The 245,662-nt window shown below is 31.9% G+C and overlaps 3 protein-coding genes across 11 annotated transcripts; all 3 read left to right on the top strand.

The window, feature by feature from the left end:
* The first annotated feature begins 7,716 nt into the window (after window positions 1-7,716).
* On the top strand, window positions 7,717-214,608 carry LOC124530166. Of its 8 annotated transcripts, none has more exons than XM_047104165.1 (22): window positions 7,717-8,351; window positions 54,940-55,889; window positions 56,123-56,311; window positions 88,423-88,531; window positions 141,217-141,439; window positions 162,302-162,466; window positions 165,440-165,520; window positions 165,735-165,920; window positions 168,984-169,112; window positions 169,493-169,570; window positions 171,201-171,269; window positions 194,479-194,636; window positions 201,239-201,283; window positions 202,249-202,364; window positions 205,661-205,828; window positions 208,273-208,338; window positions 209,072-209,197; window positions 210,121-210,204; window positions 211,021-211,163; window positions 211,839-212,069; window positions 212,609-212,785; window positions 213,714-214,608. In XM_047104165.1, the coding sequence occupies exons 2-21, from the start codon at window positions 55,241-55,243 to the stop codon at window positions 212,750-212,752; spliced, it is 3,159 nt and encodes a 1,052-aa protein (XP_046960121.1). In that variant the 5' UTR covers window positions 7,717-8,351; window positions 54,940-55,240; the 3' UTR covers window positions 212,753-212,785; window positions 213,714-214,608. The 8 variants fall into 8 exon arrangements, with proteins under 8 accessions (XP_046960121.1, XP_046960118.1, XP_046960125.1 ...); XM_047104162.1 differs by lacking the exon at window positions 208,273-208,338 and adding an exon at window positions 206,646-206,834; XM_047104169.1 differs by lacking the exons at window positions 54,940-55,889; window positions 208,273-208,338 and adding an exon at window positions 206,646-206,834.
* Window positions 172,418-176,046, top strand: LOC124530167. Of its 2 annotated transcripts, none has more exons than XM_047104172.1 (2): window positions 172,418-172,442; window positions 174,088-176,046. In XM_047104172.1, exon 2 carries the CDS (start codon window positions 174,126-174,128, stop codon window positions 174,936-174,938), a length of 813 nt encoding a protein of 270 aa, XP_046960128.1. In that variant the 5' UTR covers window positions 172,418-172,442; window positions 174,088-174,125; the 3' UTR covers window positions 174,939-176,046. The 2 variants fall into 2 exon arrangements, with proteins under 2 accessions (XP_046960128.1, XP_046960127.1); XM_047104171.1 differs by lacking the exon at window positions 172,418-172,442 and adding an exon at window positions 173,481-173,637.
* An 8,118-nt stretch (window positions 214,609-222,726) lies between the features above and the next one.
* On the top strand, window positions 222,727-243,367 carry LOC124530406. The gene is made up of 6 exons (XM_047104571.1): window positions 222,727-222,779; window positions 223,094-223,200; window positions 238,555-238,696; window positions 238,977-239,125; window positions 241,497-241,616; window positions 241,886-243,367. The coding sequence occupies exons 2-6, from the start codon at window positions 223,104-223,106 to the stop codon at window positions 242,332-242,334; spliced, it is 957 nt and encodes a 318-aa protein (XP_046960527.1). The 5' UTR covers window positions 222,727-222,779; window positions 223,094-223,103; the 3' UTR covers window positions 242,335-243,367.
* Window positions 243,368-245,662: the final 2,295 nt, after the last annotated feature.

Genomic DNA, 245,662 nt, shown 5'->3' with positions numbered 1-245,662 from the left:
TATGACTGTTCTTTTCATTAGTTAAACGACAAATTATGTTAATTTAAAAAAAAAATACAATAAACTTACGGATATTATTTAAATAAATAAACAAATATGACATTACATTATTTTAGACATTTGTCTTTAAAACTTTTTAGATAATGAAATGCAAAAAGAATACAAATTTATAAAGAGCTATCATATAGTATACATAAATTTTGCCTTTAAAATTCTTTGCATTATGGTAAAAGACTGATTACTTAAAGCGAAGAAAATTGCGTTCCAATTTCCAATCACTAGACATAATATATAACGTACAGCCATAACTCACGCAACATAAGGCGAAGTATCGTAATATTGAAGAGTGATTGATAATATATTGATAATATTACAAATACATAATACTTACTTGATCGTATCTTAGTACAAAAATATATATACGGGTGTTTTTTCTCATGTAGATAAATACAACTATATATTTTGATTGCAATTCAGTTGATAATGATAATGAACTTTTGATCTGAATAAACATCCCTCAACAACTATGCTCGTTGAGAATCTTAGACAAAAGCTTATGTCGTTATTAATATATCGGGGCCAGAAGATCTTAGATTTCAGAGTCAGTCCATTTTTGTCCAGCCTTTAATAATATTCTCTAACATATATTACCTAAATATTATATTGAAGATACTTTTGCCATGTTGCCCTAATATGCCAGCTCAAAATCCAGCGTATTGCTACGTTTTATAAAGGTACAAGCGAGCGTGTGTGGGTACATCCTTTTTCCCTCACTCGAATAATCCGATGGGACAACAAAGCAAGGACAGATATATGACCATTAAAGCCATCGAGTGGTCTCTCAAATACGGAAGTGTAACACTTCACTTCACTCTACACGAAGAATTTGTAGAAAATTTTTAGCTATATAAGCTAACCGCTAAAGGCATTGCAGTTTATTTGTAAAGATACGAAGTAAGCTTCTTCAAACTTCGCAAAGAGTGGCTTAGTTTCGTAAGAGACAGTTTTAAATAATCATTAATAATGCTTCTGCATATTCTGATATGGAAAACTTTTTTCTATTTGTTATTAATCTTCCTATTCACTCATAAACATAGAGGGTAAAAGAGATATGAAACACATATTTAATGGTCTGTGCTTTTACCGACAATAGGATTTAAGATCTGACCACATTTGTTAATGTACCTAATATTAGGCACTGGAAAACTCAAACAAGTGTACTTTGTGACCGTAGAATAACAAGTTGGTACCACCCTGTTAGACCTGTATTTTTTTCTATTCCAAATTTTAATATGATTTAATTAATAATTTAAAATATTTCATATAAAAATACCGGTATATAATGAATGTTAAGGAAACAAAACTACTTGATATAGTGACACTCAGTATGCTATGAAAAGTTCTTGCTACAAGGAGGTGCTGGATATCATCTGTTTCATTTTGACATAGTTGCATATTGTTGTTTATCAGTATTACAACCATCCTAATCACAATAATACATCAGGTATATTTATTAATTAAGCAATAAAGTTTGAAGAAATTGTAGATTATTTACTTATTGGTTACGTTTTTGGGGCCATCTATATGTATGATTGCGAATCACGTAGCATAACATAGCAACCAAAATACCTTTAAAATTTATTAGCATTATAACTTTGGGTGTCTCTGATAGATGTCGCTACAGTTGGTAAATTAATTTCAGTTCAGTTATAAGAGTATTGTTATATCAAGTCTATTAAACATATACAATAATAACTTTTATTGTTACTTTAACTTATAATCTGATATAATTTTATTGGTAAATGTAGTGCAATAATTTTATAACATATAAGTACATTTAATATAATCTTGCTTGTGTAGAGTTACAATATCGTAGCTAAAATATTCAAAGTAAATCTATATTGAATTTTCTTTTTATACATCGTTTTTTTTTTTCAACAGTATTTCAATCGGACGGCGTTTAGTACAAATATTTGTTTTCGTCTAAGTAATTAGTTTTATAATATCCTTAAACAAACAACCATCCTTAACGATATCTTTGAATTCTATCATTGAATAAATTTAAATGTTTTTTTGGGATCCTTTTGTGAGAGCGAAAACATTGCCCAACAAAAGAATTATTAACCCTGCTGTTGGGTATTCGTAACTAGCTATTATTTCTCCAAACATAACATTTATATTTATTCTTATTTACATTATTAGTAAATGTAAAATGGACTTTGAATGTATCGTAAAGAGTACTGTATATACATCGGTCACTTAAAAAAACTATCGACTTTATGAATAAATGTTTCATCATCATTATCATTTCAGCTGACGGACGTCCACTGCTGGACACAGGCCTCCCCCAAAGATCCCGGTCTTGTGCAACCCGCAACCATCGGCTTTCCGCTTAATGTTTACGTAGAGATTAATTGCTGTCTTGTTCTTTCGAATGTCAAATTAATTTAAAAAGAAAAAAGAAAGAGAAATCAATGTCTTAAAAGGAAGCGTTTATAATTCGATGTATGGATTTATTTTAAAGGATTAACTTTAGGTCGAGTGATGAAGGACTATGTGTACATAATTGGTGAACCAAAGTTTTCGACCGTAGTTGCGTTCAATTATGATATTCAATTAATATTTTGTATGTAGCCAGATACTTATTTACAGTTTTATAATAATAGGTAGTATTATATTATTCTTATTACACTATTCAACACTGTAATTTATTTATTACTAGTACCGTAACCGCGGCTTAGCTCTAGTTTTATGGTGTTGCTTGTCTTGTGTTAGATAAAAAGTAGCCTATGTTCTTTTTTGGAGTTCAAGTTTGCTTCATACCAAATTTAATGAAATTTGGTTCAAAGATAGATTAACAGACAGACAGACAGAGATCGATCATTAGTTACGCCCTTTAAAAGTCCACACGGTCTTTAAATATTTTGTACGGATATCGTTATCATGTTCCGAAATGTCGCGAGAACGGATTTAGAATTACAGTGCGTCGTCGGTAGCTGACGTCACGACACGTCATGTGATGTGACTCTGAGACGTGTATACTTAGAAACGCGAGACTGAAGCGCGCCAACGCTGCTATCTGTCACTGTTAGCATTCCTAGCTGATTCCAAAATACGGAACTTTACCAAAGTAAGGGAATGTAAATTGAGTATGTCGTGTAGCCTCGTACAGTCTTGGCGTAGCATTATCAAGAAATAGCTTACTGTTGTACCAATATCAATTCAACCTTTCAATTTACCTTTGAAACGTAGTCAAACTGTAAAGGGAGATGTGTAAAATATGATTGAATTTATTCTCATTCAGACAGACAGACAGACTTACGTCATGTTAAATAATATTGATGATGTGTGATGCAAATGCGTTAAACAAAAAGCAAAGTTTAAGGATGAAGATTGTCTTATTCAATATTTTTATAGATTTACTTTTGATTTTAAATAATTTATAAAGCTTCTTACCAAGATTGATATGAAAACATCAAGAAACAAAATAGTATCACTTATTGTTTTAGAATTGTTCTGTTTTTAAATATAACCAATTGAATTGTCAGAAGAACATTGCCGTAATTTTCCAAATTAAATACAAAAATTTTCGTGTTTTTCTTAGAGTTTTACATGCTATATGTTTAAAAGACCGTAATAGTTTTGGCAAGTCTAATTTATCTGGACAGTAAGTTGCCCCATTTGCCGAAGTTGTTCGAGTGATCGATGCTTTACTACTCGTACGTAATTAGACCGGCCGATCTTAAGAATGTTTCACATTCGCAGCGTTTAGTGGTCATCCATCGCAATATTGCGTTAAGAAATTACCTTAGGCCTTATTACATTAGTATCTGGGATTTAGGTACATAAAATAACACAAAATATAAGATGAGATGATCCATTGGTTAGAACGCATCTTAAGCGATGATTTCGACATCAAACTCACTTTTCATATGTTATGAAAACATTGTGAGAAAACCTGCACGTATCTAATTTCAAATTATGCCACATGTGCATCCACCGCATTGGAATAGTGTGTTAGTATAGGCTCCAAACCATCTCATCCAAGTGAAAAGAGGCTTTAGCCCAGTAACCGAACCGATACGACATGGGAACCTTCAAGAAAAGAACGTACGCCTTTCTTAAAGACCCGCAACGCACCTGCAAGCCCCCTGGTGTTGCAGATGTCCATGATCGGTGGTAGTCACTTTCCATCAGGTGAGCCTCCTGCTCGTTTGCCACCTATGTCATAAAAGAAAGTAAAGAAAATTTTCCAGGTTGTTACTATTTTTATAATATTATATATCTTGGTGCTGTGCTTTGCTCTAATGAAACGAATTAAATTCATTCAGCATTTCTTAAACAATAAGTATTAGCCGAACCAGAACATTGCTAAATAAAGTATTTAATACAAATTTCTTCGAACTGTCTCCTCTAGCATTCCAGCTCAAGGACATTAATTTCCCTGAATTCATAGTTTATTCTTTTTGATTGACTTCATAGAAAGGCTAGTAAAATCAAGACGATAGAAAATATTCCTTCGAGTTATAGACGTTGGAAGGTAATATAATCATATTAAACGTTGCAGGAAGCTCAGAAGGTACGACCCGATTCTGAAAAGAGATGATATCATACCTATAAAGCCAATATGAGCTATAACAAACATACGGAGTCACGAACAATATTATCACTATCACAGGATTACACATGATGAAATTATATTTTTTTACAACATTTAAATTTAGAACTATAAGTAATTTGCCAACAGTTTATTTCACAGCTACATTATTGTATGTACAGTTGAATCACAGATCAGTGTGTACAGTCGGGGTAAAAAAGGGTTCGTCATCTTAAGATCTGTTTTCGTGTGCTCAGTATGAACAATAATCTTCATTACCAATTTATATTTCTTCAATATCAATTTATATTTATTGAGATTCGATGTGTAGATCCAAAAGGTACTAAGAGTTTAAGACTTGATAAAGGAATGAATTTGAAAACTGACGAAGGTTTTCGTACTCTGACTGTACATAAGTAGATATCTTGAAATAATTTACTTATTAACTCGCTTGTAAAATATTGAAATCTAGCTTAATGTGATATGACTTTTTTAAACGTGTATTCGATAAATTTTATCATTATTATATTCAATGTCGTATATCACGTTCTGAAATTTCGTGTTCCACGATAACTTTCGAGTTTCTCCTTACAGATTACCTTAAATGATCATTAGCAAAAATAGATCTGAGTAAGGCTGAGTTTCCTTCGCCGGTTCTTAGGTTAGAGTACTTTCTTTTCCGAACCAGTGGCAGTGTTCAGCTTGAGAATCAATATGAAAGTGTAATGCTTTTATATTGAATAAAGTATTTCAATTGACACCATCAAATACATTTACACCTGCGTCGACGCTTGAACTTTTTGTACAATTTGTTATACATAAATAATATACGTGGTTTAATGTGAAAATAAAGTGTATTTGAGTAAAATACTAACAAAATATATTATATATGAACATAAAATTCAATAGATTAGACGTATTAATAAAAAAAGTTAAAAATTTGAATTTTTAAGCCAACTTTGTTTTGAGACAACGTTGTTTAAATTCTTTTAAGCGTAGAGCTTTTTATAGTCCACGTATTTTTATTAGCACTTAAGAAACCTTTTAGAGCACAAAATAAACGTGAATAACTATTATCTGGTAATTTATTCTATATGCCATTGGTTCGAAGAAGTCGATAAATCCATTATAAAACTTAAAGCCGTTCAAAATGTTTTAATGCCTTGTAATATTAAAAGTAAAATTTAAAATATTAAAATGTCTTATTTATACCAAAGTTAAAATTTAAGAAATATATATATAACTTTATACCATTTTATATAGCCCTAACGATAGACAGTTATATTCCATTATAAAATCACAACAAAATTCTTCATATTAATTGCTTTTCCCATCATAAATCACCGGATGTCAGTATAAACGAGGGCATCGTTTGCTCTAAACATACCATGAGATTGAAATATAGAAAGATATGTAAACAAACCATAAATATATTTCAAATTTCGAAATCACATGCTGCCTAAGTCTTTACGCATTTTTTTAATCAGCACCATTCCTTCATTTCGATCATCTCATATTTCAGCGGTATGGATTAGATGTGTGGAAGTGATGGAAAAATTAGAATATATAATACCAAAGTTAAAATAATATAGTGCAGTGAATAAATACATTGCACTTCGGAAAAAATAGGGGAAAGCTGGATTTTTGGATGAACCAGGCATTTTTTTCCTAATTATGACCGTTTACGAAATAATTCAAAAACTGAACAACAATAGGAAGGTTCATCCAAAAAGAGGTTCTCCCCTAATTTTTCCGATGTTCAGTATTTATTTTGACTTTATTATATGATTGCTCGTCAAAGACCTTGAGATTAATAAGATTCTGTAGTTTTTTTTATTTCAATTTTTGTCACGTGTGTTCCATTTATGAACTGTTTTTATTGTGGTTACTTCGTGTTCAGAGACAAAAAGGGAAATATAACTCATCTGTTTTAGAATTATGGACGTACTCATATAGGTGAAGTTCGATACTTAAAGTGTACATAATTTCAAATACTCACGACATTACCGTTCTCATGGGATTCCAAGCGAATATTATTTACTAGTCGTACCTTGCGACACCATTAACTTCAAATTTTATTTTTCACATTAAATTTGTTATTTATTTCTTAATATCCATGTCACGTATATGTCAATTTTAATAATAATAAGGTAGGTAAGTGGTTTAGCCGCGATAACAAGAGCGAGACAAATCTTCTTTCGTACGTATGATATTAGATATAAAAGACCGTAGCTGTAAAGAATTGTTACTATATTCGTGTAATAGTAATAAAATATATTGTGATAGTTTGCATTTTCTTCAACTGAATCATTAATTTATATCGATCAAGTCTATGTGACCTAAATTAAATACAACTAATACAACATACAAACAATTTACAATAGATTTGTGAATGCTATATATTTAAATATACATGTGTTATTATTGATGAAAGATAACAACATGTATACGGCTTAAAAAAATACAATTTTATGAGCTTGAATAATTTTATTTTAAAAGTAACGTATCCTTTCCGTGCGTTACTTTTTTTCCCTTTTTTAACTAAGCATAATTATTTTAATAAAGGTGTGTTTATAGGGACCTGGTTTTAATAAGATTAATTAAGACATTTAGGCTATGATACTTTTATAATACTTGGTTATTTAAAATTTACAGTTAATATATTTTTCCATTTAGGTATAATCTGATTGAAAAGAGAAGCTTCATTTAATGTTTAATTTGAAAAACGAATTTATGTCTTATTTATATTAGTATGATTCGTAAAAATAGTCATAGTCGATACAGATTGCTTCTGTATAAAAAAAAATATATATACCTATATCTGTAAGCAAGTATCTATATCAGTTCAAAAAACCAGAGATTTCATATTATTATTTAAAAAACAATGCATATGTGCAGTAATGCATTCAGGAATTTTTGACGTTAATTTCATAACCACGTAAGTAATCGAATACGATAGCAAACGCAGTATATATTTTTTGATAAAATAAACAAAGTTTTTAATAAATCATACTGAAATAGTCGTATCGAAATTGAACGATACCTAACTTTGCATGTCGAGTGAGGTAGAGTGCATGCAAGGGTTGCTACGAGTCGGCGGGCTCGATTCAGTCCCACGTCGCTCGCCGGCCAGCGCGCCCGAACGTGCGCTCACGCGACATTTCTATGGGCTACGATCGACCAGACGAACATACAAAACTTAAACGTAGCCTTTATTTCCTACCTAAGCATCCGAAGAAAAACCGAACGAATTACGCGAGTTAAGTTTCGAAAATATTAATAAATCAGGAAGAAAATGACTCTTAAACTTCAGTATCAAAACTTTTTTCAATCTATAAATTCGTATTTTCGTGTTTAAACAAAATTTAAATTATTTTCACCGTTATATTTTCAACATGCATCTCGGAAATTTGTATCGAAACTTATTTATACACAAGAAACGACTGAAAATTTCTATTCGCAACCTTTAAAATTTTACACCTTTGTAACGAGATTTACACGAATATATTAATAGTTTTGGACATTATTTTTATCCTGATGTATCTCTTGGTAGGAATAAGTCTGACCAAAGACATTTGAATATAGTAAAAGAATAGACTGTGTTTAAATTTAAACATTAATAGTGTGCTTTCGAGTGTTTTAAAGACATTGTGTAGTTATTAATAAAAATAAAATATTTAAAATTAGAGTCTAGTGAATGTTTTAGTGTCCCTGTGTGTTATAGTACTTACTACCACCATTTAGAATAAATTTGGTAAGACATTTTTTTTATTTTACACTTACTGTTAATATCGCGTATATATTTACTATATATATTTTCTTTGTCATTCAGAATTATTTATACTTTTTCTTTAATTTACGATAGTATTTGTTTACGAAATAAAGCCTTGAATGTATATTTAAAATATGTTACAAAAGTATCAATATATGGGTTAGACTGATTTAAGTTTTGTTTTTAATTTTTATCATCTAGCCAAAGATGTTTTCATCGCGATATTTTAAAAAAAAGTTCAGCTTAAACTGATAAAAAAAATATCTTTGACGTTTACAAAATTTTTGTTCAGTATTTTATTCTGTAGTAAAAATAATGTTTGAATAATATTCAGACGTATGTTTGAACAATAACCGGACGACCGTTCCACTTTTAATTTAGCTCATAATGAGGACATTTAAGTTTTGCACAATTCTAAAACAAACTATTCAGCTAAAAGCAATAGTTAATATGAAAAGATTCTAATGTTCAAATAAAACTGGCGTTTTTATTAGCAGCAATTATTATACAGTTAACGGCGATAACACAATAAGTTAACGAGTAAATAATTTATAGCGACGTCTAAACCGATACAGTAAACAGATAATTATTTGTATTGAATTATATTGTCGTCAAAATGTTTTTATTTGGCAATAATACACGTCGAAGAAAATAATATTAAACACAAAACAATTTAAAAAAAGCATTAACAAATTAATGTACCTTTAATTTAGTTTTTTGTTATGTTTTACAATTTATTGCAAAAGTTTTTCATAGAAAGTTAAACCTGTTACGTTAATATTGTATAACGTTTGGAACTAAAGCTATGTTTAATATTTTTAGAAATATTCCGTAAAGGACATACTTGTAGCACTTGAGGGTAAAGACCGAATGATAAAGTTTACCTTTACACTCATACGTATGAAGTGATCATATTATGACTTATATGCCAAATGTAAGGTATGAAATATAACAATATTTTGAATGAAAACAACTCTATTATTGAGCTGTCACCAAGCAATAGTGCGCCCGGCTGTTTTGGTACTTATATAAAGATTATTCGGACTGTGCCAAGTCCAATGACATCGGGAGTATTTTTAAAATAGTTTTACAATGCCAACGTAAGACTAACAGTTTAATTATTGAAAATTATTTACTTGTATAACATAAGGGCATTTAAAATATAATCTCGATTACTCTTAGTTATACTGCTTTTTGATGTTCTTTTCATCGCCCTTTTTGAAGCAATAAAACTTTCTAGGCCTCTCTGTGATGGCTCAATGTACATAATTAAGTAGGCTGCGCTCAAACAGAGTTTCGCTTGCGTCAAATTCATTTAACATGTTAAATTACAAAGAGGTTTTAGTTTGTAATTCATAAAAGCAGTTAGTATCGGCTTACTTGATCTGAACGTTGTGGTTTGTTGATTTGTTGAGGTTCACGTAAAACGGATATAGCACACGAGGAATGCCCATAAAACGGGCAGAATATTCCAATTTACTGTCCATCACTTTGATATAAATCTATTTTAGAAGTAACATAATAATTATTTAATAATTCAATACTTTATTCGAGTACACTTTTACAAACACTATTGAATAATTTCACTAATTTGACGTAATTAATTAATCACGTTTTGCGAAACGAGAAGAACCGACAAGAAATTCAATAGGTACTTTTGAAACGCGTAAATTATTTAATATTAAATTTTGTTTGTTAAATTAAAAGGACTAATAACGACCATTAAGTTTTCATTGAAGTTTGATTTTGCTACTTTAATTTTTAAATATAAACTTGGAACATATTATTCGAAACTCAATATACGATGAAGTACTTACCTTATGAAATAATTTTATGAAATTGGAAACTTCGTTATAAGTTTGTTTTATCTTGCTCGTGAATGTTTCCAACAAAATAATCAATACAATTTAAATACACAAAAATATTTAAAAAACGTAAGCAATTTAGCAAGTTGCAGACTATATTTCGAGCTTATAAGTAATACTTAATTCACACAAACGAGAAGCGACGAGATATCTTAAAAAACTTTAGAAGTCGTTACATGACGGTACTTCTCAAAAACTCTAAGAGCGAGGCACTTTACGAAATATAACCTTATAAAGGCAACATTATACGGACTTGACCCGTCTAATATTTTATGATTCTGAACATTTTTGTTGTTTCAACTCCACTATATTTGCAATTCAGGAGTCGCCGAGTAAACTTGACATAGATAGAGAGTATTTTGAATTTGCATTTCGGATTATCTCTATCGGTTCATTATAGAAAGTGCTTTCATATTCCTTATTTAAAATCAAGTACACTTAATTAAACGTTATATAAAATTGTGGCTAATTGTTTTTTAATGAAATGAGCGAAACCGCTTCGATATCATATTCTATAATTAAGTTTAATTTTCATTATATGAACTTTCGAATCGCATGAAAATTATAATGGACTTTTTACTGACTTTAAAATAAGAGGCTTTTATTATATTTAATTATATTTTACAATCTCTTTTTAATTGAACATATAGTCCTATTATTAATATTGTAATGAAATATCGTAATAATAATGCACTTCAAAGAGCGGTACCTATTACATTACGAGTAAAGCAGCTTTCTTAGCCCACACCACTACTTGTTTCAACGTTTACACTCAAACTACCCGACTATTTCAGACAGTATTGTAATGTCTATAAAACATTTTCATAAAAGAACAACCGAAGAATGATTTTTTTTTTATCATAAATTCTGCAATCAGAAATATTTTAAATCGCGAATATTCCTCTTGATAAAAAGGAACAAAAACATTTCATTTTATATTGAATGCAATATTAAAATGGCAATAAATTAAAACATTAGAAAAATTATCTTTAAATTTTTGAGTACGTGTTTCTTGATAATTTTCTCTGCTACCAAATATACGAGATATACTCTCAGCGTATTCTATTGTTGTATGGTTATATTTGCACCTGTGTTCTTTTTAAGGTCTAAATAATAACGAAAATATTAAATACAAGATATTGTTTATATTTCTGAATTACGATATTTTATATAAAAATAATATAAAGCATTTATTATTCTTGTGTTTGACTTTAATGAGGTCGTTTTTAAATTTTAGGAAGTTTGACGAAATAAGTTTTCTTATGCTCTCCTTTATAACTCATCGTTGACACTGGAACATAGCAATACAGAGTATCACCTCCTCACTACTACTTACTTTGCTGGCCCGCAGGAAACTCCATCATTTTAGTAATACAAGTTACATAGTAATATATCAATAGCCGGCTTATAGAAGCCCGTTACTAGTTTTAGTTGCTCGTCGCTTAATTTTAATTTCAAGCTCGCATACGCTTCTAATTACAACGATACGGAGTTATCTATCGTACTTTACACATGATCCAAGCTTATTGTAATTGTTAGTAGGCGTATCTTATCATGTCGGTGCAAGGGATTTGGATCAATACCCACGTTCTAAAATTGGAGAGCTCTTGTTTCGTTAGGCTTAATATAGCAAATTTTACGATTCTTTTTTTTTATATGAAATAGAAATATGACGTCATTTTTATAAAATATTTTCTACGTTTGTTGAGTTTAAATGTTTTAAAAATGTATTGTTCAACGTGTTATAGAGAAATTCTGATGAATTTTCACGTTTTCAATATTAATATATACAAAGTACGAGAATTCGAATGATTTTGAATTTGAATCACAAATACGTATAATTTTCTCGTATCGTATTGTTTCATAATTTGATTAATATTTTGGTGACTATATCAAAGAGGAAATCCTTGGGATAAAACGTTTATCTTAGCTTAAGTTCGTGTGTTTGAATTCGAACGAATACTCTGAAGTTACTTTAGTTCGCTTTTCGAACCATGTGATTAAATTATAGAGCTGACATCATAGTATAATACCGAAGGTTTTTTTGGTCTACAGATATTTAAAAGGATATAGAACTGTAACGACTTTTGAAAAAAAAACTCATAAGATTTAGAGAAATATACAGAAAGGTAGAATTAATAGAGATACATTTTTTTTTTATTTATTAAAATATTTAAGGAATTACTGAAAACGGTTGTATATTTCCTATTTATTTTGTACAGTAAATTAAAAGTTTTAACAATTCAACGTTTCTTTTATTAAAAAAAAAAAACGCACTTTCCAAAGGATAAAGTACACAACCAATGTATATCTAAAGAATAAAAACCGCAAATGAACGCAAATCTGAACAAATTTTAAGAGCTAGCTGACAAGTCTAACCGAATTAGCAAGTTACAAAACCATCCACATACCCACAGGTATATAACAGTAACAAGACTTACCTACATTGTTAACAAGATTACTTGCGAACAATCCAATAACAGTTTCTGAGAAGTTCAAAAGAACATGACATCCCGCATCAATTAGCTAAAAGCCAATCACAGTCGAAATCCCTTGTATGTCCGAAGAAACTTTATCTAAACGTCAAATCAGTGACGTGCAGATCTATTTCAATATACGACGATACGACCGCTTCGTAAGTCTTAAAAGGAAATGTTATATTTATATCCGTAGTGTGCACGTGTGTGTAGTAAACAGGGAATGACTTTTCCTTAGGTAACGATATTATTTATTTGATTTATAACTTGCGTAACTGTTTTATCCGCACAAACATTTTTTTAAATAATATTTAGATTATAAGAATCATTCTGAATTCGTAGAATCGTCTTATATTTATTTCAAAAATTGCCGTACTTTTAGGGATTACGTGTATTAATGAAAATGTTGGAAAGTTATTTTTTAATTGTACAAATTAAATAACATTTTTTTCTTTGTTAACGTAATTTATTTAGCACTAGCTATACCCACCCGCTTCGCTGGGCATTAGTCGTAGAAAAATATTTTTTTAATTTTTAATTTTGTAATTAATTACTGATAGAATGTACAAATAATCAAGAAACATGCGTGCTCTAATCAAATACTTAAAAATTATTTCATTTAATATTCGTCAATGATGTTCTCGATAGGCTGCAGATTGGTCATAACACCCATAAACTTATTTATCAAGATCATATCTTCTTTTTTTGAATCCGGAAACAGATATGATTTATGAGAATGTTTTTGTTGGTGTAATCTCGATGTAAAGTTGGTACGATGAAAATTTTAATTAAATTTCTATAGTCTAGAAAAGTTTGTATCACACAAAAACGTCCTCTATTATCCGGTTCTATCAAATATCGATGTTATTACATTTACAACCTTGTCATACCCTTGCTTGAAGTTTTGATTGGTTGCATCGAATGTAATTTAATCGTTCGTTCTCGACCATAGCGTACATGTCAACAATGAATTGTTAAAACAGTTGACGATACTTCAGAATATGGTCAGATTAATTATCTCTAATAATACTATACGCATAAAAATCTTACTCTTCGATGTTATAGAGCCAGTCGTGAGATTATTTTGATACAGTCCGAGATGATATCCATCTTCTAGTCGCATAATCATAATTGCATAATCGTAATAATTGTCATACGATTGATATTTTTCAGCGACACCTTGATTGTTTTTGTGTCGCTTAGTGATGACAATACCTCGTTATGTAATTTCTGTACCGACAATTACAGCTGTGACTTCAGGAGCTATGGAAGCTTTAATACGCCTTTTATGCTCTGCGTTCTATCTGCATTGATAATTACTTTGAATCATTTGTTTTTTCACTTTCTAGAGCAGTTTTAGGCATAATCCTAAATTTAGCGATTATTTCTCGATTAGTTGTGGTACTGTACATGCATCGAAGATCATTTTTTTTCTACGTTGTCCGTGAAATAAATGTCCAGAGATTGAGGATTTTATTTAGATACTTGAAGAAGTGAACCAATCACATGATACACTTTAAGCGTAGACGCGAAATTATTGTACTGTACAATATTTGTTGCTCCAAAAGATGTCATTTAAAAGCATGAATTGTAATTTCTAATATACTGAAGGAAATATTTAGACTCCTTAATAGTTCCCGTCACGTAGGTAAGAAGAGGATCTGGTGATTCAACCAGTTGTGGTAAATATATTTTACCAGTGGAGTAGCATATACCATCAGTTTATTTAGGGTGACAATATGGCCATACTTTATTCATTGAACCAATAATCACATCGGGATTCATCTTGTTATCATAACCTATATAGTAATTGAAGGCTGATTTATTAAGATTGGTTCTAGTTCTTGACTTAGTCTATTTTAATCGTTCATCATGCAGTCATTGGGCTTGTCAGGTTTATCAGTATCTCTCGATAAAGAAGCTTGTTCGATGATCTGGAACTTGATCATTTCGTTGACTAACTGTTTTAGCAGGTCTTAAAGTAGAAATTCGGATTCTATTTGTTTCTAAACGTATTTCTTGTTGGTGTGTTGTTTCCGTAGCTGTTTTGGATGACGCTACGCATATATTGTTGATATTCCGATCTTCTATTTCTTCAATGGCATGGTGGTTTCAATTTATATAAATAAGTTGTTTTTTTTTTTGGTTATGGGTCTTACGTTTACATTTTATACTAAAGATTCATTGTTATTGGAGTTATGAGTATACTTACCAATAATGATTATTGTTTACTTTCTTATAATCAGAACAGCTAATCACTTCTTCCCATATATGTATTTTATAATAATTATCTCATTTTAAAATGACAACTATTATTGTTGTGATTATTTTTTGTTTATTGGCATATGACGGAAATTAAGTTAGTTGTTATGCTTTTTGAATAGATTTTCATTTTTTATTTCATATTTTATAATTATCGGTTGATCGGAATATAAGTGCATCATGATACACGTAAGGGCCATCTGTTGGTTATTTTTAATGATACGGATGAAATAATTACTTTCTCCATAACACAATAGATAAATATACCAATTTCCATAATGATCGATCAAATAGTTTCTGAGTTTATCAATGACACACATACAAAAACATCCTTTTGGCTATCTATATATACTTTTCTATGTATAGATCGCCTATGATTTGCGCAAGTACATGTTTTTCCTGTATGCCAATTTTTATAAAAATACAGACACACAAAAAATTTCAAAAATGGTAAAAATTAAGTCAGTCAAAGAACACAGTTATGACGAATTACGACAAAAATAAGTGTACAGACAGACTCTAGAGATTTATATAATAGTATAGATTTAGTACTGACGTGCGATAGCTTTATTATTAGCGTATTTTATGTATAACTTTTTGTGTTTCTATACCGATTTCTATGATTTTTTTTTATGGAATAGTTAATACTGTTAACTTTTGTAATTTGGGATGATTGAGAGTGTTATAATCGTAGAAATAGACAAATATAATCAGAAAGCTTCGAACTACTACGCTATTGGGAGTGACACATGTTATTGTGAGTCAACCATAAAAGATAGACATAGGCTGTCAGGGGATATTTTTTGTATAATTTTAAGGAGAACATTTTCGTAGTACATGATTTCTGTGTAGCTTTAACCATTAAGGCTAAACACGCGACGGAAGCTCAAAATATGGGGTAACTTCTCCCGTTTTTCAGACATTTCCCTTCACTGCTCTGCTCCTATGGACTTTAACGTGATGAAAAGTATACTATAACCAGCTCAGGAGTATGAAAAATAATTGCACCAAGTTTCGTTAAAATCCGTCGAGTAGTTTTTGTTTCTATAACGGTTATATGGACAGACAGACAGACAGACAAAAATTTTACTGATTGCATTTTTGCCATCAGTATCGACCCCTGATCACCCCCTGATAGTTATTTTGTAAAAATATTTCATGTACAGAATTGACATCTCTACAGATTTATTATTAGTATAGATATCGCGTCCCTTAATACTTCATACGAAAAAGGTATGGTTTTGAGAATATATTTTGTTTTTCAATCCCATTTCCAAGTATTTTTGAGTGAGAATACTAAAGCTATTCAATTGTAACCAAACAAAAAATAGATTGACAGGCAGATGAGAATAAAGTAATAATGTTTTGTCTTTTTATGTATTTAAACTTCTTGAAACAAATTTTTTTTTTTTCCAATTACTGTCAAAATTAAAGAAGCAATTCGCATTAACATAATAATTTAATTCGTTTTACATCCATCCGATTCCGTTTGTCCGATGTTTATAAGACCCTTGAGCTTCATTCAAACTTCATCGGAAATGTTTATTGTAAGGTGTATAAAGGAATACTGATTAACGTGAATCGAATATTTTCAGCTTAACATCACAATCCATCATGCTAAAGATTTTTTATTGATGTATACAATTTCTTCGTAATGATTAGGCGAGATAGCCCAGTTGTTATAACGCGTGCATCTTAACCGATGATTGCGGGTTCAAACCCAGGCAAGCACCACTCATTATTCATGTGCTCAATTGGTGTTTATAATCCATCTCGTTCTCAGCGGTGATGGAAAACATCGTGAGGAAACCTGCATGTGCGAAATTCCACTGACCAGCAATGGAACAGTGTGGTGGAATACGTTCCAAACCTTCGCGATGGAAACCTTTGCGATGAAATAACCTTTTACATCAGACATTTAAAATTATAATTTCAATCCCAAAACGTTACGTAATTATAATAAAATGTTTATAATGAACGAACGGAGGTGACGTGATTTCGACCAGCCTAATCAATGGTGATCTAATCTTCCCTACACATTTCCAACATCACTCATTAGATAAATGTAATAAAGTGATAAAGGTTTTAGTTACGAATAATAAAACCATATAATTGTGCCTGTAATTACTGAATTACTTTCTTAATGTCAAGTCTCTGAAACTAATAATAAAATGTTTGTAATATAATATAAGGGAAAAGGATGACTATTATCGTAATATATAAGAATGAATGCTTATTTGATTGCTCTCTAAGAAATTCCGAGCCATTAATCTATTTGCGTTGAAACTTTGATTTTTCAGCATATGCCCAGCAAAGGTCCGATACCCAAAAGTGTGAAGTATTGCATTATAATGTTAAAATATTACACTTGGTTTTGAGTATGCATTAATATTTGTAGATAGAAATGTACTTTACTTTGCAAAATTTTCCAATACTAAATAGTACAAACGCGGCTTACGCGGTATTTTTTATAACTATTAATAGTTGACTAAATCTTTATGAATAACCAGTTATTTTCAACCACTGACATTTTGTAGCTGCCATATGATGCATCCACGAATATTTTTAGTCATCCCGAAATAACAAAATTGCTGTATCAGCTCAAAATAAAATAAAATAATTAAAAGATGAAATATTTTTTTTATATATACAAATATATACTTATTACTTCATTGATAAATAATGTATCACAGAAATATATAACGCTTTACTTTCCAATACCATAAATGCTTCTGCACTTAAAATAGCAAATCAGACATAATATAAAAGATCTTTTAATTTGACGTTCGACTCAATTTATTAAATATTAACATTTAACAGGCTCAATTATTTCTATTTATCTTCATTCAATTCGAAATCATATCAAAAATATAATCAAATAATGTCAAAGATCAAAAGAACAGGATAAATCGACTTAAAATATAAGACAGTAAAAATTAATCACAGTACAGCGGGAACAGAAATGTGTGTCACTCATAAATTCCCGATGTCAATCCCGAAGGTTGACAATCCACAGATTAAAAATTAAAGGTTGCGTTTTCAGGAAATCGTTTAAGAGCCAATACGTAGTATAAACAGCTGAGTTGAGACCCGGCCGCAGGTGGGACGCTCGAAATAAATTTAGCTCGTGATTCGACGTTCATTGTCACCAACTAGCCAAGGTCCCGAGATCGTGGGATCATCTGTAAAGACAATTATTCATATTATATAACATTTATGCGGCGTTTAAATATTTTTATTGGATATATCTGTATACGTTTTTGGGACCATTATCACTTCGTTAATGGCTGTCATAATACCCATAAGTAATATGCACGTGAGTATTTAATGGGGTATACGATTTCGAGTTTCCAGTACGTACATAAGTGGATGATAATTTTAATTGATTCCTTCAAGTGAGGTATCGTTGTTAAGGTCTCTTAAATCCCAGTTGAATGTACTTCGATTGTTTGACCCTCGTAAGCGCTTTAACGTGACTTTCTAACGTATCTGGTCCACCAAGTAATGATTATTTTTCAACCATCATTATTTATTATTGCTTACGCTTACCGCTGTCTGTCCCTATGTATGCCGAGATCTTTAAAATTACACAACGGATTTTGATGCGGTTTTTTTAATAGATAGAGTAATTAGAGAGGAAGGTTTTTTTTTATATATAATATATGGAGAATATAGAAAATAAATAAGAAAAATTATGTAGTAAGTATTATTTAATGTCAGCATTGCACCTGTGTGAAGCCGGGCGGCTCGCTACTGGTATTATAAATATGTAAGTTTATTCTGTTTTTTGTTAGGTTTTTTTTCGGATTAACGTGCTAGTCGAATAAGAATAGAATATACAACTTACGAATTGATTAGTATCAGATTGATATAAAACTTCAATATTAGTTAAGAGGCATAATATTATGCTCATAAATGTTGTATTATGTTTGAGATAATCTAGGTTATTGCGTCAATGTCGTTGGAGTAAAAACAATCAGTCCAGAATATTTCAAGCAAGCTGCCAAAACTAGAACAGAAAGATTTGTAAATCTTCAAAAAGTCCAAAGAAAAGTCAAAATTCATCGTCTTTATGAGATATTTTTTATCCATTATATGTTTCAAACAATTCGATAAAATAATATTTTATATCGAGCAATTTATTTTTGAGCCAATAATAATTCAGATCAAAACGAATATCAGGTTAATCAATTTCTGTAAAAATATACGCTGTTTTCAAGCAATTTGTAATTGGGATAAATAGTTTAAGAGATATTTTAAGATGTTGAAATAAACACATGGAAAAATTAATTGCGATAATATCAGAAAAGTACGCGTGAAGATAAATCTATAATTTGCTTCTAAATATCTCGAGACATATTCAATTTTATCCATTCGAGCTTGGATGAATTTATAATTGTATTTTATAGACCTTGTATTAAAATTAAATATCAATTACGCTAGTAGTAATATTTTCAACCGCTACGGATAATATAAACTTAATGGATATAATTATTATCCCTACTTCTTCTTTTCTAAATCTTGCTCGGCTGACTTAAAATGAACAACGAATTTTATATTACATATTTTATATTCGATTAGCCCTCGTTTATAAATTTTAAATTAAATTTCGATGATTTATTTCGTTTTGTATTAAATATTTTAAAATTTTAATTGATTCTATATCTTTATATTTGTATTAAGCTTCGTAATTCAAAGCACCCATTGAATATGATACGATAAATATTTTGATTATCACTTTATGATGGGCGGTGAACCCTAGATAATTGCGCTGTGTATTAACCATACCTTACAACGACAACGCGTGACCGAACCTTTGGCCAGTAATTACACCGGTGCACCCAAACTCACTTTTTAAACGGAACCACAACAATTTCTGTATAAGTTGGAAGAATTTCTGGGCTTGAAAAGACCCTACCACCAAACAAAGATTAATATGACAATTCTAAATTCATTTATAGTTAGCCTTTCATATCAAAATAATATTAACTCAAAAAATCGCTGTTGAAAGTGTAGTCTTAATACGAAGAGAACTCCATTTATTTACTAATAAGTCCCATTTGATGAGCATTATTTGCATATTAAACTACATTTTTTCGTACGAAATTACTTCAATCTCAACGGTAATAAATCTTCCTCTAAATGGCAGTTCCATTTTTACACGACCATAAACTCTCTAGTAGCAAATAAACGACGCAATCGGCGTGAGCCGCTTTGTAGCCGACATCGTAATTTTAATCTACAGGCCTATTGAATGACGTCTATCAGGTAGACTCATTGGAAATCTGAATGGCTTAACTAGAATTTGGTAAATATTTGTTCCCAACATATACATACACACATATTTTGCGAACTCATTTCATTGTTGGTATCTACTTAGTATCTTAATGCATTAGTTATTACTAGGTCCTTTATTTTATTTACGAATAAACTAATTCAAATTATTTATTAAAAAAAACTTTTTGAATCCAAGTAACCCGGTTAGAAAAAGTGAATCATATTCGAAAATTAAGAGTTCTAATCCTACTCTATATTTTCTCAATTATATTATACAAGCAACTTGCCTCGGCTTCGCACGAGTGCAATGCTGATAGTAATTATTCTATAATATATTAAGGTACTTAATTGGATAAGGATTAATGCTTTATTGCTTAAAATCGCTTCGTTAATATTATGTTATTTCTCTGTATGAAAAATAAAGTATAAAAAAGTTTATTATGGTTTATCCCAAAAAATAGACATACACCATCATATACTTTTTTGTAGATGTACATTATTTTGCTCTATCTGATAGGATCCAGTCAGATTTTGCAATGCAAGTGAAAAAAGTGTTTATTTACGGCATCACATTAGAAACCTGTAAATTTATCAGTGTTTGTCTATTATATTATGCATGTAGTATATATATGAACCTACCTCTCGAAACTATCTATACATTAAAACAAAAGCTTCAAAATACTTCGCCTACTTTTAAAGATCACGAAAACAGACAGACAGAGGGATGGGAGAGTTCCCAGAGTTTTATTAGTATAAAACAAAGTTAGTGATGACTGATTTGTGTTAACAATTCGTCTCATCCTCGGTTGTTAAGGAAAATGTTCTGGAAAAAACTAGATAGGTACCCATATAGTTGATATGTACGTATCCACTAACCCACATTGAAACCCTTGGGATTCGCAAAGGGTTTCAATGAGTGGCTCCACGTCACTTGCGGCCCTGTCCGGCCTCGGGACATTTATAGGCTGCTAATTAATATTTCTACTTTCATATATTAACATATTTATATATTCCATTTTATGTTCAATGTAATTAAATATATTACATATAAAACTTCTTTGTTTAACATCAAAGTCACTGAACAAAGTACGAAAAGATTACGATTACGACTTCGAAAGTTTACTGTAAAAATATTATCGGCATTCGTTAAAAGAAAATCCACTTTGTCTCAGCAAAAAACTGCGAAATTGAAACAACATTAGAAAAAAACGTACTATATCATAATAAAAAAATCTTTTTACTTAATAATTTTCGATTAAAATTAATTTCTCAGAAATGAGTAAGTATACAGTAATATATCACGCTTTCGTAGTATCATGTGATGTTAATTTATTTTAAATGAATAAAGGCGCTATTTATAAAAGCTTAGCAATTCGCCCAAAATAATTACATAGTCCTTTTAAATTTATTAATGTTTACATATGATAAAATTGATGGAAAACCAAAAATAACAAAACTGATGTTGATTTAAATTTTCTATTTACATATAAAATCGCTTACGGGATTACGATATAAAATAATTAAACAAATTTATGCTCTTTTACAAATTAAATATACACTATATTAAACTAGGATGATTTATATTAAACCATATAACGGTATATTTAATAGATTATTTACATACGAAACACACTTTATTGATTGTATCTAAAAGTCATTTTTCAAACACGATTGCTCTAGGTCTTTGCAATCCTGCACTAATCTGAACACATCTTTACGTCTAGGAAGTGAGTTTACAGCTGTCATAAAACGGTTTACAACCTAACGTGTGCTTCTTGGTCCTTAAAGTTAATGTAACGGAGAAAAACGGAATAAAATAGGTACTCTATATTCTTAAACGTTCTGGTAAACATTGAGTGTCGCGTAATGAATTCGTTTTGTAACCACAGTAGAACTTCAGAACTGAATATTTTACGCACATGTGTTTGGTATACGTAAAACGCTTAATTCTGATTCTGAATTTGCTGAGCTAAAATCAAACAAAGTATAATGGATGAAAAAAATAGAACGACACGTCTTTTGAGCTTCGGAGTTTTAAAGAAAAAAGTGTTTTCAGAACATACACGCACGTAACAATTATTGACGTAAAACTTTTTTGGCTGAACACTATTCAGAATAATATTCGGTCGGCGTTACATTTTACCTTCGAAAAAAAAAGATCAGAAATGACATTAAGTTGAAAGTATTATTTTGTTTAGAAAGTATGTTAAAATCATAATAATTATGAAGAACTCTAGTCGTGCTAAGGATTTAATAATAAAATAAAAACATTGGATATTCAAAATAATTTTACTCTACATTAATAGTAGTCTCTTAAATAGAAATAAATAAACTTTCCCATATATATTTATTTTCTTAAAAATATAAACATTACTAAATTTACTAAATAAGAAAATAGTTACAAAACATTTCACATTAATATAATTATACAATTAGAACTTTTAGTTCATCTCAAGACGGATTGTTTGATGTTGCAAAACGGAAACAGACTTAGCAGGTGCAATTATTACGAAGCGAAAATCTTCTCTAGGAGACGATTTTGTGAAATGAATTTATTTGTATTCAAGGTGTGTGAAATAATATGAATAAAACGTATCTTATGGCTTTTGAAAAGTAAAGAAGACAATGAATGTTTTGCTTCTGAACTGATATTCTGCCATATAATTAACATTTTTACAAACATATATTAAATACTTCGAATAAACAATCGATATTTAATTCTGCTTATAATTCGTATTTTTTAAATATTGCTCTGGAATTTCTTTTAAAAATCAGTTGTTCTTTTGCTTAACTGGCGTTCGATCTTTTTTAAATAGCTCTTTCTGTAACGGCACAGAGCTTTTCCGGCTTGAGCTTCGCGGAGGGTAAAACGCAAATGTCAAACAGGAAGATTCCGCCTTTACTGATATTATAGAGAGTTAAAATTTGTTGTAATATATGTAGGGGTTTATCCCCGGAACTAATGTTCCGATAATTAATTCTTTTCCTCTGGTAGAAATTTGTAGTGTTCTTAATAGAAATAGCGAAAATAATTGTTTTAAATAGTACAATTTTTAGGTTAATAGTAAATAATAAACTATACTGGTTCAATTTCATCAAATTATAAGATTTATTTTTTCATTTAAAAGCTCGAAGCACCATATGAAATCACTGAATGAAATTGCGTCGTAGCTTGCTATGACTAGTTGAATAGTTTCACAAAGAAGAGGATTCTGAATCGGATTGACAGTTGCATTGAATAGTGGATCTGTGTAACAAGTTTGGATATAGGAGGCAGCCTATGAGCCAAATTTATATCAATTGAGTCAAAAACGTGCCGAGTATATGATGGAGACGTCCTGGTATAGTGCAGCGTGCATTAGTACTTTTTGGCTGTCAAACGATCGAGACTGGTCAATTGCTCTCGTCATCACGACAAATGTCTTTCGCATACGATTCAACAGATCATATCAAAACACGAGAATTATGTCCGAAAACTCTCTGTCACTCACCGTACTCACTAGACCTTAATCAAATTTAATTACGTAAATTTAAGTAAGTAAAGATTTAGATTTTTTTTTACAACTGTGAAAAGTTTTAAATTTGATGATGTCGTAAAAAACGCCTTTAAAGAGTTCATCGATTTCCATTGCCAAGATTTCTATAGACTATATTCAAGAGACTACAATGAACTTCCATTAAAACGGCGAAATTGAACGACGATAATAACTAATAGGTATTTATAATATGTATAACTAGCGATCCTCCCCGACTTCGCACGGGTGCAATACTGACGATAAATATACTACAGGATTTGTACTGTATACGTGTGTACAAAAACCTTCCCCCCGATCATTCTATCTTTTAAAAAAAACGTATCAAAATCCATTGCGTAATTTTAAAGATCTAAGCATACATATTAACAGAAAGAGGTAAGCTACTAAGCTACTTGGTTTTATACTATTATAATGATACAATTAATAAAATAAATGCTTTAAATAAATCGTATATTCTACATAAAACAGCGTTTGTAGGTAAGGATCTACTATAAACAATTTTACTAAGTAATTAAGAATTCGTGTTATGTAAGGTGCGTTTTGGCTCTAGAAAATGATTAATGAACGAGTAAAATATGACTCATAAACATTTTTTCTCTTTTATGTTATACATTATAGTTGTGAATTTAAAATGCAATATCATATGAAATACATAATTATATTTATAGATTTCATATGAAAGCAATGAAATCTATCTCTGAACTCTTCACAGACTTCCTAGATTTTAATTAACGATTCTATATTAATAATAAATTCATAAAATAATACATATTTCAATAATCGTTAGTAGGAATTAATTAAATTATTTCATTGAAATATTTATTAATAGTAGTTGTAAATTGAAGTGCAAAGTACTACCCCATTTAAAAATAATTGTATAACTGGAAAAAAAGCTTTGATTAATTTCAAATATCAACAATCTGTTGTACTTTTAATTCTTTTTAGCACCAGTATAAAAATCCAAAACGTTTCTTTGTACAAATACATTCTATTTTGAAAAAAAAATCGATCATGGTATCAGTTACTTAGAATATAGTTACTTAGAATTAATGTCGACGATGTGACCATAAAACAGATATTTGTAATAAGTTAAAATATACGACGCAGTTATAATGGTACCAAACAAAATACTGTCACATAGAGTTGTCTGCACAAATAACATTAGTCGTGTAATATGGACTAAATCCTACCGAGGACTAATACGAAACTGTCCACATTGTTCACATTTACATATTCACGACAGCATTGAAAACAACTTGTTTAAACTACAAAACTGACGAATAATGAGAATTAATGAGAATTTCATACTTAATTCTAAATAGCAAGAGTATCAATTGTTAATCATTAGTATTAATTTATTTAAAGTAATGAGTCATTAGTATATAAAAAAGTGTAACGCTTTTTGGTAAATTGCGTCAACTACTTCATTAATTTTTCGTACGCCCAACAGATATCGTTTTAAGATTATTATTATTATTTTTAATGCTATTGATTACTAGTTTTAGTATATACTGTAGTTTTTATCACTCGAATTGGTTTATTCAAAGTCTATTCATAATAGAACATTTAGGAAAAAAATAATAATAGGGCACGTTTTTTTAGAATAATTAATTTTATGAAATAAAAAAAAATCAATTTAAATATTGATAAATCATACAATAATTGAAAACTTTTTAAATAATATTCACGAACATTTTTTTAATATTAATATTTACAAGGAAGAAATTATATTTTTTATTCGAGTAAGCTCTTATACGAACTTTTGATCGTTTCACAAGATTAAATCTAAATATTTGAATATACATTCCACCCAGAAGAACTATACTTAGTAAAGACATTGTTTATTAAAATCATTATTTACTTGCAAACATACCCATAACTTTGTCGGCTCATTTACTATGATAACTACATATTACGTTGCAACTCCTTGGTTATTTTGTCGTATTGTTAGCCGTGTTTTTGTGTAACGAATTCTGTAGACGACCAACCTTACGATACGTCCGTATTTAAGTAGGTCATAAATTAAATGGTGGGGTGTGGCCGTTCTAGTGGAACGCGTGTATAATTATTAAGTGCGTTAGAAGAATTAATAACTCTATGGTATATCAGTATGTCCCAAACTACAGTTCTCTTCAAATGTAAACGTTTAATTTTTATTTGATTTCATTCAATTTTACTAAAACTTAATTAATGTATACAATTATGAGGCGTCCGTATAAAAAATAATATAACTGTAAGTGTATATAGATATATTATACAGAAGACTATCTAAATACCTAATTTAAATCTTCGTTGAATTTATCTTCATATAAGATTTAAAATTTGAATTAAAAACTGTTTTGGCTGCTCAGGACTATGTATATGCATACTACATATTTCATATTTGTATAAAAGTGAACCTTCTTCCGGTATAATGTGGATATATTCAATTATATCATACGTGTAAAAAAAAAAGTGAAATATTTCTGTCACGTGTACACGCGTTTTAATTTATGATATAATTTCTACCACTATGTAAATAAAAAATACCTTCTCGTTTCAGTTGTTGTAAAACATACTGTACAATTTGAACTGCGTGTATGTTTTGTAATATTGAATCTAAGAGATATGGACATGACGATGTATTTATTTCTTTTTAATACCAACATTCATTATATTATGTACAGATTTTGATTTAGTTTTATTTCAAGTATATTCATTTTATAGAAATTTTACGTTTCCACTCAAATCTATGCATTACTTTAAAAGCACAACGAGATCGAATACAAATTAAGATAAAATTCCGTATTATTTTTCTAAGCAACCTTACTGATCCTTTAAATTAATTATAATTGTCATAATTATTATGATTTACGTGTATCAAATACTGCAAAACATTTACGCGATTTTGCTCTTAACGTTTGCTCAGGAATTGTTATGTAACCTGAATTAATGTAATACGTAGGGCGTAGGTAAGAGAAATTAGATGAAATATACATAAGATTTACAATATTAGCAAGGATTTCTGAGCATACTTGACACGGCGTATTATTTTAATTAGCGCATACGAGCAACAGCGTTATAATTATAAACTCGCGCGGTAATTTTCTGTTGGTTTGCGTGTAATAAGAATATAAGCGCAATATTTGTATAACAGTACTGATTTTGATATTACTGTTATGTACTGAAATCGTGATAAAATATATCATTAGAAAAAAGTACCTGTTTATTAAGCATTCATTAAAAACAAGTAATAAATTAATATAATAGAAACTGCCACTTCCCGGAATCTGAATCGATTACAATTTTGTATATATAATAATTATTATATTTTTCCATGAACTACAAAGAATTATAAATCAAGTTCTATGTAATTTTTGTCATTGATAACTGTATTGATTTTTTCACCTTTTCGAACTTAGAAATATAATGTTATATAAGATATTGTTTGAAACTCAATTATATGGCAGTGTTGGGTAAATTTTAATTGCAATTAAAATTAAAGATTAACAATTAATTAATTGTTAATTGTTACTACTACAGTTAACAATTAATCAATTGTAATTGTGGAAAATCACAACTAACAATTATTTAATTGTTAACTGTATTAGTAACAATTAACAATTAATTAATTTTTAATTGTTTTGTTAATTTTAATTAAAAATAACAATTAAAAATACTGCTGTAAAATATAAAGACTTGAGCGAAAACGACGACTTGAAATGTTTTTGTTTTATACCTACGCTGAAGAAATATTTATCAATGCAACTTTATATTATATAATATAAACAATAAACACTTTTTTTCTGTGGAAAGAGACATTTAGAAAAAATAAGCTTAAAACTTAGAGTCTTTGACCACATTTTTATTCGTCTGAAGTCTAATACTTATAGCTTAATTTTCCTAAAAATTTACTAATTACATTTTGATGTATAAAGTTAATTGTTAGTTTTAATTGTTTTATAAAACAACTAAAAAAGTTAATTGCAATTATTTTAATTGTAAGTTGCAATTGACATACGTTAATCAAATTAATTTAATTGCAAGGTGCAATTAAAAGTGTAATTGCGATTAATTTAATTGTAATTAATTTAATTGCAATTACTTTTTTAGTCAATTAATAAAATAATTAACAATTGCTTGATTAATGCCCAACACTGTTATATGGTAACATGTTGTTTTCTGGAACACACGTGTTCGATTTCCGTTACCCCTTGCCGGAATAAATTGCTTTATCTCAGTTCAAAAAATGTAAGATCAATATGAACTTAAAGAAAATTGTCGATATACTTATATCATTTTTATTGCGTAGTAGCTTCAACTTAAATTAAATATTGTAACGTATAAATTGACAATTTAAAATAGCTTTTATGAGTCTTTTTTAGTAAATTTCTCAGTTAATTTAATATTCAGAAACATGGAATCATAATTTTAACATAAATCATATTGTGTTCGCTTTTTCTCTTTGTATATTTTTTACGATATGGATGTTTATGAAATTAATGTAACTACAAAAAATCGAACCATCTTAGCTCCCTCTTGGTGGCGCAACGGCTATGTAAGGAACGATTGATTTTCACAGCGCCAATTTCCATGGGCTGTGGTGACTACTTAACATCAGGTTAATTCACCCGTCAGATTATATAGTACATAAAAATCACTGTTTCAAACATATTAAAGAAAAAAGAGAATGCGTCAGAGTGTTCATAACAATATCTGAACAGTATTAGAATCCCTGAGAAAAGTCAATGTATTTTTAGATAAATATTAATAAAACAACACTGCTTAACAAAAGGAAATTTCTCTTTGTTCTTAAATTTTTATTCTAAGTGAAACGAATTGAAGAGATTTCGATATGCTTCGAAGAATAATCTTATATTTCTGGAGTTCAAGTTAAGTATTCCAAATTCAAAAATAAATTGATTGATCGTTTTTTTTTTTATTTTATGTATAATATGTAACTCATGTGTTTTTTAATAAACTGCATATAGTGTTATTTGTAAGAATTTGACTTAATTAAATACATAAATTTTGTTTGGTATTTTCTAACGCTCATTACAAACTTGACCGATATCCAGTGCCGCACTTGGCCGCGTAACAAAATGTGTCAAAACATACATTGGCTGTGTCTATTTTTGCATCTCATTATCTCTTCGTGCCAGAATTCTTTAGGACATCTCGCTTATTATGCACGGAGATATTTCAAGAGGAAAATTTAAAAAAAAAATCTCTCGGGCTCTCGTGACATAAGAGTGAGTGAATATGTTAAACAGACGCTCTTCCAAAGTGTTTACTCTCTTGGCATTAGCGCCAGTGGAAATTCTTTGTAAAATTTTGGTTCATTCTTTCGTGACGTAAACGAAGTGACATAAAAAGATGTGTCATTAAGCTGTAATGTTAACCGCTAAATTAAAAATATTTCTCTATTCAAACTACGTATAGTACGACACAACTTAGATGTTGCATCGGCAAAATTCGTAAAACCGATCACATCCGAATTGAGTACGCTATCCCAAATTATCAATATTTATTTCTCATGCGAATATGGTCTTTGTACAAACGTAATAACTTGTAATATCATATGACCTAATATATTCGTCAATTTGACGCGTCGATTTACATGCACTTGCTTTCTCTGACGCGTGAATCTATAGCGACGAATAGCGTCGAGTGGCGCGATAGGGAGCTATTTCTATTGGTTGTATAAATCGGCAGTAATCGGTTTTATTTTTATTCCATTGCATTTTCCGACGCTACATCTAATTTGTGTCGTACTATAACAACAATTCGTATGATGTCTTATCGTAATCAGTCACAATTAAGAATAATATAACCGCTCCAATATCGCCCATCGCGGCCTTACTGATCGTCATATAAATTTTCATTTAGGCTGGCTCTCAGGGAATTCCTTCACTCCTAATAAACACGCGCTACGTGGACATATTTTTCTCATAGAACGCACCCCACCGGGAATCTAAATTAAGGTGAGTTTAATAACAATGTAACTTCAATTTGATACTTTCATAAAAGGTGTGTTCAGTTTAAAATAATGAGTATTCGTTTATTATATAAAGGAGCTTTTTTTGTAACTAGATACACAAAAATATGTGAAATAAAATTCACGAACATTATAAAAATGTAGAGGAATTAAAATAGCCAGCTGGATAAATTAATATTATATGCGTCTTTATTGTGTTCTAACACTTAAACAAAACTTCTAAATCTACGCAAATTAACTGACTATACAATACTTGCATTTTAGTAGTGGAAACACTTATTAAATTGCATGTGCAAATGTGGAAGAAGTAAGAACTACTTCGACAGATCAAAAGGAATGTTCATGAATTATTATTTGACTTGCCGTTACTTAACTTTTTAAACTTTCAACAGCGTGTAGCGTTGCGGGTTGGAGTGTAGAATTAATATTTCCCTTTCGTCTGGGTTGAAGTCGATGATTAGAGTGTCTTAAATGATAATGATTGCTTCTGATGTTAAGCCTATTTACCACTGAGATATATATCAATATGTGGCATTTTTTCGAATTAATGCAGTCAATTTTTGTTACATATAATTGAGTCTATACGTGTTAGTGAGCAGAGTTTGCCCACAACGATCATATCATAATAGTTCCACAAAAATATGCCGTAATATAAATGAAATCACTGACAATTTTCAAAACGACCAATACAACAATTCGTATATTATTATATAAAAGAATACCTAATTTTCTCAATTTACCGTCGTTACAAATCGTTTACTGAAAGTGATCGAAAGAACGTGATCAAACATAATTCAGTTTGCTCCTCTATGAAGTATAAAGGATGATACGACATTGATAATGGACTGGGGATAAAAAAGTACTTCTTGTAGAAATTTTTACTACTCGGAATCTATAGAAACTTATACCCTGTAGATTTTTTTATTAAAACAATATTTTGCGTAACATAATATTATCAAACGTAAAAAGTAGCTTACTGCTTAAGCTACTTTTTACGTTTGATAGAGACGGTTTGGAATAATGCGGGTTTGTGGACGTGATTATGTAGCGATAACATAACCATTAAAATTGTCATATAAGTTTATATAAATTATTTAGATTATAAAGTGTATGTATACCTTCACTATAAGGTAACTTTATGTAGCGCTTCATCTGTATTTTATTTTACCTAAGGTAAATGATAAGAATGATTTGAATTGAGGCCTAAAATATGTAAATATATAAATGAAAATTAGAAAATACAGAAAGTATGATAGTATCATTTGGCATTGACTTGTAGATCCAATTCTCTCGGCAAAAAGTTACCCAACTCGCCTGTCACCAGTGTGCGCAACAAATTAGAAACGAATATTTTAGAACCTTCTCTTCAGCATTTTCCGCCGTAATCCAGCCTTACACATTTTTTCCCTAATATGAGAAGGGGCTATATGTCAACACTTGAAGCGCTGTGTAAAAGGGCCTGTCCCCGTTTCTAGAGAATCAGTGTCAGTTCATCAGGTCTTATGCGATCATCATCACGATTAATTCCAGCGAAAATATAAGTGAATAAATGAATTTATGAAAACTAAATATAAATAACATGAGTAGAAATCTTATTCATTTTATTATGTATTAATTAAAATAATGAATAAATAAAATAAAATTCGACAGATTTAAATTTGAAACGGAATAGAATTTATTCCCAACATCAACACTATATTATAAAACGAATAAAATACATGTTATGCTATGTATTCACATACACAAAACTAACTAAATCTTTCAAAATATACTCTATAAATGAAACAGCCAATTAATAAAAGAATAAAATATATATATTAAATGTACATAATACATACGTATTAGTCGTAATAAAATTAAAAAGGTCGTAGCAAACGCTGGCAGTGTCGAATAGTGCAAAGAAAATGAAGACGCGTGCATTTCCAACTTGTTTTATGATAGCAATAAACTTTTTTAATGACTGTGTTATTCAATACAGAGTTAATATTGCTTCTCGATGTTCGCCTTCGTTATCATAACTGTTATTGTAATACCAGAATTCAATACATAAAAATCTATTTTTTATTTCATTTTAATGATCTTCATTTAATTACACATTGCCTATAAATCTTTTTAAATTATATAGGAATGTGGACGTACAAATTACCCACCTGATAATAAGTGACCCGTACATTTAGTCTTTATAAAAATGTTAACTACTTCTTATATGACCAATGTGCCACAAATCTTGGAGACAAAAATTTCCATAATATCTATATGTAGGTACAAAGAATTGCTATTTGGCGATAGATAATGTGTCTATATGTGATAGGTACCATCTGGTACCTATCCAAACTGGCTTGCATAAAACTTTACCAACAAGTTGCTTAATAGGATTTATTAAACAATACTGTCAAAACGCTGAAAGAAAAAAACCTTGTGTAACTAAACATACGCTTTACAACTTTTATAGGAATGACGCAGTGTACATTTTTATATTTATACAAGCCTAATTTTAACTACTTACCATCAAATGGCCTACTGGGCAGTGATAGTGGTCCTTATCATAAATAAAAAAGAAATAACTTCAATGTATATTTATCCATATTAAATTATCTTATCAACCTTGTATACTTAAATAAAATCTACAACAAAGCCTATATATTAAATTGGAATACGAGCTTCCTTTGATTCTTCTTCACATGTACTAGTTATCTTAAAATAAGGCAAAGTTCCCGCTATAATATAAATTGTTACATGGAAACTCTTTTGTATACAACACCAGGCCTGTACAAGCTGGTTATTTATAATGCACTTTATATCGATGCAACTTATATCAGATAAAAAAGTTTTTTTTTTTTTAATTTAACAAAGTCTTTAACAAATTTATAATATACACAGAATGCCACTAATGTAGAGAATTGAAAGAGTCTCAAAAAAACTTTAACCTACTTATAAGAAACCCACGGCTAGAAAAAGAAGTTTTAGGTTGCGAATCGATTACAATAAATATATAAATGCATCCATTCATCAGATCATTGATTTTGACTTGCAATCAAAGCTACTATGTAAAATTGTAAATATACCTCTTACTTTTCAATTTTAAATTTTGTTTAGTCATTTAAAAAGTACTTCTCTTCAAACAGTTCTATTAAACACTCGATTTCCCAAGGAAGATTTCAGTAAATAGCTTTTCAATGTTTTATTTATTAAGCCAGGCGGATGGCAAGATTTCCGCGGAGAACCGAGAGTTGTAGCGCATCTTGGAAGAGACCTATTTCCAGCAGTTGATAACGATTGATGAATAGAATGTTGTTCATACTAAAATTGTATTGTTAAATCTTGTGTAGTATCTTCATTTGCGCAGTTAAATCTTTTTTTTTTGTTTACAACCTGTGTTACTGATCACTCAACCGTGAGCCACAGCTTAGAAATTAATGCTATAAGGAATACTACAATATACCAGAAATAAAATATTTTTCAGTTCAGTTGCAAATATAGGTATTTCAATTACTACTAAAGTTATATATAAAGATTACCTAACAAATTATAATGACATGAAAATTCCAAACAAAAACATTTGTATAATCGTTTTATCAACTTTTTGTAGTAATTGAAGGGTTTCATTGCGGAATACGTTACAAGCAACATTAGGTATATGAAGGCTTGGAGAATGTGAAAGCAACTCTTATAAAACATTAATCAAAGAACCGTATCGAATATACGGGGCTTAAAACGATAAAAGGGTTTCATTGACTATTAATAGCGACAATGGAAATACTTAGAATACAAGATGAATGACTTTGAGTACAAAACTTTAAATGGTTTATGAATAATAATGTTTTTTTTCATAAACTACCTATTATTTTAATCAATGAGCAACAAACCAGCAATAAATCATTTACCAGCAATTAGCTATAAATACTTGCTGGTAGATACACTGGATAGTGTAGTCTCCGGCCATTGGTACTTAAGAAATGAAATTTCTTAATCGAGCCAACAAGAAACTCATTGGTTACTGTTTTCAACAGTTTAGACACATTTATTTATTAAAAATTATATATGTAACGGGGAGTCAGGCATCAGCTCGTTGTCAAACGTGATGATATTCAAAACATAAGTCTAGTCGTTCACGTTCGTAATTTCTTTCTTTTGATGTTCTTCGAAATATCCCTTTTTCGCTATCCTGTGTATTACGTCATACCCACGTCGCCAGTACGTACGATAAAAAATAAATAAATCTCAATTAAACTTTTTGATGCTTCGACATATATATAATATATTCTCTTTGTGGGTCAATAAGTGATATTATTTTATCATCTTGTGTTGTATAATATTTTCTTGTTGGAGACAATAAATGAAGATTCCACTGAAGTTTTGATTCCAACGTTATTCCTAAAAACACCGTATTACCGGTTGCATCAAGATCGTAGGACGTATATCAGATGCGAGGTACTATAATAGAAAAAAAACCTAAACTTTGTTTTTTAGCATTCAAAGCAAAATAATTTGTTATGAACTAATCGCCTTCAGGAGATTCAGACGACAATGCAATGTGTATATCATCATATTTAGTTCTTCCTGTCAACCTAAAAAATCTCTGAAGTGTTGATAACAATACAATTTTAAAATAGCTTTAATCGATAAAGAAAGATCATTTACATATAAAAGAAATGGAAATTGACTGAAAATTTACCCTTGTGAAACACCCATTTTTATCATAGATCCAGATCATTAATGGAATATAGTCTGTATTCCATTAATGATGATGCGTGATCATTAATTTCGTATTATTTGAACTTTAATAAATAAAATTTTAACAAAAAGAAAAACCGACTTCAAACAAAACAGTATTTTAAAACAAATTAAAACGCACTAAAAAGTAATAAAAATAATTGCATATTTAACATATTTTTGAGAGTCCTCCTAGGTAAAATGAAATGAAAAATATTAGACTACTTAAAAGTCGATTTACGATTATATAATGTAGTTATACTTATTGTTATATTTGGAGCCGGTGTCAGCCACAGGCACACGCTTCAACAATCAAAAGAAAGAAGCGATACGAGCCTCTTGATTGACCCAGTATAATATCGTATAAAAGGTAATTTGTAAGAAACATTTCTTAAAGTATTCTCGTATTGTTTTTTGATAGGTATAGTATAGGGTTGGCTGACACCGACTCCAAATATAGCAATAATTATAACTACATTATATAATCGTAAATCGACTTTTAAGTAGTCTAATATTTTTCATTTCATTTTACCTAGGAGGACTCTCAAAAATATGTTAAATATGCAATTATTTTTATTACTTTTTAGTGCATTTTAATTTGTTTTAAAATACTGTTTTGTTTGAAGTCGGTTTTTCTTTTTGTTAAAATTTTATTTATTTTTTGATTTTAAGTGAAGCTGATGTAGACTAACATTTTTTTCTTAATATGGATAGATTAAGCGTGCCGTTTATATGAATCAGAAACTACTTCAGGGACAATTTCAAAAGAAACTTTCGAATAAAGCAAAAATAGACTTTCGAAAATGCGGCTTTAATACGTCATGCGGCATAAACTACAAGGTACCACCCTCGAATGAGCTGTAATCGACCTCAGTAAAAATACTTTGCAAAAGAGCTATTCGTATGCTATGTCGTACATCATATGACATCACATCATATACACAAAATTTGATTAAAGACAGAAAGAAATTCTGCCCCAAATCGCACCCTAACTGTAAGCCGTTTAGGAGTTCCGTCAATACATAGTACATAACAAAGTCGCTTTCTCTGTGCCTATATCTTTAAAACTACGCAACGGATTTTGATGCGGTTTTTTTTAATAGATAGTGTAATTCAAGGGGAAGGTTTGTGTATATAATAAATGAACAATATAGTAAAGAAACACTGAAAATTTTAGAAGTTTGCAATGTGATGTCGTAAATAAACAAATTCTTTAGTATATTTAGTATCAGTATTGCACCCGTGAGATGTCGGGGCGGGTCGCTAGTTGATTATAATATTCGATTATGACAATTACATGAACATAACCACGTTCCGGAAGGTGATTCAAATATCCAAGTAACCCATAAATAAAAGATTCGACCGAGTATTGCTAACGTGCTCCTCAGAATTGTTCCGTTCCCTCCCGTTCCCTTAATTTGTCATGGATCCTGTGCTCAGAACCTGACCAAACTTTCACCAAACTACCCTTAAAGTATATCCTTTATAATAAAAAAAGAATCATCAAAATTGGTTTACGTGATTTTGAGTTATTCAGATTTATGTCGTTTTCATACGGATACCTTCATCGGAAAAAAATAAAAAAAATGGGACCCCATGGGAAGCACTACCTTTCAAACAAAAAAAAATTATCAAAATCGGTCCACCCAGTAAAAAGTTATGAGGTAACAAACATAAAAAAAAAAAAAAAAAATACAGACGAATTGATAACCTCCTCCTTTTTGAAGTCGGTTGAAAAAAGCGTTTTAGCCTTTAACCTTGTGCGTGAGAACTATTACAATTAGTTATTATATAAGTACCGGTAGAGTTACAATCAATCATTCGAATACAACAATACCAAGTATTGTAGCTTGGTGGTAGAATATATGATGAGTGGGTGGGACCTACCCAGCCGGGCTTGCACAATATCGTGTCCCTAAATACTACTGTATTGTATACTACTATTTATCATATAATATATAAATATCTAATAGATATATTTTTATATTATTATTATATTTTATAATATCATAATTATTAAATTGTTTAATGAAATGGTTAATCAAAATATAAATATGAAGGACTATAAATGTACTTTATAAAGCTGATATGAATAATATTATTCCAATAAGCTTATTATACGACTGTTAAAATTTTAATATAACATGGGATATTTAATGTATAAGTAATTTCTATATAAATCAATGATCAGTATAATAAATTGTTCTATCAGATAGTTACAGGATAGTTTTCGCTGTGAATGGTCTATGTAAGTGGAATCGGTCAAGAGGACATTGTCTTATTTCAGGAAATTAAAGAGTTCATTTAAGAAACTACAAGTATACCTAAGCACACTTTATATACTAATGCGTCTTGATTTTTTATAAAAAGTATAGCGACAATATGCATAATATATTTCAAATCTTATCTTTTTACTTTCACACGATATATAGCCACAATCAAATATCTTATTACGCGATATAGAAGTTTGTTTATTTACATAAGAATTAACAACATTAAATGCTTAAATATATATATATACAAATATGAACTAAAACTAGTTACTGTAGATTAGATATAGAATCGATCGATTGAATTGTCAAAAAAAGGAGGCAATGTAGATGAAAATTTTTTCGAAATTTTGATTGTGATTATTGTTTTGTAAAATCATTTCTTAGAGTGTGTGTTCGTCTTCACACAGCACGCACACTCTGAAAGTCTACATTTCCAAGTATGTTTTACCGTTGAATTTTTGCGATGATAGTCAGATAGTCAGGAGATTACCTATTAGAAAGGTGTATAGGATGTCAGATGTTCCCTATTAGAAAGACGTATATAGGAGAGATTTACAAAACCGGACAAAGTCGGGAACATAAAGTCGTCCATCCACGAATTTCGTTTGAATTTACATATCAATATACCGTGTTAGTTTTGTATCCGTTATCGTACAAATTGCAAAAGCATATTTATTTTGACAATCGCAAACAGGCAAAAACCATTTAATTAAAACCGCAATCGTTCAATTCGTGGAAAATGTTTCACGACAAATAATTCAAATAGTATTGTCGCTCAATCGGAAGCTAATGTGCAAAAGGAAATGAATATTGACTGAACCACACAGTAAGAGGGTTCAGTTCACATTTCATAGTTTCAATATTATGAAGGAAGTGCTCCGCGGTTAGATTGTAATGCATTTTCCATTAAAACGGAAATCGTTTTAGGTTTTGGAAAATTTATTAACTAAAATTTATATTTAGCATTTAGCAGTGACATAAAAGGCAGTATATCAATAATAATAATAATGAACAGATACGTTACACATGATAATTTTATCTATAAGACAAGTGGACTTGATATGTTTTCGACTGGCTCTCACTCGACGGTTTCGTAATACATCTATTCTATTGAGATAAAAAGTAGACTACGACCGTCTCAAAATAACGTTGTGCAGAATTGCACGGCTATCGGCTGATGCGGTAACCGTCAATGTAGGCGAGATATCTATACGTGTAAGGCTCTTTGTTCGACTTGATATTTAAATGTACGGCCAAAGTCAAACGAAACTTTAAAAATAAACGCTGCCTTTATTCTTTTTACAATATAAGGGATTTTTAAAGATAATAGTTTTTTATTACAAAATTTCTGTGACGGGACGTTATCAAGTAAAATTTAAGCTACAATTAGTTTTTATAAAAACATATATAACAATAATATAATAAGTGAGTGTAAAGTGTAAAATTATGTAAATAAAAGTATATTCATTATTTTGATGCTTTACTATAAATCAATAGGTATTATGACAAATTAAATCTTCATATTTTTTATTTACTTTTGCTTAAACTAAGCATAAAACTAGATTATATATATCGTAGCAAATGTTAAAGCTGTGCCTTTACCATTGTTCTACCAATACATCATTCATTGATATATCAATAATTTGTTGCAATTACAGTTTAGACGTGATCCTAATTAAGATGTATATTAGCTATCCATCTTATATGTCTATTAAAACACAAATATACCTCTCAATCAGAGATTATAAAGTGAGTATGATGCATGATTTCAGATTTCATTTAAACATTTAATCTCTTAATTATTAATAATGAAAATAATTCAGCTCTCCATCGGAGCTGCAATCGGAAAATATTTTGAAATCACTCTATATTTATAAACCACATCGATGATAATGCTTTCACCACAATTTCACTTTAGTAATAATAAGCAATGTTATTTTAAGCTTATGAAGTGCCCAATCGGTCGTTTATTGCAAACGTTGCGATATTATACCACAAAATTCGGAACATTTATATAATTTGGTATGAACGAGGGAATTTAATAACGAGAAAACTGCAAACAAAAGGAAGGTTCTATAGAAAAGTGACATGTTCCGTTCCTCCCATTGTATCTACGAGTTATGTGAAGTCCGACATACATATGGAACTCATCTTATTTCGCTTTATTTATTTAAGTTCAGTGCTTTATAATGCTCTATGTACTATATTCATATAATATTATAGTCAGTCATTTGCACTTAAATAATACCTATTTTATTTGCGTGTTTATTCGAGTATGTTTAAAGAGGCACTTTTAAATCGTCCCCCCTGTATGAAATTAAGCGTAAAGTTATTAACGATTAGAAATCCATTAAAAACTGACAAAATACTCAGTATTTACTCCTGTACATACTAACATACTTAAAAAAATCTGTAGTTTAATAGTAGGTATGATTAAATTAATTGCCATATTATGGAAAGTTTATTAGAAATTCAATTTCTTATTTCATTTTTTCATCATAAAGTTACGAATTACCTATTAGGTTAATAATATTTTACAATGATTTTTTACAAACTAAAATATTTTCCGACATCGGCCTTTGTTTCGGCACTATTGATCTGAACCAATTCGAAAATACACAGCCTTTGTGATCGTCTGGCAAATAAAAGGTTAAATTAAAAATAGTACGAATGAACTGACTTAAATATTCTATTGTTAAAAAGTCATTTTATATGAACTATTTTTATGTAATGTAAACTTTAATTAATATTTTCAGTTATTATTACTTGATCTACTTTTTATTATAATAAAGATTCAATACAATGACATTTAGTATAATTACAAGGTTAGTAGATTTACTTTTTTAATTTAGAAAAAAAACTTAATACTTATCCCGCTTGGTTCAAATCTGGTTAGTAGTTTTATTCTAAATATGAGAGTTACCTTAAAACGTGGATTTTAAGTTCAGACTTAGTTTCTCTTACCATTGGACGCTGCTCGCTATTTATAATCAAATATTAAAATTACAATATCGACGGTAGCAGTTTTGTAGGTACTATGGGCTATTACTACGTATTTGTTTAAATTACATTTTTAACTGGCCATTGTCTTCCATCTGTCCAAATGAGAATAATTCTGACGTGATTATAATTCATTAGTTTATCATTCTGCCTATCGACAGTCAAATAATTTGGCTAAATACAAACACAAGTTATGTTTATAAAAATGTGAGTTATTTTTACCTTTTTTTAATGAAAAGTGTGATTCTCTTTGAAACAAAACATAGAACGTACGACCGTGCAACAAGTAAAATGACGCCTTTGGTCATAGTCATTTAATAACCAAATATTATGTTTCGAACAAACTTCTCTCGTTCCCCTTTACTTATAACTTTTACGGTTGTTAGGTTTTGAACAGTGCACCGTATGCATTATAGAGTACAACTTAAATTCCTTATTTTAGACAAAATTGCTTTTAATACATACCCCTTACTACTAATTAAGTCAACGAGTTGTCACTTGACAGAAATTAATAAATAATATTTATGTATGTGCGAGTATATTTGTATTTTTTGTGACTTTTTCTTTCTGTTATGTTGGCTGCGAAAACGTGTTCTAATTGTTTTCCATATTTATTAATATTGATTGCGGTGTATAAAGAGTAAAATAAACTACTAATTTGTCTTAAAAGTAAATGAGCAATCAACTACGAGCGAAAAATGTCAATATACGAAAATATATCACCTTAATATTGCTGTAAATGAAAAGCTACCTGAAAATGACAGGTTTTAGGTAAAATGTCGTTAGCAGGCAATCGTTTAATCTATTTTCTTATTTATTTCAATAAGGAAAAAACGAAGTAAATAGTTTAACTGACAGGGGCTAGTACGACTTGACAGTTGAAACATTTTAATGATTATAAAGATATTTCGTAGTCATTTTTAGGTACATATCAGGTAATTAATTTCAAGAGTTTAAAGCGTTATATTCAAATTTGCGACTTACACAGCATTATACAAAACAAAAAAATCAAGCAAGCTTAATTTATATACGCTTACAAGTTACAAATGGATATTTTAAAAAAGTTATTTGAACATAAAGCTATCGGCGGAAATTTAGTATACACTATCCAGAATATACACGACGGATGCCTACTTATAATACATCCAACAAATTAAACGAAGTTCCACCATTTATTACGTAGGTACTCTCACCTGTTAGGATACAACATCCCTCTTAATTCACATATTAATTCTTTATTTCTGAGAGAGAAAAAGGGATTTACGACACTAACAGTGATCCTACAGAATAAAGTTAATCCGGTATTCGAGGAACTGACTTAAATCGGGGGTTGCAACTTTTAATCCAATATTGCTTCATTTTCGCGGAACCCATAACTGTATCTGAAATACGCAAAATATATTAAAAGCATATTTAAGTATAACGTGAAATAAATAAATGTAGGTAATATACATAAATTAATATATATGCATATATTTTAATACCGGTTATCAATTTTTAAGCAAAATAAAAAATAAATAAAAATATAAATATACTTTATTTAAGTAGACTTTTACAAGCACTTTTGAATCGTTATTAACAAATATATTAAGTAAAGCTACGATTCTATCGAGATTTTTTCAACCTTAAAAAATATAGTCATATTAGTTAAATACATTATATAACAAGTATTAATTCCACGCTTTTTTAACGTCTGTTTATACAGACATATAAGATGATTTCGATTTATGAAACGGCATAGTTAAAAATATATATGTACGTAGCCGACGCATTAACTGATGCGAGATGACTCTTGACTCTGCCTCCAATCACCGTGCCACTTTACGTCATAACGACGTGTGATGTTTGGTCGCGCCTATTTTTGGAAACCTTATTTTTAACATGGCATATCCTAATAGCGAAGCGTTTATAATTAATCGGTTGACCAGGCATTGTTTTACCTTTTTAACGGCAGAAACAACCCTATTTCGTTAAGTTGAAAAGCAACTAGTATGTTAACCAGTGCACTAATAGTGATTAAATGATCTCAATCAAAACGTTATTGACATTAAAGGCAACATTTTCAGTGCAAAACATTACACGAACGACAAAGCAAATGATATAAAGATTTATGCATTATATTTATGTTTGTGTGAATTTAGTGAATTAAAAGTCCTTTATTTCTTTACGCATTTTCTAACACCACGTCCCTAACTTGTAAATTAGAAAAGTTGTACTGCCTTTTATTTTATCAAAACTCATGAGTGTTGTATGTGAGGTTTTCTGCTAGTTGATGTAAATAACGTTTAACATCAATGCGATTAAACCGAGTCGATAAAATCGAATCAAACCAGTTCAATTCATTGAGAGATTTTGTGAAGTCTCGCTTTAAATTGAGCTGGAATCTCTATACGAATAAACTCGATAGCCAAGCAGATTTTTAATTTAAGCACATAAAATTAATTCGAATAACTGTTTATGGTTTGTCTATATCGAAACTCTAGCTTACAAATAAAGATAATATTGAATGGTTGATAATAGTTTTGTTATGTGTTGGTGCAAGGTTTTTCAGCATTCTAAATGACCTGAAATATATAACATTTTTAGCGGAATAATTGCTGTTGCTACACTGAATCATTAAAACAGCATCTTGAGTTCTCGGAATATGTTCTGATTCCGTGCTAATGAGGCACTAAATTTTGATGATGTCACGCTAAAACCAACACATAAAACGAAAGCCTATGGGATTTTTTTAAATATATGAAGGGAACTTTTACTTCACAATTGTATAGTTCAGGTATAATGATAATATATATAAGATAAATAATAAAATTTATTTATAAAATTGAATTTCATTTATTTATTTTATTTGAATACAATGATAAATAAAACTTATTTATTTATTTTATGAATAAAATAGCGTACTTATTCGTTGATTCGTTCTTATTTTCTTATTCGAATCTTATTCGTTGATTTTTATTAAAATTAATAATATTTTTATTGTATTTTAGTAAAGTAAATTACAGAGCTACGCTATATGGATAAATAATATTTTTTGAAGTGAAGTGCCTTACCACATTAAAAGATATATTTTATTATTATAGTATGACATCTATCCTATATCACTTATGATGATGTTTGGTAATTTTTAATTGTATATAAAATGTATATGGATAGTTGTGACTATTTACCATCAGGTGGCATTACGGGTTGACATAAGACCTTTTACCTACTTGTGCCATAAAAAACTTCAGAATTGAAATAGTGTATCAAGAAAAACAAAAGAGGTTTTAATTGAATATATCGGAAGAATCAATAACATTATATCAGAAGTACAGATAATAATGGTTTCTTGACATAACGGTAAAACGTCAATGCATCTAAAAACAGCTGCAATGTAAAAATGGCCTCCAAATTTTCGGGTAAATTAATTTTTTTTTAAAAAAAGAACTTAGTTACATTTTACATCAAATTTAAATATATAAACGAAACAGACTGTACGTATCGCATTAAAATTTATATTTAATTGAATTGTTCTTAATCTTTGGTATATTGTTTTTTTTCACACTTACCTTCATTGAAAGGGAAAAGAAAAACTTTATTTAAAATGGTAATTTTGAACGTTTTAAAAGAAATAAAGTACATTATACTATTAAAAATTATTCAAATCTCATGAAACGAGTTTTAATCACGTACGTAAAACAGAAAAAAATTTCAAACCATTTTATATTCTCATTGCTATAATAAAGAAGATATATTTTTATTTTAAATATAGGTCTTAAAAGACTGTCGTTTAATTCTCTTGATGATTAACGGTCGCTTCTCAGGATGGATTAATAAGATTTGTTTCCCAAGAGATTTAATCTTTGCCTTTTATCTGCTTAATAGGATACAAAACAATTGTATTGTTACAATTTATATTTAACACTAGCTATGCTCGCGACATTGTACGCGTTTAATTTAACAAAAAAAATGTAATATAAGTTACTCATTATATCAGTTATCTGCCAGAGAAAGTCCCGTCAAAATCGGTCCAGCCGTTCCAGAGATTAGCCGCAACAAAGGAACAGTCAGACAAAAATTATAAAAAAACGTTATTTTGGTATATGTACCCTGTACATATGCATACATACGCATTGAGAAAAAAAAGGGCTATTTTAATGTTACAAACAGACACTCCAATTTTATTATATTTATAGATATCACAAATGATTTCATTAAACAGCCTATAATTTGACATTATATTTATAAATATCTTGCGTTAAATACCACATTATATATAAAGATCTTGCGAGTCTTCACGTACCACTAAAGAACTTAATTGAACCCTTATACCCCTTGTACTCCGTGACTACTTCTATAGTCCTAAATTCACAAAGAAACTTGCGTTCAACTTTGACTTTGCTAAGCCGTTTCAACATTCAAAGCTGTATATATTATAAATAATTTAATTATCAAAATTACAAATTTAATATCGTCATGGATGTATAATTAATATATTGATATTAAAATAAATTTTGAATGTTTACTTTTCAATATGCAAATTGAATTACATTTTGCTTGTCAGAAATGCAATTTTCATGACACCGTGCTACTAAATAAACCTCCATTGTATTAAAAAAGAAAATAATTTCAAAGTGAATAGAATACATATTTTCATTCAATTTACCCTCAGTGTAACACACAAGTTCGTTTGTTTTCAATTAAAATAAATTGTAAACTGAATACTATTATACATTTACATATTATACTGAAAAGTAATAATGTTATGTTTAGTTAGTTGAGAGGATATCGCAAGAGTCTCGTGTAATTACATTTTCAATTTTGTAGTTTTATAATTGACGGGTGTTTTATCTATCCCGTCATTAATTATTCTACTGATAAGCATCAGTGTTATTCTGAAAGAAGTCGCTCCGTATCTCACTCAAAAAATCTTAAAAACCAACTTACGGAGATACGCTCTCTGATGTGTGTATCCGTTAAATGTTTAATTTTATTTTAGTCAATGTTATATATCATTTTTTTTGAGTCGAGATGGCCCAGTGGTTAGAACGCGTGTATCTTAACCGATGATTGCGGGTTCAAACCCAAGCAAGCACCGATGATTCATGTGCTTAATTTGTCTTTATAATTCATCTCGTGCTCAGCGGTGAAGGAAAACATCGTGAGGAAACCCGTATGTGACAAATTTCATAGAAATTCTGCCACATGTGTATTCCACCAACCTGCATTGGAACAGCGTGGTGAAATATGTTCCAAACCTTCGCCTCAAAGGGAGAGGAGGCTTTTAGCCCAGCAGTGGGAATTTATAGGCTGTTGTTGTATATATCTTTTTCATATTTCAAAATTATTTTCTTTCTACTTGAGTTTGTTTGTTGTTGAGTTGAGAGGTCCAGCTACGAATGTGAGGGTGAGTTCTATATCAATATCAATATCCAGCCAGCGCTAACCATTGACCGTCAGTTCATAAACAAGGTACAGAGAGTTTGGATAGCGCTTTAACTGTGTAATATTTAGTTCTTGTAATTTTCCACCGAAGGAAATTTATTGTTCTGCAATAACGTTATATATATTTATATTTCTAAGTTACCGTATTTAAGTATTTTTTATGCTATTGGTTGGCAGACGAAAAGAAACATTAACCATTTCTTTCATCGCAAAGCACCACCAACCTTGGATACTAAGATGTTATGTCCCTTGTGTCTGTAGTTCGCCATAAGGGACATAACATCTTAGTTTTGTTTAGTTAAAATTAATATTCAAGAACAGCTTTTTTATAACTCGTGGAATATTGTAAATAAAAAATAATTAAATGCAACGAAACCTTTGTTTAATGGGAAGTTTTCGAAAAGGTTTCTTCAGCTACATTTTATTATACATTAATATTTCAAAAAAGTATTTAGGTTATCGACTGTAATCATTGAAAAATTAAACATTTAGAAAACCTACAAAGAAAATAATCTACATTAATATTGGGATTTTAGTACCTGAACTAAATATACATATTCGACAAAATAAAAACACGAAAAATTTGTTTAAACATCAAGCGATGATATTATCATTTCCCATAAGCCTACATTTAAAGACTATAATATATTGATACGCAATATTGAAACAAACGAAGTAATAAATCGATTAACAAAAGCTACCACTGATGACAGAAATAGTGTCGTACCAACATAATATAATTCTGTTTACAAGTCGGCATCGGCAACAAAACGAAATGGTCCCAACGTTCCATATCGTGATCTCGTTATATGTTGAGTATTGTGCAGATGCACGCTATCTTTGCCGGTTATTGGGGCTCGCGTTTAATCCATAAGTTTTTGAGGTTAATCGAAATGATCCTGTTCGGCCATGTTGGTATTTTTGTATACCAGCCATTTGATGCATAATAATTTTAAATATGGATCGCAAACATGAAAAGTCGTTGCGTTGGAATATTTTTGTACGGTAAAGAATATATGTGAAAGTATTGAACTATTTAGATATATGTGTTATGATTTAAAAAACAGCTAATATATTAACATTTAAACATTTACATTTCTACGTCATTTAATATAATCACTTATGTCACGTGACTTACATGTGGCCGTTATGGGTGTTGCTATTTTTTAAAACATTATAATAACGTGGTATGCTAAGCCAAAATATGGCTTCCGTATATTATGTAAAGAGACAGACGATAATAAATCCTTTTTTATTGTAAATGTGTTTGGCTTGTATTTTTATAAAGTCATACACGACGATAACTCATTCCAAAAATGTACAATGTGCTGAAAATATGTGATGTCTCCAAAAGTACATAAAAATAGAATTATGAGCATGAACACAATTGGTGGTAGAGATTTGTGCAAGCCCTTCAGGGTGGGTACCACTCATTCATCGCATATTCTACCGTCGAAGATCAATACTTAGCCTTATTGTGTTTCGGCTCGAACGGTGAGTGAGCCAGTGTAAATGCAAGTATCAGGGACATAAGATCTTAATGAATAAAACAAAGGTTAATATTTCTTATAGAGCCATTGTCTATGAATAGTAGTGACCAGGTTTCAAGTGTCCCAATTTCGCTCCGCCTAGAACCAGTATAAAAAACGAACATATCGACATTGTAAAAGTAATACGAGAACGGTAAATTATCTAACGGCAGGGGACCGCTTTGCCTGCCTCAGTGCATGATGACAGCACGTCATTTGCAATGCGACCGCTTCACTACCGTAAAACGGGACCGCGGGCAATTCGGTGCTCCTGACAGCGCTCTACGAAGATTTTACATGTTAATTGGACCTGCATGTTAAATTTTCACATTACTTTTTCAAAAAGAACTTTCAAAAAGAAAGAACTCTGTCATTTATGACATTTTGGAAAATTGAGTTTTGTCTAGGACGGTATACATTTCGTGTTTCATCAGAATATGTTTTATTCAACCATTTTGTTGTGACCATTCTATTTATATTAAAAAATATCATAAATCCTATTAGTCGTTATCATTTTTGATCATAATCGACTTACTTGTCACTAAATCACAAAACCTCCTTTGTATTAACTAATAAAATATAATTTTTAATATCTTTTACAAAGATTTTGATATCAGTACATATATTATTTATTTTTTGTTTAGTACTTATAGCTTTTACCGTCTCTCAAAAAATAGTTTTTCTTCACCATTTTTGTTCTTTACTATTTTTATAGTTTTATAATTATTATACTTATTTTGTTTTATTCCATGCAATGATAACTGTTTTTTACAAAAGCTAAAAGTAGATCAACAAAATAACACGATAAAATATAGAAAGCTTGTAATCTTTTAGGATACCTTCGGTATACTGTATACCTTTGGGTTACAGCCGAATGGGCCGGCAAGCCCGGGGAAGTACCACACTCTCACTTAAAATCGGCGTAAAGTGGTAGCTATGCTACCGCATTTCGTCCGGTAAGTGAGAGTTCCGGAGGCCCAATCCCCCTCCCCCCCAAAAACTTGATGGTTGTGCAGAATATAGTTACATTACCCCAGGAGGGTACCATCAGCGACAGCGGTGGAGAATCCCTCTCTGGGCATCCATGCTCAGGACATACACCACCTGAGCAGGGATGCCCAGGCTGCATCTGCTGACTTCGCATCCGGATGGTTATCAGGTTACCGTCGATCCCCCTCTGGGCTCGTCGGACCACTGTCTCGTCCGCAGTACAGTGCCAGTTATGCGGTACTCACGGCCTCGCTTTGTTGGGTGCCGCCGAGTATGGGACTACAAGTCAGCAGATTGGGATGGGATGCGGTCTTTTTTTGCATCTTACCCATGAGGGCAGATTTGTTTCTCGCTGGATGATCCGAACGCTGCTGCTGACTCTGTTGCCGATGTGGTGCTTCAGGGTATGGAACTATTCATTCCTTACTCTGCAGTACCCATCGGTGGCAAGTCCCAGCCTTGGTTTGGTCGCTTCTGCAAAACGGCATCACGCCGAAAGTGGGAACGCTATCAAACCTGGGCTAATTCATCTGCGTCTCGTGATGTAAATACCAGCGTTTTCAAAAAGGAATATAACTCTGCCTCTAGGTCCCTCAAAAACGTGATTGCTAGGGCGAAGACGGAGTACATTGGCAGAATTGGCGAAAGACTGGTGCGCCTCCCTTCAGGAACACGTGCGTTCTGGTCTCTCGTTAAGGCTGTCTTAGGGAATTTCTGTCAGCCTTCGTTTCCATCTCTGCACAGGGACAGTGAGTCATTGGCCCATACCGCGAAAGAGAAAGCTGATCTTTTAGGCTCTCTCTTCGCGTCGAACTCGACTCTGGATGACCAAGGAAAGTCTCCACCGACAATTCCGCGGTGTGATACCACGATGCCGGAGGTTAAATTCCGGCAAAGTGCAGTTCGCAAAGCACTTCTTTCCTTGGATATTCATAAGTCGAGTGGACCTGATGGCATCCCTCCAATCGTGCTATGGACATGTGCTCCCGTTGGCACCAGTCTTAACGCGTCTTTTCCGGCAATCCTACACATTAGGCGTCGTCCCGAACTCCTGGAAGACAGCTTTGGTGCATCCGATCCCTAAAAAAGGCAACCACTCAGATCCGTCCAATTATAGGCGTATAGCCATCACCTCCTTGCTCTCCAAGGTAATGGAGTCCCTTATTAACTGCCAGCTCCTGCGGTATCTAGAGGAGAACCAGCTGATTAGCGACCGCCAGTACGGTTTCCGTCGGGGTCGGTCGGCCGGTGATCTTCTAGTTTACCTTACTCATAGATGGGCTGAAGCAGTTGAGAGCAAGGGGGAGGCATTAGCAGCCAGCTTGGACATAGCGAAGGCCTTCGATCGCGTCTGGCACAAAGCGCTTCTTTCGAAGCTTCCTTCCTATGGGCTTCCCGGGAAATTATGCAATTGGATTACCAGCTTTTTGGCAGATCGGAGCATTAAGGTCGTTGTCGACGGTGCATGCTCCGACTTAAAATTCGTCAATGCTGGTGTTCCACAAGGCTGCGTTCTATCACCCACTCTGTTTCTTCAGCATATTTCTGCATGATTTGTTGCAAATCGGGAACATTCATTGCTATGCAGACGACAGTACCGTTGACACCTTATACACCGGCCGCGCTAATATTTCTCGGGAAAACGTCGAAGAGAACCGGAACAAACTTGTGTCTGAAATCGAATCTTCGTTAAACGAAGTCCCAATTCGAGACTTCTCAGACATTTTCTGCCTCGCACAACTACTTTGTGGAACACGCTTTCGCCGGCGGTTTTTCCGAACCGATACGACATGGGAACCTTCAAGAAAAGAGCGTACTTCTTTCTTAAAGGCCGGCAACGCACCTGCAAGCCCCCTGGTGTTGCAGATGTCCATGGGCGGACCACCGCCTACCAAGTCACTTTCCATCAGGTGAGCCTCCTGCTCGTTTGCCACCTATGCCATAAAAAAAAAGCCTTGAAAATTCCCGAATGGGAATAACCAAATGACCAGGATATACAATAATGCACAACTACTTTACTAATTCGACCGGATAAAGTTCATTCACAGGACCAATTCCTTTATTTGCTTTCATATGCACGGTCATGTAAGCACAGCCAACTTTCAGACTACTATTGATAATTTCTTGGCAGAAAAAGGTAATAACTTTATTTTGTTGGCTTAAACCGGAATTATAAGATAGTTATAACAACGAAGCAATACATTTAATGAAAAATAGCACTTAATAAATGACAAAATATAAAGCATAACGTCCTTTATTTATGCGTCAAAATTTTTTGTATAGAACATTACGTTATGTAACATAGCATTCAAATTCGACTCAAATTAAATTCTCGTTGTATTCAAAAGTTAATATTCAATATTCGATAGCTTACACATTTCAGGAATTGATCAATAACAAATTATGTTTCTATTAGAACCTGGCCCAATGTTTCTTTCCTATGTATATTCGTTGCAATCAGATGTACGTTATAGAAGCTAATGTGATTCGGGTAATGCTGCACTAAACAGTACTAACTACGACCTATAATAATATGATATGACAAAAAACTTATTTTTTATGGTATTGGTTGGCGGACGAGCATATTGACCACCTGATGGTGGAAGTGGTCACCATCACCCATAGACAATGACGCTGTAAGAAGTATTAACAATTCCTTACATCGTCAATGTGCCACCGACCTTGGGAACTAAGATGTTATGTACCTTGTGCCTGTAGTTACACCGGCTCAGTCATCCTTCAAACCGGAACACAACAATACTGAGTACCGTTATTTGGCGGTAGAATAACTGATGAGTGGGTGGTACAAAGCAAGCCCGCCTGGGTAGCCCAGTAGCCCTACCACCAAGTAAGACAAAACAAATAAGTAACCCAAATTTTATGTTGATCGGTCTAATGATAAACGTGTATAATTAGACGTTGATACATCTCAAAGATATTTACGAACATTCATTTTATAAATAAAGTAACAAAGATGGTTTTCGAATGTTTATTTAGACTTAAAGAGTGATCTATAAAAACATCATAAACAATGATAATAATGAGTGCGACTCAACGTGACTTGAACGTATGCGGGTCGAGTGTTCTCACAATGAGGCTCGCATGGCTGGCTCATTACATTAATATTTTAGAATGCAATACCACAAGCTTGTGTTATTTAATTTAAATTTTCATCTCTTGTTAAATAGGATATGCCGTTGCTATATGTTTCAGGTAACATATTACGAACGTATAACTCCGCGCTGCGACCGTTATGAGCTAATTATTGACAAAACCCATTTATATTTACACGCGAAGGAAAATTTTAATGGACGAATTTATTCGTTCGTAAATAAATGCGACATCAGTTACTCGTAAAAGTAAATGGTACGTATTAAAAGCAAAAACACATACAATTTATGTAATCGAAGTTTTATAAAACACGTCTTGTAAGGTATGTTACATAAATTTGATGTTGTGTTTTTGTTTTAAGAACGTACTCGCTTAAAATGATTGCATTTGATAATTTTATTCTGAATAATAAAATAAGGTACTTTTAAGAAATGGATTCCAATTGATAATAGTTTATTTTCTCCCGAAAATTTCCATTCAGAGTTTCAATGATTATTATCAGAAAATAACCAAATGAACTGAAGTATATGTTATAATGACGTATTGACCTGGGTTTTGAATCTAGTACCTCCAGATTTGTAGCCTTATAAGCTCCACTAGAACAATAAGGCGTTCAATTAATTATAAATTAAACATAATAGTTAAGAATGAAATACATGTACATTTGGAATAATATAAAACCTTTAAAAAGAAACAGTCAGTGTGGGACCTCGCCTTTAATAAAGGGAATTCTAGCTATTTTCGCTGGTTGATGAACTTATAATAATCAAGAAAAAATTGTAAACTTACCTAAACAAAGAAGAGAAAAAAGACAGAGACAACTGAGAGCCCGTGCATGAAGTGTAATAAAAAAAAAACATGACTGCAAAATACCTCTTATCAAATAAATAACAATACTATGTTTATTTTAATTAAGATAAGTACCATCGGAACAATACACACGAAATCAATGAAAATTATATAATTTGAATATGAAGCTGTGAAAAGAGATACCTCGGAATCTTTTATTCAAAATGTCAAGTCGGTTTCCCGTTTTGTTTGTCATCTTCATAATTACCTAATTTGATTATGGCTTGTTATTTATTCATTTCCAAGTTAAAAATTTATCTTCGTTAGCGAACTGCTATCAAATAAATTTTAATTATTAATAAAATTAAAAATTTGTAAAGTTATACATTTGCATTATGTATTGCATTCCTTCGAAACTTGATTATAAGTGAGTGAAGACAGGGGTGTTTTGGGTACAATATATCGCTAAGGCGTATATAATAAACATCAGTGTATTCTCCTTTAAATATAAATATAATAAAAGTTTTTATGAACACATGGATGATTCAATTTTCATCGGTCAAATCATATCCCTAAAGAAAGAGTTCAATCAAAATCTTCTTTAATCAAGTAGGCTCACAACGGCTCATAGTTCAACATTGTAGCATGATTACAGTGATGAATTAAATGTAAAGTTACCCCCGGTTCAGAAAGTAGATTGTATCAGGGAGAACCGACAAAAACTAGTTCGTAAAAGTGAATTGAGTTACTTTTAATTTCATTGTACAAAGTAAAATATAATAAAAAAAATATATATCCTGCCTAGAAATCTATTTTTTTTTCAGTTATTAATTGCTAAGTCGAAATGTAATTGTAATGTAATTTGATGTAGTTCGATCGTATTATTTAGTTGGCGACATATGCTGTTTTTAGTTTAGACTAAAAATACAACTTTTTTACGTTGACAAACATTTTAAAATATTTACTTACAAAACCTACATCGATAAAAGATAAACCATTTCCTTGTCGTACGTAGCTATTTTTCTTTAAAGGAAAAATAAATTAAAGTATCGTAAAACATAATAAAACTTTATACGACACTTGGCTCTAACTTATTCATATAACAGTAACTTCGTTAAACTTGCGAACAACTGAACTGAATCTTTACTGTAAAAGGATAGTCGTTAAAACAATTTACTTGAGTGACTTTGTGTTATTAATAGTTTTTACAATGCAATAAATTCCGAGTTGTTTCTGCGTGAAATCGAGATTGATATATTCATATTAATTAACATGCATTTATTTTTATTGACAGTAAAATCACGTACTTAATTAACATAATGTAGTTTATATTGTATTTTATGTAGGATAAATATAGTTATTATTAATTATAAAAAGCCCAGTAGTGGGAACATAACAATCTTAATTTAAAATATCAGTTTCAAACCCAGGCAGTAGTGCTTAATTTTTATTTATGATATATCTGAACGAAGAAATAGGGTCAACAACTAGAAAATCTACCTTTAATTCATAAACTTTTAGATGCAAAACCAATCCATATGTAACAGTTATCTACTGTTTAATCTTAGTTCAGTAGTGGACAAAGGCTTCACAATGTGTTACTTTAATAAATAATTAATTAGTCCATAGTGTTTCTACTTATAGTACATTCATTCGTATATTCTGATGTTGTTCAGTAGAGTATTATTCCAAACATGTAATTTTACATTTAATATTTAAACGATTTCAGCTACCGACAACCAACACACGCCAAATTCTTTAATTAATGCTTTTCAAGAAAATACTACTATTACAATACCGTATACAACAACAGCCTGTAAATTCCCACTGCTGGGCTAAAGGCCTCCTCTCCCTTTGAGGAGAAGGTTTGGAACATATTCCACCAGGCTGTTCCAATGCGGGTTGGTGGAATACACATGTGGCAGAATTTCTATGAAATTTGTCACATGCAGGTTTCCTGACGATGTTTTCCTTCACCGCTGAGCACGAGATGAATTATAAAGACAAATTAAGGACATGAATCAGTGGTGCTTGCCTGGGTTTGAACCCGCAATCATTGGTTAAGATGCACGCGTTCTAACCACTGGGCCATCTCGACTCAATACCGTATAAAAGTTAGTTAGTATTTGCTTAACTTTTATACGGTTTTTATAATACCGTATAAAAGTTAAGCAAATACTGAATATAAGAAAAGAGCTATTTTTTCTTTACTGTTAATTTATATAAATTCAACAACAAAAGATAATGATATAGCACTTCTGAAGTACCATCATTATTTCAGAACTGATTTAAAAGGGTACCTAAATTAAGGGATCCCTAGGACGACGTCAGAAATTTTAAAGTGTTCTTTAACTCAAGGATATGCCCTCGGCCATTGTAGGAACGCTTGACCTCCTTATCTCCTTCTAGTTATCGCTTCAGCCGCTTTACAATATACATAACCTTATACTGAAATGTATTGACATTCGTAGAATTTCTTAAGCGCGCGATACATGTCTGGTATTCTGATGCATTCACTATACTTATATATTTAACTTGTTTATTTTCTTTTAGTATTAAGGAAAGTCAACCAGTATAGAATACAAACTATTGTGTTGCCATTTATTTACATCAATATTACTTGCCGAAAGTACAACTGCAAAAATTCCGGTGTTTCAGATAAATTTCACGGTAAACATTTATGTTTATCGTATGATTAATTACCAAAACAATACAAGTCAAGAGATTGAGGATAGATCTTATATTAATTGCAATATAAATAAATGTCTTTATATATCGATAGAAATAGTGAATTAAGCGATACTAGTGATAACTTTTAAACCTAATTATTCTTTCATGTTTGGTTTTTTCATTTGTATTTAATAAAGTGTTAAATACAATTTAAATCGAAAAATACAGATATACCACATTTAATAACTTTAATAAAAACGAAAGAGTTTTTTTTTTTTTTTAATATAGGACCAATTGACAAAAAGGACGCCGTTTGATAATGTTCATCGCGAATATAATTCAATGAAGCAAAAATAATTCAATTACAATTTCCATATGGACAGTTACGAATATCTCGAGCGTGTTATTTAAATGCAAATATGCTTGCTTCCAATAAAACTCCTATCTCTATATCTAAAAGAGGTTTTATCAAAACAATACTCTGCTTTGCAAACCTTTTTTTATTTATTAAAACCTTATACTCTTTTGTGGATACAAAAACAACACGCTTTATACTACGTAAGCTATATTTTCAATATGTTCAAGGCTTTATGTTATTTTAATTTTCTCATATGTTTTCTTCCTTTTCGTTAATATTGCAAAATTTGTTATGTTATTCTTTTGTATTTTCGTAGGTTGAAAATAACTTCAAAAGGACAAGCGGAAAATTTTGTATGAAGAAAATTATCCTACCTCCTTTACATGGCTCAAAATCTTCCCCGTAAAACATTCCTTACTCCAATCCACGATTCAAAAAGTCATAAAAAAGAAACATTCCACACATTTCATTTTTCACAAAGCCTTGCAATTGTAACTGTGTATTAAGAGAAGAAATAATAAGACATATTGAAAGGCAAAGACAATAGGTAGTGAGTCAAACGCGCGTGAACCTCTTCGGAGGGCGCGAGGGGCCGGCGCGATGCGGTCTCGCCAGGGATGTACGTAATATATCCTGCGGACGAAGTAGTTTCCCTGACATACAGCTCGCATTCGCTGCCACGGCCTCGGCAGCGACCGACCCTCGATCTTATCTTCGGGCCACCGCCGCCCGTGCCGTCTAGTGCGAATTTCCTGACCCCGACCCCCGCCCCGCCCCGCGCCGCCTCAGTCCCCAAAACGGCGCCCCCGGAGCCTGCGGAGCGCGCGCCGGCCTCGCCGACGCCGTCGCTCGAGCGGCCGGCTAAGCTGCGCGAGCGCACGAAAGCAAAACTCCTAAAAAAACTCGGCCGCCATGAGGACAATGAATTCGGAAAGATAATTAGAACACCCGCTCCAGATGAATTCGAGTTGCCCGCACCACTGCCTACCCCCGCATTTTCGCGGAAAAACATTTTTGACAGAGACTTTGACGCTTTATTTGAGGTCGCGAGTACGCCTGAATTCTGTGCAAATATACGCGTGACTACTCCGGAACCAGACCGTAGGTCTGATGTATCGGCGGCGCATTTCCCTTCACCCACTTCATCCTCCCTTAGTCTGTTACCTCCTCGGCCACAGTCGGAGCCTGCGCCGAGTTCCTCTCCCTCTCCCTCCGCCCGTACGTCCTCGCTATCGACGCCTCCGACACAACGATCATCTTTTGAAGGTTTTTGAATGAAAGTTACGATTTCGGTTTGAAGACATGATAACCGACTAACCAATAACGTGCAATGATCACGTCCATAATGCATGGTGATTCTAATTTCTAACATTGCGTGTAATATTAATATAAAGGAGTGGATTTTGTTTTCATTTGTTTGAAATTTTATATACTTTTCTACGATATATTTAAACTTTGAATGATTCCTTTAAGTTATAATACGTGATTTTATTTACCAGGATCAAACTCAAAACCGAAGAAAGTTAGTTTTTTCCGAAAACTAAGTCGGGCGAAGGAGCCATCTCCTTCTCGTCCACCCACTATGCAGCAGCCGTCGATTGAGATGGCTCTTCGAGAGCTGACACATCCGGCACATAACGATCAATTGAAAAATCAGCAACAAGTCACATTTAAACTGGTCAAAACAGGTACATTTTTTTTGTTTATATTAGAATAAGTATGATATTGAAACACATATTGCATGCATTAACATTTTAAGAGTAGAGATGAAAACCGAAAATGAACCAAATGTGAGATAAAACACAAACAGACTACATTGTCAGTAATCCCATCGACCCAGTCCATAGTCAACCAGGTTACATTTACTAATTGAATTACTCTACTGAAATGTGGGAGCTTATATGACGTTTGCAGCATTCGTATCATACCATAGAATAATGCAAAACAACTGCATCCATTCCTTATGAAATATTATATACGAACATAATATACATTTTACTATGTACTCTCTTCACCGTTATTTATATAATTGATCAAGGCAGGCTGTAGTAATAACTTAATAAAATTACTGACTGAAGTACAAAGCACAACCTAAGCCTGTAGGTCTTACAGGATTAAAATTAACACAAAGATTCCTTATGGAAAGTAGATAAGTGTTAATAAATAATTTTCAAAGTTCATCTTCAACGGGATTAAATAGGGGATGAAAGTTTGTATGAAAGTTCATTTTTTATGTAAAAAATATATAAATTGGATTTGAGGTTTTCGTTATAGATGAAGGTAGGTGTTAATAATAATTCATTTTTAATAACTTATTACCAAAGAGAGTGAAATTTATGATGAAAGTCAGACACTTTAACATCATGTTAAAGTGTCTAGAGCTTATTTGAAAATTTGCATTTGAAAGTCTATTTTCTTCAACTCTTATACTAATTCAGCTTGATATTTTAAGGTACAGGAGCGTGCCTTATTATTAGACCTTATACGTGTTTATGACTAATAGCAAATCATGTTGGTAAAATTGGGGACGAAATAATGTTTACGATAGGATATTCCATCAGAACAGCAAATATGTTTAATTTTGAAATAATCGTGAAAATTATTGATTTATTATCGATTGCTTGTAGTTTCCGTATTTTATTCACGCTCAGCTCAGCTAATCAACATGATATAGTTAATTCATAGTTAATGTTACATTGATATATGTTGTTGAAAAGTTGAAAAATTATAAACCTCTGTTATTATTTAAACAATATTTACGTACTTTATGTATCTCACTTTTCCTTAATTCGATACGATTATATTATTACTTTAATCCAATTCATAATTACCTAATAACTGACTGATTAAGATTGGCAGAGGGCAGGTGGCATCTTGCTTCAGGCAGATATTATCAACCGAATTGATTTGCATAAAGACTGTAGTCTGAGATATGATGTGTATATAATATAATTCATATTTATTTTATTATAATTGTAGATAGAACCGAGATGGCCTAGTGGTTAGAAAGCGTGCATCTTAACCGATGATTTCGGGTTCAAACCCAGGCAAGCACCACTATATATATGTGCTTAATTTGTGATTATAATTCATCTCGTAAAAGAAAATATCGTGAGGAGACTTGCGTGTGTCTAATTTCATTAAAATTCCGCCACATTATGTACAACCTATGTACATTCGAACAGCGAGGTAAAATATGTTCCAAGCATTCTCCTTAATGGGAGAAAAGGCCTTAGACCAGCAGTGGGAAATTTCCAAGCTGTTAGTGCTGCTTTCAATTTGCTGTTTTCAATTTGAACCATAATATCAGACGGAAATCTGGCTTTTATAAACTGATTTGACCAATCAAATAGCGAGTAAATACAAGCAATTGGATTTGAATTTGTTTGTACTTCCTGTCGAAACCTGTTTTTGACGTGCACGATAAGACCACCGGAAATATTCTAAATGGAATTGCAAATAATTTTAAAAAAAATCGCCTGTTCTATTTTTAAACATCAATCTCGTTTTTTTTTTGATAATGAGAATGTTCAAGTAATAATGATGATCACGCAGAGATCCTGTTTGAGTTAAATTTATAACTGAATAAAGTTTTATGTTTTAATATTTATTTATTATTGATGGATTTTATGAAAATTTTAGCTTTGCATATGCAATGTTACATTATTCATTACTAGCCACAATCATACTGTACTGATCAAACATAAATATATCTCAATTATATCAGATATCTTTATATTTGATTAGAACATAATTAATTAACATTTTTAACATCATTTTTACATTCGAACATTTACTCTAACAATATAAGCCGCATTATGATCATTTTTTTATTCAATTTATTTCGATTTATATGATAAGTATTTACCTAAAGTTACTCTGAATTATTTAATTTTGTAAAATAGCTACCATGTCTTCTTTTTACTATAAATATCCTTTTATAGAAATTTTAAAATGACCTTACAAGCAAAGCATCGCCTAAACCTAACCAGATGAGAGAAAATTTGCACAGAATTTCCTTATGCAACGAAAGTCAGCACTAAGAAAGGATTTTTCAAATTCTAATGGGGTAAAATCGAGAATGAATATTTGTATTTCTGATATTGGAAATATGAAAAGCGGTATTTAGGTTCCTGTTAATGAGATAAAAACGGCATTAAAGTTGACTTTTTATTGAAAATTTATCACATAAGGTTTTAAAATTGGGTTCATAAGTTTTGTACAGAAATTAACTTGTTTTGTATGTTGTATATATGAAAATCGAGATGGCTCAGTGGTTAGAACGCGTGCATCTTAACCGATGATTGCGGGATTAAGCCCAGGCAAGCACCGCTGATTCATGTGATTAATTTGTCTTTATAATATTCATCTCGTGCTCAGCGGTGAAGGAAAACATCGTGAGGAAACCTGCATGTGACAAATTTCATAGAAATTCTGCCACATGTGTATTCCCCCAACCCGCATTGGAACAGCGTGGTGGAATATGTTCCAAACCTTCTCCTCAAAGGGAGAGGAGGCCTTTAAGCCCAGCAGTGGGAATTTACAGGCTGTTGTTGTTGTTGTTGTGTATATGGAAATCGGTTTTGTGGGTAAAAAAATAGTGGTATTTATTGAAAATCTCGATCGATCGAGTCGAATGCGTATTTTTAAAAACACACTCGATAACGGGTGGAGTGATAGTTTATATTGAATTTTATTATTTTTGTGACTCACAAACAGTGTACCATGACCGAGGTAAAATGAGGGTTGTCTTTTTTATGATACATATAGATAGATGGAATGCCACCTGATGGCACCAAAAATCTCTAATACTTACTTTGGGTTTCTGAATAATGTTTAGCCGATGAGATGTCCCATCGGGTACATAGCTAATATTAAAATAAATATTCAATATATATCCTTATTGGTAAAACAGAACACTGTTCTAGTATATGGTATCCCTAAAATATAATAATCATAAATATTTTTGTGGACTGGAAGCACGTTTGTTTCTTCGACTTCTTGATTTCTTAATACATTAGGATCTACATATTGCTGTATTGCATACAGTGTTGAGTGTTTTCTAGTACTACATTTTCTGTCTACGATATAGAACCGATGACATACCCATTACTATGACAAAGAGAGACACCAACGTTTACTACGAGATTCGTATTGTAGTGGCCCATAACACAAACCCAAATGTCGACATCCCACATATGTCGATTATATTCTGTTATCCTCGTATCACGAGGACTTTATACAGAAATATTCCTCCTTCTTGGAGTTCGTCTGCAAAATTGGATATTTGAATAGATTATTTGCTATGATTTTGGTTTTTTTTTTCTTTTAGGACAGACGAATGAACTGAAACTTGATGATGAAAAGCCTCAGCCCATAGATGCGAAAGGTATACAAGAAGATCACCAGTTGAGCGACCATTACGATTACTCTATAGATAATTACCTGGACTCCTCAAGGAGTTATCTATTTTCCGACTTCAAATCTATATTTAAACCAGCATACACCATGTATAAAAAGTTTATATTCCTATTTATCGAGTGTGTGCGGTAAATACTGTTGGTACACATATCGAGTTTTTTTGAAACATGGAACTTTTTAGTAGTGGTTAAACGTCAATAATCGGATCGGAATAGGAAGTTCGATGACCGAATTTTATACAAAATCAAAAATCAAAATAAACTTAATGTTGTCTTAAATTTTCGCGATGATTACACATTTAAATAAAACTAATTATAACGGATGAATCGCGTATATTAATTATTTTTAAACATCCCGACGTTTCGAGCACTTTGCAGTGTTCGTGGTCACGGGTAGACACTTTATTAGACACAAAATACACTTTATTCAAGAAGGCTTTTACAAGCACTTTTGAATTGTCATTTTACAATTAAGTGAGCTACAACCGGTTCGGAAAGTAGATTATACCGAGAAGAACCGGCAAGAAACTCAGTAGTTACTCTATTTTTTACAAACAAACAAACAAAGTTTTCCTCTTTATAATATTAATATAGATAATAAATAATGTATACATTTCGCATGAAACGGCATGGACTTTCCCTTGCCTGGAGCAAATCCTGGATATTATGTTACGCTTATCAAAAAATGCTTTGTCATCGGTACTAAGCAAACATGTTATAATTTAACTCCGTAAAATAAGAGGAAGTGGTTCTGATTTATCTTGCAAGATATTAAATAAAAGCTTTCAAAAATAGATCACTATAGTAAACTTACCAATAACTGTATTATTTCACTTGGTAATAGAGTTTTGTGTAAGGATATGAATACCAATTATCAGATATTTTGCCACCAAGCAGCATTTTTTATCATTACCACTGTTGTGTTCTGGTTTGAAGCATAAGCCTATAAAAGGTATAAAGTACTCAACATCCGAAGGTTGGTAGCGCAAGGGCGAAGACGAATATTTCAGAGCCAATATCTACGGACGGTGGTGACCACTTGAGATTTAGGGGCTTATTTACCCGTCCACCTATAGTATCGTATATGTATGTGATATGTTGCTAGAACAAATAGAATTTAATGTTGTGACACTCATGTGTTTATTAATTTTATAAGCGTCATAAAGTGCTTTGTGCCAGTCCATTTGCGGGTCAAATCTCATTTCCCAAACGAAATTTAGTTTTCTATAGCGGTGCAGCTGAAATGGTTTTATGTACCTATATCGAATTTTTTATCAAGAGCTGCTGACGTCATATAATAAAACCATTATCTTACTTATCACATGGAAATAATTGTGACAGGTCTGATTTTTGAACCCCTATCACAATTCACAAACATTATCAATATTCTGTAGTCTCGAGAGTTTAATTTTATATATTCTACACTTTGTTTATCTGTGTGTAATGTTTTTACGCTATTACACGTGGTGTAGATTTTTACGTGAAATAATTTCATTTTACACATCTCAGAGCCAAATGCCGATGGACAAAACAAATCAAATTCAAAAGACTACCATATTTTGTTATTTCGTGAATATTAGAAAATAAGACTACCCCGTTACTTTTGTGTGGCATTATGTTACCAATTATAATACACTCGAATGCTCTACAACCAAACGATCTAAGTTGTTAGATTCGCAGTGGCCGTAATTAAACGCGCTCACTCTCCGGAACATAGTCTTCCGAAGCATTGTATTTCAGCAGTACGATTGACAAGTACTTTCGCATTCAACCCTGCACTAACCCATACCATTAAGGTATGCGATAAACACAAAAACAAAACAATGTTTAAAAGTAAACATAAAAAGTTACATTTCATTCTAATAAACGATGCTATTTTAGATCAAACTAAAACATTATTTTTCACTAGTTTACTGCACACAATAAAAACGGGTATAGTCATGTGAAATTAATTAAATTGAATTAAAATAAAATATGATAAATTAAAATAATAAAATATATTTTTATGATATGTGGTAACGATCAGGTAAATTGATGGTATACAGTCTCCATACACCACCACCATTTCCTATAAAAATTGGAGCTGTAAGAAATATTAACTGTAAAATTGCCAGTGCACTACCATCCTTCCCAAGGTTGGTTGTTCTGAGATGCCCCTTTTTTCTACAGCTACACTGGCTCACTCCCGTTACTGTGAGGTCGAGTTTGCACAACGGCTTACCACTAAGATAAAAATAATAACATTGAAATAAGACCTTCAAATTTTAAAACTCGAACTACATATTTATATTTAACAAAATATCGACGAATATATTTAGATAAGTAAATCTATCCTTAAAATGGAAACTTTTTCAGCGGGTGCATTTTCTTTTTAAACTGAGACCGGCTACAGCTTCAAACAAATCCCTCATCTAAGCTGTAAGCCATGTCTGGAATAGAGAAATCTTGTTTGGATTCGCTCGCTTTACCCCGCCTCTAGTAAAATACTTTAAACATTCGAAAATCCAATAAAGACCATTTTTTATCGGCTTGGGTAAATATTTTAGTTGTAAATTAAATTAAGCCAAGAATAAATAACATACTTCAAAGAAACTATTTACAGCATAATCAAGATATTTCGCATGAGTATTTTGGATTTATCTTTACAAAATATAATATTTTTACTTTATATTTTGTTAAAAAAATAGTAAAATTGATTTTCCCACAGTTAGCGGTAACAGTATCCTTTAGTGTAAACGAGGGAAACCAATATTTGTACTTTTTCAATAATGGCATATATTAAATAATTTGTGAACATTTTATGCATATCTGTAGTACCTAAGCGTCGGTTTACCTATTATTTACTAAATACTCTGTATTTGATGAGAGTAGGGATTTTGTATATGTAGTATGTCCCTTTAGATAGTATTCAAGTATGCGGAATAAATTAAACCGTTGAATAATTCTAACTTACAAAACCTGATTAATAAATAAGTGGAGAGTGAAACCTGTTTATTTGATAAAGGAATAATTAACAACTGAAACGAAATTAATTTAAATATCAAAGCAAAAGGGCTCACTTGGCAATTTTATATCATATTAATACAGAAAAAGAGAGAGAAAATGTTTTCTCTCTTTTTCACTGTAACCAATTTTACGATAGCATCAATACTGAGATAATATCATAGCTATTATTATATTAAATGTTTAAAGTCTCGGATGAATATTAATTATATTTTGTGCGAAGCAATTGTAAACAATTATATATTTTCTTAATTTTACATAAAGGCTCTATGAATTTATTATAAAGTATTTATCGATAACAACAAAATAAATAAATCAAAGTACAATTATTCAAGTAGTCTTTTCAAGCACTTTTGAATCGTCATTTAACAACTATATGAAGTGAAGCTACTACCGGTTAGGAAAGTAGATTCTACCGAGAAGAACCTCAAACACACATAATATATAATACGACTTTTCTAGATATACAAATATTCTAGTTTCAAGTCCAGATTAGTATTACCAAAATATGGATTAAATTGCGACAAGACTTCTGATCCCTTTATGAACTTAATTTGATTTTGTAATTCTTTTTTCTCCTGTCAATCCACATTGGCGCAATGTAATTAAAACTCTTTGCCCAGCTCTGGTGTATTCATCAAACCCTAACTTTACATATACACGTGATTTTAATTTAAATAGCTTTACAGAAATAAAATGTAATTTGATGTCCCAGTTCTTCTGAAGAATTTATTTAATCAAACTTTTTGATGTCGTCGTTATATTAACTTATAAGTGTAATTTATTTTAAAAGAAAAAATATGTTATGTAATTTCCATCATATTGTTTTATTTCATTGAAATGAAATGTTTTTTTTTATTGAGATAAGTTTGAGAGTTTAATGCTTAATTATTTATTAAACAAAACACGAATCATCTAAAACAAACATATATTTAGTTTCAATTTAATTTAATTACATAACAACATTCGTGACTTATTTTAACCTTTTTATAGCGTGACTAAACGCAACTGACTCACACGTTTCCGATACACACGAAAATATTTAAATATGTTACTTACTGAGACAACCCTAACTCTTCTAGTGAACTATGAAAACGCGTTCATCAATTTAAGCAAACAGCTTTCGCGGAAAACATTACGAACTATCAACTCGTGCTTTAACGCCATATAAGATCGATAATCCCCTATTGTTCCATTTTCCTGGATGGCACGTCCTCAGGTGAACATACGAGACGCTGTTATCATATATGAGACGTTTTACAATATTGCGGCAGATCTTTTCAGGAGAAGTGTTAGCACATTTTGATAATTTGAACTTTAACACAAAATGGTTTGAAAATAGAATAAAATTTGTTACCAGTTGAATATACATTAAATATTGTGTAATATTATAAAATATTTAGTAAAAGATATCACACAGCAACAACAAATAAATGAGTTAAAAATGTTATTTATGAGTGTGGTAACTTTTTATATATACAATATAATCAATTACAATAAATATATTTAATAGAATTATGGCTGATGTTTCCGTTTTTTAAAAATCCTATAAAAATAAACCTTTTCAAAATTACCATTAACCAGTTAACTACTCTTACTGACATCTTATTAAATGTCCGTCTTGTTACAGCTTCATTCGATTTTTTTCAAAACAAAATATAATTGACCAGTGTTCTCTAATGAAAAAATTATCGAATGGAATCTTAATCCATGAAAAAATACGACTTCAAGTGCATTGTTTTAATTATATCGAGAATAATTGTCAAAAAAATCGACGAATATACTAAATGCTAATGCTACAAACTCCAACCATGTAATGTAATAAATACATGTGGTAGTGTTTATATTCGTTTTTAAACAAAAAAAGTTGTATTACTCTAAATTTTATTAAGGAGTTGGTACATTTCCTATTTACTCCTCTTTTAAAACATATCTAAATAAAATTTATCTATAGATAAATTTTATTTAATATATTTATAATAAGACTAAAAATTATTAGTACACATACTCAATGTTATTATGTTATTAATACGATCCGCTTAATCTTATGATGTAGCGTGTCGTATACAAATATATACGTATGTTGTTCGGCTTTAGATGCTTTAGATGTTATTAATTTAAGAGGCTTAGCTATTTCACTTACCGACATGTACTCAAGCATCTGTTTAGATATTGGGGTATTATTTCATTATTTAAATAAAATATATATTTCACAAAATTAACAGTTACAGTAAAGAACCATGAGACTAGAGTAAATCAAATCAAATCAAAATAAACTTTATACAAGCACTTTTGAATCATCATTTTACAATTAAGTGAAGCTACCACCGGTTCGGAAAGTAGATTCCACCGAGAAGAACCGGCAAGAAACTCAGTAGTTAATATTTGTTAACATTTAAAAATACAAAGTCATGTTAGTTAAATACAATAATTTAAATTAATATTAGTAATAATTTAAATTAATATTAAAAATAATAATTATAAATATTAATAATTAGTAAGTGCAAATTACTAAAGTGTTTAACAGAAACTTCGGCCAAAATGGGCCGAAGTATTTGGGGAAGGTTAGTGTCTAAATTGATCAAACTGTTAACATAGCCCAAAAGCACGATGGAAGAGGTGACATGCGATGGGCGGTGGTCAAACTTAATTGCGCCGGTCAGTCTCTTTCGTTAGCAGTAGATGAAAGCAAAACTAATTCGTACGTGCATAATTGCAGCGTCAATTAAGTGAACTAAAAGACACCCAAAAAGAAAAGTCATTAGTTAAATTATTGTGACTAGCAGTTGTAAAAACTTTTATAATATATTATAATTATAACATGTTGCTTTAATTTGCTTAATTTACAAAAAATAATAATAGTTTGTAATTGTAAAATTACTTATCAATAAGTAAGTATATTATTTCACGTGATATAATGTTTGACAAGTTGTAACACGTCTTCAGTCTTCTTGTTTAGTTAATTAAACAATTTATTTTGTATGTTTATGGTCACTATATAAAAAAATATTAATAAAAAAAATGATGTACCACAAATACGTCGTGATATTATAATATTTTTTTGTTTTAATTATATATATGTCTTAAAAGAAAATAAATATTTTATATCATAAAAATTATCTTAATGTTTTATAAAATGACTTATAATAACTAAAATCCATGAATGAAACATTAATCTGGTGTATTATATTTCTACTAATAAAATCTTCAGTTTATAAAGCGGCTTAAGAAAACGTAGACAGAGCTACTTTCTTAATTTCTCTAAGGAATTAACCGAAGGCATTTCTTACTTAACTCAAATAACGAAACTTTGTATTGTCTGTCTTAATATATAATATTACTTTTTGTTGAAGGAGGAAGGAAGATAATTGACAATCGATCGATCGATAGTCCCTATAGAATAAGTTTCGATTCTCGAGAGAAATCAATATAACAAGATAAACATATTGTGCACAGTCGGTACAATACTGACAATTTTAGAATAGAATGACAAAGTTGATAAAAGACATAATACAATATTGCCCCTGACACGCTTTTCTGTGTTATTGTATTTTTGCGTATTAATAACAATTTGATTTTTTTGCTACTGAATTGACATTGAAATATGTACTTTGTACTGGAATTCATGTAGTCTTTGTTTTTACTAGTACCATGAACATTATTCACAAAATTAACAGCTTATTTTAGTATCAAAGCTTATCAAAACTTATTGGAAGTAGTATATACGGTCAATCAAAAATAGTTTAGAGGCAAATAATATTTTTTTTAAAAATATTGTAATGAATATTAACTTCTTCAGATGTTAGTTTAAGATTGCTTGACATTTCTCAATCATTGTCAATGTAATTATGGGTAGTGTTTTCCGTTTGCTTGGATCACTAGAATCGACTTTAATTATTTGCAACTATCGGCCACATATTACGCATAGAAATGATAACTAAAAATACTTTACTTACTGGTCTTGATTTATTCAAATACGTCAAAACTTTCCTGAACTATTTATTATATTAAATTAAAGTGCATTATAAAGTATACGAGATAATAAGAGTACATACAAGATTGAAGTAAATATTACGGAAAATAAGATATGACGCATATGGCTTCGTTACCTTCGTCTAAGTAGATTTCGCTTAAACGTCAAGACGCAAAATTAAATATCATCGTGAATTTATTTTCATAAATGCAATAAAGAAATATCATGCAAGTATACGTTATTTTAAAATATCAGTGAATATATGTTGTTTTTTTTTAAATTATGTAGTCGTATTTTAATTTTTGAATATTACCGAATATGAAATATAATAATAATGTCAATAAACACCTTACAAATGCCAGCATATATATTCCATATGCTCCATAAAGCCATAATTCTCAACACCTGCCATATCACTCGAAAATTTATATCATCTTCAGCTTCATGGTCCATGTTCCTTATATAAACACTCCTTAACGCTTGGCTGTTGCCTGCGTTTTACGTTTAAATCCCCTCGAAAGAGGAGATGCTAATAATAAAATGATAAAAATGTTGTGTTTTAAAATAATTTCAAACGCCACTTATAAATAAACATTATAAAATACAACAGCAGCCTGTAAATTTCCCACTGCTGGACTAAGGCCTCCTATCCCTTAGAGAAGAAGGTTTTGGGAATATATTCCATCACGCTGTTCCAATGCGAGTTGATGGAATATACATGTGACAGAATTTCTACGAAATTAGACACATGTAGGTTTCCTCAAGCTATTCTTCTTCACCGCCCGATGAAGGAAGGCATGATTTGAATTCTTATTACAAATTAAACACATATTCATATGTTATACTAACAATATGTAAACTTAGATATGTTTCTTTAATAGACAAACTTCGAACTTAATTAATATTGTTATCTTTAGTACCGATATTGCTTAAATCGAATCTGTCACTGCTATCAATAACAGAAGTTCCCGTAGGAGTAGAAAATACGAGCGAGAACAAAGTTAGTCAATACAAAACAATTTAATCAATTTAAGACCGCGGCGGTTTTTCTAAGTCCGCTTACAACTCTAAACAAATGCACTCGCAAACAGTACTAACTCGTTTCCTTAACTTTAGCAACAGTGAAGTAGAGCAGCAGGAACAACAATAAGGCGCATATTATTATAATTAAACTAAAAAATATGCAAACAATATCCATAAATACATCATAATATAGTTGTATTGATATAGTTTTATAGCTTAGTTATTTTTGCAAAATAAATAAAAAATATAATGACATCAAAATTCGCGAAAATATTTATAATTCAATGAAGTAGATATGAACTACGAATATTGGAGATGTTCAAAGTTATATCACATTATTGTGTATAAACGAGTTCAAAAATGTTCTAAGTACGGGTTATAGCAACTAAAATGACTAATGCCACAAAATTGGACTTATTTAAAGCTATATTCAATAAAACGAAAAGCATGATTGGAAAGAGCATGAATTGGTTTACGTAATAAGCATCGTCCATTGTAACGTAATTGTGGCGCACGTTACATGCTTCATCCATTTTTAAATAATTTCAACATAAAATATTAAATTTCTTAACATAGGTTATCGGATGTCATCTGTCATTTGACTTTGACAACAATTTCTAAGGCTATGTTTATGCGTAATTTAAAAATACCGCTAAATTTGACATTTAAAATAAAAATGCACTTTTTATGCATTATGCGTTCCTGACCTAATTGTGATTTATTATCTTTATATTATCTTTGAAATGATCTTTGACATTTGTCTAAGACCTTACTTTCCTTCCGCCTTTTAAGTCGAAATGTGACGCTAAATTATTTTCAAAGTTTTTGTAACTTTTATTTGGTTTAAACTATTGAATATTGTTGAAAATTGAAGTTTTAAGGCACGATATGTCTTAATTTAAACGATTGGAAGTAAATCCATGTCGGATTACAAAAATAAATTTGGATATTTGTCGCCTCGTGGTAAGTCGAAAAACTTTCTTCGAAATTTGAATGTATTTCAATTGTTCTGTTTCGTAACGACGATTGTGGTTCTTTACAGGGAATTTTTAGAATATTTCCCATGACGCATTTTGTTATTTTTGGAAAATAACCGGGATTGACCGGGTAAGTTGTTTGGATTATTAAAGTGAAACTATAGATTTTCGAAATTCGTGTTAGGTTCTAATTAGAATTGTTTCTCTTTTTGCAGTTATTTTCAATGGTTATTTTCATCAATTATTTTCACCAGTTAATTTAAATGGGTATTTTCCTACAATTATTTTCTACAACTGTATTATTCCTCGGAATTATTTTCTTTGGCTGTATCTTCGAGTGGATTATTTTCAACGCTTTTTGAAGAACTTTTGAACTTTATTTGTTTGGATATTTTGAAGTTTTGGATAGAAGCTTTCCTGGAGATAAAATTTTGAAACCTTAAAGGAAGTTTAAACTTTATAACAATTATTTAACCTCTGGATTTCGGTATGTAATTTTTACATATTAATTTTTACCGGAACTTTGGAACTTCGTGGGATTTAGTATAGATTTTATAACTTTATTGAAGGATAGTTATATATTGTTGTAACGTTATTTAAACTTCATTTTTGACTTGTTTGTAACTTTTATTACATAACTTAGTCTAACTTTAAAATATTTTTTGCTTACTTTGAAACATTTACAATAAGTAAATATTTAATTAAGATTAGTGAATTTAAATGGATGTAAACATTCAGGCGCCCGATTTTGTTACTGTTGTTACTTTAAGACTTTTTAATTGTTAAAATTATTTTGATATATTTTTTTTTGAATAAATTAATTTATATCATAGATTTTCCTTTTTTGTAAATCTACTTGTAATGTTGAAGGGTTATTTAACTGACTTCCGGAGCACTTTCTTTCGAGGATTTGTTTAATTTAAAAACTTGTCCAGCTCTACCGCATTTTTAGTTTGCCTCGAAGAAAATTAAAATATTTAAATTTATTTTTAGTCAATTAATTATTACAATTGACACCCCCTTCAATTATTTATTACACCATATTAATTATTTATTTTAGAAGCAGATTAAAAACTCCACCTACTTGAATTCAGAATCACGTAATGTATCTTCCTGGACAGATTAGCAAATTCAAATTTAGTTTACATATTTTTCTTATTCTTGTGTCAATTATATTCCATATAATAGCAACATTTCCGATTAATATTATTCATGTGGTAAAGTTTGTAAATGAAATATGAACAAACCCAATTTAGGAAGCAGTAAGGTTAATTTAGGTATAGCTAAATACAGTGCAAATTGACGTAATATAAGATTCTATCATATATATCAAAGCAGCCGGAAATAGCTGAATACTGAATTCATCTGCTTGTGAGCTAATATTAGATCATGTATGTAAGCTAAATTTAAATTATTAGTGTTTGTTTTCGGTTCAATTAATCTGTAACACTGTAAAGGTGACTAATAAAGTTACGAGTGAAAATGAACTAGAAAATTATTCCAGAATTCATGGAATGTTTCATGAAAAGTGTCATGAAATTTTATTGGTCAAATCGCCTTAAGTTGGTGGTGAACATTTCATAAGTGAGATGTGTCGTGGATCTTTATACAATGGCAATTTTGATCAATTCAATTAAATTCTTAATTTAATGGGGTTTAATTGTACCGACAGGGTACAAATTATTTCGCCAATGTCACGTAAGAAGCAATGTTGTTACTTGGATAATTATAGCAAAATTGACAACTAATAGGCACTCTTGCCAAACAATTGGTGAAGGTTTATGAAGTAGGGCGTTTATGATATTCTCATAAAGGTATAGTCTACTCTCCAGTATCCGCAAAAAAAGTTAGTTTAATTTTCTCATATTGCATTTGAAACTTAAAATAAAAGTCGGTAAGATTTATTACATTGAGTATGAATTCTCACTTTAAAATTTTATTAATATTGCAGCAGTATAAAGAATTATTAATACATACTAAGTTTAACAGTTTCTAAAGTAATAATTACGTCTAATTGTTTAATTTAACGTAGAACTGGAAAGTATAATTTCACAAACATATAACGTAGCCGTTTCGTAGGTGTGCATATAGCAAAATATATCTAGTATGTTAAACAAAAATAACAAACATATTTCAATAACTGGAGATATCTCTAATCTGACAGAAAATCCCAAATGGATATTCCATAGAGCAAAATTTACAATTGATCCCGTGGCCTGCTGTGAATAAAAAATATTTAACCGCCTCTCCAGAATTTACAAGCGAAGAACATTTACATACTATTTAACATATGTATATAACAGTATACACAGTACATATAGTAAGTAAATACGACATATGGAATATAAACTTATTTATTTTAATAATAACTAAATCTTTACCTTGTTATTAGTTTCGTATTTTCAATAGTCCTCAAAGAATAAATATACTTAGAAGATTCATCTATTGTTAAAATAATATTTATTCTTCATATACACGGAAGCCTATAACGGAACGGTATAAACATGAAAGTAGTTCATACAAAGCGAAAAAAATAAATAAAAGGCTTGTCGTGTACGTGTTCCTACGGCGCCTGTTACAAGTTTGCTGTTTGGAAAAATCACATCAAATTTTTGACCAAACAATTATTTTTATGACAGAATCGTACAAAATAATTCCACAAAATTATAATTGTAAGATTATAAATATTACAAAAATATTTTTGTAACGTCGTTGTATCAAAACGTCATTTATCAAACATGTAGAACAAATACCTTGAATATATATACATAAATATGTATTTATCTTTCTGAATATATGTGTATTTATCGTTCTGATTAATATTAAACAATTTCGTTTTTAAGTTTATTATACATTATACATAGTTGTAAAGTATGATTTTACATCATTATTATTCTCTAAAACATTCAATACAAGAAAACTTGAATAATTAATACAGAATTCTATTACAGTGATAAATCTATCAAGGAAAATATATAAAATGCCAATTATACCTCGTACAGATATATTGTATACAGCAATTATAAATTCGATTCATTAGCGGATAGGAGGACTCAAAACTTCATAACAATAAAAAAAATATTTCATTATAATGAGCACTCTAATCAAAGCAATAATAGAACTAATCAAATTTAACATTGGAATGAAGAGCTCTTTCATGGGGTCATTATACTAGCCAAGCTCCGTGGGCAGACTGTATATAATTTCAATATCCAAGAAAATGTTCTTCGCAAAAATATCACTAAGTAAAATATCGAAATAACATTGAAGCACTCACTTGATCCCATATTTGAATAACAATTTATAAACGATATAACCGGATGGTTGGATTGGGATTTCTAATCGAAATTGGACCATTTCATTCGTTCTCTAGCTCGTTATATCATGAATAAATTGAATTGATTTCGGGATAGGCTACTAATCTATGCGGTTTTGATTTGACAATTTACTTATGAAATTATTCAACTACTTATGCGACTTTGGGTATACGTATGAACATTTGAAATTTTAATATACGTGCTGATACATAATGTATCTGTCGTGTGTCGGAAAGTGCGTGAAGCGCTTGTCCTGTCACCTCTGCCTCTTCATTTCTGTGTTCATTCCATCGGACTATGAGAGTGTGAATGCGAAAGATTCTTCATATGAATTTACACTCTGTTACATCTCGAGGAGATGACTATATTATAATAATTTCATTAGATTTTATCAACATTTAAAAACACGAAGCACACCAATTTTTTTACAGATTTTTTATTTATTTATTTAGACACACCAACAGCATAAAATATACATCATTCACAATAAAATCTAAGTCTTAAATACTAATATGTATGCCACTTAGAGGCGTGTACAACATGCAAAAAATCTATGTTGTATACAGATCTATATTAATAATTTGAATCTATTGTGGGTTTTACAGAAAGTTATTTAATAGAAAATAAGGAAAAACACTTATTTTACACATCTAATTAGGAATCTTTTCTATCAAAAGTGCAGAGATCAGACAATTTGAATGTAAAACCAGTTCAGAACAGACATTCTACCATAGAGAACTAGCAAATTACTCGGTAGATAATCTTTTTCTCAAATAAAATTACATAGAACTTTTCTATTCATTCGTTTTGATATATTATCTATGCTAATAATATTATAAATGCGATGCGAAGTATCCAAATTAATCGCGCTGTTTCCTCAATTGAACCTGTTCATATTTCTTACAGAACTTTACTGCATAAATAATGTTAATCTGAATTTGATGCTGCCTTCATAATCTTCACCAACATTAAAAATGCAGTAACGGCCCATCTGTTGGGCCATCAAGATAAATCATAAATAACTGAATTTGAAAATGATGAATTTATTTATATACAAGGATAGGCATAGTAACGAAGACCAGCCTAGAACGTAGGCGAAGTCGCGGGCGAAAATAAGACGAGAATTGAGTCTCATCTATTTTTGTTCATATTTTTATCAAAAAAGAATATACAATATATTTGCGAACATATAAAAATAAATTAACTTCATATATTAGAGCATAATACTACTTACTTAATAAAGACAGAATTTGAACGATAACTTTATAAACTTATTAAACAAAATCTTATTATGAAGTCAGTTCAAGGAATTTTGAATAATTCACGCATGTCTAAGTGACATTACTGAGGCGTCACTGACGACATCTCGGAGACGGGAAGCCTCGGAGATTTCAAAGCTTCTAAATATTGAACTGAGAACATTATTTACAATTGCCGATACGACATTATTATCGGACGATCATATCTTTCGACAACAATTACGGGCGTGTAATAAATTAAAGAACAAAATTCGAACCGGTTATTTACCAAACTTCTTAAAAAAGTCTACTTAAAATAAGTGCTTTCCTTTTCTTGGAAAATAATAAAATATGCACAATACTGAGTTGATGGGTGGTTAATGTTTCTTACCGAGACAATGTGTATGGGTGGTGGTGACCACTTACAATAAGACGGTTAATTAAGTCTACCTTTAAAATAAATACATAATAAGCTTTTAAGTAATATTAATATATGGAAATATTATATGGAACTCAGTTCCTATGGTGGTATAACATCTTATTTTATGCTGATAAGATGATTCTTTAAGGTGTTAATAGCGCATTGGTTTAGGCCACCTAGCTATGTAAAGAGTGGGAGGATCGATCCTGACTCTTTGTATTATTGTCGTCCCCACTCTAAACAAGTGATAAGCTTAAAGGAGGGGTAAATAGGAATATTAGTATTCCCTAATAATAATTCAATAAATTCAACTATAATTCAATTATAACTTACAATCATTAGTATATCCTTAAGTTATGAAGTTCGGGATATTTCCCATGTTTTTTATTTTTATTCGGTGGAGCTCGATATTTCGACATTATCTACAAATGTCTTGTTCAATAGACAGTCTCGAAATTAATAATTTTAATAATAAAATAACCATGTTAATTTAAAATCTTACTAGTATATTCTTCTAGAAAATCCTTTAAAAATTTATTTCAACGCCTTGTTGTCAAGAGTCAACAACTTCATTATAACATAAAATATTGAATTTCATTTAATAACATAATAACATCATTTCTATTACATTAAGCAAAATTCAAATTTTATCTAATCCGTAAATAAACCTTGCTTGAAACTCAAATATATATTTTTTCTTACTATAAAATTTAAAACGCGATGTATCAAATAGCTTAATTAAAAGTTTATTGAATAACAAAATAGGCTAATTAAAGGTAGCCGGGAAACGTGTCCAAACAACCAACGAGCATTGTTTGAAGTTACTGAAATTAAATATTTTATGAAGCAGGAACATTTCTCAACAGAATTAACAAGAATAACAATTAAACGACCACTTTAAAAGAACTTTCGCAACAAAAACTTGTTAGTGCATAGCCGTATAAAACAATATACAAAGAAACTAAACTTGGAAATATTAATTTAAAAGAGGTTGATTTTAAGTAACAGCATAATTATGAATATTTCTTTTCAAAGGAAAATGATAAGAAACACATTTAACACGCAACGCCACGCAAATTTATTCTTTATGGTTTTTTTTCTTTGTCTGGTGACAATCATAAAGAAAGCCATAAAATGCTAGTTGTATTTGTCCCAATTAATCTCAGTAAACTTTTCAATCCAATTGGTTAAATCCGTTAAGCCAGCTTTGCAGCCAGTTTCTCAGTGTTATGAATTAAGATTTAGTTGTTTTTCTATTCTGATTAGATACAAAATCAGTTAACCCACTTGGCATGATTGGTAATCATATTAAACATGTTGCATATTTTTTTTTTAATCCTTAAAATGCTAATAAGTCACTGATATTGTCAGTTCGGGCCTTTCTGAATTTTGTTAAAACTACAACACGATCAATAACACTTTGTATTAGTAATTGAAGCTTTCCTAAATATCATAAATAGGTATACGAAGACAAAAATATTGTCTTTTTAATTCTAAATAAACTAAGAATTAGCAACTATCACAGAGAGGTTTGTTCCGTAAGATGTTTGCCGACACCACAATAATGGTGTCGGATTGTCAAGCATAAGATGCTTGCAAGTGAAATAGCTAAGCTCCTCAGATATATGAGATCCAAAGCCAAACATACGTCTTGCATGCGTCCGGATTTCTGTGGGAAATATATATTGAAACAGAAACAAATAAAACTATTATTAATCGGAGATAATTAATTATGTACTTTATAAATGCCTTTTTTAAATAAGGATTTTACATATCAATTAAATTAACACAAAATAAACTTTATCAATAACGAAAACAGTTGGGAGTGCTGAATAGCCGAGTTAAGTAAATGCTTAATTATTGAATATTTTCATGGAGCCTATAAACTCTGAGAAACTATTAATTGATACTGAAATAACAGGTCAAAAGAAAAAAAAGAATGCTCTAAAAGGAGAATAAGGTCGTATTACTTTTTTTTAAAAAATATTGTAGAAGTTTTAAGCATGAAAATTAACACGTTTCAGATAGATTCTAATTTAAAACCCGATACAAAGGAATGTACCTTATATCTTCCTTTATTTTATTAAAGGCATTCACACCACATATTAAAAATTCAGACAGTAAGACACATAATGTAATTAACAGAAGCTTTGGACATCAAACCCTCGTTTTACGGGTTCCTATTTTACAAATATTCATACGGTTTTAAGTGGAAATTCACATTTATCTTATACACTGCTTTGATTTGAATGTTTTAGCAAATTATGTGGTATTAACATCCGTTGACATTTAAACTACAATTATGGAATTAGAGATGAGGATGGCCTAGTGGTTAGAAGGCGTGCATCTTAACCGATGATTGCTGGTTCAAACCCCGGGTAGCACCACTATATATATGCGCTTAATTTGTATCTATAATTCATCTCGTGCTCGAAAACTGCATGTGTCTAATTTCATCGAAATTCTGCCACATGTGCATTCCACCAACCCATATTGGAACAGTGTGGTGGAATATGTTCCAAACCCTCTCCTTAATGGAAGAGGAGGCCTTATCTCAGCAGTGAGTAATGTACAGGCTGTTACTTTAATTTACAATGGAATTAAATGAAAATTTTCAACTATATGCTACTAACACATAATTAATTCTGTGTAATGCGACTATTTATTTGAAATAAAAATAGGATGTTATCATGCTAAGATAAACTGTTTCTTTGTATTGATTTTTCGACGGCAAAATGGGCTACTCGACGGACCCAATGAATATGTCAATCCGTCACTTGTGCAAGAAATATAAATCGCTCCTTTCACAGTCGGGATCTATTAGTTTATTAGTTAATTATTAGTCGGGTCTACGGGATCTAAATTGTTTTTTATTACAGTATATTTGCCAGATCTTATATTATCTATAACAATTTGCATTTTTTACGTGTTTAGATCTAAAGTAACATATTTCTTGTGACTGTAATTACACTGGCTAGCTTACCTTTAAATTGAAACAAAGCTACAGTGTATTAATGTTTGACAGAATAATTGGTGTATGACGTGCCTGCACAAAGCTTTACTAACAGGTAGCTTCAATACTGAAAACAAATAAAACAAAATTCAAAGCTTCGAGCGCTGCCTGGTTCTATAGATAATAATTCAAAAAGGAATAATAATTTCATCGTGTCTATAAAACAAAACAAATATTTTGAATCAAATCAAATAATTTTTTATTAAAATAAATAGCCTCAAAAAACCATTTTATATTAATTTACAAGTCTATTGAACGTCAATTAAATTTAGAGCTGCCACTGATTGAGAATTTTGATTCTGAGACGAAGCGACAAGTAACTCGGCAATTATAGATGTATTCACTTACGAAGGTACGCCCATCCACGCTCAATTATTATATTATTATCGGTGTTTTAAATTGAATTAGTATGCGTGAGACCTCAAAAATATACAATATGTGTAGTTTATGTAGTACCTACCACATATCTATGCTGCAGATCCAGGGGTCCACGTTTTGAAATCCGAGTTGTAAAAATATTTGCAGCCTATAATTAAAGGGTTAAATTTGTTAAAAGAATAATAACTGTACTTCAAAATGCATAATGTGACTGGCACTACGGACTAAAACAGAAGCACGTAGTAACGGATCGTCGTTTAATCCGGCCATAAATGAGAAAAAAAATATGCACTTATGCTTATACATATATTTAAGTGTAATATACTCATAACATCATAATTATCAGTTAGGATTCTGCGTTGACTATGGCTGGTGCGACCAAAATCGATCATCAAGAAATAATCATTAAGGGTAAACTGCTCTTCATTTAAATGGGGGTCTTAAATGATTTTTACTATTTTATTTCTAAGCCTTTTTAAATAAAATTAAGTATTAGAAATAACTCTGAATAATTAAAACGAAATAACTTACCTTTTTGAAATTTTGAGAGAGTAATTTAAAGGATTTGTGTTCTTTATTTATTCTGGATCATTATTTTTTTGAATTTTTAGAATTATCTATCAAGAAGTCTCTTATAAATTCATCATTTATATATTTCTAGGCAATAGTTTATTTTCCATTTACTGAGAAGGTGGAGTTTATTCCTCTTATCCTGCTTTGGGCGTGTAGCAGCTGTATATCTACGAGTTTATAATAAATGTGCCAGAATTACGTCTAAAACTTGGGTTAGTTTAAAGGTTTCTTCATAAAATATTGCTTTAACACCTCCTGAATTTAACCCATATATGAATTAGCAAACATCGCATAAAATCGAGTGCCCAATTTCTTTTCAGTTTTTCTGTAATTTGACAATGCCTCTTGTATTTTTACTTCTTCCTTTAATGGTATTAAAAACGTTATATGTGACTCTGTTGCCGGATATATGATTACTGGATTAGCCTTGATCAATATTTGGTATTATACACAAAACAATAAGTGGTATAATAAAGCTCGCCAAAATGGATTATTTATCAAACGTTTCATCAATGCGTGTTCTCTTTGTTCAAACCGCTTTGGCCATTAAATATGTTAAAAGGTAACATTAGACTAATGTGTCATTAAAATAATAACCAAAGATGATATAAAATCAAACGACGAGACCTATACCACTCTTATTCCAATTTTCAAACGTAACGGATTAAAATGAAACCTATAAAAGTGAGATTCAATTTAATTTATCCACGTTTCAAATATACTTGTCGAAACCTATCAGTTCATGGGCCCAGTTTCTTGGCTCGTAAAGACGTTCATTTTATTTACAGATTTATATATTTCATTGTATATGTGAATGTTTGGATATTTGCAGTTGCATCTATATACAAATATATTACAACATACCAAGAAGACACCATACGATTTACAACACGTACGGATTACCTCGACTGGAATACAACATTTCCATCAATCACCATTTGTGAAAATGCAAATATCGATAAATTGTCAAGACAAATACAAAAACTGCAAATAGAAGACGGAGATAATATGGCAATATTTGCGAAAGAAATTGCATTCTTTTCGGGGGAATGTCAAAGCTGTAATTATAATTATGAAAATGATTTTATAATAACAAAAGAATTTCTAAATTTGACGTCTGCTTTCCGCTCCGATTGCAAGAGCTTGTTTGTTCGCTGTACATGGGATGATAAACCTATGAACTGCTGTAAACATTTTAAGCCTATACAAACAGAATACGGGCTGTGTTATTCTATGAATAATAATCAGATAGGAGAAAAGCATACACCGTACTATGTTGCTACATCCGACAACCGCAAGCTGGGAACACTTGAATTAGTACTATCAGAAAATTACGAAGCATTTCTACATTCGCCGGAAGACGTTCCCTATTGGAATATGGAAAATGATCGTAGAGCTTCGGTTTTGTATGGTTCGAGAGGATCGATACTATTTTCCGTCGTTGATATAGTTAATGAACCAGAAGTTTCTTTGACCGCTCCAGACATTCGCCAATGTAGATTTCCCAATGAATCGCCCGGAAACTTCAAAGGGTACAAATATTACAGCTACTCGGTATGCATCATTCAATGCCGTATTGAAGCTCAGTTGGAACTCTGTAATTGCACATCTCATCTGTCACCGATCGAATACAACGACCGTTACTGTGACTTAGAAGGATTGAAGTGCTTAACAAAACACTACGGTAAGCTGAAGAAACTCCGAGTGCCCGGAACTAATGATACTGGGCTAAATTGCAAATGTCTTTCATCTTGCGTTGAGCCAGATTACAATATAATCGCTAAGAAAGTATCAGATCCGGAAAGGGAATTGACGTCTGGGATTTTAAAATTTATACTAAGTAACAGACCTTATGAAAGAGTGACTCGGCAAGTAGCTCGTACGACTTTGGACTTGGTAGTCGCAATGGGAAATTGTTTCGGACTTTGCTTCGGCGGCTCCTTGCTTTCTATAGTTGAAGTTGTGTACTATGTATGTTTTAAGCAGTGGAAATACACAAATGTGAATTCTGCGTACTAAAGCATGCTATAATCATCTTTTATTCATACACCCATTAATAATGTACAAAAGTAGTACCCAAAATAAATTTTATAATTTAATTATCAATTATATTTATAAATTCCAATCAAGAAATCTAATCTTAATATCAGACCATCGCCTACATCTGAAAATCAAAGTCCTACGCTTTGAATGTATTTTCATTTATAAGCTGTAAGAGCAGACGTACTTATTGATTAACTACCCACTACTAATATCTTTTAAAAACGTCAAGTAAAGTGATTTTTAAAAATAAACTCTGAATAACGTATTAGTGATGAAGGTCTAAACTAACTTTATGTATAATATTGATTCATTTAATTATTAAAGACTTTTAAAAAGGTCTTACGCTACCAGTTGCTATGATAGGTCTGTAGTGTCGGTTGGCTGATATGATATGAAAGGAAACAGAAATAACTTCCTCCTGCTTTAGAAGAACTTTCATCTTCTGAGATCTCAAGTGGTAATCAAATCACTAGACCTATTAGACAACAATATTTTAAAAGAGGTTTGTTTGCTTTGGACTTCCAACAAAAACCCCTGTCAGCAAAAGTACAGTAAGAAGAAATTTAAAATCTAAGGCGCATTCCAACGCGATAAGGAAGAACGCGATATGAACATTTACTTTAATAATTATAACATGTATGAAATTATTGTATCACTGAAAGTGAGGGACGAAGTGGTTTCTAAGAAGATTGCACTGCTTATTTATATATTATTATTACCTTTCACGTTATATTATGGTTATATGTTGTCTATGGCAGATAGATTGATAAGTTAAAATAGCCCAAGAAAATAAAAATGAAGGTCTGAGCGATTTCCAAAAGAATGCTGCCAAAAATATAGCAGAATCAAGAAGATCTTCTTGATCTGAAGATCTTAATTGACTTTTTTTAGTTGCAAAACATAGTACCTAACAAAATAAAAACAATAAACGTAGTAAACAAAAACATGGTAAAAATATTCGTCACGAGTCAACTTCATCCATCCCAAGATATTTTTCTTTCGCCTTTACAGTTTGGACAATCAATTTAATAAATTTTAAAAATGTATTTGATTTAAGGAATAAAAAACCGTAGAACTTCAATTTGAATACATCAGCACAGTACAAGTGGCCAGTACACTTGGTTTGGCCTAATTTTATTATAATATCTGTTTACATCTCATTTTGTAAAAAAAAGTATCACATTATACCCTTGTTTTACCCTTGCGAAGGATAGCTCCCATAATTAATTAACTAAAACTTAATACCTTTGTAACTCGACTGAGCAGTGTATAGAAAAGGAAGTCTTACATTAAAGAACTAACCGTTATAGGTACTATTTGGATCACTAACGTCCCGCCTCGACTTCGCACGGATGGTCCTCATTAATATATTTAATGAAGAATAGTATATGATATAAATGTAATTTTCAACCTCTAAAACACACTGGAATAATTAAACTTTCTACCAGTAAGAAATTTTATAATTTCATCATTTTTTTTTTTATGGAATAGGTGGCAAACGAGCAGGAGGCTCACCTGATGGAAAGTGACTACCACCGCCCATGGACATCTGCAACACCAGGGGGCTTGCAGGTGCGTTGCCGGCCTTTGAGAAAGGAGTAGGCTCTTTTCTTGAAGGTTCCCATGTCGTATCGGTTCGGAAAAACCGCCGGCGAAAGCTGGTTCCACAGAGTGGTTGTGCGAGGCAGAAAATGTCTAAGAAATCGCGCTGTTGTGGATTTTCGGACATCAAGATGGTGCGGGTGAAACTTAGAATTTTGACGAGATGTCCGAAGGTGAAATTCAGCAGCCGGGATTAATCCGAACAATTCCTCGGAACATTCCCCGTGAAAAATTCGGTAGAAGATGCAGAGTGATCCAACATCTCTACGCAAAGCCAAAGGATCAAGGAGATCGGAAAGGGCTTGATCGTCGATAACTCGAGCCGCTCTACGTTGGATGCGGTCAAATGGAAGGAGCTGGTACTGGGGAGCACCCGCCCACAGGTGAGAGCAGTACTCCATGTGAGGCCGAATTTGCGCCTTGTAAAGTTTTAGGCGATGGGCCGACGTGAAATACTGTCTCGCCTTGCTGAGCACACCGAGCTTCTTTGAAGCCAATTTGGCTTTGCCTTCCAATTGACCGCGGAACTGAACGAGGCTCGAAATATCAACGCCAAGTATTCCGATACTACCTGTAGCGGCTATCGGGATGTTCTCAAATCGTGGAGATACGACAAATGGTGTTTTTTTAGCGGTTAAAGCGCAAACTTGCGTCTTTTTGGGGTTGAAATGGACTAAATTTAGCCGGCCCCAGTTCGAGACTTCGTTTAACGAAGACTCGATTTCAGACACAAGTTTGTTCCGGTTTATATTCATTACTTTCTGACATAAAACACAAACCCCTAAACACAAACAAACATTTTAGTTTAATTTATATACAAGTAAACATAAAGAATACAACGATATTCTTCAACTAACTATTCGTAATTTCTTTCGATGGACCTCTTAGTTCTTGGATATTTTTTGTTATGCATTGGAGCATTTCATAAAGTGAACGAATAAAGTGCTTCCTTATTATACAGAAATATAGACTCGTAGATTGTATTCCATTTTTTTTTATCAATGAAAGTACTTTCCTGAGTTTTTTTTTACATTAACTGCCTGTAAATTTCCCACTGTTGGGCTTAGGCCTCCTCTCCTTTTGAGGACAAGGTTTGGAACAAATACCACACTACTCCAATGCGGGTTGGTACACGTGACAGAATTACGTTGAAATTAAACACATGCAGGTACCCTCACGATGTTTTCCTTCACCGCCGAACACGAGATGAATTATAAACACAATTTAAGTACATGAATATTCAGTACTGCTTGCCTGGGTTCGAACCCGCAATCAGCGTTTAAGACGCACGTATTCTAACCTCAGTGTTAAATGTGTTTAATAAATGAAAAATGTCACGAAGTCCGTATAATATCATCCTTATTAAGTAAATCGGTAATAGCTTGTAAAACGTTGTAACAGCTGGGCAAATATCTCCTATTAAGGAAAATTTATGGCAGCTTAAGGCCACGCTGCGGGTTGGCGCTTATTTCTTCCAACTTATTCAAGATTCCGAAATATGTTTAAAAAAATGGCCATTAAAATTACAAGGACGTGCCCATATTTCATCCTTGAGTTTTTATTTTGTTTGTTATATCTAATTAATGTTTTATATTCTTTGGATTTCCTCACAAAAGTCAAACATGAACACGAGTTGTTATACAGGTGAGCGATGACCGCTTTTCATTAGCTTAGCCTACGTCACCACGTATCATTGTGATACATGTGTCAGAATTTCATCCGACGTATGCAGCTATCCTCGTGATATCTTGATTTAACGCCGAACCCGAAGTGAATTATTATTAACATAAATTAAACACATTTAAGTTCAGTGCAAGCCCATATTTACAATTAAGAACCCGTGATAGATTTAGATCAACGTGTTCTAATATACATAGCTACCAACGAGTTCTGAGATATTTTAGGCATATTGCCCGGAGAAAACCAGACAGTCTGGATAAGTTTATCTAGACTGTCTAGCTTTCTCCAGGCGATTTTTCTTACTAAAACCAACTGGTTCGAAAATTGAAAGCAAAAGATCACGCGGTCGATTACCTACCCGCTGGTCCGACCAGATTCAAAATATAACGGGATACAATATTTAAACTGCATTGAGACTAGCCGAGCACAGGATGATTTGGAAGAAGCTAGTCGACACATCGGTGATAATATTTCAGGACAAGCACGACCTTTAGTAATTAAGCTCCCGAAGAAGATCTTGGTTCAGATTTCGATCATACCAATTTTTTTTATGGTATAGTTTTGGCGGACGAACATATGGGCCACCTAATGGTAAGTGGTCACCATCACCCATAGACAATGACGCTGTAAGAAATATTAACTATTCCTTACTTCGTCGATGTGCCACCAACATTGGGAACTAAGATGTTATGTCCCTTGTGCCTGTAGTTACACTGACTCACTCACCCTTCAAACCGGAACACAACAGTACTGAGTACTGTTATTTGGCGGTAGAATAACTAATGAGTGGGTGGTACCTACACCCAGACGGGCTTGCACAAAGCCCTACCACCAAGTGAAGAACTAAATATATTCTTTAAAATATTTTTAAATATTTTATGTCCCTGTTCGGGTCTGAAGTTGCTCTCTCCTATTATAAATCTCGTATGGACTTAAAGTTTCCTTGTGAGCCTTTTATAAAGTTTCAATGCGAACACGTTTCACATTCAACCTGACCAAAGCAAATATTCATCCCTTTGGTAAAACACGACTCGTCGTTATTTCGAACGAACGAACTGTGTTTTATTTTCGAATTTGTGTGATTGTAAGATATGCTCTTTTTCAATTCTAATTTAGCATTATATTTTAAATGCATTGTCAAATAATAAATGAAAATATTATGATGATGAATTATATTATTCATTCTCCTACTTCGTTAACAGATAAGGAACATTATATGCATACAATGAATACATTCATTTCATTAGGAAATTTAAGTTAGTTTGTTTAGTGATTACGACCATTTCTGTCAATAGAATAATAAATAATAAATGTAAAATAAAATGCACCACAAAACTATCAGAGAAGAGAAACGTACATCTAGTATTTTTGACACTGAGTTCTCCATAGTTCATAATTCAGAGGTAGAATAATTTATTAATGTTTGATTCCTATCCACGGGCACAAAGCCATACCACCCGTTAAACTTAATTCGCTATTAATTTTCAAAGCATATTTCATATACATAAAACATGTTTCATTATACAAGTACACATTCTCTCGTATTAGGTAAAGCGGCCAAACTGATTAACGTATCCGTCACTTCGTCTTACAACCTCTAAATTATTAACACTACGAATCCTTGTTCTCTTGCACGTCGTATCCTACACCGCACATAACGCCGTGTGAAGTGTAATTTAGATTTCGAATTCATAGCTAAGCCAATCTAACCGCTTAGTTGATTATAAATTATAATGTAGTTGCTCTTTGTTTTATAGGGATCTGTCTCTGAGTTTTCATGTGGAAAAGGTTTGGAATTAGCGTAGTAGCGTAGTGTAATAAATTCAAAACCGTGGACACTTAATTATGATAATAATAACTCAATGTCAAATCAACGAAATGTATCACTTTTTTAAAACTGTGACTCTGCGTTTTTTTTTGTAAAGAACTATGTATATATTCTTGTCTGACATACCTTGATGAAAAATAATTAAATTAGCTACAAGGTAATTTCATTCGACGAACGACGACTTAATATCACAGTTCCTGATTAAGTTTTTACTATATAACTAGATGAAAACCTGGATTCGCTCAGATAAAATTAATAAAATCCATATAGTTAATAGTACCTACACGAAATTATTATATGACACGCAGTTTCTGAATGCACGTCCGTTGAACTATCATGTCATAGAATTTGATTAATTTAATTTCGGAATATACTGGTCTCGATTATAGCAAGTTTGCGCATTTATGTTGTCAACAAAAAAGTCATTAATTTTTGGAATTTAAAATTGTGGATAGGTTTCGATCTTGTACCTGCACGAAATTATTAATATAGAGATAGATGTTATATAAAGTATAGATATTAAATATAGTTTCTTTCTGTATTTTATCTTGATTCAATAACTGTATGTATTCATTTTCAATTTATTAATAATTCAAACGAAACAAATAAATGGAACAGAAAATAATCATTCAACTGGCACACTTTTTTGCAAAACGAAGTCTTATGAAGTAATAAAAACAATTTCACTCGTAAGGAGACATACATTTTTCCGATTTTTTACGTTTGATGTTCAGATCAATGAACGAGCTACTCGTATGTAAAACGTATGCATAATTAATTAACAATGTATATCAGATCGAATACCAACTGCGTTTTTAATGGAAACGTTTATGAGATATATCTATATTTTTAATACTATATTAGCGACCCGCCCCAACTTCGCACGGGTGCAATACCGATACTAAATTTTCTACAGTTTGTTTATTTACGATATCACATTACAAACATATATAACTATCAGTGTTTCTTTACTATTTTGTCCATATATTATACATAGAAAACTTTCGAAAACGAATCACTCTATCTATTAAAAAAACGCATCAAAATCCGTAGCGTAATTTTAAAGATCTAAGCAAACATAAGAACAGACAGCTGTGAGCGACTTTGTTTTATTTATTTATACTATATTATGCTGATGATAAATCCCAAAGTAACTCTGTCTCTTACCTCTTCAAACCTAAACCGTTTTGGATGAGATTTGATAAGATAGTTTGAGAGCATTAGATGGGAGGTAAGATTATGTGTGCAAAAAATAAAGTTTTATAAATTTCGCGTGTGTAATGCTGGTACCGCTTAAATTTTTTTTTTATAATAATGCTGCTGCTGTTGACCGTTGATAAGTTCCTTCGTCTGGAACCAATATTAGGTGTAAAATCAGGTCATGCTTACCATAAAAATGCATTCTCTTCAGAACAGAATCAATATGTAAATTTGAACTCCGCCAGAAAGGAGGATGTGATTTTATTTCAGCTTGCAAGATTCGACATGCATGGATTATTAAACAAACGTTGCAAATTATATAAAAACCTTGTAATAAATATTGTTATATCTTATTATATCATGCGTTACAATGTTAACATATTATTACGGATGAGAAGACTTATTACTTAGAACTCGAGATTGCGAGTTCAGGCACCGTTAAGTGCCACTGAATTTTCATGTGTTTAATTTGTGTTCATAATTCACCTCATGTGTGGCGGTAAAGAAAACGACATCGAGAATTATGTGACTAATAGAATACAGTCATAATAAAAAAGGTAGCTTTAGTTGGGACATTTATAATGTGTTAATAATAAACAGACCATATTGCGGAAAGATAAATCTTGATTTTGAAATTAATATATTCTACTTCCTGTTTCAGTGCCTTCACTTCTTAGAAGTTTATACATATATATATATATATATATATATATAGTTGTACAAATTTGAATACCAATGGTCTCATTTATGATTTCTACTAATATATATAAGACCGGAAGGGTTCGCTCATTTAAACACACTTAACAATTGTTCAAATTAAAAACTACCCTTTGTTCGTGTCTGTATATCATGAATGCGTTTGATATTTAATAAATATTGTGGTCGGGCATATGTATCGGTAGCATTCTATTGCCAACTATACATAGGCACGACCATAATAAAACTATTTCATATATCTATATTTAGACAATAAGCCGGTGGATTGCCAACCACCATTTAATTCGCTCATATTGAAAACTTTTTATTATACTTTTTAAATCCTTGGAAACCTTTCAGAAATAATATGATGTTAAATTATGTCTACTCGTAAGGTGATTAATTAAGGCGGTACAAAGTTTTACGTTGCCTAAGCTGTGGTATAAAAACTGGTAATGAGGCTTTCAGGCGCCGCAGCGCGAATCTTTAATGAACTGCTTATTCTTTTAGGGTAAATGTTATTAAAAAATTCGGCACGATTTCATTTATTGAACATAATGTTACCATCGTTAACTTTACAAAGGTAATTTTTATTGAAGAATAATATTAGTAACTTATTAATATTTAATTAGGGAATGTACTAATTAGTTTTGTAAAGGTAATATTTGAGTTCTTGAGCTTAGAACATAAATTGACTATTATTACAATTATCATGCACAGTTGTAGAATTACATGACATGCAATTATTGAATTTTCATCCAGAGTAATACTTATTATTGACTTTATAATAAATGTGTACAACTATCTGAAACTGTGGCTTCACCCACTCGAAATGAGTAGAAAATTCATACAATCTAATTAGATTAGTGAAAAAAGTATGGGCCATACTTTTTTCCTTGGAGTCAAACTATCATATTTCAGGTGAAAGAGAATATATATATACAATCATAAAACAAAATCAAATCTATTGGCCAAAAAATAAAAAATTCTTAACTCATACAAATTATCTATATCTGCTATAGTTAAGGATTATCCTATACTATCCTTTAGTTAATATATTAGTTGAAATACATTTTAGGTATATATATATATATATATATATAATACCTCTAACTATCATATATATTGTTATCCTAATATATCTACTAAAGGATCGAATTTAATCCTAATAAAAGCAAGCGCTTTGTAAGCTCAAATATGTCGTCTTTCCAAATTTGGAACCGTGTTCTTTATGATGAAGATCGATGTTTTCTATCACATATTTTTGTTATTTATATAATGTTTTCGATATATTGACAACTGAGGCCGAATAAAAACTCTTTTGAGCATAATTTTAAATGATATTAAAAAAGTTTGGAAGTCATTAGGATGAATTCACTGGTAATAACATATTGATAGGAAAAGTTTGTTTCAGTCACGGACTTCACGACGCAGCTGTCACAACTTTACGAACGTCACTCGTCAGAACTACAACTGCTCGTCTCGACTTTTCGGAAACGGAACAGCGATCTGAGAAAAGAGAGGTAAGTCGCATAATTATACATTAATTAGTAAATATTGAGTACATTGAAACTCGTGTACAGAAAGCTTTAATAATTAAACACTTAAACTTATGCTATTTCTTTATCCTAATTATAAAAACTTAATTTTACGTTATTGATCACGCAGTAATAGTTAATTATTAGTAATTATTATATTATTCATTATATCTTTATTTTACGTCATTGGTAATACAGTAATTAAACCAATTAAAAAAAAGTTCGCAAATATCATATTATAATTTATTATCTGTATAGTTTAAAAAATCCATTTTATACAGCAAAATTCACATCAATATATTTATTTATCATTTGCCTAAGGGTAGACTCGACTGAAAAGAATTACACAAAGAGATGGAAATAAAAGCAAACATAATACAATATACAAAGGTAGTTGTTGCAATAATCTGGTTGCTTTATTATAATTAACATATTATAATGAGAATGAATAGTCACTCATCTTGTTGGTAATTATTTGATTTCATTAAAAATAAACAAAGCAAACCTTCATGGATATTAAAAATATATAATTATAATATGAATCTTAACTTCTGTACTAAATAATATTATAAATGTGAATGTAACTCTATATGTCTGTCTGTCTGTAGCTCTTTCACTACCAAACCACTGAACCGTATTTGATGAAATTTGGTATGAAGCAAACTTGAGGTCCAAGAAAGGACATACAAGTAGGCTACATTTCCTTGACTAACATTACTACCCCTACATATACTACCAACCCCTAAAACGCAAGCGACGCCGCGGGCGACAACTAATATTATTATATATCGATAACTCGACAAATATTGTACTTGAAAAATCGATATTAAGTTAAGAATTGAATTGAATTGTAAAAAAGCTACTATACAATTCATACCCACGTAGAACGATGACAGGAATGATACCGGTATTTTCCCTAATTAATCAAAACTAATTACGTACGTTTATACGATCGGTTATAATATAATTGGTATATTTATGAAATAATTAATATTTAAGATCTATAAATAATATATTTAATAATTAAGCCAATAATAGTATCCTGTATTTCGTGCATTACTATTGTAGTAGAAAATAAAGAAAACGTATTAAATACTAAAATTAAACAAACATATGCTTACTTCATTTATATGTAATCAAATTTCATTTTATACATATACTCTAAATGGCATAACATACTTACATAACAAAAATGACAAATTAAATTGGAATCAAACCAAATAAAATAAGAGATAATTTTCTACTTTTACGTTATAAAAATAGCTACAGACAGACTATATTACAATTTTGTTTCAATCAAATGTCATAATACAAATATGACACATGCACGAACACGAGCGAGCACTTTCCATTATATTTGATATTAAACAAAAGAGGAACCATCCCAAAACATCATCTTAACTGTCTTTTATGTCAAACGAGTATCAAATAAAAATTGTTTAATTTAAAAGCAACATGAAGAAACTCAATGTAATTTTTGTCTTCAATAGAAAATTGTTCTGTAAATTCAATTTAATCAGTTAATGTATTTTAACTTTAAATATGAAAATGTACAAGTCGTATGAAAGAAGATAAGTAATTTAATTTATTTAAATGTAAATTTACTTTTTTGTCATAAGATTTCGTATAAGCCGCTTAAATATTTTTTATAACTTTATGACGTTGTAACTTATTTCGTATAAATAGTTTTAACGACTTTTTCACTATTCCGTCTTAGCTTGTATATTTTTACGGAGAAACATCGTTAAAATGTATATATTTCACTGAATTTATACTTTATTAGGGAAATATAAATACGACTCGTTAGTAGATGTGCGAAAAATATTTATTTGTCACGTCCATTGTATATCCAATACTATAAGTAAATTCTAGACAAACTTAAAACAGCGTGTCACTATAACGATATATGTATTTTGAGCATCATAGACATGAACTTTATGTATTATTAATACAGTTAAAAATATTACCGAAGCAGCTGAATGAGCCATAATGAAAATTTGTCTGAAATTATAAACATGTTTTTGGCTTAGTGAACTGGTTCTCATGAAATATTTCATACTTAATATTTGTATATTAAAAAAAATTTGGAATATAGTTTGCTAAGTTATTATTTTCTTTAAAGGTAGGTAGGTAATATATATATTTGTTTCACTTAAATACAACAGTTTTCAATATTTATTTGCAATTAATTACTCTTTTATATATATGCATATAAAAGAATAATCAATTATTACATTATAGACTTTCAAGTCCTATTTCCATATGATGTGATAACTCGCGATTATCTGTATATAAACGCTATAGTGGCAGAAATAGAGCTATTATTCTACACAAAGCAATTGAATACGTATTTACTTAATAGCCTTTTAACTTGCAATCTTCGTAGAATTAAGGGCAAAAAGTCTGCAAGCTAGGGAAGTGCAGTCCTAAGCGCTTAAGGCAATTACACTCGTCAGATACAGAGATAATCTCGAGAACTGGTAATTGCTCATAACGAGGCGAAGTACACGTAACTAGCTATGGGAGTGATGAAGCTGAGACTAAGAGCAACACTTTCGATTTGTTTATTTTTTTAATATTATATTCTTTAGTATAGGGTGGGCTACAAATTTTTGCACTTTTAAAACATGAGTAGCAATAAAAGTTCACATGTTATTTTGTTGATGATATATTTAACGTAATAAAAATTTATTAAAATTTATTTTTTAAAAATTATAACGTTGAGATGTGCTCCTTCTTGTCGTTGGCACTCCTGGAATCGACTACATAAATTTTGGAAAACTCGTTGACACGTGCTGTGAGGAATCGCTGTTATCTCCTGGTGGATGTTTTCTTTTAATTGGGATATGGTCGTTGGTTTACTATAGTACACTCGGCACAGTATTGCCCCGTGAAGCGCTCCATCGTAAAAAAATTGCATGGAGTGACTGTCATTGTTTTTGAAAAATCAAATGTTGCTATTTGTAAAAATTTTTGGCCCACCCTATATTTTGATAGAACAAAGTCGTGTCTTTACTTATATTAAGGCAAATTATATTTTATGGCAACATTTTATTCTATCATCTGTCCTTTAAAGCTGAAAGTTTTGAAATCACTAGGCTATCTCATGTTAAATGGTCACTACAGCCTATAGAGTATCTATATACCCCCTATAAACAATATTAATCGTCTGTCACATTCACAATAAGATAAGTCTTATTGTGAATGTGACAGACGATTAATATTTTTACGAACGAGAGAATATTTTCGATGTGCATTGTTACACTATATTACTAGGCTCATTCGCCTTTCAAAGCAGCAGAAAAATTGAGCAATAGGTATATTTATTTTTATAAAATTATAATCACTTCTGATAACTTATTACGAAAATTTGTGAATAGTTTTTTGGATTGTTTCACTTTTAATGTTACTGATAAGCTTCTTAGAATGGTACTTATAAGTTGTGAAGCTGCATAGCCTATACTTTACTCGATACACGGGCTATCAAGAGTACGCAAAACTATGTAGATCTATCTAGCCGAATCCGTTTAATCTACAACCTTTAGTCGATGATAAAGCCGAAAGTAATAATTCTCAGAAATCCAACTTAAGATTCGATAAAAGGAAATAATCTTATATATTTTTTTATGTTTTCGAGACAGCTGAAGTCACCTTTAACTCGTCAAAATATGAATTATAATATTAGCTAAAAAGGAACTTTATTCTATAAATAACGGTAACCATCACAATCACAATCACAATATTTTCATTGATGATAAATCTTATGAATGAAGTTCGCTAAAAGGTATTGTAATCCTTAGTTTTGACAAAAAATCTTATTAAATGAAAAATTAATTTGATAGATTCGTAAACAAACTATTTTTATTTTGGCGCAACTAAGTGTGACTCTTGCACCTCGCGTGTCACCTGTTCCAAGCGCTTTAGCGTTATCGTAGAAAATCATTCAAATTTGGCGCTTACTAAAAACTTTCAACTTTCGCTGAAACTTCAGCTCATTTTGACCGATGATATAGGTCTATTATATAGTATATTTGGTTGAAAATATTTGTTCTTGCCGAAGGTGGCCGATATTGATTACAAAGCTAAAAGTTAAGTCGGAAAATATAAAACTGTTCTATTGCTCAAACGGTTATCGAACGTTCAAACAAATAAATTATCCAGCCTTATATGTGTTAACAACCAAAACACCAATACAAAGTCTTGATAAGTCACAATAATTTTATTTATGTTCTCTTTATATTTTTTACTATCTCAAAGCCTTCAACGAGAGCTTTATACATTGTAAATAACTTGACACGGATCCTATTCTCATTAGAGTATAAATTTTTTTCATGTAAATAATTTTCATTTTCGGACTGAACTTTATTAAAAAAATATTTTTATGAATTCTTACCTTTGATATTTTATAAATTCGGTGACTAATGGATGTATTTTAGAGGATGAAAAATATTAGTAACGAAAAAACATTCAATATTTTAATTGAAAATATTCGAATTTTTCTCCTTATTTGTTCGCGATCTAATGTAAATATTTTCTAAAGCTTTTTTCAATATTTTCCTTTTAAAATTAAAATAAAAAACATGAATTGACTAAAGGCTAAAAATATATATGTAATTAATAGTACATATTTATACTTATAAATAGTAAAAAACCGACTAACGAATTTTATATAAGACAATATTTCACAGTATGTATCACTCTTTTACTACTGGTCAATCATTAAAAATTTAGGAATATATATATGTATTATATTACTAGTGTAGTTGATTAAGAGGTGATTTTATTTTGTTATTTTTTCCGGTTTCATCGAATAGTACTTACGACTAATATGGAGGTTATATGCCATTTTAATTTATACTTTCAATTCTGTATATCATGTTATTTATTTGTTTTATATGAAAGTAGCAAGAGAGAAATTTGTCGGTCAAAAAAATTAAACAAATAACTTAATCTGAGATTTGTAGATCTCGAAAAAGTCTACAGAAAGTTGCGACATCATAATATATGTATCTGTCCGTAATAGAAATAAATTAAATTGTAATTAATTATCTAATTGAATCCTATTTATGAAATTCGGTATACTTAGAATACAAAAATATATTTAGATTCATGTGTAAATAATCTCGAAGTGTATTGACTGATAAATATTATATTAGTACACTACAGGCTTAAAAAACTCGAAATAAAATCTTTTCTACTCGTACGAAGTCTGGATGAATATTTAATAAATTAAAAAAATATACTATCTTGAAAGGCACTTAAGTTATGCAATTTCTTTCAGATGCAAAAGACCTTTAGAGCTAGTACGAGTAGAACAGGCTGTTACAGGGTAGTCCATTAACTACCGGTCCCTACATAAATATATAAGTAGTCACAGCAGTTGTAATTAAAAGTTTAGCAGTTAGGAACGTATGGTACACGGTATAAATTTTACGTGTAGCAAATAATTTAATTAATTCGTAAATAACAAAAAAAAATCTCAGGCTTTAAAAGGTCGACTTAAAATAATTGACTTGGAGTAGATTATCTTAAAAAATTACACGAAATAAAGTATACGTGTACTTAGAATTAATTCGAATGAAAGTCTAGTTAAGTATTCGTCCTTCGCAAATAAGTCAAGTACCGCCACATTATTTCAGAGTAGTAACTCTTTTGAATAAAAAATATTACGCTTTTACGAGTGGCACTAAACATGAAGTTTTATTCACATCCACATGCATATATCGAGGAAACGAACCGAGAAGTTACATACAAGTCGTGAAACTGAATATTCGCAAATGAATTTATTTTGTATTCGATGGACGGGCTATTTGTAACAACGTGCCTGGACGATTCTCCTTATTTTCACTGTTGTTGTTTACAAAGGCTCCTGAATTTTTAAATTTATAAATTCTTTCAGTTTTTCGGGTGTCCTGAATAGCTGAAATGTTTATGGCTCTCATGGTAGTCGGACTTGTAAGGTCCTGCATTATGTATGAGGTCAAGGCCTAAATTCGTAAACAGTCGCAGTGCGGGACCAATTCGATCGTGATACTTCTTCAAATATTAACTCTTTCTCGAAAATAACAGACTTATTTTGGAAAACAATTCAAATAGGAAACTAAAATTCTAGGACTCCACTATTATATGAAAGAAGCTTGTCTTTCTCTAAAACCTCCTCTCCGTTTAAGGTAAAGGATCTGAGCTCATTCCAGCTCGCTGCTTCAATGCGTATACATGTGGCAAATCCATCCGACACAAGCAGACTTCTTCACGGCGTTTCACTTCATCGTAACGAATTCTAAACGCAAACTTTAGATTACTTATTTCAATATTATTTTCCGGTTGGTTATTAAAACCAATGTATAAGATTTCTTTAACAATAATGACATATAAACACAACTCCCATCAGCCTTATTTTATAGAAGACTTGCACATGTGGCAGAATTTCTATGAAATTAGACACATGCAGGTTTCCTCACGATGTTTTCCTTCACCGCCGAGTACGAGATGAATTATAAACACAAATTAAACACATAATATGTACTTATAGTGGTTCTTGCCTGGGTTTGAACCCGAAATCATCGATTAAGATGCACGCGTTCTAACCACTGGGCCATCTCGGCTCGTAAGATATATATTAGACGTTTAAAAAGGTTCGAACACGTTTAATATAATTTTAACCAATATGACATTGAAAAGGATTTTATTAACCCATGATCCTAAAAAGTTATGAAAATAAAATTGTAGGTAATGGTATCGGACACTAGAATTGTTTCAACTACACTTAATATCTCAAGAGGACGGCGGCCGACGCCGAGCCTTTTGGAGTTATTCTTTGAAAAAATGGCGAAATGAGAATTTTATAAACCTTTCTTTGCGTAAAGGAATATGAGCATGTTATATTATCTCTCGTAAATGTGTTTTAGGATATTCTCGTCTCGTAAATGTGTTTTAGGATATTATTAATATTGATAATAGTTCTAAACTAAAAAAAAAATCAAATAGAGGAATAGATATACGTTTGTATTTTATGACAAAAATTTGCGAAAATATAAATATTCCACTACTATTCGTTAAATATAAGTGACTTTTCGTTGTTATCTGGTTAAAATATTCGCCGAATATTTAAAAATATGACGCTCAATATTCAAAAATATGTATATATAATTCACAAATTAGTAGTCATTACTTTGTCACTTTAACAAAGGTGCACCTTAAAGAGTAGACAAAACTACACTTATAAAGAGTTTTTAAATTTAATTAATTATATATTAGTTTAATACAAGTTTAATTAAGGTAACCCAGGTGGTTTCATTATCCTCGAAATAATATATTTTAATTAAAAATCTTAAAATCTCATAATCTTTGCTTACGAATAAAATTTTGTAGTTTAAGACGGTTTGCGAAAATGATTAAAATAAAATAGATACAAGCAGCGGTGTCAGCTCAATCTCACATACTATTAATGACAAAGAAACTATCGAACCTACTACCTGAATAAAGCTTACAAAAAAATACCCGCGAAATGGTTACATCAATGACGGTAGTATTTTTACTAATTTTCTGATGACCTGTTGTATTTTCTAATCTATTCAATTCTCTGTAATTAACCATTTTGTATGTACCTACTGTTATTTTATATGATATTAAGTGCAATAAAGTTTTTATCTATGTATTTTATTATATATCTATTTTCATTAAATTTTAGTGAAATAATTTCACAGAGGTTCGTTATCGATTAGTCTAATCTTGTATAGATTGTATGATTTGTATAACTTCCGACCTAACCTAAGTAAAAAATTCAGAGAAATAAATAAAAAGTACAATTTTATCAATTCATGTTCCAATATCGATTATTAAAACAAAATCCCTGAATCGCTTTGAGCTGTTATATCTCACACTTATGTTGCCTGAGACGAGATTTTATTAGAAATTTGAACAGCTGTCGCGCGAGTTGGTTATAACCTTGTCAATGGGTCCACTTGAACGTGATCTTGAGAGTAAACCACATACCATATAAATAAAATTTTAACAAAAAGAAAAACCGACTTCAAACAAAACACTATTTTAAAACAAATGAATATGCACGAAAAAGTAATAAAAATAATTGCGTATTCAACATATTTTTTAGAGTCTTCCTAAGTTAAATGAAATGAAAAATATTAGACTACTTAAAAGTCGATTAACGATTATATCATGTAGTTATAGTTATTGGTATATTTGGAGCCGGTGTCAGCCACGGTGCCCTTGCCCCAACAATCAAAAGAAAGAAGCGATACGAGCCCCTTGATTGATCCAGTATATTATTGTGTAAAAGGTAATTTGTAAAAAACATATTTGTTAAAGTATTCTCGTATTGTTTTTTGATAGATATACTGTAGGGTTTTATTGGCTGACACCGACTCCAAATATAACAATAATTATAACTACATGATATAATCGTTAATCGACTTTTAAGTAGTCTAATATTTTTCATTTCATTTAACTTAGGAAGACTCTAAAAAATATGTTGAATACGCAATTATTTTTATTACTTTTTCGTGCATATTCATTTGTTTTAAAATAGTGTTTTGTTTGAAGTCGGTTTTTCTTTTTGTTAAAATTTTATTTATTTTTTGATTTTAAGTGAAGCTGTTGTTGACTAACTAATTTTTTTAAATATGGATAGATTATAGATAAGCGTTCCGTTTATATGAGTCAGAAACTACTTCGAGGACAATTTCAAAGGAAACTTGCTAATAAAGCAAAAATAGACTTTCGAAAATGCGGATTTAATACGTCACGCGGCGTAAACTACAAGGATCCCTCGAAAGAGCTGTAATCGAACTCAGCAAAAAAACTTTGAAAAAGACCAACTATATTTCGTACATCATATGACATCACATCACATACACAAAATTTGATTAAAGATACTAAGAAATTCTGCCCCATATCGCACCCTAACTGCGAGCCGTACAGGAGTTCCATCACTACATAGTATAAAACAAAGTCGCTTTCTCTGTCCCTATATCTTTAAATCTACGCAACGGATTCTGATGCGGTTTTTTTTAAAAGATAGTGTGATTCAAGGGGAAGGTTTGTGTATATAATACATGAACAATATAGTAAAGAAACCCTGATAATTTTAGAAGTTTGCGATGTGATGTCGTATATAAACAAATTCTGTAGTATATTTAGTATCAGTATTGCACCCGTGCGAAGCCGGGGTGGGTAGCTAGTTGATTATAATATTCGACTATGATAATTACATAAACATAACCACATTACGGAAGGTGACTCAAATATCCAAATAACCTATAAATAAAAGATTCGACCGAGTATCGCTAACGTGCTCCTCAGAATTGTTCCGTTCCCTTCCGTTCCGTTACTTTGTCATGGATCCTGTGCTCAGAACCTTACCAAACTTTCACCAAATTACCCTTGAAGTATATATTTTATAATAAAAAAGAATTATCAAAATTGGTTAACGTGATTTTCAGTTATTCACCTTACCACAGCACTACCTTTCAAACAAAAAAAAATTATCAAAATCGGTCCACCCAGTGAAAAGTTATGAGGTAACAAACATAAAAAAAAAAAAAAAAAAAATACAGACGAATTGATAACCTCCTCCTTTTGGAAGTCGGTTGAAAATAGGATTAACGTTTTATGATACGTCCTTAGAAGTTTCAAGCATATTATTAACGTATGCGTAATTTCTTCTTTGAATAGCATAGAAAACATTGAATAAATTATTGAAATCTTAACGAAACTAATCTTACTGTCTCACCTTTGTCTAGAGAATAAAAGTTCATTGAACGAACATAAAATAATTTAATGATATAATATTCAGAAACTTATATTCTTTATGAAATTTAGTTGAGCAATTACTTTTCAAGTTTACAATCTTGATTAAAACAAAACAATTTAAAATGTGTAAAAGAAGATAAATATATCATCTAATATTAATTTGAATACTTGTCAGAATCATAATTGTAATTTATTAACAGCGATAGTAAATAACATCTACGATCATTTTGTGATACGGAACTATTTACGCTTACGTTCAACACGCTGGCATGTCGCCAAAATACAGAGCGTTCTCAATAACGTAGACTTAAATAGGCAGGTGACAAAAGACAAGCTTGTTGATATCATAGTTTGAGCTCAGCGATAACCTGGCAAAATTTACTGGAATCTAGAAAGAGACAAAGCGTCTGTGCAGCCACCATCCGTCTCCTTTTTATTCACTAGATAGCAATAATCAACGGCCCACATTTGGACCCATGTACAGAGTCAGATTAAGATGTCAGAGTAAGAAAACTTTTGTCATTTCTTTATCAAGTCTTAAAATCTTAGTATCTTTTGAATCTAAACTACAAATCATTTTTTTATGGAATAGGTGGCAAACGAGCAGGAGGCTCACCTGATGGAAAGTGACTACCACCGCCCATGGACATCTGCAACACCAGGGGGCTTGCAGGTGCGTTGCCGGCCTTTGAGAAAGGAGTAGGCTCTTTTCTTGAAGGTTCCCATGTCGTATCGGTTCGGAAAAATCGCCGGCGAAAGCTGGTTCTACAGAGTGGTTGTGCGAGGCAGAAAATGTCTAAGAAATCGCGCTGTTGTGGATTTTCGGACATCAAGATGGTGCGGGTGAAACTTAGAATTTTGACGAGATGTGCGAAGGTGAAATTCAGCAGCCGGGATTAATCCGAACAATTCCTCGGAACATTCCCCGTGAAAAATTCGGTAGAAGATGCAGAGTGATCCAACATCTCTACGCAAAGCCAAAGGATCAAGGAGATCGGAAAGGGCTTGATCGTCGATAACTCGAGCCGCTCTACGTTGGATGCGGTCAAATGGAAGGAGCTGGTACTGGGGAGCACCCGCCCAGAGGTGAGAGCAGTACTCCATGTGAGGCCGAATTTGCGCCTTGTAAAGTTTTAGGCGATGGGCCGACGTGAAATACTGTCTCGCCTTGCTGAGCACACCGAGCTTCTTTGAAGCCAATTTGGCTTTGCCTTCCAATTGACCGCGGAACTGAACGAGGCTCGAAATATCAACGCCAAGTATTCCGATACTACCTGTAGCGGCTATCGGGATGTTCTCAAATCGTGGAGATACGACAAATGGTGTTTTTTTAGCGGTTAACGCGCAAACTTGCGTCTTTTTGGGGTTGAAATGGACTAAATTTAGCCGGCCCCAGTTTGAGACTTCGTTTAACGAAGACTCGATTTCAGACACAAGTTTGTTCCGGTTTTCTTCGACGTTTTCCCGAGAAATATTAGCGCGGCCGGTGTATAAGGTGTCAACGGTACTGTCGTCTGCATAGCAATGAATGTTCCCGATTTGCAACAAATCATTATGATTTATTAGATATGCAGAAGAAACAGAGTGGGTGATAGAACGCAGCCTTGTGGAACACCAGCATTGACGAATTTTAAGTCAGAGCATGCACCGTCGACAACGACCTTGATGCTCCGATCTGCCAAAAAGCTGGTAATCCAATTGCATAATTTCCCGGGAAGCCCATAGGAAGGAAGCTTCGAAAGAAGCGCTTTGTGCCATACACGATCGAAGGCCTTCGCTATGTCCAAGCTGGCTGCTAATGCCTCCCCCTTGCTCTCAACTGCTTCAGCCCACCTGTGAATATTATATTATTTAAATATAATATTTCATTGCAACGCAATATGTTATTCTCAATCGGTAAAGCAGATTATCGATCATAATGGCACACGAAAATTGATCTTAAGGTGACGAACCCTTTCTTACCCCGACTGTACGTGACATTTCGGGTGTAACTCAAAAATTACTTTTTCAATGATAATGGTATATTTTTTGTAATTTTTATTACTTTGAATTTATTGTATTGTAGTACCATTATATAAATCTTCACTAAAATAAAGTCTCAAATGCACTTTTACGTGTCATTAAGTTGCCATTATGGTATTAATTAAATATAACCAATTATGATTATAAATTCAACCCATAAATATGTATGTATATGATATATATGTAATAATTAAGCAATTTATATGTTTATATTACATAAGGAAACAATTAAAATAGGTGTTCTTGGCCTGCGGAAGAGAGGATCACTTCAAAGAAAGCAAAATTGGCCACACGATCTCTTTAACACTTGCACTTTTTTTCTATTTACTTAACTATTGGATCTCCCGCGAAAGTTTGCGTTTATTAAATACATTTTTACAATTTTTCAAACAGGTATAGGATTATATTTAATTGTAAACTGACAACTTCTGTTCGCACGTTTTAATTTTGTTTTCTTTTTTGTATACAACCATAGCGACCTAGCCAGTAGGTACTTTGATTTTGGCCTACAAAAATTAATTACTTCTTAAATCGTAACAATTTGGTAAATTACAATCAAGAATTATCTTCATTTTTTCTGGATATCTAGAGCTACAATTATTCCAAATGAAATCATAACGGATTTTTTATAAAAAAAATCGGCTCATGCTATTAATATTTAAGAAATTGAATATTGATCTTGAAATGATATCGCTAACGAAACGAAACCAATGCGTCATGTAACAGACTAAATAACTCGATATTCGTTTACTTAGTCGATTGCTCTATTATTTGATCAAAGTTAAAATTAAATCGACGCCTATTTTCATTTCATTACTAATACTAAACATTGCGGATTCGTTCGGAAAAAGTAAAAATGTGTTTGTATATTTTAACAGCCATTTTGATAAAATTTATAAATGTATTTACGTATCGCACAAAGTGACGCAATTAGGTGGAATTAAATTTCGAACCTTTAGACCAAAATGTTTTCTTAGTACATCTACATAAAGAAACTAGCTCTACTTCGAATACTAAGTTCAATATTATCAACACGCAATTAAAACCATAAGAAGAAGAAGATTTCATAGTTAATAAATTAATGAACCAATAAATAATTACAAAACAAATTTAATGATAATTTTACATATTCAGCTTGATCCTCGTCAGATGAAATTCATTGAAGAGTCAATATCATAATTTATAGTCAAGGTTTGCGATACGAGAGTTAGGTAACGTTTATCTACGTATATACACACTTAGACATGCTTCTCGTAACACAATTAAACTCATTTACATCCCCGATTGCGCCAGAGAAAAATGCATACCTTATAATTTGCCAAAACGAAAATAACTTTGAAAATTTAGATGTTATCTTCCTTACGTTTATATATTTAACAATTAACTGAAGCTACCACCGATTTGGAAAGTAGATTCTACCAAGAAGAATCGGCAAGAAACTCAGTAGTTTCTCTTTCTATTTAATACAACAGTACTAGATATTGCTGTATCTTTCGGTACCAGTCCAACAACCTAGTTGATTTTTATTTTGGACTAAATCCGAAATAAAATTCGGCTGTATGCAAAATAATGACGAACTCATTATGTTTCCAATTGCCGGCCGCGTGCATCACACTCATGTGAAAACGAAATAAACATGCTATTATACGAAATTGTAGTTGTACTACTTTTATTTCTTTGTATTCCTACATTCACGCAAAAGAATAATTCTCATAATACACAATATTACTATTGCTTTAAGATTCAGAGTAATCGTAGGTTATTATAGTATGTGTTAGTATAATATGATGGAGAACATTTTCAAGGAATAGATTATTATTATAGTCAGGAAGATAAATAGAAAATACTAAAGATTCATAGATTACTTAAAAAGCACATTACTCACAATTCTGTTAAAGAAAATGAAAAAAGTAAAACAGTATTAATCATGATCATAACAAATGCCTTGCTTAATAGATATAGTAGCGTAATTATTTTTTAACGTTTTAAGCTATTCCAAATTTGTTAAGGAAAAAGTTAGATGTATGATAACGCATTAGCTTTGAAATCATACGTAATGATCGCTGGTCTCGAAAGCGATATTAGTGTTTATATATAAATGAGAATACATATATGTCTTTGTTATTAATATCTCGTCACGAAACTGATAACTTACCCGTGCCACAGACCAAAGAATAAGACGAACTGAGCGCGTGGAACTTGTACTCTAAGCCAGCTTAAGACTTTGGTATTAGCAAATAGCAAAGTAATACGATTCCGGCCGCATTGTTTACGAATAAACTTGGTCCTGATTAATACTAACACTAATTTAACTAAAATACTAATTTATCTCTAAAATAAAAAGTTTTTATTTGTTCTTTTTCGTGGTTTGGTCTGAAGATATCACTCCGACGACTTACGTTCGGTTTCATTCACTAAAAACAAAACGTAAACATGAATCTGTTTTAGCAGTGTTTTTCCTACACTGATAACTCCACTGACACTGATACGATTAACAAATTTCTCCCTTTATCTTATTCTCTTGTGTCAGACACTTGCAAAGTCGTGTAAATATCTTGTATATTACGTAAGCGTTTATATATATTATTTGCTTACTCCAGAATACTTGATACGTTGAACACACGATGCAAATAACAATTATTTACAAAATATCTCGAAAAATAACTGTCCCCAACTCTGTATTTATTTTTCACATTAATGAAGGCTGCCGCTCGAAATTTCTTGTGTTGTCGCGTAATTTTCGGATTCGCTGATTGGTCACGTGACACCCCAAATGAGTAAGAGAAAAAGGGACAGATATATACGAATTTTGATGGATAGATACGAGTAAAAACATGTTACAAATAGGTTGAGAATAAATAAGAGAGCATTAATACGATCAAGCCCTGTATATAGAGATCTATTCGTATAAATTGTCTCGTATCCGGATTTAGAGATTTATTTTCATGCTACTTTAAGTATACATCTATTTGCAAAAAAATAAGTTTCATCAATTTTATAACGAACTTTTCGAGATACATCACAAAATTCTAAGGTAATCAAGTAATAAACCATGTTTTTAAATGCAAAAGTGTGTTGTGTATATCTGTCTATCTGTTACATACGTGGTTAAATCACTGATCCGATTTTGATAGAATTTAGTACGAAATAAGCCTAAGGTCCGTTAAACAGACAGTTACAGAAACAGTTCTCTCAACTACTTATATATATATATATATATATATATATATTTTTTTTTTTTTTTTAATTCAGGTGATAAACTTAAGGTAAGCTTAGGAATAAAGGTTTGTGTGCAAGTTATATATACATCTCAAGTTAGCAAATCCGCAGATTCAGGTAGTATTCAATAAAATTTACCGATAGTTCTCCAACTACATTGGTTATTGTAGATTTTTTTTTTTTATTGAATTGCTTAAAGTAATTACATTCTATGAAACTATTATACTTCCAGCTCTGTTAATAATTGTTTCATATAATATTATATCATTTATTACTCTATATTGACATCACATCAATTATGTCATAATAAATTTACAACTGTTTGTAAATTTTTTGGTTTTAATATAAACGAAATTATTCGATCAATTTCGAAAAGTCGATTCAATTTATGTCGATCAATGTCACTTTGGTTGACTGTTCTATTCATTTCTTTATCTAAGGTTATTGAAAAGTCAGAAAATTGTAATCCAAAAGCTCATTTCAATAACATAATATTAATATCTACGTTAAATAAAAATACAATATATCGATAAATTAGTTAGTTTTCCTTAATAGAAATAAAAAAAATGTAATTAATTTTAATAATAATTTTCATACAGTACAGTCATGATGATACACACACTGACTCAAGTCTCAAGATACACTCATCAGCTGGGCGGGACATATCAGAGTACACAGTACTTATGCGCGCATCCACAAGTACCGGTACACTGTTTATTGCCTCACTCTAGACCTCTCACTAGACGAACAAAGAGTCTGTCAAAAACAATTACATATTACAATATTTCTCACACAGCAACTTTCTTGCTTGCTGTACTGAATAAACTTTAAAGCTCTAATTCCCTAAAGTAATTTCAAAGGGATTAATTCCGTTGTGGGTTTTGTTTGAAAAGGTGTCTCAGATAATCTCGTTTTGTTCAATATGTCTGCGGTAAAAGTATTTTAAATAAATCAAATAGAACCTTTTCAAATTTAATAATTCACATTATTATTTTTTTTATTAATTTGCTCATTGTCTATTTAAATTATGTTATTAATATTTGATCATAAATAAAAGTTGTCCGTGACAAGAACGATTTGTTCATGTTTTGCAATTGTTTGCAGTCATTGTTTGACATTTGTTTTGTCTATCGAAGCGTTCGCCTACAAAGTGAAGCCCGCCTTCCAAGACTGTTGTGACAAATTTATTAAACTGTAAATTTTTCTTGTTGAAGCATCTCGCAGATCTAATAGATGATGCACTTTTGAAGTAAAGCTACCACCTCTTCGGAATAGAAATTCTACTGAGAATAACTAGCAAGAAAATCAGTAAAAACTCTTTTTCAACATTTAAAAATACAAAATCATGTTAGTTAAATAAATGACATATGTACATATTTATAACATCCTGCCTGGAAGTCAACAAGTATTAGTTCCATGCCATTTACCACATCAGTAAAGAAGGCAAGCACATCATTTCAATACACTTTTTTACATATATGAAATACGACTGTCAACTAAAGTGTAACGATTTTCATTTTTTAAGAAATACTTAACAATTAAAACAACCTTTAGGTGTTAGATCTGATTCCTTTTTAAAAAACATACATGTGTGCGGAAATAGAAAATAAGCTTGCATTTATAACCAAACCTAATCACTATATGTATTCGAAAAGAAAATTCTGTTCAAATTGATGGAAAATATAGTCGTTTAAAGTGTTTGAAGTCCAGAACCCGAAAACACTAAACATAAATATTACCGAAATCATTATTGATGAATCATTAACTTAATTACGAATACCTCATAGTAACAATATATTCCAAACAAGGAGTGAGCAATCTCGGACAAACAGTTACACTCAACAGCTGTCGACTCTTTAATCATTATACCGAAGCGAGTCATAATTAATAAAATCCAACAGCTTTTATATAACGCCCAGACGAAAATTCGTGCCGTATTTTTAATAGTTCTGAAATTATTTTATTATACGATGTAAAACAAACCCTAAAAAATTGTACTGATTCAAAGCGCTTTAATTAGGTTGTTGGTTATGTTAGGTGAAGAAATGTGAAAAGAGAAAAAACATGTATATTTTTTTAATATTGCCTCTAAGTATATAATAGAAGAAATTATATCAAATTTAATGATGAACAAAAACGTGTTTTGCGTTTTTATATTAACCAATGTGTAATCATTGGTTAATGTTAAGGTTAGTTTTCCAAGCTCCTGTTAATGAAAATTCTGTAGAAGAAAGATGTAAAGGATAGTATTTATAAATTTGCTAATATTAATTGTAATAATTTAAGAGTAATAACTTTATACCCTTGTCCTTTTTTCTTAGTAGAATCTTTATAACCTCTCGATAATAGCCGTAAATTGCATTAAAAAATATATACAATATAATTTTATAGAAATAAAAACAATTAATTTTTAAATGATACATTAGATTATGAGAAAATTATCGGTTAAAATATTTCTATTATTTACCAAGTGGCGCCTAAAACACTCACAATTCTCGCACTCATAATCAGTACATGACGTTAGAAGTGCATTCCATTACAATTGATATAGGCACCGTGCGTAGCGATGACTCTGCCATCTCGTGACTCATATTCAAAACTTTTACCCTCAATTTCAGATATTCTACTGTCAAACAACGGAAAATATTTCTGAATTATCGTGTTAATTTTTGATAATTTGAGCTATCGAAATGTATTGTTGTATTTCTGGTTGCCGTAATACATCCAAAAACAACTTTAAGGGTGTAAAATTTTACTATTTCCCTACTAATAGTACTCACATGCGATGGCTTAATACAGTTATAAAACACACGTAAGTATACCTTCAAGTATTTCAAAAGTACTATTTGATTTTATTTATATAAAAATCACAAATTTTGTGGGTAACCGTTATGGAAGACAGTTTTCGTCGATCGTTGAATGTAACCTATAATCGTTGTACCTTTAAGTAGTCATCCAAATAATTGGTTCCCATCTAAAATACCACCATCTGCAGCGCCCATTTTATTGCCAACAGAAAATCCGAAAATCCTCAACACCCCTCGTATGTACCTACATGTTTTCCTGGTGAAAAAATATAAAAACTTAGATCAAAAAATTCAAAGATTCAACGTCGAATGCAAGCTGTATTATTAAAAGAAGATAACTATAAGATCATTGTTAATTGGTAAAAAACCTTTTTTTATAATTTTGATCATTGTAAAATAATATTTACAGACTTGACAGCTGCCAGCCTGCCACCAATGTGTCTGGGAAGTTTCTTTTTTTACTCGCACGGTGTCTCTACTGTCGGGATTATAACGCCCTCTATTGTTTCTGCACGGTGCCTATATGATAAGGAAAACTATATAAACATCATAAAGCATGTGTTGCCACTTTTTAAATTAAATATGTATATAAAATTAAATGTGTTCTGTAAAATGAAAACACTTTTTGACAAATTTCACTTTCAAAGGTCGACAAGCTTAAGTCACAGCATAAAGATATTATTTTAACCTCAAATAAAGCTTAGAGTTTATTCGTTACAAACTCCTTACACGCAGCCTTTGGTGCGCTATTTTTAATTAACTTCGCGGTATTTTGCCGGATTAACGCTCGCTAAACTAAGAAGAGTATAAATTCATATAAACTTTTGCGAAATTCAGAAAGTCTAGGTGTATTAAAACGTGCATAATTTGTTACTAACTATTGAAAGTTTTACGTTTGAAAAATTCAATGTGAGACCGTTATCATTTGTGCAATTAATGCATTTCAATAATAATAAATAAATAATTATACATTACAGCTTAAGGTCACCAGTACCATAACATACATTTCTATTGCGATATCCTACAGAGGGTGATCTTATTTCATGCAAACGAAAACACAAATTTTCGTTTTCTTATTCTGAATCTTTATTCATAAACACGAAAAATAGTTACTAAAACCGCAAAACTAAACTTGGCACTGTACTATTAAATTATGCTTACTTAAGTTTAGTTATAAATAATTTTTGGGTTAGTTACATTTTTAAGTGAATATAATGCAATAAATATTTAAAAATAAAAATAAAATACTTTTCAAAAACGTTAACAATAAATATGGTCATAATGCATCTTTGCGTGTTAACTTTAAATTAAGAATAGTAGTCTTTCGAATATTAAAAAAAAAACTTAAAATATGCAAATAAAGTCGGAAGTAATTATAGTTTAAAATGTTACTGTAAAAAGTTAAAGTGGTTGTAGCTGGCAAGTTACAAATGACCGACGTTACACCTGCCCACTACAACCCTAATTACGGAATAAATCATTTTATATCCCGCCAAGTGATCTAATATTTCACACACGGCTTAAGTAAAGCAAATACATGAGCGCACATGTAAATACATTTAAGTATTTGATCGCAATTTTTTAGGGTTTCGTGTGAGCGGCGTAAAAACGAAGATACGCTTTTTCACAAGAGCGATCGGCTCTTGTCCGTCACAGCCGCTGTGCCTGTCACAGGCAATTTTCCCCTCTTTTACAAGTAAAAACATTTGAAAAATTTATAGCGTAAATAAACAATGTCTGATTTCAGAGGTTTAGAAAAATAAATAGAGCATCATAAACGTTTGACAAATTTCTGTTTTATTTTTATTTTATAATACATTTTTAGAAATATGAGCTATTTTTTATTTTTAATAAAAAAATATTTTTTGATACATTTTATGGCTTTGTTTCTCAGATTCAATTCCAATAACGATCATTGAATAGTAGAAGTAACTTCAGAAATGAAAATTGTAATTGCTTTAAAAATTTCAATAATCCCAGAAGCTACAATAACAAAATGTTTTTCTGTCAATGCAAGAAATAGGGAGACCCAGATTAACCTTTAAAGATGAGATAGGTCAAGCCCTCTCTAACTTGTACGAGAATAGCTCACGTGAATACGATATGCACGAAGCGAATGGATATACATACATCGACACAAATATCTAATAGAAATTTGCAGTCCGTAACTTAGAAGTACTACGTATAAGTACGACACAAATTAAATGTAGCATCGGAAAATGCAATGGAATGAAAATAAAACCGATTACTGACGATTTATACAACCAATAGAAATAGCTCCCTATCGCGTTATTCTACGCTATCCGTCGCTATAGATTCTCGCGTCAGAGAAAGCAAGTGCATGTAAATCGACGCGTCAAATTGACGAATATATTAGGTCATATGATATTACAAGTTATTACGTTTGTGCAAAGATCATATTCGCATGAGAAATAAATATTGATGATTGGGGATGGCGTACTTAATTCGGATGTGATCGGTTGTACAAATTTTGCCGATCAGACACCTAAGTTGTGTCGTACTATATATGTTTCGAGATTTACCTATTATATCTGAACATATCTATCTATGTGTGTTGCTTAGATTGTTTATATCTACACGCACACTAGTATAAATAGAATGAACGTTCACGAAGCTCTCACGCACACTTAAATAATTTAGTCCGTTTATATTAGTAGTAAATAATAGAGGTGTGTTATACCAAGAGCGTAAATATTACTGACAAATAATGTTGATAGATATAATTTATTTTTTGATATATTATGGTCTGTTAGTTCTACCAACAGAGCACAGATGATTGCGAGAATGTCGCGTGCGATGGAGAAGACATCGAGATTGATCGGTAGGCTCACGGTTATAAGGGCTTTGTGAAAGTCACTTATTAGATATTCTACCGCCAAATACTAATACTGTTGTTTTATCTGTTTGAAGGGTGAGAGCCAGAGTAGATTCAGGCGAACGATACATAACATCTTAGCTCATAAGGGTGGCAACGGCCAATCCATTGCAGTTCCGTTTCTGTTATATACAGAATGGTTAATATTTCTTGCAGCGCTAGTGACCACTCACCATCATGTGCCCTGTTCGTCAACATACATTAAAAAATCATAATCATTACAATCATTTACAACTGAACTATATAATGCTCAATATATTTACATTAAAATGCAAAAAGGGAATAAACACAAACATCAACAAACAATATAACTTGTTGCTCTCAGCGGAATAATTTATATGTACATATTACATTCGTATTGAGTTCGAAAGCTACATATTCTTCTAAATAATCTAGTACGCTTTCGTAAATATATCGGAATTACAAAGGTAGTAAAAGCTCCCTCTTTCTGTTATCGGAAATTGTCATTCGCGAGAAGAAGACAGAGTATTATATAAGAAACAGCTGTATAACATTTATTACCAAAGTGGTATGAAGTTGCATTAAATGTTAAAATAATCGCCTTATAAAACTTGTTTTACCCAATTCATTTTTTACAACCATACTCATTCATTCTCAACAACAAAAAACAGTATAAATAAAAATTTTAACAAAAAGAAAAACCGACTTCATACAAAACACTATTTTAAAACAATTGAATATGCACGAAAAAGTAATAAAAATAAATGCGTATTCAACATATTTTTTAGAGTCTTCCTAAGTTAAATTAAAAGAAAAATATTAGACTACTTAAAAGTCGATTAACGATTATATCATGTAGTTATAATTATTGGTATATTTGGGGCCGGTGTCAGCCACGGTGCCCTTGCCACAACAATCAAAAGAAAGAAGCGATACGAGCCCCTTGATTGATCCAGTATATTATTGTGTAAAAGGTAATTTGTAAAAAACATATTTGTTAAAGTATTCTCGTATTGTTTTTTGATAGATATACTGTAGGGTTTTATTGGCTGACACCGACTCCAAATATAACAATAATTATAACTACATGATATAATCGTTAATCGACTTTTAAGTAGTCTAATATTTTTCTTTTAATTTAACTTAGGAAGACTCTAAAAAATATGTTGAATACGCATTTATTTTTATTACTTTTTCGTGCATATTCAATTGTTTTAAAATAGTGTTTTGTTTGAAGTCGGTTTTTCTTTTTGTTAAAATTTTTATTTATTTTTTGATTTTGAGTGAAGCTGATGTTGACTAACTATATTTTTTTTAATATGGATAGATTAAGCGTGCCGTTTATATGAATCAGAAACTACTTCGAGGACAATTTCAAAAGAATCTTGCGAATAAAGCAAAAATAGACTTTCGAAAATGCGGATTTAATACGTCACGCGGCGTAAACTACAAGGATCCCTCGAAAGAGCTGTAATCGAACTCAGCAAAAAAACTTTGAAAAAGACCAACTATATTTCGGACATCATATGACATCACATCACATACACAAAATTTGATTAAAGATAGTAAGAAATTCTGCCCCATATCGTACCCTAACTGCGAGCCGTATAGGAGTTCCATCACTACATAGTATAAAACAAAGTCGCTTTCTCTGTCCCTATATCTTTAAATCTACGCAACGGATTTTGATGCGTTTTTTTTTAAAAGATAGTGTGATTCAAGAGGAAGGTTTGTGTATATAATACATAAACAATATAGTAAAGAAACACTGACAATTTTAGAAGATTGCAATGTGATGTCGTAAATAAACAAATTCTTTAGTATATTTAGTATCAGTATTGCACCCGTGAGAAGTCGGGGCGGGTCGCTAGTTGATTATAATATTCGATTATGACAATAACATGAACATAACCACGTTCCGGAAGGTGATTCAAATATCCAAGTAACCCATAAATGAAAGATTCGACCGAGTATTGCTAACGTGCTCCTCAGAATTGTTCCGTTCCCTCCCGTTCCCTTAATTTGTCATGGATCCTGTGCTCAGAACCTTACCAAACTTTCACCAAACTACCCTTAAAGTATATCCTTTATAATATAAAAAGAATCATCAAAATTGGTAAACGTGATTTTGAGTTATTCACCTATTTGTCGCGCATATACATAATGCAAAATTAAGACTTATGTAGTTTTCATACGGATACCATCATCAGAAAAAAATTAAAAAAAAATGGGACCCCACAGGAAGCACTACCTTTCAAACAAAAAAAAATTATCAAAATCGGTCCACCCAGTCAAAAGTTATGAGGTAACAAACATAAAAAAAAAAAAAAAAAAAAAAACAAAAAAAAAACAGACGAATTGATAACCTCCTCCTTTTGGAAGTCGGTTGAAAAGTCATGACTATTTATTATGTGACATGATTTAAAAATATATTTTGAATACCGAATAAATACAATCCATTAGAAAATTAAAATATCGATTTCCCATATAAGTTTGATAATCCCCATTCTTATGAGTTTTAGAAAATCCTTTTAGATCATATATTGCAAATCCTCTAGTAATATTAAATAGAATTTCCTAGTATATTCTATGAAATATAACAATGAAACTTGAACATTCTAAAATTACACGAACGAAAATTGCCGAAGGTAATAAAATATTTTTTATCAAGAATAATTTCAACGGTCCACAGTAATTTATTTAAATTTTTGTTGAGAAACACTCCAGTCCGATAGCAATAATTTTCCGTTTTCGGTGTAAACTTTCAACAATGATCTATAATTACAAATGCACCGTAATGAGATAATACGAAGCAACGAAGCATACTACATTCGCACCGGTTATTGGATAAAGCGAGCAACTAACCGTCATTTAATGAACCTGCCAATAATGTTTATTACATTACATTACGACTTATATTACAGGTAAATAAAACAAATATATGATAATGAAATAATTGATCACTGAAATGAATTGACAATTAAATATGGTATTTTCAGTGTTCCAATGTTAAGGACTCCTCTCCCATTAAGACGTTTTAAAACTTGTTCCTGTGTGCTATGTGCTTAATACATGTGGCAGAATTTCATTGAAATAAGACAGGCAAAGGAAAACTTCGTTTAAACAACATGTTAAAACGAAGTTTTCCTTTACTAAGTACGAGATGAATTATAAGCACAATTAAACCTCCTGGTATTTTTGAGGTACAGGCATGGCCTGAGTTTGAATTCTTCAATAGGCTGGCCATCTCGGCTCTTAAGTCTCAAATATTACAAGATAATTTATCACGTAATTTACATTTAAATTACTACAAAATAATAAAAAATATCTTGTTGTAGTTTGCGGTGGTAGGTACATAAAGATAACTCTATAGGCATTTAGTTATATTCAATTAATTTGCTTAAAATCAAACTATATGTTTATTTATTTTATTTTTTCTGTTATTATAAAAACAAATCGAAATATTTGCCCTTAAACAAACAACAGTATGTGATATAAATTATATACATTATACCTTGATATTCGTCACTGGATATTTTAATATGAACAAAAATTTAAAAATAAAATTGTATGTCTAAAGTCAATTACTGGTCGGCTATAACAACTGATACTATAATTTAAATAATATCGCTATAGTCTAATTTTTAGTATACGTTTTGAACAGTTTATAAGGAGTACTTAATACTGTTTATTGAATACATTTGACAGGAGTGGAACGCCTCCATTTTTACTTCTCGGTTTTTCACCTCTTAATATCCTTTTATTTTTGTGAAAGACTGCCTAAATAACCAACCTTAATTAAATATACATCAAATTTTAAGTAGATCATAAGTCAATTAACAAAATCAACATTTTTAAAATAAAAAAATCTTAACCTAAAACCAATCCAATATATATGTAGGTATAAAACTTACATGCATAGAAAATAACGTGTTCTGTATGTTCAAGTATTATGTATATTATGTATATTTCAGGTTATTTTATGCACTTTTTCTAAGGTTAAGATTATATCTGTATTGTTACATTACAGGTATAATCAGTTGCAATTGATTCATTAATTCGCTTTATAATCACTTGCAATAGATTGGAAATTGCGACTACCTATACACAAATTCCATTATAAAAACTTTTAAAATAAACTCAAGAAATATTAAAAGACGAGATGGTTTTTCATTTCCTTTTAGATTTATTCTGGGGATTGCTTTAAGGCTGAGCACACCTATAAAATATGGTACGGTAGTTTATTCCCGACATTATAGTCTTTATAATTTATTGGGTGAACTAGCAGACGCTCAAAATGACAGTGTGGTTTTCTAGACATATTTAATTATATTATTTTATTTTAGAAAAAATCGTATAGCCAAAGAACAAAAATTATCAAGTATATGCTGTATGTCGTCCACCAAAATAAATAATATATTCGCAGGACAGTGTATAACTGATATTTTCAAGCCAACAAAAGTAAACACGCTGAGAACTTATTCATTTATGAATATACATAATTACGTATACAGGCACTTATATCTACATATGTGGATTGTGCTTTCTTGTATTATGATAAATAGTAAAAAGTATTTAATTTCATGAAAGCATAATAAAATATAAGTTTAAATTTAAAAATTTCATGCGATTCGTTAATAACCGTTTACATTGAGCATTATAAACAGTGACTTTGAACATATATTTATTTATAATATAAAACTATTCTATTTAGGTACTTATATCTACTTTTATTTTACTTCTGAACTTCTGATAACAGCTATTTTTATCCCAGTGATTATAGCACGATAGCTGCACATAGAAATTTGGTTATCGTCTTATTTTGAAGAAGTTTAGTAACAGTCGTGCAGTCTAATAAAGTGGAGAGAAGAGGTATAAGAACAAAAAAGTAAAATAAATAAAAATAATTGTTATCGACAAAGTCCAAATAACGCGAAGTTTTGCGGCAAACTCACTAGTGTTGTTCAATTTAATTTAAAACAAAATTTATCATATTAGAAGAGACTAACAACTACTACAATAACCCAACGTAGTAACCCAACGTAAAATTAATATACCAAATAAATAACGATTAAGATAAATAAGATTTGTATCATAATTTATTATGCTTGCCTATTAAAGTAAAGTCTACGTTCATTACTATCGGTAGCGTAATAATCAATACGAATAAACTAAATATTCTATCGGCCGTTGAACTTCCTTTGTCGCTATTACAAATGGCGCCATACGTTAATTATTCATATAGATACGAAACAGCTCCCGTAACTTATTGATCTGCCATTTTTACTGCCATATGAGAAATATACACAAACTAAAATTTTGGCTCGCTAAGAGACTTTCGGCTAAAAAAGTTTTACGTTAAATTCGCTTTTAATATTTCCTCAAAATGTTAATATGACTCTATTAATTTACGGACTGAACAAAATACGATTCCATTAAGATCATTTGTGAGTACAAAAGTTTTTCCTTAAAAAATATCAGGTACTTAATACCTTATTTAAAATTAAAACATTATAAGCTTTATTAGGTAGTCGTAGATACTAATCAAAAGATTTATATTCTCTTTTCCTTTGTTCGAGTGTTAATGGGCTTAGTTAAAATATTCACTGTAATTTATTTTGCCTTTCATATTAGATATTTTTTGAAATAAATATTTTATTTTTGGAAAACAATCTTTACCACATACACTAATGAGTTACACAGCGAAACATTATATTAATGAAATACATTAAAGTTCCGATATTATTTATTTTTAAAATAACATTGATATTCATGAAAAGGCATTTTATATTATTTTTAAATATAAACATTGTAAGGGAAACATTTTCATTTTCATTTAGACGTACATACGACATAGCCCTTCCCTTTCCTACACAAGTATCGGTAGAGTTAATCCCGTTTTAACGGGACAATTCTATGCAGAGCTACAGTCTCTATATGTCGTGTATATGCGTAATAATATGTCTATTGTCAATGCATAACCTTCTAATAAAACACATGATTAATCAGAAAAGTAAGGCATAATATATGATGTGCCATACTCACACTCCTTTGCTTAGTGATGGCCTAGAGTACAAAATATAGCGTGTTTTCTCAACATTTGAGTATAAATCTTATCTGATTTAAAGGTATTACGTAGGACTTGAATGAATACACGTATAACTGCTTGGATATCAACCACTGATGGATGTTCATGGTTATTTTGATGGTCTTGTCAAGAGACAGATTTTGGCAATTTGTGTATAGCGTTGAAACGAATGCTTCCTTCTTGTATTTCTTTAGTGATACTAAAGTCCGTTCCTGATAGCCGTTCTGATTTAGTAACAACAAACAACAACAACAGCCTGTAAATTCCCACTGCTGGGCTAAAGGTCTTCTCTCCCTTTGAGGAGAAGGTTTGGAACATATTCCATCATGCTATTCCAATGCGGGTTGGTGGAATATACTAGTGGCAAAATTTCTATGAAATTTGTCACATGCAGGTTTCCTCACGATGTTTTCCTTCACCGCTGAGCACGAGATGAATTATAAAGACAAATTAAGCACATGAATCAGCGGTGCTTGCCTGGGTTTGAAACCGCAATCATCGGTTAAGATGCGCGCGTTCTAACCACTAGGCCATCCCGACTCTCTGATTTAGTAACTACAGTTAAATTAATCTAATTCGGGTAGTTTCCTAAATCCTAAGGCATCGTTTTTACAGCGAGCAGCTGTCTCTGCGTTTGCAGCATCCTTACTTTGTTCTGTAAAAATACCATTTTTCAACTTGAATTTTTGGAAGTTCTTAGGTTCCTACGAAGTCTTTCTTTTAACACATCTCCATTTTACACTTAACTTAATACATCTTCCCAACTTCTTGTGAATATCATTATATAAGTGTTGCAAGACGTGTAAGAAACTCAATAACTGTTTATTTCCTTTTTTTGCTGAGATTTAGTAGAACAACTTTTGCCATTATTGCCTTTGACCGCACTCAATTGAATATGTATACGCTTGGGCGTTCTCAAGTGCGAAAATATCTTATCGACCATTCTCTGTATCTTTATTTTTAGATATCCGAAAGTTCTCTGTACATAACATGACCTAGAAAACTTTACTTATTGTGAAAAAAAAAACAAATTACATCTATATTGGCCAATTATTAGAACCATGATAAAAAAAGTACCAAGTTAATTTCAAAGTGTGACTTGACCTTTAATAACACTTTAAGTAAATATGTGTGAAACACGTGAAATATCAAAGTTTGACTGTGCTCGATAAAGTTTTTAATTTTAGTGTTTTCCAGAATATTCTAGATATAATTTAAACTCCAACTCGTGAAAGGTTTAATAAAATTTTGCATAAATAATGTTTTCTTTCAAAAAGGTCCGTTACTTCTTATTAAAAATAATTCAACAACAATAGCTTGTAAATTTCCCACTGTTAGGTTAAGCCTCCTCTCCATTTGAAGAGAAGGTTTGGAATATATTCCACCACGCTGTTCCAATGTGGATCAGTGCAATACATATGTGGCAGAATTAGACACATGCAGGTTTCCTCACGATGGTTTCCTTCACCGCTGAATACAAGTGAATTATAAACACAAACTAAGCAAATGAGTAACAAATTAATAATCAGTGGTGCTTGCCTGGGTTCGAACCCGCAATCATCGGTTAAAATGTAGGCGTTCTAACCACTGGGCCATCTCGGCTCTGTTATCATAGAATAGGTATAAAAATATAATATACAATTAATCGGATATTTTCTCAAATTTTTATCATAATTGTAAAATGAAGAAAGATTTGTATTTTCATTATTACAAAATTCGATTGCGAACTTATAATTGAAAAATCTTAGGGGATTTGAAATTGACACCTTAATGGCGCACTTTACGAAATCCTCTTAGAATTTCAAGAGCTATTACTCAAAGATGGTTTTGCACATCAAACAAAATTGAAATTTTTGTATCTTAAGCAATCAGTTTCTTTGATATGAACTTATGTATACTGAATAACATCATTATTTTTTTACACAAAAAAAATCTTTACTGAGGAATATTGAGTGATTGTTGTTGCATGAGTCGAGATGGCCCAGTGGTTAGAACGCATGCATCTTAACCGATAATTGCGGGCTCAAACCCAGGCAAGCACCGATGATTCATGTGCTTAATTTGTCTTAATAATTCATCTCGTGCTCAGTGGTGAAGGAAAACATCGTGAAGAAACCAACCCGCATTGGAACAGCGTGGTGGAATAAGTTCCAAACCTTCTCCTCAAACGGAGAGGAGGCCTTTAGCCCAGCAGTGGGAATTTACAGGCTGTTGTTGTTGTTTGTAGTTGTTGTTGTTGTTGCATAATATATATACAAGTAAATTATATTTACATGTATACTATAGTATAGACACATTGCAAAAACTTTCAGTCAATACATGCTCTCAAAATCTATACTTATAAAATAACATGTCTTGACTGGCTGATTCATCATCGCTGAGCTTAAACTAAATTTAGGACGATAAAATAAAAAATAATGGAATTTCTATAATTAAGGAAGATGGAAGTTTGTATACGTCCGTCATTGATATGAAACTCTGTTTGGGCTACTAATTAAAACTCACTCACTTAAAATCGGCGTAAAGTGGTGGCTATGCTACCGCGTTTCGTCCGGTAAGTGAGAGTTCCGGAGGCCCAATCCCCCTCCCCCCCAAAACTTGATGGTTGTGCAGAATTTGGTTAAATTACCCCAGGAGGGTACCATCAGCGACAGCGGTGGAGAATCCCTCTCTGGGCATCCATGCTCAGGACGTACACCGCCTGAGCAGGGATGCCCAGGCTGCCCTCCGAATTCTGGGGGGGGCAATTTTGCGCTCGCCACTGTTCGGGGCAAGCGGAGCAGGCATCATAAGGCAACCCCTACCACCCTCGCTGTGGACTTCTGCAACATAAGGGGACTCAACTCCAACCTCAACGCCGTTCACTACCATCTGGAAACGGCGAAGCCGGCCTTGCTCTTTCTAACCGAGACCCAGATATCTTCTCCTGCCGATACGACTTTTCTCTCGTACCCTGGGTACAAATTGGAACATTCTTTTATACCACGAGCTGGGGTATGCGTTTACGTCAGAGATGATATCTGTTCTCGACGCCTCGGCAGCCTTGAAGGACAGGACCTATCGATTATCTGGCTACGTGTAGACTGCGATGATCATCCGCGAATCTATGCGTGCCTTTATAGGTCCCATAGCGGTAATGCCGAAACCGACCGACTGGTTGAGCACGTCCAAATGGCTACAGATTCCGTGCTTCAGCAGATTCCATCCGCAGAGATCATTATTCTGGGTGACTTTAATGCTCACCACGCAGAATGGCTCGGCTCACGCACCACCGATCATGCGGGTAGATCTGTTCTGGACTTCGCTCTAGCATATGATCTGACACAACTGGTCAACTCGCCAACGCGAATACCGGATGTGGAGGATCATACACCTTCCCTGTTGGACCTTCTGCTGACTTCGCATCCGGATGGCTATCAGGTTATCGTCGATCCCCCTCTGGGCTCGTCTGACCACTGTCTCGTCCGGAGTACAGTGCCGGTTGTGCGGTACTCACGGCCTCGCTTTGTTGGGTGCCGCCGAGTATGGCACTACAAGTCAGCAGATTGGGATGGGATGCGGTCTTTTTTTGCATCGTACCCATGGGGGCAGATTTGTTTCTCGCCGGATGATCCGAACGCTGCTGCTGACTCTGTTGCCGATGTGGTGCTTCAGGGTATGGAACTATTCATTCCTTACTCTGCAGTACCCATCGGTGGCAAGTCCCAGCCTTGGTTTGGTCGTTTCTGCAAAACGGCATCACGCCGAAAGTGGGAACGCTATCAAACCTGGGCTAATGCATCTGCGTCTCGTGATGTAAATACCAGCGCATTCAAAAAGGAATATAACTCTGCCTCTAGGTCCCTCAAAAACGTGATTGCTAGGGCGAAGACGGAGTACATTGGCAGAATTGGCGAGAGACTGGTGCGTCTCCCTTCAGGAACACGAGCGTTCTGGTCTCTCGCTAAGGCTGTCTTAGGGAATTTCTGTCAGCCCTCTTTTCCATCTCTGCACAGGGACGGTGAGTCATTGGCCCATACCGCGAAAGAGAAAGCTGATCTTTTAGGCACTCTCTTCGCGTCGAACTCGACTCTGGATGACCAAGGAAAATCTCCACCAACAATTCCGCGGTGTGATACCACGATGCCGGAAGTTAAATTCCGGCAAAGTGCAGTTCGTAAAGCACTTCTTTCCTTGGACATTCATAAGTCGAGCGGACCCGATGGTATCCCTCCAATCGTGCTACGGACATGTGCTCCCGAGTTGGCACCGGTCTTAACGCGTCTTTTCCGGCAATCCTACACATTAGGCGTCGTCCCGAATTCCTGGAAGACAGCTTTGGTGCATCCGATCCCTAAAAAAGGCAACCGCTCAGACCCGTCCAATTATAGGCCTATAGCCATCACCTCCTTGCTCTCCAAGATAATGGAGTCCCTTATTAACTGCCAGCTCCTGCGGTACCTAGAGGAGAATCAGCTGATTAGTGACCGCCAGTACGGTTTCCGTCGGGGTCGCTCAGCCGGTGATCTTCTAGTTTACCTTACTCATAGGTGGGCTGAAGCAGTTGAGAGCAAGGGGGAGGCATTAGCAGCCAGCTTGGACATAGCGAAGGCCTTCGATCGCGTATGGCACAAAGCGCTTCTTTCGAAGCTTCCTTCCTATGGGCTTCCCGGGAAATTATGCAATTGGATTACCAGCTTTTTGGCAGATCGGAGCATCAAGGTCGTTGTCGACGGTGCATGCTCTGACTTAAAATTCGTCAATGCTGGTGTTCCACAAGGCTGCGTTCTATCACCCACTCTGTTTCTTCTGCATATCAATGATTTGTTGCAAATCGGGAACATTCATTGCTATGCAGACGACAGTACCGTTGACACCTTATACACCGGCCGCGCTAATATTTCTCGGGAAAACGTCGAAGAGAACCGGAACAAACTTGTGTCTGAAATCGAGTCTTCATTAAACGAAGTCTCGAATTGGGGCCGGCTAAATCTAGTCCATTTCAACCCCAAAAAGACGCAAGTTTGCGCGTTAACCGCTAAAAAAACACCATTTGTCGTATCTCCACGATTTGAGAACATTCCGATAGCCGCTACAGGTAGTATCGGAATACTTGGCGTTGATATTTCGAGCCTCGTTCAGTTCCGCGGTCAATTGGAAGGCAAAGCCAAATTGGCTTCAAAAAAGCTGGGCGTGCTCAGCAAGGCGAGACAGTATTTCACGTCGGCCCATTGCCTAAAACTTTACAAGGCGCAAATTCGGCCTCACATGGAGTACTGCTCTCACCTCTGGGCGGGTGCTCCCCAGTACCAGCTCCTTCCATTTGACCGCATCCAACGTAGAGCGGCTCGAGTTATCGACGATCAAGCCCTTTCCGATCTCCTTGATCCTTTGGCTTTGCGTAGAGATGTCGGATCACTCTGCATCTTCTACCGAATTTTTCACGGGGAATGTTCCGAGGAATTGTTCGGATTAATCCCGGCTGCTGAATTTCACCTTCGGACATCTCGTCAAAATTCTAAGTTTCACCCGCACCATCTTGATGTCCGAAAATCCACAACAGCGCGATTTCTTAGACATTTTCTGCCTCGCACAACCACTTTGTGGAACCAGCTTTCGCCGGCGGTTTTTCCGAACCGATACGACATGGGAACCTTCAAGAAAAGAGCCTACTCCTTTCTCAAAGGCCGGCAACGCACCTGCAAGCCCCCGGGTGTTGCAGATGTCCATGGGCGGTGGTAGTCACTTTCCATCAGGTGAGCCTCCTGCTCGTTTGCCACCTATGCCATAAAAAAAAAAAAAAAAAAAAAAAATAAAAATAAGTAAATACTTATTTAAGCGTTTCTGGATATTCTACGCTATGGGATGAAATGCAAACCAATATGGTATACAAAGAGGTCTTTAATTAACATACAATTTTAAATTAATCTGCAAATACATTCAGTTTGTAACAGCTAGTATCATTATAAATACAAACATAATTCATGCAAGTACAACGATTCACTAATCCTATATCTTAAGCATAAAAAAAACAATACAAGGTCGTTACTTAGGTATTTATTTCTTCAATTTATATATTTCAAATTTAAAGACATGAAACTAAATTATTCATCTACAAACGTCACAAATATATATTTTAGAGTGAGAACGAATTTGCTATGTTTATCCACTTCAATTTACAAATTACTTCTTATATAGCGCGTCAAGTGTACGTTGGCGTGTGGCAAAAACATGTACTAATCTTTTTTGTTCATTTATATCTTATTAGTTTTATTTACCCTTATTAAGAAAACTTACCCAAAATCTATTAAATATGAGACGTAGCGAATTATTTTCTAGGGAGATATTGGTAAAATAAACAAAAAAGTGGCAAAAGAAAGGGTGTAGCAGGTGCTGCCACAGGAACGCCAACTTATACTTGACAGTCTGTATAGGGGTTCCCGTACAAATGTGACGCTTCCTTGACATAAGAAGGAAGCAATGCTTTGAATGTTTTTCAAAAAACTTATAATACTTTTTTAAATAAGAAGTGTTGATAAATGAATACGATTAATCTTACAATCTCAGTAAAAAGATAAATGGCTACAAATTAACAAGTTAGAATATCCTCAACTATTCTACTAAACACAAAAATATAAACATTCAAAATAGTATTTTTGGTCAAACCCGTCGATTTAGCTAATGTCCAATTATGTGAATATAGCAACAATCTGCTGTAAGTACAACTTCACTCGTTAAATTAATGAAAATAATAAATTTAAAGATCCAGGACATTAATGATAGTTTAAAAAATCCCCTGCTTTCCTAATAATCCAATACATTAATTTAAAATCATCCTTAATAATTATTATAATTGATTTATAAAACATTTCACATAAATGAGCATTTAAAAAAAGAACATAAACTAGTATAAACTAGTTACAAAAAACCGTTAAAGTCGGTAAAGGCGAATGAAAATATCATTTAACACGGAACAACTTTCCTCGAAGATTAATTACGGCTGTTGTTTTCTGAAATTGAATTTCGTATTGAATAAAACATCTGTTAACTATATTACTTCAGAATAGTTGACTGTTGTTAATTGAAGACTGTTAATGAAGATAACACAATTGTAACAATGTTTGTCGCTCTACGTACTGTTGTATTTCATTCGTTCATAAAATAAAGATAACAGTTGCTTTAGTACTATTCTAAATTTCAAAAAGTCCATACAATATATCCAGATACAACATACATCAATATAATCGGTGTTATGGCTATCTGGGTATGTACTACTCACTAAGCAATTCTTAGTATTGTTGTATTCCGCTTCAAAGAGTGAGGGAGCCAGGGATATCATTTTGTTCCCAAAGTTGATGGTGCATTGGCAAAGTAAGGAGTGGTTAATATTTTTTATTATAAAACGGTAGCAGACTGTGGCAGATCAGATGCCCGTCTGCCAAAATATTTCATTAAAAAAAAATACATTGTCACTAGAATAAACGTGGTGTGAAATTGTCAGCTCAGAACACATGGAAATTGTTTAAAAATCAGTAACAACAAAATTTAAATCCACCTGCGTGTTAATGAATCTAATGAGTGGAATTAAATAAGCTTTTCGACATGAATACGAATAATCGTTTTCAAATTTTCCACGTATGTGTAAACCAATGTTATTTTAATTAATTTTATTTACATAGTTATTCTAAATTATAAATATTGGTGGTAGGGCTTTGTGCAAGCCCGTCTGGGTAGGTACCACCCACTCATCAGTTATTTTACCGCCAAATAACAGTACTCAGTATTGTTGTGTTCCGGTTTGAAGGGTGAGTGAACCAGTGTAGCTGCAGGCACAAGGGACGTAACAACTTAGTTCCCAAGGTTGATGGCACATTGACGATGTAAGGAACAGTTAATATTTCTTACAGCGTCATTGTCTATGGGTGATGGTGACCACTTACCATCAGGTGGCCCATCTGCTCGTCCACCGTCCACACATATATATATATATATATGGTATTATATATATATATATATATAAAGGAAATGGTCCAGATGTACGTCAAAATGTAGATCCAGCTAATGATATCAGTAGATGCCTACGGAGATAGAGATTGTATTCCACTTCCCGAACTTAAAAAACAAGCAAAACCTATATTTTATCTTTTTATCGTAAAAACTGTAGTTCAAATATAAAAGTCAAGGTGAAAATTAAATTAAATGAACATTATTTGGCGCACCCAATTGGTGAATCATAAATTCCCACAAATACCCACATGTTTCTATTTAATTTAAAACAGTAATTTCCAACAACTATGATTAATTTATACAAATATCATACGCCAAAAAAACGTAAAAAAAATGAAATTCGGTATAATGATACAAATATATTAATTATATTAAATTAAATGCATAAATCAAGAAGCCTTTCGTGCCGTTATAATTCACAAGAACTTAATTCTATTTTTTTGAAATTTTCAAACAATCTATCATTCATTTAAACAGGCATAGGTACTATACTTATATATATTATTCGATTGGTATCCTATCATGCGAAAGAGGCAATAAAATCAACCATGTTTTTGCACGTATTTGTGTAAAACAAGAGCCTGCGTCATTGACAAGTACTTAAAATTAACCGCCCGTGGCCGATCTCGGTCAGGAGATTATTATTTTATTATTTTAGAGGCAAAAAATATTATCAAAAACCGCGTTCGATAATTGTGTTAAAGTAGATATTTTCAGCTTCGTCTAACGAGTTTATGCTTAAATTCCGAATGCAAATTCATGTATCAATATCAAAATATTCGTACAAATTAGTTTGCACCGTTACGAGTAATGCACGTGCGAATATACTGTAAACAAAAGCGCGGCTTGTGATCATTGCATTGTCAAATGATAAATGAATTATTCGAACTATACAATTTTCAGTACAGCTGCGATGAAATATATTTTTTATAGTGGGATATAACTCGTGAATCGTTGATATTACCAATTAATTAATAAATTTACAGAAATCCTTGATTACGTTATTTTATAAGTCTCTTCTATAAACTTCAGCTTTCTAGACTCAGTATTTTTGAATGTACATTGATAGTCGGTCAGGTCAAACAATCGCATAAATAAATAAACATTAACTAACTAAAAGCTTCTAAAACATAAATCAAGACGTTACACTCTTCTTTCCATAATATAAAGATACTTAAATAATTAATAATTTAAAAAAAAAATACGGAATACGCTGCTCTCCTCAAACTTTAAGTTAATTTTCGGCCACAATTAGTATCACATTACAGTGTGAGATTTAAATAAACCTTTGATAAAATTTGACAGTTCTTTTCGAGAATCGAAATGTTAATATAAAAAACACACCATATATACCGACACTTTTTCACTCTAACGACCGTTTGATGTCATGCTAGTAACCATAAAGATAAAATAATCTCATTTCATTTATTTTATTACGAATAGGTACCTGTTATTTTAATATAGATCCTCATTGGTGTCCTAGTTAAGATTACAAAGAAATTATATAATCATTATTAAATATAGGTAAATATATTTGTATTAATATGTTAAATATTGATTTTTAACTTTATTTAGAATTGTATAGATAAATATTCGAATACGTTAAACTAGATGGTAAACCACTTCTATATGCATGCCACGAAAACTTCACTGCAAGCACTTAAGGCGTCGAGCGAAATAAAATGCAATTTGAGTTGGATATGACCAAAGAAATATGACGTGTGCTTTACATAATGTGGATTATGGAAGTATATATGGGACAAGTAGAGTGCTGAACGTAGTGTTTATGCTTCAATGGGTCTCGTTTTCACCGTCTGCATTTTATATTTATTCAACAAAGTTTGTGTGCCAAATAAGTTAACCTAATTTAAAAATGGAATTCGTTTTTTTTTTAAATAACCATGCACATGCATTATCTATTCAGGCTATCCTCAAAAATCTAAATTCTATATAACCATAGTAATTTCCGTTAAACAAAATAATTACGGTCTGAAAAGAGATTACATACAAAAAAGAACAATAGTACTCGCTTATCAATTATTATCAATAATTGCTTCCTCCAAAATAATATTACACAAAATATTGAAAACCCAGCCTATAAGTTCCCCCAAATAATCTTATACAATATATAACTATCGTCAGCATTGTCGACCGACTTTATCCTATTATACTGCTCACAGAGATAGTTGTTTATCTAATAAACAGCTATTTTATGTCACATAGTTAAGTCTTATAAGGATATACGTAACCAACCTGTTGATCCCTTTCTCTCATTTGTTTGTACAGTATTTTGTACGAAGCTACTAATTAAACAACATCTTTACAACTATAGCTTGTGAATTGCGAATTTATAAAATTTAGTGAAAATAGTATCCAGAAGCAAAGAGGATTATGTAGGATTCCTTTCTTAGAATTTTCACTGCGCGTTGAATACCAAAAGTCGGTTTTTAAAAGTCGATAGAACTTAATAATTCTGTGTTCGAAACTTCTTTAAGACCAGTTTTCCGAGTTGGCTTTACATTCTTCAAAATGTTCGATTGATTCGTTTCAAAGGGTTCGCGACAGTTCGTTAGACAAACACTCCTTTTGAAAACAGGTTACCTCTTGACCTAGGTTAAAATAACACGAGAAAATATCAAGAGCATTAAATGGAAACTGGATGCGAATAAAACAATTAGTTGATTAGTCTCATATACATTATGCTTGTATATAATAGTATTAAAAGTAAAAGTTAAATATAGATTTTGCGTAGGCGCTTAATTTATGTAGACACATGCTCGGAGTAATTTCTTTAATGTTTTGAAGAGTATTATAAAAATAATAAGATATCTAACCATCAAGAAAAAGTCACACATATATTGTTGTTATTAAAAGTAGCAATAACTAAAACAAATATTCATTTGTGTAGAAATTACATTTTAAATATATGTAAAGCGAATGTTAACTTTAATAATATTCCTTAAACAAAACAATAAAGCAAAAACCTCATCTTTCGTCAAGAGTCCACGATGATGCTCCACAGCGAGCTATTTAATATTCATCCCTGAAACTTTTCTTCTATTTGATTTGTTACTCTTCTTATATATGTTCTTGTTTACCAGACGAAGGAACTTGACGATTGTATTACTGATTTACGTATTAATAATTTGAGGCGTTGTCTAGTGGTCGATATTGTTTGCTCAACAATTCGAACCCGAGTCTTGAGTTTATAATACATTTAGTATATCTATATCTCGGCTTAAGATTATCCTCGATATCTCATTGTATTTTACTTAAATATATAATTATACATATGTTTTTTAGAGCCGAGTCGCCCCAGTGGTTAGCACGCGTGCCTTTTAACCGATTCATGTGCTTAATTTGTGCTATAATTCATCTCGTGCTCGTAGAGGAAGGAAATCATCGTGAGGACATTTGCATGTGACAAATTTGCACTCAAATCTGCCAAATGTGTATACACCAATCCTTTTTTTCACGCTGGAAAAACGCATAACGCGCTTCCCCCACGTGATGGACGTGGGGGGGGGCTTTCTTTTGCGACGTGACACTTTCGCAGAAATGTGTATCTACCAACTCGCATTGGAACAGCTTCACAAAGACGACCTCCATGGTCGAGTGGTGTGTATACCGGTTTTCATGGGTACGCCACTCTGAGGTCCCGGGTTCGATTCCCGGCCGAGTCAATGTAGATTACCATTAGTTTTCTATGTTGTCTTGGGTCTGGGTGTTTGTGGTACCGTCGTTACTTCTGATTTCCATAACACAAGTGCTCCAGCTACTTACATTGGGATCAGAGTAATGTATGTGATGTTGTCTCATATTTATTTATTATTTATAAAGGGAGAGGAGGCCCAGCAATGGGAAATTTACAGGCTGTTAGTGTAAAATTGTAAATATATGTATTTTATCCCTTATTTAAATGATTCCTATTAAAATATAATAGAGCATATAAATGCAATGAATGATGAACTATTAATGCAATAGCTCAAATATTTTATAACGTCCTCTAATGAAATACTTGCGCAATCACCTGGTCGGTATAGTCCTGCTGTTTGTTTATTTAATAAGTATATTAAATAAAAGGATATTTACTTGAGCAATAAAAAAAGAGAGATTCATATTTTCTTATATCTCTCATTATACAATTAAACGAACTTTAAATATAAATATATCATAGTGCTAAACTTATATTTATATATAAAGTTTGTTATACATAGACAAGAACTTACATGCAAAAATAAATATTCAAGAACTATAAAAACTGAAACTAAAGTTCGCTGCAGCGATAAATCTTCATTATGTCGTTTAATCAAACTATTAGAACGTACCGCGCTAGAACACTTATAGAAAAAGTTTTCTAGCGACTATAATGTCATAAGCACTGGAAATATCATGGCGCTTATGTTATTCGTTCAAAGAAATGTAACAAAATGTCGCCCTTATAGATTTGATAGATTGCAGTGTGCCCCCATATGTAAATTAAAAAAAATATATAAATTGTTATATAATCAACAACCTTGATAAGGATTTGAGCAACAAATAACTTGTCTTACTTTACCGGTCCAGGTTCATATATATCACTAAATTGAATGGTAAAACCAAACTATCTTCAGACGAACAGTCTGCAGTTCAGTCAGTCAGAGTGTATGGATCACTATATCTAGTGTGTAGTAGATACCTATATGTATATCGATGACTTTACTGATGAGTAGATGAGTAACTATATGTATTACGTAATAGTCTTATTTAAAGCAAAAATTAACTGCGAACTGTTTTATAATGTTATTGCATAAAACCTTTACTGAAATGTAAAATCTAGTAAAAAGCTTAGAAGTTTCTTTAGTAAGGCAACACAAGATAAAACTCTTTTATACGCACACTTATTTTCAAATATGGAAACCTCAAAAAAACTATTCACTTCCTTCTTTATATAATAGGTACAATAAAATACCTACCTTTAATACCCATGCCATACCAACATTGAATGCATATTTTTTATTCATTTCAATTCTGTTCTATTTTTAAATTAAAAATAAAATACTCCTTTTGCATAGATCAACATAAAGAATAAAAAAAACATTTTTATCTGCTAAATCATAAAAAAATATTTTTGCTCTAAATTTTTAACATTCCAAATGATTTATCCTACGTTGTTTTCAAAATAGCTTTTATTAAAAACACAATAAATCGTAGAATAAAATGTATGTAAATATCGCTTGAATATTTTATATTAAACTCTCCATCGAACTAAAAAACACAGAATTCGTAGATACAACTTTCGCTGGATACACTGGGTGCATCGGGAAATCGACTGAGAAATGTACGTTTTGATTTCAATATTTTTAGTGGAATTCCTCGTTAAATTTATAGGTATGATTTCATTCAAAGTTTTTGTTAAAAAAATTTAAAAGTAGGCATGCTGTATGACTAAATCAGCTATTATTTATGATGACATACCAATTATTGACTTACAGTGCACTAGCATGTGTGGTGAAAGATTATTATGACCAAAAATATCGTCAACATTATACAATATAATATTCTCATATAAGACAAAGGCTTTTAAGACTTAAACTAATATGATAACAACTTCAAAAATTCACATAATATAATATCTATGTTTGATTACAAAAAAACACACTGTATTTTATATAAAAATATATATTTAAAAAAAAGTAAATTAAATAAAGTATGATTTCAAATAAAATAACTTTAATGAATAATACTAAAAACAATAAATCCAAAAATAACATCTAATTACTCTTTTGTGAAACATCAAAAATTAAATATGTATATTTTTAATCAAGGCTTAAACAAATATAAAGGCTAATTAGTTAAAACGGTTGAACCCATTTCATTAACTCCCGTTCCACCCTTCGATCTTTATCATCGGAGGATAGACTCAATTATTTAATCATTCGTTCGTTTAATTTTCATGCTAATATTATAAAGAATTTCATTTTTATTGTTTAATGTGGCAAAGCTAATTGAAGTTGGTTTAAAAGTGCCAAATATTTTTATTTCATTTAGAATTAGCGATAGTAAGCGGTCAACACATACATCTAAGATAGACATTGACTCTGTACAAATACATCATACATTAATTCCCAAATAAATCATACATACATACATCGCCAATGCACCACCAACCTTGGAAGTTCTGATGATATTTCTCTATGCCCTGTACTTACACAAAATCCAATTGCTCTATAGCGGTAGAATTTCTAATGAGAGGGTACTACTTACTCGGACAGACTTGCACAAAGCATTCGTAGGGCCAAATATATAGACTTAGTAATATATTTAATAAAACACAACCTTTGGTTAATGAGCTATTAAATTTGTAAAGTAATATACATTACTTGTGAAGAGGTTTATTCTTTACATTTATTTTTGTAACGTACCTAAGCTGTTTGAAAACCGATCAACCCAAAAGTATCACGTAGGAATTTTATATATTAGGTACGCGTCATAAATATAATTAAAGGACATGAAAAGTCACTTTTTCACCTTCGTCTAATCGTCCATTGCCTATTACCCGAGTAGGCAATTTAGTTTCATCAGTGGCATCCCGGACATTACCCTTCAGCGGTCGGCGGTGATTAGACTCATCGTAACGTCACCCCTACGACAGTAGGATTGCCTGTCAAACACGCAAAGCCGATAGTATGGTGAATCATAATTTAACCTTAATGCGACGGCATACTTTGGTATATTTCTTCTAACTTTAAAAAGTATTAAAACAATAGTTACAACATATATTTTGGCTATTAAAATATAAGTCATTCATAAGTTATGTATCTATTTCAAATGAAAATTTAAAAAAAAACTTTTGGATTGCAAAACTGTTCTTCTTTAAGGAGTCGAAAATGTAATCGAAACACAGAAAATATTTTCATCTGACACGTTCCTAGTACGGTCATGTTTTCATATCATATCAAAATTCAGGATAATCATATGAAGATGACATTCGGACCTTACGGTAACTAAAAACATTATGCACAGTTATACTCTATATGTTATATGTTGATACTTTCTAGTGATCATGGTAGGCATTCCTGTTTCCTTGGGTATTCTATAATATAGCGTTTACTCCTTTAAATAATATACATTCTAAGCAAGTGGTAACTGTACATACCGCACCTTTAGTAATATAAGGGATCAAGTCAAAATTTGTGAAAACTGAGATTTTAAAAGCTAAGGGCACAAAATGAGATGCACCACTGATTAGCGCTGACAGAGAGAGAGAAATGATCATAATAACTCGGCAATTATATTTGTGTCTTTAAAAGCGATTTCCCAAAAATCTACTTTTTTGGGTTGTGCCTTTATATTACTAAGAGTGCGATATAATTAAACTTATAAAAGTAACAATGCCAATTGTATGAAGTTAATTTTGATATCTGTTTGTATTAATAACGCTAATTAATGTTTAGTTTATTTTAAATAATTTCCTTAGCGTAATTGTATTAAACGAACACTTTATTATCTATTATTGTCTTTATCAATTCTGTTAAAGTTTCGTGACAGTTCCATAGAAGTGTATTGACGATAATGAACACAACTAGGTTACGCTAATGGGTCGTCATTTAACCACGTTACTTTGCGTGGTCAATTTTAAGTCTTATAATTTATTTACATACGTAATTAACAAAGAACGTGTTTTCAGTATTTTATAAAATTACGAGCAAATTTAACCTGTGGCTTTGTTCGCATAGATATGGATATTACTATGTATTAGGGAAACATTTTAAAATCAAATATATATTTTAAAAATCCATTGCAAATTAATGATCAATTATTTTAAAAGTATATGATCGTACAACTTTATTTAGTATTTGGTAAAACTCCTTTATTGTGTCTCTGTGTGTGAGAACTGTAGAAAGATTATCAATTGATCAAATATATAATAAATTCGTAATGATTTTTAGTAATATAAGTAGATGCTGTCTCGGGCAAACCAAATGTCATTTATGTGTATATAAAATATTTCTATTAAAAAAAAGTTATGAGGAACTCTATTTCGAATGAAAAGTCACAATCGATTAACTTCAGAGTAAAATCAGAGTTTGAAAAGCAGACGTCTGTCCGAGTGACGGACGGAGCCGAAGATAAATGGAGGGTCGGACGTTTGCGGTCGCGATCTAAACAAAAAGTTGGAACTTTAAGAGCTTCCTGATATAATGTATGAAGTTTCGATAAAAAACTTCTTATTCTTCATTATCATTACATAGTATAAAAAGTCGCTCATCGCTGTCTGTCCCAATGTATGCTTACATCTTTACATCTTATCTGCATCTTCTACCGAATTTTTCACGGGGAACGTTCCGAGGAATTGTTCGGATTAATCCCGGCTGCTGAATTTCACCTTCGAACATCTCGCCAAAATTCTAAGTTTCACCCGCACCACCTTGATATCCAAAAATCCACAACAGCGCGATTTCTTAGACATTTTCTGCCTCGCACAACCACTTTGTGGAACCAGCTTTCGCCGGCGGTTTTTCCGAACCGATACGACATGGAAACCTTCAAGAAAAGAGCGTACTCCTTTCTTAAAGGCCGTCAACGCACCTGCAAGCCCCCTGGTGTTGCAGATGTCCATGGGCGGTAGTCATTTTCAATCAGGTGAGCCTCCTGCTCGTTTGCCACTTATTTCTTAAAAAATAAAATGTATACAATTGCACAATTGATTTTATGCGGTTTTTTTTATTAAAGTGATTCGAGGAGAAGGTTTATGTGTATAATACATAGACAATATAGTAAAGAAACAAGAAAAAATCTGTTTAGTATCAGCATTGCACCCGTGCGAAGCCGGGGAGGATCGCTAATAAACTATAAATAGAAAAGACAAGATTGGAAAAAAAATTAAATTATGATAAATTCAAGAATGAATGGTAAATTTAACTAAAATAGTTACTGCCAAAAAATATACCTTTAAATTAAATGAGGATAAAGTTTGGCACAGCATATACCATATATTATTAGCCTACAATAACACATTGGTTACTTTACATCCCGGAAAAAATACAGTTCCCGTGGGATAGATTTGCTTTTGTTTTTATAAGACAGAAATGGACATGAGTTTTTGCATAGTGGATGTTTAGGGGTCAGAGAATGACACAAGCTTTTTATCCTGAATAAATACACGGTTCAAACGGGATAGCCGAAAAATAAAACAAATGTTTGTAATCAATAAAGTGTTACAGCTGAATCTATACTTATTATTTATGATATTATCTTACTCATAATTTAAATTCGAGTGGATGGATGTTTGTTACTGAATCACGCTGAACAGATTTTAATTAAAAATATTTAAGAGAGAGATTATAGTCTGGAATAGCACATAGGTTACTTTTTTATTCCAAAAATAGTACTTAACATATGCATGTCACGAAAACTAGTAATACCCTACTTTACTTATATTATTTCAGTGTCTAATTTGAATCCTGAAATAATGGTATTTATAAATTAACAATACCAAGAGAGTTTTATATACGAGCGCTTATATACGAGTCTATAATATGTAGTAGTAGTAAATACTCATATAATATATAGTAGAAAGAAGATGTCTGTAGTAGATCTACGGAACCAAAAGTGTTAAATAAGAAATCTTTTATATGTATTATGTCAAATATTCTTAGCTGCGAATCAGCTTCTGTATATCTAAATAATAAAGTGGCACAGTCTTGCAATCGACTGACAGCTTCATTAATAATCGTACCGTCATGTAAAATGGCGATATAATTAATCGCGGTGCGCCGTTTTATAATTAGCAAGAAAGTACAGCTACCACCGATTCAGAATGCAGAGTAAACTGAGAAACCCTTCAAAAAGACTCACATGGCTAATAAATAATCTTTTAAAACAAAATTAATCAATAAAATAGTATCAATTGTAAATAAAATTTTGGTCGATTTCAAGTTAACGATTCATCGAACAAACTGCGATGGTTCAGTACTTTAGCACGTCCGTCATGTAGAAGAGCACTCTGGGTAAAAGGGATTTAGCCTTGATCGCTGAAGTATTGTAAAAAAAATAAAAAAATCTTTCATTTGAATGCAAATTGGATTTTTTCAATGATTCATTTTATTAAAAGATATATTTGTTCTTCATATTTCAGTAGTGTCGATAATTATAAAAAATATAATATAACTACTATCTACCCCTGCTACTTCGAGTACCTACATTTGAATTTAACAAAAAAAAATAATGTTTTACCCTAAATTACTTATGATAGGTCACATCAAAATCGGTCCAGCCATCCGACATCCAACAAATTAGCTGCAACAAACAGACAGGCAGACAAAAAATTAATAAAGTTGTTTTTTGTTATATATTTACCGTATATACATACAAATGGATTTAGTAAAAATTCTTTACTTTAAAATAACAAACAGACACTGCAATTGTATTGTATGTATAGATGTCAACACAAAGGGGGCTATAGATAATAATCTTATGATAACATGGGTATTTTTATTGAAGTCCTTGATTAGGGGTTTCATTATAAATTATTAATAATGTTTTTATTTTCATCTGATCTAATGCTCACAAAAGGAAATATAATCATCTTCTTACATTGTCAATACGCCTCCAACTATTAGATTTTCTTACGAATATACTTACTTGAGTTAAGCATATTACGTTCTGTATATCATCAAAAGATATTATAAGAAATCTATATTCTGGGTATTGTTTTTAAGTTCACTTTATAAGGAAGGCTTTGAAACGGTTCGAAAATCATATTGAGTATCAAACTCAAGGAGCTTTGCTGTTGAACTATTTACCTAATTGCTTGCTGGTTTGAAACAAAACTGCAATTTCGTAACTCAATGCATGTACTCTCCGCCGAATCTATTAACGTAATTAATATAACTTCTAGCTATTTCGACTATTAATAGGTAACTATGACTATCTTCCGAGAAGATACGCCGACTACATATAACAATTAACAGTATAAATTTTATTAATGGGTATAAATCGTGCTCTTAATAAAATATTTATTTAATTAATCTTTATTGCTCACAACATGCAAACATTTATTCTACGATAAAAGGATCTGGTTACTTTTTCTAACAGTTTACATTCCTGCATAATATGTAAATTAAAAGTAAAGATTTCTAAGACTTTATTGCCAGTTTTTATCGGTAAAATCAATTCAAACTAGTGAAATTTTTAACGATCTTGTGTTTAAAACACAAACATCGAATTTATTCTCGATTTAAAATTGCGTATAAGAGCCTAAAAGAATAAAGAATAATATAACTCAAGTATTATTTTGTTTGAATCGATTTGTAAATTATATATTATAAAAATATAATGAATACGCTATAACGCTCATAAATAATATACATAGTTTTTAAATCATGTTACGAACAAACAAACAATTTTTTTATCCTTCATAATATTAGTATAGACAAATATTTTGTAATGTTTATGACTTCATCAATTATACTATATAAATACAAATAAATATTGAGTATGCAGTCGTGTATTATAATAAAACTGATCATAATATGGCCATGAAACACACAATAAGCGTTTTAAGTATGAATTAAGACTACAAAACATAAGAATAATGAAATATAGTCCAATAAGGCAATGATGAGATATGTCAAGATGGCAGTAACCCGGATATATGAGTATCAATAAGGGACGAATAACTTAATTACAGAAGGGAAGATCATAAGTCCGCGACATAAATCGTGTGTTTAGACTTACTTTATAATAAAATATTTACTATTGAAATTGTTGAGTGAGTAGATTTTGGTCTGTAATGCTTTGGCTGTAGTGTCTTGGTTACGAATTGCAAACAACTATATTTAGTCGGTATGTATGCCAATTTGAAAGATGATTTCGATGTACTTGCATTAGTATAAGGATTTTTACGTCATTCTTCTCTTGGGTGATAACGTATTGGCGATAGGATTGTTATCACTTACTGTCAGATGGCGCGGTGATTTTTTCCAAAACAAGTTAAGTAAAAGAAAATAAAGTAACTGTCTGTAAATTTCCCATTGCTGGGATAAGGCCTCCTCTTCCCTTAAGGAGAGGGTTTGGAACACATTCCACCACGCCGTTGCAATGCGGGTTGGTGGAATACACATGTGGCAGAATTTCTATTAAATTTGACACGTGCAGGTTTCCTCACGATGTTTTCCTTCACCGCCGAGAACGAGATGAATTATAAACACAAATTAAGCACATGAATATTCAGTGGTGCTTGCCTGGGTTTGAACCCGCAATCATCGGTTGAGATGCACGCGTTCTAACCGCTGGGCCATCTCGCCTCGCCAAAACAAAACAAGACGCCATGGAATTTGTGAAAAAATAATAAGAAGTTATAAAATCAGAGAAACAATGAGAACGAAAAACAATATGACTTAAGAGATGAGATAAATGAAAGAGGAAAATATATCGCGTAGGCTTAGAACAGACGACAAAAAGTACTAATGTCTTCATTAGTATTCTTATACTCGTACTAATGTCTTCGTATGTATTAGTACCCTCTTGTACGAGGAAAAGTTATTACGACCCAAATAGCAGTAAAAATCAACAACTATAATAATTATTGCGTCCAAAACTACTGAACTAAGTTTATACTGCAATAATAGTAATTTAAACGGCGAGTTTATGTTTAGTTAAAACGATCGTCCGGTGAAATAGGTAAACTTAACTTTGATATTACGACTCTCAGAGTAACTAGGATTTACTATATATAAAGTTATTATTAGATTTATAATGAATATTTTAGGTTATTCAATTTATGTATACATTTTTATAATTGAAAAGCAAATATGTTGGATTAAGAAGATTTCCTAGGAACTCGTGAATATTTAGTTTTTTTTATTTATTTATAAGGACAACTTATAAAACATATACCACTTATAGATTTTAAAATAAAGGTAATTGCATTTTTAGATAAGTGTTTTTTCAATTAAAAGTTATCACGGCATGGACAAGGACACTTTTTTCTTAACACAACTTTTTTTTCTACTTCTATTTTACAAAAGGGGAAACAAAAAATACTACCAATAATAATACAATATAAAATGCAAATTACAAAAGACAATAACAAATTACCAACTCATTACTAAACAATTAAAAAATAAATAAAATGAAACTATTTTTTTTAGGTAACAAAAATTTCATTTTATATTTCTAAATCTTCATTAGAAACGTATTTTACAAATTTTGGGACACTTAATATAAAGGTTAATTTTTTTTGCAATTTATGGGAACCACAAACAAGTTTACAATTATCATTTTTTATAGCTTAAATAGTACATATCAGTTATTGTAAATTCAACAACGATGGTCACATTATATATAACAAAATAAAAATGAACCTGTTTAAGAATTAAATGTTAACAAATTCAAACATTACATTTAATTATTAATTATTGTGGTGAAAAGATATGACAGATAAGTTTTAAAGAAAAAATAAAAGAGAGAAAAACAAGAAAAAATTAAATATAAACATTTTGTTCAATATACGAGTACAACAAATAAACAAAAATTTCGAGATCTTTTGACCCTAATTATCTGTGTAGCTCTTCATTCAAAATTTAGTACATTATATTATATACGAACGCAATCGAGCTAGATATTTTACTTTAATTATCATTTCAAGTGGTAGTGCCACACTGCATACCTCTCGGTTGCAATCGAATGGGCCGGCACGCCCGGGGAAGTACCACTCTCTCACTTAAAATCGGCGTGAAGTGGTAGCTATGCTACCGCGTTTCGTCCGGTAAGTGAGAGTTCCGGAGGCCCGATCCCTGTCCCCCCAAAACATGGTTGTGCAGAATTTGGTGACATTACCCCAGGAGGGTACCATCAGCGACTGCGATGGAGAATCCCTCTCTGGGCATCCATGCTCAGGACGTACACCGCCTGAGCAGGGATGCCCAGGCTGCCCTCCGAATTCTGGGGGGGGCAATTTTGCGCTCGCCACTGTTCGGGGCAAGCGGAGCAGGCATCATAAGGCAACCCCTACCACACTCGCTGTGGACTTCTGCAACATAAGGGGACTCAACTCCAACTTGAATGCCGTTCACTTTCACCTTGAGACGGCGAAGCCGGCCTTGCTCTTTCTTACCGAGACCCAGATATCTTCTCCTGCCGATACGTCTTTTCTCTCTTACCCCGGGTACAAATCAAGGAGATGATATCTGCTCTCGACGCCTGGGCAGCCTTGAAGGGCAGGACCTATCAATTATCTGGCTGCGCGTAGACTGCGACGACCATCCGCGAATCTACGCGTGCCTTTATAGGTCCCATAGCGGTAATGCCGAAACCGACCGACTGGTTGAGCACGTCCAATTGGCTACAGATTCCGTGCTGCAGCAGACTCCATCCGCAGAGATCATTATTCTGGGCGATTTCAATGCTCATCATACAGAGTGGCTTGGATCACGCACCACTGATCATGCGGGTAGATCTGTTCTCGACATCGCTTTGGCTTATGATTTGACACAACTGGTCACCTCGCCAACGCGAATACCGGACGTGGAGGATCATACACCTTCCTTGTTGGACCTTCTGCTGACTTCGCATCCGGACGGCTATAAGATTGTCGTCGATCCCCCTCTGGGCACGTCGGACCACTGTCTCGTCCGGAGTACAGTGCCAGTTACACGATACTCACGACCTCGTTTCGCGGGCTGTCGTCGCGTGTGGCACTACAAGTCAGAAGATTGGGATGGGATGCGGTCCTTCTTTGCATCTTACCCATGGGGGCGAGTTTGTTTCTCGATGGATGATCCGAGCATTGTTGCTGACTCTGTCGCCGATGTGGTGCTTCATGGTGTGGAACTTTTCATTCCATATTCTGCGGTGCCCATTGGTGGCAAGTCCCAGCCCTGGTTTGGTCGCCTCTGTAAGACGGCTTCACGCCGAAAATGGGAACGCTACCAAGACTGGGCTAACGCATCGGCGTTTCGTGATACAAACACCAGCACATTCAGAAAGGAATATAACTCTGCCTCCAGGTCCTTCAAAAACGTGATAGCTGAGGCGAAGTCGAAGTACATTGGCAGAATTGGCGAGAGACTGGTGCGCTTCCCATCAGGAACACGTGCGTTCTGGTCTCTCGCTAAGGCTGTCCTAGGGAATTTCTGTCAGCCTTCTTTTCCATCTTTGCACAGGGACGGTGAGTCATTGGCCCATACCGCGAAGGAGAAGGCCGATCTTTTAGGGTCTCTCTTCGTGTCGAACTCGACTCTGGATGACCAAGGAAAGTCACCACCATCAATCCCGCGATGTGATACGACGATGCCGGAGGTTAAATTTCGGCAAAGTGCAGTTCCGAAAGCACTTCTTTCCTTGGACATTCACAAGTCGAGTGGACCCGATGGCATCCCTCCAATCGTGCTACGGACATGTGCTCCCGAGTTGGCACCGGTCTTAACGCGTCTTTTCCGGCAATCCTACGCATTAGGCGTCGTCCCGAACTCCTGGAAGACTGCTTTGGTGCTCTGGTGATCCCTAAAAAAGGCAACCGCTCAGATCCGTCCAATTATAGGCCTATAGCCATCACCTCCTTGCTCTCCAAGATAATGGAGTCCCTTATTAACTGCCAGCTCCTGCGGTACCTAGAGGAGAATCAGCTGATTTGTGACCGCCAGTACGGTTTCCGTCGGGGTCGCTCAGCCGGTGATCTTCTAGTTTACCTTACTCACAGGTGGGCTGAAGCAGTTGAGAGCAAGGGGGAGGCATTAGCAGCCAGCTTGGACATAGCGAAGGCCTTCGATCATGTATGGCTCAAAGCGCTTCTTTCGAAGCTTCCTTCCTATGGGCTTCCCGGGAAATTATGCAATTGGATTACCAGCTTTTTGGCAGATCGGAGCATCAAGGTCGTTGTCGACGGTGCATGCTCTGACTTAAAATTCGTCAATGCTGGTGTTCCACAAGGCTGCGTTCTATCACCCACTCTGTTTCTTCTGCATATCAATGATTTGTTGCAAATCGGGAACATTCATTGCTATGCAGACGACAGTACCGTTGACACCTTATACACCGGCCGCGCTAATATATCTCCCGGGAAAACGTCGAAGAAAACCGGAACAAACTTGTGTCTGAAATCGAGTCTTCGTTAAACGAAGTCTCGAACTGGGGCCGGCTAAATTTAGTCCATTTCAACCCCAAAAAGACGCAAGTTTGCGCGTTAACCGCTAAAAAAACACCATTTGTCGTATCTCCACGATTTGAGAACATCCCGATAGCCGCTACAGGTAGTATCGGAATACTTGGCGTTGATATTTCGAGCCTCGTTCAGTTCCGCGGTCAATTGGAAGGCAAAGCCAAATTGGCTTCAAAGAAGCTCGGTGTGCTCAGCAAGGCGAGACAGTATTTCACGTCGGCCCATCGCCTAAAACTTTACAAGGCGCAAATTCGGCCTCACGTGGAGTACTGCTCTCACCTCTGGGCGGGTGCTCCCCAGTACCAGCTCCTTCCATTTGACCGCATGCAACGTAGAGCGGCTCGAGTTATCGACGATCAAGCCCTTTCCGATCTCCTTGATCCTTTGGCTTTGCGTAGAGATGTTGGATCACTCTGCATCTTCTACCGAATTTTTCACGGGGAATGTTCCGAGGAATTGTTCGGATTAATCTCGGCTGCTGAATTTCACAATTTATTATTTAAATTATTTCAATTTATGTTTAGTTATTTTGGTGATTGTTTTTTCGGTACACTTTATATTTTAAGATTATTTAACTAAAGTTAATAAACGTTAACCAATTTCTTTTGGTAATTTAAAAAACTTTTTTTTAAATTATAAAATCATAAAAAAAAACAATTAAAATTTCAAGTCACTCTTCATACAACTTTTTCAAAGGTATATATGAACGTACACATACATGTACACAAAAAATGAACTCCAACACCTATACGGTTCCATTAACTTGAAAGCTTTCAACTTTATTGTCGATATTCCATTTTATAAATTGTACCGAATACAAGGATAACACACGTAATTCATTTTACCAATAAATTAACATTAACGGTGAAAATTAATAGCGAGTAACAAAAGGTCATACTTTATTACTTTTTAATAAATTTGATCAACATCGAAAACAGACTGATCTAATCAGAGTGGACAAATATTGTATAGTAGAATAAATACTTTAAGTCTACCCTTTCATTAATTGTAGACCCGTTGATGATTTGACCTTACAGAGGACGGACGATATTGGATATTAATAGGTATTATTATTTAATGGGTTATATAAACAATGGGCACAGGAAAGACCGATTAAATTAACTAGTGATGACATTTATTTAATATTAATTTACTAGCTATTCGTGCTGGCTATTTATACTCCCAGATTCGTACGGATAATATCAGATAATCGATTCTAATTGGCCTGGATAGCCTACGGCCTTTAATTTATTTAAGAGGATGGTTTTGAGCTTCTTTTACCACATTCGTTAGTTAGTGGTTACGTGTTCCTAACATTAAATAAATTATCAATCTATCTAAAATTTCAAGCATTATTTTGCAAGTATTTATTCAATACCTTGACATGTCTGTTAAAATTTCTAGTTTTAATTCCAGAGATCACGCTCTCGTTAGTTGTTATCGGGTGATATACCTAAAATTAATTTTATTTGATTTCAATATTGATTAAAGATACTTCATAAATTAACCTGAATTGTTTTAAATTGTAGTTGTGTGTGTGAACCAATAAACCAAACAAACCTCTTTAATTACCCCTTATATCATTGAAATAAATAAGGTTAACACGAACGTTTTACTACCTTCATAAAGCACATAAAAAAATATATAAAAATTAATACAAGCTCTCATAGTTAGAGCTATACAGCACCTTACACATATCCTATAATACGACAAAATCAAACTATAAGAATAAAATTATACGTGCCAAATTGCTTACCAATGGTATTCAATTTTCAGAGCCAGCTGTCCCTCTTCTCTTTTCCATACATGGGAGACACTACTGCAGGAAGTTGAAGCTGATGTCGTATGTTACAACAACGCCGCTTCATCGCTTGAGAGAGTGGTAGCGACCCCGCTTATTGAGAAAACCTTCCACATGAAGGTGCAAGCGAGAAAACTCTTCGCTCATCGAGAAGGCTGCGAAGTAATACTCGGGAAGGCTGATGATCAACTTAACAAGGTAGGTACATTATATATACCAGCAAAATAAATTTTAATATAATTAATGTATATTTAAAATCTAAAGAATATTTGCAATGACCAATGGGAGCAGCTTGGGAGTTACTCAAAAAAAAGTCCCTGCCTCTTTATAGGTTGGATCCCATTTTCAATTTTGAATACATTATATTATGGTTTGAGGGAACGATAATTAAAATCGTTTCACAATTGGCGACGGTATTAAGTAACATATGTATATAGACCAGGTATCAAATCTACGAGATATACTATGCTAGCCTTACACATTAATGTCTACATTCTAATTCAATTTCGAGGGATAATTATGTTATCAAATTAAAATGGGCGAACAATGAGATTTGAGGACCGTAGACAGACATAAAATATTTCTTTTCCTATTTGAAGTCAGCTAAAAGTATACATAAAAATTATTATAAGTATTTTGTTTTCTTTTTTATTCTGATCCGAATTAAGATTATGATCAAATTTAATAAAAAAAAAGTAAATATATAATAATTACATATCAGTAATTAAGATTAGTTCTTATGAACCTTAAGACGTAAAACTGTATATTAAGTAGAGCGCTTAAAATATCCTGCTTTTGTAGCAAACGAGCACATCACATTCACCAATAGAACTTTATGGGTAGGTAGCATCACCTTTCCTACCGCAAAACAGCATTACTTTGTATTGTTGTTTTTGTTTGATGTCCTGGTTTGAAGGATGAGTGATATAATTATAGGCACAAGGGAAATAACAACGACCTCGTGCATAATTAAATTTAACAAATAAATATATTTTTGTAGCCTAAGTTATGACATCTGCCAGTGAAAGTCTTTGCAAAATCGGTCAAGCCGTTCTAGAGATTACCCAGAATAAATAGACAGAGAGACAGACAAAAATTGTAAAAATATAATTTTATTTATTTATGTGCCATGTATACATAAAAAAGCAGTTATTTTAATATTACAAACAGACACTCCAAATTTATTATATGTACTTTTAGCCTTTAAAAATCATCAAAAACAAAACCTAGTTCTCTACAGATCTAATTATATCTATAACATAAAATTAGTCAGTAGTATTAAAATTCAACACTCAATTTTAATTTTAACACGGAAGTTACAACACATTAAAACTTTCACTTAACCGTGTAATGTATATGAACATACGGAACCAGATGTTATCTTAATCGAATATTCGTTTCAGCGAAGTACAATCCTCTTACAGACTACAGTAAAGGTTGTTTTGTTTCATTTTATTTTCATGTAAAGCTTAAAAGAACAAAGAGGTGCAAAATATTTTATTTATGTTGAATTATAGTATTCACACAGTATTTATTCGGTAAAAGGAATTACTGATAGATTTTTTGCTTTTTATTCCGAACATCACAGCGATCGTGACTACGATATACCTACTAAATATTATTACATATATAAAATCATTGATTTGCAACTGTTTTTATATACGTATGCCGTGACGACAAAAACGGCAAGCCTCTTCTGCTGTCTGTGCATATACTACCCACCGCTCTACTATGTACTATACATATAAAACCTTTTTTTTAATTTTACTAGATATTTATTTATTACTTTTCTTTTATAGACATCTATTTTGTTGTTTCATGTCGTAAAGGCCTCAATTAAAATATCGAAACACACGTTCATTAGAAATAATTACACATTTTTTGTGTCCCTTAACGTAAGTAATAATTAACATCAATCGCGTGTCTTCTTCGATGCCGTTTATAATCCAAACAAACTATAGAGATGTCACGAACTGCGATGACTGCCATTGTTTATTTACGATACATTCTTACATAGTTTTGATAATATCGTCTCTTATGCAAAACCTAAATAAACATTTAAAATAATATAACGGTTTTACATAACAATAAAACCGATATTATGTGCCGAGAGGAAAACATACAGCATTGCTTTGAAGAAGCAGTGTATACTTAGCCTTATATTTGCGGTCTATGCTTTCGAGTAGGGTAGTTCAACATCCCCCTCTCCAGATGGCGTCAGTGACGCACCAGCAAGACGGGAACCGTTTTCATTTCGAATTTCATAGTCTTCACCAGGAAGAACTTCCTGCAATGCTGTATGTTTTCCTCTCGGCACATAATATCGGTTTTATTGTTATGTAAAACCGTTATATTGATGTGCCTTCGGAAAACATACAGCATTGCTTTGAAGACGTGTTTGTTATCTGCTGGTGAAATAAACATAAATACACAACGCTATGATGATTAGGAATGATTCATAATTAAATATAAAACATATTAATAGTAACTTATTAATTTTTATTTTATTTAGTATTTCTAATGATCGCATAAGAAAATTATTATAATTAGGAAGTATGACTTCCACGTCATGAATACATGACGTGAATCAATTGAAACAATAATAAGAATTGCACTTAGAATATTACTATTTATGTAATCATAAGTATACTTATTCTTTTAATTAAATAAGATTTAGGATGGCATAAATGTTTTGAAGAACTCGTTACAATTATCTTTAGGAAGGTCTATCGCGCGACAGTAATGATTAAAAAACGTATTAGAAGATTTCCAATTACCACGTGCTAAAATATCATCAATTGATTGATTAAGTGACCATCCTAAGGAAGCTACTGCGGATCTACAGCTACCTGGGGGTGCATGAATACCACTATCTTTAAGAACGGTGCGCACCCAGTTGCCAATTACAGTACGCGAAGCTGCTTTTATTATTTTATTACTGACCGTAATAAAAAGATTATCTAAATTTTTTACTTCAGATCTTCGTACTTTACTTTTTTCTATTAAAAGTCTAACGAGCGTAACTGGGCAAATATTCGTATCGTGGTGCTTAGAAAGCTTCCAGGCGGATTGACGATAATTATGTGTATCCGTCTTAGATCCAAACTCTGGTATTAAAAATATATTTTCACCATTATCAAAATAACTACCGTTAGAGATTTTGAGCAAGGTAAGATCGTGAATCCTACGACCAGATGCTAATAATAATACCATGGCAGTTCTACGAGCTACATCAAATAGGGTGTCTTTCTGTGGAGTTGAAGAGAGCCAATCTAAGATTATTCGTGGATCCCACGTAAATAATGGTCTTATTATTTTCGGTTTAGCTACTCCTATTGCTTTAAGGGTATGTTTTATTATAAAGTTAGAAAATGTTTGTTGTTCTACGTGTGGGCCACAAAAAGTCAATACTGCTGATTTATGTACTAGGATAGTACTATGAGATAACTTTTCTTGAATAAAAAGATGTATTAAAAATTTAGCGATATCAGCAGGTCGGGGGGATTTTGGATCTACTTCAGATTTGGAACACCATTTAAGCCATCTTCTAATTGCTGGTAAATAAGTAGATAACGTTGATTGTCGCCAACTATTTTTCAGTAGTTCTTTCTCTTGTGTTGACCATTCCTTTATTTGGGCACCCCACCCCCAATTTTCCAAACTTTCAGGGTTAATGTCTCTGCTTGCGGTGGAGGTCGTGATGTCACTACATCTATCATGTTCTCTGTCAGGTTCTGAAGTTCGTGTGGAACGTCTAAAGCTCTCGATTTCAAATCTTGGAGCCAGAAAGCTCGAGGCCAATCCGGAGCGACTATCAAATATGTTCCCACTGCTTTGTTCAGGTGTCCTAGGACTCTGGGTATTAGGGAGGGAGGGGGGAACACCCATGCCAGTTGATAGACCCATGGTCTGCTGAATGCATCTATATAATTTGCTGATCGATCTCTGCAATCTATCGATACGTAATTGGGAACCACAGCAGTCTCTTTTGTCGCAAACAGGTCTATCTCTGGGAGACCCCACTTCCGAAAAACTTCGGTGGTTGCTGGAGGCAGGAGATGCCATTCTGCGGGTTGTTTTCCTCGTGATAGTCTGTCTGCTATCACGTTGTATCGTCCCGGTATGTGATGCGCTGATAGGGTTATCTTGAACTTGTCCGTCAAGCTCAAGAGTTTGTAAGTTAGTGCTAGTAATGCCAACGATCTGGTCCCCCCTTCCTTCCGAATATATGCAATTAAGGTCCGATTGTCGGACTGAATTAGGACATGTGATTTTTGTAATGTTGTCACATTCAACTCGATCGATGCTATCACTGCATAGAGTTCCTTTTTGTTGCTGTGCCAACTTTTTTGACGAGATGACCACACTCCCGACATTAGTTTTCCGTCTAGATGGGCTCCCCAACCCGTGTCTGAAGCGTCCGTCGCTAAGAAATGGGTTGCTGGCTTCTTGTGTATCGGAGTTGAGTGGCGTGTGGCTCCGCGCCACCACGTCATCTCTCGATAAACAGCTTGAGGAATCGGCTGGGCTTGTCGGGGTCTGTTCTTGTCGTAGTGACGTAAGAATATTTGAATTTTGCGACAGTGCAATCGGCCCCGGGGTATTACAAAGTTGGCGAAGTTTAATTGTCCCAGCAGACTTTGTAATTCTCTGAGGTTGATTTGATCTCTTACGATCAACTTGCCTATCGTACTGTTGATGCTGTGTTGTCTCTTTGTTGGCAGTGACATTGTATTGATTGCAGTTTGCCATCGAATACCTAGGTATTCTAAGTCTCGAGTCGGTGTTAGTATTGATTTCTGGTAGTTGATTTGCCAGCCGAGATATTCCAAGTGCCTCACAGCTTCCGCAGCTTGAAGACATAACTTGGATTGGTCTTGGTTTACCAAAAGGAAGTCGTCTAGGTAGACTAGAACCCGACATCCCTTCGCACGTAGGGTCTCCGCGACCCAACATGTTACCGAAGAAAATAGATGCGGCGCTGAAGCCAGGCCGAAAGGCAAACACATCATTTCGTAAAGCTGATTGCTGTAACTGACCCTTAAGAACGGTCGGTGAGATTTTGCTGCCGGTATGTGAAAGTAAGCCTGAGAAATGTCCAGCTTTACCATCCAGTCCCCCGGTTGAAGAAAATCTGGAACTGAGCTGTGGGAAATGAGTCTGAAATGTTTTGCTCTGACAAATTTGTTCAATTCCCGAAGATCGAAAATTGGACGCATTGATCCGTCGCTTTTCTTTCTTAGAAAAAGCTTGGAGATAAAGCTGGGTGTTTTTGGGGCAACACGTTGCAGTACACCCTGATTTATGAGATCTTCTATTATTTGGGACATTGCAGGTGACGTTTTGGTTGCATATTGCCTCATGACACGTTTGTTTGGTTTTATTAAGGGAGGTTTCTTGTAAAAGGGTATTCGAAAACCAGTGATTGTTGAAATTATAAAATTGTTTGCACCCAGTGATTGCCAACGGTTTTTGTACATAATTAGGCAACCCCCCTTGAAATGAGTCGGATAGTCACTTTTTTCTTTCTTTTTGAAATGAGGAATTTTTATTTTGTTTGTAAGTGTCAGTCTTTCCTTTGTATGTTTGATTTGACCTTTGTTGTTTTTTGTGGGTATCTCGAAAAATATTTTTATTTTGCGTCTGATGTCGGTATTTGGATGTAGACGGTACGGACTCTTTGTATTTGTTTCTTAATGTTTCTCTATTTTTGGAAAACGTAGATGGAGACATCCAAAATTTGGGCCCTCCGAGAGATTGTATAAGTGACATTAGTTTTGTTTTGTCAAACAAAAATTCCTCACTTGGAGGTATGTTATTAAGAGCAACTTGAATATTTCTATCTGGTATTTCGGAGATTATTCTTCTACGTCTAGTCTCTATACATTCTGATCTTTTGCCGCAGACTATTTGCAATGTTTGTTCGGATAATTTGTACGATTGAGACGAAATCCCGAATGTTTCAGAAATTTTATTAAAAAGATTGTCAGGTGTTAGTTCCGATGAATTATTATGAGCCCAATCAATTATTCCTTGTAACCCGGATTGTAATAATTCTCTTTGATATAACAAGGCGTTGGTAGTTGCCGCCATAATTTCTTCCGTTGGGGCCAAAAAATCTTTTCCTTTATTTAAACAACACAACTCGTCATTAATTTTTAAATTGCAAAAACCAGGGTATGCGAGCATATCTGTCAACGCCTTTTTATAACGAATATGCTGCCACATGGGAGTATTAAACTGTTGAAGGTTTATTAGTTGACTTAAACGTTTTTCATTAGCCGGTTTAAGAACTTTTCTTTCGTCAAAATCTGTCTTACATGAGCCTAAGTCTAGCGATTTCGATAATTTCGATGATGGGTTACACAAAAAATCATGATCATTTCTATCGGGTTGTTCAATTATATCACTTTTATTCGAGTTTTCATTCGGTAAACATTGCTGGTGCATAATAAAATTAGTAAGGGCACTGACCTGGTCATATAACGCGTCGATCCGAGGATCGACCGTTACCTGAGTTTCTCGCTTATGTCTCTTTCGTGGAGGTTCATCATCGCTGTCCGATGAGCTGCTCGAACTAGCCCCCGATGCCTCCTCGTTGTCACGGCGCACATTTCTCTCGGACACCGGTGCATCCGAAACGACCACTCGATCGGCTCCGAGGGCCTCATCGGTGTCGTTATTCGACGCGAAATTCATAACGAAATACGATTTAACACTAAATAAGCACTTTCTTACACTTGAAAAATTATTAATTTATGAATTATAAGAAAACGTCTTAAGAACGACCGCACGCGGCGAAAGTACACAACGCTATGAAATTCGAAATGAAAACGGTTCCCGTCTTGCTGGTGCGTCACTGACGCCATCTGGAGAGGGGGATGTTGAACTACCCTACTCGAAAGCATAGACCGCAAATATAAGGCTAAGTATACACTGCTTCTTCAAAGCAATGCTGTATGTTTTCCGAAGGCACATCAATGTCAATTATATATACTAAGTGTAGCTTAATTTTATGGTATAAGTTAAATTATATTATAAATATTTATCATATACCTGAGACTACGTCGTTGAAACATATAATTATTATATATAACCTACACTGTTACTTGTTTGTATATATCATAATATATCATGATATTCGAGATACTACACATACCATTTTGAGATATCCTTCTTCATTTTAAAAAAGGAGAAATTTATTTATTGATATTAACCACAAGCCACGTGCTTAATTTGCTCGTCGATAATATTTCCAATAATATTTAAAAATAAAAATGTGTACAAACATGTTTGATGAACAATGCGCTCTCTGTAATGGTGAAAATAAAATGGAATCTTGTTGTTTTAAATTTTCGCGATTATTACACATTTAAATAAAACTTATTATAACGGATGAATCGCGTATATTAATTATTTTTAAACATCCCGACGTTTCGAGCACTTTGCAGTGTTCGTGGTCACGGGTAGACTAAGATGACATTTGTCTATTTGAAGAACAAAGGAAATATTATTAACAACTACCGCCAACGATTTCTCAATTGATATCTTGAGTAAGTAAGTATATATTTTAAAATTTTCTTTTACTTCTGTGCACACCATACTGACTACTCTCCTACACTATTCTGGGTTGGCTGGCAGAAAATGCTGTTATAGCGTTAAGTCCGCCCTTTGTACATGTTTTATTTGTGCAATAAAGAATAATAATAATAAAAAAAAAAGTGAATGTAATAATAATAATAAGAAAAATAAGAATGAATATAATATATGTATAAGAGTATACACCAAACTCAAATTAAAACGTATATATTCTTAAATGAGAATGTATTTGACATAAAGATGCTTTAGTATGATGATAACAAGGAAGTCTGGGGGCCCATTGTAGCGTAACTTCTATAGTGATAGATGCTAAGCTACAACGGAGCCCTCATTTTAATGCTGCATAAGCTGATGAGTAGACTCGGCTCTGCAGCATTTGTGGTAAAAAAATAAGACTTGTATGTAAACGGCTCGCTTGGTGTATTTTAGTTAATTCCGATAACAATGGTAATCTACTTTAGTTATTGAAACAAATATAAATACGATATATATTATTAGAAAGGGAACTAGAATATACATACGAGTAGATACTATTTTTCATAGTGAACAAACAATTCAGCTTTATTAATGGTTACTAATCAACTAATGCTAGAATAACACTACTAAGACATTTACAATGCCTGGAAGATATCACAGAATGCTATTGGCGTATTTAATGATTCATCGAAAGCAATTGATTGTATACAGCACATAAAGCCTTTGTAAAATAAAAACGTTATGGTGTTGCCGCCAAAACTCTTGATAAAATCTTATAAGTTGATACGCAAACCAAAGAAAACAACAGAAGTTTATTAATGGAATAAAATGTAATAGTGGTAAAAAGGTGTTTCGCGAGGATCACCTTTTGGGCCAATTTTATTTTTGCTATTTTTTATATTTGCTATTAATTTATATATTATTATAAATGATCTTTATGTTTATGTTAAAAGTATTTACAATATTATATTGTTTCCTGAAAATACTATATAAGTATTTAAGTTTGACAGAAAACAAGCTAATTATGATAATGTTAACAATGCATTGAAAGTTAATATACAAAAATAATTTAGTCCTAAATGCTAAAAAGGTGCTACTGGTCTTATTTAATTTAATAAAGAAAAAATAAAAACTAACTTTAAATTATAGTAATGTGTAATAGGTACAGTATTTGAGGCAACACTTTAGACTCAAAACTTTACTAGAATCCCAATTTACCGCCCCTTACAGGGAGACTCAGCTCACAGCGTACGCGGTTAGAAAAGTTAGACTTCTTGCCGATACTGTTCGCTTACTGTACTGTACAAAATTTCTGAGTACTATTATTAGTAGGTACTACGGTAGTATTACGGTATTTTGCTTTCAGATAGTTTAACAGATATTGAAACTGTTATAATTCTGCTTAAAAATAATTGAATTGTTTTCAATTTTAAAGCTCGAGACACCTATGTCATAATAATTATATTTATTCATAATATAGATGTTTTGGAAATAACTCGTGACTATCTTCTAAATGTTGTAATACCTAGTTTCCGCCTTCACAAGTCAATACGTCCTACCCAAGGAACGTTATTCGCGTCTGCGCATGTTGATTTTTAACTTGGTCTTTTAATGTTGGCCTTGATTGATGATATGATACAGATTATATTCATACGCTGTTAGTTTTAATTTTTTATTCAATACTAGTCCCGATCAAGTAGGAAATACCATGGAAAACATTATTGGTACACAAACCGAATTTTCTTAATTGCTCTAGTTATAAAACCTGCCCACATTTTCCTCGGGTTCTATTTGAACTTCCATTTTCCAATTTCCCCCTTTTAAACGATTAATTATAAAAAACCGTTCAACTGCCCCATTTGACTAATAAACAAATAAACAGAAGGTAGACTTCTGTTTATCATAGTTTTTATATTACTAACATTGAAAAATTGTCATACAAAGTTTTCGTTCTCGGTTTAATCCCATAGGGAATAAATACTGAAAAATCCTTTCTTAGTGCTTACCTTCGACCCTTAAGGAATTCCTGTTCAAAATTCAATCCTGTTTGTCAGGTCAGACATTTTACAATTTTATGAAGTAAATATTAGCAATATTTTTACTTTGTACCATATCAGAAACTTTTATCCAGACAATTGGCGGTCATCAGACACCAAATTATTTGAACCATTAGATCCTCCAGTATAATTTTGAACGGAAACTAATTATAACCCCGTAATAACAAGTGTAGTGAAAACATATTGACTATAATTTCGTATTTTTATTGCCGTTTTTATTTAACTGTCTTTGTGACTGATTCAAAATCGCTTACCATCGATATTTATAGAAAATTTTATCATTCTGTCGATCCTTGGAGAAATGTAGTCTTTTTTTGTATTGAAGTTTACAATACAAAGGCTAAACGATTTTCTTTATGTTACCTTATAATAGTCGTTTCTAACAAGCATTTTAATTAATAATGTTGCTTCAACTAATTGCCTGCAGATTAGCAAATAGATGTTATTAAGTTTCTTTTGTCTCTATAAAATTTCTAGGACCATAATCAGATATATTGTTTTGTTTATAATAAGGTTACCAAAAACTAATAATGTTTCGGCACTAATTCAATATCTGCAATCTTGATTAACATTTATTTTAATTGTAAATAATTCAATAACTCAATAAAATATATATATCAAAATCAAAAAATACTTTTTTCAAGTAGGCTTTTACATGCACTTTTGAATCGTCATTTAACAATTAAGTGAAGCTTCCACCGGTTCTCAAAGTAGATTCTACCGAGAAGAACTATGTATATATATATATATATATATATATATATATATATATATATATATATATATATATATACATAGGGCATTTATTTAATGGCATGGTATATTGTTTTATTTTGTTGTCTTATAACGAATAAGATTAGTATATACTAGATAAGTTGTTCAGAAACATTGGATACTTTATAACTTGTTGCTGCCATTGCTACTTCTGACGCTAGCCTGTAAACCAGCGATGATCATTAATACTCAACATCAAGCTTAGATGTAGACATATTTGATATTGTTTTGCTTTAAATTATAGATTGAAGATAGGTGTCATATTACTCTCTATTATTTTTTCAACTTAAGAATTTCTATTCTTTATTGCTAATATTTCCTATAAGCGGCGACACCCACCCAATTTTTCTTAAATTATATTCTTAGTATATTGTAAGCCTATTGTACCCTGTTTCATAGCATTATCGACTTTGCATAATATTCGAATCCATCCGCCCCAATGCACGTGATTAAAGTAGACAGGAATAATAAAATATTTATAAGATACACACAGTCTTATTATATGATATGAGTATTATGTGCCAGTATTATTTTTTTCATTTATATCAAACCTTTTTTTCATAACCTACAAATAATAGCTACGTTTAACATTACAATTATAAGCTCGTTACAATGTTTGGTTTCGGTAACTAGTAAGTATTCAACGTACCGAATGCCGTTTTTCTAACGAAGCGTGATAAGAAAGCAAATACTTACCAAGAATAATCACTGCTAACAGAATGACACGTTCCACTAATTACCCCCAAGCTTTCACAAGGGAGGTAATCAAAAGTTATTGCGTGGTTGTATTTTAATCAAATTTATAAGTAATGGAATTTGCCTAAATTTTTATTACTTAAAGAGATTAAAAAAAGTTTGTTAGCTATTATAGTTATTATATTATACAAAATACACGCTTCTAGGATATATAGCTAATATAAATATGAGCGTACCCATGAAAACTGGTGTACATACCACTCGACCACGGAGGTCGTCAAAATGAGTCAGATCATGGTAACTGGTCATAACCGCCACTCTTTAAGCCGGAAGACAACAATAATGTTGCTATTTGTGGGTTGAATATAACGTGCTGAGTAAGCAATATCTTATAATGAGCTTACATCAAGCTACCACCAAGAAATGATATGAATATTAAAGACCATTCCAAAACAATATCGCAGAATTTTTTTGTATTTTTATTTAATGTCTCTCTTTTATATGACATTCAGTAAATATAATATTGGGACCACCAGAAGTATTCTAGTTGGATCCATTTATTGTTTAGTAAATTCAACTTGCATGAGAGAACAAAATCTACAAATAAAAATTAAAAAAACAGTTTTTCAAAATAAAATCCATTATAAGGGTTCAGTAACTCGTCTGCCATTTGTAACTCGATTTGCCGTGAAGCAATCCAGGAATAGGGTAAATTGGATCCGGGAATATGTTCACCTTCTGAAATTAGGTAAAATCGTTGCTCAAAAGGGTACATAACAATTTACAAGAATGATAGCAGTCCTAATAACAATATCAATTTTCTATTAAATGTTTTCGTTTTATCTTGAATATCATCAGAGTTATTACTAAAAATATCGATTACATATTTAATCGATTTGTACGGATGTATATAATTATAATCATCATCATCATTACTGTCCCTATGTATGCTTAGATCTTTAAAATTAAGCAACGGATTTCTATAGATAGAGTGATTCGAGAGGACGGTTTTTTTTATACAATACATGGACAATATAGTTAAGAAACAAGAAAAAATCTGTAGTATATTTAGTATCAACATTGCACCCATGCGAAGTGTAACTACTGTTTTTATAATAATAACACACGCATCTAATAGTTATAAATGTTGTTTATAGTTTTACGCACACATGGACATTTATTTAAACGGATGATTAATACTTTCAAAATACAGTGTTTTGGTTATCAGGCTCTTCGTTAAACATCAAACCTCCAGCACCTAATTCATTACCCGTTTAAATTAGGTACGTCTATGTGTGTATAAGCCAAGATTGATTTAAATACCTTCACATAAATTGAACCTTTGTTCTCGGTTTGCAAATAACCAAACTATTATGTGAACAAGTTAAATTACTCTATTCAATATGCTAAGCTATCATTTGCAATGTATTCGTGTCTCGGGAATAAATACGATTAGGTATTTTTAATACTGTAACAAATTGTTAAAGTAACCAACTTATAACTTTTTTTTTATATATTTATCAAAAAGTCAATACAAAGTGGACTAATCGACGATGAGTCTAGATGGCCCAGTGGTTACAACGCGTGCATCTTAACCGATGATTGCGGGTTCAAACCCAGGCAAGCACCGCTGATTCATGTGCTTAATTTGTCTTTATAATTCATCTCGTGCTCAGCGGTAAAGGAAAACATCGCGAGGAAACCTGCGTGTGACAAATTACATAGAAATTCTGCCACACTTGTATTCCACCAACCCGCATTGGAACAGCGTGGTGGAATACGTTCCAAACCTTCTCCTCGAAGGGAGAGGAGGCCTTTAGCCCAGCAGTGGGAATTTACAGGCTGTTGATGAATCAACTGAATATTTACTAATATAAATCTTCAAATATGTCCCTATAACTAGAAGGTCGTAAAAATAACGTCACGTATAAAAATACATGCAAACCGAAATCCTTACTTGAGATATGTAACGTACAATGTACAGATGATACAACTACAACGCGCCCTCAGTTAACCTCGTCCCGAGGCAATGTCCCTTATTTAATAATACATAATAATCACAGCAAAGTTTACCGAGAAAATGATCCGATTACACAAGTTGTTTAGAATATAAATCTTACTCTGCAACTTTACTTAATAGTTAGCCAGCGAGTTCTCGACAATATTAGTGTGAATAAATTATACCTAAAGATGACGTTAGTATACTTAAACAATGTTCAAAAATAATCTAACAACTAGCTTAATGCATTTATTTAAGATCACAAATCAAAACGTAAGATTGGGATCAAAGTATTGTATGTGATGCTAAACTTGTGTTATAGAATATCAAAAGTAACGACGGTACCTCAAACACCCAGACCCAAACAACATAGAAAACTAAAGAACTTTTTCTACAACTACTCCGCCGGGAATCGAACCCGGGACCTCAGAGTGGGGTACCCTGCGTACTGCTTAATAATGAAGGCACATTTAATTTTATTACACGTCGTAAAATATTTCAATTGAATACATAATGTACCAATATTTATATACTAGAGGAAAGTATTTTTGTAATTTCTGTTTAATAACCTTTGACTTTGCGGTCAATACAACGACACGAAATGCATGTAAACTATTTTATGAAGCATGAAAACCATGCGCTCACTTCAGTAGGAGGCAATCAAGCTTGCGGTTACCATATATGGAATATTGTAACATCGTTTACACTTTAATTAACAGGTTCGCTGCGTACTTAACGTTTAAGAACTGTATATTTAATTCTATAATTATATAGCTCACATTAATGAACTACGTTATAACATGAACATATGATGTATAGACTTGTCAATTATTGTTATTATTATTCTTGAAAGACTTATAAAACTACTAGTTGTCGCCCGCGGATTCGCTTGCGTTTTAGGGTGTTGGTTGTATGTATTAGACAAAAAAGTAGTCTATGTCCTTTCTCGAAGTTCATATGTACTTCGTACTTAATTTTATGAAATTTGATTTTTGATTCGGTTTGATCATGAAAGAGCGAGAGAAAGACACACAGAGTTCATTTCACGTTTATAATATTAATATAAATTACCTCTGTTTGATATCATGTCATCAAGTTCTTAATAATGAACATCATGGAAGTCATGTCGTTATGAACTCTCTATGACTATGACATTTCGTCATCATCTACGACTTTTAAGACAAGTGAAACTAAGGACTACCAATATATGTACCGTTCTTAGGAGCTATAAGGGAACAGCAGATAATACTACTAAATACGTACACTTCTTATCACAATCTCGTCGTATTTAATTCACCGATGATAAAAAATGCTAGAAATCGTACTATCGTCACATACTCGTAAATATTTAAAAGTACTTAAAGAAATTAAGAACATAGCTGTGATATATGTATTCTAAAGTGCCTTTTATATGTTCTAGCTGAATATATATTCGTTATTATTAAATTTTACTTTCAATTTATAGCATCATTACTTGCGCCTCGATCAATCATCAAGTGTAAGCTTGGAAGTATATCGCATGTCTAATGTCACCGATATATCGTTTGTAGGATGACGAAAATTAAATCACGATTTTATGAAAGACACACTGGTATCGCCGTTCTTTTTTTATTAGGTATGAAATATGTAATTTTCAATCCTGGTTATTCCTGCTCCTGTCGTAAATAGACATACAGAGTGTGTATGTGCGTTGACAATAAGTTTTTCTGCGTTTTTAATATACAACTGAATATTTGACACGTACTAGAAACAAGAGATCTACTCATATACATTTAAATCATTACATAGTATAAAACAAAGTCGCTTACCGCTGTCTGTCCCTATGTAAGCTTAAATCTTTATAATTACGCAACGGATTTTGATACGGTTTTTTTTAATAGATACAGTGATTCGAGACAAAGGTTTTTGTATATAATGCATGGATTATATAGAAAAGTAACCCTGACAATTTTAGAAGTTTCTTATGTGATGTCGTAAATAAACAATTTTTATAGTATATTTAGTAGCAGCATTACACCCATGCGAAACCAGGGCGGGTCACTTGTGTAAGATAAATATCCAAAGAAAACATTAGTTAGAATTAATTATATTAACGTATTATTCAAAACATTTAAGTGATATTGAATCAAATCACTTCGATTATACTTAAGTGTGTCAAACTGTTACAATAGGTCTATATGAACTAATAACATTGAGTAATCCTATTCTGATTTTGGTGCCGAGTAATATAATACGTAATATATGCAAGATTACCATTAATCCTTTAAATAAATAATATTACTAATGCCATCCAACTATTTATATTCAGTAGAGTTGTTTAGCTGTTTACTATGGGATTAGTCATCTCAATACATTTTTTTTAGATATCAAGAGTCAAGTACACTTACTAGTGGCACGGTTTTAAGCTTTAAGCGGGTCTACGTAGGTCACACTCACTTATCATTCTACCGCCAACTCTAACAGCAAAGCTTTTAAAATATTATGTACGCTACATAATTGTATTATAAATTTACGAAATATTTATCTCTATTATTACATCTCTGACCTTGTTTCACAAAAGCGGATTTTCCACCAGAGACACATATACGGCTATACTTTGTGTATAGATTCACTTACACAAACCCTTCACATTAAGATAATTATTTTTATTGAAATAAACTTTAAATATAATTTAATTTGTATATTTTGCTGTCTCACACACACTTATACATATATTGTAAGCACGAGTAGAATGCACTCATACTAATGCACGCTAATAATAAATTAACGTGGAGGGGCGCGCCTTCGTAAATGAACAGATCTATAACCCTCGTTTGCAAGTTAATTTAAAACTTATTTAATTAAATCGGTTTTACTACTCTCTTAAGATCTTCGAAGCCAATTTCGTTAAGCTTTTAAGTTTGTTTATAGAATTATTGATATTGGCGAAATAAGTTAGATCGCAGTGCTAATATTTTGATCCAGTCAAGTAAGCAATAATTTGTCTTGAAGAGCTTCAGCTTAAATAGTGTATGACCGGATCAATTGATCAAGGTTATAGTTACTATCTTATGCGTCCCAATGTCATGTCTTAGAGTGGGATTTTATACGAACCGTGCCTGTTTTCAAAAAAATCAAAATCAAAATCAAAATAAACTTTATTCAAGTAGGCTTTTATAAGCACTTTTGAATCGTCATTTTACAATTAAGTGAAGCTACCACCGGTTCGGAAAGTAGATTCTACCGAGAAGAACCGGCAAGAAACTCAGTAGTTACTCTTTTTTAACATTTAAAAAATACAACGTCATGTTAATTAAATACAATTATTTCAATTAATGTATCCTGCTTGGAAGTCAACAGGTATTAACTCCACGCTTTTTTATCATCTACAAAATCTTGTATCGAATAGTATGCTTTTTCTACCAATGTATTTTTAACAAACGATTTGAATTTACTAAACGGCAAAGTTAAAAATTTCTGCGGAATTTTATTATAGAAACGGATACCTTGCCCCAAGAAGGATCTATTGACTTTTAATATCCCATATCGCTTCAAGATTTATTTATTTTTTGTAAAATCCTAAGTTTCTTTTCACTTGCATATTTGTACATCTTCTCTACCTATTTTGTTTGACTTTTTATATATATTAATATTATATTAATTTAGTATCGGAAAATTATTATTTGTTAAATATTTTTTTTAAGTTTCTTTCCAAAATACATAAATAATGCAACTTGGAAGATTTTGAACTCATAATCGATCTATAATAGACAATCTGTTACATTTAATACATTAAACAGGGTTTGAAGCAGCATTGAATAAATAAAATGTAATCCAAATAGCGTTGTTAATAAGAAATTGGAAACTGAATTCGACGCCATAAATTTTAATGGACCGTTTATCTAATCCATAGTCCAAAAATAATTTGGAAGGATTTAACTTAAGTAGTCTTTAATTCCTTTTTATGGAATTAAATATTTATTGGAAAGAGTATTCCAATTCTTCGTATTATTCATCCAACATGATATTGAATATTATAAATTATATATAACAAGGTTTAATTTCAGATGTGTGGGAATATATTATGTATGTGGAAAATTATCTAGTATCTGGAAAAGTCGAGATGGCCCAGTGGTTAGAACGCGTGCATCTTAACCGATGATTGCGGGTTCAAACCCAGACAAGCACCGCTGATTCATGTACTTAATTTGTCTTTATAATTCATCTCGTGCTCAGCGGTGAAGGAAAACATCGTGAGGAAACCTGCATGTGACAAATTTCATAGAAATTCTGCCACATGTGTATTCCACCAACCCGCATTGGAACAGCGTGGTGGAATATGTTCCAAACCTTCTCCTCAAATGGAGTGGAGGCCTTTAGCCCAGCAGTGAGAATTTAAAGGCTGTTGTTGCTAACATGATATTGAATATTGGAAATGAAATATAACAAGGTTTAATTTCAGATGTGTGGAAATAGATTATGTATGTGGAAAATTATCAATTGCAGATCAATCGTATCGATTTATATCGCCTACTTAATATTTTTTCATATACCAGGATTGACAGGTCTTCAATGTTTCAATGATTTTAAGATCTTATTTTATGAACACTGAATCTTATCCGAGGATTACGGATTGAAACCCGACCGAGTTAGACGGCTTAATCTGTGTTAATAATTCATCTCGTGATGATCTGTAATATCGATTGAATTATTAAACTGTATTGGCACAATATCGGCACCTAAAGAAATGCCCAGCCCAGCACTTGCCAGCACTTTATCTCATAGTTCTGGTGGTTTCATGTATATCACTTTAATATAAGTGAAAGCACTAATTGACAACTAATTTTTTTTTAATACTGATTCTAGATAAAGGTGTTCGTTACTGAATTTAAACTTTCTTTGATTTAATTAATTAATAAGTTTTACTTTTTAAATTCATAAACGGTTACCAAATTCATGAAATATAACTATATTTTCGCTCCTTGCTTTCAAATATGAGAGAAGACAAATTTGCGTCATTAAGCAGTAACTATAATTTATTTCATTTTTTTTTCATCATTCTCCTGCCTTTATCCCAATTTTATTTGGGGTCGGCACAGCATGTCTTCTCCTTCCATATTTCTCTGTCAGACGTCATCACACAAGTAACATTCTTTCCAGCCATATCGTCTTTCACACAATCCATCTATCGTTTCCTTGGTCGTCCTCTACCTCTATATCCATCCACATCCATGCTCAAGGCCTTCCTCACAATGTTTCCTCATTACTCCGCATTACATGCCCATACCATGATAGCCGACTTCCACATAACTTCTCGGCTATCGGTGTCACTTTCAAACTTCTTCTTATATACTCATTCCTTACTCTATCCATTCGCGTAACACCACACATTCCTCTCATCATACTCATCTCCGCAACATGCAATTGTCTTTCAGTCATCCCTTTTGTAGCCCAACACTCTGATCTATACAGAACAGCACTATAATTTATTTATTCAATAAAAATATAATATACAATTTAAACAACGATATTAAGATATTCAACTTAAACTATTGGCTATATTTTATTTGCAATGTTAAGATAATCAATATTATATATCAGCGATGAAATTATATATCCCAACATGAATATTTTATCATTTTGAAAATACATAATTAATGAGATCACTAGGTTCTAACTCCTATAAATAATTCTGGAGTACTACTAGTACTATAAATATAAAGACATTGACGTACGAACTGATTTATTTTATGAAAAAAAATGCAGATACAATTTGAATAATAAATAAGTATATAATAGTTTCTAGGACATTACTGTCAAGGATATGAGTAAATTGATGATTACTCTAACCTCAAATGTAAATCAACTGAATATCAAAATCAACATCGGAATTATTCTATCTAGCTACGACTAGATGGAATAATACAAATTGTATTGATTATGTCACGATATACATTACACAATACTCACCTACTCAATTTCCAATCCAATCAAACGTCATATATCCAATACCCAGAAGCAGAATAACAATGGCAGCGATGTTATTGCAACATTTATCTCTTTGACGAATGCCAATGAATTAAAGCTTATAATCGCGGTCTATGTATACTGTCTACTTAATACCTTTTTCCCTTACTCGGATTGACAGGTCTTCAATATCAATAATCGGCTTATCAATACATAAATTAGAAAGCAGAGGGTTAGTACTTTGAACGTGTTATTTCAGAATCGGGTCGGTTTAGTATTAAAAGTACAAAAAACACATTGATTATTGTGCTCTTTAAATACATACACAAAAAAGGCATATAATAAACTGTGGACAGATATTCCATAATGAAAGTGGATAAGTACTTAAATATTTCTAAAACATTTTAGAGTTAGGATACAGGTAGGTAATACATTAAAACGTGAAAATCATAATAATAATCGTTTTCAATTACTCATATCTTACATATAAATAATATCTAATGCAATTAATTTGATGTTTCAGCTATGAGCATTCGTAAAACTTTTATCTGATTGGTTTAAAACTTTTAACAGTGTTTGCTGTCCCTCTATGCTGTTACCACAATGTTTACTTTTTTTTATTATTAGAGAATCAAGGGTCTAACCTCTTTTCTCCTATTGCGGTAAAAATATTCCGAAGAGCTTCGAAACTTGAAATTCGGTTTGCGAATAATATTTACTTCGCTGTTCCTAATAAATTAACGATGATTCACTCGGCGGCCCCAGTGAGATGAGCGCTTTACAACTATCTTATATAAACTGCTATAATATATTTATATGATACAGGAGTCAGTGTTAATACGAAATATTATATCTACACTAGTTTCACCATCTGATTTTAGTTGAAAATAATATAATTACACGTCAAAATTTTATTTTAAGAATCATCATCAGAGTCAAAATGACCCATTGGTTAGAACGAGTGCATCTTAACCGATGATTTCGGGCTGAAACCGAGGCAAGCACCACATTATACATGTGCTTAATTTGTGTTTATAATTCATCTCGTGCTCGGCGGTGAAGGAAAACATCGTGAGCAAACCTGCATGTGACTAACTTCACAGAAATTCTGCCACATGTGCATTCCACCAACCCGCATTGGAACAGCGTGGTGGAATATGTTTCAAGCCCTCTCCTTAATGGGAGAGGAGGCCATTAGCCCAGCAGTGTGAAATTTACAGGCTGTTACTTTAAGAATCATTATTTATAGAATCTATAGCTCCTATGTCCTTTTTTTCTCAAAGAAGTTTCTGAATAGCAAGGCTTCCAATAGTTTATGTATAGACTTCGTAAATAAGTTATCTTTATGTTTACGATATAATATGATAGACATAAAACACGAACCGTCATATATTAAGTACACTTCATTTATAGACCTAGTCTTACTTTTATTATTTATATTTCATACGTGTAATGGTGCCATAAAATAGAGCAAGCGATAAAATAAGAAATATCATTGAACATCTTGATAATAACTTATTACTTTCGTGGACACCTTTGTATAATATACGATATCTAATATCCGTGAAAACATTTTTTATTAATAAGGTCATAGACCGAATACAGTAACTAGTTATTTTACTTCAACCCATAGACATTACCAAATGTGAAAGTAACTCTTTCTGTCTCTCATTCTTTCACGACCAAACCAATGTACCGAATCTGACGAAATTCGGTGTGAAGCTAACTTGAACTCCAGGGAAGGACATATTATAGGCTACTTCCGTTCCCTGACACATAAAAAATCAAACCATTAAAATGCGAATGAAGCCGTGTACGACAGTAGTTGCATATACATTATCAATACACAATCAACTTGTGGCTCTAATTAAACAAACTCAAATTGGCTTCTACGTTCAAAATAACATAGAAACAAATTTGATGTAACTTATAACAAATTCCACGAACTCGTTATAGTCTTGTTGCACACTGTGTCTAAAGTCTCGTAACGTCATGAATATACTTTTATTCCAGAGCCGTCAGGACTACAGAACAGCTTTCCTGAACTATTGCAACAACTCCAACCCCGTGAACCTCGCAACGTATTATGACTCGCATAACAATTATGTGCAACAGCTGACCGCTACCAACGCCATGATTGAACAATATCATAAGCATACATTACCTACAATATTACAGGTAAGGTTGTTTTTTTTTTATAAATTTCATAAATACAGTTTTTGTTATACGAATTTGAACTTTATTTTACTACCAATATTCAATTAATGTTGCTATTGGTACCGATGAATACTTATTATTATTTTATGATACGATTCCAAACCTACCTACAAATCGAGAGTTTATACAAAAAGGAATAAACATTCTTATACTTATTTCCTTATATTATGTTCACCCTTCCTATACAAACATTATATTACAACAAATCTTCCGAAGCAGAAAATCTTGGAGCAAATATTTAGATTTCTCAAACTAACACGCATCCAAAATAGCGACGTCATGTTTAAGAATTTTCCCGTTTGGAAATATAATATTTCAAAAATGGTTAAATTTTTAATATAAAATTCAAATATTCGTACAACGACTAGTGAATGTTTATTTAACAATTCTGTAATCGTATAATATTTTTTAAAAGGTAATTTTTATTACGGTTATAAATAGAAATATTTTGAAATTCGAAGCATTCATGTAACAAATTACTTTTCCGAACGTTTCAAAGAAATGATGGAAAAAAAGTAAAGCTTTCATGGAAATTGTGATTCAGCACTCTTATCGGGTAATTATTCGTCAACCAAGTACTTGGTTTATTATAGAAAACGTCTCAATTTTTCAACGGAATTTTTTATATTTTTTTTCATCAAGATTTATAATCGTAGGATTAAGAAACAACATACTCCAGAAATTACCTTCAAATAAAGTTTCAAAGAATTGAATAAGTAGAAAACAAAGTCAGTGATTATACGGCTTGGTGTATGACGAAACATCAGCAAAGTTGTAACAAAACTCTTCAAAATCGTTATGAAATGGAAAATATTTCAATTATCCTTCGTATTTCTGTATGTTGTACTAATTAGTTCAGTTATATTATTATTTCGTTACTAACATTATATTTATCTTCGCTTTTAAATTATATTCTCGTATTGTTTTTACCATAACTTGAAAATATTTCCAAAATTTAAACGCAAAAAAACTTAATAATTTTAAACCTTAAAAATAACAACCTTAATTTTCATAAAAGGACTGAATATTTACATCATACTTTATAAACAAAAACAAACACAGAAACCGTTTGTATACTCTAAGTTTATATGTGCCTAATACACAAATACAAAAAAGTTGTTAGACTATAAAATCACAGTCATAAGCAACGGACAATCGGCGAAGAAAACCGCAAGAATTGAAAATAATAAAAAAAAAAACTAATGTCAACGCAATTATTTTTATGTAATTTTTTTTTTCAATATGTGTGTTATTGTATAGCAGTGAAGGTAATAAAGCATACATGATTATCCAAACCTCAAAAAAAAGTGTAATAACACAGTTTCACAACCTAAAAATGGAAGAACAAATATTATTCAATCCGGTTCAATCTAGTCTCTCCAACCCTATTAATCTCGATATGGAAGGCTTCAAGCGCACAATAGAAACACGAGCAGATTTTAATTAAACTGACGGTTCCTCGCTTTAAAGCCGGATTCATGCAAGATGCATATCTGGCTGTGACGTCTTGTATATTATTATTACAGGATATAATATGTAACTCTTAACATTGTGTAAAAAATTAAATATATAAGGAGCTAATCATAGAATGAAATATAAACACAAGATATTAAATAAAAATTGTAATTCGAGATAGAAAAGTACGAACAACTATGCTGTAGCTAGAAAAACTTGAGACGAAACTTTTAGAAGATATTCAATCTACGTTCTTTGACTATGTAAAATATTAAACAGATCGAGAGATAAAATCCATTCAGAATTCTCTTGTATGACATAACAATCTTAAATTATCCAAAAATTATTGATTTTATAATACGTGTACAAATTTTTTTCAATATATTCAATATACTCAGCGATTTGTTTTTTAAACCAATCGAAATTCTATCTCATCAATTTTTCGATTATAAAAACGTAATTGCTCAACACACTTCATAATACTGTAAGCGTAGATTTTATATAATATATTTATACAAAATCTACAATCGATTCAATTATTAATAAACTCATTTTTGTAATCAATAAAAAAGGTATATAAAATCGTATTACCTCTAGTTAAATTCATATATGGAAATTGTTATCTACGAATGAAAGTCACTCAATTAAAATTATGTCAGTATTTTTATAATTCAGCCATCACGAGATAAATAGGGTGTAAAAGAGTTATTATTTTTGGTCTTTGTTTTTTCCATCTAAAAAGTGGAGGTGCCGTAAATTATAGCTGAGTCTGTATTTTGTAAGCGGAAATAAATTATCACTGAAACCAAAGAATAAAAACGATTAATTAGACCCATATCTTTTTCATCGTGCGTTTATTTTGTAGAACATTATTAATTAGTATAATTATGGCTCAAAAATGAATTAAATTTAAAGAATATATTTCATTTGTTTATAAAACAATTGCTCGTTTAAATATACGAAACAAAATTGGCTGAAACGTTTTGTAGCTAAAACATATACGATCTATTTTGTTACATTTTATCATAAACAAATATTGTTTAACACTGGCCGTCAAAAAACTGCAACCTATCGTAATTTAAAACACTCATAACAAGGTTTAGCATTAAAGTGCCAAAATGAGATGCAAATAGGTCGCCTCCTGGCACTTACTCACTACTTAGGTACCTGTTTATCTTTTTTATACAGAAAGCTTAAGAAATATTAATATGTAATACTGAAGAGGAGTTAAATTAATTCATTAATAATTTATTAAATATAAAACAATTTTTTATAATACCTATACTTATGTAAAAAGGTTTTAGGTATAATTAACCTTTCCTTTGAAAAACGCCTGAACGTAAAATAAATTAAAGTAAAAAAAAAATTACATATTCACGAACAGGGAATATTCTATTGCTTATTTGGTTGAAAATTTATGTTCCACGCTTTTTTATTTGGTTCTGCATCACATAATTAATGATAGTACGTTAATTTCAGGAGCTGGAGGAAATTTTGACTGACGTAACAACTGCTGTCAGCGACGCGATTTGTCAAGAGGGAGAAATAATGACCGACAAGGTATCGCGGTAGTTTCATTACACAGATAATGTTGCGAATGTTTCTTATTGCAATACATAAGTATCTTTGGCACACACGCATGGCCTACCGTACAAGATGTTATTAATAAAGAATTTTTTATCTCTGAACGTGGATATTAAAAATTGTAATATATCAGAATTAAAAAATAAAATTGCGAGTAAAATATATAATATGTTTATTTTTTTTCTGACAGAGTAACAACCAGCTTCGACGCTACGAGTCTCTATGCGCGCAAGCGCGCGCCGTGTCGAGTACTGCAGACTTGGCCCATCTTGCGCGTACGCTGCTAAACAATCAGCCCCCAATGCGGACGCCTCTGCGTGCTTTCTTACCACCGTACCCACCAGAACCAGATGACCCGCCCCTTGACGTCGCTGCGGTATTTTCTTTTAAATCTTTTAGTAAAACACATTTTATATCTAAATTGGTCATTATCTAAAAAAAAAAAACATTTTCCTGACTGATCAATTAAATCTTCTGTCTTCTTTTATCGGTAGATTTAACGTTTCTGTAAATTATAAGCTTAGCATAATTCAAGGGAAAAAATGGTACCCACACCACGCTCGACAGACAATCAGATCAAAATTAAACTTTGGCAAAACGTGATCCGAATATACTTTCTATTTAGAACACATTAACCGTCAGATCGGATGCGGTTGCACGCTCATTTAATATGTGGTATTTATTTATATTGTTAGACAGTTTGTTCTTACAATTTAAATTAAAATATATTTTGGCCAAGTCAAAGTAAATATTTTCAATCCCACTTATTATACACCCAATTTACGTTTATCAAATAAATAATAAAAATGACTAATGCGTGATCTTCAACATACGCCATAAGAACCGTCAAATAATTCGTCGTCTTCGAAATTATTCGTGACAACTTTGTTTCCTGAAAATGTTGAAAAGGACATGACTAATTACTTTAAGCACAACATCACTTCAGTGGCACTAACCTAGACTTCAATCCATAGTTTTAGGTGTACGTGATATTTCCACTCAGCAATCTCTTGGTCATCTCAACTTATCGGTCATGAAAATATATAAATAAACTTTATTATATATATATAAATATTTATATTTTTAATTATTAGATTCTTAATAATCAGATATAACCAATGAAATTATTTTTTGTTTTATATTAGACAATAATTTTAAATATTCGTTATTATAAAATCAAAATTAAGGGTACCATAACTCTCATATTTCGTGATACCTAGAGTTATGGAGTAGAGCATAACTATGCTCTATTTTAACTACACAACTTATTTGAGTACAGTAGAGCATAGTTATACTTAGAAGTAGAGCATAACTATGCTCTGGTGTACTCAAATAAGATACAACGACCTCACGAAAGTTTCTGAAAAAGTTATTCCATTGCATCACTTTACTGTACTATTCGATCATTGTTTTAGCAGTTTCAAACAATTTTTAGTACTAGGTAGTAAATAATGAAATGAATAAAATAATGAAAATGACTTGTTTGAAGTCTGTTATTGCCGTTATTCAAATTATAAATGTAATAATTTAATGTTGACCAAAATAAACCAAATAACCCAACAGCCATATTGCCTGGAGAGCTTTCAATCACAAATATATATTATGAATCACTCATGTGACGGAGCTTATTTATAATGATAATTAATACTCTACTATGAAAACATACTGGGTTCTGTATTGCACTGTAGCTATGCTGTATAATCAATTGACAGTTTTCTCATTTAAATTGAATATATTTCATTCAAATGGGCTAATATAAGCACTATTGAATCGTTATTTCACTTTTCACTAAAAAAATTAAATTTAAAGCATATGAAGATAATTAATAATGTACCTAATTGGATTTGTATATGAAAAATCAATAAATACTTCAAAACAAATAATCGTTTTCGAATCATATTCATGACGTACAGAATAATGTGCCTGTGGAACTTTTAATGTGCCCGTAGAACTTTTTTTTTACAAATTGAAGTGCTTATAAACAAAACGCAGTGACGTAGGGCCTTAATTGAGTGGACCGAACCGATTCGTATTAATTTAAACTTGAATCCCAAACGTAATGAACGAGCAAATTAGATATATATTATACTTGCCAACAAATTTCTCTATGAATACGGAGCACGCGAATTTGATAATTATTATGAATATTTGTTACTGCAAATACAATAACATTAATTCGTTTATAATTTCGTATTACGTATCTTATAAATTCAATATATATTTTTTAATAAATATTGTATTGATTCCAATCCATTGAAGTAAGTTCGGACGATAATTCAGTCTTTTATTCGATACCCTGCTATTGTGTGCTCTTTTGTATATTAAATGAATTTCATAATTGAAATACAACTCCTGCAGTCTCATTTATCTGATTTGCATAGGTGGCCCTGTGTGGTAATGCTATTAATTCCACCTTAATCTGTCATATCACTCAATCTTAATTCATAATCTAAATTAGATATAGTAACATCTGGGGGCACGGCAGTGCCTGCGGTCACAAGTCACTATAATTATAATATAAAGAAAACTATTGATACAATTCCTAAGTGTTGATTTATAACTAAGTAATAATTTGAATAGGACTTGGCTTTTATGAGATCTGAAATATTTTTATGATGGAAAGACTTAATCGAGAGACTTGGCATTTTTTTACATTTTTTGTTTTTGGTGAGATATTTTATTCTGTAAATATAAAGTTGTACATATATACCTCGTCAAAATATTATGAAAAAGAACCATAACGGTCTTATGGTAATATAATAGTGCATCACACGCCTTTCTTTATTAAAGTAAACGTAATAAATACGTTAATTTTATTGCTCCTCTGAATTTGAACTCACGAATTTAGTTGATATACGATTTATTAATTTATTGAGTTATGTCAAATCGCTCATCCAGAACGACATCGTCACAATTGCAAAAATCTGTAAAATGACTTTTTCATTCCAAACGATCTCATTTCGTACATAATTTCTAGTGTAATATTCCAACCGGCCAATTTTATTTGATGTTTTCAGTCCGTACTGGTTCACATAATGTTGTCTTAAATTTTCGCGATTATTACACATTGAAATAAAACTAGTTATAACGGATTTGAATCGCGTATATTAATTATTTTTGACATCCCGACGTTTCGAGCACTTTATAGCATTCGTGGTCACAGGTAGACAGAGAGACTGTAGAGTCTACTAGTGTAATATTGTCAGAATTATTGTTATATAGATGTCAATCAAAAACTATTGAAACAATAATTCTTTTCAATTAAGTGACGATGTCGTTCTGGATGAGCGAAATGCTTAATGAATAATTTATTTTGAAATAAATTCAACTTAATATCGAAGACATGAAAATATTAATTTTTATAAAAAAATACGTAAAATATAACATATATTAGAATATATTCAAGGAATTGTTTTTATATTGGCGATATATTTACCAGGAGAGCATGCCGCCAGTTTTGCGCGGAGAGATGTTGCTTGATCGTATGGGCGGAGGACAAGCGCGGCTGAACTACGAGCAACTGAGAAAGGACGCCCAAGATCTTGAATTACAAATCAAACAACTACAGGTATTCTAAAAATTCAACATTCAATCGTTAAAATATTTTCACTAGTATCAAATCTTTACGAAATTACTAAATATATATTAATATTTTAAAATGCTTTAAATATAGACTTGTATAGAATATATAGTTTTCGTAACACAATTTAACACATCCAAATGTCTCTTAGTACCAATAAAAGGACATAATAACTGAAACTGTGGTAAATTGATGTATCTCCAATTCTAGTCACAAAGAGTTATTAATAGACAAAATGTTATAATGTAAAATATTAATTAAAGATTAACTTTCCTTACAAGAACTTGACTTAGTTATTTTATTTAGCGATGTTATAATTACTTTAGGTTTTATTCATGAACACATTAAAATATACAGCGTATTTACAGGATGGACTGGACTCTTTAGCTCGGCTGCAGGCTCGTAGCCTCGAGGGAAGCATGTATAATAAAGTCAACGAAATACAAGTAAGTTTTTGATAACTATTAATAATACAATCTCCAAAACAAGAGTCGCGACTGTTTTTTATGTATTTAAATCTATTATTCAAAAGTGTATTACTTAATTCAATACATACAACTTACAAAACGTATAAATTGGGACAAGTTTAATGTTGAAACAGAAAACATGTTTGAAAATCCTAAGTTAATTGTAATTAAGTTACTAAGATAAATAAGACTACAACAATTTTTTGTAAATTTTTTTAACGCAGTAATATTTATATTTGTTACACTGTAAAAAAAATGGTTATACATTAGAACAAAACGTAACATTTCAAGTTTTTATATCAATGACTTACAATGAATTCATTTCGTATTTTATTTAACACAAAGTTAATATCTACTAAAAATCCTTTATAAATTATCCTAGTGTCTTATTTTTAATAAAAATAATACAGCATGAATTATTTGACAATTCTTTTATAAAGTGTGAGAATAGGTATTACCTAAGACGTGGATTTACTGACAGCTTGACACTATTGTGAGGAACAGCTTTGAAAAGAATCTTGAATGGATGCGTCTCGATTTCTCGCTTTATATGACGATATTTTATTTTAAGTTTTCGAAACAGGTCATTTTTATCACTCAAGATATTTCTTAACTTTGAAACTTTGATATTTATAGAGAGGTCAATCGTATCAAAATATTACTGAGTATATACATTACTAACTTGTAATTACATAATATTATGATCCTTTAAAATATAGAGAAATTAAACAATATCAATATATGTATATTATAGCAAAACAAAATTTCCAAAATACTTCATTGTATTTTATTTATAGATACTTGAGAGCGCTCTTCACTTGCTCAATTCCAATAAACAATTGGATATTAATAAACTTACTAATGTTATTGTGGCGAATATTTTTATGTCTTTTTGTTACCTTTTCATGTAAAAATTAGAGAATCTTTACAATAAAATTGGTGCATCAGATCAACAAAAAGGATATCATTTACAAAGGTGTTGTGTGAACGGTCTAAAATATGCTGATATTACAAGTAAGAATGAAAAATCTATCTAGAAACTAACATATGTAGATGTTTGTAGTATTAAGTAAAGTTTTAAATTTAAGAATTTATATTTAAATTGGATATTTTTAATATTTATTCGTTATCTATATTTAGATCGAATTGTATTAATATCGGTTGTATCAAAAGGTTAGCGAACCGTCGAGTTTACTAGCGCCATCTACTTCCGCTGTTGAAATGTATCTACTTATTGCAGCTAGAGCCATCTATGAAAGTCTTTCGAATATTTCAGCAAACGCCTCGTAGCACAAACAAACTACGTATAGACATTTACATATAGATGGCATTAAGTATTAGGTTTAAATATTTGAAACTTATCATCTAGGTAAAGTGACAAGAAAGAGACATATCCATTAAAAACTTTAAGATTTTAGATTGTATACCATATTTTAACTAATTATAATGTTAAAAAAATATTTGTCATTATAAATATTTGAAATAATATAGGCATCAATTTTCCACCAGAAAACTTTTTCCGCAAGTGTCAAAAATAATTAGAAAAAAAGACAAGCTGATCAAAAAAATATATTTGGTGTGAGATATTTAAATATTACTATTTTTACAGGAGGATATATCCGTCAAGAAGTACGACTATCGCGCTACGCAGCTTCATCTGGCTGCAGTTAGAGCTCAGGTAAGTCGTATTATTTATAATTATAAAATTAACATTATTAATTAAAAAAACCTTACAATATTATAAAATATTATATATACAACAGACCGTTACCCGGCCGCTTTGCTGGGCTTTGAATAAAATATTTTTATAATAATTTTTATAATATGTATTTTTTAAATAATATATAGGTTGATTGGTCAGTATCATACCGGTATATCAAGTAATTTTCGCGTGATTGACGAACAAAGAAAAAAAAATCATAATATAAAATATATTGAAGATGGGGTAATGCAGTTGAAATTCGTGTTTCTTATAAATTACTACCTAAGTCTAATCTCATCAATGGCTTTAAAAAAAAAAAGTGGCAACTGTAGTCTACGTGTTTACCGCCTTATTAAGGAATAATAACTGTAACTGTAATACTTAGTTTATAAATAAAAAAATAATGCAATAAAAAAACATTAATAAGTAATGTAAATCATTAAGATAAAATCTCATTTCTATGATCAACAAAAATTACTTAGCTAAAAATGCAGTTTGTTTTGAAAAGAAGACCTTCAACTTCCGAACAAAGATCACATTCAGCGTAAATAAACGTTAGACCATTTCTAAGCAAAGCGCGCATGTCATGTTGCGGCAAGTCGCCGAGCCATGCGGACTGGGCATCCGAGCTCCAATCAATATATTTCAATATTTCCCGCTACTTCTCCCGGGCTTTTACTGTGGCTCCCATATAAAAATTAAATTTGACATTAAGATAAATAATAAAAATTATAACAGTGAAATTTATTTTTTTTTTCCTTCAAAAACATTGATTTGGTTTACATTTTATTGGCTCACAAAAGGTAAGTAAACAATTTATTTAAATAATTATTTTAAATTATTATATAAGGCAGAACTATTTTAGTAATAATATTGATAATAAAATAAAAACAACAAAAAGTTTTCGACGTGATCAGTGCCGCATTGCGCACAGCCTCCCACTTATTCAGTCTGAATCTGAGATGAGATCTCACGGTCTGACATAACCTACGCATTTTGGTATCAGCTGTGTATTTGGTCTAAAGATACAATTAATAGTTCTAAGTAAATATATTTATTACGTGAGTCCTTCTCTCCACGATTACGGATAACAAAAGAAAAATTAAGTATCGTGCCAAGATGGGTTGGATTTCTATGAAAAACCATATGGTAAGTTTGACAGATGTTCATTTCATAATATCAAATTCTTATCTAATTAAAAATCTTACTTATAATCTCTTAATTTTTAACAACAAACAGCACTAAATTATAATATTTACCAATACTTACAAACAAAGGAAACTATTAACGGCTATTAATAACGAATTACGCTAATGCCTACGTATTAAATACCTTTAATTAAAATAATATAAAATTTTATTGTGACGATTCGCTAGATATTAAACTACAAATTAATAATTTTAAGGATAGGATATTCCTATCTTAGTTTAATCGAGGTTTTTTTTATAAATTACATAATCAACCATATTTAATAAATATAATTTATATAAATTCACATAGGGTAGCTTTACAATATATTTTATGTTATATTTATCTATTAATAATGTTATAAAATGGCATTCCGGCTACGATATTTTTGGAATAACAACAGGTGACCTTTTCTGTTGATTAAAAGCATACGTATATAACAGGGTATGTAGATAGGTAATATTGAATTATTTTAAAGTAATTATTTATATTTGCGTGAATCAATTAAATACCTACGTCTCATTTTGTCAAATATTTATTTTAAAGTTAGTAATTTTTTTTTATTGAAATAAGTATATTTACTTCTGTTTTCCGTATAAATTCAAAATTAAATAATATGAGTATATCATGTAATCATCGTCCTCTTGCCAATATTCTATAATTGCTATGGTCCTTACGACAAAAAAAGTATTTAATTAAAGCCAATATGTTGCAAATGTGAGGTATTTTATCTCATAAATATTTTTTTACTCAGTTTTTAAAAAAGTTATTGTTATCTTTAGTAACATAAACTATACAATTTTCTTAAAAAAAATTAAATGTTAAGATTTATTACAAATTTATCATTATTACATAAAATTTAAGTGAAATTAAAATTTATATTTATTAGTCAATGAAATTTATTTTATAGAATACCAAAGAATTTTCTTTGTGTCGTTCGAAAATTTCCCTACGAACACGGAACGCTGCCATACCAGTTTTCCCGCGCGACCGCGTATACAGCGCCTCTTGTGGGCATGTCACAAACTAATATGCGTCATTCGTACTTGATTATGGTGTGTTATTCGAGACGTGTTTGTTTCCAAAATTTTATTTATTAACTTTTATAAATAATATGCCTAGTGAATAAACATACTTATTATTAATATTTATGAAGGTGAGTCTCTATCATTTGTATTTTTTGGTTATGTAATTCGTTCTGTTATAAACTGTGACTGATAAGGCAAATATTACTATTTCAGCATAAGCTAAATGATAATTGTGGTTATTATTAGCTCTAAACCAAGTCAATTATTTTGTTAGTTGCTTGATAAATAACATCTAATGTATTTTTTATATTTAATGCTATCACCTAACCTCAAAATAATTGATGCTAATTTATGAAAAATATACCATATTGCTACAATAGTAATACTTTCCTTTTGTCAAAAAGAATCCAATATAATTCAATACGCAATTGTTTTTGATCATTAATATATAATATATTAATAAAAAAATGTACAAATCTTCGTTTGTTAAATCAGATGTTTAGGCGGGAAACAATTTATTATTTTTATTGTACAGTTAACACATCGTGAAAGTTTATGTTTTGCTTGTATTATTACAGGTCGACATTACGTATTCAGTTAATTCGTAAAAAACACAATGAAACAAACAACAAACGAAAAGTCAAAGAAAAATGGCTTTCATCTGGATGATGATAACGTGCGATATAAAATCAACAAGGAATATTTTAACAACGCCAATAAGCAAACATCTAAAACCATTAAAAAGCAGAACATAATTGAACAAGATGATGAAAGTGTTCGGTACAAATTTCCAACAACTCCTACACCATCAAAATCGAAATTATTGGAACGAAAACCCAAACCTAAGCCCAAGATTAAAGTTAACTTTTGGAGTAATAAACAAACGGTGAACAGACTTAATAAAGCTGAGGTTAGAAAAAACAACATTCGCAGGCATACTGTAATTGGCAGTAATGATGAACTCGCTAGTAAACCAAAATCATCTGCCGTCAAGGTACGCAAACGTGTGTCCTTCCTGCCATCCCCACTCTTTTTGGACAACCATATACCAATGGTTACTGTGCCTGACGATTTGACAATACAATTAAATGAAGAAGAAGCTAATGACTTAGGCGAAGATCTTAACCTTGCATTTAGTAATAATAAATCAGCTGAAAATAAATCCAATGATAATACCGGGAGGAAAGGACGAAGTTCAACAACGCAAACAAGTCCAAGAGTTGCTAAACGCAAACGTAATTCTGAAGATTCAGATACCCGATCTCAGGGAAATGAGTATGAATTAGAATTCTTTTCAAAATATGTAGTTCAAAAACTTAGAAGAATGGAGACAAATCAGAGAATTTACTCTGAAAATTTAATAAACACAGTTCTTATGTTAGGTCAACTTGGTGAATTGAATGGTAAATCAAAAATAGGCGAAGCATAATATATTTACATATTTATTAACTACTCTATACAATATATTTACAATGTATTAGTGAATAACACCATTTTTAATATTTGGATACCTTATTTTCTTGAAGGAATGCTGTTTAATAATATATTCATAATGTAAGCATAAAAATTATGAGACCATTTCCAGCTGTTAAATAACTTATACATATAGATAGATAGTAACTTGAGGTTCTAGGTTAAAGTTGGTTTTAAATAAAATAAAAAACTGTTTTTGAATTAATAGACTGTTGAAAAATTTTGTAAATGTTACATGCACTCATTGCTTTGCAATAACTTATGGTTTATTTGTTCTAAGAACTATAAAAACAATTGAAGTTTGAATTAGTTTGAGATTGAAGTTAGTTTAATTGTTTATAACATTCAATTTGTATAAAACAATTTCCTAAATCTTTAAAATTAGGTAATCAATAAAGTTAAAGTATACTTTTATTATTAAATTAAGTTTGTACATTATTCAGACTTATCTAAAATGATGTCTAAATAAAACATATTCTTTATTAAAGAGTTAATAACATGTTACATATATTTATATATCATGTTTTGAACTTGAATATTTATTCTGTCTCTAAATGACTAATGAATTATATTACTTGTAAGGTAAAAAATAAATGTGTTAAAATATGAGTAACATTTATCTATGAACTGTTAGTTTTTTCTTTATTTAACTGTTCATACTAAATGAAGAGGTTTCTGTGATGTTTTTGCATGAAAAGTATATTAACATTGTTTTATAGTAAACTTTCATAATGTGCTAGTTGAAGCTAGATTTTTTCCTATGAAGCGCACAGCTTAAATTATTTATATTTACCGTTTATGTAAATTAAGTAAGAAAAAAGTATTTGTTTATAATGGTTCTATATTCAGGCATTTTGATTTTTTTTTTTTCAAAAAAAAGAAATGTTAGTTTTATTTTATTGTGAATAATAATGAGTTTTATATTTCAATATTTACGTTAGGTTAGTGAATTTCACAGTACACTTTTTGACCTCCGTTGAGTGAAAACGTTTTTAGGGTTTTCTGTTGGTCCCGTTTGTTTGTATGAGAATGGACTGCCTTACTAATAAATCATTTTCAACGAATTCGTTTTATTTATTATTTATGCATTTCTTGAAAACCACCACTTTGGCATGGTTACATATAATGATAATTTTAATTAATCGTAGAGCTCTGACAATTATATTAAGTATAAAAGTCATATGCATCTACCTAGCTACCTACTTATTTATGTAGCTTTTTAATGATATATTTTCAATATTTTGATTCTTCGTTATATTTACATCATTCAAAGTATCACGTAACTATAAAATAATAAGTATTTCTTAACAAGTGAAACGTGACCCAGCTTCGATTTTGACTTCTTGTACATAACACAGTTTGTATGACGTAGACGTGTATTAATTTGTGTTTCAACAAAGGTACATCGCAACTTTGATCACAACATCACAACGTCGTATTTCTGGGCGTGCCTTTGACTTGAGAAGGTTTTCATCTTACTTCAATGCGGTTTGATGGATACGCGTTGCAGTATCTCATCCACTACGTGCAGTTTTCCTTCTTCCCATGACATAAATAAATTAATTAAGCAGTACTTGCGCTGAGCTTGTACTCAGAATCATCGGTTATGATTCGTGTCTTGTTACTACTGAGTCATTAGCATTACTGTTAAAAAGTACAGCCTTAGTAAAGAAATAACATTTGGCTTTCTTCAGAATTTACCAACATTAAATAATTACTAAATTGCTAAGAGCCTAGACTACGATTATGACCGCTTTGACCTAACCATACTCTTTTCATTAGCGGTTATCGTACCAACGTTTAGCAAATGCCGTAGGGACCAACCACATCACCAATTTCACGCCGATGTCGAATGATTGGAATACCTACTGCGTTTAACTACTTTTATTTGTTCAAGGTCAAGGTACCACAGGTATTTAAATTTATTGAATTTATGTCATTCCAATCGTGCTATTTATTCCTTATTTTATGTGTTGTTAATAAAATCTTTTGTTACTCAAGAAGTGGTTACTATTCTTAATAACGATATTATGTATCCGATTGCAGTTGATAATGCGAATACCTACCGTATTCCACAGAACTTTTAATACATATTTAAATTCGATGAAAACATTGTTTGTTCATCATAAAAAAAGATAAGAAGTGGCATAATTATATATAAAGTTGAATAAAAACATTACTTTTTAATATTTCTTATTGCCTCATCCTAAATCAAAATACCTATAACATTCTCTTAAAGTAATGCATAGATTAAAAATAAATTTAGTGAATTACTTAATAACTACATGTTTTGCAGATTAATCTTGTATATTCCAATTTTTCTCCAGACTTAAAATTATATATGTTTTGAAAGACTAGTCAAAAAGTCAAAAAAGTTTTTTAAATGCAATATCCCATTAATGGATATAATTATCAACTAATAATTTTTGACTGTTACGTATGGATTATATACGTAATCAGTAAACGAATAATTATGATCCTCAAAAATATATCAATCTCGTGATGTTCTCGTGATGACATATTAAATTATATAATCATATTTAAAAACGCAGTAGGTGGCGAAAGAATCCGTCCTACGCTAGGATTATCGATTGTCTATTAGTGGATTTATACATTATTTATCAACGTAATTATAAAAATCAACCTACAAGCAACAAACACAACAATTTAAATTATAAAACGTACACGTGCGCCCTTAACGTAAAATCTCTTCTACTAAAATTATACTTCGACATGAAACCGGCAACCAAGTGTGAGCAATTAACCCCAAACAAATGTGACAACACCTTCACTTAGGACACTACATTAACATGGATAAACCTTCGTCAGAATTTGAATCTTGCTCAGCACATGCATTATTTTACATTTATTATTCTACTCCATTTACCAAAATATTCTTTGTTTAAATATATATACATTACAAAATTATCTTGTCTAAATTGAATGTCGCATCAGTAGCTAAACCACGTATGTATATCTAAATCGAAGATTCGCGCACTCAAATCCGGGCATGCAATCATTTAGTTTGCATATGCTTATTTTGTGTTTATAATTCGTGTCAGGTACCGTAAATAAACCTACTTGTGTATGCAATCACCAAAGATTAGCTTGGTAAAAAAAGGCTTCAAACATTTTTAAATGAAAAATCACTGGCTGTCCAGCTGCGAGACATTTACAGACTATATTAAAAAAGTTTGGTTTTGAAAAAAATCGATTTCATTTTGATCTAATAGCAACTGCCAATTTTATTTAAAAAAAAAGCAAGCCTCAATCAGGTTCATTTTAAAAGCACTTAATTAGAGAACTAACTATAAATAAATCAATCGTATTATTGTCCATTGACAAACTACAGCATTAAAAAAAAATTACTTCATTATTTTCTTGGTTTTCCTTTATATCTAAAGAGCAAAAAGTATTTTCAATATCACAAGAAACTGAGAATGTTAACAGTTACAATATTGACTTTGCAACTGAAAATTATCATAGAAACTAACGTACTAAAAAACTATACATAGTTTCTCTATAGAATTATAGGTGATTCAATTAAGCTGTTATCTTTTAGGTTTTACTCATTTTTCTGAAAGTGGGTCTTAATTAGCGCGACACAATTTCGACTAACAATATAACTTCACTAAAACTTTTTTGTTGTTCGTTCTTTATATTATATAATTACATTAATTATACAGAAACACTAATTTATCAAAAAAATCCTCAAGGCTATATGTAATCAGATCTTATTTCCCATTTATTTCATTACGCTTCACAACTATGATGTATATATTACACTAACAGAGTAAAAGATTCGAAGCGTACTTTATATTTTCTTTATTCTGTACGTGATCAAAAGGTTGTACGTATATTTTTTGAAGTCGTAATGTTGTCATATGTAAATATTATTAGCGTATATTCTGTAGGACATAATTATTTAATGAAAAAAAACAGTATTTTATTTTATTTATCTGTGGAACTTATATACGATCTGTTGTTAGCTTACTTCGTAAAAGCTACCATCCCATTTATTTATTTACGCGATTAAATTAGTAAAGTAACAAGCTTTGTATAACCTACTGCTGGGATGGTGATTTCTTTTAGGAGGTTTAGAGTTAATTCTACTACGATGAAGACCACCAGTTTTCTCACGATGCTCTTCTTCGTCGCCGAGACGAATTTGTTAAAACATTTTAAGTATTTAAAAATTCAGTGGATCTCGCCTGAATTTGAACTCACTCTATCCATCTCAGGTTGTTAACAAAATTATTTATAATCATTTTACATAAATATGTATATGTATATACGTATCATTTAAAAGTATAACAATCTTCGTTGCTGATTTTTATCGATAGCTATCGTAACATTCGTAACGGTGAGAACTTAACGTTTAATCAAATTATAAAATAGCGATTCAAAAATGCTCGCAAAAACCTGTGAAAATGTATTTTATTTATACATATAATTGAATATATAAAATGTATAAATATGTTTCATTATCACCAAGTACATAAATAAAATTTTAACAAAAAGAAAAACCGACTTCAAACAAAACAGTATTTTAAAACAAATTAAAATGCACTAAAAAGTAATAAAAATAATTGCATATTTAACATATTTTTGAGAGTCCTCCTAGGTAAAATGAAATGAAAAATATTAGAGTACTTAAAAGTCGCTTTACGATTATATAATGTAGTTATAGTTATTTTTATATTTGGAGCCGGTGTCAGCCAACCCTATACTATACCTTTCAAAAAACAATACGAGAACCCAGTAAAAAGTTATGAGGTAACAAACCAAAAAAAAAAAAATACAGACGAATTGATAACCTCCTCCTTTTTGAAGTCGGTTGAAAAATTATAATACATTATGAATTATTATAATATATAGGTTATTGTCTCTTATGTAACATAAGTAAATAAACAATTCCGATATAGTTTAAGGTACGAGTATAAACAAACTCAGTTTGTTCTATATTTTGTTCCACTATTAGTAATAAGCCTTGCGTGAATGGACATTGAATTCCATAGAAAACTAAAAGCTGAGTTTTCGAAGTAATACCGCAAATGAGATAGAAAAATCATTTCCGAGAATACTGTACTAAATTAGATAGAAAAGTGATTTGTGCGGATGAGTGTATTCACGGCCGAAAAGTGGCTGTTGTTAGCAAGCGGTTGCTTGGAAACGTCGGAGGCACACTACATCCGGCGCCCGGCTCAGTCGACTCCCGCCCGCCCTCAGTTGCGGGCTTAGTGCTTACAGCGTCATGATATCCTAGTATTCAACTTTATTTGTCAGACCTTTTTCTGTTCAGTTATTTATTTTTTGACAGTTTTCGTTATGTAAAAAATATCAATGTGATGTGACTAAAACGTTAAACGTAGTGATGTCATAAAACTTTTAAAAAGTGCATTATTTTTTTTTTATAATTTTTCAAATCCATTTGACGATTAAGAAGATTAGCTTTAATAACAATAATCTCATATGCTTTCATATTTTTCTTAGAACTGCAATAATTAATGAGAATAATATTTTATTATTGTTTTCTGCTCCATGCAAAGTTCTTTCTATAAGACCTTAACTACAATGTTTAATTAGTGAAGATAAAAAGTGTGACAATTATTTTCTATAATTCAATGTTTAGAACAAATTCCTAAATTGAATATTAAAAAAATGGATATAGTACATCGATTACATTACTTAGTTCTGTCTCAAAAGTCGGATTTAATGACTATGGAAAGAGAGCAAAGGATGCGTATGCGACGGCAATCAAGTCTTCCCGAATATAGCAAAGCTAACAAAACCAGACAACGTCTCGAACAAGCATATTTTAATGACGTAAGTTGGATATTTCTTTGATACATAACGATTCCTTTCTTTTATTACCATATAAAACTTTCGCTATCATAAAACGCACACATACACCGTGTCATTATACTCGTATTTTAAAAATATTCACTATGTAAAATACTTCCAAATTGTTAACAGTTTACAAGGTTTTTTTACTTTTATTAATTTTGTAGTTACCTATATAGCACTAATGAATACCAAAGATATATAAATATAATTAGTGTATAAATTTTTCACACCAAAAATTTTACCAACCAATCGAATTGGATTTTATATAAACAAAACTCAATGAAACGTTTCTTTTATTTACAAGTTAAATGTCGAGTAAGCAATTATTCTAAATAAAAATGATGTCTTTAATTTTAATTTGAAAGGATCTTTTTTAAATCACATTATTTTCACACGTAATAACAGCCCTTTACATTGCTATTAAATATGAGTAAGACAAAAATAATATTAGTAATTTCATTATAGTTAGTAATTAATATAAATAAATGTTTGGACGCAGCATAACGAAGATACCGTTACCTGAATATTTAATATCCGTAATACAAGTATATTTTATTTATTTTTTTCTATTTAAGAGACAGATGTTTGTGTTTAGATTTTTAGTGTTCACCGAACACGCGAAAACGGGTAGACCGATTTGATTATTATTAAACATTGTTCTATTGTATTAAGTCCCCAGGAAATTTAAAGAAAAATAAAACACCTTTTTTTAAAATTTATCTCAGATTTTAATTGATTTTCACGGATATATATTTTTCTTGTATAATCAATTTGTTAACGCTCAATCGAATTATAGGAATATATAAGGCAGTTTCTTTGCTATAAAGCAATGCTCTAAAACATTTCTCAAGTTTTTTTACAAACAAGACACTATTTTTGTTAAAAAATAAAAGTTTATATATATTTAATAAACCCAACTGAGAATCATAATAGCTATTGCTATTAAGACAATAAACCTCTTTATTTTTATTATATAATTCTCGAAATATATAGACTTACTAATGTAATTATATAAGCAAAATTTTGTAGAAAAAGACGAGTTTGTAAACAGTAAAAAAGTTATTCTTAATTGGAATATATGTATAAAATACTCATATAATGCGGCAAAGAAGGTTCGTAATCGATATAAATTGTAATAGCTAAAATAATAGATAATAGATAAGAAAGAAAGAAAAAATCAAAATAGAATTCAATTCCTCAAATTAAATACGGAACCGTTAAATGTTTCTTCCACAACTCGTGAGAAATCGCAGCTGACGTACGTAACATTATTTTCATTCAAGTTAAGTATCTAATACCAACAAATAGATAACTTAACGTTGAACACACAATACACGTGTACTTACAATACCCGTGTATCTTTAATAACTTTCGTCGAATGCGGTAAAATAAGAAATGAAAAAAATATAAGAAATCTGTATTGCAAGTCTCTTAGCGATCGTAGAACAACTTATCGATCTACTCTGTGGTAGGGCTTAGGTAAACAACAATACTTAGTATAGAAGGGTGAGAGAGCCAGGATACTACATACCCAAAGTACATGATATCTCAGCTCCTAAGGTTGGTGGTGCAATGTAAGCAATGTTTTCTTACCGAGCTAATGTCTATGGGTGGTGGCATAGTGGTTACCACCATCTGCTTATTACAACATTTTGAGTTTATGTTCAAATTTATGTTCATGCCAAAACATTAATGTATAATAATATATAAATAAATGATACGTCATAATGTAAAATGATTGTTGTGTTTTCCATTCAATTTATGTGTTTTTTATTAAATAAAATACATGACATTTTTACCGTCACATTAAAACATACGCCTACGTGAAAATAATAATAAATAAAACTCGAAATAACACTACACTAATAAAAATAAAATGCGAGTTAATTCCATGCATTTTTTGTAAATTGCATTTTATGAACATACCTGTCCACTTTTTAAGTGTCTGTTTTTTGTTTGCCGGTTATTCTCGGTAGAATCTACATTCTGAACCAAGCCGTAGTACCTTCACTTTTAATGTATCTATACGATTTTAAATTGCATATCAGATAGAATCGAATGAAATCGAATAAAGAAATTTATTTATTTATTTATAATATATAATATTTATTTATTTTATTCGATATAGAGGCGTTGCACTTATTTATTGATTACCAAACTAAACTAGAACTAGATATATGATTATTTATATTCAATATCACAAAGAAATAGCCAAGTAGAGATCGTTTCACTCATAAGGTATTCTATGTACTATGAAGTAATTATATAAAAAACACTAATTGTATAAAAAACCTATTTTTTTACTCACAAGCCTCATTTCAAGGATAATTTAACATAATGCTGGTAAATTATTAGGTAACTCTTGAACGAGTGACGCGTTATTATTTAAAAACAAAATGACAAAAGCGTCATTTGTAAAAATACGTTTTGTAATTCTGTAAATTAATTTTGTACGGTTTCTAAAGCTTCACTTTTTGCGTCACGAAAGTTTGTACTTTCATGTTTCGTTTACACTTGTAAATTATTGGATTATTAAGAAAGAAACTACATACCTATACGTAAATTATGAACATAATACTTGATCAATACATTTCTGGAGTTAAGATAGAGAGAAATACATGGATATGTTCATTTACCTACGGATGCAGCTCATTCTGTAATATATTAAAAAAAAATCTTTCAAGCGTTCATCCGCCAATAATGTGTAGTAACACATTTATTATTTAATCCATTACAATCCATATTTTTTCTAATAGTTACAAATATAATTCCGGTAACAGTTTCGTTGAATTTGTAGTAATAAGAAGATTAAAATTAATAAGGCGACACAAATGCAATTAAATTATATTTTTGGAGTGATTGTAATTAACTTACTACTTATTAGCACTGTACAATAGTCAATAATAAAATGAATTTGTCAAAGCCATATTTTCTATAGATTTATTCCTGATTGAGTTATTGCAGTTGGCCTCATTGGCCTTTATAGCGTTGCCAGGCGAATAGTACTAGTCTTTGCCTTGAAATTTGAGCCGTCTCGGGCTCGCGTCATAACTCACAAGATGTTTCATTTTAATCGCGAACTTTGTAGAAAGTTTTTGTTCTAGTTATGTACCACAATGATCCAACCGTAATAATATATTTCGTTATTATGTTACACTATTTTGCGATTGTTACGTAACTATTACATGTTTTACAAATCCACAAAAATCTCATTACACTGCTTTTTGTATTTCTTATATTTTTCCCATACCGTAATCGAAATATAATCTTTTTCACTTGCGACTGTTTTATAACAAGATTATACTATCTATCATATCTAGTTAAAAACTCTCTCTAAAACATTCTTATTGAATATTATATAGAATAAAGGTATACATTTTTATTTATTTATTAAGTATATAAAATCTAATAATAAAATCACGTTATGGTTTATTATGAAATATCATCTGACCTTTCAGCGGAGTACTAGCAATACTAGTAGAATATCATATATGTATATGTATTGCAGAGATTGACTATGATTGTAATGTAACTCGTAATATCAGTTGTCGTATACGAGTAGTAACTTGATATTACTTTGCAGTATAAATTAGAAATTCGATCATATTATAAACTACAATGCTGACATATTTCGACTGCGTTATTTTAACTTGATAAATCTTGTGATATAAATACAAAAGCTATTGCAAGAAATTTAATTTTTAACTATGTATTTTCATAATTTATTCATACTTTTATTCACTCTAAACTCTAATTCTTTCGTCCATTGACCTCTACAAATATTTTTAAACACACTTTAAAACTTTTATAAATAATATTATAATGTTTTCAACTGTCGATCTCATAAGTAAGACCAAGGATTTATCAAGATTGAATGTGTTGCTTATGCTTTATATATTTTTCTTTTCAACACTGTAGTCACTTGAACTTATTTTCATATAAACGATCTCTGTCTGAGCGCTGAAAATACAGAAAATTATTTTTCTTTTTTATGTATCTATTTACATTCGAATTATTTTACATTTTTAACTGATATTAGAAATTAAAAAAAAATCGTATATGTGATTTAGGTTACTTTAGTTAGACTTTTAACTAATAAGCTGAGATGGCCCAGTGGAGAAGGAAAACATCGTGAAACCCGCATGTGTCTAATTTCATCGAAATTCTGCCACATGTGCATTCCACCAACCCGCATTGCCACAGCTTGGTGGAATATAATCCAAACCCTCTCCTTAATGGAAGAGGAGGCCTTAACCCAGCAGTGTGAAATTTACAGGCTGTTACTTTACTTTACAATTATCTAGCATAAGATTTTATGGTTACGATACTCACATTTTTTTAATTCCACGCATGAAGCATATAAAGGAAAAGCAATCAAAGTAGACGATATATGTTATCGTTGCAGTAAGAATTAAATACGAAACAATCTTATTTACAACCGAGCACTTTTGGCAACGTTACGCTTGTATGGAAACCGTAATGTGCTTTAATACTTTAAGATAATTATAAAGAAAGGAAAAAAAATATAGATAAAATATACAGTACCGCGGACATCGGATAACCCATTCCTATGCCTATTCTTTGTTGATAAGAAGCTTTATAGTCCCGACCTTTATTTGTTCTTGACACGAATCACGATCCTGTTCGTGAAGCAGTTAACGTTCTTTTATTTAATTTACGTTAATTAATTGTAAAAAAAATAACCCGAAAAAAATATTAATAAACATGCAAAGTAATTCATCGTAATATTATTCTAGTAATGAGTACTCTGTATTTTTAGGTCAGTAAATTCGTTTAAATGTGTAATTTGGTTTTTGGTTTTCATTGTATTGTATTCTTATCAGAAAACGCCTGTCCGAAACGGGAAGTAGAGGTCACGCAACGTCGTGGTTTCAGGTCGCTGTACAACTGTATAGTTTACTAAATTCGAACAATCATGATATAAATATATTTTAGATATTACTTTAATGAGCCGAGATGGCCCAGTGGCGTCATAATCGATAATTGCGGGGTCAAACCCAGGCAAGCATGTTTATAATTCATCTCATGCTCGATTGTGAAAGAATACATCGTGAGGAAACCTGCATGTGTCTTATTTCATAGAAATTCTGCCACATGTGTATTCCACGAAACCGCATTGGAACAGCGTGGTCGAATATGTTCCAAACCTTCACCTCAAAGGGAGAGGAGGCCTTAGCCCAGCAGTGGGAATTTACAGGCTGTTGTTGTATTACTTCAATATTAAATCAGCATTAACATTAAATATCCCATTTAATTAATTCCATTTTACGCGTTCTTCCCTCGAGACTAAGCAGTGCGGCTATAATTCTAACACGATTCTAAGCGGAGAGATTGCTTACTGACCTTCCTTACTTTGTAGTAGGTGTTTACCTTCAGTTAAATCTGTTATCACTTTGTATATCGTGAAACAAACTACACGATCTGAATATATAAATACTAATATTAAGTTAACGTTCTTTTTGTAAGTGCTAGCTGAAAAATTGTTCTTAAACAGTAAACATAAAACTTGTACCAGAAAAAGCAGTGCGATTTGGAGAATGTTTAATACATAGCTGTTTTTATTGTACACATTAAAGATACTTTTATAACGTTTCTTGGTAAAACTTAGATTAGTTATTTACCAAATAAAGAAAATAAAAATGAATAAATTTAACAAATACATAATATCTTCAACTATCTCTTGATTTATATTATACTGTTATTAAATAGCATATTCTCGTCTATCCTACATATAAATAATACTTATATAGTGTATGGAGAAATAGGTACGCAATTAACGGACTGAAATAATACCAAAAAACAAGCATTCGAAAAATAAAATGCATGAATCTTTTGCCAGCAGATATATAATAAAAAAAGTGTAATTCAAACTTTTTAGAAGTGTAACGTAATAATTAAATTAAAAATATTTTTATTTTCTTTTTATCCTGAATGATTTTCGTTTCACTGAATTTTAAAACCAAATAAATCTAAAGCAGATATAATATAAAATGAAACTTTTACCAAGAATTAATGCTACCATCATGTAACTCAATCAACATAGGTATAAGTGCTGAAATGGATTTATAAAAGTATGAAAAAATTATGAGTCATTTACTTAACATTGTAAGCAAGGTACAAATCGTACCGTTTTCAGTAGAAAGCTTTCTTCGAGATCGCCTTTGCCATTATCCGTTGGTTTAGAATTGAATGCATTTTTCTCATAGACGTAGACACAAAATCTTGTTATTGCGATCTCGTGAGTGAAAAACGGCAACATTTAATTTAATATGATACGATGAATAATTCAATATGGAATAGTGAATGCGCTTAAAAGAAAAATATATAAAGAAATTAAAATGCATCGCTAAATAATAAACGAAGATCTTTATCTTGAAGCTGATTACTAATTAAAATAGATTATTTTGACTGAAAAATTATTATATTTGCTTCAATAGTTAATAACTTAATTCGTTTATTTTTTTAGGGCGACGGAGGCACGAAACGTATTAGTAATATAACCTGAATACCTTTTATACCTATAGTTTTTATGTGGCAATCAAAAGGTGTGATATAAATTAGTTCCATAATATGATTTATGTTTAATTGTTTATGGTGTAATCCTATGGATTATGTATAAAACGTATTACATTAAATATTACTTATTAAAACTAAAACACAAATATATAAACAGTTAAACTAAAATTTAAGTAATTAAAATTGTCATTTCACCGAATTTCACTTTACCAATAAATAAACGAATACGATTTCTTGAAAATAATATTTTCATAGAAGACAATCGTTTAATTTGTCCATATACAACTAATGCCACTTCCATTATTATAATGTTATGTATCCCAATACCGAGTACTGTATCTAGTTATGTAATTAATAGGTTGTTCTAGTAAGTGATCAATACTTGTCTATAGTTCATGTTCTAAACCTATCAATACATAATTGATATCGTGTATGCAAAGTTGCAAACTGCTCACTAATATGTTTTGATATTTTGTAAATATATGTGAATAATTTTCTTTAATTTAACGAGGTTTATAAATACATATTAATGACATATTATTGATATGTATACTTATAATGTATTTATAAGTATACATATCATTAATATGAAACACTCTATTAAATAATATTTCATTTCTGTTAATTTATTGAACATTTGAAAGTCTATTTGATATTCCTTTTCAGATCTAAACTATTCTTGCACTAAGCGATAGTCTTGCAAGATTTGCCAAATGTGTAGGCCATTTCAGTATAACATCGTTTTATATAAATGACACTAATTTTCTTTTCAAAATTCAAGGATTAGTACCAATCAATGTTTACGAAAGCAATTAAAAAGCAGCTTAAAGCGCTTTTAAAATCACTACATCTAACAATTCTCAACGAGCAAGCGAGCCTTTCTTAATATATGCAACATTGTAAGCGCTATGTTTATAAAAAAGAAAAGTTAATACTTATATGTGACAAATATGAAAATATGCAGTTTCGTCATAAATTCTCAAAGGCGTATCAGCACACCTGACGCCCGCGTTGGAGCATCTAGTCATTATAAGAAGTGGTGTTCAACCTCTAGTGTGACGCTAACAAGCTGTTACGTAACTTATTGTTTTCGGTGCCAAAAGGCAGTTATTGTTATACCAAATATAATTGATAGAAATCCAAAACAAACACTAGATAAATTAATAGTACTATTGGGTAATACCGCGGAAATATGCGATACGTTCTGGTACAAACTCGTTAGTCATAATAATGTGGAATAGTTAAACCCAGAATCGCAAATGTGATTTATTGATTTATAACGTTCAGCAGAATTTAGTTTTACGAAATAGAATTAACAAATTGTGCGCAATAGAAAGATTTATAACTACGCAACAACAGCAATAGTGACGAACTAATATTGCTTTTATTTTATCGACGAAAATAGATAAATGATATGAGATAGTCGTCGTAAAATCGAGATGATAACTTCGATTTGGCTTTTCATACGTTGTTCGTAACTATAACCTAAGTTATATTATCTTGTTTATATTGCAAACAAAATTGGTAACCGTTAAAGTTCAAGGGTCTTGGAAATAAAAGGCATGTAAATTACTTGATTTGCATCACACAGTTTTTAAACTTAGAATTAAAGGTGATTCTTTATTCCAAAGGGCAGAGATTCCCTCTGTGGACTTAAAAACTATCACCCGTCGGCCTTTTTTATCGAGACTGACATTGCAAGCATTAATATATTACAAAAAATTATATATTGCATAGAGTTATACAATGAAACATCAGTTTCAAAATCATTTAAACCAGTTACTTAAATATGAGCATATATTTCAATACCAACATAAATGTACCACTAGGTTGAGATTCTTATGTTATTCCTAAAAATGTAAATTTAATCAAACGTACAAGACTACTCCATCATCATATTTCACCGCCAAGGAGCAATAATTAAAGTACTATTTTGTTCCGATTTGAAATATCCTGTAAATTTTCATTTAATTATATCAGCGGAATTAATGAAAAGAAACTTAGCAAAGTTATACGGTCGGCTGCATGTCTGACATCAACCCTCAACGAGGAAGTGAAGGCTTTTACTGTTGCTTCGTTTCCTCGGTACCATGTGGAACGCTTAGGAGCTTACGTGGTCGATGTTTGCACTTAAAAATCCCTTAGTCGGCTTTTACTCCCACGGGTGGACATGGTGTCATTTTACACAGTAAAATATTACTCTGCCTTTACGTTATTTATTTTGATTCCTGCAGACGCTACCAGTATTGACTAACATACTTGAAAGAAGAATCTCAAAATCTCATAGAATAATAGTACCGTAGTAATATAGCCACAATATAAAAGCCACATTTATAAATATTGATACGAATGTAAGAGTTAAAATGTAACGATATCCACTGTGACCTAATTTCAAATGTATATCGAAACCAGACATTGATACACGTGACCAAATAAATTGGCGATATTCGTTTGACAAATATTTTGACAACTGTGATTGTTTTAAAACTAATATCAAGATTCTCACTGAGATAAATATATTATTTATAAGCTATTATAATTTTTTTCCTTCCAGTATATGATCATTACAATCCGGGTTTTAAGAAGACTTCAAGCCATCAATTAATTCCATAAAGTTCCATTTTGAAGGTCTTGAGTTAGACTATCTGTAGTCACAAAGGAGATAACAATCTTAGTGCCCAAGGTCTTGAATTTTTACGGGCTCAAGGTCTGTAGGCGTTGATGACCACATACCATCAAGTCGAATAAATACCCCCGGGAAATTTTACGAAATAAAAATTTTGGGAGGATTTTTTTTTCGTAAAAAGACGGGACGAGAAGCTAGTATAATAACGACAAGTCTTTTATTTCGCAAGCTACTTATTACACGTGACAAATGGCCGGGCGTCTGGAGCATCTTATAGTCAATATTTCCATCTTAAATTTCTTCCAAAGCTTTTAGTCTTTCGACAGTAAAGTCTGTTGTTCCGTCACTTAATGTTATTCAACTCATATTTCTCGCATACACGAAATTAATAAAATGATTTTCAATTCAATACTTTACGATGTTGTTTAGATATTTTATTTAATATGTATATTTTAAGAGGGCTGCATACATGATAAAATTTATGTACTAAGTATTAGTATTAAATATGTCTTTGACAGACAGTTATTAATTAAATTATTATCACTACATACTATAAAACAAAGTCCATTTCTCTGTCCCTATACCCCTGTATGCTTAAATCTTTAAAACTACGCAACGGATTTTGATGCGGTTTTTTTTTAATAGATAGAGCGATTCGAGAAGAAATTTTTATACATAATACATGGACAATATAGTAAGGATACTAGAAAAATTCTGTGGTATATTTAGTATTAGCATTGCACCCGTGTGAAGCCGGGGCCGGTCGCTAGTTATTATTATGTTTTTGTTCGTAACGGTCTAAAATTTTAGCAAAAATCTTTTGTAATTTGAAAAAAAAAAATTACAGAATAGTTTCTTTTATTACATTTCTTGATTCATAATATAAATAGATATCTGTAGTATAAACTATATATAAAAAAGCAATTTTGTTAGGCAATTTCACATGAAAATAACATTTGAAGTATCTGATAAAACTCTATTTTACTTGAGTAACTTTAACAGTTTCTGATATTGGTTCTATAACTTCATTTAGTCTATCAAGTACGAGTGACGGCCAGCGTGGACGTGAAAATTGATTTATTTCAAAGTCACGTCGATATAAGTAAGAATTAATTAAATATATTTGTATATTTGTTACTGGAATTCCGATTTTTAAAGTTATTTCTTATTAAAACACGTTTTTAAAAAAAATTGAGATGAAAAAATTTAATAGTTATTTTTTATTATAAATATATACAAATTATTAGTACTTCAACAAAGCATAGAATTTATTTATTATTATTTTAAGTAAAACAGTCACTTGGCAAGAAATATATACTTTTCCTTGCATAGTCAATGCGTTGTTAAAATCGAAGATGCTACCTTCAATGTGTCCAATATCAATATGTTATTAGTATAACCTTTCACATTGGAAAAAGTAATAATGTTACTAGATCAGTCACCCTTGGAACCGATTTTGCATTATTTATTTACATGTTTCATGTTACAGTAATTGGTAAGTGGGTGGTACCTACACATGTCTCTGTAAAAAGGTCTACCACCCGGTGTCAGGTAATTTGGATTTTTACTACCATTGTGACGTCTTTTGAGCGCCTTACACAAGCGAAATATCACGCTTATCGAAATATGGTTCAAAATATGAAATAAGTGTGAGCGAGTAATAAAAAGTAACTCTGTCTCTTTCTGGCTTTTCTTTTTTAGTCTTTACTTCTTTCTTAAACCGATTTAGATGAAATTTGGTACAGAGCTTGTTTGAGTACCTATGTACCCACCTATGTTGTTACCTCTCGAGGGGCTAAAATCGTGGATTTTAGAGAGGGAGAGGTTCGTGTACTTTGTAAATTTATAAAACTATCTGTTTTATAAATTACGTGCGGGTAAAGTTCGCAGGTTCAATTTGCAAATAATAGCATGTTTATGTTTCGTTAGAATCGACTTTCCAAACCGGCGGTAGTCTTAGATTTTTTTAAATATTTCAACAAAACGATTCGTAACTAATTTATAAGCCTACTTATAATATAAATATTTATTTTGATTTTTGATTGTTATTAGCTTTCATTGTTAACAATATTAGGCACTTATTTTGTAATAATACAAAGTATCAAATATAAGAATAAGCGACAGAATTAAGACCTGCGTGCAAGCAAGGGTTTGTGCATAGATTTGATCGACTTTGTCGTAAATGAAGGTTATTCAACTCGAATTATTTATTTCCAGTCTATAATTCGCCTCATTGACGTCTACAATGACTTTGCGTGTTATATTAGGTTGGGGAAAAAGTCTTTTCGCATATAGTATGTATGAACTTGTAATAAAATCTCTTTGGCTATACCATTTGTATCTGGCTGGTTTTGGTATCATTAAAAAGTTTAAATTTTAAAGAAGGCACTTCCAAATTCAAATTAGGAATTTGTGTGATTTTCATTTGTTTTTGTTGTTGTTAAAATGAGTGAATCTAAAGAAGAAATTCGATACATTTTAAAATTTTACTATAAAAAAGGTAAAAATGCAACTCAAGCCGCGAAAAAAATTTGTGATGTTTATGGACCTAATGCAGTATCTGTGAGAGTAGCGCAAGTTTGGTTTAAGCGTTTTCAAGCCGGAAATTTTGATATCAAAGATGCATCTCGCTCTGGTCGCCCTGTTACGGACAAAATTGATGCCATTTTTGAAAAAGTGGAGCAAGATCGGCATATTAGTAGTTACGATGTAGCTGAAGAACTGGCAATTGACCACAAAACGATTTTGACTCATTTGAATAAAGCTGGGTACACAAAAAAGCTCGATATATGGGTGCCTCATGAACTCACTGAAAGAAACCTAATGAACCGTGTACTCATTTGTGATTCTTTATTACGACGTAATGAAACCGAACCATTTTTGAAGAAGCTGATAACTGGTGATGAAAAGTGGATCACATACGACAAGAACGTGCGAAAAAGGTCGTGGTCAAAGGCCGGTCAAGCTTCACAGACTGTGGCAAAACCCGGATTAACTCGCAACAAGATAATGCTGTGTGTATGGTGGGATTGGAAGGACATCATTCATTATGAGCTGTTACCGCCCGGCAGGACCATCGATTTAGAACTGTATTGCGAACAATCGATGAGATTGAAGCAAGAAATTGAGAGAAAGCGGCCAGAATTGATCAACAGAAGTGGTGTGGTTTTTCACCATGACAACGCTAGACCTCACACATCTTTAGCCATTCAACAAAAATTACGAGAGTTTGGCTGGGAGATATTAATGCATCCGCCGTATAGTCCTGACCTTGCACCTTCAGATTTTCATCTGTTTTGGTCTCTGCAGAATTCCTTAGGCAGTGTCAGGTTAACATCACGAGAGGACTGCCAAAACCACTTGTCGCAGTTTTTCGATCAGAAGCCCCAAAATTTTTACAGCAATGGGATCATGTCACTACCAACAAGATGGCAAAAAGTTATGGAACAAAATGGCACCTACATACTTTAGTCAAATGTAAATAAACTAAAAAAAAACTTTTTGAATTTTCATATAAAATACGAAGAAACTTTTTCCCCAACCTATTATTTTCGATTTGTCGAGTACAACAATGACATTCGCTGTAAAATAAATATTAAATAAAATATCAAACCTCGATGTAGTAAGCAGTCCACAAATTACAAAGACTTATGTGTGTATAAGAAATAAGCGTATCGTTACTACGGTTTCATTCCGTCTTGCAGTAAGGTCACGTTGGCAATAACGTTGTACTGAGAAGCTAAAATGCTCTTCTAAGTTAATAAATTAAACAACAAAAACTATACAACTCTTGACTCTTAACATATTAATAAAGTCGAGTTACAGACTGTTTATATATCCTCACTGACCTAAGATTACTCCTTTTGAGATCACTTGGAACTTATTCCATTTTTGTAGATATGAATGTGCCAGATTTTCATTTGACATATGAAAGTTTCCATATGATGTTTTTTTGCCGCGCCGAGCACGAGATGAATATATATTACGAACACAAATTAAGCACATGAATATTCAATAGCGCAATTAATAATTCTTCAATTAAGATTCAAGAGTTGCAACCCTTGGGCTACATCGACTATTTAATATTTTTACATAAGATATAACAAGGTTTTAGAAACAATTTAGATGTATCTGCAATATGAAATATTTAAATCGATAAACCAATTATATCTATTGTTACATCAGACTGAAAAAATAGGTCTAAATCTTGTTATCTCGATAGCGAAATCGTGTTTCATACCGACTTGGCACGATTCCCGGAGCACTCGCTAACTGTTTCAATTATTAAGTTCTCATTTGGAAGTTGTTGTAACTGGTCTGTATTTCGGTTGAAATTAAAATTTTGACAAATCATCATGTTTTAAAATCGCTATATATCCTAGAATTTGATCAACAAAAATCGACTTATATGAAGGCTCTTTTGTTGATTAATTGATTGCGGGCAAACCTAATAACGCTCAAGTTATTTTTTTGCTTTTGTTTTTAGAGAGAGCTATTCGCGGCTAAAGCAGACAGCAGCACAACCGCAGCTGATCGGAAGTTATCGTCCTCATCCGCAGGCAGCATGAAGAATAAGTGGCTCAAAGCCTTCCGTAGCCTCAAGCCTCCAAGTGCACCCCCACCTCATGCAGCGCCACCGGACAAGTAAGCAGCTAACATTTTTTTAAATTAAAGTTTTACTATGTTAATTTTTTTAATGCAAAAATACAAATTAAACTTGATAAAATGTATAACATTTTTTGAATTACGATCGTGTTTTGTTAACTTAGTTCTTCATATCATTTCATACAATAATATTTAGGTGACAAATCAATAAACGATACTGCATAGCCTCACTCAACTCTAAATTATACTGAAAGCAACTTGTATTTACTTGGTCGAACTATCATTTAATCTGTGAACCTTCAACAAACTTAATCGCAAACTTTTCAAAATGTGATAACACCGCATTTCCACGCTGCAACGGGGAAGTTGATTGCATCCTGCCAGCGGACTTCCACTCGACATTTACTGATGTTCAAGTGAATACTGTGAACATACGTGTGTTTATCTCGCCATTGTTTTATATTCAAATTAAGTAATATAAATTTAAAATCGTTTCAAAAGACAACACATCATTATCATTACATAGTGTAAAACAAAGTAGCTTACCGCTTTCTGTCCCTATGTATGCTTAGATCTTTAAATTACGCATTTGATTTTGATGCGGTTTTTAAAAAAAATCTAATCTGTAGTATATTTATTATCAGTATTACACCCGTGCGTAGCCGGGGCGGGTCGCTAGTTTAAATATGATTTGTGTAATATTAAACGTATTTCTAAGTAATAATGCGAATTCGTCATACGGGTGGTAAATAGTGATTTTCATAACTAACCTAGAAGTGACCTTTCGATTTCGAGGAAGCAAAATGTCATTAACTATTTCAATTATCAACCATGTTGGTTGGGCGCAGGCCTATCTAGTTAGAATTTTCATTAAAGATGACTAAACGTTGTTCCGAATTATGTCAAAATACGAAGAGATTATTTTACGTTAATCTATTTAAATAATATTGTTTGCGTGGCGCATATCATATTTACTGCAGACTTTTTTATATATTTTAACATAATTAAACTAACGTACTTATTTTCGTGTCAAAACTCTTTGTGTCTATTTATTTTACTACTTATTTATTTTGATTATAAATTCTTTCAGAAATGTTTTCGGTGTCCATTATTATCTTGATAAATACAACGTCGAAAGAATAGATTATCAAAACTATTTTATTACATTTTCGATGTATTCAGCATAATGTTGATGTTAATAATTTTGAACAAGATATAATATTAGATTTTTTTAGGCAATAATAACTTGGAAGTAGAGAATACAGCGTGTCGTGGTTTCATAAAAAAATATAAGACGACAAGTATAACAAATATAACACAGAAGTAATAGTTGGAAAACGGTTTCGTCGTTCGTGTAAAAGTAAAGGACAATACAATTTTCCATAAGACTTTGTTCACATAAAAGAACTCGTGTCTCATATTATATTACGACCTCCAATATTGTGTGTTCTGTTGTATAAAGTTTTTAAATTAAACGTTCAACTTTTACAAAGATAACTTCGATCTGTGGGATGGCTGTTTCTTATTGTCTAATCAATACTAAAATTACAAAAACGAAAGTTTCCATGTCTATCTGTTACGCTTTGACGGCTAAACCATTGATCCGAATTTGACAAAATTTGGTGTAAAGCAAGCTTGAATACCTTAGAAAGACCCCTCTTCTTCTTCAAACTTACACGAAAATATAATCGGGAGAAAATTAGTAATTTATAAAAAGTTATTGACGATCGAAGAAGAATAAGTAGTATATATATAGTTATACTTCGCTATTTTTCATTTTCAAATATTAAAAATTATATAACTTTGAATAGATCAGATTGGTAAAATTTAAATGAAATAAAACAAGGCCTTAATTGCTTGCTTAATGTCAATAGAAAAATAAGTGATTTAATGATAGGAATCGGAAAAAACAGAACCATTTCCAACATTCGACCTGAGTATATTTTTTATCATCAAAAATTAAATTGAATAAGACGATATCAATATTGTGAAACAGATTAACGTTTAAATTTAATTAGCACTTTTTTATCAATAGCATTATGTATATTTTTCTCAATTAAAAAATGAAAAGAACGCTCCGAGAAACAAATCCATCTTACAAATTATAAAGTGTCCTTTATAATTTGTAAGATGGATTTGAACTCTATAGTAGAATGTAGTCACTTATGTGTATCGGCGTTTTAAAAGCCATTACATTTGTCTGGGATCCATGCCATGCCCCATGTTTTTATAGTTACACTGGCGCGCCCGTATACATTACTATATGTAGTTTTACAGTTCCGAGTAATAAGAAGTATAAGTGATTGGTTTACTTAAGAATAAGTGAGTGGTTCCGTACAAACCGTACGGAAACTTCTTGTCCAAGTCGACTTGCTCTTTTTATTACCTAGTAGAGGACTATGTACCTACATAATAAACAGTGGAGTTAGTATTCGTTAATTTTCATTATTAAATTATAATAATTCTATTTAATGTTTTTACTCCTACTTCTTTATTTTCTGTTCTTTTCGGCAGAATACCGAAACATCCAAATAGTAATATTTTTTGAAGTTGAAAAACGAGTTGATAGACAAAATATAAAATAATTAATTATATTTCTTGCGACCAAGAGTTATAAGAAATTAGTTTTACTTTAGTTATCTCTCATTCAACTATAAAATCTAACATCTTTCTGTCCGACACGAGGAGGAGAGCCAGTTGGTATGACTAAGAGAGCGTTATCTCGTTTGCCGTCACTGTGTATCCCAAGACTCTTCCATAGACGATTCACATCATAAGTCCTCATTAATACTATACAAGATGATTCAAGACATGAATAAAAAATATAATCTTCAATAAAATCACGTCTAATGCAATAAGACAGCGAACTCAATCAATCAATTGATTGAATTTTAAATCCTGATGAATGATGAATAAATTATAATAAAGAAGAAATTCAATAAGCACTCGAAGTGTACAAAAATAAATTTATTTATTTTATTTATGTACATATATGTAGGATGTCATTACCTCTGGAATTCTTGGAATGCACGCTAAAGTTGTTTTAAAACATCGAGATAATTATATATTATGTTTATAAGAATTTCAAATTAAGTTTATTATAGTTTTGTTTAATTTCAATAAAAACTAATTGAACCATAATTAGTTTACTAATTATATGTATTGCGTTAGCTTATCGTGTAGCACCCTTACAAAGCACACAATAGGTGACCCTCAAAGAACTTTGGTTTGTTAAATTACGAAACCCTGATGTTATGGTATTTCAAAGTTGCATGAATTTATATCATTTTTTTTTAATTCAGTAAATAAATTTAGATTCGAATAAGAAATCATTCAACAGTCGGTTTATTTAATTGTCAGCTTATTAATTAGAAGTTGTTGCCCGCGTCTTCGTTCGCGGTTTAAAGGTTCGATGTCAAGCAAAAAAGTAGCCTATGATATGACCTTTATAGAAATTCATGTTTGCTATATAGCAAATTTCATGAAATTTGGTTCAGCGACTTGGTAGTAAAAGAACGACAGACATAGTTACTTTCATATTTATTTTATAAATATGAAAGTTTAATATTTTTGTTAGATTATTTATATATTTATTTTCAGTTCTGTTTCACTATACGACCTCTGGAGTTGCTTACGTGGTTAATTAAATACGCTTAATAATAATTCCTTTACTAAGGACTTACTACAAACCGCGTTGAGATGATATGGCTATGCATCTTTGTATGGTGGTTAGGCTTTGTGCAATTCCTTCTGGGTTGGTACCACCCATTTATTGTATATTCCATCACAAATATTATTATTTTTGTGATCTGGTTTGAAGGGTGAGTGTCAGTGTAACACAAGTAGTCTTCAGGCACAACATATATAATGCGTGATAATCTTATGTCCTCAAATGTTGGTGCTGTATTGATGATATGCGAAATGATTAATACTACAATGTCGGTAGGCAGTCAGAATCACTTTTACAATTAATTTTAGTCTGCTTACCTCTATGTAATAAATAAAAGCCTCTGGCGGAAGTAACGAAAAATTGAATTATGAATCTATGTAATAGTATATTTTTAATATTAGATAAATAATATTCAAAAGCAAGTTCGAACGTGTGCATCCAATATTACGTGTATACGACGTCATGTTAAGCGAAATTGAACTAGATTGATTGTTATCCGTAACACAAAACGAGACTGCCCCACATAGCATCGATCATCGCAAACTTAGATACAGTAAATGCAAAAATTGACGAAACATTTTCAGTGCTAAAATATGAAGTATTTGATTTTAAAATCGACGCATCGTCATAGCACTATGAATATGTTTTGTTTCACAAATTCCATTATTATATTTCCTATATATTATTATTATCCCATATAGGGTATTCTGGTTTACTAATTTACTATTATGTAACTAGAGCGACAAAGATTGTTGAAAAATAGTAGAATGTAAAGATGGAGTAGGAAATGAGATATTACGTTTGAAAAACTATTTTAGATGCAATTCCAAAATGGAGGCACTTACGAAGATATGAGGCGAAGTGTAAATTCTAAAAGAGCACGAAATCATCACTCTCTGAACTCACAGATTCCCAAACTTTCCAGATAAACCTTGCAAATGACTGGACATAAAAGCTCACTGAGAAAGTATTTCACGATATTTTGACCGCCTGTGCTTCCTTCTACAAACAATATGTTTCTAAATGGTTATATCGACCTCCATGGTCGAGTGGTGTGTACACCGGTTTTCATGGGTACGCCACTCTGAGGTCCCGGGTTCGATTCCCGGCCGAGTCGATGTAGCTTACCATTAGTTTTCTTTGTAGTCTTGGGTCTGGGTGTTTGTGGTACCGTCGTTACTCCTGATTTCCATAACACAAGTGCTTCAGCTACTTACATTGGGATCAGAGTAATGTATGTGATGTTGTCTCATATTTATTTATTTATTATTTTTATGAGTTAGACAATTATTTTAATTTGAAAACGCACAATATCCTGTTAATTTTCACAAGGGTCACCGCTAGAAATTGTGTAAGTGAACTATAATCCTATATATTAATCGAGTAACAGATTTTCAATAAATAATTATGTCAAACACAAATAGGATTAAACGGTCAAGAAACGAAGTCGTTACAAACGATTTCAAGCATTTATTTATACGGCTTCAAATCGCCGTCGTTAAATGTGATTAATATTTTTCTTTGTTTGTATTTTATAAGTATTAGATTCGATAATTATTTGTAATTAGACAGATTATATAAGTACGATTTCAACGGCTTAAATTTTTGTGAAATGTTTTTATTTTTATAAATCCCTGATACATAAAGTCGCTACTACGTTTATTTTATTCAAATACAAAATTTCTTTCGAACAAGCATCGAGAAATTCAATTCTCAAAATATTCAAGGTTCAGCGCGGAGTAAATAAATATAGACTTAGATAAATATAGTTTTCTACGGCGAGATAACGAGGCGTATACAATACATGAAGAAATGATGTCTTCATTGAATCGGAAAGAAGACTTCTAAATGAAATATTGACACTGGCTTGCAAACTGGAAATATTTTATTTATCTGTTATACAACCAAATCATACAGTTATTCAAATATGGAATCTTTATCGTAAAGACGTTAAACATTTTTTTTTTCAATTCTTCAAATTTACGGCCAATATAAAACTATCCCTTGCAGTAAATATATACACTCTACTACATTATTTTTTATTAAAGTAATACAACCAAATTATCTTTAACTCAATACGATTTAATTGATATATGAGTAATATCCCTATTTTTATAATGAATACTACTAATAATTATTCTATTTTCGTGTACAATATTTATATTTGGGTTGATGTATTATGTAAATAAAATTAAATAGTTCGTGAAATTGTTTTATACTTTTGTGTAAAACTATCAGTAATTGTTTAACTTTGTAAAATAAGAATTCCGAATATTATTTTATTATGCTAACTGATATTGTATTAGACAAAACGATTATTCATTTTCTTTATAAATAAATTCAGTACATTTGAAATAGTTTTACAAGATTTATGGGTATGCGTAAATCAAAGGCTACAGCGCTATTACAGCTGTGTTAAGTGTAAATATTTATAAAGCTCTACTAGCGACTTTATTTACAATAAACTATGTACCGACTGTAATACGATTTTCCTCGTCCGAACTATTTTTTAACGCGGTCCACTATTCGATTAACAGTTTTAATCTGTTTTGTAGTTTACACGTTGTTAATAAAATAAATTGCCAACAGCAAAAAAACATTTTATATACTTTTTATTCAGTAGATCTAAAAACTTCGATAAAAAATTACTTTAAAGACTGACGTTTATTGATTTGTCACCATTTATTAAAAATTTAAGCCTTTTTATTGAACATCATTTTAGTTGTAAGTTCGTCGTACAAAAATATACTTTATTACAATAGTTGTAATTCGATATTTCCATAGCACGATTAACTTACAACGATCAAATCTGTGATGTTCACATCGGACGCTTGATCAGCCTTTACAGTGTGTGCATAAATAGCAACGTCACAGACGCATAAACACATCACAGATTAAAATGCATTTTTAAATATGATATAATTTAACCACTTATCATGTTCATTTTGATGTTCTCTTCTTGCATCATAAGAAAAAATCAAATGTACCACGCGGTGTCTACGGTTATGGCGATGAGGTAAACATTCCCTGTAGGTGTAAACAGCCTTCTATGTAACCTGACATATAATGTCCCTTGTATTGAAAAAGTAAATACTTTAAATAAATGAACTATTATATAAAAACTTCCATCGCTTCGACTATTTTAAATCCTGCTTACTTTTATTTGCTTAAACTTGTATATATTGTATGAGCTAATTTGCTAAGCAAAATCCTGTACCTAATATTATAAAAACGCACGCTTAAAACTTCACGATATTAAAATGCTTTTCACTATCTATTGTTTTAAGATAGAATTAAGAAAAAACGCTCTTAACAGACATCTTAATGCGCTATACCTAGCATTAAATGCACTAACAATAAATTCAAACTAAAATATCTCTTACAGCCTACTTAAGGAAAAAACGTCTTAGTAAATAAAAAGTTGGGGACTTGATTTATTCGCATTGTTAGTCTGGTTTGTATTTATAACTGATTTGTTGTAATAAAACAATGTCGAAACTATAGGCGTTTCACGGTTGAATGTTAATGGTTTACCTACCGTTGAACCATGCTCTTGACCTTCGTCGTGATAGATCAATATATTATATGGCGTGAATTACCCTTGTGTGACAGTTTGAAATGTACCAACAGAATGATAAATAGCCCACTCACGCATCGCTCTGATCTTCATTTTCTATTAAGACCTTATTTTTATACATACTCTTTAAATAAATAAATAATTGAAAACAAAAAAAAAAAGTTTTATAATTATTAATTGAATTAAATTATAAATGCGTTCAAACCCCTATTGTGGTATACTCTGTTAATTAATTTTAACTTTATTAGATATAATCCATTTAGGACAGTGGATTTTTCATATTAATAAGGATTCCATGGATATTAAGGCTAAATATTAATTAGTGCTATATGCTAGATAACGATAATTTTGTATGATTAAAATGAATTAGTGGGTAAGATATAAAACGATAAGTTCTTGTTTAGGAGGAACGGCGCCGCGCGTGATATGCGCTCAGGGGGTGACACAGACGCGCATAATTTCCAAGAGTATACATACAAGAAAATCACGCCCTGCGATGTATGCTCTCAAGTACTTAGAGGTAAGTTTATACATTTTTATTTCTCATCATCAGATTTTCTTGTCATATCTGTACTATTGTTATAAGTCCGTAAACTTTGCTCGTTTGATTAGACTATTAAAAGAGCTATTAAAAGTAAATACCAAATCTATTTGAAACAACAACAACAACAGCCCGTAAATTCCCACTGCTGGGCTAAGGCCTCCTCTCCCTTTGAGGAGAAGGTTTGGACGTATTCCACAACGCTGTTCCAATGCGGGTTGGTGGAATGCACATGTGGCAGAATTCCTATGAAATTTGTCACATGCAGGTTTCCTCATGTTTTCCTTCACCGCTGAGCACGAGATGAATTATAAAGAGAAATTAAGCTCATGAAACGGCGGTGCTTGCCTGGGTTTGGACCCGCAATCATCGGTTACGATGCACGCGTTTTCACCACTGGGCCATCTCGACTCTATTTGAAAATAAATATAGTATTACTATGGTCGAAATCACCCTGTATTCTTGTATGAACGTCACATATGATTTTTAATCAGTGGTAGAGATTTTGGCAGCCTGCCTGAGTGGTTATCTCCCACTTAGAAAGTTATTGTATCAGCAATACTAACGGATGATAAGCTTTATACATAAAAACGCGCAAATCTTGTTGTAAAAGTGGACTCAATTATTAATATCCCTTACTGTATTCTTTAAAGGGTTTCTTTAGTTTCAACATAGTGTAGTATATTTTTGTATGAGGCCCTATTATTGATTCCAGAATTTTATTAACTATAAAGTTGGTCTCAACCCAATTTCATTGATTTTGAACTTTTATTTTTTATTTTATGGAATAGGTTAGCGGACGAGCATATGGGCCACCTGATGATAAGTGGTCACCATCACCCATAGACAATAACGGTGTAAGAAATATTAACTATTCCTTACATCGTCAATGCGCCACCAACCTTGGGAACTAAGATACTATGTGCCTTGCGCCTGTAGTTACACTGGCTCACTCACCTTTCAAACCGGAACACAACAATACTACGTACTGTTTTTTAGCGGTAGAATATCTGATGAGTGGGTGGTACCTACCCAGGCGGGCTTGCATAAATCCCTACCACCAAGTAAATATTTGACCGTCAATTTGACGTGTAAACTCCGGCTTTGAAATCCGAAGAGGCAAATATATCATACCAATACGCATAAGCCCTCAACTATATCAATATTATAAATGCGTCAATAAATAAATATATCTATAACATTTTGACACGAACAACTGAAATATTTTCATTCTTCTCTTCAAGGGTTAAATTTGGATGTGTGAAATTTGTATGCGTGATTTTGATGGGTATTTGTCACAATCTGAATTCCAAGCGGTCGAGGTCTCCGTTTCAAATATTCAGATAATAATTTCATTATGTCAAATACGCGTCTGTTACCGCCTGGCACATTGTAATGGTAAACAAAATTACACAGTTATAAGCAGATCATTACTGTACCGCCCGTGCATGGTACCAAATTAATTAGTTTTTTTAAATTTTATATCACGTAATAACGCAAAAATAATTGTGAATAATATGGTATGCTGAAACTCTTTTGCAGTTTATATCGTCTGAATGGCGTATTGTCCAAAATAAATTAAATATAATCTTTCCAAAAGTAATATTGAATATGATCAAATTATATTTGAATTCATTGATTATATTAATTTATTGCATTTCAAATACTGTATTCATTAAAACTAAATAGATTGAAAAAACAACAACTTCATCCACTTTCATTCGCGGTTTCAATCAATTAGAGGTTGGCCTCCAATTAATTAGTCTCTATTCTCTCTAATGAGAGGTCAGAGACTAGTGGTATTATAATGAAGTCAACGCTAAATTGCGAGATTTTTAAATCCGACAATATTATTATAGAAACATATAATAAATTTATTCATCGATCAAAACATATGAACTGTGCTACTACTATAAGAATTGATTTCGAATCTTACTTGTGAAATGTTGAAGATCAAGTTACGCTGGTATGCGATGCTTCATGTGTGAATAATTTAAAAGTTATTATTATAATCTTGTAGGTCTTTTCAAATTATTTCAACTAAATCTCCTGATTTTAATTGACCCCGTTTTATGACTATATTGTCCAAGAGCGGCTGAACGTTAAATCATTGTGCAGATACTTTATTATATTTCATCATCGGATGGCTTGACCTTTCGTTTCACAGTTTTCAGTCTATCAAGCAAATCTCTATTGAGCGTTTTTGGCCACTTTTCTAATTTTATAATTATACGATCGTGATTACTATCACGTAGTATCACGAGTTCGTGATAGTTTTACTAAGAGTAGTTTAATCAAGTCATCGACAGGCATGACTACGTAAGATATGGAAATCTTAACTTATAACAAAATTTATATTCACTAAGATGAGAATGTCTTTCAAAACTAGGATCAAAACTGATTCTGTAGAAGTTACTGTGGCATAACTTAAAGTTTGAAACAACATCTTGTAATACTACATATCTATATACATAGATTATACAATAGAACTATACCCTGTAACTATACTAGTGTCTGTTCGTGAAATATTCTTAGATAGCCTTAATCGATGTGGAAACATTTCAAACAAGAAAGGATTTGTTTGTGTTTGTGAGTGTATTACGAGATAAATTTTTAAGATATTAACTCATAGATACTTTTTTCTTAAGCACTTACATAAATCTGAAAAAGGATGACATAACTGGTACTTCGATATCATGTCCAATGTCTACAACATACATCTTGTAAATGATATTTTATGTCGTCAGAAGATAATTCAGTTTTCAAAACAATACTTCAAAGAGTAAATAAATAAAATTACATAATGTTTTCATTTGAAATATATCAAATACCTGAGGTTAGATATCAGATGGCCCAGTGGTAAGAACTCGTGCATCCTAACCGATGACTTCGGGTTCAAACCCAGGCAAGCACCACTATATATATATATATGTGCTTAATTGTGTTTATAATTCATCTCGTGCTCGGCGGTAAAGGAAAACATCGTGAGGAAACCTGCATGTGTCTAATTTCATCGAAATTCTGCCACATGTGCATTTCACGAATCCGCATTGAAACAGCGTGGTGGAATGTATTCCAAACCCTCTTCTTCATGGGAGAGGAGGCCTTGACCCAGCAGTGAGAAATTTACAGGCTGTTACTTTACTTTAGATAACAAAAAAAATATTTTTATTTAAAATAATGTTGCCATTCTAATATTCTACTTACCCTGAACACATTTCAGTGGTAATCATCAGTAAAGTAAATGATTATTCTATGAAATATTTTTGTCCCAGGGCACACTCGACAAGGACTCCGATGCAGGATTTGTAAGATGAATGTACATACTGATTGTATGCCACAAGTGGGTAAATGTCAAACGAAATCTCGACTTCTACGCAGACAAAAGAGCACCTCTGAAATTGAGGCGCACAGAATCCAAGATGCAGCATTTGACGAAGAAAGTGAGTACTGTTCTAACAATTTAATCACTACAGATCTAACACTTAAATTGTTGTAATTATACTTCAAGAGATACACAAGTGTACCGTTGATCGACAAACATAACGATTTTTTTGTTATCAAAAAAGCACAGACGATATACATAACTTCAAAATGTGACTAACATTTTGAAATACAAATAATATGAATTTTTCTCAAAGTATTATTCGACATGTCTTACACTTAACATATTGAGGAGGGTAAGTTTGATTGATTAACAATACCTGAAAAAAACATTGTCTATGACAAAAAAAACAAGAAAAAATCTCATTATTAATATGTAATTTCAAAATTTCTTGCTATTAATACGATGCAGCTTTACCAACGCTTAAAACAGCAGATTTAAATAAATTATAAATGATCACTGCTATAGAGCTTGCGTAACTATATATTCACACCCGAACAATTTGAATACACACACGGATCACAATCGGACACTAACTTCACATTGTCCAGGGGTGGAGGACGGCTGGCTGCCAGGGCAGAGACTTACCAAGATCTCTTTCAAGAGATCGGTCGAGTTTGATGATGATTTCGATAGCTACTATGACGAGGGTACAGTATTGTGCGGATTGACCCCGATCATCTTTCTAAGTCCTGCATTTGTTAACTAATCATATTGAAATATACTGTCATTCTAGACAAAGAACAGGTATCATTACAGAAAGTCACTACTAACTAACGACCGTAAGCAACGACTGTATCTATCAACGCGTACGTCCAAAACACATAACTGGTAGTATAAATGGCGTCTGAATTAACCTTTCGCTCGATGCTCAGAGGAGGAAGTGGATCAGACCTATCAAGTTCTGAAGCGGGCCAACGAAATAGCGAAGCCGGGCGGCGGCGCGGGCGGCGGGGGTCCCATAGTGCGGGTCTCGGCGCCGGAAGAGCCGCCGCCCGCGCGCTCCCCGGCGCGCCCGAGTGCTGGCCTGGCAGTGGCACCGCAGCCCGTCTCCTCCAGCTCAGGTCTGGTGCCGCACCCGGACTCGCTCGCTTCTCGGCTCGATGCGCGCTCGCCGCCGACTGTCCGCGTCGTCGCTGTCGGCTCCGGGAGACGACGCGCGATGGTCGCGCGGCGGCTTCGCTCACTCAGATCACTCGTTTTCAGTAGTATCGATTTGTTTGCACGTATTTCTAAGTCGCGGGCGCAGGGCGGGGGCGGGGTGCGGTCGGTACTGAGCGGTGCTTGTCGATAGGCGCGGCGCCGCGGACCGAGAGCGGCGTGCGGCGGCGCCTCTTCGCCGGCGTCAAGAGTTTGTCCATGTGGGGATCCAAGTCGCGCCGCGGCTCGCCGCAGCACCGATCTGTTTCTCTGCCGGAAAGTACGCGCCCACGGCTGCCGTAGCGCATCGCTCTCTGTCTCACCGCAATCGAGCTTTATTTGTCCCGTCTTCTTACTGGGCTACGAGGCCTCGTTTCGTTTTGTGGTTTTATTTTGTTTTATTTTTTATTCTGTGTCGCAATAGCGGTGTTAGTAATGAATAGGGTAAATAGATAAAGCTCAATGAACACGCTATAGATGCTTACTCCCGTCCTCCCACTGGATGTGTCATGGATAGAGTTTTAACTCGACATCATTTCCATTTATGTCTTCTCTCTTATTTTATATTTTATTTTTTTTTATTTTTATTTATTTTTTATTTATATATTTTTTGTTCGCCCGTTATATTTACAGAATCCGAAGAAACAACGACCCGCCCTTTCGGACAGCCTTTATGTTTCATAAATGAAAATGGCGATCCCCCGCCTTCAATTCTCAAGCCCCAAGCCAGCGTACGCAAGAAAAAATGATGTTAAATACTTGCTATCAGGAAAAGAGAAGCTTTTTTAAATATCGTCCAAACAAAAGCAGCACTGACTTAGTGCGGTTACTGGCCCGCTCGTGTGAACCGCACGCGAAACATTTGTTACCCCGAAACGCCCCGCGTTCTGTGATATGTATATTGTTACTGTTACAATAAAAGTCAGATTTAAACCGCTTTATTTTTTCGGTCCTTCTACAAGAATGCACTATAAGTTTTAATAACGCCTTCATCCCCTTTACCGTAAGTGGTGCATGGCTTGACGCGTGTCGTGCTGATGATCGCATGCGTTTGTCTTTCGGCGATTATCTATAATCACAAATCAACTATTGTTTTTACATGCACAAGAACGCAAATAAAATGTAAATAACTATAACCATTCACTGCGGTTTTGAACGAGACTCACTTTTTTAATTCACCTACACATTAAAGAGACAAGACATACAGTGAAGATCGTTACATACTGTCACAACAAAAAGGCGTTTACTTCTTTTTAAACTTTTCGCTTTTTCCTTTTGTTTATTGAGTTTACAGGGCGACACCGAAATGAGGAATAGTGTGTTAACATTTTAGTCCAGATATTATTTATTTTGTTCACACAGGTTCGATGAGGAACTCCAAGAGTGCCCAAATGTTGAGGCAGGCAGACCGCACCAGTCCCTTACCTGGTACCAGAATCATTTGTACATAAGCGAATCCTTGTAGACCACTTGTGTGTTAAGAGATTCGTTGCATTTTCTTTGATTCATTCGTTTGATGACACCTCTTTATTGTTTTATGAAACCAATCTGCTGGTGACGAGCAATTGAGGGTTTATTTATAAAAGTTATTAAATAATATTTGTTGACATCATAAAAAGTATCATTTGAATGTGATAAATAGTATTTGATAAATTCCGTAGTTGTCAGTAGGTTTCGTCACGTAAACTCCATTCAAAACTCCACATTTGTGCATCTTGATTCATGTTACCTTACTTTTTCTGATATTCTTTAAATTTTTCGTTGCAATGCTTATGCACTCAATATGTTTATTATATCTTTAATTATGTGTGAATAACGAGCTAGTCTTTAAGATTACTAGATACGAGACCTCTTCAACACAGGAGAAATTTAATCTTGTTTTGAAAAGGTTGCGTTATCCGAAAAACAATATTGTAATGGTATCGCTAACATTAAATGGCTTACAATTTGTACAAATAAATTTAATATAATTTAAACATAATTGATTCGCTTAAGAACAAAAGTATTTAGTCGAGCTTTTTTCAATGAATTACCAAAAGTGCGATATATTTCACTAGATATAATTGTATTTCATATCATTTACATGAGACGAAAGCCAGAAATGGAGTGTTTGTTGGCATAGCGGTAAGTGTTCGATGCTCATAATGCATGACTGTTATAGCGCCGCACTCGCCGAGACGCCAAAAGTTGAACCTTAGGATGAAGAGCCTGTCGCTGGATTCGCCGGAATGTGGAGAGCTCAGGCGTCGCCCTCGGGACCAGCCCTCGCAGGGTAGCAGAGTATTATGTACGACAATCGCTAATAATTGCACATGGGCCCAAAAAACCAACAATCCAAATCTTTTCTTACCAGCTAAGCAAAAACAAAAAAAAATCATAAGATTACATAATCTTTGGACCTATTTTAGTTAAAAAAAAATCAAGGAAAACAATAGCCGACTTTGCAATAGAAAACAAATTTGGTGCGTAAAAATTATCAAACAACAATGTAACGTAAATAAATAAAAAACTTACTTTGATTACATTTAAACTTGACAATGATATTATTAAATTAAACACAGTATAAATTTATGTAATTAAGCTAATGAGTTGAAATTTATTGCTCATGTAACATGCTTAACATGACCTGCTCGAGGCGATTGTTTAGTGCAACACGGTGCTGGCATCGTTTCAGATATTTTTAAACACCATCTATTTGAAAATAAAAAGAGTTGCCTATATAGTCCGCAACTATAGGCATATATTACATAAAAGCTTCACTTTTATTAATCTGTTACAAAGACGGCTGGTTCTTTTTACTAAATCTGATTAATTATTGGATTTTTTGGACTCAAATGAAACCTAATGTGTTGTCAATGAAGCGATGTCTTGTGTCCACAAGTGTTAAATGTACACCTCTCTTATCCTTGGCTTAGCTTGTGTCTGTCTTAGCGAATATTTGCCGCCTACACTCTACTGAATTTTCCTGATGATGTGCTTTCTACGTCGTACGATGGTAACCGAAAGTCTTGCGATTCGGTTTTATATTTTGAAATTAAGTTAATACTTATATATTTATTTGTTATTTTATTACGGCAAGATATTATCCTGAATTTTTATATTGGTCCTGCCTCACGACAAACAAGAGATGTATGTACTATCTTCATAAATCACTAATTATCTTTTATTTTGCATGTGATTAACTTGCATTTATTTTGTTTCTTTTTTTAGGTGACTACAGAACGTATTGCATGAAATATGGCTCTAATAGAATAAGTAATCCCATGTTCCACCAGCATGTCCATACTCAGTCATGTACGTTGATCACTTATATACGAGATTGGCATTAAACGCAACACAACTGCCAACTATTTCTTATTCATCAGTTGTTTTCCGTTTAATGTGTAATTTGCAACTGCTTAACAAGGCTTACAATAATGTATTCACAATGCAATCTATTTCATAAGTTAGGTATGAACAAAATAACATCAGTATTTTCTTCGAGAATAACATAATTACCTAGTGTATATAGTACATAATTGTTAGCCTTTGCGGCTCTAACAGATAAGTTTATTTTTATCAATATTGTTGTATCATTGAAAGCTGTTGCATGATTATCAGCTGCTATCTGGAAGGTTACAATTTTGTTTTCAGAATTGTAAACATCGAAGACCTGTTTCGGTTTCTAAGCATAATCTGTGTTTGATATAATGGTAATGGTACTAAGTTAACAATTCGTTTAAAACATTTAAAAAAAATCTGTTCTAATAGAATGTAAACATAATCTTAACTTTAAATTTGGAATTACTTTTGTAAGGTCAATCTTTCAATATGAAACGAAAAAAGATTCAATTCTTTCTTTTGTCGTGTTAGTACTATAAAATCAAACGAGGGTTCTAATAAAATCGAGGTCTTATGTTTTATCCAATCAAGTTTAAGGGAGACTTTAGTAAGCCTAGACCTTTGTATGTTTATTGAATTATATAAAAATAATTGAAAAACACACGGTTTTCTTAACTTACTAACCGATTAACGTCACTTAATTTTACTAATCTTTGAATTCATTAAGCAACTGATACACTATAGATAACACTTACTAATAAACAATAACACTAAAATGATGGTATACAGCTCCGTCCTCTCCGGTACATAGCCGACGACTTCTGAGTGCCAGAGGAGGCCGAATGAGCAGTGTGGAACTGCCTGACGAACCTGATAAGAGTCTGTCATCGAATAGCGCTAGCCCATGTCCGTCGCCAGTCAAGCAGCATAGCGTTAGTAGTCAATTATTTTGTTTTTAATTAATTGCTTCGACATAACAGATTACATACAAACATATTCGGTATACCAGATCTGAGATTACCAAAAAAATAGCTTCCAGGAAAAATACGGTGTTTATTAATAAAGTCATAGTCGACGTTAAATGGACGAGATTCTAAGTAATTCTGCGTGTGTTGTAGTTCTGCGAATGTGCTGAATACTTCTGCTATGCCGTAATACTCTACCGAGATTGTTGATTTTATTTTATATTGAGAAATTGGCTCAATATTTTTCGTAGGAGTACTTTATATTTAATTTTCCTCACTGTAAACGCGGTACACGTTTTCCCCATGATTTAGGTTGTATTTAGGACTTATCGATACCCAGGATGCCAGTACACACTAGCATACTGGAATAATGCCCATTAAAAAAGCAGCGGCACCCTATCCGTCTCTAGCTTGGGCTTCACGAGATCGCTTTCGCATACTACCTTGACTTACCTTTGAGTACCTGCAGTATGATATACACAAGCGACTTATACGCGCTGTTACTATAAATAACGACTTGGCCTTCGATATGCCAACATTTAATTGCTTGAAAGGTTTTCTGATTATAAGGCATTAAATAATTATACAAAAATGTCACAACAATTTCAAATGCGTAACATTCTCTTATAATCTTTATTTCAGAAGCATCAACGGCTATTGCCTACGAACTTATACGTGATTCTTTACAACTTTAAGTCACGTCACGCTGATGAATTAGACTTGAAGGCGGGCTACAAGGTCACCGTTATCGATACAACTGACCCAGACTGGTGGAAGGGCAAGTGTCTCGGAAAGATCGGTTATTTCCCATCGAAGTATTGCATGAGACTGCAAGCTGGGGAGAGACCTTTGCAAGTTACCCACAACCTACAGGTAATGCACCGCATTGCAATAAAAGCTATATGATACTACTACCCGAAAAAAATTAGAAGCCCTATAACCCCGTCAAAAGCTAATAATATTAGTTTTTTTTATTACCTTTTCGATTTATTAAATATGTTTTTATTGCATGTTGACAATTGCATGCTGCGGAGATGAGAATGCTGAGAGGAATGTGTGGTGTTACGCGAATGGATAGAGTAAGGAATGAGTACATAAGAGGAAGTTTGAAAGTGACACCGATAGCCGAGAAGTTATGTGGAAGGCGGCTATCATGGTATGGGCATGTAATGCGGAGGAATGAGGAACATATTGTGAGGAAGGCCTTGAGCATGGATATGGATGGATATAGAGGTAGAGGACGACCAAGAAAACGATGGATGGACTGTGTGAAAGATGATATGGTTAGAAAGAATGTTACTTGTGTGACGTCTGACAGAGAAATATGGAAGGAGAAGACATGCTGCGCCGACCCCAAATAAAATTGGAAAAAGGGCAGGAGGATGATGATGATGTTTTTATTAAATTTTCAGGTGTCTGACGGTGATAATGGACTGATGCTGCTACGCGATCAGATAGTCGTTCAAGTTGGTGATGAAGTTGACGGGATGGTGATGATCCGAAACGGTGATAACCGAACTGGCGTGTGTCCGGTTAAGTTCTTGCAGGAGGTGTGACGCTTTAAGCTACCACACTTCAATGTCATGAAGGTAAAACAATGTATTATATGAAGCCTTTTTATATCCACAACCATGTTGAATTATTACCTACCCATTAAAACAACAACAAACAACAACAGCAGCCTGTAAATTCCCACTGCTGGGCTTTAGCCCTCCTCTCTCTTTGAGGAGAAGGTTTGGAACATATTCCACCACGCTGTTCCAATGCGGGTTGGTGGAATACATATGTGTCAGAACTTCTATGAAATTAGACACATGCAGGTTTCCTCACGATGTTTTCCTTCACGGCTGAGCACGAGATGAATTATAAAGACAAATTAAGCACATGAATCAGCTTGCCTGGGTTTGAACCCGCAATCATCGGTTAAGATGCACGCCACTGCGCCATCTCGACTCATTAAAACCCAATTACTATATTTTTAGCATTTTTCTATGGTTTAAATTAAAAAAAACCTTAAGTTAAATTAAATAAATAATCGAAATAAGTAACAACTTATTCCACTCCTAGGATTTCTCGTAATCAAATTGACTAAAATAGATTGTCTTTTTAGTTACCTTTTGTCGCTTGAAGTAGGTCTTTATTATGTATACTTAAATTTTAATATAAGTCGACACTGCCCGCGTCCGCACTAGTATAATTAATCCTATCTCCACATGGGAATTTCTCGAAATAAACAATAATAAAGTAGTATAATTTTCAATAAACATCAATAGTGGATGTGTTCTCAAAAACGTCAAATTAACAATCTCATGAAAAGCCATTAATGTCAAATTCATTTATCATATCACGATTATACTAATTCAATACGATTTATTAATAGCCTAATTATGCACTACAATTTTTTCTTGATAAGTAAATATTTATTTACAATACATCGGCATTCTTAACTACTCATATCTACATTAGCTAAAGTACTTCACAAATTCCTATATTAATTTCACCGAAATATATTCACAGAGACGTGGCTCACTATCCGAAGAAATCAATAAATATAACGATCCAAAACCGACCCGAAGCGCACCGGTCACGCCCTGCGATAGCGAAACATCCACTTGGTCGGACACTTACGAAACGCGGCGATCAGACAAAGCGAGCTACGAGGCATCCGTCGAAGGCGTGTGGTGGTGGCGACGACCCTTGGGAGTGAGACGTACAACCTGCAGAAGATGTGGAGCCTCGTCCTCCTCAAGACCGTTAACACTAACGCCCTGCACTGGACTACCACTGGATGAGTATGATTACGACCGACGTCCCATCAGGTCAGGTGACCGGCCGCTGAATTTCGTTAGACAACTTTTCCTCTAAATCTATCTACTTAATATTTTCGACTATTTCACTTTCAAAATACGGTGACTCAAATTAAGCGTACCAGAGGATTCTTAATAATGCTTTTGCCGTACTGAATAAACGGTTTTTGTTGATTTTAATTTCATCTTAAAATGATTATGATGTCTAAGCTTTTACCGATCCCGCTGTTTTGATATTTTGCTTGAAATTTTGAAATTTTTATATTTATTACGGCCTATTTAATTCGGAAAAATACAATCCTTCCATATTCAGAATTTACTTTAAGGGTATATTTTTATTATTGCATAAGTGTATACAAAAATATAGCAACATATCATTTTACAAATACAAATATAGTTCCGTATGTTTGACATAATAAATATTGTAAGTAATTATATAAAAAAAAACCCTTATATTATAAATTTATATATTCGAATTTAACTGTTTACATAATTAGACTTATAATAACTATTACCGTCCCAAACCGGGAGATAGCTTTTCCAAATGATATATTACTTTTCACTAAAATACACAAAAAATAGTTATTGGCGAGCACCCATTTCTAAATAAATATAAAAATAAACAAAGCATTTCTAAATAAAATCAAATAATATAACCAAACCAAACTGTGACAAAACACACCTCAGAAATTATCATAATCTATGATGACATAGTATTGAAATATATTTTATTAAAATAAGTCATTAAAATCTACAAAGTACCCAACGAATAATTATACACTATGGGCACAAGCACTATGTACATCTGTAAACAATAAAATACCTAACAGAAGAATTCAGGCCAGTGTTTCCACCATAAAAATTAGCAACAAAATAAATTATTATATATCGCACTTTATTTTATAAAATATTATAAGTCCAAGGAATCGATCTAACAACTATAGTAATGTATGTAAACGAGTATAGTGCCTATATAAAACAAATTAAAACACGAAAATATTGGTGTTACTAGCAGGAATAAATAAATATTGAGTCATGTATAAAAATATATATACTGCAATTATAATTTTTTTTTTTGAAGAATGATTGATGAAATTGAAATAATTTCGAAACGATTTTTTCGAAAACGTACCTCGAAAATATTTTACTTGATGCATTTATGATGGACAGATAAAAAACAGTAATTTTAATTAAATAGATTAGATCGGGTATGATTGTTTTTTTTTATAATAGAATTAACTTAAAAAAATAATAGAAAGTAATGATTAATAGTAGATTATATGAAGTATGTTGCAATTAATGTAGAACTTTTAGAAGAAGCATCATCATATAGAGATCTTGTCATTAGATTACCTACATCATTTAAATTGCTTAAGAATTCCGTTATTCACCCTATCATTTGGTTTCATAGTAGCATAATAACTTATTTCACATTCCATAACAGAGCCCCTTAAAGCCAGACCTACATTATAGTCCTACAGTATAGTTTTACCAAAGGGAAAAGCAGCGCACTGTGTAAGGCAACAGAGCTAACGGGGCCCCAGAGGCAATATTTTATTTTTCCTTGTTGTTAATTTATTGTTGTTTTTGTTTACTAAACTTTCTGTTACAAGATACCTACTGTATTCTGATCGCATCTCTGCAGATTAGATTAAAGGTTAATATAAGTTTACACTACGAGGAAAAGCCAAGGAGGCGCTTGATTTTTGCACCGCTGCATTGGGGCCAGTATTCACCAACAGTAGCCCACTGTACATAGAACTAAAGCTGATAGTTTCACTGCTAAGAACTCCCATTGTCAGTAGAAGTGACTATTAAAACTGAAACATGCAATTCGCACTTTCAGCTTTTATAATATGTCGCCTGGTCTGGACTTCAGGGGCTCTTTAAGTATACTTTTCAAGTTAGCAAAGTATATACCAATACTGCTATTATCTAGTTCTCGTTGGTATTATAAATTAATACCATATATTAGGCTTTTCATAGAAATCCGGACCCTGTATAGATATAGATATTTTTTTTAAATTTATCTTCAATAAGTTATTTACAAATATTTTTTTTTGTTTATTTATACATTTTAATGCACGAGGTGTATACATACTAGTCCACCAATTATAGAGTAATGAAAACAGAGAAACTATTCCAGTAACTTTTTAAGTTTAATAAATAACTATCGTGCTAGTTTTTAAAAATGGTCCCGATCATTTTATTGCTCGTTTTAGTTTAAATGATTTGGCCGATGCTAAACACTTATTTTACTAATAATGCAAATTAATTATGCTACCAAAAAATATAATGCATTATGTACTATACAATGTACTTTAGCTAACTGTACATCAACATTTCAAGCATTACTTTTTTCTCGTAAAATATCAGCATTTATAGTTCCTTGTAATACCTTCCTATATTTAAATACCTACTAAACCAATTTAAAAGAATATATTTATCTTGTATTTCATTTGACACGTTTGAACCGTCCCCTTGAAGTTGTAAGTGTAATTAGAAATACATATTATAATATATAATTATATAGAAATATCAAAAAAAATATCGAAGTTAAAAGTTGTTTGTAAGAAAATATTATTAATCAGTAGATAGGGTAGATGTATACGTATGTAATTATGTTACACGATATATATAAATTACACAGTTCAATAACAATAATAAAAAGAAAACATCAAACAGTCTTAAAATATAATTATACCAAATATTATTTTTGTTGAATTACAATTAAAAATAACTCTCCGTTGAATTACAAATTTAAAATAAAGTCCATTATTTAAATAAAAATATTATTTTCTGTAACGTAACGATTGTTTTGTCTCGTTAACTATAAATTTGATTGAAAATTAGAATCATACATTAGGATAAGATCGGCAATGTAGTAATATCATACCGATCGACTGTTTCATTTTTGTTCTGCACGCAATACAAGATTATATTATAAATTATATTGACTAAAGAATAATATATATCTTGCCTCAGCACATCAGCTACACATTTATACAAAAGTGTTTTGAATTAATTTCAATTAAAAACATCATATTAAAACGTTTTAACGTTTTAACGTGTATATATAATAAATTATATTTATGCTTAAGAATGAATAAAACAGGAATAGTTTATTTAAACAAACTTGTATTTTTATTTAAATATACTATATATGCAATAAATTTTGCTTAAATACAGTGTTCCAAGTATTTATAGTTTTTTTTTTTAGATTATAATATCTGTGTAAAACCTTTAAGGTAATCTGTATGTTATTACAAAAAAAAAACAGTATTTTGTGAGAGCACACCTTATGAATAGTATAATAATATGTATAATGTAATTAAAAATTATAACAAAATATATATTTTATCTTAGAATTATGATATATACGAATAGAATACAATGAAAGTTATTGTTGATATAAGATGGAGTAAATTGGGATAAAATAACGCATTGATGGGTATGTGTATTCCATTAAATAATCAAAATTATTATCCAAATAGTGGTCATCAAAAGAGAATAACAATTTATCATGCTTTTACTTGAAAATGTACCCTCTAATTATATAATAACGCTAATAACTCTAACTTAAATGGCAGTGTTATTAAGTGTGTGTTTGAATAGCCGGAATATATTTATTAATTTTGGAACTTATTCCAAAGTATTATTTATTTTATTTCACTTTTCTCCATCTTATATAAACAGCGTAAGTAATGTATTGTTTTTACTTTCGAAAGGAACCAAAGAAATGTACTTAGGTATTGTTTAAATTTTTAGATATAATCAAATACCCTGATGAATTCCCTAGTGAGATGTTTAGAGTAAGTTTAAATGTTATATTTAATAAATATTTTAGATCTTGACAGTTATACCATTAAAAGTGTGGCATATTATCTAAATGTTGTCTATTAGATAAGTTATCTGTAGCCTATTCCAACGTCAAGAAGACAAAAACCAAATAAACAATATTTGACATTTAAATGAAGCGATCTCATTGGTCGAAAGTATAAATATTTCAATAATAGATTTGCGAAAAAATGGCGCTTTGAACGTCAACGAAGCTATAATTTGAACTTTGAAAGTAAAATAAAATATGTAAAAAGATAATGTTCTAATCAATGATGTTCTAGTAAACAGATATGTCATTAACGCGCAAAAAGTGAAGACTACAAAACGTCCTAATTGGGACGTTTGCCTTTAGTCGTTTTCATCATAATTATGCTAGTAATAAGTTATAATACATCATAATTATGTAGTAATACGTTTTGTGTAATTAAAACATCTAGTTATCCCTTTTAATTATTGTTTTTTATCCAGCTATCCTTTTTACTTGTAACGAAATGTAAAATAGACGGTCCCCGGCGCGGCACACTTTTTTCTGCTGTTTAGTATGGGTATAACATATCTGTTTATTAGAAAATCATTGGTTCTAATATAAATTAATCAAGAACCATTTGTATTAGTAAATTGCACGGAATATTTAAGTCTATTTGGTTTGTTTATTTTTTATTCTTTCTTGGATTGGAATAGGCTATATTATTGCTATTAAAACAATTAAATGTGGTAGAAGCATTTACGTTTTCTTTTTATGTTATCAAATATTATTATTTGGTTTTTAACTTTCATCCAATTTGTAGTATATAACTGTTTTAAGATATCATTATTAAAATTATTATTTGTAAACATGACCAGTTGTTGTTATTTTATTATTCACCACACTGAGATTTAGTTCTAAATAAAATCTGAATCATTATCTTCAAATTTCTTTTACGTCAAATAATTTTAATTTTCAGTTTTATGTCTATGAAGCTAAGCGTCACCTGGTGGCGAATATTGCAAATCTTAAACTACAAGCAGGAAACAAGTTACTGTCAAACTTGTACGCAATACACGACAATACGTAAAATTTCCCCGTGTCACCTACAGATGGCAGTAATTTTTGAAGTCACTATGTTTGACGTCATGAGCTAGCAATCATAATTATTTGAAAACAAAAGACTGTATTTATATAAAAGTCTCTGAGTACTCGCTTTACAATGAAACTTTTTATCTTAAGTAACGAACCGAAACAATGATAGCCTGTTTGGCCACGGTACATGCACAGCGACTATTATATTACAGTGAGCATCGCACCGATTGCCGACCCTACTTTTCGCCTCCACGCCATGTGTCGATAACCCTGTGTAAACGCGCGGCCTACCATCACGCCTGCGCTAGTGTAGTCTCGAAAACGCGATACTAGCTTGGACGCATTCCAACAAACTGCATACAAAATGCTACATAACGACCAACTTAATCATGTATAAAACTTACTCTTAAAAAATATTGAAAAACAACATTTTTAATTAAAAGTATTACATTTACGAGTTATTAAAAAGCGTCGTAGTCTCGACGTTCTAATCTAAATAACGTATTTGATAAGTACTTCAGTGAACCGCCTTCGAGCGGTTGAGATTCCTTCACACAGATGGCAGCACTGAAAATATTTGACATTCCGCGAATTCCAATCGCAGTGGGCACGGCTCAAATGTCAAACGCGGCTATTTCGTCAACAGAGTCGTGGCGCGGTAGTTGGATTTTATAAAATAACAACAAATACTACAATAGTTTTTATAAAGGAAGATGGATATTAAGCGATAACGCTAAGTAAATTAGTTTACATTGTGTACAATTATTAATACCGACCGTGTGTGTGTGTGAAGAGAATATTATCTTGCGTAGTTTTCGCAAATCGTTTCTTATTGATTTTTATTCTTCGCCGGTTTTGTAACATTGTTATAAGTTAAGTATATAACTCTGCATTCTGTCGCTAAATCATATAATAAGACTAAAGTGTTTCTTACGTGTTTGTTATTGCCAAGTGATAAACCTATAAACTTTCGACCCTGCATTGTATTGTATCGTGGGAAACAATGTAAGTATAAATTTTATGTTAATTGTTGTACCGTCATTTTTATATTATTTTAACCGTTTTTAAAGTAAAATTAAATTTAACCACAATATTATTTATGATTAAAAACATCGACTTTGCTTTAATCGTTTACTAACAAGAAACAGTTTTTTTTTTTTTTTTATTTAAACTCGAAACAACGCATTTAGGTACAGCCGACAGTCGTGAGCATCAAATAAGTAGCTATCGGAATAAGTACGAGTAAGTACGTACCTACCGGTTTGATTTACGAACGCGCCACGCAAAAAATCCGCCGCTACTCGGAGCGGGGGCATTCAGTGAGCATGGCGAGGAATCTCGCGAACATAATAGCGTGGAATGCGAGTGATATGCGCCTCTAAACATTCGTTTCCACACTCGTGGCCCCGTTGATAACAACTCGATAATACCTCGCCCGATTACCCAATGTGACCCGTACATTGATCGTGTACTCGATTTTTTTTGTATTACGATGTTTATTTCGGTGTTAATTATTTACCTAAACGTTTAACTTTGAACATAATCAAAAATAAATAATATTAACTACAAATCAACCATTTTAGACAGACTCAGTTGTTAGTCAAAAATGGCATGCATGCATTCTAAAAATGCAGTATTACTATTAAATATAGGATTGCAACATTTTTTGATCTTATTAATATTTAACAATAAATATAGAAAACTCCGCGTTCAAGCCATTGTACTGCTGTCGATAGCATCTATACCAAGCACATCAAAGTAATCATTTATTTTATGGATATGGCATTGCATTCCTTGTGTATAGTATAATCATTTTGCTACATCCTTTTGCGCTATGAATACTCAATATTCGAAAATATTTCCAGTGATCACGACTGGTATAAATTCAATGGAAACATATTTAAATTTTTTGAAATACAATAAAAGCGAGCGATCTTGCAGCTTTTAAATTTCGAACATCTGCCAGTTCCCGACCCTCTAAAGACACGTGCGCAAGCACACAGCAGGGGTGGCAACCGTCGTTAAAGACAGGCATCGCACCCCAAATGCGGGCATTCCAACCAAATCGACGTTTAGTAAACTCGTCTCTACCGCATTAAGAAAAAGGTTCAAACTAGCGTGCGTTATAGTTATACAAAAATAGATTATTATTTTTACCGCACGGAATGTCAAGGTTCGATCACCATGTGACTCTCTTTTAGGGAACGTTCAGGTGACCGGCGGTGTACCTAAAGCTGTAAATTGAAATATATTCCTTTCTACAGATAAATAACATCATATAAATAATATATGTTTACGTTTACATTTCTTTTTGCTCTACATAATTCAGAATGTTGATATAATTTTATTGTATACAAAAATGATTATAATAAGATCGCATTTTAACTAGTTTCAATATCTTGTGATTTGTAATCACAAGATATTGAAAATATATATTAAATGTTCGATCAATTGAACATAGCTATGTCCAAATATATGTTTGTATAAAGCTTTATACACACAAACTGATAACATGGATCGAAGTAAAAAACATGTTCGAAAATAATGTAGGTGTTTTCAATCTTAGATTTTTTATTGAATTATTTAAAATTTATTACACGAGTATATTGATTAAACGCAAATTTAAGGAATTCTTTAATAAGAACGAATAAAAAAAAAAGTTAATGAACAGAAAATTATAGAATCAAATTTGAAATAGGTAGGTTATGATGACGAAAAAATATTGATGTTATAAACGATTGAAAAAATCTAACACCATAACCGTAAACCGATGTTAAGAACCTTATGCGATACATAATAACTAGTTCCTGTTCCGTTGAGTGGCTCCGTGACCAAATAGAGTACAGACAGTAATAAAACAATACCTTAATATAACTTAATATGACTACTCATAGATAGGCTCGTTTAAATATTAATAAAATGACAAAATGCGTTTGGAATTCATTTAATACAATGTTACATACGAAACGCTGCGTTATTTTGAGATAGCTATGTAATGTGTACGTGTTTTGTAATTCTATATTGTAAATCGTGGCAGGAAATATATTTAGCGTGATAAAGAAACATAAAACTTCTAAATATGTAACTATTTTTGTTAACTCTACGTACAACGGCTGCTGATCTATTCGTGCTGGCCGGCATACCGCACGCCCGTACCTACGCGTGACTCCGCCTCCGAGAAAAATTCTATTGTGGTTCATGTACCAAATTCCTCATCGTTAACGCAGTCATCGCACTATCACTCCAAAAGTTTTTGTTCGCCTTATTTCATCCGCGGACAACGATCTCGACTTTTGAAAGTATAATGTCATACGTATATCCACATTCCAGGAATTAGACGTCATTTATTACGTTCATTAAGATTCATCGGGGTCTTATTTATGAAATTATGTCGGATATGTGTGGAATGTATCTTAATCGCTTACGTCGTATACTGAAATATGATAAAAAAATGTATAATAATTAGGATAGCGATAAAAAAACTATTCTAAATCATTAACGAATTACGTCTTAATCATCATCATTATCATAGCAAAATAAATAACACATAGTCATCAGTTTCTATAAATTAATTTTTCTCTCATTATGATAACATAGTCGAATCGAAATCGAAAAAGAAATCGGTCGCATTATTACTAAATCGCAACATATGTTTGTCAACTAAACTATTTGTGTCAGTTTAATCAAATCATAATGTCACATTTTCAACTGGCAGAGCTCGCCCGCACCAGTGGTCCATTGGCTGTGTTCCCGCGGGGACGGTATGCGTACGTTTCCCAACTCTTTGTTCGGTCATCTCTTATTTACTTGATAGCCGCGCTGATCGGACGTCTGTCCACCGTCTAGCCGTTTACGTGCCGTGGAATTTTCGCCTCGGTATTTGCATGCCATTTTATGTATTAACGCAACGACATTCATTCGTCGAGCCAAATATTTTTACGCTCCCCGACTTAGTCTGTTTCCGCTTTACAAAACAAAATTTACAAATTTCTATCTTATTTACTTTAGGTTATTAATAAGAATATATTTATTGTATATATAATAAATTTATAATTTCACATGATAAATGTGGTCGTTGATTTTATATTAAAGCCAGTAATACGTCTAGTTTTAATGAAGTATTTATAAATATGTAATAAGCTAAACAGTAGGACTGTCAAATTTTACAAGTAAAATATATTTTCTTTCAGAAAATATAAAATGAAAAAGGTAGAGTCACCCCTGGACGTGCTCTCGCGCGCAGCAACCATGGTGCAGCCGTGTCCAGCTTATCCCGCTAGTGATTCAGATGGTTTTGGTAAGTAATTGTATTAAAATGTAATTTAATATATACGACAGATACAGACATCTTAGTACTTTTGTTGTGACCATGAATATTAAGAAGCTGACAAATTATGGAAATAAAATCTAAGCATTTGCTATATATATTGGTTTAGCTATGAAAATGCCTACAAAAACTCATATTTAGACCCGGGACTTACTATCCTTGTCCTTTTCTAACTGATTTACACTGATTATATAATTTTACTACAGCAACAACTAAAAAGTTGAGTGAAATTAAAGCAATTAAAGTATCGCCAAATCGCTATACGATGAATAAACGATTTCTTAGTATAGACGTACGTATATGCAAAATGGAACTGATTATGAGAAGCTATTTATAGATTCCAAAACAAAAAGAAATGTCAGGCGGCAAGTCGTTGATACACTATCTGCCCACATGGCTGATGTAATTCGACACAAAGGGCCGCAGCTTTAAAATATGAAACAAAACATACACATTCTCGTGGTGTATACTCGCTCTTGTTTTACTTATTTCAGTAGTTCAGAAATGTTATTAAGCAAAGTAATTTTTTTTTTAAATTGGAATTTTTGATGGAATCGTACATAACATTTCCTTCATCTGGTCCAAGTATCTTATTCTATATTTTTTATTCCACGCCAAGAAATTATACAGACTAAATAAAAAGTTAACATTTGAACATTTGTGGAATTTCAAATTAAGAAGTGTTCCGCTTAATAATCTCGATTTTTAATTGTAATTTTAAAATTGCAAACAAGATCAGTACGAAGATTATCACGCATCTAGTAAACCAGTTAATACAAAGCATTCTCTTGCATCTCGACGGAATGATGACGAAAATTTTGCAAAGCAAAATGTTGAGAAAAATCTTGCCATGTGTCAAATTTATGACAATTCCGAGTTTAGCATCAATCATCGTATAATCAAGGCTATTCGAAATCTACATGTTATGTAGAGATGCAAAGTCGCATACATCAATCATTTCAGCTTAAAATCAAGATTCCGCTAAAATGTGTTTTATATAAACCACATAAGGTAGCAAATTGTGATTACCTAAATTGTAATAAACTTCATTTCGCTCCCGAATCAAATTTTACTAAAAAAGAACCTGTAAATTCTTCTTTTCAAAGGAATATATACTCTAAAACTAAATTTCATCCCAGTCATGGAATTTCTAGAAAAAGTTGACAGTCCGAGTAAAATTGACTTGTTTGTTTAAATAATAATAAACAATTTATAAAAACAACAAACTTTGACTTAGCCCATTAAAGCAGATTATCACAATGAGATTCGTCCTAATGTGTTCCTGGTATATGATCTATTAAAATAAACAGTTTTAATTAACATACTTTTCTCAGCTTGAGCTATACCAGCCTGTATAACGGAATCTTTCACCGTGATCTTCACTATCTTCAAGAAATCTGATGAACTGAACAATAGGGAAAAATGCAAATATAATATTTATGAAAAATTAACTTTTAAAATGTTAAAAAATATAAAAGAAGGGCCTCTGCAAGATTTATAATTGATATATTTTTGTTTTTTAACAATAATTACGAATTAAAGTAACGTGAAACGGAAAGTATTTCAAAACTCTAATATAGCTTTCAGTGACGTCACTCCTGTTATGACTACTTATTTGAGGTTATACTTGTAAAAAATTGAACATTGAAACGAAAATTAATAGCGTTTTCCAAATTAAAATGGAAGTTGGGTTTGTCAAACCAGACTCCAGATTCCTCTTTCCAGCTTGAAACCACTTTTATCTCAGTTTTATGTCCAAATATCCAGTCAAAAACCATTTATTTGAAAAATTTATAAGTATGAAAGAGAAAAAATGTATAAGTATGAAAGCCAGCGAGGACAAGTACGATCAAATGGGCAAACAGCAGTGACGTCATACGAGAAACAGTTGTGTTTTCGCGCAAAAATCTAAATTGACATTTTGAAACCGCATTCTTTGCCCTAAATTACAGTATTTTAAATTTTTAATATAATTGTGGTCTAGGATAGACCACAATTATATGGATATAATTGTGGTCTATCCTAGACTATATGGAGTTCTTTAAAATAAACACAAAAATAGAAATATTGCATCTTCCCTATTGGCAAACGCAATGACCGACGACAATAAAATAACCGTGGTCTTGTGATATCTCGACTTGGATGGCTAGGATAACAAAATAATACGAATTGCCAAACACCGTCCTCTCCATATGGGTATTTTTTTAATCTTTCATTTGTTTTTTTAAATATTAAATATTTTTTAAATAGCTCGAGCTGTCGCTGAATCTGCAGTTTTGTAACTGATTGTAAACTAATGAAACACAACATAATTTGATAGACTTCAAAATTTAAATATAGATCAATTCTGAGCCATATTGATATAATATATTGATGACAATGCAGTCGTTTTACCTGTGCAAATTCAGGAGAAGACATTTTTGTGAGAATTTTATATTGGAAATCCCTGCACCATGCACTTGATGGTAGGGCTTTGTGCAAGCCCGTCTGGGTAGGTACCACCCACTCATCAGTTATTCTACCGCTAAATAACAGTACTCAGTGTTGTTGTAATCCTGTCTGAAAGGTGAGTGAGCCAGTGTAACTACAGGCACAAGGGACATAACATCTCAGTTCCCAAGGTTTGTCATTGTCTATGGGTGATGGCGACAACTTACCATCAAGTGGCCCATATGCTCGTCCGCCAACCTATACCTGAAAAAAATTTTAAATATGCAACACATTTTATTGGGGTTATATATGTTATGTATTGTGAATTAGCTGTAGCAAATATTCGTAATAATAGTTATAATTAGCGTACCCTTGCTCTTTAGTTTTGATATTTGTTCGAATGGCTATTGCCATCAATACTCGACGCTCGGCCTTGTAGGCGGGTCACATTCCAGATTCCAGCTGACATTGTTAATCGTCATCTGTTGTAAGGATACGGATACATCGAGTAGAGTGTTAGAAAGAGAAGAAGATATACTACTATACTAATATAGAGAGATTATTTTCCTTGTACGAATACACTTCAAATGGAAAGAGACTGCTGTCCATTCAAAGATTTCAATTTCATATTTATTATATATTTTTGTCATCTACTTATCTTAATTACTGCGCTGTTTAAATTAAAATAATCATTTTCCTTGTAATATAAATAACGTTCAACTGTAAAATAGATAAAAAAAACAGCTACAGACAGATGGATAACTTTCGATAAAAAGTCTCTAAATGCATGTTATATACCACAAAATTATAGTGTTAAATAAACATATTATTGTTATATAATTTTGATTAAATTTATTAAATAAACAGTACATCCTATATAATGTAATCATTATAATTTAAAGAATTGGTAGTCGTTTGTGTATGCGATTGATATCTTATTGTTGTCTTTAAATATTTCCAACATTCCGACCGTGACTTGCATTTATTAAAGTATCCTGTTCACGAGCCAGTTAACCTGACACAAACAGGAGAACGAACATGTTTTCCTCGACTGATGAACAATGCATTACATTGTCGGATAGTACTTGTTTCGTGATAAAGACTTCGATTTAGCTGAGTGCTTTGGCTTTTCCAATCGTTCAGTCGTTCATTCATTCACTGTGTACCGTGAGTGATTGTTTGTTTTTTCTTCCGTCGCGCATTCAAGCAACACGTCCGGGTAACGCGGGGTCGCAAAACACGACGAAACTGACATGATTGAAACATCAAGAAATTTTATAATTATAGTATTATTAACACTGAACAATTTACTTTCTTTATTCTTACAATATATATAAGAAATAATTCGTTTTATGTCGTGTTTCATGACTTATCGGTTACTGATGTAAAATAAAATTTCGTTAATTATATAAGAAGTCAGCTTAAGAGAGTTGACATGTTTGTTTTGGTAGTTAGACCTTAAATGCAAGATGACCACCGACCCACAATGCTACTGGTTGACTAATATATACACACTTATTTATATGTCAGATTTCCGCATACCAAAGAATTGTGAATACATTTGTATAATTTATTACGCCAGCGAGTATATTTTTCTTTATTTCAACATAAATGAAAGCATTTTCGTTATCAATTAAATTAATTTCTGTAAAAAATTGACGCATGCTTTATTGATATATCGCATACAGGCAATTTCTCTTATTAAACTATGCTAGTTGGTGCTATTATAAAGATGGGTTGATAAATGTTGGGTATCTAATGACATATCTAATCGGAGTTTGGTCACGCAAGTTGTCAAACGATAAGTTCTTGTCGTCGGTTGTTTACAAACAATTGTCGGGTAGCAAATAATTATGCAATGCGATGACAGAAGCGCGGGCTCGAGCCGCATCGTCATTTACTTTCGTTGCTGCGGCGTGCGTGCTCGTGCGACAGACTAGCAGAGAAAGCGCTCAGGAATTTGGCCGGCCTCGCGAGCTGACGCTTCTCGCCTCTGCCTTCCACTAACCGAACGCTATTCGCAATATTTGCGCCGCATTACAACACCTACCGCTAACAATACGCAGCACCCAGCGATCATTTGAAACGACTACACTAGCACTGCCATTCGAAATCTCGTCTTTCTTATCAACATCTCATATCAATCATCATAAGCTACTTTGTATGTAGCCGTTTTACAGCTCTCTATAAATTCAATACCTGACATTATATCGGATTATTCACGTTAAAATGTACTTTATTAGGATGTAGTAGGGATGAATATAGCGTGTACAATAATATCCGGAACGCTGAGGCGGCGTGTTACGGTTTCGAAAAGAATGCAGAATGTAGGTTGCGTTGCGGACTACAGTTACTAACATTCTTAGGAATGCAATCGTTGATCACTATTGTTGTCACAAAATATGTTTTCATAACCTTTGACATCATAATGTTAATTTTTGACCAATTTAACGAGAATTTATTTTTTGAAAATTCTTCTGTGTTCCGTTGCTTAAAATGTCTTTTTATTGCAATCTATATTATTTTATATATGTATACGAAATAATGAACATAAAACAAAAACGCACCGCGATATTTTCGTTCTTTTTTAGGAGTTTTATTAGAAATATCTATCTTCAATTGCTTTAACAAATCGATACAAACTTTGAAGACATTTGATAAACAAAAATCTATTTGGCTACGAAAACCTTGTACTTAAATAATCATTCTTACGTTGTTGCGTTGATTATTATAGAAAATCAATTGAAAACCCAATAACAGCAATAACGATTATTACTTAGTTATTCGTGGAATTCGTAAACTCATTTGCAATGCCGTGTACCGATACATATACAATTGTAATTAGCGAAGTGTGTTAGATCACTGAGGCCTTAGACCATAGACAGTAGAAATTACATCAAGCATAACTTATGTAATGCAATAAACAATATGATATAAATAATTTATACAAATTTCCATAAAAACAATGTCACATTTTTTCGCTTGGAATGTACCAACACAAAAAATTAAACACGAATAAATTACATATCATATCATTAATTATTTTATTTATTACTAGCGACCCGCCCCAGGTGCAATACTGATACTAAATAATCTACAGGATATGTTTATTTACGACATCACTTTTGAAACATCTAAAATCTAATTTTCTTTACTGTACCATGTATTTACCATGTATTTTATACAAAAGCTTTCCTCTCGAAAACACTCTATGTATCAAAAAGACCGGATCAAAATCCGTTGCGTAATTATAAAGATCTAAGCATACATAGGGACAGACAGCGGCAAGCGACTTTGTTTTATACTATGTAATGATAATGATGAAGTGCATTAGCCAACGCGTGAAGTAATGCAGTCTATTGATACCACTTCTGGGGATAGCTGTTCTAAGGTTGAGACAATACGCGAGACGGCCCGAATAGTTGGAATAGCTACTCTCGCTTGGCTGCCAACGAAATGGAATCCATTGCCATTAGAAATTCTACTATATGATGACTTCATTGCTATCGGATTCCTTCGATACATCTCGCATCACGCACGTGCATTTCTGTGATGTCCTGTCACATCACTTAACGGAATGTACAACTTTCATCGTTAAATATTAATAAAAATAAGAGCACTCTTATATCGAACGTGCATTGTTTTATATTTAATTTAAAATGTAAATACATAGATAACGTTGTATAATAAGTTTTTTGGTATTCCTATTCGAAAGTTATCCTACGTAATGGGTATGTGTAATTATTACGATTTCTTAATGTCTGAGTTTTTTGACAAATCGCTTCGTTTTGAGAATTTAGTTGTTTTATTGGCGCTTAACTGAATGTGTTATAGTGGTAAGTTTGACTTTCAACTCGCGTGTTTTTTTTTTGTAAAGGCAAACGTGTTTGTCTATCACCTCATGGTAACCTTCGTCTAGATACTGGTGCATGAAATGTATTCAATGAGTCACACTTGGTCACCCGGTATGGTAAAATAACAGTTCAGTGTGTGGCCCTCATCCAGACGCGTCTATGTCTCTTACGATATAAAAAAGGAGTTAATTAATTATTTAATTTAAATTAACACGGATTTTTTTATAAACTTTAATCCTATAAATGTATATTTGCATAAAAAAGGAGGCACCTTACATTATTGTTAAAATAAAATAAAAAAAACAATTGCAAACAAAATAAAAATTACAGCAAACAAAAAAGAAAAAGCAATTATACTTGAAAATATAAAGTCAATTTTGTGAATCTGTTAATTAAGTGGGTATATTTATTGATGTGTGCTATTTATACTAGGAAAATCAAATTTTATTTTTATGTCCTCGAAATGTATACAGATAATACAATTACTTAATCTTTGTGTTCCTGTTATAATATTTTAATATTTACAATGCAAACAAATTACAAACTTTTTATTAAACATTTTCATAAAGTACCTCATAATTTTAAACAAAAAAGTCATGAATAAAATTAAAGCAAAATAATAGTTACTCAGATAATTTTGCGTTTTACATGAATTATTTAGCCAAGTCTACTAACAAAACTCGATTAAAAAAATGTAAATCCATATATTTTTGTTGGTTGTTGTTTTAAAATTTCGTAAATGTTGTAAAAAGAAAAAAAAAATCATTTTGTGTAAGTTCGATCCTGTATGTATCTGTATATAACGGAATCATTTAACGTAATTTTCATCATATTCAAAACGTCTTATGATATTAAAAATTGTCACACGTACCCGTGACCTATACAATATACAAACAATACAATTTTTTTTTCTAGTATCCTGGCAAAATATGGCCAGGGTGAAAAAATAAAAAATACTAGGCGTACGGTTGTCTAATAATGTCGATAAATATTATTCCTTTGCGTGGTTATTTTGTTTTTTTTTTTTCAAATATTTCAAACCTAAGTCCACGCCCCGATATATATGTATATACGACCTTCATGTTGCATAACAGAATAGCACCATGTATATACCGAGTGTCCGTACGTGGCAGCCCTGACATGGTTCCATTGCAATAAACTAAAGAGTAGCCCTATGAAGAATTCGCTTATGCCTATTGAATATAAAAACGATTTCAACACGAAAATAATGATTAATTAACTGTTCCTAATTATCTAAATAATTTTATAAATGCAAGAGCGAATTTGTGTATTAATATTTTGTTTACGTCTAATTTTCATCTATCAACTGATCATCGTACCCATCAGGGGTACAGCAATATTCAAAACTTACAATTAAAATGTCATTAATATTCGCGAAGTATTCAGTGTCAGCATAAATTGAAGACATGCATTTCTCTTGACATTGAAAGTTAGATAATCTAATGCTTACAATAATAATTGTTTTCTATTTTCACAAACATTTCAAAGGGAGATTTGAGAGGTCTCTAGCAACACGTTAATCTCAAATTACGTCTTGATTCGTCATTAAACAAGAAAACACGAGTTTCTTCTCGCTTCTCTACAAAATATTTTAAGGTTGAACATAAGCCCAGTACACGTAAGTGTAGGACATTCAGATGCAAATAATCACGTAAATAGTTTAATGAGTCTGTTCTACAGATATGCAACTGAAACGTAAAATGTTTGCACAATTATCGCACATATTTGCGAATATCCTGCTCTTTATCGTAATATTCATACTAATATTAAAAGTGATAGGTTTTGAAGAGGTCAATGACACTATTCTCATTATCATACTAGCATTATAAATTATGCTACAATGTATAAATTTGTCTGTTATTAAAAATGTGTGTAGATTTATTCCTAATTAAAAATATAATGCGTCTATACATTCGTCTAGATATCTGTTGGTATTTCCCCGCGATATAGATTCGTTATTTCGCTTCGAATATTTTAAATAATAAATATTTACTTAATTATTATTGCACAACATTCCTAGGCGCGGCGTGCCTAAATGAATAAGCGACTGTTGCATCACTGGACATGACTATACTTATACTGTTTATTGAGAATTTTATTATCGTCTACACTAACTAAAGCGATCGTTTTAAACAGTGTAAACATCGTAGTTCCGTCGATAATACGACAAAATGACCGATTGATCGAAATAACACGGATTGAAATGAGAATTTGGGACTCTACAATATTGGCGAGTCACATCGAATGTCTAAGTAATTCATCATCATCAGTGTGTAAACATCTCAGCTAAGCCATGATACTGTTAGATGTTAACACATTGCAGATGTGGGAAAGTCTTGAGAAACAGTAAAACTCATTATGTGTAAAAATACAATTTTAATCGTAAGTACTAAAGCATGTGTTTGGTCTGTGAGAGCGCAGTTTTATAGAATCGTTTAATAGAAAAACATTTGATACATTTTTAAAGTAATTAAAGAATATTTAATATTGGTTTCATATCTTAAGATACAGTATGTATACTCTTATAAGTAAAAAGGTCGCAACAATGACTATTTTACTTTTAAAGGATTTGTTTTTTTTTTTAACAAAGCTCGCTTCTTATAACTTTGTCAAGTCCTATGAATATATATATTGAAAACTAATTTTAAACTCATTTTAAATGCCATAAATATTGGATATGACAAGATCAAATTTCTTTATAAAATTAATACCAAACGTGAAATATTATAAAAATTTAATTGAATACTTGATGTTTTTCTTTCATATATAAATCTTTAATGTTGTCCATTAAATAAGCAACATTTTATTTAATCTCATGATTCCTTTAGATCATCAAGTCACGTAAAAGCCTTCACATATTTTAAGCATACTTTTTGCTGGTCAAACAAGGTTTCTATAGATACTGAAATTAGAAACGCGATCGGCTGTGCTTCCCTCTGTGGGTAAAACGAGACAACTTATAATGGTACGTTTTTTATTATAGATGGCGCTGTAAACACAAAAATAAGTCTTACAAATTTTATAACAGATGTCTCTAGTTGTTTGTTAAACAATGATTGTGGTTTTGTATCAATTTAAAATGTCGATATTAACCAGAAAATATAACACTCACATTTTATATTCTACTAAATACTGACACATTAGATTGAATAAAATTTATTTACTTTTTTGTACTTAAAATTATAATACTTAAAATAACATAATAATACATTAATGTGTGGTACAACCACCTGCGGGGTTCAATCTAAACATCATCTAAAAATCGTCGAAATCAATATAATCGTTTAGTAACTCGATAAAAAACTATCATCTCGAATATAATTATCGTTGATAATTTGACGGTTCTAAGGGTTCAACACTCAATGCACCAGCAAGAGTATAGAACGCTATACAATATTTTGGTCTAGTCAATGATATTCTAATAAACAGATATGTTATATCCATACAACAACAGAAAAAAGTGTGCCTCGCCGGGGACCGTTTATTTTAGTTTATTTTTACATTTCGTTAAAAGTAAAAAGGATAGCTTGATAAAAACAATAAATAAAAGGGATAATTAGATGTTTTAATTACGCAAAACGTATTACTACGTAATTATGATGTATTATAACGTATTACTACGTAAAACGACTAAAGGCAAACGTCCCAATTAGGACGTTTTCTAGTCCACACTTTTTACGCGTTAATAACATATCTGTTTACTACAACATTATTGGGTCTAGTCAAATGATTTAAAAGATTGTGTACAGGAGAATCGGCACCGATTGTCAATAAGTCTCTCATAACTGTCTCCGATCGCGCCGTAAACGAGTAAAAATAACCGTCGCTTTAAAAGCCTATATATAACAAAGTAGGTCTTACTGTTCACACGTACCCGTACTTATATCAAAGTGCGGAATGCGGAATTGTTTTGAGCGCTTCCCGCACTTTCGCTGCTTGCATCCGCCTTCCTTATAATAATATTACTTCGCGACGTAAAGTCGTAAACAGATGTCAGATGTGTCCAACGATGATCACTCGATAGAATACAATATTAGAAAGTATTTATAATATTTTCTTGTACAAAAACGTCACATCAATCAAAACTACGAGGGTTTGTTTTACTTTAATATCAATTACATCTAAATGCAGTTCGTATCATATTAAAAAAAAACCCAGCGTATATGTTTCGTCTGATAAATATTGTAATCACTTAATAATTACATTATATAATTATATAAATAACGTGATAATCAATTTATGTTTAAGCGAAATACCGCTGTCTGATTTATCACGAATATTTGAGTCCGATCGATTCGAAATTTAACGTAGTTACTCCATTTTTTCAAATTCCATTTTCAAAGGTATTAAAATGGTAATTAATGTAGTATTGTATAAACTTTTCCGACGCGAATTCGGTACAGGCAGCTAATAATATATAATAAATTTTAAAAACATTGAACTTTGAAAATCGTCAAACTATTCGATGTAGGGCAATCATTCATACATACTTTCACATTTATAACATACTTAATTTAACATCATTATAATGAGTATTTTAACTCGTCACTTGTAAGTCAACGATGTCATGTTTAAAATAAATATATGAGCTACTGCATTGCCAAGTTCGCGTGGTTCCTCTAAACTGCGTGCGTGTTGCGTGGACACTCACATACCGGCATTAATGCGGCTGTTATCCGAGATGTTGGATAACCAAGCACCGGCCCGCGGCCACGGACGCGCCGTTCGGCTACTGGCTTCACGCAACGTAGAATTTGAATACAATTAACTCCTACTGTATACTTACAACGTCTTTAATACAACGTGTAATGCATTATCTAGTCTCGTAAATCGTCTTATTATAACGGCCATAATCATTGAATTATATCAACGTTGGCAACACTATTGCTATCTATGTAAGTAGATAACTATTTATGTTTAAGAAATGAAATATATAAATACTTATAATTCGAATTATAAAAGTTTTGCTCGTCGAAAATAATGTAAACCAATTTTTGAATTTCGAAAACTATATTGATTTCTCCACAGGTAAAAAAAAAAAATTTTAAATTAAGCAAGCAAATGTATTATAGATAATTCTTATTAGGTATCGGAGATTTGAATTTGGAACGAACGATGTATATTTATAAATGTCTAATAAATATTCCCATTTGTTGGACGAACAAACACTATATCCCTTTCCCCATCCGGGTAAATAATCGATAATGCGTGCGTGCAAATAAACTGCCCTAAGCAACCAGCGCACGTCGGATGCGCATGCTCGCCAGCCCGCCACCGAATTACTCGCATCCTTTCGATCCTTACCGCGCCGTGCCGCAGGCTATATGAAATATAATTTAAGGAATTAAATTAAAATTGTATCTCATTATCTCGATACCTAAATCGTATACTTGATTAAATTTTTAAATGTTTTATACATACATAATGCAGTAAGCTGTTTCGATTTGATATATGGATTCTTTGTTCTTGATTTCACATGTTTAAAATCTCTTCCTTGCCAAGAGACTCGCTGACATATCAACGTATGAGCCAAATCCTTGAAACGACAGATATTAGAGCACTTGATTGTAGCATTGTGATGGAAATATGTTTTGTGAAGATAAATATAAGAGAAGACACGATATAAATGTCATCTTGCGTTTCAATTTATGTACTAAATGACTAAACATAAAATACGATATGTTTGTCAGTATAAAGTATCAATTAAAGGTAATTTAATCTACCTTCCACAGGAGACATGTAAGCTGGTGTAAAGAATAAGCCCATATGTCGTAACACGCACAAAACACAATTCGTTAAATCCCATAGTAGACTGCGTATTGGCAAAGATTACGTTGTGTAATGCCAATATGTGTACTTATTTTCAGACAACATAAATAATAACAAAAAAAAACATTTAATTACAGGCACGTTTGTGTTTATCGTCTTTTTAGAATCAATGGAAATCAGAATTGTCCCAGCTAGTCGTCAAAGATATGATTATGAGTGTTATGTTCAGATGTTAATGTTACTTAAATTCGATCTTATACAATACTATTTGAAATATTCTACAGCCATTAGTGTAATGCGTCTATTTTATAATTTTATTTGTCAGTCCATTGTAGATTATGACAGTCAGGTAGCCTGGCGCTCCGGTTGAATGGGCGGCGCGCGGCGAACCAAATAAAAAGAAACTGAAAGAAATAAAACGCCGTCTGTTAATTACACTCCACGGGCAATTTAAAATATATTTCCCTTCGGCGTCATGTCTGGAACTTGAGAAATTGTACGATGATGAAAGGTTTTTTTATACATTGTCTCATATAAAAAAAAGTAAAGTGACCTTATTCCACAGCGGGGCTAAGGTCACTTCCTCTTAATGAACAGTTTTGGAGCTTCTATCACGATGCAGCATGTGATTATTTCTTCCCGAGTTTGAACTCTCTATCTGTACCATATATATTAAGATTGTCGTATTCTAACCACCGGGCCGTTACGTCTCCATCTGAATTATCTCATACAATTATCATCAAATCGAAAGTTATGCTGATTATTTGCTCGCCAGTAAAGATGCTAAGTAAAGCATGAAATTAGTCGATTTAGTAATTGCATCTTTGATTACATTATACATGTAATATGAACGAAACGCATTCCTGAATAATAATTGTGTAACACGAATATGTTTTTTCTAAGTCTAGGTGCGTTATTGTATTAGTACCAGACTTTAATTAATCCAGCGGCGCCATACTCAGTCTACCTGTCGGCAGCCTTTTACCTTCGCTCTATTAGACAATAAAAAGCTAATGCCTATACGATGGTATAACGCGGCAACTTCTCACAGTTCGACTTCGCCCAACCCCCCACCACTCCCTGCCCGCGCGCATCAAAATAAAACAACCTTCCAAGGATACAACCACCGTAATTTAAACTTGATCATTAGTCGTGTTTTTTCGCAAATCATTCTATACTTTGTTACAAAGTAAATACGACTCGATTTCGCTTAATGACACTGCCTCTCAAGTATAGATTGAAGAGTTAAACCATATATTACTTTAGTGTTAAAATAATAGAGTTCAAAGTTGCATTTCCTAAAGAGATAGGCTGTATGGGCGACGGAAGGGCGAAGAGTAAAGAGGGTTCATTAATCCCCGCACCCTGCGCTCACGCACTTTCATGAATGGGCCGAACAGGTTGATATATTCTTATACAGGCTGTTGATAAATATTCCGTACATATTTTGAACCATGAATTCTACGAAAAAATATCTAGCATTCTAAGTCTTCTACTTAAACAAGAAATGGACTTCCTTAAATAACCTTAATATAAAACAAAATAATTTGAAAGAGAACAAAGCGATCACAAAATAAGGCCGTGAATATATAACACAAAAATGTGTAATGTCGTCTGTTTCTTTGTGCAAACGAGATGAGGTCACGTGAAGATCGTGCCCTCGATGACAGTTATCAGCATATTTCCGAGTAACAGTAACAATAGGCATTCAAATACGTGTGCACTCTCGTTATGAACATTTTTTTTATCAAAGAGGAAAGCTTGAAGGTGGCTATTAGTTCGATATCGACACTTAGTTCGCACCCTGTACCACGAGGTTCGAAGGAAGCGCCTCAACGTCCGGCCGCGTGGATGTAGCATGATGCTCTTTTTCCTTTTCGGTTTATTTTTTGTTCATCTCATTTATTTATTCCAATGTAATCTCTTCCAGCTCGTTTTTTATTCAGTCGACCTTCAGTGTTACCTGTGCAGGGACGCCAATGTGTTGTCTATATAGGAATCGCTCCAATTTCGAAGAGGATTGATTGATTTGTTGGTAGTCTGAAGTGCAAAGTTTAAGTGCATTTAAAATTTGGCTGTTTTAATATGTCATGATTCTGAGTGTTCTTTCGTGTTTTCGTATGGTGTCGCGATGATGGAATTCCCGCATTATTTATTTGTTTTGGCTCGGACTTCTTTGAGTAGTCTGGAATTGCGTTCAATGGAACCTCAGTCGCCCAAGTTTAATATGCCTTTATGGCAACCGTGGATGTCGTCCCCAAATAAAGGTATTTAAATTTAATTTTGGAATACTGAACTATTCTTTCGTATTTTACATTCAGTGGTGTGGTAAATGCTCGACTATTTTCCTAATGAATTGTTAACACTTATGCCAACAATAGTACAAAACATACACATAATTGTGCTTGTTTACTTGATAGTACATAACTATGATAACAATTATATTATAATATCCGGCTCCGAAGTCAACAAGTATATAAAGCAAACACTATTATACATATGTATAACACAGTTAATACGAAGTCTTTTGTTGTGTTTTAATTTGCAATTAATAAAATAAATTTTAATAGAATGTATTTGAAAATATCTATTAAATACGGAGATGGTATATATAAAATAAGCATATAAATATATATAGCTGGTATATAATAATGGTTCATTTAATCAGTAACGAAAGTAATACTTTGAAATAAATTAATTTTGTTCTATAGTATATCTATGGTATCGATGTGAAATGACAGACGCCGCCTCGATTCTAATCACTTGGAATATTACCCTGCCTACTTTTATGGTACATAAAATTTTACTTTTTTGACGCTTTATGAAAGGGAAAATAAAAACATAACGATTATTTCAAAACGACGTATAAAAATATCATTCACAGCCACTTCATTTCTTTGAAAAAATACGCATATAAATTATTTCTTATAAAAATACGTCATTGGTACATGCTAAGAGAAAATTATCGTTTACATTCTTATTAAGTAGTAGGTACCTACAGGACAGTTACGAATGCAAGCTGTTGTATTTCATTTTATTTGATAATTGTTAAATCGAAACGACTGCAGTAATTATGTCAGCCTGAAGAAGTTTTAGTGTTAAAACTTAATTGTAGTATTAAACTAGTCTCCTGTGTTCCAATGCTTATCTCGTAGTTCTCCAATAGCCATAGACGATTATCTAATGCTCTATTACTTTCTATGTCAATGAGATTTAATATTAAATTAATATATACTTTGATTTATTACAGAAACTCCAAGTACGGCCTCTAGCGGCGAATCGGAGGGTGACCGCACGCTGTCCCCCGAGGCGCCGCGCGCGCAAACCAAGGAGCTGACCGGGAAATGGAGGCGAGAACGGCGCTCCGTGCGCCAGCCTGAATACAGACCAAAGTAAGCAATGATTTAATAAGGAACAAACTAATTTAATTGCACATAGCGCTCTTTAAGAGTAACAACTACAAAAGGCACCCGGTGACGCTGTAGGGCCAATAGCAATAAAAAAATCGAAAAAAAAAACACACACATGACAAATGACAATGACATGACAAAAGGATTTAATCCTTGTAGCAACGTTCATAAAATCTATTTTTTCATTATATTTTTTTTAAGTTTCATCGTTTACGTTATTGCGGATTTATATTAATATATATTTACTTGTTTTTAATTACAGGGAGAACGGTAAAATGGCGCTACGGTCACAATCGTTCAACGAGCGCCGTAGCGTACCATCATCGATAGCGCGCGCGCAGCGTCACAGCGACGGTGAACTGTCTGACGAAATTGACGATGCGCCCGCAAATCTAGCACTCAATGGCAAAGGTAGGTTGACAAATTTTTAATTAATAAAACATAAACAATCTATTTTGTGTATTTGTATTCCCGTAGTAAGGATTTTTATTTGGTTTGACTTGGTAAATACAACCCACTTATTAAACATACCTTTCTTACAATCAATGAACTGCGATACTCATATCGCTAAATGCTTTTGTGTTTAGCGGTTTATTAAAGATTTATTGCCGTGTAAGATATATCTGGACAAAGATTACCATTTATACGACCATTCATACGAATTCACCGTAGTGGACCAAAATGCTCGTCTACTCCTACCTACAACCAGTATGAAAGATTCCTCGTTAGTATTGTAACAATTTGATCTAAATGATTAAAACTACCGCCAAATAACAGCACTTAGTATTGTTGTGTTCCGATTTGAAGGGTGAGTGAGCCAGTGTAAGTACAGGCACAAGGGACATAACTTCTTAGTTCCCAAGGTTTGTGGCACATTGACGATGTAAGGAATAGTTAATATTTCTTACAGCGTCATTGTCTATGGGTGATGGTGACCACTTACCATCAGGTGGTCTATATGCTCGTCCGCCAACCTATACCATAAAAATAAAAATAAAAACTAAATGTTTATACATTAATGACAAAACGTAAATGATATCATGACTAACTGATTTGAGTAAGAAAATATGAATAATTTTTTTGTCGCTTCATGTAACATATCATGTAATATCATTATGTTCCTAACAAGTTTTCATATATAAGTTCTTATTTATACGTGCAAAATAAAACGACCTTGTCCTATATAAATAACCGTATGAATTATAACATGCAGGCGTTGCTTCGTTTTTATTATCGATAAACAAAAAAGTGATACGTGAAATTTCCAAATTATACCAAATAAAAAATGTTTAAAATATATATTACACGCGATTTATGTTAAAATATTAGTCACGGAAAGAAAATATTTACATTAATGTCCCCCTGACCGACTTCGGCCACTGTCGGCCATTTTACAAAAACACGAGACATTATTGGACACAAGTGTGAGTGCAAACATGTGTGAACTCTTTATTCTCGATAGGCTTTTAGTGAAGTTTTTTAGTATTTGTACCAATTTTATAAACCATTATTAGATCAACGATACACATAACATTTATCTTCTATACATATTATAAAATTGGAGTTGAGTTTGTAACATCAAAATAACCGTTTTTTACCAAATGCATATACACGGTACATATACCAAAATAACATTTTTTACAAATTTTGCCAGTCTTTCTGTTTGTTCTGGCAAATCTCTGGAACGGCTGGATCAATTTTGACGGGACTTTCACTAGCAGATAACTTTATATAATAAGGAGTAACTTAGGCTACAATAATATTTATTTTTTATTAAATTAAAACGCGTACAAGGTCACAGGCACAGCTAGTAAATAATATGTTATCAACGGAAGCACTATTTAATTATCTGTTCTGGAGTGAAACGTACAAATAAAGTCTGACATTTGAGATAGGTATCAGAACCAAACAAACAGAAGACAGTCGCGATCCGATAATTGTTTTCCGATGGAAAGCTTTTGCACGTGTTTTTCGTATCTGTTGCACTAATCTTTATAGAATAATATATTTTTAAAAGCGTCACATTCTCAAAGTAAATAAATAACAGGAAGTATTTTTTATATAATCCCAAACAGCTTCGTATTATATTATTACAGTCAGATTACGTTTTATGTTTCATCAATTAAATGTTATTGTGGAAAAATATATAAATGTGAAATTATGTCCTGTAATGGGATAAATTTGCTGCATATGTGAATGATGAAATAGAAAAATATGTTGGGACTTTTCTATTTTTGGTACATTTATAACAAAACGATCTTATATTATGCTATTTTATTGATGACGGAATTTATTGCATTTCTCAAGTTAAAATAAAACAAGATAATTTCACGATATGCGTTCTCACTAATTCATAGTAGGCGTACAACCAATAATTTAGTGTAAAAAAAAGAAAGAATCTTTCCTAATGTAAGGAAGAAACATGTTATACTAACATGATAGTGAAATTAATGTAACTGATTGTACAGTATTGATAACCGATAGTACAGTATTAGGATCTCGTTTGCTTCGAAACTTTAATATTCCATCCCTAATAGTTGAAAATCAGCTTTGGAACATACACAGTTAGAAAACTTGAACGACTAATTGTCAGATCAGATATATAGTTAATGACGTAGTAATATATCTTAGAGCATATTTAGGATAGCACTATCAACATAATATATAAAAAATCATTCTGCAAAGAGCCATTCGGTATATTTGTCATATAGATACATATCACATAGTCTTGTGATTTTAATTAAAATTCTCTTCATACTAAAGAGTTCTTTTCTATTCTCAGCTCCACCAGAATACCCTGGAATGAAGCATGAAGCCCCCATTGATATGCGATTGCGGTCGAGGCCAGCTCCGCCTCCCTATAATAGACCTTCAGTTATAAAGAGCAACGATTCTCCTCCCGGTGAGCTGATAATAATTATTTTTAATAAAGTATTATTAATTTATCAAAACTTTATTAGGTAATATAGATAGCATTGTTAGCGAAGTGACCCTTATTCCTTGTGCAATGTAATTTAATTGTAATATGAACAACAAATTCGTAAATTACTTGAGCTACAATTGTTTAGTTAGTTAAAGAATACAATAAATCTGTGTATCGTTAGTCTATCTGCATACTAATATAAGTTCATAAACTGTTTCAATATTACTGATGGTAGTTTTTATTCGCAGGTTCCATGTCAATGTGTGATCCCGTCATCGACGAGCACTTCCGACGCTCTCTTGGCGACGACTACATGAACCTCTTCAAGAAGAACTCCCCCGCGGAAAACTCACAGCCCGGTCCCAAACCCAACACTAAGGACCGAGCCAGCAGTCCCATACAGTTCAAGATCGATGAAGATCCTAAACCAGCAAAAATAATCGCAATGGAAGTTGACGACGCCAGCCTCTCGGTAGACGATCACTTCGCAAAAGCCCTCGGGGACACGTGGCGTCAGATCCAAACGTCGAGATTAAAAGACAACGAGAAGCAAACCTCCAAGGGCGGAGTCGACGACCACTTCAGCAAAGCGTTGGGCGAAACGTGGAAAAAAATACAAGCCTCGAAACTAAATATCGACGAAGATAAAAAAGATCAGACCACGAAAATCATCACAAGGAGTGGCGTTGTTATATAATGACGTTAATCAATCAATAGGCGGTTCGGTTTACGGCTCCGTAAAAGTTTACGGCTTTACGATTCTAACTGGAGTATCAATAAATTACCACTTGTTTAACCTAAAGGTCGCCTCATTGTGGCACGAATTTATCGTTTCTCTCAATTGATGTCCATGACAATTCTGTTACCTTAGGCTTTGGGTATACGAGATCGTTTTTTTTTTTTTTTTATAGTCAAATATTAGTCACCATTACACGCTAAGTTATTACCTCAATTTATGCGCTTTGCACAATTCACTATTTAGGCTAAGTTAAAACGTCTTGTAAATATACATTATTAATTTTAAAGTGAATTCGAATAGTTGTTGTATTCGGTAGAATATTTGTATTAGTTATAGTATTTCGCTAATTTCTCATTTCGTAATGTTCCTCTACATATAATGTTTATAAGATTATTTTACTAATTAGAACGTACGTTCGTTTTTCAAAAGGGAAAAAAACTGTTGTATATAATAATTTAAAAAAATGATTGGGTCTTTTTTGGTCGTAACATTTAATTTTAATAAAATTTAGAGTATAATAACTCGGACTGTAATTAATTTTATATATAACCTCATTTCATAAAATAATATTTTTGTTGCCTGTTATTAATATAAGGTAATGTAATAAATTCATATTGAATAACACATAAATTAAACAACATCAGCAACTTAATTTTATCTATTATTAAATGTAACTGTATAATATTAAATTATTTCGTGTAAGTTAAAGTATAATTGTTTAAAATTACGTCGATATATAAAGATTATCGACTAAAACAAAATAATGATAATTATAAATGTTTATATTTTGATAAAACATTTTTTTATGGCTCAATGTTATTTGACATGGTACATGATTTTCTACATCATCGTTCAGGCGTATATATACGGCGGCAGCTGGCTGTTGCTATTTATATATAAATAATGAAAAATAATTGTATTTGTAAATAACGTTTTCCTATTTATGCACATTAGTTAAGGATGGAATGTCGTCAAAGAATAAATACACAGATAAAATTTATTGTTTCATTTATCTATTTCCGTTAAACAAGGATAATATTAAATACTGAATGCTTAAATCAAGAGTCCTTCGAAGAAGGTTCAGGTTCCTATACCGAAAAGTATTTTTTTTGACATTTTCTGTATTAACTCCCTTCATACTGTGAGTCATTTCGCAAAAATTTATATTTTTTTTAAGTTGAAAAATTGAAAAAGAGTTTTCCTTATTTAAACCTAATTATTGTATTTAAATAGTCATTCAATGACGACTATAATGGTACTTGGTGGTAGGGCTTTGTGCTAGCCCGTCTGGGTAGGTACCCCTCATCAGTCTTCTTCAGCCAAATAACAGTACTCAGTATTGTTGTGTTCCGGTTTGAAGGGTGAGTGAGCCAGTGTAACTACAGGCACAAAGGACATAACATCTTAGTTCCCTTAGGTTGGTGGTACATTGACGATGTAAAGAATAGTTAATATTTCTTACAGCATCATTGTCTATGGGTGATGGTGACCACTTACCATCAGGTGGCCCGCATGCTCGTCCGCCAACCTATACCATAAAATAAAATTATCTACTGATTTTTATTTCCCTTGATTTTAACTGTAAAATTCACGAATAGTCAAATCGTCAGACTCATTTCGTTAATTAGATGTGATTCGTTAAAAATAATATTAGCTGTGTTTCTGACACGCAGAAGTGCTTCATAGTCAAATATAATTTAAAAAAGGAAAGTTTTCTTTTGCCCGTCCGTTTCAGATGTTATGCTTCCTTCCTTTACGTTTAAGGGAATAGAGTGCACGTATTTTTTATTAAATTATGTCCCATACAGATGACAGTCTTTTATTATCTATCCTATTATTCAATTTTATCGATCGTCCTTGTTATATAACTTACATAATAACGAATAAATATATTATTTAATGAAAAGCTTATATGAAATTGGAAATACTGCGCGTCACGGAACATATAAAAGGTCAACTTAATTAGGGTGCCCATTCTCTATTTAGAAAATTAGGAATAAAATATTTATACCATCAGTCAATCTTTTACAACTCTATTACTACTGGGTTGTTCCTAAATTAAAATAAATGAAGTAGTTTATAGCAGACTTATTTATTATTGCATTCCATATAAATACATATTAAAACTCTATTTTCTAATCAGGTGTTAATTTAGAAAGAGGTTCAATGAATTCTGTTTACGTTTATTTTAGGGACTCGTATTATATAAAAAACAAGAGAAATGAGGCTTCTTTAAATTATTAAACTATTTACATACAATATTATTATTGAAGTCACAATTTTTTAAAATCATTTTAAGGCAAAGGGTCTACAGGTTTTGCCATTGCTTAAAATTATACACGGTCATTGATTCTGAATGCATTATTAATCATAAATTATTAGTCGTCTCATACCTGTAACAATAGCCTCCTGAAGTAATAAAGCGTTGTTGAATTATTACAAACCCTTTGAATATAACGACGCTAACTCCAGCAACACTAATTCTATTGTTAACCTCTAAGATCTAGATGTCCTTTATTCGTATTAGTATGTAGGTATTCGAACATTACACGCACGTGTTTTTTTTATTCTGACTATAATGTAACTTAAAACAGAACAATAAAAACTACATGCATACGATAAACAAAGTCACTCTATTTAGTAATTTGTTTTTTTTTTTTCTCTGAGTCCAAATAACTTTTTTTACCTTACATTAATCCAATGCTCTCACACGGTAAGGCTCACTAGGTAGTGCTAGACCCTGTACTATTCGTAATAATTGGGAACGTAATATTTTCCGAATGTCATCTGACCGTGGGACTGTTAGTGTATGCCTCCTTGATTCTTCAGGTCATCACAACACAGCGACTTTGAAGCGTCCGAATTCTTGTCTATCAACTTAATTTCGTGTTACGCTTGCTTATGTCTTCCACTTTTGTGTCGACGTTAATAAGAGGTTAGGTTAATCAATATAACCTATTTATTATTGATCATAAGTTACCTACTTATAATACCTAGTATATAAAATATATGAATGAAATGTTCTTGCGAAAACATTTGTTGCGTTCTATTACAATCAATTACTGTATTGTTATAAAAACTTTGATTTCTGTTTATTATTATTAATATACCTATTTATATATATTTCATAAAGATACATGGCCTTGCCCCTTAATATTTCATTGTTAGAAAGTTTCAGCTCCGCTTTCATTTGGTAAAGCGTTGTGCTTGTATTTTATATAAAATGTAGTCTTTAATATTATATAATAAGCATAGTTAATCATTTACTTATATTAGTGAAATAGGT

The sequence above is a fragment of the Vanessa cardui genome, chromosome 6, assembly GCF_905220365.1.
Source record: "Vanessa cardui chromosome 6, ilVanCard2.1, whole genome shotgun sequence".
Lineage (NCBI taxonomy): Eukaryota > Metazoa > Arthropoda > Insecta > Lepidoptera > Nymphalidae > Vanessa > Vanessa cardui.
The sequence above is the reverse complement of the archived record's forward strand: the minus strand, read 5'-3'. Positions and strand labels throughout refer to the sequence as shown.

Coding starts and splice junctions, on each gene's coding strand:
- LOC124530167 (XM_047104172.1), top strand. CDS start 174,126: ATGAAACAAACAACAAACGAAAAGTCAAAGAAAAATGGCTTTCATCTG.
- LOC124530406 (XM_047104571.1), top strand. CDS start 223,104: ATGAAAAAGGTAGAGTCACCCCTGGACGTGCTCTCGCGCGCAGCAACC. Junction 238,697..238,976: donor CAGCCTGAATACAGACCAAA/GTAAGCAATGAT, acceptor TTTTAATTACAG/GGAGAACGGTAAAATGGCGC. Junction 239,126..241,496: donor TCTAGCACTCAATGGCAAAG/GTAGGTTGACAA, acceptor TTCTATTCTCAG/CTCCACCAGAATACCCTGGA.
- LOC124530166 (XM_047104162.1), top strand. CDS start 55,241: ATGTACGTAATATATCCTGCGGACGAAGTAGTTTCCCTGACATACAGC. Junction 162,467..165,439: donor CATTACCTACAATATTACAG/GTAAGGTTGTTT, acceptor CGTTAATTTCAG/GAGCTGGAGGAAATTTTGAC. Junction 202,365..205,660: donor ATGCTCTCAAGTACTTAGAG/GTAAGTTTATAC, acceptor TTTTTGTCCCAG/GGCACACTCGACAAGGACTC.